The sequence below is a fragment of the Prinia subflava genome, chromosome 15, assembly GCF_021018805.1.
Source record: "Prinia subflava isolate CZ2003 ecotype Zambia chromosome 15, Cam_Psub_1.2, whole genome shotgun sequence".
NCBI lineage: Eukaryota > Metazoa > Chordata > Aves > Passeriformes > Cisticolidae > Prinia > Prinia subflava.
Window position 1 is genome coordinate 8303761 of NC_086261.1, and position 255960 is coordinate 8559720.

Sequence of the window (255960 nt, forward strand, 5' to 3'; positions counted from 1 at the left end):
AGAGAGTACTGATGACTAATTTCCTCCAAAAAACGTCATGTAGGTCATCTTCCTCGTGGCATTGTTTGTTTTGCTGATTAGCCTTTAGGTAGATATTCATATATCAACTATTATTTTCCGCTGTGAATTGTGGTTTTCTGCCCAGCAGCATGTCCAGTTTCCAGGGTAATTGGGAAGCCAACTCCTTTCCAACTACGCAAAAGATGAACTGTGTTTCCTGCAACTTTAATGTCTCTAATGTTAGTGGTTGAGTAATAGCCGGACACAACAGTGTCTTCTGAATGAAATATGCCAAGAGTTACTGCTTAGAAGTGAATAAAGCCTTTTTTTTTTTTAACTTTTTTTTTCTTTTTTGAAAGAAAAAGTGTTTTGGATTATTTGAAGCTGCAAAAACAGCTCTTTTCAATCAAAACTTATCCTTCACAACAACAGGATGCATTGCTCTATTTAAGCAAGTAATAATATTTGTTTTAGTCACTGGACATGCATCGCTTCCTGTTGGGAGGATTGCACAGAAAACTAATTTATTGTGTATCAGATCACTAACTCATTGTGTATTTGGAAAATGTATATACAGAGTTGGTTTTTAATACCATCTGTGTGTAAGAAATTATATCTTTGCAATAACCTGGTGTGATCTGTCTATTGGCTGTTCAACATAAAACAAAATGAAGGTAAAGCAGCCTCTGAAGGACTGTGTTGCTCTGTTAGCATTAGCAAAACCATGAGTATTTGGGGTCTCAATGCTTCAGATTTACAGTTAGAAAAAATTAGTCACTGACTGGTCATTCTAGTTGTACAAGACCTTTCACCTAAAAACTCCCAGTTGCTTAAAAGGCAATTACTGGGAGCAAAAGCAAAATTTTGCCCAAGGTCTTCTTCATTGCCCCCTGCTAATGATCTGCTGGGATTCTGCATCTCCCAGAACTTGCTCCCTTACTTTCATTAACAATGTATTTCATGGCTAACATCCCATCTTATGGAGTTGTTTCTCCATGTTAGGCTGTACTAATGAACTAAGAAACAGATTCTGAGCTCTCACCCTTCCAGGGGAAAAAGCCCAAACTTGGCTGAAATTAATGGAGTTGGTCTACTTTGACCTGGCATAAGGAGGATCCTCATCTGCATTTCAGGTAAATGCCCTGGGGGTCTCCTTTCAGCCAGGCAAGGCTGCTGACACTGTCCTGGAAGCAATTAACATTTCAATCATCTTTAGGCTTCAGCAGTGCAGTTCCTGTCAGGGTGCTGAGGCCGGGGCTGGCAGGCAATGCCCCGTGCCCCGACTGAGAGGCCGTAATGAGATCCCAGTCTTTCCCTGACAGAGGAGGACAGGCTGGATCTCTGCCCTGCACAGTCGGTGGGATTCTGGGGAAGGAAATGCATATCAAAGCTGGTGACAACTTTTCTGTGTGCATACATAAATCAAGGTTTTGCTGTGCTTTTAAAGAATTATTTTTTTAATCTATCTGTATGTCAGTAGAGGATTTCTAATCAGAAAACTATCAACATCTGCAGATCCAGGCTTTCCTACAGCATCTGAAGTCAGACTGAACATCTGTCAGCCCAGCCAATTGTTTTACCATTTTCCTGCTGAGCTATCTGCTGCTGGGAAGAGGAAGGGGGTGTTGAGCCCCCATCTAAACCCCAAGGGCCCAGTTACCTCAGCAGTGTAAATCAGGATCCTCCTTTCACTGCAGTGGGGTTAGAAATAAAATCCTGATCAGAATGGACCATGCTCTCCCCAGTGCCAACAGCCAAGGGGAAACTGGGTCACACTAAAGAGTGCACAGATGGGGAAAAAAGAGGATCCAGGGAACCTTGTCATTGAACTTCACCTTTATCCTCTGGCCGCATGAATTGTGGTCCCTGAACACTTCAGCTCAAGCTGTGTTTAGCTCCTTTATCACTTTATCCCTTTTCCATCCTGTTTGTTCCTTTGGCCAGTTCTTTCACTGTGGTTAATTGACCTGGTTTCACTGATTTCTGTGAAGACTGGCCAAGCCTCCCAAGCTGGAGAAGTGGGTCACCGTCCATCATGTACACTGAAGCTTCAGCGGGAGGTTACCTCAACCCTCTCTTAACAGAGGAGCCTTTTTGCTGGCATGTGAAGCTGCATTTCCACCCCAATTTCCCCAGACTTATGATTGGTGTCTGTAGGAGGAACACCTGGGAGGTGGTGTGAGGAAAAGGAGGGTCTGGTGACTTAACCTATCTGTGCAAATCGTGCTTATGTTGGTTCAAATAAATTTAACTTAAGACTTACTCTGTTTGAGAATCTTCAGACAGAAAAGAAACCTAACAGACTGTAATTCCCCAATGAGGGTTTTATTGCCAAATGGATGCACTGCATCAAGCATTACAAGAAACAAATGTATCCAAGAGGGAGAAGTAATCCTTCTGTTGGAAATTACTGCAAACTAAACTGCAAATATTGCCATCACTGTTGAAATTTGAACCATGAGAGTGGAATTCCATACCTCAAAAAATTGCATTTTGGTCCAAAGTGGGAGGCAGAAAGCTTTCTCTTAAAAAAAAACCCAAAATTACAGAAGCCAGGGGATCTACCCTTTAAAAACCCTTTCTTTTTAGATCAGACTACAGTTATGCTTAGACTAGTCTTTACTAAGTTAAAGTAAGTTGTAAAAGAACACAGTCTGAAAAAACAGGAAAGTTACTTAGCTGGATGTGGACAATTTTATTCATGTCAGTGGAAGTACTGAACTGTTTCAAGTTAAGCACCAGATTAAGTACTTAATCAGAGCTAAAATTCATCCAATTTCTGTAAGAAAAAAACCCAATCCCATTTCAGTGCAACCAAAGCACTGCATTGTATCAGTTTCCCTTTTGAAATATAGGCAGTTATTGCAATTTGTGAACACAGACACCTCCCTGGCTGAATCACCAAAATGCCTGGAAATGAACAGCATTCAGGTAGTGATATTTGCTGTAAAACGAAGGAACCTGACTTCACCCAAATACTCTGTAATCCTGGTGTCATGCTACTCCCTGGAGTACAGTTCCAAGTGTTTTTCTTAGTATAGTGTGAATGACTCAGACAAAAGGGTTTTTTCCTCTCTTCTCCCTGAGTGACCAATGTGCAGGAAGAGGAAAACGCTGCGTTTCACGAGGGAAGTTTTCTCGTATCTTACTGAACTTGTCAGACCTTCCTCCTCTGCTGTCCAGCTCTGTGATACTTGTCCTCCAAACCAAGAATGGCCTTGGTCAGACTGAAAAGAGATGGCGCAGTTGGACCAGCAGATATGAGCCAGACTTTGACCACCTCCCGACTGTGCCTTCACTGCAGAAATCACTTCAGAGCCAACACGAGGCTGGTCCAGGATGCAGCTCTGTCATTAGTGCAGTCACTGAAAGCCTTGCTGATGTGCATCAGGCTGAGAGCTGTGGGAAGGAAGCTTGATAACCAGTTAATAACCACCTCTTGATAACCAGTGCACAAAGATCTGTCAGCCTGGTCACAGCTCTGGAGGGTTGTGAGGCATCATCTCTTATGGCATTTGTGGAATCTGTCTTTGTTACCTGCTGACAGACATGAGCACCAAACTCCCTTTTAATACTGGACAAAGTGAAAGCGGTGAGATATTCAGATTCCTGTGGTCTTGGAAGAATAAGGAGTGTGTGCTTAGCTATAGGATGGTGCTCATCAAATTGTGACTGTCACAGAATTGTGACACCATCAATCCATATAGGATTAATACATGAAAACCCATGCAGGGGAACATATGCTTTGGGGGTTTTAGCTTCAGGACAAGCCTTTAATCTTTCCTCAAGAAATTACCATGGATTTTATCAGTACCTTGGTGTTAATTTTTATAACCTAAAGACTTCAACCAAAAGGAACTGACCATCTACCATTTTTTCTTTCTTATAAATGTAGTTGTTGTTATCTCATTAACTATTTATCATCCTGGCAGGTTCTTGCAATGAGCTGAGCTTGGCAGAACTACCAGGATTGTAACCCTGAAGGAAAATGTCATAGCTCGGCATATCTGATACACTTTGTTTAGCAGAGATTTAAAAGCAGCAATAACAGAACCATAAGAAGATATCTTTGGCAAGAAGATACAAAACAACTATTAAGCTGGTTTACATCTGTTTCCTTTTTCATTCATTTTTCCTTCTCTAATTACGTACTTAGCATCAATCTGCTATCACAGTAGCTTGGATTATTCTCTTTTTGGGTCTAGCCTCCACGTCACTGTCACTGGATTTCATTACTGCTGCTTCCCCAGTAAGTAATGAGTCTCTTTGTACTGACATACCCGGACTCCTGCAGTCAAAGTGATTAGCAGCACATTTCTCTAAACACCCCTGTCAGACAAAGGTATGAAGAACAATGAGGCTTGTTCTGTATTGCCAGTGCTCACGTGTATAGTCTGATAATCACATATAAAACAGTGTGAGATTTTTGAAGATGGGGGACAAATCTGTAGAAAGCTTTATACACATCAAAAAAACCTATCTTTTGAGTAAGCACGTATGCCCTGAAGTACCCCATACATATCTGCTGATGTTGCATCACAGGTTCAGCAAAAAAAAAAAAAAAAGATAAAACAGTTATTTTTTTATCAGATGGTAAATAGTTTCTATGGTGGTGGGTTTTGGTTTTTTTAAATTATTTTCAGGTACTGTGAGTCAAAAAAAAAAAAGTTTGTTCTCATTGGAGAAATGTGAGATTTGCTCCTTCCTGTCATGTTTCAAAGCTCAGGAGCAGAGGGCTGGCTCATGGGATATGGGTTGGGCTAAGGCTGGCACTTTGCTTTACAGCAGTTGCCCACCCATGGCAAGGTAAGGGGCTCCCAGGGAAACCTTCTCAGTCATCTTGGCTGGCCAACAGCCATGGCAGCATTTGTCCTCTGTAGACAAGAAGGGGTCTGAAAATAAGAATATTAAATGCTTCCTAAAAAGGCTGAGCTGACCTGAACAAGGCTTTGTGCTCAGCGCTGTGTTTGTTTGCAGCTCTGCAGATGCTGATTGTGTTGATTGTGTTAGAAGTGGGTAACTGGAACGTGATAAGCACAACTGTTATGGTCTCTGTGTTGGTAGGAACAATCAATTGCAAATAAATGGAGTAAAGAGCCAACAGAGCAAGCAGGAGTTCGCTGGAAAGGTATGGGAGAGAGAGAACTGCAGGCTCAATGGGAACCAGCAGTGTCATGCAGCTCTTACTTAAAAAAGAAAAAGAAAAAAGGCAAACATCATACTGGGGTAGATCAGTGAAAGTGTACAAGTTCTGAGCTCATCCAACTGTTCTACTCACCATGAGTAAGGCCACAGTTGGGTACCATATCCAGCCTGCAGCATTTGAGAATAGTTGTGGGTCAGCTTGAGAAAGATGAAGAACAAGAATGACTCAGATACTGAAGAAGGAAAAAGTAGATGGGACTGCAATAATCTGAATAAATTAGAGAATAGAGGGAATGATAAATATGTAAATAACTGCAGTAAAGAGGAAAATAAATTATTCTTAAGGTTGATTGTAGGAAAAGTAGTGGTAGGATTCTGTGCTTGGATGTAATTGTACTGCTTTTTTAGACATTAGGGACCAAACATAGAACACTTTTGTAGAAAATTTCCCCTAGACTATGAACATCAGGATCTGACCTTATGGAAACCACAGTGACTAAAAGGCAATGTGGAGGAATTGAGTTTGCCCACAAAATGACTCTGAGACAGCACAGAGCACTCTCAGCTCACTGTCTCCTCTTCTTCTGTTCTCAGAATTTGGCCTTGAGCTAAAAGGAACAATATTTAGATTTAAGTAATGGTAATAGTTGTAGGCAGTTGGTGAGGACTGAAGCCAGAATGTGTCATTTCTGCTGCCTCCTACCACTCTTTCAAAGAGAGGAGCATCTCTGCTCATCTGTCTCTAACCCTGCTTCTTCCACTGGCCCCACGTGCCCAATCCACTCCCCCAGCACTGCATGTGGTGTTTACCACAGCTGGTTTACTGCAGCAGTTTCGGTAACTTCCTCTCTTCCCTCCAGATTTGTTGTGACAGGGTACCTGTTCAGAATTTTCCCTATTTGCTTTCAGAACATCAGGGTGGAGAATTTCACGAGTGCCACAAAACTGAAGATCACGGTTGGGACAGGCAGCAATTCTTGATGCTGTGCTGTTGTTGCCATAGGAGGCAAAAAGCATCCCCCCAGCAGCACCACCAAAGAGGGAACATATAACACAGTGCAGTTTTCTGCTTCCTCAAGCACTGATAAAAGCATGTTAACAGAACAACAGGCTTTATCCAGGATTTCTAGGGAGAATAGAGGAGATAAGAGCTTAAAGAGAAGGAAGGGAGGAGTGGGTAATGCTTGAGAGTTGGGCTGTCTGGTTTTCAGTCTCAAATGTATGTTTCAGGAGAAAACATGTGACCTGCTTTTCAGATTTACATCTCTCAGGGAGTCAAGGGATGATCTCAGACTAATGATGTTTTTGGTTTTGTGATTTCAGAAAACCAAGTTTAAGTGATGTTGAAAAGAAGAAAAAAATATAGATCTCCATAGATTTTAAATAATCACCATTGGCCCTTCTGTGCTTGTAATTTTTAAAAATTAAATTCAAGCTGATTATCATAGGTTTATTCTGGCTGAAAATATGTTTCAGATTTTGGATGTGAAGATTGACATGCAGTTGGAAGAGTCCACATGCTTCAAGAAAGCATTGCTGATTTCTGACACACAGTAGCATGCAGAAGCCAAAATATGCTTTTCTTTCTTAATTACATGACCAGTACTCGTGAATGGGAGGCTGAACTCCATCTCCACTGACCTTGAAAATGCCTTGCAGGTTTATGATGAAATGAAGCATATGTTTTCTGATGATTTCTGGAAAGTGGAGAAACACAAAAACCAGTTGGTCTAGTTTTAATTTTTTTCAGGGAACAGTGTGATGCACCATCAGAGCTCCCATATTATTGCAGGAGAATTTGGCAGTTTTCCACTTCAGTTCCTGGAACATACATGGGATTTGGCAGTTGTATGCAAATGCTCAGGTCAGGATTTCATATATGACAGCCTCAGCCCTGAATAACAGGTGAACCATGTGAACAGTCATTCTGGCTCTCGCTGATAAATCAGATCATCTTAACAGATGAATTATTGTAGTGAATGAAATGTATGTCTATGCCTCATTAATGACTGTAGTGCTGTAGACATAGAAAAATTGACTTTTAATTGATAGCTCGATTATGGGTCTGGCCACAGTGACACAGCTCTGTCTCTGTCCAGATTTTGTTGAGCAGCAGCGCACATCTGGGCGAGCATTCTGGATATTTCAGCAAACTAAAAATTCTCACCATGACATAGCCTGGAAAAATGGTGGACAAGGACAAGCATGCAAAGAGAAATACATCTCTGTGAAAGTGCTCAGTGGGAGCAATTTGTCTTTTATCCCAAATATTAGGCAATTGCAAGGTAGGTGGATAAAGTGGATTTGATATGATTTCCTACAATTAGTATTGCTTTTTTTTTTTTCCTGCTCCCAGTTTTCTATTGTCTTTCTCTTTTTTTCCTCTCTCTCTCTCATGAACTGTCTTCGTATCCATGTCTGTTTTTCACACTTTTATTCCTTAAGGCTTTCACTATGCAGATTTATAACCCCTTTCATTTCCCAGGATACTGCTTACACACAGAGGGTGAAAATCAGCCTTTTCCTGCCAGATTATGTGGCCACCCTCCCTGCCACTCCTGAATGACTCCAGACTGCTATTTCCTTGAGGACTAAACTGGATTGGGATTTATTAAACCCTTAGCCCCCTGTTTGAATGATATGTGGCCTCAGGCAGTAGGCACTAAGGTGAATGCACATTGTTTCTTTGTAAAGGCACAGTAAACCACTACAGAGTGCACTGCCCCAGGCATTCCTAAACTATCTTGTCCTGTGTCAGCAAGATGACTTAAAGAACTCTCTATAGAGCTTTCATTGCTCCATTCTCCCTCTGCTCCCACCCTGTGCATTTCAATACAGTATGGAAAAGATTTCATTCTTAATTGAAATTCCTTTCATCAGCCTAGATACAGCCTGAACAAAGATACTGACAAGAAAAAGCAGTCAAGAACATATCTTTAAAATGTCAATTTGCCAGTGACAGGCATAAAGTGCAGTCACTGCAAATCAAGACTCTAAACCCTCATTGTGTATTATCACATAGCTGCCACCTCACCCTCCCCCCCGCCATCCCTCCCATAAGTTTTGATGCTTGTACATCTTTGTTTTCCTTTCCACATTCTTCTCATACTGTATTCACAGCAAATCTGAGGATAGCTGAGTCTTGACTAAAACCCTGCAGACCTAGGAAAAAGCTGTTTTAAACCCTGAAGAGTGTCATTTGTCTTAGACTGATACTTATGCAGAAATCGATCATTCAAGCTCCATGAGTTTTCTATTTTTCCTTTTATTCTATTCATTCTGGTAAAGTAATTGATACATTTTTGTCCATATAGACCTCTAAGCTTAATGCTACATGGGTTTATGTGGCAGAAAATTGCTACAGTCTTTCTCAGCTGCAGAAAGAGAAATAAGTAAACCAAATTCTTTCCGCTGGCACAATGTAGGGAAGGATACACCCAACAGAAAAAACATTAAGTATGGGCCATCTACTGAAGGCTGTATTTAGCTTGCTTACCCTGGGTTATTAATTTAGGTGTTATATCTTCAAGTTTTGACTATACAGAAACCAGAGCCTGAAGAAAAGGAGGCTCAGGAGAGACCTTATTGTTCTCTACAGCTGATAGGAGGTTGTAGCCACCTGGGGGTTGGCCTCTTCTTCCAACTAACAAGTGATGGGACCAGAGGAAATGGCCTCAAGTTGCACCAAGAGAGGTTCAGATTGGATATTAGAAAAAAATTATTCGCTGGGCTTGGGTTGTCAAGCACTGGGACAGACTGCCCAGGGAAGTGGTTCACCCACCATCTTTGCTGGTGGTATGTAGACGTGGCATTAAGGGACATGTTTTAGGGATGCAGTTGGCAGTCCTGGGTTAATGGTGGACTCTGTGATCTTAAAGGTCTTTTCCAGCTTAAATGACTCTGGTTCTATGATCTTCTCACTAGCTGCAGAGTGGTATGTCTCCAGGAAGTTCTTGATGCCACCCTCTGTAGCCCATGCTTTCTTTTCCAGAAAGACTACTTTCCACTACGTTCCACTACGTTTGGTTCTCTTGTGCTTGGGAGTGTCGTCTTCCATTCCCAAAGTAAATTCATTTTTCTATTTAAAATAATTCCTTCAAGCACACCTTTGTCCAGAAACTGCAAAGAACTTGACAGTGACATGGCTGATGAGAACACAGACACATATGCTCATTAATAGTGCTTCATTATTTGCCCTGCACCTGAATTTGGTGGATTCCAGTGTGATCTCTTGCCTTGTGTCTCAGCTGACAGAGCCCCTGCTTGTCAGTGCTGCTACTGCTTTAACATATCCTAGAACAGGCCTGGGATATACAGTAACTAAATTGCATGAGCAGTAAGAAATAATACTTGCACCCTTCATGCACTGTTTGTCCAGGAAATAAGCAAAAATGCTTTGAGGAACTTCCTAGTCTGAGTCTGGTGTTTGTCACCAGTCCTGCAGCAGACGATAGTTGCAGGTGTGCAGGTATGAGCTGTGGAGTGTTTATCCAGCTGTAACAGCCACACAGTCGGCCAGAGGCAGCAGGAAGTCAGGCATGGTTAATGTTTGGGATACATAATCTTCACAGAGCTGCTGCCAGGTGCCTTCTTTGGCTCCAGTCTCACTGTCTTCTGGCCTATTCTTTTGTCTATCCAGTGTTCAGGAAAAGGAAGTGTGGTGCAAAGTGCTCTGCCTTGCAATAGGCATGGTGAGGCTACAGGACGTGGAAATAATCAAGACATAACCAACTACTGTTTGTGTGTTCTGTTAATTGTATTTGCCTTTTTGGTAGCTATTTGAAGATCTTCCCTGCTCACCTGAGGCATCTTTCTAGGTCCATCAAAAATTACTTAAAGGATGGTAGCAAATGTGGTTTGCACAGCCCTTTTAGCTCGAGGAGCAAATTCTTAACACTTCTCCTTTGATTCAAAGAGGACACTTTAATTCTTGAATTTCACTACTGCAAACATGACCTAAGGAAGGGCCAGGGTGGCCCATGGGAAATACTGTCCTTTTAATTGCCTATTCTTTGGAGTGGCAATCTACTTACAATGTAACAACTTCTGCTGTCTGGCTCTGGGCGTCATACAGCCTTTGAAAGGCTTCTGAGAAATGTTAGTTTCAATTGGTGCTGATGCCCAGATTCCAGCTCTTATCTTAGTTTCGGTGAGTGTGGGGAGAGGGATGCATAGCGGCAGCACTAGACAGGCTCTTTGCAGATCTCCTCAGCCAAATCACTTCTCAGGGTATATTCAGGGTTTTCTCAGGGTTGTATCAGTCTTCCCACAGATTATCAATAGTGTGCCTTGTAACAGCTGAGGTGGAGCTTGAGGGCGGTTGTCATCCTCAAGGAATTTCACAGGGTCCTTCATTTATCTATTCTGTGTTTTCCTATCACAGCCTGTGGAGTAGGAGTCCCTTTCATCATTTCCTGACCCATACATGGGTGCATAGGCTGTCTCTGCCACCCAAAGGAACCCAGCATCGAGTAGGTGCGGCACTTTTCATTACCCTGCCTGATCTCTGGACCTGTCACCCTCCCAGTGGGACATGCCTGGGACACGTGTAATTAACGGGGTATTCTCTGTCCTCTAGAGGAACAATCCGTCCATGCCAGAGGCCACAAGCTCAAGCTGGATGGAGATAACACATTTCTCCCTTTCATTTTCTCCCTTAATAGTCAGCATAGACACAATTATTGCTGGCTGATTTTAGCATCTCTAAAATTCCCATTGTTAGCAAAACTAAAGGCTGCTGTGGGTGCAAGCTGAGCTCATTTTTGACGTTCCAAAGAAAAAGGAGTATCACACATGACCAACTTTTTGTAAACAGTTTTGAACTGTTTTCTTAGAATTGGCACATTACCCAACGAACATGAAAGGGAAGGGCATCTCAGGTTTATAACTCATGAAATGACCCCAGTCCCTGAGTTTTTGGAACTTTGTTCTCATAGGTAGCACCCAGGGTAATGGCCAGACAGTAGGAGAGCAATGCAAAGGGCTGAACACGCTCACCATGTGTAAAGTCAGGACACTGGTTGGAAGTGTAAGAACTGCAGGGAAAGCGCAGCTCTGCACAGGTGTAATTTTCCTTATATTTTCATATGGGCTATGTGACGTTTTTGGTGGTTTTTTGGTTTTTTTGGGGTTTTTTTGGGTTTTTTTTTTTTTTTTTTTGTCAGTAATCATGCAATGCTGGTTAATTAACGGGTGTAGTTAGACTCTGTGTTATCAACAGAATGTTACGCATAAACATAATTTGCCCACGATCTTTGCACTCTGCTCTCAGGGTCGAAGCATGCCTTAGAGATGCCGTACCACTTATCCATGGGGTCTGCCATATGCTCTAAGCAATTTGCTAATTTATTCAATGAATTATTTGGGATACGGATCATTACCCCGATTTTCTAAGGAAATGAGGCTTCTGCAATTGCACCATTTTAAGTTTTCCGTGGTATCTCTTGAAACCGCCGACAAATCCAGAGATCCTCCAGAGATTTTGAGCCTGGGGCGCACAGCTCGCCCGGCAGCCGGGGAGCGGAGCATTGTGCACTGCGGAGCAGCAGCTCCATTGGCATTGCTGCACAACTCGAGGAGCGATGCTCAGGGCCGTGCGGAGCCCCGCACGGGGCTGGGGCTGGCACTGTCCCCGGTGTGACCGCTCAGGGTGCCCCGGGCCGGGGCTCCCCTCACAGAGCCCTCACAGGGCGCGAAATGGCCCCCGCGCGCGCCGCCGCTCGCCCCCGGCCCCGCCGCGCACGCGCGAGGGTGGGCGGCCGGCGGAGGGCTTTGGGGGGGGGTCCCTTAAAGGGCCCGGCGGCGGTTCCTGCGTCCCGGCCGGCGCTGCGGGACCCGCTCCCGCTCCTCCCGCACCTCCCGGCGCCCCGCCCAGGCGGCGGCGCTGCGGGCGCGGCCGGGCACAGCCCCGCACCCGCCCCGGCACTTGCGGCGGCGCCGCTCCTCGCCCGTAACCCGGAAGCGCTGCGGCGGCGCGGAGGGGGAGCCGGGACATGGCCGCTGCCCGCTCCTGCCTGCGCGCCGCAGCCGGCATGGCCCTGCCCGCGGCCGCGCGCGGCTGAGCCTCGACCTTGCCTTCCCCTTCCCCTCGGGCCCTCCTCATCCTGCTCCTCGTGCTCCTCTTCCTCCTCATCTTCCTCCTCCGCGGACGCTGCCGGGGCCGGGCCGGGGGCGGTGGCGCTGCGGGGGCCCCTCGCTGCCTGGCGGGGCGTCCCGGGGGCCGGGGCGGAGCGGGCGGAGCCGCGCGCGGTGCGGGCTGTGCGGGAAGGGGCTCCCCTGGATCCTGCATGTGCCGTGCGGGGGGCCGGCTCCGGGGCTGGAGCGCCTCACTGAGCCGTGGCATCGGGGAATTCATTTTGTAAATGTGTACGTGTGGCTCATGTGCTGCGAGGGGGGTCTAGGTCGTGTTTTGGAGAGTTGCATTTGCTGTAGCGTTAGTTGTGGGGGGGGTTGAGGGCTGGCTGTAGCCCATCTGTGTTACGTGGGGTTGTGTTTTTTGTTCGTATAAGCAGTTTGCAGGCTTTGAAGAGCTGCATTGCTGTTCCTGAACTGTAGTTCTTGCAAGGTTGCCATTGTTTGCGTTCTGGGAGGGCAGCTGGTGGCCTCGCAGGAAGGCGGCAGGTCGCGTCGGAGGAGGGCTCTGGGTCGGTTCCGTGTGACTTCTTTCCAGGAGGGGTTTAGCTTTTCTCCGGCGTCTCTGATGCCAGAACAAGGCCCCAGAATGAACGGTTTCTCTCTGGGCGAGCTGTGCTGGCTGTTCTGCTGCCCGCCCTGCCCCAGCCGCATCGCTGCCAAGCTGGCCTTCCTGCCCCCGGAGCCCACCTACACCGTGCTGCAGCCCGAGCAGCAGCAGGAGCCCGGGGCGGCGGCCGCGGCGGGCACCCCCACGGGATCGGGCACCTGCAGCCTGCACCTGAGCGAGCGGGCCGACTGGCAGTATTCCCAGCGGGAACTGGATGCCGTGGAAGTGTTCTTCTCCCGCACGGCCCGAGATAACAGGCTGGGCTGCATGTTCGTTCGCTGTGCCCCCACTGGCCGGTACACGCTGCTCTTCTCGCACGGTAATGCTGTGGACCTGGGCCAGATGTGCAGCTTCTACATTGGCCTTGGCTCCCGCATCAACTGCAACGTCTTCTCCTATGACTACTCTGGCTACGGGGTGAGCACCGGCAAGCCCTCTGAGAAAAACCTGTATGCAGACATTGATGCAGCCTGGCAGGCCCTCAGGACAAGGTAAATGGATATTGGTGACAAGGTATTTCTGTATCTCCCTTTAATCCTAGTAAGTCTGCACGGTTAACCTTGCTGAGCGGAAGGGAAGGGTTTGTAAATGGTTTCAGCTACTGTGGTGGCCTCACCAGATGTTCCATGAACAGCTACAGTGTGATTTACTGGATGGCTTCATTTGCTAAAATGATGGAAAATCCTTCATCCTTTGGCTTTTTCTAGATTTAGAGGATTATTCAGCTGTAATTTGTGTTAGCCATTGCTTCACCATTGAAAATCTCCATCTTGAGCAGGACATATTGCATTGGTTGCAGTTTGAGCTTGCAGACTGCAATAAACCTGTTGTTCGACACTTGCCTGCCATGTCTACACTTAGAGGTAACCCAGGCGAGCCAAAGCTCTGACTGAATTGGGCAGCAGCCTTGGCTAGGGATTACCAGGAAACTGCTGGTGTGCATGACATGTTTGGGGTTTCGTGCAAGCTCCTGCAACATAGATGTCTTTCTCTTTGGCCTCCAAACAAGTGTTATCCAATGAGTATGGTAGTGGGCTGGAAGGAAAAAGTGTTGACGTCTAGAAGTAGAGCTGGGGTTTCTGCCAGGAGATGCCAAAGTATGTGGCATCCAAAGGGATGGAGCAAGAGTGAGAAGGCTCTGGCAAGAGGCAGCATGGTGAGTGGAAACTGTGAGCCCTTGGCTTCTAGAAAATCCTGAGCTGCTGGCTCTGCCTCCTTGCTACAATTGATGGCCGTCCCTGGGCCTCGTGCTTCTGTCCACAGAAACCATGAGCTCTTTTTGCTGTTGCATAAGTGGTTCTTAAAGTATGACCTCACAGAACATGTCCTGAAAGAAAGAGCTTTAAAAAGCTTAAATTGTAGTAGGCCAAGAGACAAGAGCGATGAACATTTTCAGTTCTTGGCTCTGGCATTGCATAGACAAACTTGGCTTGCGTGAAATGCGTATTTAATGTCTATCTTGGGGATACGTGCCAGTTTCAGAAATAGTGACAGGAGTTGTTACTAATTTAGATAATTGGCTTTGCAAGAATCCAGGGATTGGTTAGTTGTGGAGTCCAAATGCCTTTTGACATTGCTCTGCCTAAGTCAAACAAAGAGCGGGGGGAGAAAGGTGTAGGGAGAAATTATCCTTGCACAGCATGTGTTCTGTCTGCTTGGTGAGCAAACCAGATTCTGGGCTTGTTTTCCAGGACTTTAAAAAAGGTTTGTTTCCTTGAATATAAATAATATGGTCTTATGTAAAGAAGTAATTTTGATATGCTCTATGCATAATAAATTATTAAGTGCCATACAACACATACGGGTGATGTAAATAAGGTTCAAGGGAGGAAAAGTGCTATGTCTAAACCAAGCCTAGTTAATGTTCATCCTTCAGTTGCTGTGTTTTCTCTCTGTTTCACTTGATGTTTTGGTGATCATATTATTTTATTTAAACCTTTGCAAGCTCTGAAAAAGCACTTTCACATCTGCCCGGCGGTGCTTCTTTGTAGGCCCAGAAACAAGGGGTTCCTTCACTTCAGTCTTTTAAGAAACCTGGTCCAGTACATGATGCCAACACGTGCCCAACCTGCTCTAAGAGGGTTGGGCTTCTTCAATAAAAGTATGACTGAACAGGTTTGTAGTTTTCCATTAGTGTCCCTTCAGTGGTTTATACAAGATCTAGGCTCTGCTTTCCACCTTAACTTGAGGTTTGAAATTTCCCAACTCCTCTGCCATGTTTGTTAATCCCACGTTTTAGTGTACCTTGAGAGTACAGTTAGAGTAGTTATCATTGGTCTGGTTTGTAGGAGCCAAAAGCCATTGGAATTGGGTGCCCAGGGAAGAGATGGCATCACCACCCTTGGAATAGTTCAAAGGTTGTGTGAATGTGGCATTTGGAGTGTGGTTTAGTGGTGAACACAGTGGTACTGGGTTAATGGTTGGACTCGATGCTCTTTGAAGTCTTTTCCAGTGTTAACAATTTCGTGATTCTACGATTACAGTATTTTAGGTGCCCAGTAAAGAATTCGGTCACTGTAAAGTGTTAGCTTCAATAGAAAGTTAATTCTATTAACAGATGACTGTGTTTGTAACAGGTATGAGCTGAAACCTTACTCTTTCTGCTGATGAATTTTCCAAGTAACAGTGTGAACTTTACAAGACCGATCATTTGCTAGTCCTCAATCCAAGTGGCTCACGACTAAGTGAAATATTCTGCAGCAGAAATACCAGTATGCCTCTTGAGGTAAAATGTCATGTTACAGGATTCCTGCTGCAGCAGTTCCTCAGTAGCTCCAGGAGACTGTGTATGCTTTCATGCTTAATGCAAATTCCTGGCGTTTGGCCTCCAGTCATATGGTAGTGAACTGTAATGCAAAGTTAAAAGTGATGTCTTAAAATAGAGGTTTACTGTGCCATCAAAAGCATTTAGTCATCTGTGCTAAGTTCTGTGGGAAGCTGTTGCTCTTCTGAATCCACCAGACGTTCCACCTGGCAGCAGAAAGAAATCATTAAAATGTTGGAAGTCTGAAACTCTTTTCCTTTTAAATTGTGCCTCTGAAGTACCACTGATACTTTGCAATCATTAATTTATCGGTGTCTTTTGAAATTTGCCTTGAGGAAGGTGGGGATTAACCTGTGCTTGGAGAAAGCTGTCAAATTTTAGAAACGATGGTGAGCTGGCAGGGGTTGCCATGATGGCTGCAGATTCTGACTGTGTTTTTTCAAGGTCCTGGAACAAGGATCTTGCTATCACATACATGTTTAGAAATCAAACCTTACATAACAAATGATTATAAAGCTATCTGAAAATGGTGGATGAAAAAATAAAATCATCAAATTCTTTTGTTCAGTTTCAGTTATCAGCCTATCTTTGCAAACTATTCTCCATTCTTTTAGTCTTTATAAAATAAATAATTTCCCCTGATTTAAAGGAATTCAGTATTTCTTCTTAGGAGTATACTATATCTTAAAGGATAATTTTACTGTTTTTGAATTCTGTCTTTCAGCCCAGTAAAGATGTTGACATACAATTTGGTTCCCTTAAAATGAATTTTTATAGATTTTTCTTCAGAGGCTGTAATTGTAGATTTGATTGTTTTCATTCCAGTATCAAGTATTGATCAGTAATTCAGTCTTTTATATGTATTTTTCTCCACTTGATTAACAAATTTCCATCTGATATCTCAGTGTTTCTCAAAAAGAGTTTTCTGTCTTATTGCTGCAGGTCATATTTTTGTAAGTGTTTTATTTTAGGCAGATTGGACTGATTTTGTTCTGTGTCAAAATCAGAACCAAATTGGAGAGAATGTGTATCAGACTGTCTTCTCTCATTGTCCATGTGGTTTTAAGTTGCTGCTTTTTGTTCAGATGTGTCTCTTATCCTAATATCTGATTGTCTTAATGCAACATCTGTACAAAATGACTTGATTGTTCTCCTCTTCCCCCCCTTTCCTGAATCCTACATGGGAAGGCTGAACTTTCTAACACTTTTACATTAAGACAATGTACAGTACTTAAAAACAGGATGCACATGTAGGGCTTGGGTTCAGTGCAGAAGAACAAAACCGTGGCTGCTTTGTCGATCACATGCTATTTATATTAAAATCAATTTGTATGTTCCCTAAAAATTTGGAGAAGGTTGGTGAAGTGTTTTAAAATCCCAGTCAAAAGAAAGAAGGCACTGCTGCCCCACTCCCTCTTCTTCTGTAGTAAAATATCAAAGAGCAGAACCTGTTGGTCCATCTTTTGGATCCTGAAAGGAAATGAAGAAAATGTAATTAATAAATAGTTTAGAAGAGCTGTTCTTGTTGCATTTAACAAGGTACAGCTTAATTTGTTTTTCATGGTGCACAATATAAACTAATTTTTAAGCTTTTAATAAATGATAAATGTTATTGTAATGTTTAAATCTTTAATTCTCAAAAAAGGTGCATTTGAATTTGTCTTTCAACCCATAGGAGAGCATTGGTTCAGTTTTAGTTTCCCTAATGCTTCTTGGTCAATACGATATGATGAAAGGAATTGAATTGTGAAGTTTTGTAGTAAAATCCACAGGCTTTTAATCACTGGGTAGCAGATAGAATGTTCAAATAGTTTTTTAAACTGTTTTGCCAAATTTAATGTTAAAAGAAATGCACACCAAAACTTTTATTATGCAGGAATTTTGTTCTTTGTGGTGCTGATTACCAGATTATTGCTGTTTCCTGTGTGGGAGCTGGTGGAGAAGTCTTACATTGAGTAAAATCAGGAAACACACCTAATTGGATTAGGCCAGAGTGATAACTAATCTTCTGAGGTTGTGTCAGTTTAGTTGTCTCCATTCTGATGTGATGAGGCGCTTACAGCTTCCCAGGTGAATGACAACTTCGGGGTTTTTTTACCTTGCCTAATCAAAACAGTCAATTTCTACTTTAACTTTCTTTGCAACAGAATCTTCTTTCACCAGCACCATATTTTGTGCATGATCTAAGCCAAATTCTTTAGATTAGATGCTTAAACGTTTTTATCAAAAGTTTCCAACTGAATCCTGACGTGACAAAGGGCAGTGCTTGGCAGAGTCACAATTAATAGTCCTTACTAATAGGAATTAATAGCGTTTCCTTTCTTCATGGAGCATCACCTGGTAGATTGTGCAGTCATAGCAGCTTTTCAGTAATGTTGTTACAATGTCTCCAGAGCATTGTTTTAAACTCCTATCCTCTAAAACTTAACTTACTCTACCTGCTATGGTCAATACTTCAAGAAAGGCTGCATATAGCCTTGAGCAAAAATAGATACATACACAACCCTCTGCTTTTTAATCTCTGCAATGAGCAGAGATTCATTCAGATGATGAGCATCCTTGGGACAAATACCAACAACTGTTCAAAACAGGTGCTCTGATGTTCAAAGTCATTCAAAATGTTTACTGAGCTTTGGTGTTGTATTACGTCTTTTAGTCACTGAAGTAAAAGTAGTTTTGTTAAATATTTCCCTGTTTCTGTCAGGACTACAAGATCAAAGCTTGTTTAAAAAGGAAAAAAAAGAGGAAACTTTTCACTTTCAAGGATGTTTTACAACTGGTGTTATTTGGGAATTAAATTAAGCTGCCAAAGAGCCTTTGGCTAACAGTACATGCTCTCCTGAGTGTGGATAGTCCTGAAATTCAACTGCCTGAACTGGAGAGATTGGTTTACCCTGATGTACAAAGGTTGTAGGACCTGGTTCTCAGCATCATCAGAGCATTGAATATAGAAGATTCCTAGAGGAACATATTGTTAAACCCTCCATGCTGAAGTAACTGCTCTTTAGCACTAAATTACATGAAGTGCACAGGAAAGGCATCTTTTCCTCTCTAGATAGAGAAGTGTCACTTTTTGAGGCTGAGCTGATGGTTGCTCTGCCTTGGCTGTTTGACCTGTGCATGTTGCTGGTAGCTCTTAGATTTGTTCAGTTTGTTCTTGACAGGGGAGTGTGAGCTGGACTGTGTGAACCTCAATGGCTTTGCTCTGAAGCCAGGGTCAGCCTCCAGTCCATCACAACCTCAAAAAGAAAAAAACCTTCCAAAATTCACTCTTTACTCCCTGTTACTCTGCTACTTAGAAACATTCCGAAGTGCTGCGCTAAGTTCACGCTGGTTCATTAGTTGAACGTAAGTAAAAAGAACAAGAGAAAAATGTAGCAGTGCTGCCCAGGACTGTGGAAATGGCTAGGTGGAAACCACTTCAGGGTAACAAATGGTTATCTGCCAGCAACTGGCTTTGTGGGAAAAACTGACAGTCAGCAAATGGATATTGCTCTTTCCATACTGAAGGAAGAAAACAGGTCCTTTGCAGTGTTTTGGGGTTTTTCAGTCCTTTGATGTTTCTTCATGTGGAGATGGACTAGTACAAGAGCAGTGGCAGGTATTGGCTGTTTGGAGCCTGACTGCTGGGACTAAAGTCTGAATTTCCTATTTCCTTTTAATATGATGTGTCAACGTGATGATACTAACTTTTCATCCCTGCCCCAAACCCACAAGTTCCACAGTTGTATTCTCTGTTGGTTTTAAGGCCAACAGTCTCAAGATTATGCAGCACTAGTAAAGAAAATAACCAAAATCCTGTGTTATTTGTTCTTTTTTCCTGAAAGCTGATAATAAATTTAATGAATAACTAAAATCCTTTCTGGCCCCCTTCACAAATTTAAATAAATTACAAGGCTGCATTGGAAGCAGTTGAAATGAGTCACAAAACAAGGTGCAGATGTGTTGTACCTAGCGTGCTTGTATACATTCAGGCTTGCTTTTGCCAAGTGCACATAAGAAGATCAGAAATATTTTCCTGTGGATTAGGAGATAGCTTCAGTTGCCACTGAACTTGAGAGGAGTTAAAGCCTACTATGTACAAGATGATGGGTTCCTTGTGTTTTCCTGACTCTAGGGAAAAACATCTTTTTACAATTTTTGAATGCTGGTGGCTCTTAGGTATCTGAAATGAAGTGATTAAGAATTAGTTTTTGTCTGAGTCTTAAAGCTTGGGTTTGTATGGCCTAAAATACAAAACCAAACCAACTGATAGACAGTATCTCCCTGTATCTCCTGTGTCAGTTTGTGGTGGATAGTTGAGATTGCTGCAGACAAGCACTGGTGAATTGAATAAGCAGTTTCAGTGACCCGTTTGGTACTGCTTCATCTTGACTGCCCTGCTTTCCAGTTTTTGGATGAATGACTTATACTGGTCTTGCATGCTCAGCCTGACATCTGATGATGAAGCTCAATTTCATTCCTGACTAAAACTGAGTGTTTTCTTGGCAGTGTGGGGTTTTTTCAGTGTGTCAGGTTTAGGAGCAGTGGGAAATGTGGGATTGCAAACCCAGGAAGTGCTGTATGAACACAGTAGAATAAAGATGCTTTTAACAGAAGGCTGAGAATGTGGAATGGGATGGATGAATAGTGCAGTGTCAGCTTAAGGACAGAGGAACATCTTTGCATTCTTTATTCCAAGGGCTAATTTGAGAAAAATGGGTTACTGTTATTTGCACATTAAGCTCTGCTGCCCACAAACAATCACAGAAAGGTGCAGGCATAGGTCAGTTGTATAATGACAGAGTTATACTGGCATTATCTGTATCCATATCTTTATATTTTTAGCCAATTTGTTAGCTTTACAGAACAAAGGTTCTCCTGTTAGAATTCAACATTGTGGTTGGATTTGCTGATTATGAGACCAAATAATACAAAGGCACAAAATTGGGCTAAACAGCTGGATCTGGCTCAATGCCCACCCACCTTCCCACCCTTACTTTGATGTCTCCTGATAAGCACATGCATGTCTTTGGGAAAATCCCTATAATCATGAATTAAATCTGTAACCTCTCAACTTTCAAAAAGGGGAATTCCATGTGGGTTAACAAAAAAAAGAATGATGTTGATGTGGAAGATGAGGTTTTAAGTTAGTATACTTGCCTTGAAGTCTAAAGGGAAAAATTTAAATGAGAGGTAACCTCAAAGTATTGCTTCTGGTTTTTATTTTGTGTTGCAAATTTGTTAGAAGACCTTCACATATGCTTTTCTGACAGTAATATTATTTATTGGTACAGTCTCTTGAAGTTCTTTCTAGGTGTACCTTCAAGATGAAAATTCTGTTTTCAGCTGTTGTTAGGGAATTGATTGTCACGTTAGACAGTTTGGGCTATGTTTTTAGGAAGATTAGTGTTCCTGTGCCTTATTAAAAAAAGCCTGCTTACGTATAGAAATGTTACTTTAAGAACTTTGACTCATGGGAGCCTTATTTATCAGCCCAGGCATGCTGCTAAATGAGCTGCATAGCTCAGTGTCTGGCAAGTGACCCTTCTTAAGGCATGCAGTGCCAGCTAGAAGCTCTAAGATACTCTTTTTATTATTTTTTTACAGGATACTGCTACATTTCTTATGATCCCAGTATGTTACACCAGTAAATTTTAACTCTGTTCTATGGCATGGCCATTTCTTTCTGTGTGCAGCAGAACAACTGTGGGATTATGGATAATGGGAGCCAACAAAATTTAAAGGTCTAATTCCAACTTCAACACATTTCTCAGGAAAGCACTCTTTAATAGTATGGCTTGAAATGTTTCTCCTTTAATAAGGTTGTTTATAATGGGCTTTGCTCAGATTAGAAAACCTTTCTAAACATTCCTAACTTTTAGTTAGCTTTGCTATGAATGTCCTTACAGGGCTGGAAAAATGGTGTTCAACATCAGCAAAGGAGCAAAACCAGCTGGTTTTTTTTCCAGTATGCAGATAAACTGAGATTAGGTTTGGATTATTTTAGTATTATTCCATGCATCTTAGTCGTTCTTTATAATAAATTAAACAAGACATTTTGTCTTAACTGCTACACTATACAATACATTGCAAGCCTTAATAATATGCAAAATTAAAAAAAAGCCAACAACAATACAAAGTGAACTTCTTTTGAGCGCTTTATAACCAAAATGGTGTGTAGAACTATTTACACTTTAAAGGAAAGTTTGAGAAGTTGACTTGCTGCCTTAAGCATTGGACCAGTTTGGGCAGAACTTAATCATTGTCTCAACTCTGTACAAATTTGTCTTCCCCAACATCTGATGAGTTTGTTTAAGTGAGAATTTGGCTGTAGGACAGCCTGGAGAAAGTGACATCTTTTAAGAAAATGCTCTTGGTATTTTTTGGTTAGAACTTCATTTCTCACAAAGGTGTTTGTATGTTTAAGGGTTGTTTTGGATTATTTTTTGAAAGAAGTAGCTAAGTTAGTATAACATTTACTTTGGAGGTGTTCCCTGGACAATTCTTACCTCGAGGCAGCTACTCAAGAGCCAGTCTGTTTCCTCCTTCTGCTAACACTCAAATGTACCTCAGCTTGCATATTTAAGTTGTAGTACACATTTTGTTTGTAGTATATTTTGTTGTAGCTGCCTACTGCAAAAAGCTCGTCCTTTTCTGGTAAAGCACGGGCTTTAATGTGTGTTAATGTTACAGAAAAAGTTACTGTTTCAGTCTGGGTATCTCATCAAGTGCAACAAACTGTAAAAGTGCCGGAGTTGTGGGAAGAGGCGGGGTAATGTTTCAGCTACAGTTTTGCTATTTTTATGCATAGGGTTTATGAACGTAACCTTTGCTCACACTGGTTAATAAATACACTGGGAGTGAACCATGTGTTGCAGGCAGCGCTTTCTGATGCAAGAAGCAGCGCCCTTTGAGGAGTCAGTACAGCAGTTGAAGATGTTAAGTGGGGTTTTAACCTTAAGCCTGGCCAGTGAGCCTAAAAGGTTTTGACTTGCTGTATCTCTGCCAGCTTCCAACCTTCTGTTTCTCTGATAGCAAAACCCTGTGCCCTCTGCCCTGAACTCCTGCTAATTATTCATGTAAGGTGATGTTCAAGTCTAAAGACTGCCGTGCATAGGCCCAGTACAATTAGTTCTTTATGCCCTCTTTGAAATTTATACTAAAAATCAATCTGATAATGCAGAAATGACTATCTGTAAAGGAATACAGGCACAAAGTTGGCTTTTAGAAAAAGAAATTGTTCTAATCTGTATTTACATTAATAAAAAATGAAGATGACGGAACATACTTGAAGATAATTTGGATCTGAAATTTTTGATAGATCTTGAAAGATAATATTGTCATAAATCCTGAATGTTCATAGAGTTTTGTAGAGAGCGAGTGGGTTGTAAAGTCTCCTTGATTTATTGAGTTCATTTTTTTCCTAAGATGAAGGAATCTGGTGCCAAATATCCCACCCTTCCAAACTGGATGTCCTTCTGTCAAAGCTCACCTAAGATCTCTAGATCATTTTGTGTAGAACATTGAACAGACACTATTGACACAAATAGGATCTGGCACCTCCCAATTATTTCAGGAAATTACTCTTTCTATCCAAAAATCCACTTTAATATTCATAATAAAGAACATAAAACCTAAGTACCATGGCTATTTCTTACCTGGATATAGTTCTACATTTGTTGCATTTCAGCAGCAGATGAAATTGCACTAAAGATTATTATTCTCTTTGGTTGACTTTCACAACAGTATTTTATTTTTCTTTTTTTTTAGTACATAAATTTGTGTGTTAATTTGAAATAAAGGTAGCAGTGTTAGCTTAAACTTAGCTCATTTAATTGCTGAAATTTTGAGGGGCAGAGGAGGATTTAGCAGGCATTGTTTGTTGTCTGCTACTCTGTTTTTCATCTTACCACTATTCCTGGTGTTTCTGGGCCATGTGAACTGTGTTCTTTCCTGTTCTTCTCCACAGAACTGGCCAGACTTCCTCCTAAAAAAGGTTTAAATTCTCATTCCCTATTTCTCTTATGCCTCTCTCTTGGAAACTTGTTGGTATTAGGAGAAAGGAGAACAATATATCCATTGGAACTGTGCAGAGCAAAATAGGAAAAATGTGGATTGGGGGAGTAAAGAGTAGTAGCTTGTAACAGCAAGTGTCCATGTTGTGAAATGGTGAACTGCAGAAAACCTACATGGCCAAATGCCAATTTGGGTAGTAACCTAGACATTAATACACTTCTTTTCCAAGCACTGTGCTGTTATCTGCTATTTCAAAAATAGAAACCCCAGCAGTACAAGACTTCTTTATACTGTGCTGGTTTATTGGGAGGCATTTAAGTGCCGGTGTGGCATGGACTGGAATTGCTAACATTTTTTCCTGCATAACCAGTTGTTCTGTGGTGATACTGCATACAGTCAAGCAGGGGGAGGCTATATGTTTTACAAGGGCTGTGTCAGAGACACAGGCAAATAGGAGCATGAATAAGATCCAGAAGCTGCTTTTCTTCTCATTTTTATTTTTTTAAATTTCTAAGATGCAGCTGCAGATGGGTTTCTACCTTTAGCATCAGCTGAAATAATGACCTTAAGTGATTGCATTAACAGTTGTCCTTCATCCACTTTGAGGTACTTCTGCTTCTTGTAGCATAGCTGGCAATTGCTTGGTAAGCGTCCATTTCTGAGAGCAAAAAGTTAACTAGCAAGAAATCTTTCACTAAAAACACTACAAAAGCAGTTGGCTCTGCTAACACTAGGTGTGTTGGCAGAAAACAAAGTCTCCAAGTCTGCTGTTTGATCATTGTTAAAACCTCTTGATTTTCACAATCTGGGCAAAATGTCTTTTACTCCAGTGATCCCAGATAAGACAGCTGCATAAGCTGAACATGTGTATATGACCTGGTTTCAGGACTGAATTTTATCATCTGAGTTTCAGAAAGCTGGTACGTTTCTAGGTGTACAGATGTATTCTTCCCATTTTTTAGAATAAGATTTGTTACTTTAGGACCGATTAAATTTACTGATGCTTAATCATTAAAGCATTACTGATGCTAATATCATTAAATGCAGATATGTTTCTGTAATAAATTACTTTTTTGGGGCTATCTTTTCACTTTCTTAGCACAAGTCAGATTTTATAATCACTTCAACCAAACAGAAGTACACAGAAGAAACTTCAACTCTGTGCTGAATTTTATTGTACAGAGTTCTAAGTAGTATTTACTGGGAGAAGGGAAGAGGGATTTAGTCCCTGGGTTTGTGGTGATAAAGACTGTGGCTAGGAAATTTGATTTTTAAGCTCTGAACTAGTTATCAGTGGTCTGCTGTTCTAAAACATATGGCACTGTTAATCCTGGTGATTGCTATATATTTTTTTAATCATCTTAGGTTTATATTGACTGTTACTGGGGGTTGAACATTGATTGTGCTAAAAGTTCATTAAAGGAACATGTGCAAGATGAGGATGCTTGGAAAGAAAAGAATAGATGAGTCTGATTTAAAAGTCAAGAGTGCCAATATAAAAATGGCACAGAAAAAAACAACACAGAGGTTTTCTTGTCTCTGAAAAGACACTGGATTAATCTTTTCAGGTAATAAACTGCTTTCATGAAATGACTGTCATCTTCCATTTGTCACGTATTGTTCTTGATATTTGCTGGAATATTTAACGAATCCACTTGAAAATGGATAATTGAGCAAGACAGAGACTCGTCAGGAGAGTTGTGTTTTTCTGCAAGGCTGTGAATTTGGCACTTTTTGAAAGCAGATGTTTAAACATATGCAGATTCACGCTGTGACAAAGCTCAGTGTTTTGAGCAAATAAAAAATTGGTATGTGTTTTCTCCACTTACCATGGGGTGGGGAAAAATAGAGGTTACAGTGTCATTTATCCAAGCAGGATTTTCTCCTATTTATAATTCACGAGACATGTCATTGCAGAGGAAGAGCCTATTGTTTTGATTCTTAAATCAAAAGAAAATACTGTCTTTCTTCGAGTCTGTGGAAATGGTTAGAGTAACTCAGAGAAACACCAAATGTTTCCAGGGAATTGAAGGACTGTCCAAGCAGGATGTACGGCCTCCTGGATAACACAAACCATGCCACATTTTTACTGGGCTTCTCTATAGAGTCCTTCAGTGTTTGAGATACTGCATTTCTCTGAGAGGAGCTCATTCTTACCTAATAACTTAGTTCTTCTACAGTGCTTAAGCATGTTAATGTAAGTCTATAAAGGAGACAGAAATCCTACTGCCAGCTGAGTCATCTTCATACAATGCTGGCTGCTAAAAGGCTCATGTTCTGCGGACAGATGCCTTCATCTGCTGTTGATTCTTTTTAGGAACATTGGAGCAGTTTGCTGCCATGGATCACTTTTGTATCACAACCTCTCTGCCGTTCTTGTTCTCCATCCTGCCTTTCTGCTCTCTCATCTCTTTTTTGTTGGAGACTCAAATCATTGCCTGAGCTACTCTAATGCTTCTGCGTGGAGGAAATGTTGTATCCAGTTTGTCTGCTTGCATTCCTGCGAGGTCTTATCCATTCCAGCTCCTGTGTAATCCTCTTGGACTCCAGCTCTGGTGCTCTGTGGGAGAGACAGCATTCAGATTTGCAGGGGTCTTTGAAGAACAGTGTGAAAATGTCGGCTGTAATAGGATTTTGGATATGAGCACCTGCTGTTTGTGTAGACAGTTCAATTTTTTCTTTGTTCTCCTCTGTTAGCATTATGGAGGTAATACTTGAATCTTTTCTCTTTTTACCAGCTTGTGTTTTAGATACAGCTACAGTTGTCTGTAAGTGATGTAAGGAAAATGCTGTATCAGTGCCACATATTTCACATTTAATGGCTTGTCAGCTATATTAAATAATCGTAGCAAAACCAAGTCATTTAATGTTGCTAATATTTGAGAATATGAAGTTCTTAGTAAGACCTGTAGATGAAATAGCTTTTACTTAAAGACTGAGACACAGACAAAATTACAATAAACAGATAAAAGAGCATGCAAAAGGAAGGCAAGAATGGAAAGAAGCACAGACAACAAACAAACTACAAAGCAGAAGCCCTCCACACAAAAGAAAATATTTTGAATTCAAAGAGCAGTAGAATTTGTTACCTGAACAGTTCAGGGGCCGAGATCTATAGATATATTTGAGTGCTCTGCTTTGTCTTTTTTTCACCTAATCTTGCAAATATTAGTCTCCAAAGTATTAATTCCAGTGTGGGTAAACCACTTAATGCTGCTATAGCATCCAGGCAACTAACTGCCTTCAGCTGAATTTCCAGATATACGTCTAATTTAAGATCCTTAGGTCAGGAATAGCTTTTTTATGAAGTTACAGTGTGACTAACCAGCTGTGCAAACCTGGTAAGACATTTTTGGTGAGCTTTGCAGTTTGATCCATTCCAGCCTAGGTTAGTCTTGTTTCATTCTATGCTTATACAGTTCATTTTCACATGATGACACATTGAAAGAAGACTTAACTGGAGCCATTTCTTTTTGTCTTGACTGTCCTGGTTTGTGCACAGTTATTCCCTGTTTTGTGGGCAGCTGGGGTGTAGCTGGTGGAGGGGGAGAAATTCAGACATGGGTGGAACAAGCAGCAGGTCTGGTCAAAAGCCACCCTACTCCTCCCATGAATAATCCCAGCTCATGAGTCAGAGCTTAAGCCTTGCATGGGTGCAGCTCATGGCAATTAGTGCCACAGCAGGGTGGCCTCACCTCAGCGAGGTGCTTTAGGTGCAGGGGAAGGGAAATACACCCAGAAGTTGGTGTTTGATGTGAGGAGTCCTGGCAAGAGCAGAGACAGAGGTCGGAGGGGCCTCAGTGGAATTGGAAATTCCTCAGATGGAAATACTAGCAGAAGAAGAAGACAGTGCTCCTGAACAAAAATGCTTTGAGAACTGTGGAAGAGCTGCAAGATTGTTTCCTCCAGGCTTGTAAAGCCTCAGTTTCCCAGTGCTGAGCCAAGGCTGGTGAGGAGGGTTATGTGATGGGCTTGGGAGGTGAGCCAAAATGCATTGGCTCACTGTGAAATTTCAGCTTCAGGAATAAGGCAAGGCTCTCCAGTTTGGAAGTAGTTGAAATCAAAGAAACAGCTATGAAAGCACAAAACTTGTGGGAATGTATAACCAGTATTAATATTTGCACTCAGGTTTGCTTAATGTCTCCTAGGGAATCCATTTCTGTGTTAGTTGACACAGACTTGTTTTAACTGAAGTCTTTACATTAAAAGATAATGGGTTGATGTACATGGATATCATTAAATCTTTCTTGTTTTTCATAGCAACCCTTACTAGGTGCACAATTTTAGGGAGTAGTTTACCTTATTTTTCAGGTTTTGAGTGTAGGATGCCCCAAAAGTGCAGCCTTTTTGCAAAAGTAAAGATGATTGAAGTTTTAATGTCACCTCAAGTGTTGTGAGGAGTACACTCATCTATCTTAGCTCTGTTATATTAGAGCATAGGTTATGTGTGCAGTTGAAGTAAAAATACCTCAGCAAGAGAGAAATGAGATAGACACTGAGGGTGAAGATATTGGATTCCTTCAGAAGCTACTGTAGGAAGAGCTGCTCTGTGAAAGTAGCTCATTTTTTTTCTACTGTGTCAACTTATTTAAATGTACCTGAGAGAATGACTGTATAGGTTTTGTACACTGCTTACAGTAAAGAGTATATACCAGAAGTAGCTGGCTCAGTATTTGTGCATTATTGATGCTGTGGTCATAAAGATAGTGCTCAGTGGCCAGCAAAAGTTTTAAGTCTTCTGTATTCCAGGTTTATTTGCTACAGAGCATGTTAATTAAATGCAAAATACTTCATGAAAGTTAACTCCAGTGCTCTATTTTTAAAATAACTGGAGTAAAAAATTCATTTTATATGCCATTTACCTGTTGTGTCATGGGACTAAATGGTGTGAATCAAGATTGGTCTAAGAAAGCACTTTGGAAGAAGCAGGAAACTGTGATGAGTAGAGAGCTCCCATGTTTGTTCAAATTCAAAGCTATAATCTTGGACCAGTGCTGTCTGCAGAACTCCAGTTGATTTTTGAGGGTGCTAAAGCAAAGAAAGTTTGGGGCAGTGAGAATTATGTTTGAATATATCGTCGTGTTTAGGTCCTATTTTCATTAGCTTCTTGTATTTCAACTTACAGTAGGTTTGGTTTGTATTTGCTCATATGATTAGAGAAATAAAACAACCCCAAACATTTAGAGGTGGTTATTTAGGAATTAATTTAGGAGGGTGCTCACTCTCCCTCTCATTGCATGAATGTGCACTGAGTTTGGAGTGTTATTCTCCTTTTGTCATAAAGCAGTGGAATAGTGAAGGTAGGAGTTCAGCAGGTGGCTGAGCCACATCATTGCTCGTTTTTCTTGGATGTTTTACAAGAGTCCTTTTTGCTTGTCAGTGGCCTTCTTGCTTTCACTCAATATGAAAGAATTAATGCTTGTAGGAGTTAAATTATTCTATTACATCAGCATGCCTGTGGCACAAGTTCCTGCTGAAATTTCAGTGCACATTTAATGAAAATTCTGTTTCCTGCTTCCCTGCTATCTAGGGAAATAAAAAACCAAACAAGCAACCAAGAAAAAAAAGCCCAACAAACTCTCAGTCAGACAGAAGCAACTGTTCCAAATCTGTTTGTTGTTTATACATAAAACTGCTAGTTTGTGTGGTAGATAAATGAGAAATCTATCATAAAGCAAACACCAAAATCGGTATCCTGGGTTATTGTGGTGGAGAAAAGTTATAAATGCAGTTGAGTCCTTAGTATAAGAGAAAACAAGGGAGGTTTTACTTTTTAGCTCCTTAAAAACATAAATAGATGTGCAAACACGGGTTGCCTATCTTTTGCCTGGGGGAAAAGGAACTTCCTTGTAATGGTGAAGCTGGGGAAAAAAAAGGAAGGGAATGGATTTACTGTTCAAGAGCACTTGGCTTGCTCTGAGGCCTGAGCAGTTTTACTTCAGTCAGAGAAGGTGTTTCCCACTTTGAAACATGACAGTTTCAGGAGTCTATGTTTGAGGCACATGAACAAAAGGTGACTTAAAGCTGTATTTCAAAGAGGAACAATTTTTAGACAAATTAGTATTATTTGGATTAAAAAAAGAAGTCGCCCAGCTGTCACCCCAAAGCCACTCAGTGCAGATTAGCATAATTCAGTTAATTTAAAAGGTAATCTCATTACAGTTTGTACTTGAGAATGCCATGAAATACCATTTACCTTTACCTAGCCTGGTTGTTCAGGGCAAACTTGCAGTGGCTTCACTCCTCAGCAGTGTGTAGATCCCTGCTTTTGTCATGAGCTCTCCAGTGATACTCAATATCCTTGCCAGGACTTGGCTGAACTGTGAGCACTGTTCTCAGTGTTTGATGACAGATTGCTGATTGTCACAGGATAGTAATCAAGAACCAGTTGCAGTGATTTCATGCTTTGGTATAATTAAGTTACTGCAGGGCAAATCATCCTCCTTAGAAGTACCTAGAAGTTGCTTTCACTTGATTAATTTATTATTGATAAGAAAAGAGGAGCTGGTACATCACTGGATTAGTGCTGCAGTCACAGAGTCCAGCAAGCCTGTAGGAGTGTGATATTTACTAATAACTTCCAAAATTGGCTGTAAGAGGACATTTTCAAGAGTCAGAGGTTCGTTCTGTAATTCCACTATCACCTTATATTGGTTAGCCCTGGGGTTTCTCCATAGCATAATCAAATATCTGGTGCAATAGTAAAAATAATAGTGATATAAAACTGTGGTGGATTAAATTTCTCTGTCATCCATTTAAATTATTTTGAGAGTGAACACATTTGTGGAATTAATTGTCTGTTCCTGTGACTGTGTGCTGGGACATACGCCAGAAAAATTGGTCTCTTTTGCAGCTTTATAAGCCAGAATACAACCCATTTTTGGCTCCTAGCACCATGAAAATGTGATGTGAAATAGAGTGTGGTGTACCTGAACTTGAATTGCATAGTACTTGTAGGCCTGGAGAGGAAGAAGATGAGAAGGAGGAAATCTCATGATTTAAAGAGTCAGTGTCAGTAAAACCGTAAAGAATTTTAGACCTATGTTTGTGTGAATTCAAGGAAACTGGAGAAACTGGCACAGGGACACTTTATGTGTGCCAGGGTTTCCTGTGAATCTCGAAATCTGATTTTTCTCATTTGAGAGTTGTTACGGTTAACTCAAAAAATCTTTAATCTAATGTCTTCCTCTCAATTTAGTGTTGGCATTTAGACTGAAAATCTGCTGTAATTTCTCTGATATTTTGGCTGACATGCTGGAGTGGCACTTGCTGAAGCACAATGCAAAATTCAGTGTTTTGTTCCGATGTTTTAAGTTTCTTGCAATAATCATTATTGAGTAAGTTGCTGGTGTTGACTTATTTTAATGTAAAAGTCACATGACAAAATCATAGTCAATATATGCAATTTGCATGTGTGACTTAATTGAGGATTTTTGTTTTTCTTTCTACCCCCCCCCAAAATTAGATTTTTAGATTCATACAGGATTAAATAGCCACTTTTTTCTGAAAATATACATGGTTATCTTATTTATGATTATGATGCTAGAGAATACCTATCTGTGGTTCTTAACAAGTGATCTAAATTCCTCTGGATTGTTAGAGATAATGCATTTTGAAAAGATGATAAATAGTATTTTGTGACAAATGGGTTTGTGTAAACAGAAGGAAACAGGCTTGAATAGGTTATGAAGAGCTGAGCACCTGTATGTTCCTGTAAAAGTGCTCTAGAAGTCATTATTTCCTCCAAATTGGGTCATGATTTGTGTTATTCCTGATGTATGCTGGATTTTCTTTGTGTCTTGAAAATAATTTATTTTGTGGATGTTTGCTGGAGAGGGGGGTGCCCAGTTTCAGACTCAGTCCCCTTGTGAGAATCCAGAAGCTGGTTACCTCATTTTCCTGGCCTTGTAAATTCATGTACTTTGTGTTGTAAGGAGGAACTCGCCCATCAGTCCCTACCTTGGTTTAGTGGCAGTCAAACACTAAGTCTCAGCAGTGTTATGGAGTGGGGTTTGTGCCATCAAAGTGCTCTGCTTAAGCAGTTTCTGAAAACTCATTTATTGCTGTTGCTGTATACAGGCTGCTCTCTATGCTTTCCTGTTCAGGTAAGGGATAATGGGACAGCAAATACCGTAAAAATTCAAACCGAAAATACAAGGTGAGGTTAACTTCATGGATTCAGTAAAAAAAGGAGTGGCCTCATTAATATGTATTTGGCACTTTTGAGGACTGGCAGCTTTGGCTGTGAATGTTGCAGGGGTCCAGCTGTGACACATCTGGAGTCCTTGCAGCAGCATTCCACTGGCGCTCTCCACTGAGCAGGGAGAGAGTAAAAACAGCAGTGGTAACATTTCTAGCTCTGTGGCTCAAAGCTGGAGCCCTGGGGAGAGGAGGGGTTCAGAATCTTAGGCTCACAATTAAAGATGCTTTGAGATAACACATAGTTTGCACGTGGTGCTGTCATCCAGGAAGTCTGAGGTGCTTTGCATGGCCATTGATCATCGTTGATGTTGTATGAGGAAACTGAGGAGGGACATGGCCCGAGCCACACCCAAGCTGGGGAGCTGGAGGTAGTGTCTCATCCTCCTTTGCTGTGCTCTGTCAGCAATATTCCCACTGATCTGCTGGCATGACTGAGGTCTCTTATTACTCTGTGAAGGAGTAAGTCAAAGAGTTGGGGTGTGGATTCTTAATACTCAGCTTCTGTGCACACAGCTCATGCTAGCATGGGGAGACCAGAATTGCTGGTTAACCTCATTTGTATTTACTGAGGCAGTAACACATGGGGAAAAACACCCAAACTACTGTTATTATAGACTGTGGAGTGTTTGGGGGCCTTAGCTGGATCTGGCCTGAAGCTCCAGGTACAGAGAGCTGCCCTGCTTGTGAAGGTTGCTGGGGTTTTTTTCTCCACACATAAATGAAAATGTGTAAGCCACACCGTGTGCTTGTGGGTTATTGAGACTAAAATAGGCTGGAGAACTTTGAGCTTTACCACCTGTGTTTGTGGGTAAGGGAGAGCAGAAGTGCTTGCACCATTTGTACAGCAGTAGCTGCACATCTCAGTAATGGAGTTTCCTTTGGGAAAAAAAGTATGCTTGCCCTTTTTTCTTCTCTTTTTTCCCCCTTTGTGAAAGCAGAGTTTTGCATATGGCCATGGTAACTGAGCTGTTTCCTGCTTTGGCTTTGCTGAAGGCTGGTTTCCACATTGCTGTGTTGCCCTGCCTGTTTAGAACTCTCTGATGGGGCTCCACCGGAGAAGTGCCCAAGCATATCCAGAAATTTTCCTTGGCTCTCCTGCTCCGTCGGATGGAGCTCTGTTTCCACAGAGACCAAAGCTTGTGTGTTTCAAGGAAGTTATTTTTAGGAGCTGCTGTTTAGCTGGTGGAAATACTTTCTTCCTTAATAGGAGAGCAGACTGTAACAGGATTCCTCTTTTTCCAGAGTGTCTTTTGCCTTCTTCTGCCATGTTCTTTCCCTTTTTCTTTGTCACCCAGTTTCCCTGTCATTGCCACCTTCTTACCCATGTCTGCTCTTCCCCTCTTCTCTTTCACTTTCTGTATGACTGCTCCTGTTGTGTAAGGGTCTAATACAAGGAAGTTTGCAGAGAGCGAGGGAGGGACCCAGCCTCTGCTTTAAGAATGTTGTGTTTTACAGATAAAGCCCCCAGGTGGGTTTGTACCTGGGCTGAGTCACCACTGGGCAGCGTTTGTGAGGACAAAGAGGATCTCGGAGCCAAGCCCTGGCCCTCAGGACCTTGCACAGCTCAATTATTCATGACCTTCACTCATGGGTTGTCCTGTGTCCTTTGGCCTCATGATAAATAAATATTACATGTAGCTGTTTCTGCTGATGTTTGTGGTAAGCTCGATATCTCACTTGCTGAGTGATGACCTAATGGTAAAGGGTTTCAAAAGATAAATCTGTTACAGTAACTCTTCTGCCTTGAAAAGGGGAACTGCCCCTAAATAAAATAGCCCCAGAGATTATTTTAGTTGTCAGCCAGTAGGAATGTAAAGCAGAAAAGACACTTGCTCTGATAGGCCAAAAGTGCACTAACTCATATTTTAATACCCTTTTACAATTATTTGTTTTGTCCAGATTGTCACGTTTCCTTTCTGTGGAGTGGGATATTGAATAGCTGTAGTGATGAAGGGCTGCTTTAAGTTTAGATGTATCTCTGGGCTTTTTTAATGATGCTATAGACTGTCTCTGACTTTACCTGGCATAGTATGAAGCAGAGTACCTATTGCCACAACAGCAAGGTACTCCCCTTACAAAACGAGATGTTTTCAGAAACAAAATAGCACCAGAAGGAGGGAGTCTAAAGCAGATCAGTGTTGGAGAAAATTGCCACACTAAGGCAATTAGATGTGTTGAATTCTCTTGCTGTTCTATGCTGTCCTGTTATCTTGTGATTCTCATTCAAACATCTGTTTCCACATTCTGCTTATATTGTAAACCTTTTAGAAAGGAAACCTCACATTTATCACGATACCACGGGTCAGGATGGCATTGCAAAACCTACCAGCATTAATATCATTCCAAGCCCACTGAAATGCCGTGTAGGTGATCGTGTTCCAGCCCTGTCTTCCTGTATATCCCTGATGCTGATGCATTTCTGCCTGTCTCTAGTATGATGCAACAGCTGGCAGATAGGCTGGATGCATGTGGTGGCTTTGGGGTGCATGCCTCCAGCCCTCCCCATCCAGCAGCTGGAACAAAGTCTGGGATGACAAGACCTTGTTCCAAGGTCCTGTTAACAGAGTCAACCAGGCCCTGCTGTGTGCTGGACCATATCTGACACTAAGGGAGAAAGAAAATCTGCTAAAAGAGCTGCACAACATCTCTTTAAAAACATCAGGCTGTGGCTGTGGTGACAGACCACCAGCATCAGCTGCTGCTTGGTTACCAAGAGGATACAATTTTACTCCTGAGAGATATTTTTATACAGTTGCTTATTCATATAACAGTAAATGCCAAAAGCACCCTTATGCTCAGCAATATAAAAACACTAAGAAAACTTCAGTTTCACAGAGGCTACAATCCAGTCTAGTTATACTTCATCATGAAACAAGGCAGTCTTGACAGCCTGTAATTGGACGATTAGTAGTGGATTATTCTTAATTTTAATTATTAATTGATCTTTCTTCTATTGTAATTATCTCTTTTGGCACTTAACAAATAATTTAGCTGCTTGAAAGTCAAGTACTCTCCAGGCCTGCCATACATCTTGCAAGCAGCTTTGCAAGGAAATTGAAACCCTCCAGGTGTACATGGGGTGCAGCCTAAGCTGCAGGGTTTGCTTTTTATTGTCACAGCAATGACCACAGGACTGTAGGTGGTGTAGACTGTCAAAAAGACGTGTTTTACACAAATAATTTTCTATTAGAAATGTGTTCTCTTCTGCATTCCATTATACAGCTTGCAATGGGAGGTGGAGTTAACAGAGAGAAATCTTCTGGGTAAATACTTTATAATTGAGTAACAGCTTTGATTTGCAGCTTTCCTAACAAGTTCCGGTGGCCAAATACTCTTCACTTTTTCCTATCCACTGTCACCTCCTCCTGTGCCCCTTCCAAATGCCTTTCTATTTTGCATATATTAAATGAAAACTGAATTAGTCTCATTCTCAGCTTTTTTTGCAGTGTGAAGCAGCACACAGGCTGGGAGAGTTTCATAAACTGGATGGGAATATTTGGGAGCCATCCAGGACTGGCTCTGAACCCTGCATTTTATGGAATGATGTATTTTTATAGTTACAAAATAACCTTGACATGTCTTAAACTGGCAAAGAAAAATGAGGAATATTTTAAACTGATCAGTGGCTGGTAAAATGAACAGAGCTGTTGTCTTTGTGTCACTAACAAGGCAGTTTTGTCTTCTTATTCCAACTGCATGGAATTAAAGGTGGGCAGAGGAATAACTGTCTTGTTTAATGGTGGAAGGGCTGTTAGCCTTAGGACATCCAGCTGAAATTCCTGAGAGTGACTCTGGGTAGGGGGGAAGTCTCATTTATAATTTGCTGTGCTGTGGAGTGAAAGACAAGAGCTGTTCCTGAAAAGGTGAAGATTAATGACCAAACTGCCATTCCTTCTTTGAGCATAGCTCTTTTCAGCCTGTGTAGCATTTGGGTTGTTTAATTTGCTGGACTATTTAAAATTTAAACTTGTAAGTTCATGTCTCCTAGGAATAGATTTTAAAGACTCACAATAGATAAGGAGGAATACTTTGTGTTTTATCCCTCTCTACTTCTGTTGGTTTGGTTTCTGCATCTGTGATGTGAGATTGATGTGAAATGCGTTGTGTTATGGCTTTTTTGTTTTAAAGGGATCTTTCTTTTCTCTGCAGGTATGGTGTGAGTCCTGAGAACATCATCCTGTATGGTCAGAGCATTGGTACTGTCCCGACTGTAGACCTGGCGTCTCGGTACGAGTGTGCAGCTGTGATCCTCCATTCTCCCCTGATGTCTGGGTTACGGGTAGCTTTTCCTGACACCAGGAAAACCTATTGCTTTGATGCTTTCCCCAGGTGTGTATCACTGCTGCACAGGGGGTTTTTATACTCACTGTGCTCTGTAGGTGTTTAAAAGGGACTGGTAGTGTGAGTAGAGACTTCTATTTGTTTCTCCCTGGTGGGGATCTTGTAGGAACCTAATTTTGCAACCAAAACAAAGTTCTCCCCCTCTCATCTTTAAGATATTAAGCTTGTTTTAAGAAGCTCTAGAAAACTATATACAATTGTTTTAAGATAAAATGTTTTCTTTTATAGTCTAGTTTTCACCAGAAAAACAATTGCAACAGACCTGGAGTACCCAAATATTTGGGAATGGTAGAGGTCATGGGAACAGCAGATATTCTGGGAATCTTTTGGAACTTCTCATTTGGTGCACTTTAAGTTATGAAAGAATATGAGAGGGGAAGCCATTCTCTCTATAGCAGGGCAGTGGGAGAAGCACAGGTAAAAAGCTTAGTGGTCCATGGAAGGGAGGAGATAAAACAGATGCTCACTAAAGTCGTGGTCAAAATTTGGCTTTACTTCAGAAAGTCATGCTTATAATAAGTATAGTAAGGAATATTCATTGCATTTCTGATTTGTTTTATTTTGGTTATAACAGATTAAAATTAGCAGCTGTGGGAGGCCATAGGTATAAATCTGTATGCCAAAACAGCTGGAAGGAATGATGATGAAGTAATAGTGGCTCTCACAGTCCCCATGTTTAAAATCCTTACAAATAGGTTATTAGTTAATTAATTAACTTGTTGGAGGTGCAGACTGAATTTGAAGCACTTATACTCCAGCTCATTCATCATCCTCAAACCTGAAATCCAATATTTACAAATGCATCTGCGAGAGAGGAAAAAACAAAGCCTTAAACATAGCTCTGATTACAGAAGTAACAGTGATTAGCTGTTACCAGCCAAATCAAATAACATTTTTAAAAAGAAAAGTGGGAAGGGGAACAGTGACAGCAGATGTGCTGCAGCACTTGAGTGTTTTGTTCTTGCCCTACTGAGCTGTTCACTGCTGTCAGTCTGACTTCCCTGGTACTGGGAGCAGTGAAAATAAACAGCAGTGCACTTTCTGAATGTGTGCAGCTCAACTGTCTGTCTTCACAGTGGGAAACAAAATAGTTCTGTGTGCACCTACAGTGAGTTGCTATTATGTGCATTTTATGTTGGGACTCCACAAGAATTTGGTCTCTGTAGATTTTCTAGCTGCAGAGCTGTGTGGCTGAGAATACTAAGTAAGGCTAATGTGCAGTTTAAATACTGCTTTATGAGTCGCTGAGTTGGCAATGGGACACCTTCCAATTTTCTGCAAAATATAAATATTAACTGGCTTAATGGTCTGTGAATATATGTGAAAAAAAAATTGTTTCATTATATGAATACTGAAGTGAAAGGGGCTTCCTACAATAAACGAGAACTTAGTGTCTAGCCACAAAAATTATGCATAAACATCTCTGTAGCTGTATGTAGCTGATGGACCTATTACACCAGACCTTTCATGGGCTTAAAACTTCAGTTTATACAGCATATTGATTATAAAGTATTTACATTGGGCTGTGATACTAATTTTGGGATGAAAATTGTGGGGAAAAATAAAATTTGAATTATTCTGATGTCTCTTTTATGTTGAGATTTTTTTTTTTAGCATAGTTGCACACAGCTCAAGTTCCACACAGGAAAAGTGAAATGAGGCTGCATTTTAATTTTAGATAGTACCTTAAATGGCATGATACCTGAGGGGGTTTTTGAGAGGTATAGAGACAGAGACAGAAATGTGTTTACACTCAGCTCTTCACTGGAGTACCAATGGTAGTTCTCTAGAATACTAAATGCTGAGGTTTGTAAGTATGAGGCTTAGTGCTTCAGTTTACATCTTTTTAGTTAACTTTATATTTCCATAGAACTTTTTTGAACCTGTTTTTAAGTCAGGGTATGCTGGCGTCTGTATTTTTTAAATAATTTCAAGCTGTCTTGATCATTTTATAAAATCAATGGTCATGCCAAGCATGCCTTCTTGGTCTTCATGAGCAGAAAAATCCAAACACATTTTATTAGCTACCATAAAGAAATAGATTTGTCCTCCCATAAAACTGAGTATTACCAGTACTCATTTTTCCACATTCCTCCATTTGCTGATGGAAGTGGAGCTGGTAGGAAGCTGGGAGTTCATTAGCACGCGGTGTCTCTAACACAGATTTGGAATCATTGGTAACTACCAACATGAAATGGATGTCTGGAAATAAAAGCTGGGGCCTGCAAGAGGAGAGTCAGAGAAAGCTGCTGTTCACTGCTTGCAAGTTCATGTGCTTCATAATTGGGGTTTTATGGCGTGACCTCTTAGGTGGGAAGGTGTTTTTGTCACTCCTCCCTTCCCTCAGAACCCATTTTTCTGTAACAGGTAGTCTCAAGCTGTATTGGTCTGCTAAAGGTAGCTGGACAAAAAGAAAAATATTACTCTAAGGCCACTTTGCAGTCACAGCTGGCAAAGGGACTGGTTACATAAAGTAAAATCTTGTGTGATTTCTGTGGTTTGCAGTTAAATATCCCTGTACAATGCTCTTCTCCCACAGTTTTCTATTCCATTGTTTGAACTTAAACAATCAGTACTTAAAACAGATTGTTTTCCTTTAGCTGAATCTGCCTGATTTGGGATTTCAAGCTCCATGAGCCAAGGTCTTATTTTGTTGGTGTTGTTAATGAAACCTTATGACTGGAATGTAGTTAATTAGTTCCTAAGCTGTTAAATTGGAAGGTGATAATGTGTCATGTGAAAAGAGCCCATGCTTGCAGAAGTCCCATGGAATCTTACTTGCCTCACGGTGCTTTGTGTGATAGATCACTGTGTCACTGTTTCAGTGGGCTTTTTGGGTGCCAAACTTTATTTGCACGCTGCCCACTCAAACTCGGTGTTGTTAGCACTGGTGGGATGGTGGTGATGGCAGTGCAGGCTCCTTTTTTACATGTGTGGTTTGGGAATGAGCCTTGTCCTGTATCACTTGTGCACAATTCCAGTTGTCTGCAGCCATTTGAAAACACACAGTGGTAACTGGGTTATGTGTTAACAGTTAAGCTTACTTTATCTAAAGTGAAACTGGAAGCCCCAAACTGAGCTGTGTCTTTCTTTTCCTTCCCCCAGCATTGACAAGATCTCTAAAGTGACCTCTCCTGTGCTGGTCATCCACGGTACCGAAGATGAGGTGATCGATTTCTCCCATGGCCTGGCCATGTACGAGCGATGTCCACGAGCAGTGGAGCCCCTCTGGGTGGAAGGGGCTGGGCATAATGACATAGAGCTTTATGCACAGTACTTAGAGAGACTAAAACAGTTCATATCTCATGAACTTCCCAACTCCTGAAGAAGCCTACCTGATTTTACCTCAGTTACTGTGAACGGAAGAAATTACCTGTTTTTGCACATGCTTTAACTGGATAGCTGTAATAGCTTTATACTATGAAGAAATACCCTGTCTTGAGGGTGTTCTAATCAAACATCTGATGAAATTTGTCTTTTCTATCTGGAAATGATTCTACTAATGCACACAAATATGGTCAACTACTGTAATTCCAACAATTTTTAGCTTCATTGCCCTGAAGGAAGTGGGAATCCTAGCTGCTTATGGGGACACTTTTTACCTAGTGCTGTATTAATCGAAGATCAGTTTTCTCTGTCTCACTTCAGATCATTTATAATTCTGTCCTACAAAGACTTTTTTCCCACCGTGTTCTCAGAGTGGAGAACACAACTGTTATGAGCTACAGCTTGTTCAGAACAATCATGGGTTCAATCTAAGGGAGTACTTTCTCTGTGAAGTTTCTAGCTGTGGTATTGTAACTGGAAAGTTATTGTGATGAAGTTCCCTCTCCTCCCTTCTAGTGTTCTTTTGTTAACTTACTGATCTTCCCAAGTAAATTATTTAAAAACACTTTTACCTGAAAATAGGCAAACTACTATATGGGGCTAAACTCTGTAACGACCTCTCCATTACTTGTATAAACATAACTGGAATATTCTTAAAGGATCTAGGGACAAAACTGCTTTTGTTTAAAAATAAATGTGTAAATTTACTACTAGAAAACTCATTTTAATATTCAGATTGTCTGAATAATAGCCATAACAGACATTTCCTTCTGTAAAGCATTCCTGTAGACTTTTTAAAAGTACTGTACATATTTGAATTTACATTGTGCATAGATTCTTAATTGGTAGTTTTAATTTAAGTCTAGTTACAATAAACTGCAAAATTCTGGTTTGTATATGATTGAATACATTTTGTTAAAATATGTTTTTATCCCTATATTATTTTGCTATTAAAGTTTTATAAAGTTTCCAGGACAAAAAAATAATAAAATTTACACATTTATGTTTTGATGAATTATGTAACTAAATTTTCATTGAGCTGATCTTTTTAGTTTAGAAGTAATTTGATTCTTTGACACTGGAATCGCACAGATTATGCATCAGAAATGCAAAACACTTAAAAATTGTTACACTACTAGGATAGGTCTAATTTTTCCAAATTTAAAGGCCTTAAATGTACTGTAAGCCTCAGATTGTTGTATAAATTGATCGCGATTGATTGCAGTTTGTGTCCTGTTGCTAGAAAGCAACACAGTGATTGTAATGGAATAAAGGATGCATGGATTAGAGCTTGCTCAAGTTTGGAATCTTATTTGGTGCATAATTTTCATACATGAGGAAAGTGTAAAAACATTGCTTGATGGAGTAAGCTGGGTATGTAAATCGAATGTGCAAGAGGTTGTGTTTAAATGGTGTTCAGCTGGTTCTAAGTAATGAAAAATCATGATTCATTGCCTGGAAGAAATATTTGAACATAATTGTTATGAATTCCTATAACAGGCCTGCAGTTAATTTTCAGCGCTGCAAGTGTGCATGGTCTTTGATTATTGCCTTGGTCCTATTTACTGCAAAAGGGGAGAAACTTGTATTTTCACTTCCAGTGAAATGGGGACATGCATCCTGGTCCACATCACCTAGGTCCTTAGACTTTAGATCTGGGCATCAGTGTTGTCTAGTTGTGACTTTTAACTGTCCCAAGCAGCAGGGCCCCCAGCAGTCCTCTTGGTGACTCTGCCAGCCAAAATTGTCAGGTTTTGCCTAATCCCCACCTCAGCTCAGCAATTCCCTCCTGTATTTTAAATAACTATTGAGATACTTGTCTGATTTTATGTGTATTTAATATACCTTCATAAATCCACAGTGGTTTTCTTCCATTCCTATATGTATTCTTCCTGGGACTGTAGCCCTGTGGAAACCAAGCTGCTGTGTGTGGTACAGGTATTAAAGGTAATGTTAAAAGGGTCAGCCTGTCCATGTAGTGACTTGGGGGATTTTTACCTAATTAGCTGCTTTTTTGTACCCACATTGAACTTTGTGTTGCTCTGAAACCTCAGCCTGCAACATTTCTTCTCCTCGTGACCCTCTATAATTTCCCTTTAACAAACTGATACTTCTAACATTTTCCCTATAAATAGATTTTTTGATTACTACTTTTCCAACTCCTGAAGTAATTTTGTGACTTGTCTTTGCATTTGCTTTGTTTTTTGCCAGTATTCATCTGTTAATGAAAACCGTGAATATGAATTCAGCATTGTTATTTATGTCCTGTGGTCTCTGCAGTTGTAGCCACAGTTCACAATGTCCTGGCTGAATATGGATTTCCACTTGTGCTATCTTTTATTTGCCTGAATTCCTGCTTAACTCATTCTCAGAGAGGCCACGGTCTTCTGCCTTCTGCATTGACTGGTTTGGTTTGTGAAGTTCATCTGCATTAAACTATTGCAGATGTTTTGCTCTTAATTAAAACGTTAATGATCTATCATTGATCCACTGGTATGGATCTTTCCCCCTCTCTTTTAATTCAGTAATTTGTTTACCTGTTTGTTCCCTTAAATAATTTTCCTTGTAGTCCTGTTCTCATCCAATAGTTCTTGAGTGATTTTTTTATAATTTTCTGATGTATGCTTTCCACAAAATAAATGCTAATAGTGATCTGCTTTGTATTGTAGACTTGTACCAAAGTTTCAAGCATTTCCAAACACTGCTGGTCAACCTTGGAACTATTAGTTGAAAAAGTGTGGCCAAGTCATGAAGATGCAGTTTCATCCATGACAGTGAATTTTAGGTCCTCATTATTTTAAAGGAAAAAACATTTTAAATTTTTTTTAATTAATTTTTAAATTATGGGAAAGGGGATAATGTGAGGTTATGAAAAACAAATTTTGGGCTTAAAAAAGTAGTCTGTTCCAGCAAACTGCTAACATGCTGTAATTTAAATGTACAATGTGGGCCTTTACAAGAACTTGTTATGCATATTTTAGAGCTATCAAGGTGTCACTGTAAAAATGGCTCTGTGTGCCTGGATAAATCATGCAACGGGTCTCCCAAAGGTGTGAGTTAACATTTTGTTGTTGATGGGATGCTCTGTCCATTTTTCCTGTGTGACTGACCATTTTTGTTCATGTAGTGCAGCCACAGGTGATGTACAGCTTGTTTGCAGGAAGGTAAGATGTGGTACATCTGTTCACTATCAGTAGTTGTCTGGTGTTTGTACTTTGGAAAAGCCAGAAGAGAATGTTTGTTACAGCTTCAAAGGTGTCATTTTCTGAGGAGTCTGATATGTATCCTTTTAAAATTTATGTAACTGTTACAAATTTAACTTGTGCTCACATGGAGGCCTGTTACCTGTGTCACCTCTGCTGCGGTTTTGTTCCTCGGTTCTCCATGTCACTCCTGTATTTTGTGCCAGCTCTGCTCAGGGTGCTGACCCTGGAACTCCAAACCTGTATTTATGCTTGGCATTGTACACATCTATAAACTCTGTATCGCATTTGCTTTTTCTAAATGGTGCTAAACATAGAAGTAGAGACCTAATGTACTTGCTTCCTCTGGTTATTCGTTCAGCCGTAAAACTTGATTGTTCTCACTCAGAAAACGTTTTCTTCCCCAGGTCTGTTCTTATGAAAGCAGACTAATGATCTCAGTTAAGCCCATTTAACTCATTTCTGTATGTCCTTGTATATGGAATTTTCCAAACATTTCAGCTCTGAAATTTAGCTCAAATGCAGTCGTTTGTACTCCAGCACTGGGTGAGGGTTGGGTGGCTCTTTGGTGGTGGGCACTCCACTGTTGGGAATGAGGTCAGGCACACAAACTCCCTGCTCGGTCTGTGTTGCTTTCCAAGCCCAGTGGTAATACTGAGGTCAGCTGGGTGTGAATTTCAAAGCAGGAGGTTGTACTTGGTTCTCATGGCTTTGGTACAACAGTAAAAAGCAGGAGCTGGTCCTTGCAGCGGGAGAGTGAGCCCCGCGCCTTCCACTGTGCCGATGTCTGGTTTTGCAGATGAGTTTCTGCAATAATCAAATTAATTTTGCAGAAGGTGTAAGGGTGACATGCCTCCTGTCTTAAAGAAACTCCAAGAAGACTCCTACACCATTAGTAGGCAAATTATAAATTACCTTCTGGTTCCTGTAAGGGTAAAGGTGCTTCGGTCTGGGTTTCCTCAGGGCCCGGCGCTGGGTGGGTATCAGGTCGCTTTCTAGAGTGAGATAATGTGCTGGCTGTCCCTGCGGGCTGAGCTCGCCCCGCGGGGGACGGGGCAGCTCTTCCCTGGCTCCCGAGGCCGGAGCATCCCCGCAGCCCCGGCTGTGTCCGTGGGGACCCGCCCCGGCCCGGCGCCCGGCGGAGCTGGGGCTGCGCTGCCCCGGCAATGGGCGGGGAGGGGCTCAGCGGGGCCGCCCCGCTGCCGCTGCGGGTGAGGATGGTGATGGTGATGGTGATGGTGATGGGCTCCAGGGCCGGGGCAGCCGGAGGGGCGAAGGCGCTGCTGCAGCCCCGGCGGTCCGAGCCCCTCGGGGCGTGCCCGGGGCCGGGAGCGGCTCCCGCAGTCCCGGCACGGGAGGCGCGGAGCCGCTGGGTGTGAGCCTTGCTTTAGGAGGAGAAGCAGCGGAAGGAACACACGCCTCTGGATTACACTTCACTTCAAGGCGAACATAGGTGGCTTGGTTTGCTGTGTCTTTGGAGGTGACTGCATGCAGCGGGCCTTTCGTTTATTTTTTCCTTTTGTTTCTAGGCCTTATTAGTCTAAAAACTAAGAAGGCATTGATGCATAGTTTTCCTTGCCCTAAATAACGTTTTTCATGGCAGTGTGTTAGTGGAACTTGCAGACCTGCTAAAAGATTTAACATCTCGTTTCCAGTCCCTTGGCTTTAGCAGTGCCATTAGGAATGCTTTGGATCTGCCCCAGACCCTTTTCCCTTGGCTCAGACCAGGACCAGTGGGATGGCAGCAGTGCCTCCTCTGCATGGCCCATCTGTAAAATAGAATTGCTAGGACTATTACTAAGCTAAGTAATACAATGTTATATTCCAGGGATGAGTTATAGCCACGAATTTTGCATTTTGATACATGAAATTCACACCTTTTTGTAGAACGCTTAACTAATACCAATTACAATAGGCAAGGAATCCTCTGGACCCTAAGTCATAACTACTTGAAGTTGATAACTTTAATCCTGACTTAAATAAACAACAAACCTAAAGCTTCTCAAACATGCTGATCTGGGATGCCCCTCTAGGAAATAAAAATACAGTCTAAATTTTTTTCTCTGCTGAGAAATGGAAGGGAAGGCTTCAGGCACATTCCAGGGCTCCCAGGACATGACCTCCAGCCTTCAGCAGTATGCTGTTACATTAAAAAATTCACCATTTCAAACACTCTTGGCAATGTGCCACTAAGTTTTGGGTTCCTTGTCCCTTTTAATTATCAGAGCTTTCTTTTGTGTTTGGAGCCCTGCTTATCGTGAAGTCCCAGCCTACTTATGTTGCATGTAATTGCTTTATTGATCCATTCCCAGAGTGTAAATTGAACCTTTGGGCTCAGCCTGGAGGAAGGAAAGCTGGACAGGGGCACTGCCTTAGAAGAAAATTTAAGCTCTGTAGAGTCCCAGTTGTCCCTTACCAGCATCTTTTTATCAACAGGATGAAGTTGCTGTGGCCTTTGAGCAGCCACAGCTTCACCTGGTTACACCAGACTAATGGCTTTAATCAGCAGGCAGAGACAAAGAGCAACTAGAAAGCAAAACTGAGCCTTTAAACCCAATTTATATCTGTTGGAAAAATATCTGTGCTGGACCCTGGGGCTGGACCCAAAGTGCAAATAGCTCAGCAGTCAACAGGAGTGTAAAAGTTTCCTTCCCTAATCAAGCAGAAAAAAAATCTTTAACAAGAACAACAACTTTAACAACTTTCAAAAATGTTTTTCAGAAAATTAATATGGAACAGTAAATTTTTATTTTGGTGATTGGGTTAGGTGGTGTTTTTTTGTGGGGGAGGGGAATCTGTGCAGTCTTTGCATGTTTGTATGAATAATGAAGATAGTTCTCCTGAGCATTAAAGAGTAGTTAAAATGAAAAATTATATATAACCGTTGTTACATTTTAGTACCTAAAACCATCTCTCATACATCTCTTGATTTGGCCTGTTGGAATATTCAGTGTTTGTCAAAGTGGTGCAGTGGTCTGTAGCCAGGGCTGCAGCAGAACATCCATAAATGTAGTTATGTACACATATATTCTAAGGAAAACTCTCTGGGATTCTTTGCTGTTTATTTAATAGGTTTCACTGTATTTATAATTATTTCAGAACATAGCCCAAATCCCAGAAGTTCTCTGTGGGACATGGATTATGAAAGACTGTTGCACAGTAAGAAAACCCTTCCTGGGACTGTGGGCTCTTACAAACTCTCCAGCCTGTTCAGAAGCAGCTCTCTCTTGACTTATCACAGGGGAAGTTTGCTAAGTCAGAAGCTGGGCCAGAAGCCACCAGAAGAGCACTTGTCCTGTGAAGTATTCCTTCATCTCTTCAGATAGATTTTCATGGGTACTTTTGGACCTAGCTTGGCCTGGAATCTCTCTTGGTTTTGTAGCTGTGATCAAAATGCCAACCTGCTCAAAATTCACATCAGTGCCCTCAAGGTGATCCAGCACAAGGTGAAGCCATTCTTGCTGTACAAGATGCTCCAGCTCCTCGGGAATATCGGAGTGTTTTCTCAAGCCCAGCAGTCCAAGGCCTTGTCTCTGCTCCAGAAGCAAATTATTAAACCAAGAAAAAGGCTGTTAAAGCCCAGAGATGAACAAACTGCTAGGTACAGAAGGAGATGTGGGTTTGGTATCTCAAACATTTTCTGCTGCTGGCTGATAGGGATGTGGGGCAGGTGAGGGGTGGGCATTGCTGGGTGCAGCCCGGTACAGGGAGTCCTGTGCTGTGCCAGGAACTGCACTCAGTACTCAGGCTGAGACACAGCCGGGCTTGGGGCACTCATCGCTGGCAGGACCAGAGGATGGGCAGGACCGGAGGAGGATGGGCAGGGGCGACGGAGGATGGGCAGGGGCGACGGAGGATGGGCAGGATCGATGAAGGATGGGCAGGGTGGCTGGAGGATGGGCAGGGTGGCTGGAGGATGGGCAGGGTGGCTGGAGGATGGGCAGGGTGGCTGGAGGATGGGCAGGGTGGCTGGAGGATGGGCAGGGTGGCTGGAGGATGGGCAGGGGCGACGGAGGATGGGCAGGATCGATGAAGGATGGGCAGGGTGGCTGGAGGATGGGCAGGGGCGACGGAGGATGGGCAGGATCGAGGAAGGATGGGCAGGGGCGACGGAGGATGGGCAGGGTCGATAGGGGATGGGCAGGGTCCCTCCGGCCGCGCGGGCTCCGGCCGGGCCGCGGGGCAGCGGCTGTGCAAGGGCGCCGCCTTCCGGCAGCCCGCGGCTCTGTAGGGACAGTCGCTCCCCCCTGTCCCCTCCGTGTCCCCCCCGTGTCCCGCTGTCACCCCTGTGTGTTCCCCCTGTGTCCGTGCCCCTGGGGGCTCCGGGCTCGCACATTTGGGCTCTGAGCTGGCGCTGGCCCCGCTGCCCGCCGGGCCCGCAGTGCCGGGGCGATCCCGCGGCTCCTCCCGCACTCCGTGGGAACGGGGCGCTCTGCAGGGGATGCTGCCTCCGTTCCTCTTTCCCTTCTCGAAGGAAACAGGAAACCGCCCAGCGAGGGAGTGTGCCCGGGAAAAAAATCACGTACAGAGCAGGAACCTCCCTGCACTGGTGTGCGAGGGCTGAGTCCTTGGACAGAGATGTCTGTGCCCTGCGGGTCAATTCCTGCACTCAGATTAGCTGGGTTCTCTGCCCTTGCCTCACCGTGAAAATCTCAGCCATCGATATTTGGTATTGAACGCTCCAGCTGTGTTTGTAGGCAAGGCATCAGTCACTGTGCCAGGACATGGGACGGTCGAGGTTGTCTGGTCCCCGGCAGCCCATTACAGAAAACGACCCATTTTTGTTTGTTAGAAAGCAAAATGCAGTTTACAACCCACGCCAGCACTTGGAGGAGGGCTTGGGCTGGTTATTTTTGTGAGGAACAGTTACACCAGGCGTATGTGGCAGGCAGTGAGCATTAGTCATGATTTCTCATTTGCAGGTGTGAGGTTGTTCGGGAGTGTTCTCACGCTGTGGATGCATCCTGTGACAGAGGGCTGTGGTGTAAACTCCATCCTGGTGCTGCTGCAAGACAGAAATCAGCTTGGAAAAAATGAAATCTAAAGAGTGAAAGGGAAAGAGTTTATCTGTCAAGCACCACTCTACAGATAGTAATGGGTGCTTCTACATTTACTTTAAAAAGAGACAGCAATCTTTAGAAAACAGGGTGATATGTTCAGTCGCTTTTAGTCTGAAATTTTCTTCCTCAGGCCAGTGAAAACTTAATATGGGGTGAAATGGCACTGAAATCTTTCACCTGAGAGTAGTTAAAAAAAAATCAAACCAGACTGTTTATGGCTACAAAAGAGAAAATGCCTTTAATGGATTTGAACAGTATCACACCCTCAAGATTTTGGTTGCTTTTGCAGGAAAAGTTCCAGGTAAGCAGGAGTGACTTTGGCTTTCTTTATTGTTCTGTAAGGCCTGCACAAAGCTGAATACTAACCAAAGTGGTTTACATTTATCTTTACTGTGTTAGATTAATTATTGATGCCTTTTATTTAAACTGTAAGTCTTGAAATCTTTTGCATGAATTAAATATTTTATATAACAGTATATGAGATTTCTAGGGCCCTGGCAGATACAAAAGGCTCAGGTCTTCCTCAGATTTTGCACTTCTACAAACATTGAGTTCAGAGAATTTGGTGTGTTTTAAGACAATATACTCTTATTTGTCTTGTCTTGCCTGAAACTTCCACCAATAGATATTTTTTCCTTAAAAAACTGAGTAAAGCCTCCTGTACTTCTGGTAACAGCTCTGCGTTCTCATGACCTGCATTCATATGTGTCATATTCAGATAAGGAGGAGGCACAACGCTGACTAATGCTGCTTTTTTGGAAGGAAAATGACAAAAGCTATTTGAGACAGGAATAGAAGTGCCAGCACTAAATGACAGATGAACAGCTGGTAGCAAAGGTGGCAGCTCTAGCATTTCCCTGTATTTACGCAGTATTTAAACAAGGCAGTGCTATCTGGATTTGTTTTCCTGGGCTGGATGCTTATCTTCAGATTCAGCAATCCTCTGGGTCCCAGAAATGTGTGTAAGAGAGTGGATGGGTATTGTTTAGCACAAGTGAATGTTGCTCCTTCACTAGAGCTGCTGCCTGGAGCATGGGGCATGGCTGTGCTCCTCACCCACCCCCTCTGCTTCCAGTCTGTTCCCATATTTTGTCTGACAGCACTTGCTCCTTATTAGCATGACTATAGCGTCTTTGTACCCTCTGTCAGAAGAAATCCTGCACCAGAATAAATTTCAGAGGTGACAGATTGGAACAGTTTGACCAGATGATGGCACACAAATGTCTCTGAGACCGACAGCACCTGTGGCTCTGCACCTCTTTGGCTTTGGCCCTGGGCAGGGCTGGTGGCTGGAACCATTGCCTACCCACTTCTGGCTTGTCCTCTTGGGATGTTTGGCTCCATCTCCATCAGTGGAGATGAGGGATTACGACCCTGGGGGAGAGAGGCTGTGGCTGCAGTAAAGCAGATACTGTATTTATGTGTCATCCAGAAGCTCATTTGTGCTGTATTTTGGAGTCTATGAAAAAATGTGGTGTTGGGGTTTATGGAAAACAAACCAGAGTGTGATGGTCAGTGCCAGGCGTGATGGTGTGACAGACAGTGTCCACTGAGACTGGAACCTTCCAAGCCAAGAGGGCACATGAGGTTTTTGTGTCTATGTCTTGTCAGAGCAGTTTCTAGGCCTCTTCTTCTCACTGCAGACTCTGAGTACAGGTTGATGGGAGGTGAAGTGGAAAATACCTCTCTCCTCACCCACTGTTTAGGGAGCTTTTGCAGCTGCTGGGCAACAGTGTCGTCCATAGATCTGGCAGATACAGGACAGCACAGGTTGAAGCTCCCCCACGGGAAGGTGCCAGAGGGGTCAGCTGCCTCCCAGGAAGGGCCAAGGCAAGCCAAGCCCCAGTTTAGGACATCAGGAGCTGGGCTCTGGGGTGCCTCAGCCCTCTGCCCTTGGAGAGACAGCTGGCACCCGGCCGCATCCTTTGCACGGGGCTGCAGAGCCCCGCCGGGGGCTCAGCGGAGCTGCACAGACCGCGGGGAGCCCGGCAAGGAGCGCGCTGTCCCCGGAGCCGGGGAAGCCCTTTCCGTGCGGGCAGCGGGGCACCGGGGCGCCGGGGTAGATATACGTCCAGGCTGGAGGGAACGTCCCCGGCTGGGAGGAGCCAGCGGCTGAGCCGCTGTAAACAGTGCGGGCACCGCCAGCGGTTGGGAGATGGATATAAAAAGGGAGGCGGAGGGGAGGCAGCCGGAGCGGCGGAGCGGGAGCTGCCTGAGCCTGCCTGCCCCTGCCCTGCCTGCCCCGCCAGGTGCCCGGCAGCTCCGAGAGGCTGCGGCCAGAGTCCACGGTCGGCGCTGTCGGGACAGGTAAGTGTCTGCAGCGAAGTTTGGAAGCCGCCGGTGCCGCTCGTCGAGCAGCCGCTGGGTTTGCTCCGCGCCGGCTCCCTCTGTCCGTGCTCTGCTGCGGTGCTCGCCGCCTCCGGGGCTGTGTGGAGCGGGGACGGGGTTCTGCTTTCGCCGTTGCGACGTTAAGGAAAAAAAGGGAGAAAAGGCAAAAGAAACAACAAACCCACAACGAAACCATCCATCCAAAGCAAAACGTGCCTTTCGCCGGCTCCGCGCAAAGTCGCGGCGCACGTGTTGCGGGCGGCAGCGGCCGCGGGCTGCAGGTAGCGGCTGCGGGACCGCCCGGGACGCGGGGACTGCGGGGAGCCCCGGGGAGCCGCGGCTCCTCCTGCCCTTCGCTCCGGACCGGAGGCGGTCCCGGTGGCGGTGCCGCCGAGGGACGCGTCGTGGAGCAGCGATCGGCAGCAGCATCAGGTCGGTACCGCGCCTCCCGCTCCCCCTGGCCCCGCCGATCCCGCCGCCGCTGCCGCCGCCCGTTTCTTGCAGGGCCCTGCCCGGATGCAGCCCCGCACCTCGCCCCGTAGCCACCCGGCTCCGACACCCGCCGGGCCGGGCCGTGGGCCGGCCCCGCGCCCCGAGGGCTCCGCCGCCTTCCACTCCCTCGCCGTCCGCACGGAGGTAAGCGGGGCCGCCGCCCGCCCGGGGGATGTCCCGGCTGCTGCGGAGGATGTCCCGGCACCTCCCGGCCCCTCCGCTCCGCTCGCCACCCAGGGCAGCGGTGTTCGCCTCCCATCACCCTGCGGGCACGGCACATCCTCATCCGCGACGGCGGGGAGATGCACACCGGCTCGGAGCTCTGCCCTCCGGCTGGCGGGCCACCACCCCGCTGTACGGGCCTGGAGGGCTTCGGGCAGAACTTCTGGCTTGGGTCGCGACGGCATCCTGGAGCCGCAGGGCCGGCGGCACCGCTCCCGGAGCCTCCTGCACACGGCACCGCATTCCGCTGGGGCAGCCGGACGGCGGCGCGGCTGCTGCGGGGACACTTCCACAGCCACCTGCAGCTGCTGCCGGGACACTTCCACAGCCACCTGCGGCCGGGCCAGGCCCGGGGCTCAGCGCCCTCCCGGCCGGGCAGTGCTCTGGGGCCGCCCTGGGGATGCGGCTGCCCGCAGCCGGAGACGCAGCAGCGGCTGCGGGAGCGCCGGGCAGCGGCTCCATCGTCCGCCTGCGCTCCAGGTGAGGCGGGGGCGGGAGCGGAGCCACCATGGACAGCTCCGAGCTGCCGGGGGCTCGTCCCGACCGAGGGGCGGAGCGGGGCTCGGCCGGGCCCGCGGAGGGGGCGGCGGTGCCCGGGGGGATGCTGTGGGTACCCGCGGGGGAAAATGCACCGGGGTACCCATGCCAGAGGGAGGGGAGGTGTGCCGTGCTGCGCGCTGCCTCCCGCCCAAGTTCTCTGCGGGGCGGAGGGCTGGGAATGTCACCGGTTTGCTCCTTCCCTGTCTCCTTCAGGCGGTCCTGGGCGCTGGTGGGGTTCCTCGGAGGGGATCAGCTTTCCACAGCAGAAGATAAGCAGGAGTATCATGGGAATGGAACCACAGGATTAGCCAGAGCCCAAAGAGATTTCCTCAGGTACGACTGCACCCGTTTTACTGTTATGCTTTCAGCAGATGGATAAAAGGTGCAATTTTCCTGAGAATTGCTCGTTTTCTCTTGCTTTGCTCTGCTTTTCCTGGCTGCAGTGAATCTGAACAGTGCAATGATAATCACACCATAGTCTTTGGCTCAAGTGGACATTGACCAACCTAACAGGAGTACTCTCTCAAAGTAACATTTCAGCTTTCTACAGAGATGGCACTGACATATTTAATGGCTAGAGCACTTCTATCATGCACAGGGTTATCTAGATCAAAATTAAATCAGTATGCTCTTCATCTTAATTGCATGATTCTGCCACATGCAACTGTAAAAATAATTGATTGCTTAGTTTTCCAGGCATTTCTTGTAATGCATTTAAAGTGGAAGTGTCCAAAGGAATAATTCTTCATCTGGTAGATGAGGTTACAAGTTGGTTACCTGGTGACCTGGTATTGTCACTGCCAGTACAGACTATTCCATGCATCAGGCTGAAGAGTTTAATCTCCTTCCTTGTCCAAGGAAAAACAATCAAGTGAAAATTGATGGTACGAAATATTTTTTACCAGAGTACTCATTTGTGGTCAGTATTTACCTTGTCTTGTCTTTTAAGTTCTACATTTACTTGTCTTTTTAAGTAGTTTTTGTCCATAAACACAAAGGCACATATGAGAGCTGAAGGCCCTAATTGTATTTTGGGGCTTGAAAGTTTTACCAGAGGCAGAAGTCCTTTGCAGCAGCCTCTGGGATCAGATACCAGCAACTAGCATGTCCCCAAGCTTGGTGATTGCTTAAAGGCAAGGTGTGTACTAGCTCAGAACAATTCAAAAATAGAGATGCTGTGTTGATCCTGAATAAAAAGTCTTCTGGTTTCCACAGGCACCCCACTTTGTCTTCACATTGGAGAAATCAGAGAGGGTGTTGATATGAGGGCAGAGGTTGGTTTTCTGACCAGAAATATACTTATCCAAGGAAAAATGGAAGACTTCTGTTATGGACAATATGAATGCCAGTTTTTCTCCTTTGAAACATTTGGAGAGCACATTAAAGTGAGTAATTTTTACTGCATTTTCTTGTAGGTGGTTTTGGATAGTTCCTTTCTGGTTTGTAAACAAGTGATATAAAGCATCAAAATTACTATTGTGTGTGTAGGAAAAAGTATGTTTGTCTATGAAAAAGGGGGAAATTTGTCAGCCTGTCTTGCAAAAGCAGATTTGCAAGGAGACATTTTCTTCACTGTGTCTGCAAAAACATGCCCTTGTAGGGGATACCCTTCGAGGGGATTCTTTGGCAGCATTGCTCTCAGCAGGGCTTGTGCAAAGTTAGTTCTTGAGATATCACTGAAGAAATTGTGGTTCCTCAGAGCAAACCTGCTCCCTCCCTGGCTCAGAGCAGTGCTGGGTCTCACCCTGTCGTGTTTTGCCTGCTCTCTGTTGTCTCACATGTTCTGGGTGGAGGTGCGCTGTTGCAGGGTTTTTGTAAAGTTGCTCCTGCACCAGGCGGTGGAAATGGGAGCTGTGCAGGTCTGGGCTAACATCACTCTCCAGGAGAAGCTGCCAGGAAACAGAGCCTGGTGGCAAACGCTCCCCCTTCCTGCAGTTGGCAGGAGCACGGTGTCTGTCACTGCTCTTGCTAAACACTGCACATGCTGCTTGGCAGCTGCTGCCTGCAGCCCGTGCCCGTAGGTGTGCAGCTGCTGGCACACGGCTCTGCAGGTCCTGAGCTGCTGTGGGAGGGAACAGGGAACTCACACTTCCTCCTGGGACCAGACCGTGTTTCACTCTGCAAAAGTATTGCCCAATGAGAGAGAAAAGAACCCAAACCTGTTTTTGTTTTTGTGTGTGTTTCTATTGTAGCGCGTTACCCGGATATACATTTGTCTCAACAGATCCTAAGGAATTTTAGCTCTGTTCACATGGCAGGAGCAGAACTAAAAAAAACATGAGGCAACAAATCCTGAGCAGTTCCCTGTGCATTTTCACCTGGCTGAGGATGTGGATGAGAGAGCAGGATATGAACACCCAAGGCACCTCGATAACCTGGCTATCACCAGTGCGCCTCTGGATGTGTTGCCATAGGTGGAACCCATGGCCTTCTGGTACGAGACATATTTTATTGGTAACAAGTTCAGTTCTTTGCTTAGCCAGGGCTAAATAGCCAAATTTATTTGATCAGATGCAAAGAGAAATCAGAATATTGAAATAAGGCATTTTCCCCAAGATATGTCCTGACTTCTTCCTTGTTTGGGTTAGGTCTGTTCCTCTGGTAGTGCAGCTGTTTGAAATAAATGTCAGGTTCTCAGCACAGCCTAATTAATATCATTAGATCAGATATAGTGTGATCAGATATAGGGAAATCTTTGCTGTGGTAATTCTGGACAGTTTGTGATAATGGGAACTTTCACTTCAAATTAAAGCAGTGAAGTATAAATGGAGTTGACTGAAGCAATGGGCCTTTAATTCACAATTAGATAAAAAAAGACAGGGCTTGTTCAAGTCAGGGCAACGTGAAATATATCCCAAAATGTTCATATGACAAAGGAGCTGAAATATGAGCAGAACAGACCCAAATGGTCTCTTCAGTGCCAGGAAAGTTCCCAGGAACTTGGCTTTGACCTAGATCCTCACAAGGGCATTGTGAAGAGGAACTTAATAAAAAAGGTCACAACAAAAGCCCTACATGTCCCAGCTGGAAAAGAGAGATTCCTGCTCCAGCCCCAGCATGTCCAGTGGCTGTGTGCTCTGCAGGACCCTGGGTGAGATTTTGGTGTCTGTGAGCATTTCCTCATTCACTGGCTGGGTGCTCAGGCAGACACTCCCTGACCTCCTGTGTTTTTCCTGACAACTTTTTCTCAGTCCTCTAAGGGCTGAAAAAGCCATGTAAGATACAAAATAGAGATGTGCTCCATGTGTGAAAGGATCCCCTGAAAGAATGTATTCATGAAAATGCAGTACAGGACCTTTACAACACAGGAGCATTCTTCATGTATTCTAAACTTGATTTATATTGTTCAGATCACTCACAACTTTTGATTGCCTTCTCATATTTGTGATTTTTTCTGTCTGTAGAGACTAATTCTGTGTACAGAGTCCTTAGTTTGACAGGAAGCTTATCCAGTATGTGTAGATACAGTTCAGCTTTCTTTCTTCCCTTCTGGTATTAAACGTCTGGAATTGAAATATTGTGTCTGGGATGAAAAATAAAGCCTTATGCTAATAATGATCCTTAGAAGAAGGGTGTATGGTCTTGCTCTTTATCAGAAGGGAGGTAATCAAGGGTTTATCTGGATGTGTGGGGTGCAATGGTGCAATCAGGAATCCTAGTGAGAGCCAGCCCTGGTCATCTGACCCTGAGGGCTTTGAGCAGTTGAATTAGTGAGAAGATTTTATAGTAAAGATTAAATATGTGACTCTTTGAAAGAATCATGTGGCTTTGATCTATAGTCATTCAAATGAAGAGTAGTTCAAATGTAATAAAAAGCCTTGCTTTAAAAGAATTTAAAATCATTTGCAGTTCCAGAGAACAGCATGTGTATCAGAGCAAGGCAGTTAAATAACACAGAGAGGTACCTGCTTCAGCATCAGATCATGAAATTCCAGCCCTTGAGGCAGAGTAAGCCAGAGAGAAGGTTCCCCCCTCCCATCCCGAGGTTTTAGAGGATGTAATTTTAGATGTACATTGCCAATGTGGTTTGTGCTCCACAGTATGCAGGTCATGCAGAGCTGTCTGCACTCCCCTTCTCCATCTGCTGCTCTGTGCCAGGCCTGTGCTGCTTTGCAGGCCAGCAGCAGCTTGGGTTCCTCAGGAGGCTGGGAGCAGGCTGGGCTGTGCTCAGTGCTGGGCACATGTCAGGCGTGTGCTCACTGCTGGAGCCTTTCATGTCTAACATTGCAGTGCATAAAGGTCACATATATTGTGTTGCTGAACTATATATAATTCAGTGTTTAGAGACACCTGAATCATCTGGTGTTGGCCACAGCAGCAAGGCTGCAGCCTGTGCTGGGGACAGTGTTTCATGTTGGCACATACAATAAAATGCCACTGTAACAGTGCTGCAGGTGTGTGCCTTTCCAGGCTTGGGGTTTCTATCAGTGATACACTGGAACTGATCACTTATTGGGGTTTTGCTCTGATGGCATGGACCCTTACCTCTGAGTGCAAATGTAAGTGATCTTTAAATCACATTAGTCCTGGTCACAAGAGGGATCACTACAGTTTTGTGTGTGTAACTTTTCAGGGCTGCCATGCAAGCCTGAAGCTGGGACTAATCACATTAATTGAAGCTAAAATCTGGTTTCGGGTACAAGCCTGGCTTTTCATGCAGCCATCTGAAGCACAATTGGCCAAACTGCAGCTGAATGCAGAAGAACGAAACTCTACAGCTGAAATGCTGTTTAAAGCAATGAGCAGTTTGTTGCAGTTTTCTGTCCAAAACGAGTCCTCCACGGCCTCCTTAGCAGAGCTTCTGCCCATCATTTGGGAGGGTGGAAATAGCCAGGCTTACTGATCCCAGCAGGCTGGCAGGGACACTTGCATTTTTGTGTAAATCCATTTCCTATTTGTGTTCCCAAGGCTCAGCTGGCAGGGAGGGACATGCTCAGTGTCAGTTCTCTGTTACCTTCCCTGTGGTCACTCCAAGGTGTTGTAGGGTCCTGGTGGATTTCCAACACTCAGCCAGTGGGAACTGGGTACCTGCTTGTGTTGTGCCTCACTTTTAACTCTCTTTTGGAAACCTCATTGAGGCAGAAACGAGAGCAGCAGCAGACAGGTTTGAGGGGTGACTGCCAGGAAAACAATGAAATCCAGCAGAGCTATACCTATGGGGACCATACTGTTTGTGGCTCCAGATGTTATGTGCAGTTGCAGCCCATCAAGGGGAAATTACAGGATATGATTCCACGAAATGGATTTATTTCAAGTATCCCTCTGTATACAAAAATAACCAAGTAGGTTAATATTAGTTAATCTTGCAGTCTTGCACAGACATAACTGACGTCAACAGGAATTTTGTATGCCTGAAGAGGGAATATAAATGCTGACAGGGATCATTTGAGTGCAAAAGTTAAGATTTCTGTAGGGTTTAGTAAAAAATAGCTGGTATTTTAACTGGCTTCATTTAGTATTTACATTTAAAAGAAGGATTTCTAAATTTCTCTTCATAAGGCTGTACATCAAAGGAGGCTTTTGCTAAGTCCTTTTGGTCAAATTAGGGTTTAATGCAATATCCCTGAGCACGTCAATTAATATTAAACAGACTGAAATAGTAAAATACCATCTCTACCCACGATGATCATTACAGGAAAGAAGTGGCCCTGCACCCTCTGAGAATGGAGGAGAAAGAGGAATCTCGTTAATATAAATTACTTTGCATGGTGCATTTTAAAGTATATCTTATTTAATTTTGGAAATGTTGCAGTCATAAAAATTTCTAGATTAACCATGCTGATCTGTTGGTTTATCATGTAAGACATATTTATCTTTATGCAGATATTTACTCTATGACACTGCATCAAATATTCTCTCGGAGAGCTGAGGGTATTTTTAAATCCAGTATTTTGCAATTTTCCCCTAATTATGCATGTAATCTTCCTCAGAGTAGTTTTAGGATCAGTCCACAGTTATGCACACTGCCTGTAGTTTGAGTCAGCTCCAGGACTGCTGGAGGCATCTCTCACAGTGATAGAAGGTTAGCAGTGTTTTTATACATGATCTTTATCACTTGCAAAAGATGTTATCCAATGAAGTAAGACAACAGATGACAATGTTTTTATAGTTATATCCAGCTTCTGTGTGTACCACTGCTGATCTTCCCTCTGAAGAAAAACTCCTTACTGGGACAAACATCAACATTATAACTCCCTGATCTTCTTAATGGCCCATCTGCAGCTTGCAAGGATATTTGTTTTGTTTTGTTCATGTAGAAGCTTCATAAACTCGTAGAGAATCCCCTAACTCCTGGCATTGCCCCTAAAATTTCAAAAAACAGACCAGAAGTTTCACTTTTCAGACATTTTGCAAAGCTTCTTAACATAAAAAAGCCAACCCAGCCTTTGGATTTCCTTCAGCTGCATTGAACAGAACATGGATTTTGTGTTAACATTCACATATAATTTACAATAGGTTCAGCATGTGGCTCCATAAATGACCATGTCTGACATTACTACATGGTTTATTTTCCTTAAAGAGTGTCATTAAAAGGTTGTGTGGAGTTTTAAAGTCAATAGGAGAGTTGTGGCTCAAGTCCAGGGCAGTGCTATGAAAATGTATCTCTTCCTGTTTGGTAACTGCTTAGGATCATTTTGATTTTGATTTTTTAGGGCTGTCAGCACGTTCCGGATTGGAAATCAAAACAACAACTTAATAGAGAATGCAGCAGCTGGTGCTCAGGTAAAACCATTTAATGGCAGAGCTATGCTTAACCTCCACTTCCCAAATATTCTACACTTATTTATTGATGTCAAAAGCAATATGTTTTTAGTAAGACATAAAATGTGGACATGTATTTTTGCAACATTTGTCTCTATTTAGAACAAATATTTGCCCTCACTTCTCCACTGATTTCTCTCCCAGTTGTGCCTGGAAATGGTGTGTTATATCTCTTAGAAAATATTGATTTTTATTAATAGTTAATAGTTAAATGCTCAATAAAATTTTATATTTCTATATATGAATACATGCTCTCTCCTTATTATTATCTCTCATGTTTGCCCAAAACATGTTTGTGTTTTATACACCTGTACAGACCTGGCTGTTTTCCAACAAACCATCTGAATTTCACCTACAATAAATGCATTTTAAAAACCCTTGTGTGTGCCCTGGGGACCTACTGTGCATGCCAAAGGACAACCTGGGAGTGTAGGAGCTATGGGCTGCTGTGTGTCCCCCAGGACCCACATGCTGGACAGGCTCAGGTTAGAAATCTGGCCAGCACAGTGTGAAAAGCTGAACCCCCAAGGTGAGCTGTGCCATGGATTGCAGCCCCTATTTCTCCCTTTGTCTTTTAGGATGTTGGGATATGGTGCCTCTTCCACTGGGTCCCCACCAGGCAGTCTGAGGGAAGATATCCAGGCTGAGTACACCCCCTTGGGAGTGTTTTACAGCAGAGTCCACTCCAATTTCAAGGCATGTGGAAGGTTTTTGTGTTTCTGTCAATATGATGGCATGGCACTGCCTGTGTGTGCTGCTCTATGATGGTTGGGTGTATCTCACATTTTGATAAAAGTTCTTTTTGACACAACTTTTTGGGGCCCTCTTTGTTCTAAACATTAAAGAGGGAGCTGAGGAGAGTGGAGTTCCCATTCCAGGAGCTTCAGTTGGGTGGCTGTGTTAGAGGGAATATGCCCAGGCTGTGAGTACACCTACTTCTAAGTGAGATTTAAGGAGAGACAGGCAGGATCCTCAGCGCTGCTGCTGACCACAGTGATGCCAGAATGTAAGGGGATGAAGAAAAGTAATATGTGCCAGTGATTGCTCATCACCTCTGGAAAATGAGACCAAAAATTCAGGGGTAGTTCCAAGAAAAACACTTTTCCCCAAATATACTGCTGATATGAAAACATAACCTGTAAGATATGAAAAGCATTTTAAACCTATTTCTCAGTGTCCTAGACTGAATTTGATTTTGTTCTCTGTGCTTTGTATATTTTACCTCTTGGTCCATGGCAGCTGCTGCTCTAGCCCAAAGCCTATAAGTTGGCTGCAGCAGCTCATGTTCTCTTTTGACTGTCGGGGGACTCGTCACTTGTTATTTAAAGCCTTAATTCTTAACAACACTCTTTTTCCAAAAAGTTATCAAGAGCTTGGCAGGGTCCCTTATTGCTTTCTGCGAGGGAGGGAGAGTGGGAGTTCAGAGCCTTGCTTTGGGTCAGAAGAGAGCCCAAGATGCTGATGCATAACATATGGCAGGGCAGGCTCTGTCCTGACTTCAGCGTGCTACATCCTGTGCTAATGTCGTGCTGAGCAGTGCCAAACACCACGAAAAGGGAAGAGAGAGCCCTGGCTGCTGGTGCTCCTGTGCCTGCATGCACTGGCTGCCCATGTTCATTGATAAAATCTGGGATCTTGGGTCCCTGTTGAGCGATCTGTTAAAGTAATTGGAGGCATGTGCATTTCCAGGCTGGTTTATTTGTTGGAAAAGGAGTAAAGACAACGAGAGCCAATGCTGAAGATCCCGGGGAGTATCCCACTGTCAGTAATGCCAGGTAAGCACATGCTGCATGGCTCGTGTTTTGGATAGTTGTACTGCATCTTGGCTTCTGCATCGCATTTAGCAGATCATTAATGCCTCATTATGGCTGGAGCATCTGAAAAAAACCCCCCACTCTCTCTCTGATGTGCAGAGGCAACTATTCCATAGCTATGCACTGGATTGTTTGTGTTACTGCTGGCCAAAAAGGACACCCATGCACTTGAGGTAGTGAGGACTAAGCAGTGAAGCATGTGGAAGGGGATCCGGATCCCATTAGTGCATTAGTGGGTTTGTAAACTCTTAACATCCATTACTAATTGCTTAGAAGAACTTACATCTGAAAGGTGATGTAAGAGGCTGCTGAGACTGGTCTGGGATTAATGAGGAAAATAAGTAGCCTCAAAGGTTTTTGTCAGCTGCTTTGATATGTCTGGGCTTCCTTTGGCAGAGTGGAAGCAGGTAAATTAAGGCCATTTTCTCCTTCACTGCAGTCCTAGGGGTCTGTGTGAGGAAGCTGAGATAAATCAGCTGCTGCTCCTGCTCAAGCCTTGGCTTTTTCTCTCCTCCATCATACCCTATGGATATGATGTTCCCATAAGGCTGAAAGGAAAGGATGGCTGTGTGCTCCTCGTGACACTTCCCTGCCAGGGTCACCCCCTTGGGCACCAAGGAGAAGACATGTGCCTTCCCTCCTCAGCTGGAAGTAGGAGGTGAGGGTGGACTCAGAAAAAACAATGGTGATCTGTGCTGTTAAGAGCACAAATCTACCTCTAGCTGTCAGTGTGGCAAGAAATAGCCTGCAAGTTATTGAGATGCACCCAGTTCCCTGGGAGAATATTTTTGCTTTTGGCAGCTTCTCTTTCAGCAGACACAGAAACATACAGGGTTTAGGTGTGTACATGCAAGGAGAGCAGCTACAATTTCTGTTATCTTTGTTGAATGAGATTGTTGAAAGTGTCTAATCGATTTTCTAGCATCAACAGAGGGATTCTCAATGGGCCCTGTAAGGACATCTACAAAAGGATCTGAGTGACTTGGGAAAAATGTTTTCTATGCCCCTGAATCACACTGAATCAAATTAAGGAGTAGCCGTGGGCCCATTGTTGTCTAGTGAGAAATCACCTGCTCACCTCACCTGGGCCAGAATTTCATCCTTATGAATGTTTCTTGTTTTCTGCTTTACACCAAAGCTCAAAATTGAGATCATGCTAACAGCCTGACTCTGATTCAGGGAATATCACTTCTTTAGACCCACCATGCCTATAATTGGAAGCCAGAAAAGATCTCCTGGTCATTACTGCCTCTGTCTGAAGTTGATTCCTGTGTCTCTTGTGCTGCATTAACTAAGATTCTTTCTTCAGGTTTCACCCACATCAAGATCCAGATCCTGAAAAGCCATGAAATCCTACCATGATTGATGGTCTTATTGGTTTTAAAAATAATGACCATGGGGCCTGGGCCAGGGCTGGTGACATTATTTTCCATAACTCAAGGTAGGCTACTGTTACATCATTCCCCCCACAACAGGCAAATTCACTGCAGACATTCCTCATCATTTACACCATTGTGTTTCCTCTGTCCCAGGTTTTCAGACAATGGAATTGGACTCACTCTGGCAAGGTAATTTCTTAAAATGTGTCTTCTTCCCATTTTTTCCCCCAGTGTAACCTGCTCAAGAATGGAAACTGAGACACTCCCTTGCTAATTTGTGTAAGGAGAAAAGCTCACATTTCCCCTCTGGACCGCATCAAGCCTTCCCTGGGCAGCCATAAATACAAGGGGCAATTTAGCCTTTCACTCTCTTTGTCCCAGCACGCCTGGGGAATCCATAATAATTGCTGAACATTTCCTCCTGGGCAGGAGGTCCTGATGCTCAAGCACAAGCTTGTCACTGACTTGCCATATTTTAGAGCAGGCTGTTACAGTGGTGCATGCACCTTTCTCCAGATTAAGGACACAGATTCTACCATGTCTGTGGTGTAATTAGAAGTGTTAATTAATTGGTGTGCTGTGCTGCATATTTACGTGGTGTTTCTCTGCTTGTAGTGATGGGACTTCCCTGACAGACGACGGCTCCAGCTTGGAGGTTACACGTTCCATTTTTGTTGGAGAAAGCAGCAACTTTGGCTCCCAGGGAGGCCAAAACAGCTACTGGGGAAAAGGGGCAAATGGAGAACACAGAACACTGCCCAGAAACAAGTGAGTTATTCTTCTGCCGTTTCTTCTTGGCGTTAGCTTAAGGTAGAAGAAAAGCCCCAGGAATTAGTGCGGCTACCAATGAGTAATTTATACCAGGTGCTTAAATTATTGTTCAGGCCAGAAATAATAAGCATCCAAATAAACTTAGTTTTTAGGCCAACAGCTTGAGAGAATTCTTGACTGAATGTGTTTGATTTAGTTTTCTTTTTAGTTTATTAGTCAGTGGAGAATGGATTAGAGAATCTGACTTATGCCAAATGGCTCTTGTGTGGTGCTTCAGTGGTGCAGCATCAAGGTGAGAGTTCAGCTCCCACACACCAGGACACCCTTCCTGCTGTGGGCAAACACAGCCAGTTTGAAAAGGGAGAAACCATTTTTCATTATAGCATCTTTTTTCTTTTTTGGTAACTATGTGTTACTTTCTGTTATCAGCAGACAGCCTCCTCTCTAGCAACCTCAGTGCTTACCCACATCCTCACAGTAAACTGTGCTGCCCTAAGCCTAAATTTTACTTTAATATATGTTTTTGGTGAGGCTTAACAATTATTAAATCTTTTATGAGGTGTAAAAAAGTAGGTAATAACCAGTAGTAATTAGACATGTCATGCACACAGCTCTGGACGTACACGACTCGACCATAAGTGACAACAGGAATGGGATCTCTCTAGGACAGCAAGAATACTCAAAGCTATCCTCAGTTATTACTGGTGTTATTTAAATTGAAATTGCAAAAAACTCCTTTGCAGTTCAGATAAGCTCTAATCATGTTATTAATCAATGTACTCTTGGGGAGGAGCATGGCAAAGCACCTGATATCTGTCCCTTTGGTACTTGCTTCCAAGGAGACTCTTGCCTCCAGCAAGTCTGACTGCTGCCATTTTTCCAGTCATGCTGATGTTTTCCTGAGAAACCATCTGTCCTGAGAAGGGATCTGATAGCAGTGCTGCCCCACTCTGCCCTTTGGCTCCTTCTTGTGGTGATGATTTCCTGGGTGGCTGAAGGCAGGGGCTTTGAAATTCTTTACCCCAGCTTACAAGTTTTAGGCAAGATTATGAGAAATTGTTTTTGGCTTTTGAGTCTCATCCTTCAGAGGATGTTCAGCAGAATTTCATCTTTCACATATGATGAGTTTTCAGATCCCAGTTTTGGGAAAGAAAAGGTGGTTTGGCTACTTGTTAATGTCTTTCTATGGTGTCAGAAGACATGGAGTTTGCCCAAGCCTTTTATACAGGACTGTGTTGTGTTTAAATCTCCTAGATTCCCTATCCATGGCTTTCAGATTTATAATGGGTCTGTCAGGATGGCAAGATGCACTTCCAAGAAATTCACCCTGACCCTTGACAGATACTCAGGAGCCATCGTGTTCAAGGAAAACCCCTGGCAGACCAGCCCCCAGAGCAATGTGTCACAGACCCTGATGGAGAAAAACGTAAGTGAGAGAAGCAGAAATGTTTGCTGCTAGATGTGAAAGGTTTTGATGTTTTTAGCAGTGGTGAGGGATCTATCCTAGAGCAGGATTTCCAAGCAGAGGTGCGTGTTACATTGGTGCATACCATCAATTAATTTTGAAACCCTTTTCTTCTTACTAATGAAGGTTGTTTATAAGCAAGTAAAATGTGATGATAACTTATTCCTGGGCAGATATCTGCATTGGAGAAAGGTTTCACCTTGTAATCAGAACACCCAGAAGACAACTCCTAGGTGGTGCAGCACTGCCAGCTGCTGAGGACCTGGTCAGGACCTGGCCTCAGAGGTTGAGAGGGTCACACATGAGATATCAGGAGCTGCAAAACAATTCTACAGAAATAGAAAATGCACTGAGAAGCAAAGCCATGACCCAGTTTCTGAGATCAGCTGTGAAATTCCTGTTCAGCACAACAGGGATTCCCTTGAGCTGTGACAGCAGAATGGGGCTCTGTATCTCTGCCTTGGCAGAAGCTGTAACATGCTGAGTAATTCCAGTCCTTGTCCTGGATTCCTGCAGGGATCACGACTCTGGACATTGGCTTGGGAAATGATGGATTCCACCTGGCTCTGTCCCAGGAATCATGACCTCTCCTTAGCTTCCTTCAAACAAGGTCCATAGTTGTTAGGATGTCCATGAACTGTAGTAACTTTGGCTTGAGGTTTGGCTTTATCTTGAGGAAAATTTCCATTGCTCTGAGACTGACCAATATCACTCCTTCTGGCAAGCACAGAGTTTATCTGTGCCCTCTTTGGTACAGTTTAGACCAACAACCAGGGGGTATTTCATGAAAGGTTGATGGTGATTGCAGTCACTTGACTGCTCCTCTAAGTAGAAAACACAGTCTCTGTGCATTTCAGTGAGGAGGTCTTAATTGCCTTAGATGCTTTATGGACCTTTGGAACAGGAATAGGGGTAATTTGCTGTACCTTCTTCATGTACTCCCTTGGGGAAATGGTTATAAGCTGGTCATGGGGAACATTAACAAGAAAATCAACATGGAACTGGGGAGGGGAGCTTAGAGAAAAGATGTTTGATCAGTGGAGTGGAAAAAACTGGAAAATTTCCTCCAGTAATGGCTGTAGGACTGTCCACCAGAATGGTTTCAGAGAGGTGATATCTATGCACGTTGGCAAAGGGTTGATTATACCTTGAATGGCAGAAAATGCAACTCTTCAATACAGTCACAACATCTGAGGCCAATGAGCCTGCTAAATATGCAGCATTATCTGTTTGAAAGGCAATTCAGTACTGTAACACATTTAGGATCTAAGGTTTTCAAAGTAAAAATGGTCAGACGATTTCCTAAATAATTCTGCAGAGCAAATTAAACCAGTGCAGTATTAAGCCTATTACAAAAACAAACAAACAAACAAAACCCCAAACCCAAACAAACCCTTAATGACATGATCGCAATAATTATTTATTATTTGTGTATTTCCAAGAAAACATCAACTTCTGAAGCTAGTACTTTGCCAGCTTAAAAACCCTGTATGTTTGTAAGCACCTGCACCCCAGCAATTATCATTTTGATTCTATTTTATCTGGATTGAACCCAGATGTGCTACATCTGATTTCATACTTGTAGGACCACAGACAGTTTATTATTTTGTTGTTGTTGTTGCTCATTGCTATATGGAATAATATATCTTTGCCTAGTTAAGACAGAGCCTGTCAACCATTTTAATTAATTTTCCATCTTCAGGCTTCATTTTATTAGTTTTTAAAGGATGGCTAAGTACTAATTCCCTGAAGTACAATAATTTTACTGTTATTCTTTAAGAAGAAATTAAACATTACAGCAAGCTGTACAGTGATGACAAAACTATTAGTCATGCTGAAGGGTAATTGTGTAATTAATCAGACTAATCAGCAGATTGGTTAGACAAAAAAATAATAAAGCCAGTTGGGTCTTGTTTAATTCCAGCATAAAAAGAACAGTGAAGCAGAACAGAAGACCTAAACATTGCACTCCACACAAAGGAGTGTAGTTGTCTATCCATTGACAAAGCTGAATCCCACATATTATCTATTGCAATATTATTGCTGGGCTTGTTTGTTTGTTTTGAAAAGAGTGCTTTTAAAAAGTTATTTCAAAGCAGTGGAGGCAGTATTTGGCTGTACCCAGCTGAGGGATGGCTGAAGGCTGTGGTCTCTGTCAGTCAGGAGGACCTGGAGAGCCCAAAGGAGATGCTCCAGCCAGAACCAAGCCATGTGCACACACTGGTGCATCACTTCTTAAGAAGACCTGGCACATCACTTTTGAGTCATAAACCAGCCCCCCTTTGACCCCTCTGTCCCCCTGAGGCACAGGGGGAGGGGAGCAGCAGGAGCAAGGTGCTGAAGGCTCCCAAACTGTCCCAGCTCACACCACTGCTCAAAGTCCCTCTGGTCATTTTGTCCCTGCAGGCAGGAGCTCAGCGTGGATTCCATCCTGTTCCACCCCTACCTGTGCCAACTCTACCTCATCTCAGGGATTGCTTCTGCCAAAGAAATCCCAGTGATCTGGTGGGTTTGTGGTGCCCAGAAGAGCTCACAGGGGCCAGTACTGACCCCTGGCTATGGACTAGCAACTCCCATGGGATTGCAGTCCAGCCTAGCCAAGAGATGGGCCCTTGCTAATGTTGGCTTTGCTATGTTTAGCCTGTGTTGTTTTAGTGCTTGGTTTCTGCATCAAAGCACACATTTGCAAACAGCTCATGATGGGAAAAAGAAAAGCAGACAGTGGGTTGAAGTCTGTTATTTCCTGAAAGAGAGAGCGGAAATAAACCAGTCCCAACCCTAAAGAGACTCCTGACCAAAGGGAACTTGGCAGGGTGAGGGTTTGCATCACTCCAGCAGAGGAAAATCCATGGGGACAGAGACCTTGGGTGGTAAAGAGAGGAATAATCCTGCTGGATGAAAATGGTTTTGTTGAAATGATAACAGTGATACAGTGAGATGTCTTCTGTTGGCAGCTTGTGCCAACACTTGAATGTTAGAAGAAGTTACTAATTATTACAATGATTTCCAGCACCTTATTATGTTTTCATATAGAAAGTGCAGTCATCAGGGTTCCCTGCAGGTGTGTTAGGTGTGCTGCCTTGGACAGGTTGAGTTAGCACATTCTTAAGAGGTTACAAACAGAGCACTGTCAGGCTTCAGACAATGTAACTCAAGTAACCTTTATACCATATCACTCAGAGGTAGTCCACACCTAGTGAAAATTGGGTGTCTGAATAGTGGTGTGGTATCCAGAGATGAGCTGTCTCTGCACCTCCTTCTGGCTCCTCCCTAGCTCCATGTGGACAAACCTGAGGAGCAGAGTCTTTGTTCCTGTGTGTTCACACAGAAAAAACCCCACATTGCCATAGCTGTAATTGCAAACTCAGTTGCACTCCTATCCCACAGTGTACCAAAGGAAGGTAACCTTGAGGCTTATACAAGAAGTGACACTGCTCATTAACATTTCCACTTTAATTCTGACTTTGAGACTTTTCAGAGGAGAATGTTAGAGATCAGAATAAAATTAGCACCAAAACTGTCTGCTGCTGGATGGAAACACTGAGAGTGCTGATTAAATGTAAGATGTACTGGCTGTGCCTTCATTTGGTTTGAAGTGCAGCTGACTTTGTTCTCCTCCCCAGTGTTTTCATATGCAACTCCAGAAGTGCCATCACAAAGTATTTGTAAAGGAGTTTTGAGCTACTGCACAGTGTTTACATTTTTTTAATAGCTCATCTTTTATAAATAAAACTCAAGAAAAAAACCCACAAACTTTTGGATCCTCCTAGGCCAAGGCCAAGAAGCCTTTCGGGGAAAAGCTTCCTGTGGTGCAGCAAGAAAAGATTTTAAAAGACTCAGAAAGGCACCTTAAATTTCCAAGGGTTTGAGCCTCCTTTAAAGGAAACTGCTTCAAGTATTTATGACACTCATACTTAGACAAAAAGGTGGCAGAAAAGGATTCTAGGCTTTAATTTCATTTTAAAGGAATAAAGACTTTTATTCTGCAAGTAGTTGTTGCTGCAGGGTTTGGGTTTTTTTAAGGTGATGGACTTCCCATCCAACTCAGTCACAATAACCCTCCTATTCTCCTAAGCCGTTCTGTTTATTATTGTTAAAATAAAGCCTTTAAAGCCCATAATAAACTTTCAGCCTAATCCTACTAACCCTAATTCATGTGCACAGTCCAATTAAAATTAGTTGGGCTAAATGGAAAAAATGACAATCCTTTGGATCGGCACAATCCCGTTGTTATTTATGCTATCTGCTTTTATACACATTGCTGCTGGATTCATTCAGAGTGCTTGACCTGTAGTAATTATTTTCTTGATTACTTTGGAAGTTAATCTTCACACCCTGTAATAATTTCATCTGCAGACATTAAAACATTCCATGCTTTTTTTGCTGAACATCTGCAGTTTCCTTGCTTTGATGTATTTTCATATCAGGACAGATATTTTTACTTAGCTACTGAAAAATCTTGAGAGCAGAACTATGCACAATGAGGATAATGCTTCTTCCTGTTATTTCTCTTTCCTAAAAAAAATTTAAAATTATGGGATATATTACAATGTGCATGAGAGCCAGTTCTGAGAATTTAAAACTTTTATAAGTTTTATGAGGGTTTAGGAAGAATGACTAGAAAAAAATGGCAGTGACAGAACCACTTAAAATAGAAATTGAAAAGATATGAGAAAATTCCCCAAATAGCTAGGTGTTTTTTTATTAACAGCTGCGATCTTCCTCAGTAAATTTCATAATTATCCAGTATTTTCCTACACTTTCAGTCATCCTCTTCTTTTGCTACCATCCAATTTATTGCTGGGTGATTTCAAGCAACACATGGTGGTGTGGGTGCACTTCAAAGAACCAAAAGTCTGATTTTTGTGGAAATATCTCCTGAGAGTAAGAAATGAGAGGGAGAACCATCATGGCTGGCACTTTTTCTAAATAGAAGAGGCAAAACAAAACTCTGCTTGGACAACAGAACTTCCAAGTTCCAACTCTGTCAAAACACTGAGAAGCCGAGTCCTTGCTTTGAGCTAAGCAATTTTTCACCTTATTTTCTCTTCCAGGTTGGACTGAAAGTGGTTTTTGGCAGACTGGGCCAGTGGTTTGGAAGCAATGGCAATGAAAATGTCCATCTTCCATGACGTGGATGATGGGGTATCCAGACACCTTCAGAGGCAGAGCAGAAAACTCCCCACTGCCTCAGTGTCCTGCTGGAATGGGGTGATCTGTCCTGGGAAACCCACACAGGTAACGGGGCAGCCCCAGATGTTCTGCTGAGGGGGGAGGCAGTGAAGCTCCCAGCACTGCTCTCACAAAGGGGAACAATGCTTTTGGTATAATTTTGCTGCAAGCTGAAATCTGTTTAGGAGAAAATTCGGTGTTCTCTTGTTCCAGGCTTTGTCCACTCTGTCGTGGGGCTCTAGTGGATTGTTCTGGTGAGCCAAGTTTCAGTAATGGGAAGCACTACTGCTCTGAGACCTCCTGGTTGTGTTTAGGATGGTGAAATGGGTGCTTGAGATACAAACTCACACCTATTGCTCATTTCCCAAGCAGAAATCACAGGCTGAGAGATGGCCTTAAACCTTGCCAGCAGTGAATGTCACAGTCAAACATGGAGCATGCATGTCTCCTTAAGCTAAAAATGTTGCATGCATTTGCTCTAGTTGCACAGCAGAGAGCAGGAGTTGCTATTTAAGTATCTAAACACTGGAATTAAAAACCCTGGTGTGTTTTGGCTGGGCAGAAACAGAATTGGGCTTCTATGAAACAGTCCCTTTGAAGCAGGGTTTTGTCCTTGGCACTTAGTTTGGCTCTGTGTCTCTAGAGAAATAATTGTCCCTGCTCTGGCAACCTAACAGTTAAATCCAGAGTTGCAAACAACTGGGCATTTATATTTTTATTTCTATTAATATCCTCCTGGTTATGGCACTCTACATGGTGAGACAGTTTTTCCACCATAGAAAATTTCCTTGGCTAGGTTTAGGCAAGCATAAACATTTACTTCTCTGGGATCCATTACTTACCAGCATTTTTCAACGAATAAGCATCCAGCAGGATGAGTAAAGGTCATATTAAATGCTTCACTTTATGGGTTTTGGGGAGGGAAATATATGTATGTGCAGGGTAGAAGAAATTGGTCTCGTGCCACAGGGTTTGATTAATTTAAAGAGGATAACTGTTAGAATATTTCAGCCTCACTCTGGTTCTCAGCAACCTGACTAACTTATGACTTGTTTGTCTGCTAAATTCTGAATGTCATACTTCAGATCAAAAGCCCAAAAGAGTGAATCCAATTACAGAGAAAGATGGTTTGCTTTGATCTTAACAACTTTATTACAAAATCTGTTTTTCTGTTCTTTTTCGTGTAGCTCTGGTAGACAAGAACTTGTATTCTCCCCTAGTGCAAGCAGGTGAAAATATCCTTTCAGCTGAAGGAAATAGTGACTCCTATGTTACTGCTGAATGGAGCCCAAGATAGTCTAGGGATGGGCTACTTGGCATAGAAAACTGAGATCCAAGTCCTTCAACTAACATTGCAGGCAAATCCTTTCTGACCTAAGTGCCTAGAGTACAGTTAATTCCTTTCTGCTTGGTTTCTTTCATTCCCATTTCATGCTCCTCTTCTCCTGGATGTAATTTGCCCAAGAAAGGAAACGCCTGGGGAAAAACAATTCCTCTGGCAGTGCTTCTAGACCCAAAAATCCTGGGGATGGGCTTTCCTGAGGGTGTTTTTATCTGGCAGCTCAGGCTGATGTTCCCCCCCTCTGTGGTGGGTTTGTGGTCTTTCCTCCTCAGTGCCTCCAAGGAGCATCAAATCTCATTTCCCCTGTGGTGTCCAAGGGCTTCCTTCAGCAGGGAGCACGAAGTAAAGCTTCTTGGGACCACCTTAAAATCATAAAATTCACTAAGCAAAAGCTATCAGGTGTTTTAGTCCTGCCTTTTTGATTCTGGAGCCACAGGGTTGTTGTTGTCCAAACAGGACCAAGCCTTTGCTCTTTAATGACAGCCGAAACTCTCATGTTGTAATGTAAATAAAGCAAGGCTTCCAGGAGGAACACCAAATAGAGGGAAGCTCACAGGGATATCACAAGAGCTGTCAGTCCCCATCTTCTGGCAGTCTCTGAGTCACTCAGACCTCATCATCAGGGCACCAAGGTCCTTGGTGTCCCAGCAACCTGACTTTCAGCTCTTGCAAAGGCCAAAAAATAAAGAAAAATGTAGGGAGAGACTTACTTCATAGTTCTCTCTGTGTAAGTGTGTGAGATTTCCAGTGGCACTGAACTGGAGACTCCTTGACACCTGCAATACTTGTTGCAATATAAATGAGATTCCTAAACCTTTCCTGATTTTTATATAAATTATGACAAGTGCCTTGGTTCCCACTGGGCACTTGAAGCTGTGCATTTACTGTCTGCCTGCAGACTTCACAGCAACTCATCAGGGGAGGCTGTGAAACTTCTCTTTTTTGGTATTAGTCTTTATTAAAATAAGCAGAGTTTTTGGCAGTATGTGCTGTTTTCTTTTATAAGCTTAAAAATGTGTTAGACAGTCATAAGAGACTGCCACACAGCCAAATTAGTGTCAGCTTTGAATAAAAAAAATCAATGCCCTGCAATTCTAAAATACTCTAGGAAATGCTGTTGATTTTACACCAGTTTACTCAGTCACCCCTTCACTGCCCTTGGCTGAAATAAAAATGATTCCATTTGTGTTAACTCTGTTCTTGCAGTGGATGTTTGTGCTGATCCCTCCTGCCTGGGTTTCACACCTTTGGCTGGGTCTGTGGCCTCGGTGCCTCTGTGGCTGGCTTTGGTGCTGATGCTCTTAAATGTAAAGCAAGCAGGGGATGCAGGAGGTGGTGAGCAGCGGTTTTCCAGCCACAGGAAAACTGGACAGTCCCAGGATACCTGTGGGGCTTGAGGATTATCAGCCCCTCACAGACTGGGAAGAAGGAGAAACCTGAGAGATGTGGTGTCTGTATTTGGATAAAGAGGTTCAGTTTGGATCTCTCATGTACACCAGTTGAAAATCAAAGTAGTTTTCCTGATGCCAGTGACATCCTAGCATGTCTTAGAGAAAGAAAGCTACACTTTTTTTTTCTTTCTGCAAGAATTTTAAAGCCTCCACTTGGAAATTTCATCCAGCAAATGTTTTCCCCTAAGATATTAACATTTTTTGAAGTCAGTCAACCAGAAAGGGAGAAGGTATGTTTTGATTTTCTCATTTTTAAGGTTTTTTGGACCAACATGACAGCTGACAGCATGACAGGAAAAAGCAAGAGCAACGAAACAAGAAAGCAGGAAAACCTTTTCTCAGATATCAGGATTGTAATTTCCAATACTTGGCATGTTGCTTATCTTCATACTCGCTCTGCAGTTGAATAGGAGATATCCCTGAATTGTAAAGAACTTATCTTCTCACTTTCACAATCTCCTTGGGAAAATTGCCATGTAAGCATGGGGGAATCTGACACATCTCTTCAGCATGAAGTGTCAAGCAGCTAAAATGACAACTGTGTCCATTAAACCACCCAAGCAATTAGAAGGCTCACATTTTATGTTTTAACCAGCTCTTCTTCTCCTACCACATTAATCTGTCACCACTCCTCTTATTTTAAAGTCTCTTTGTGACCCATTTTGAACAATTTTGATAGAAAGTGGATGAATTTTTCATTCCTGTTGACTTAGTGATGTTCCACATGGGCAAAAGTCTGTTCAAAAGTCTCTTCACATAGGATCTGGATTTCTTGATCAGGGCTGTAACCTCCTTTAGTAAGAAACATGTTTATAGATCTGGTAGATACTGTTGTATTTCTATGAGACTGAAAATCTCTTGCTGTCTTGCATTTCTGGAGGGCATTCACTCAGTGGCCACTGTTTGTGTTTGCAGGAGACCAAATGACACTCTACAAGTCATTTCCAAATAGTTTACAAATGTTTCTATAATGCATATGTGGCATTTTTCCTTGTTCTAGTTATTACCATATCATTCTTCCAACTTAATGTCAGACCTCTGACTTAGTCCCTACACACCTGGAGGAAAATGCTGCCAACAAATCTCTGACCTCCTTTCCTCATCATCAAGAATTCTGTGAACTATTGCAGCACTTCCTTGGGGTCATTAATAACAGCAAGCAGCCTAAGCCATGCACAGCTCTCTCACTTTTTTTTTTTTCCAATCTTTACACAAATAGCTTAAAGCACATAGGAATCTTTTGTTTTTGGTAACCTGTAGTCTAGGAATCTTTAGGACTCATTGAATGCATCTCCTTCCTTTCTTGGCTTTTCATTGATGCATTTCATTTTGCAGTAAGTGCAACATAAAGAGTTCCTTCCAATTGGTTTTTATGAGAAAATGCTTTTTGGATAGAGAACAATTAATACAATGATGGGATTTCAGGTCTGAATGTACCTGATGGATCCCCTGCTCTGACCTCAGCACTACTCCATCCTGACAGGGCCAAATGAGATTGAAATGAGGGTTATTATGTTGGATGTTATTGGTTTTCCAATCATGGTTTGAATGTGAAGGCAAAATAGGTTTTCCTTCTTGATTTCATAGATAAAAAAGGCTTTTTTATCAGACTGTACAAATAATTTAGTCTTTCTTGATCCATCAAGAATGAGCAAATGGGTTGCTGCCCAGAGATTGTTTGGAGTGAATTACTTGATCAATAGTTTCAGCCATCAGGAAAAATTTATGTTAATGTCATTCTGGGATCCACTTTAATCTTCCAGTATCTGCAGATAGCACTCAGAACAGCTTCTCATCATTGAAGTGTAATGGTGTGAAAGGAGGAGTGGACTGAATATCCAGGAAACTTTCACAACCACTTTTGGACTGTTCCTTTGGCATGAGACCCAAATGTTTAATTTAAGAATTCATCATGAGGTTGCTGGATCCAGGGGTGAGAGGAGGGGGAGGCAAATGTGGTCCATCTATCGGAGATCCTTGGGAGCTCAAAATCAACACCAGGAGCAGGCAACTGCGAGATCCTTCTAAGCATGAAACTGGAACTAGGGGCTGGCTGAACTCACTAGAATCCCTAACTAAAATAACCCCACATACAAACCAAAGAGAGATAGTCTGCTTTTGCAGAGCTTTCAGCTTGTGCAGACAAGAGGAAGATAAGCAGATCTGGAGATGTGAGTGCCCTGCATTAGCAGGCAGATATCCTGATAGATGGAGTCTCAACCTCTCTGCTAGTCTTGGCTGCACTTGTGAAATTAAAATCTGATAAGAAACTTCTGCTTCCATTTAGATCTACCTCAAAGACACTCAAATTGAGTTTAAAAATAATTTTGATGGATGGATGCTCATGTAGAAACGTAGACATTTCTGAGCTACCATGGATTTCTGTGTTGGAAGTTTTAAGTTCTTGATGCAAAGAGTGTTATTCTACACTGTAGGAGAATGAAGGCAGCAGGATTATAGATGTCCTCATCTGTCCTTTGTGCATCTGAAACCCTTCAGGGAATGTGACAAGCTGCCTGAAACAGCCCTGCATGCACAGACAGATTTGTATGACTAGCTGTGCATCCTTCTTTTGCCCTGGAATTTCACATGGTGGAAAGCAGGGGAGCATCATGTGTTCAGCCTTAAAACTAATATTTGCCACACAAATTTGCCTTTGTTTGAGTGATGGCAGGGGAGAAAAAGCACACAGCTGGAGTGTGGTTTTAAGATTGATCTGTAGAGCTGAGCTACAGGTCAGAGGCACCTCTTGGTCCCTGCAAGAACAGATTTGCTGAAGCCCTGGACCTTGGTATTTAGTCCATAAGATCATATAGTCAGGACATCAAGTTTTAGCCCCCAGATTTTTAGCCTAGTCTGCTACTTGAGAGCAAAGATGTGGATTGCATTAGATAACTGGACCTAGTCCAAAGCCCATTGAAATAACTTCAGTTTTCTGTATTTTCAGTGGAATAAGCCTGCTTTTAAAGTGCAGTGATTCGAATTCATAAAAATAGAGTTACTTTGTGATGCTTCCTTGATTACCCTTCTCCCTAAAGATTTTGAATAGTGAACATTTTTATGGCACTGTACATCCCATATCTCACTTCACGGTGTCCCCATGGATGGCTGCAGATGCTATTTCTGGTTTACCTTTTTATGTGAACTGGAAATGTTTCCGTGACTTTCCAAATGCTCTGAACTCTTCATCGGCAAAAAGCATTTACAGGCAACGATGATCAAATGCACATGTTCCGGCTGCGCCTGCCTGGTTTAATGGATGTGTTTGTCATTTTCCTTTCCCCCTCAGCTTTATATCCAGGCCAGATGCCCCAGGAGCCTGACCTTGTCCTTTGCCAGAGCAGCATTCCCTCCCCACCCCGTGAGGCTGAACGGGGGAGCCGCGTTCCAGCAGTGCCAGCCCGAGCAGGATTACATCCTCCAGAGAATGGCAGAGCACCTGAGCAGTCATCCTGGACCCCAGCAACTTCAACAGGTACTGCCCTGTATTGGAGAAAATGTTCTGTTTTCCAAAGGTCTGGAGCTTTATCATTTTCCCAAAATGTTTGTGAGTGACCTTTTGAAGGTCTCAGAAATTTCTGACAGAGTGGAAGCAAGGATTAAAGGTTGACTCTAACCGATGCAGCGAGATGCTTCTGCTTTTACTCTATTCCAGCTTTTTTCATGTGCAGAGAGGTTTCTCTTTCCAGAAAGTTTTGAAATAGAATCCAAGTAAGTCCTGGCCTGCTGTCCTTGAAATCCCTCCAGAAGAGCTCTGGCTCTGGTTCATTTATTTGTACTAGTCGCTGCACACATAATTTATCTCCCATATATACAAAGTGCAGAAATACATCAGAATGTGCACAAAACTTTGCATCTCTTGTAATCCAAACAACACTGGAATTACTGCATCTTTCTAACTAAAGCTTTAAAATGTTGGGTCTCAGCAGAGCAAGACTACAGGCGGTGCTCTATTTATTTCCCACTTTTTCTTAGCATTGCATAAAGACAGGGTATATCCATTTTAGATGCTGCTTTTTCCCTTGCTATCTTCATTTTGCTTGATTTCATTTCTGGTTTTTAGTGCTGTTCTTACTCTAGTGAAATTACTTGTGCTTTGCACTGGTTCCACTGTTAGGAGAGAGTCCTGCAGCCCAGCTCAGCTCAGCAGGGGTGGGCACTGCCCTGGCCTGCAGAGGAGATGCTGCAAGGGATGAGCACCACAGGAAAGCCTGGCCATCACCTTGACTTCTGCAGTTTGTCTGAGTCCTTGGTTATTGTTAAAAACACACTGTGGTAAAAAAAACCAGAGGTCTGTGAGTGAAACCTGACCTGATTACACACAACAGAGGCTCAGGTTTCCAAAGCAGGTTTGAGATAGTTGGCATGCAAGGAGGCAAAGGCACTGGGGACGTGAAGCAGCACGTTCTGCTGGTAAACCTGGAGGGCTCCCAAGTCCCTCCAGTGTTATCCACCAAAACCCCACACCCATCTGCTGCTCCTCCAGCTGAGAGTCCCTGCTGGGGGTTTGGGTAGGATAGGTTTGAGCTGGAGCTCTATTTGATTCCCCTGAACTTTGGAGCTGAAAAAAATCTAAAGATCTTGTCCTTTGATCCCATTATGAAGGCCTATGAATGCAGCTGAGAAAGGGAGTGTTTCCTCTTTGTACATGCCTGTTCCAGGGACTGGCACACACCTGGGGCTCTTGATTTAAAGATGGATTAGCTGTAGTGCCATGACTGAGTTGCTGCATGATGGGTGTTTGGACACTCCTGTCACAGGGGAATTGCCAGAATTAAATTGCTTTATATATCGTATTAATATATCTTTATACACTTCAGGGAAGAGGAAAACCTACTAGCTGCTTATGGACAACTTGAGTTTTGCAATCATTATCTGTCTTAAATGGTGAGCTCTCTCCTTGCAATTGCAAAGCTAAACCTTCTGCCAAGTCACTGGTGGCCAGCTCACACTTGCCAAAGCTTTGGCCCACGAACTTCAAGCCTGAATTTAAATTTGAAGGCACCAACAGGGCTTTGGTAAAGTTCAGCTTTAACTTTAGCTCTCGTTCAAGCATCAATTTAATTACATTTTACTATTGAAAACCACAATGTGGTTGTGGTTCCTTTTGTCTTGTGTGAAAACAGTTATTTGAACTGGGCAAAGGTTTGTAGAGTTTTCTGATCCAGAAACAGTTGGCAAGGCATCTGTTTTGAAGAATCATAAGCAAGAAATATACTGTAACAAAGGAAAAGTACAATTTTACTTAATTTTGTTTAGATCATCTTGCTAAGAAATAATTGGGAATGAATTGTGGCTGCTCTGCCTATACCTCAAGTATGCTGGATGCTCACTAGTGTGAGACCTAAGACTGATGCAATAGAGAAATCTCCAGACTGCATGGAAAAACATGGAGACATAAGATTTCCGTGGAAGGTGAAGGAATTAAGGAGAAAAAGAGTTTTTAGGAGTTTGAAGGACAATAAGAGCCTGCTTAAGCAATTTCATGTATGACCTCTACTAAGCACTGTATTCCAATGATTTCTGGAATGAAAGAAATCTCAGACTGTGGAGCCCAGAGTAATCAGAGATAGAAAAACAGACTTTTACCTGTCTCAAGTGGCTTTACGTTTTATCTGTTCTTTTGAAATTCAGAATACTGCATAACCTCCAAAAACTGATCTCTTAATATATTAATATCTATACCAAACATGAGAGGCAAACCAAATCAGGTTTGGATGAACTTTAGTGACAATCTTCTAGGGTTAATGATTTCAGAAATAACCTGAGTGAACAGTTAAAGTGTTTTCAGCCCTGGCACTGTGAGCTGATGGATGGCCATATCTGGGATGCTGCCTTTGCAGGCTTCCAGAGTGATCTGCACTAGGCTGGCTAAAGGAAGGTCAGAGGGGAAATAAAGAATTTGACAGGGAGATGAGTACCAGTATTTGGATAGCATTAATGTTGAACACTTGCATGATTAACACTCTCCCTGCCTCTGAGGCGCTGTAGAAAGAGCCAGTGGATCTTGTGCCAGTCCAGACATCTGTTAGAAGGCTGGAACGCCCAGATTCCTGGGGTGGGCAGGAGCTGCTGGGGAAGAATTCACATGACTCAGCTGAAACTGGCAGTGCTGTGAGCTGAAAGTCCTGTTCATGAGCTCAGAGGCACCGCTCGGGTGGATTTGCTCAGAGGAGGAGGACACCAGTCATAGCCAGCCTTCCCTTCCCTTCCCTTCCCTTCCCTTCCCTTCCCTTCCCTTCCCTTCCCTTCCCTTCCCTTCCCTTCCCTTCCCTTCCCTTCCCTTCCCTTCCCTTCCCTTCCCTTCCCTTCCCTTCCCTTCCCTTCCCTTCCCTTCCCTTCCCTTCCCTTCCCTTCCCTTCCCTTCCCTTCCCTTCCCTTCCCTTCCCTTCCCTTCCCTTCCCTTCCCTTCCCTTCCCTTCCCTTCCCTTCCCTTCCCTTCCCTTCCCTTCCCTTCCCTTCCCTTCCCTTCCCTTCCCTTCCCTTCCCTTCCCTTCCCTTCCCTTCCCTTCCCTTCCCTTCCCTTCCCTTCCCTTCCCTTCCCTTCCCTTCCCTTCCCTTCCCTTCCCTTCCCTTCCCTTCCCTTCCCTTCCCTTCCCTTCCCTTCCCTTCCCTTCCCTTCCCTTCCCTTCCCTTCCCTTCCCTTCCCTTCCCTTCCCTTCCCTCCTTTCTTTCCTTCCTTCCTCCCACTGATTCAAACCAAATTCACAGTAATCCTTCCATTTCTTTGCTTCCATCAAACGACGTGGCTGTCCCAAGCAGGGTTCCTGTGTCCCCTTTGTGTCCCCAAGAGGCTGCTCCACGCCTGCCAGTGTCACTCCCAGGGACAGATGGACGGGTTTGTGTCTGTCAGGGGGTCTGGGCTCTCCCTGGCTGCTGGGCAAACACAAAGGCGAGGTGCAGACCCGCAGGTTGTGTTTTCAGGCTGCTGGGGAACACTGCAGGCTCAGCAGAAATGCCTGATTCAGCTCCAGATAAGAGCTGCCTGTCTGATGCCTGGGAGTCTCCATGTGAGGATGGGCAGGAGGATGGATGGGTGTTGGTGCTTCTGGAAAGGGGCAGTGCAGGACAAGAAACTCTGAATGTTTCAGCGAATGAACAGGAGAGCGCAGGCTGGAATTTTAATGCCTAGGAATGAAGTGTGCTCCAGAATCAGTCCAGATCTGCTGAGGGTTTCTTTCAGGGCACAAAAAGTGTGTGCAAAAACTTTATGTACCCTCAGATCCATTCTCCATGGGTTTTGTCTCTTTGTTGGAGTGGTTTCCTTGACCTTCACCCTCTCCAAGCTGTATTTTTCCTTTTGTTTGTTTGGTTGATTTAGCTTTATTTATTTATTTATTTATTTATTTATTTATTTATTTATTTATTTATTTATTTAGTTGTTGTGGAGGCAGTGTTGGCTGTGTGGGGGTTTTTGTTTTGGTTTTTTTTTTTTTGGTTTGGTTTGGTTTTGGTGGGTTTTTTTTGGAGAGAGGAGAGCCGTTGCTTTTTTTTTTTTTTCTGCTTTACAGAAGATTGAGAATTATCTGTAAGACTTAGTTAAGGGCTTTTCTCGAAATTATTGTCCTGAAACACAAAGGCCCATAGAGAACATCAGACTTGTACAAGATGGAGGAGAGGCTGGTAATCCAGGAGAAGAGGATGGAAAACATTATTTGGTTGTGAGTAAGTGCCTTCTCTTGGGTGCTGGAGAACAGTACAAAGATTGGCACTTCATCCAGTAATCAAAGTCAGAAATTTAATCCTTCAATTTAATGACCCAGGCTTTGTGCCTGTGCAAATTTTCTAATCACAGAAGCAGCAAAGGCAAATACTATTATCAAAGGCACAGGGCTGTTCAGTAAGTCAGCCAGGCTTCTTTGTGCTATCAGCACATCTAAAGATAAGAATTATATCTCCTCAAAGCACATATCTGAAGTATAGTGTAATAAGTCATGTTTTAGAGGCAGCCTGAAAGCAGTGGCAGTTAGATTAAGCATTCCTTACTTTTAATGAGAACAGGGAAATACCTTTATACATGGTCTGCTAAGGCTCAGGGGGAAGGGTTTTCCCTAGTTAGAGCTCTCTGCCGTGGTTTGACAGGGACAATTCAGGGAAATGTGCCTGGAGGTGTACACTGAGGCTCATCATATTGGTGTTCCTTGGTGCCTTGATGAAGGAGTTGGATACTTATAAGAGTTTTATAAAGAAAATTTGGGAGGGGAGGGACAAATTTCTTGTCAACAGCAAACAAAGGGGTAGATGCCTGTCTGAGTGCTCAGTCATATGTTCAGCCTTCCTCCTGCTGTGGTGTTTGTGCAGGGATGGGCACAGGTTCATTGCTCAACTCCTCTATTCCATGGGCTGTAGGCCTGTGCAGGGGATTGTTATCATGTTCACCAGTGAACAATCTTAATTATCTGAAAATTCAAGAGCCCAAAACGAGCTTGTGTCTAAACTTTTTAAAAAATCTGGACTCTTTTGACCTTGGGGGACACAAAGGCTCCAGGAGGCTGCAACCCATCCAAAGGTGGAGATAGTGCAGGGTAATTTCAGCAGTCCAAGCCTGCACTCAGACTCTGGGGGACTCATTATATTTGTATTTGCCAAGGTTGTGTAGGTAGATTTTTTTCCTATGGCTTATTATTCAATGCCAGTCTGATTCATACTTTCAGCTACTTGTCATTTTTGTGATTAAATTCCTTAGCAGTGATAAGGTCTGGAGAAAAACAAAGATAACAAGACAAGGCTAGAATGTGCTTGTTGCAGTCTTGCCCAGTTTAGAAATATTTCCTAAATTGTTTCTCTTTCAGATTAGTCCCAAATCAGCTTTTCCTCTTGCTTCCCACATTGATAAATGCTCAGGAAGGCATAATTAGTATTTCAAAGTGAAGCTCACAGTTTAGGGCTGTGAATGCTTTCTTGTTCTTGTACGTGCATGTGTTCTGACCCCTCCATCCCCTAGATCTGGATGCAATACAAGGAACACTACCACTACTTCCAATAATAATAAAGTAAAGTGCTACTTGGGCTTCATAGCCCGCCCCTCCTGATAGCATCTGTGATTCAGAGTTAATCATCCACACAACACAGAAGTCAGCAGAGATATTTGAATTCCCTTCTATCTATTTAAATCCCTTCAACTGCCCACAGATCAACTCATGGGTGAAAGCCACAAGATTTATATACATTTGTTTTTATAATTGGAGAGAAGCTAGAACACTTGCCAGAACACCAGGTTGCAGGTTGTACCATTTAGTAGAGTTGGGTGAAGCCAGTGCTGGCACTGCTGTGTCTGAGCCATCCCAAAGCCCTGGAGTTTTCTCTCCCCTTGCTGCTCTCTGTCCTCTGCAGCTGGGATTAGCAAGGTGACTCTGAGGAGACACTCCCTGAAATGATCACAGTACAGCAGGAACTGGAGCAACCTGAGCATCAGACAGCCCCAGATGGCTGTGGCAAACCAGACAGCTCGGCACTTTGCAGCCTGGCATTTGAAACCTGAGGGTTTTTCCCTGCTTTTCCCCCTCTCCTGGCTCAGGGATTGGGGCTCGGGGGTCTTTAGGGAGCGTCTCCTGATCTGATGGGCACCCAAGGCAGAGCAGCAGGAAAATACAAATTACACAGTAGTCTGTGATGGTGAACTTGGGAAGACGTTAAAAAGATAGGAACTGAACTGGCGTGTGACTCCTCCATGAAACATGTAGGGTGGGAAAAGAGATGATAAAATGATATACTGTGTTCAAATGCAGGAAGTTCTTGCTTTTGCTTGAATACATTTGTCTGCAAGCCAAATACTGTCTGAGTCAGACCTTGGTTTCATGAGGATCAGCAGATCTGTACCTCAGGGCAGGATCCCTCCTGTAATTTGTTGAGCTTCACAAAACCAAAAATCATTCTTTTTGCCTAAGGAGATATGGATGAAAAAATTAATTGATATTAAGATATGGCCTATGCCTTTGAATTTTTAATGGCATTTCCTAAATAGCAGTATTTAGGAAAGGCATTTAAATCCCAATGCACCTGACTCTAGTCAGCTAAACACACACCTGACTTGTTACAATCCCTCCAAAAAGCACTCCTCCAGAAGAGTCTGTCCTCAGTAACAAGGCCCTGTGAAAATTGGCTGGATGTTCACCCAACAGCCATGCTTGTCATTGTGGGGGTTGGCTGTGTTTACTGGACAGAAAACTTAAAAAAAAAGCCCAAATCTAAGAAAAGAGGAATGAGTGACAGGTGCAGGGAGCTGGTGGGGAATGGGGGTTCAAGGAAAACTAGCTTGAACTGGGAGAAGTTGGCAGAGACATGGCCAGATCCTTTGCAGCCCTTTCTCTGCTCTTCTCAGCACCAGTGAGATGTGGTCATTTCTCATTCCTCTTTCCTCACCAGTGTTGCAGACTGAAGATGAGGTGACCTGTCCTGAAAGCAGGTTTTGTGCCAGAGGAGATTTAGCCAAGTGCTGGGCCAGTTGTTGGGAGGTTGGGAGAAATTTTTTTTTGAGAGAAAAAACAGCTGTATCCTGACTGAGAGCAAGAAGCACTGACCTCCTGTGATTTATTCTTGGGATGGGTTGGAGGCTAAATAGGGGCTGTGCCTTTTTTTATGGTCCTTTGAAGTTTAAACTTCACTCTGTAAGAGACAAACTTAGCAAAGCAGCATGTGGGGATTTCTGCTTGGTTCCCATATTAAGAACAGGAGAGTTTTAAATTCCCAGTTCTCTCCCTCCCTTTGAAAGTTCAGCTCACGTAGATGTTGACCAAAATGTCAGAGGGGTTGTTTTTAAATAGGAGTAATAACAGTTGGGGGAGACTGAGTCACTGGATGGAACTCTCTTGTTTTTTCAAGCCCAAGGAAAAAAATATGTAATTTTCAGTTGTGCTCTATGGCATTCCCTTGTTAGTTTACCCCAGATTTTCATCAGTGAGGTCAGGATTTGGACTTCCATGTTCATCAGCTGTGTGACACACCATGTCAATAAACATGGTAGGGCTGTTTTCTAGAAAAATATTCATCAGCTTAGAGGTTCCCTTTACTGAAACACAGCCAGGATGGACATCCAGGATAACCAGAAAACCCAGCAGTAGATGATACCCGTCTGCCCAGGACTCATACTGCAGCTGATGTAGCCAATATGGTGTGTTGCTCACTATACTGAACAAGTGTTATTCATCCTGTCCCAGGCAGGCAGAGCCCCAGACCTGCCCTTTTGTGTGTTTATTCCAGCCAAATCTCATCTCCAAGTTACGTGACTTGCTTTACATCCCACCACTCACAGAAGTCTCCCCTCCTTTGCCTGCTTGATCCCATTTCTCTGAGTGTCTTTGCTCTGGAGAGTTCAGGGTTGAGCTGGAGGTGTGTTCTGAGGGTTGTAAATGAGGAATGGATGTGTGTACGTGCAGATCTCTATCTGCCACATGCTCAAGAACAGGAAACCTCCTGCCTGCTTTCTTGCCTTTCCCTTGTCCTTTTTATGCTTTTGCTTATCCCAGGAAGCCTCCTCATTGCCAAAACAGAACACTTTTTAAACACTTTGTCTGATGTTTTTGCTTTACCTGAAAGAGCCAGAGCTGCAAATGCCAATATCTTGGTGGAAAAAAAAAACCACCCGAAGTCTTCTTGGGTTTGTTTCATCCAACCATTTCCAAATGAAAACAAGCAGGATAAACACAATAGTAAAAATGCAGGAACTGCACTGTGGGAGATGTTGAATGACAGAGGGCAGAGTAACAGAGGGCAGAAATGTCAGGTTTTATACAGTCTGGTGTCAGCAGGTCCTCAAAAATTTTCAAAGTAACTGTTTGAACTGTTTGAAGCAGTTGGGACCTGCTAAACACTGACTTTTTGCTAGTGTATATTAAGCTTTCCTCCTTCAAAGACCAAATTTTTTGGTAAAAACATTAAAAAAAGAAAAGGTTGGCCTGACTAGGAACACAAACGAAAAAAAGAAGAATGTTCATTATTTATAAAATGAACCTTTCCACTAGAAAAGGTTGTGAACACAGTTACCTAGTTTTGGGGTGCAAATACCTTAAATAGTTCCAGTTAGATTTCTACACATATTAGTATGACTTTTATTTAGACTGGAAAGTTAGAATTTCTACCTAAAAATATTTTCATTTGTTTTTCTTGCAAGAAACTCATAAGAATGAAAGTAGAAGACAAAAATGTGGTCCTGTGTATTGCTCCACTGGCATCTTATTTATCAAGTCTGACTTCTGTGGCTTGTGTTGTGAGTGGATTTGTCTCCTTTGTTTGTGCTGGTTTTTAAGCATGAAAGCATCTAAAGCTATGTATGTTCCCCCAGCCTTCAAGTAGGGCTCTAAAATTACTTTGAATTTGTAGTTTGGGGTCTGAGCATTGGGATTTGAGCATGAACTCAAACTCAAACTCGTGTTTTCATTCCTTGCCAGTGCTGTGTGTGTGCACCTGTGGCACTCCTGATCTGCCAGTACTGAGAGTGCCAAAACTAGGGCTCTACAAGATCCTCTACAAGCATCTACAAGATGCTTAGGCTGGCTCAAATTTTTCTTATTCTGCCTGCAAATATACACCTCAGAGCAGCAGCTGCTGAATAATACAGAATTGAGAGGTTCAAGCAGAGAAATGAAGCAGGACCCACAGTTTATTTGCCACCCTGACAGAGAAGAAGGCTTCCCACACTTGGGACCAGCCAGGAGGTCCTTGGTGGCTGGCGCAGTGGCTGGGGAAGATACAGACACATCAGTTTTACTTTAAACTCCATGCCCCAGACAACCCAGGCCTGATTACTGCATTTCCTGAGGCTGCATCTCTCCCTCAGTTTTGGCAATGGCTGGAGCACAGGCATGTAACCCACAGCCTGTGCCCAGCTGCCAGGCTGGTCCCAGGAACTGTCCTGCAGCGGTGCTGACATCTCCTCCTGTGCTTTTCCTGGAGCTGCTGCAGCCCAGCTCAGCCACAGACAGGTACTTTGGAGAGTTTACAGTGGGTTTTGAACAAGCTGAGGAAACAGAACTGAAGTGAAGAACTAAATAGGAAGCTGTTAAATACCACTAATTTAAAGAGAAAATAACCCCCTTAACCTTTCCAATATTTACATAGAGGATATGTTCTAATACCTTTGTTTCTCACAACCCTTTCCAAGCCCTTTGTTGTGGGGAAGAACTTATTTCCATCTCTTCCTCCACAAACTCCAAGTAGGTGCTTTTCATTTGATCTTTTCAATCCTGCTGTAATTTATTTCATTGCTTCACTCAGCCTGCTCACATGCACCCTAGACTGTAGCACTCCTCTTCCCAAATGACCTGACAACTCAGGATGGTCACAGCTGTGGTTTCTTCATTTTTAAAAAATTCTTTCACTCTCTAGTTTCCTTTCCTAATGCCTTTTTCATTCCTCAGGGAGGTGGCAGTCAGTGTAGCACAGCACCAAAGCTGGTTCCCAGCTTCTGGGGGAGTGACAAGCTCTTTTTGTGATGGTGACTTCAGGGGATAAAATGTGCTAACGCAATGCAAATCACCCTTATGAAACAGCCAAATGTCTTGGGACTCCATCCTAAAAATATTCCAGGAATATGGCTCTGGTGCATTTCTTTCATTTCCTCTAGTTGGAGGCCAGATCATCTGAAAATATATCTGTTTTTGAGCTGTCCTGTGTTATGACACAGCTGGAGTTGGTTAACATCTAGAGGGCAGTATCTGGATTAAGCTGATGGGTCTTTGTGTGGCTTTGATTTATTCTTTTAGAACAGGCTGTCCCCTCTTCCATCCTGTAGATAGCTTTGTTTTGTTTTAATGAAAAAAACAGAACAAGGCTGAAATAGCTTTCCTTTATTGCTGTCCATGTGTAAAGCAAAGCAAAGGTCCAGGCATGCAGATCCCCTGATTTCACCAAAATGAAGTGGTTTCCCCTCGTTTATCACTCTGCAGGCAGGCATGGGTGGTGGGTCACTTCAAGGAATCCTTTGGAAAAGTTTTGACTTCCTGAGCTTTGTAGGATGCAATGAGGCAGACAATGAAGGTGGTGTTATCTTTTTCTAAGCCAAATATATATTTTCCATTTTTACCAGGAATGCAGTTAGTTCAAAGAATACATTTAAATCCTGGAAGGTTTTGGTGACACAAGGAAAGCAAACCATGGTTCTGGCATCCTGGTGTTACATGCTGAGCCACTTAAGAGGGGAAGAAGGAGAAAAAGCCCAAAAAGCCAATTATCTTGATGTTTAGTTTTTCTTTTCAAGTGTAAACTTCATTTCTGCTTTGCACAGCACAAGTGGCTCTCACAGACAGGAGTGGGTGTTGGTCTTTTGTGGGAGAACCTTTCTATCAGTATAAGAGTTGTGCTATACCTGCAGCTTTGGCTCTGAGGCTTGTACCAAAAGTTTCTAGTTTGGAGCCTCTTTTTCTCTGAAAGAGGGTGGCAATGAGGATCATAGGATGAAAGAAAGACACGGGGCAAGTTTTTTGTAAATGCATATGCCAAAATTTGGGGAAACAGGAGTTAAAAGATGACTTAACTTTATCCTTAGTTATTCTAAACTGACACTGTAGAAACAGCCAGGGAGAAGGAGATTTAATGGAAACCATAATAATAAACTTTGCTGTAAAGTGGAGGAAGCAGGTCTCTTTAGTCTGTGGCTCTGGTTCAAGTCGGAGATTACTTTCTAATTCCTGAATCTGTGCCCCTGGTGAAATGTCTGCTGGATGCTGTTTCCCTCTCCTGCAGCAGCTCTGGATGAACCAGCTGCCTCAGGAGACACGAGTGGGTATGTGACTGGTGGGGCAAGGAAGGGAAAATCCCTGCTTTTAAGCCATCCTGGCACCTGCCTCAAAGTCCTCAGGGGTCAGCCGGGGTCCCTGGATCAGACCTTCGTAATAAGCAGCCGTTGTTTCCAGACAAAGCAAAAAAATCTGATTTTCTTTGGCTTTGAGGATTTGTTGTGTTTTTTTAGAGCAGAAAGAGAACCTCAAAAGACATTTCTTTGTTTTCCCCTGAAGACTGTGCTCTTGGCTGCAGACCGTCTCTCCTGTACTCAAGCCCTCGAGTGCATTTTTTCCCTTTGCCCCCACCTGCCCTTTCTGCTCACAGAGGAGGCTGGCTGCGTGTCTCCCTCTGCTGCCCCAGGGAAGCTGTTTTGCAGGTGGTGGCAGATACCCCAGCGAGGGACAGGGACAGTGCAGGGTCCCTCCGGGGCCAGCCCTCCCCATGGAACTGGGGAGCAGCTCCAACAGGGCTGAGCCTGATGTGCCCTGGGTGGGCACCAAGCCCTCGGGGTCTTTTTCTCATCCCAGCACCTCCCTTCTCACAGTTAAAATCCAGGTCTGTCTGCCTTGCATGCTCTCTTCACTGATTTCAGGCCAAAATGGGTTTCCAGGCTGGAGTTCCTGGGGTAGGTCTGTACCTGAGCAGAGATTTGCAGTGCTGCTCAGGAAAGGGCTGATTTCTAGGCTGGACTGGGCTCCTTGTGCATCCCTGCTGCTCAGATTGCTGCAGGTGTGGGCATGGTGTAAATATTTGTTTAAACCCATTGTACTCCAAAGGGCCATGAGATAATCTCCTCTTGTGACCAACACTGAGACAATTTGTGAAGCTTCCACACCTTCATATGGTCACAAATGAGATTTCTAAAATAATCCCACTCTAAAAATCAGATTTTGTGAAAAAAGGTGAGCATCAAAGCACACCTCTTATTTTGGAGGCATGAAGACTCCTAAAACTCTTGCACTGTCTTTGTGAGACTTGAGGACACCTTTGGTTAAAAAAACATATTACAAAACTGTTTCTCAGTCAGCTAAAATAGTTAGGAAGAAAAAAAGTGTTTTGTGGTTTAACCATGAGTCCCATGATGCTTCACCTGACTAAGTAGCTACTTCAGGAATCAATCCACAAATGCCAGATTTGAAAATAAGATGGAATATATTTATTCATTCAACCATAACACATGAGCAATCGAATCCCGGAATGCCTTCCCTGCTCACCAGGCTCCTTGATGATGGCCAGGTCTCTCTCATCACAGGAATTATGAAACACCAATTTGGTAATTAATCCTCCTTTTAAAAAAAAAAGAATAACAAAAAAAGGTTGCCCAAATTCTGTAAACAGGTTGTTTACTACTAAATGGCAGGAAAAATGGTCACACGTGTGGGTCTGTGGGGGAAGAGCCATGAGCTGCCAGCAGCCACCAGGACCTGGCACATGCAGACTGATGGGTCTAACCTAACTGAGTTCTGGCAGTGTCAGCATTCTAGTTCTCTGTTTAGTTCAGCAGTTATTTTTTTAGCCTTTCAGAGTCCAGAAGTTATGGGATTGGCTTTTTTCTTTTCCTGTTGTTGTTTTTTAGACTATTTCATAATGAGTGGGATGTTTCCCCTTCTTTTTTTAACCCCACATGCTGGATCCTTGGAAAGGAACCAAGCTTACTCATTCTTTCTTCCAGACAAATAGAAACAAATATTTAGTTTTAAAAGAAATAGAATGAAGAAGCTCATGTATCTTTTTGATCCCAGAGCTGAACTGAGCTGTTTATATAAATTCCTCAGCCTGAATTGCAGAATGGACAGGATTGAAATCATACTTTGAACAGTTAGAAATAAAAAATGAACTCCAAAGGCCAGAAGATCTGGCTGTCTTGGAGCTTCTGTCATGCATGCTCTGCAAAGAAGTGAGCTGATGCTGGTAACTCCAAGGCAGCCTGTGTCCCTCTCACAGCAGCCTAAGCACAGCTGCTGCTCCTTCTCTGGAGGGATGTCTCCATGCCTGGGGGCAGCAGGGCTGCTTGGGGCTGGAGTGGGGTGTGCCTGGGGGTATGGGCTGCAGGTGCTGCAGGTCTCATCACACCAGGAGGAGAAGGGAGCTCAGCCTGTCATCTTGCAGGATTTGGCAATGGATGTGCCACGTTTACCTGTTAGAGCTGGTTTGTGGTGCTGGGAAATGTGAGGGGTGGTGCAATTTAGCAAGTGCAGCTCCAGCCTGTACCCAGTTTATCCTCTGAGCACACGGGGGCCCTGATCCCTCTGTTTGCTCCCAGTTGTAGGTACCTGTTTGTTCACCTGTGAGCCTGTGGAGCTTGGAGAGGACACGGTTACAGCTCCCAGCAAGGCTGTGAATGGATTAAAATCATGGCACACAGTGGCCAGGGCACCCCTGGAGGTGTGGCCCCAATCCCTTCCCAGAGAGGTCAGCGGCTGTCCAGCACCCCATGTCCATGTCCAGCACCCCATGTCCATGTCCAGCATCCCATGTCCATGTCCAGCATCCCATGTCCATGTCCAGCACCCCGTGTCCCTGTCCAGCACCCCATGTCCATGTCCTGCACCCCATGTCCGTGTCCAGCACCCCGTGTCCATGTCCTGCACCCCATGTCCGTGTCCAGCATCCCATGTCCGTGTCCAGCACCCCATGTCCGTGTCCAGCATCCCATGTCCATGTCCAACACCCTGTGTCCCTGTCCAACACCCCGTGTCCATGTCCAACACCCTGTGTCCCTGTCCAACACCCCGTGTCCATGTCCAACACTCTGTGTCCATGTCCAACACCCTGTGTCCCTGTCCAACACCCCGTGTCCATGTCCAACACCCCATGTCCATGTCCAACACTCTGTGTCCATGTCCATCACCCCGTGTCCCCCTGCCAGGCGTGTGGGGCTCTGCAGGTACCGACCCTGCAGGGTGAAACAGCTCCTTGTGTTACACAGTGTCCATGCAGACAGGTGAGGAGGAGCTGTAGGGAATTCCCACTCCTGAGTCTGCCCAGCATCACGTAACCTGAGTAGAGAGAAGGGTTTTGTTCTGATTTTCTGCAGCATTTTGTGCTGTGCTTCAAATATTGCCTCAAAGATAATGCTCAGCTAGAAGCATGTGGGTGAACATTCATGGCACCTCTCTCCCCCATTTCTTTCTTTTAAACCAGAACAAAAGGACTCTTGGGAGGGCTTATTTTGGATTAGCTTTGAGTTCCAAAGAACAACACTGCTGCTGTGTTTCAAACCGGGAAGTAATTCTGGTTAACAGGAATCACTGAAAAACTGGAGCCAGATTTTCCACTCGTTTGCTGTAAATTCACCCCACTCTAAATCCTGCAGAACTGTTTCAGGCTCGTACAGATCTGCACTTGATTTTATAGCCTGGCAAAATAGATGAAATCCATACTCAACTTACTTCAAACTAGAATGTTTGTCAGAGGATCCTTCAAGCTGCATTGCAAGAACCCTTTTATAAATGCTAATAATGAATTAAACATGAATCAGGATCACAATTTGAGTAAAGGATTCTTGCTTTGGGATCTTGTACATCTAGGTATTGATATCCAATGTCATTTTGCTGATAAAAAACAGTTAGCAAGCCAGTTTTTAAGGTTGTCTCTGATGTAATTGCAGGTTGCTATCACCAGCATATCCTCAGTGGAGTATATGAGGATCCAGATCCAGGCTCTTGGCAGAGCAGACATACAAAATCACGTTACATCTGCATTCATGAATGTATTTTGTGTTTTATTGCATTTGAAGTAGTGGTTAAATAGAGGAAACTTTATCTCCAAGGAAAGTTACTGCAGAATCCTGATGAGCCTTGACAGAAGGAAATGGGAAGTTCCCTTGGAAGAGGCAAATACATTGTTCTCCCTTACAATTAACTCAATTAAAGTCACTGGGAGTTCGTATTCTATTCAGATGAGGGTTTGAGCTCCTAGAGGAAAAAAAAAGGCCTTTTATCACCTCAGAAGAAGAATTAACACCACTACTCTAATGTAGAGGAAGGGGAGGAAAATGCGAACTAGAAGCCATTGTTTACAAAGGATGTGGAGGAAAAAACAAGTTTGTTTTTCTCATTTTCTTTGCTGGCATTGCACTAAAAGATAAAAATAACTATATTTCACTGCTAAAGAGGTTTGGAACTGTCAGATTCACATGCCTTATATATCTGTTTAGACAGAGAAGGGTAACTGAAATAATTCTTGCAAGGACACTGCCCAGGCTTACATGCCTGCGTGCTACTGAATTATAATTAACGCCAACAAACGCCAAGCAAAGCTGGTACAGCATCCTTAGGGGATGTGAGCAGCCAAGATTTCTTGCTAGTGCACTGGCTGCATTGTCAAAAATTTATTCAAAGCCATTAGCAAGCAGGTGTTAGTGGAGGCAGCATCCTCCCTGTGGTGCAGCACAGACACCTGTGTGTGCAGCGCTCCTGGGACAGGTGTGTTATCCTCAAAGCCTCTTTGTCTTTCCTAAGGCTTTAGTGCAAAGTGTTGTTTTTCTAAGGAAGTTTTAATTTCAACACATGTAGTCCCAGCTGCAGTAAAGGCTGGTATAAGCAAATGGTAAAGGTTAATCTTTAAAGGGGGATTCTTACCCTAAATCTTGAAAGGCACAGAAAATTTGGAAGATTAAGAAAGACATGTTTTGTTCTTGTTTTGCTGAATGAGATGCAAGGTCGGAGATGTTTTCAATTTCTGATCCAAGCTTCCCCAAAGGCTGAGTGAGCTGGCTCTGGTGTGCCCTGCTGCAGGTCCCACAGGGCTGTGTGCTGGCTCCTGGAGGGGTGTGCAGGGTGCAGATGGGGCAGGACAGGACAGGACACATGTCACAGCTGCCTCTTGGGCACTGGCTCCCATGTGGCTCTGTTTGCTTGGGTGGTTGCTCTCTGCTGTGCTTGCAGACTTTCACATGCTTCTCACACTTTGTATGGTTAAACAGCCAGGACAGGCAAAAGATTTTGTCTGTGTTTGCTCCTTCTCTCTCCCCTTTGCCCACCCATGGCCTGGATATTCATGTTTCCCTTACTCTTGGCCCCATATTGCATTCAGCACCCTCTGACTTCTTGCAGAACTCACTTTTTAACACTTGGCTCCCACATTTAGTGGCTTTATATTCCCTGGAGACATACATGTTTCAGATTGATGGGATGTGAACTTCCTGGTGCCTGCAGGCTTTGGAAAACTGCGTGCATTGCAGTCTTGTGTACCCTGGGTTCAGAGTTCTGACAGCCTGACCTTGCTCTGCTGTTGCACTCCTTGGTGGAGGTTCTGTTCTTTCAGGATGGGCTGTCCCCAAGGTGTTGGGGGGATACACCAGTGCCAGGCTGCTCAGAGAGCTTTTGGCTTTCTAAAAGTAAATGCCATGGCACATCTTGAGATGTGCAACCTGGGGAAGGAGTTCTTGCTGTAGGAAAGGAGAAGAGCAAGAGCTACTTCTGCTACAACTTCTTTAAGGCAGTGGGACAGGCCTTCCAAGAAGGAAGAGTTTGGTTTGGATATTTACATTTTCAGGAAAACAAACAAACAAAAAAAGCATGTGTTATTTCTATTTCCCCGTCTGCTGTCTCAGCACCTCTCCCTTGCTCCGTGGGCAAATCTGCTTCGTCCAGTGACAGTAATTTCCCCCACATGAAAGGAAACTGTATTAAGGCTGAACTAAGCATTTTACCCTCAGGATTCTTGGCTTCCTATATGTGCCTTACTAATCCACAGAAGATGCTGATGACCTCATTGCTCATGGTTTTGTACACCCTTGAGAAGCAGTTTTGCCTCTTCCTTCCACTGACCAACAATCAATGATGTCACTTCATCTGTACCAACAATACATTTAAAATTATAGCTATTTTTCAAATGTAGATATTTTCCTTGCTTGTAACTCCCTTATGGAGGAGCAGGCTCAGAGTTTAAGGCTCCTCAGCCTGCCTCTATATAACCCTCCTTTGCTTTTTTCGTTGCAGATAAATGGCACAGTGCTCCTGCTCACCAGCACAGGGATATTCCTCGTGGTGCTGGATGCATGTTCAGGAGCAGGGGTGGGGAGGCAGCACTCTGACACAGTTACCAGTGAAAATGTTGCCCATGCAGTAACTCAGTGTTCAAACACCCATAAAAGAGAGGTAAGAAAAGTGCTGAGACTCCACTTCGTGTAGCAACCTGTGCCTGATAGACAAAGAAAGGAAAATTATGTAATTTCACAGTCAAACCTGTGCTCTGAAGAAATCTGACACAAATGAAACATGTACAAATCCAAGCATCAGCCAGATAAGAGAAGCAGCATTTCTCTCCCAGGATTGTAGAGACTAGAGCAGATAGAAACAGGTTTTCTAGAAACCTGACAATTTCCTCTAAATGAGGCAGTCATTTTCCAGCATGGAGCAGATAAGATCCCTGCAATGACACTTGCAATCCTATGCACCCATCCCATGTCCAGACACTTCCTGGCAGCCAGTGATTCAGTTTTCCATTTTGGAAACAAGTCCATTTCTGTTTATTCTTACTGATTGTTTTTACCTCTTGTGACAGATGAAAACCATAGGTGTGCCAGATTTTCCAGTGGGGCTTTTCTTGGGTGAGCCAATGACTGGTCAGTCCTGCCTGCCTGCTGGCTCTCCTACCTTGTGTGGGTCCTGGCAATGGTCTGGACCATCTCTGTTTGTGTCTGTCCCACATTCCTTGTGGTTTTATGTGTTGCCACACAAACAGTGAACAACAGGGATGGATAGATATATTCTTGGCTGCTGGTAGAAGCAGGTCAAGTAACCAGAAAATAGATTTTCAGTCCAAGGCCTTTCTGAGCAGTTGATGAGCAAAGGTTTGAACACTGCTGAGTTATTACATCTGCATTTCTGCACATGAGTGTGTACATGTATCAGATATGCACAAAGTGACATATATCCATGCAATGCCTGCACATTCAGTTTGTTTTCCTGGCAAGATTTTGCAATGAGGCATTCAGCTAAATGTGACCTTTAGAGGAAGGGGAGGAAAAAGCCTTCCTTTGTGCCTGGAATTCACTGCAGGTGAATTCAATTCACTGCAGGTACAACTCATTGGGGGCTGAAAAGATGTGTGAGGACTAAAGGCAGGATGAAGATTGAAAATCAGAGCCAGGATGTTGATGGTTTCAGAGTCTCAGCACTGCACAGCAACTGAGTGTCCCTCTCCCATGAGGGAGGGATGCACTCACAGTCATTTGGGCTTGTTTTGATTCTGTGTGAAGCACAGGTTTAATCTAGGACCATTTAAATGGAGGTTCAAACTTGGGAAAGCTTACAAGGGATTGGAATTAAGGGGCTTTAGATGTTCCTAAAGTCAAGTATGCTCCTACATACTTTTCTGAATTGGAGCTTAAAAGTCTTGAAGATCCTTAATGAAATAATATTTTGCAATCATGCAGTAATTACTGTTCTTTTTTTCAGATCACTTGTCCTTATGTGCTCTAGAAACATCACAGATGTGCTGGGCAGCTCTGAAATGTCTGTTTTTGTCAGATCAGGTTCAGCAAAACCTATTATCTTCCACAAGGGAGGTAAATATATTTATTCTATGAGATTTCTTTTGCTTTTTATTGCTTTCCATGTTTCATTGCTTTTTAATTAGGTTGGAAAACACAGCAGATTTACTGGTGTGTATCCCATCCAAAAATGTACATGCAGATATACACTGCTTATCAATGTATGTCCCACCACAATATGCCAGTGTAACCTCTTGACTTAGGGATGGTGAGAAATAGGAGAGTTATTTCAGGATATTGACTCCACTTTGCCAGTGAGAAGTTTCATGCTGCAAATTTTTCATCCTAAGGGAAGCTTGTTTTTCTAACAAAAAAGAAAGGAGAGTCATTTGATAGAGATTCCATCTCTGAAGTTCCACTGCTTTGTGAGGAAAAACAATCATAACCTGAAAAGCTGATGAAAAAGAAAGCAGTCTGCAGTGAGATAAGAGCTATTTATTGTTTTGGATAGAAGGATGGTGAAATCAACAGTTTGGGAGAGTCCTTATTACAATTTTACCCTGCATTGCTGCAAGAAATCCACTAGTATCATTGATCCAGAAAATCTATGCTGGGTTTCCTACTGGAAAACTTGAGGCTATTGAGTCCAGGCTTGGATGAATAGTATGAGTGATAAGGAAATCAAGAGAACAGCCACCTAACTTGATGCAGATTTCAGGCCCTCATGCAGAGATCAGATGGAAAATGGACTGATTTCCAGCTTCTTGTTTTTTGGGATGGAAGAGGGGGAGTGGGTTACAGGGGGTTGGGGTCTTTTCTCCCAGTGCTTTACTGAAAATCATATCAATTCCTGGCTGAAGTTTCAAAGCTCTTTGCTATGACCATTCCAGGGCAGGACAACACAGACTGTACAGCAGAGGCAGTGATTTCATTTCAGTGCATGTTTGATTCCTGAGAAGCTGCTTCTTCTTTCATCTTTTGAACAGCAAAATCTTGAGGTTTTCTTTTCTGTTTTTGTCCTGAAACTTTATTGTTCCATTCTTTCATCAAAGCCCCGAATACTTTTGAAAGGAATTTTTTTATTAAAAAGGAATCTTTTGTTTGTTTGTTTATTCTGCCAAACTTTGTTCCCTGAACCACCTGTGCCATCCTCTTGGCTGTTTTGGGAGCTTGGTTCAGCCTCAGCTGCTCCAGGGGCACAAAAAGCAGCAGGCAGGGCCAGCAGCATCAGGGGACACTCAGTCTTGTCCTGGCCCTGCCACATCAGTGGGACGCTGGGGACTGGCAGTGGGACTGAGCTGCTGCTGGCTGATCACAAGCTGCCCCTGTTCTGCCTTTCCTGAGGGCAAGGGTGCTCACCCATGTGCCTGCCCTGATTTCCAGTCTGGGTAATTTTGTTCTGCTCCAGGAGCTTGCTCCTGCTGGTTCAGGTATTTGGACTATTTGACTTCCCAGCTCCAGGACTGCTCCGTGCTGGGGGGCTGTGTTTGAGGGCAGGCTGGAGCATTTCTCCCCAGCACACATTGCTTCTGCCAGGGATAATGTTAAAAAAACCCCCAATCCTCTTGACCCCAGCAGGATCAGGATTTAGGGTCTTGTTTCCTGGTTTTACAAAACCTTATTTAAATTAGAAGTGTTTACAGGAATAGTCTTGATCCAGCCAGCTGCAAATAGCCTTGGGAGCCTTTGCAATGAAAAGCATAATATAAACACAAGACATTATTATTAAAATGGAAGAATACATAATGCCTTTGTACTTTGGGACAGCAGAGGACCAGAGCAGAGTCGACATGAGGGATAGTTAAGGCATAACAGGATGAAACAGATGTAAACTAATAAAAGAAGGATTCAAAGTGTCTAACCATTTTCAGGTAGTTAAATAAGAAAAAGTGCCAGTATTATTTTAAAATAAAGAGTAAAACAATATTCCTGCTAACTGACATCTGGGCACCTGGCTTAGCCTGTTGAAATGCCAGCAGATCCATGATGCAGCAAGTTTGCAGTTTCAGTGAGGCTCATTCCCACTTCCATCCCCCTTTCCTATATATTCTGCTATTTTAATTCAAGAGATGAAAGAAGGGCTAAGAACTTTCCCTGGTGTGTGGAGGGCTCCCAAGCTGTGCTGCTGGTAAGTGAACTGCCACACCCAGAGGGTCATTCCTCTCCTTGTGTCTGTTTTTCAGGGAGTTTTGCCATGCTTGGCTCTAAAGGACAAGCCAAACCATCCTGGATTAAATTCTTTAATCATGCTGATTATCAGAAAGCTGCTTCTTTACATGATGTTCCCTTGAAGCTGAAAATATATCAGTGTCCTGATAATACTGTTGAGCCACTAAAATCTGCTTTTTCTCAGACCTGCTGGGAGCACATCCCTGCAAAGGCTGGGGCACCCCGGGGTTAGCACTGCTGGGGAGCACCAGCCAGGCAGAGCCCAGCACCACCACCACCAAAACCTGCTGTTCCTACAAGATTGTACCAAACCCACGGTGTTCATTGTATATTTCATAACCAATAAACATATTCTCACCTCACCCTCTGTGGTAGAGTTTTATTTTTCAACCAGTGCCTTACAGAGCAGAGCAGGAGCAGTCTGTGGGCTGCCCTTCCTTCACCAGGGGAAGTGTTTCAGGATATCTGTGAGCTGGTATCAAAAGGTAAGTTTTAAAGGTAAGAGCTGCTCTGTGCTAACAGTAAGACTACAAATGAAATTTGGCGTGGAAATTTAGCAATTTCAGGGAGACATGAACTTAAGCAAAGGTAGGGAATTCTCCCTTTCTTCCTGTTTTTATCCGTTAATGTCTGCTTTTTTAAAAAAAGTGTCTGCTTTGGCATCTTAGGTGAACTCAGCAACACCTGCTTGGTCAGTGTGCAGTGACCTCGTGACAGTGTCTTCTAATCAAACTGAACACAGAGCACAACAAGGAGTTATAAATGTGTTTCTGTCTGAAGCTGATGACTAGTCAAATGATGTTTGTCTAACTGATGTGAACATTTAATTAAAGACCTACAGGAATAAAACCCAGGATACAGTATGTGCTGCTTAGGGTAAATCTTGTGCTCCTTTCAGGCACTGCTCATATCGACTTTTGGCTCCCATTGAGGACTGAAATATTGTCAGTATTAGTGGCTAATTCTCTTTGCTTTATGTCTATGCTGCAGTTGTTTGAAGTAAAGACAAAAACAGAGATTTATATGCAAAGTGAGAAAAAACTGATGACCTCACTGACTGCAGTTAAGCACAAAGTGACCCTGAAATGATGAAAGAGTCACTTGGGTTTGAACATGATGCTACTTGGTGACAACAGTGACAGGACAGGTGATTTCAGATCATCCCTGTCACTGGATAACATGGGCTGTTCAAACAGGTAGGTGAAGGTTTTGTAACTGCTGCCCTGTCATTTCTTTGGAATTCTCAGAAATGGCCAAACAAGTTGCTACAGGGGAAGGTTAGTGTTTTGTTGGCCAGACATTTGCTCCCTGGTGAGTGAGTTGCTCTGGCATCCACGTGCTGGCCAGCTGACACTGAACCTCTGACTGGGGACTGAGAGCCTTGGATGGGTCCCTTGCCTCTGTCAGACCCATTCTGCCCATGGTCCTTGGGTTTGGGGTGAGAGGACACCCAGGAGGTTTACAGGCAGAAGAGGAGGCTGTGGCTCCATCCCACACCAGGTAGGAGAGGTGAGAGCTGGGCTTGGCTGGGAAAGAGGTCCTGGCTTGCCAGAAAGTGAAGAAATCAGTGATGCTGCCCAGTAAAGGTGAGATCAATCATGATGCATGAGGCATCATGGGGATGAGAACTGGTACAATAGCCTGAGCAGCTGGAACTGACCCTCTAGGGAGATCCCTGAAGTCCTTCTGAACTTCTACTAATACCTAATTGTTATGATTTCTGATGCTGTACAGGGGAAAAAGAGCAAGATGTTTTTGGCTCATAAGCACAAGCCCAGCACTGGAGCAATTACTTACAGAGCAAGCTTTTACTTCTTGGAGATTTATTTGATAATCTGTGACACGTCCAGACCCTGGATCCCAATAAAACTTTGCAGAGCTCTAACCCCAGGCAGAGACTAAACAATTAGCAAGGGAAGATCCTGGTGAAGGAAGGAGAGGAATGTGCCTAAACCTCTGAAAAATCTCTATTCCTCCTCCTGCCCTAGAAGGAGAGCAAATGGCAAATGTCCTGGAGAGGAAGGCGTGGAGTCGTGGCGAGCCAGATGCAAACAGTGAAGTACCACAAAAGCAAAAAGAAAAATATTTACATCCTGATGCAGTTATTTGGGTAGTTAAAAGCAGCAGTTTGAAGAGGATTCAGGATGCTGTGATACTCTTCAGCCACAGCACTCACTCTCCTTACCTTGGGAGGGAAAAGAGCCTCTAACCAGGGACGCTCTGCAGAGGGTACAGCTCCTCCAGGGACTGCTGTTTGGACTTGCTGACATTCAAGGGGATGTTTGCAAAGGCTGCTGCTGCCTTGGCGTGCACCAGGAGCCCGTGTGTATGAAGCTGTGGGGTAAGTGCTGCGTGAGCGTTGTGTCTGTGGGAATCCCCTGTTCCTCCTGGGATTTCCCAGGGATATCACCTCCTGCTAGAGCCCACAGGGGCTGTGCCTGTCCTGGTGGACCTGCAGCCAGTCCAGGTATCTGCAGCACATCCCATGCACTCAGGGTGTGTGGCCACATCCCCAGTGTGTTTCTGCAGTGGCTCTGGCACCCCCTGGAAGCACAAGCTGGGCTGGCAGCAGGCACGGCAGGGTCACTGTCCCTGAGCCTCAGCACACGGGGCTCAGTTCCCCCTTCTCTGGTGCTCTGAAAACTTCATGTGGTGGAGGAGGGTTTTTAACTCAGGGAAATGCTGAGCACTTCAAAAGCATGTGAAATTGGGAGTCATTCAGCCTCAGATGGGTGGAGTGATGGGAATTGCAAATGATTTTGTTTAAACAGAGCCAAAAAATTGCTTTCTTTACTCTTCAAAGTATGTAAGTCTCTAAAAAAAAAGTAAATTCTTTAAAAAAGCATAGCTTTAAAACCCCTACTTTCCCCCTTTTATTTCTGTCTCAAAATAGTTTGCCAACATTGCAACAAATTAGCAAACACCTTAGTTTTCTTTAATTTATTCATTGTAAAAATTTCCTCTAACTCCTGCTCCTCATTCAGAATCTATTTTTATGGCCATCAGGAACCAAGGAGCTCGCAGTGATGTTTATACAGAATATGTGAGCAGAACCTTCTTGTTAGGAAAGTTATTAGATAAATTTATAAGAAACCAAGGTTCACTGGGAAAACAGTCAGAATGTTGCTTTTGACTCCAGTATTGATTCATTGAGAATTAAAGTCTGTTCCTGAGTTTAATCTTCCTCCCCTTGCTAGTAAAAACGAGCAGCTGATGTGTGGGTGGCAAGCACAAGAAAAAGATGTGGAGCAGAGGCAGCTATGCTGCTGCCATGCACTGGGACTGAGCAGCATTTCCATTAGCAATCCCCAGAAACTCCTGTGTTTATTTTCTGAAGGCTTTAGCTGTGCCTGTGGCTAGGTGTGTGAAAATCCCCTCTGTATGTCACTGTAGCAAGGGCTGGCATGTTCTCGGGTCAGGAAAGCAAACGTGCACCTCAAATCCATCTTCCCAGCCGGGGCTGAAATGCGAAATTCCATCAGCAGGGCGAGGGGTCCTGCTGCCATGCAGTGTCAGCAAGGAGGGAGCAGAGGCGTTAATTAAACAGCTCCTCCCTCTCTCAGGATCAGCTTCCAAATCGATGTTGGCTCCCTGCATATGCATGAGGGCAGATCAGCAAGGCTTCAGACCTCGCTATCAGCTGCTGCACCTCAGCATCAGCGCTGGGGGAGGCTCCGGGCTTGGTGCACCCCGGCCCCGGCACTGACCCATCTCTGGCAGCATCTCCCAGGCAGAGGGGCCCCTGGGGAGCAGAGGTTTTGCTCACAGGTCATCCCAAGCACTTGGGCAATGTCTTGTCTGCTGAGAGTTCACTGCCCATCGGGCTAAAGGCACCTGTGAGCTGTCCCTGCTCTCTGGGGGTGGTGCTGGGTCCCTGCTTTGCCCCCATGCAGGTTGGTGGTCTCTTTCACTGGGTAGTAGCAGCGACAGAAGCCACATGGTTTGCTGCCCCCGTCTGACGTCTTTTTCAGGAGAGATCAGGTAGCTGCTCCTTTTTCCAGCCTCATTTTTAATGGGTTGTGAATGATCCCATTGTGCCCTGCTTGACATACTGAAAGGAGCTGTCTCCAGCAGATGCTGAAGGTACATCCTCCAAAGACTGTCAAGCCAGTCTTAAAAAGCACTTCTAAACACCCAGTATTGGGAGTAACTTTTAAAAATTTTGTTGCCAGCTTTGGGTGGTTGGCCCAGAGCTGTGCAAGGGGTGAGTCACTGTGTGTGCTTCCTGAATGGTGGTGGTGTCTCCCCTGAAAGCTCCTCTCTGACCCTTCAGATTCAGGGTGCCTGTGTGACCCCACCACCATACCTGTGACAATCCAGCTTCCTCAGAGCATTTCTCCACTGTTTTGTTCTCAGAATTGTCTGCAGTGTGTTGCCTCCAGCGTTAAATCCGTGGGAAGGGCGGTGGGTAAAGATTCCTCTCTGCTTTCTAGTACAGCATCGCTGCTGACACCTGCAGTAGCAGCCAGCTGAGGACTAATGGTTTCCTGCATCTACTTTTAGCATTGTCTGCTGCTATTGTTCACTCTTTGGAGAAGTTCAGCAGCTGGGAATCATTTCAGAGAGCCTGCCTTGCCAGATCCAAGGATATGAGTCCCACTTGCCATTGCTAGGCAACTTTTAATGGCTAGATATAAAAGCTTTTCTCACCCAAGAGAGAAGTCCCAGAGGGTATTTGAGAAAGGCTGGAGATGATAGGCTTAGGCAGCCACTTGCACGGACCCTGAGTGTGCAGGGGGATGTGCTGACACTGGTGGTTACATCAGGGCTGGAGCCAGGCTCCTGTCCAAGGCTGTGCTGCATCCCCACACAGCTCCCAGCCGGAGATAACCACTCCTGAGCACAGGGATCAGGACAGTCACTGCCTCCTCCTCCTCTAATGCTGAACAATCAAACCAGACACGCCACTGCTTGCGCCCAGTATTTGGGAAAGGTGCTTAACTGAGAGGTTTTGAAGGAAAATTCCTGAGATTATCCTCCGGGCTGCATTTTTCCAGCCCGGTGTTAGTCAGAGCTGAATCAGAGGAGTCGGATCCTCTTGGCCCTCTTGGCTCCCAGCCTTTCCAACCCGAGTGCCAGTTAATACTAACACTGCAGTGAACTCGGGCTCGGTGTGAGCCGAATCAAACACCCTACCTCAGTCACAAAATAAGCAGGATATTCTTTGGACTGGGGCAGATCAGACACTGTGAAAACATTGGAGCCCTGGCACACAGCTGATGCCTCTGCAAATGACATGTCTTCCCAGTGTCTGATGGCTTGTTTTGATCTCTGCTGATGAGGATGGATGCAATCAGGGAAGCAGTCCCTGGTGAGCAACAGGGAATATAAAACCAGAAGCCATTTACCACAACCTGATGGTAAGTACTGTGCAGTTCTTGGCTCTGCAGAAAACAAAGGCTGAGAAATTTCTTGATTTTTTTCCTACCAGTTTGCTGCAGGTTTGTGTCAGAGGTAAGCTCATGAGCTGGACAGAACAGAGATGTTCCTCTGGGGTTTTAATGGGTCAGAACAAAGACATTGCTTTGCTACCGACACAGCAATAGGAGAGCAAATGCATGCGACTGTCAAAAAAACAGTCCCTTCTTTTTATTCCTGTGAACTCTTATATCATCTGAATCTATTTTATGACCCAAACCTCACTGGTTGGAATCAGGCTCAATGGAGCTCTAACACACAGATGAGTCCACACTCTGAGAAATGCTGGTTATCTGCACTGACCATCCTGTGGTATTGCCTCTAGTTTAGTTCTTCCTCGATGCTTACAGCAGAGCCTAATGACTGGGTCTGCAGATCAGGCTGTGTAATAATCACTAATAAACCCTGGCATTTTAATGGTGACTGCTGTACTTCGGGTGTACCTCTAATAATGTTTCTTTGAAAGAGCTCTGCCTTATCCAAAGTTGATGGCTAATGCTGTTAAAATGTCAGACACGTGCAGCCTGGTTCTGGCACAAATTCCATGGCGACGGCACTGCTCTCTGATAATGTATATCATTCAAAGTTATAGCTTTGCTAAGTGCATTCCTCCCTTCCACTGCTCTCTAACAGCATTTCAGCACCTGATAGACTCTACAAGCCCTGTGTCTATGCTGCTTCCAGAGCTCAGGGCTGTCAAATACACTGGACCAAAGCAAACAAACATTTCCCTGGCAAAATATTTCCTGTGAAATCTGCTCCTAATGCTATTTTTAATGCAATCATTGGATTACATGTGTTTTGAACCTATTATTGTACTTTGATCTGTGTCACCTTATGAACAGGACAGATGTGTTTTACATAAACACTACAAAAATTTGCTCAAGAATAAATCCTGGCTTCTTCCATTCTTTTCCTTGTGTATTGTCGTTGTTGTTATTTAGCTTCTATTAACAAATGACATGAAAATAACATGTGTTTTTGACCTAAAGAAATTGGGGTACTCTGGAATTGTTTTTCAGTGGTTTTATTGTGTTGAACTAAACTGTGTGATGCATACATTTATCCTGTTTCATCAGTGGGATGTGACATGACAGCTACAAATAAATGTCTTTGATATTCCCCAGACACTGGCTTATATGATAAAACCTAAAGACTCCAAGGACAACACGTGAATTTTAAAGAGTGCCTTATGAATACAGAAGTGGGTGTCCTTGCCTCCCTGTGAATACACATGTCAATAAATTGTCATGAGCCCGGGGCAGAGCTGCAGAATCAATCACTGAAGACCAGAGAGAATCACATTAATTCTAACTTTGACTTTCATGACACTGCTTGTTTGTTTTTGCTGGGGGTTGGCTTCGGAGGAAACAAAAACAACATTAGGTAGACTGGTTTCAAGAGCAGCTTTTGGTTTTGCAAGAAAATTCTGAGCTGGCACACTAAATAGACAATATTTTCTTAGATCTGAAATCTAAGAAACTGCAAGCTTCAGGTTGGAAGTGTGAGTACGGTTTATCTGGGGCTTACAGAAAACACCACTGCTAAAAATGTGTGGGTGCTTCGGGGGGAGAGAGGTGACCGAGAGGTTACTCTGTGAAAATTTGTCACTCTGCAAACGCCTGCTCTGTTGTGTTTCATTACTTTTTAGCACATGTGAATATGCAGCCCTAGAGAGTCCTGACACTGGATGTGTTTATGCCACATTCCTAAGGCGTTTTTGGTTACAGCTGGTGGCTGCTCTCTGAGTGTCTATTTGGATTCCCGAGTGGGTTTATCCTAAACCAAACAAAGGGTGAGGAGCTGCCCATGGCTCCTGCTCTTTTCAGGCTGGTCCAGAATCACTGCAAAGATATTTTCAGCCATTGAGCTGAACAGGAGTGGATGTGGTCTGGCATAAAGCTGATTTAATTTTTTTTTTTTGGTGCTGTGAATTAGTTGGGGAAAAAAGAAAAAGTGACATTTTCTTCCCATTCTTTTCTCATAGTTATCCACACGGAGAATTGAAAATCCTGAAGAATGGCTCTACCTACCTCCAAGTGTCTGGCTGGAAGTTTGGGGTTTTTTCTGTTTGTAGCCTCTTCAGTAAGCACAGGTAAGTTTTCTCGCCATGGATAAAAAGGGTATGGTTTTTAATGCTGTTTTTAATAGGTTTAAATGGTCCAGCTTTTCAATCTTTGTAGAAAAAGAGTCAAGGACAGAGTGAAAAAACTCAGGAGAAAAGCAGTTTTCTGGTGTGCCATTATTCCCAGCCAAGAACAGCTGGAGTGGCAAAGACTGAAATTTCTGAGCAGGTGTAAGTACCCTCAGCAATCCCTCAGACCCTGCCACACATTCTTAAACCAAACTCAAACCCAACAAACTGCCACAAAGAAATAGCAAAAGAAACCTCAAGTCCTAATAGCGGTGGCTGAGGGAGGTGAAGGCCAGCATTTTCCTGCATTCCTCAAGCCCAGATGTGGAGAGCAAAAACCTCTGGCCTGGGACATCCCTGTCCCTTGGGTTTTGTCTCTTCCAAGCAATTCTTTTACTAAACAGTTTAGGAAAGGGGGAAAGGGGAGCTTGATTTACATATTCTATATACAGCTAATTTGGAGGCTTGTATTTGTTTGGAACAAAGAGACCATATGTCCTGCCCCAAACACTGCAGCTGCATGAAGCAACCTCTCATTGTCAGGCTCAGGCCCTTTTGGTCAAGAAGCAAACATTCAGTTAATTCCTTGTGCTGGGTAGAATTTCCACTTTTATTTTAAAAATGACAATGAAAGTAATAACCAAGCTGTCAGGGTAACTGGTCCAGCTGGCAGAAGATGCTCAGCCTGATGGTGCCATTGGCACAGCAGATGCTGGTGATGTGCAAAGTTCCTGGTACAAATTGGTTAATGAAATGGGGAATTTGGGTCTTCTTTTGCTGCTTGTCATCCCAAACACCAGCCTAAATTCCTCTTGATTTCCCCTTAGGCTTCCCTGTGTGCCTCTCTGTTGCAAAATAATCAATTTGGGGACACAAGTCACCTTTTGAGACTGCAGGAAGCTCCTTGCATAGTACCATATTCAAATAAATGGAAAAATGAGCAAGGTTTTTATTCTTTACATTTAAATTGATTAATTAAGGTTTAATTGATTAATAATACCTTTACATTTGAATTGATTCTTTTGGTTTTATGTCACTTATCATGAGCACAGTTGTCTATTATCCCTATTCTCAGGGAAATAACAGCTCTCTTAAAAAAAAAAAAGTTGTTAGTGTGTATTGCAGTTATATTTGAACATCTATTTACGCTGCAAGCCCCATTCCCATTCTGAACTATTTATCTTTTCTAACTTTTATTAATTCTGTGTGGCTTTTGGTAGGAACCAAACACCTGCTTGTTTTTCTCAATTACTGTAAATCAGAGAGAGTGCCTCTGACATTACCAATACAATTCCAGCTTCCACCTGGCACAGTGGTATCAAAATCAGGTCCTGGATGTTTACCTGTATCTGACTTGTTGCCTGGTGGATTATTGGCCCTCTCTGATTTACTTCATGTATTTGGGAAAAATTTGCAGAGAGACAAGGTCTATGCAGCCCACATGAAACATCCCTTACTCACTTTGAAAATTAGTATTCATTTGGGCTCTGGAGACTTTAAAGCCATGGCTGATCCAAATCTATTGTTTTCTTAAGACTTGAAAATGGTGGAGGAATGTGAGGGGAAACTGAATGCAGATGGATAGATTTTTGTTTCTGTTGAAGTGGGATTAGAGATGTCCCTCAAGTTCCACAGTGGCAGCACAAAACATCTGCCTGTCGACTGCACCAGCACCAGAAAATGTTTCCTTGCTTGGATTCACATATTGTCAATTCCATTAGCTGGAGGCATTAGTATCTGTGGGACAAACCCACCCTTCTTTACTGTACCATGTTCCAGAGATATAACCCTGCTGAGGTCAGGGGATTTATCCCATGCCCATCATCACTGATTTGTTGGTCCTGTAGTTTTCTCCATGGTGTTTTTGTTTTAAGGGATAAAAATTGGAAAGCTGGTGAGAACTCCCAGCCCTTTCTGAAGGCAAAGGGCTCATTGTTCAAACTTCCACTGACCTCAGCTTCCTAGGATTAGAAAGGGTCTACCCTCAGAAAATATGCATTGCACGTGAGACTCTCACTCACAATTTTGTTGATTAGAGTAAGACATGAGGCTCACATTTCAACTGAGGTTGTATCAGGGAAATATTTTATCTTAAATAAATAGTAGCAACATGAGACTCTTGGACGTGGTATGAGAGCTGTTCAGACTAACACGTCAATGCAGCCCATCATCAAATCTGTGTGTGGAGACTGGAGATGTGTGATCCCAAAGTGAATGAATCCTCATTGCTTCTGCCTGGAAAAGTTCACAAACCCAGACACACTTGTGAGGTTCCTGCTGCTCTCTGTTTCTGGATGTACTGGTCATTGCTTGGTGCTTGGTGTTCCCATGTTAGCTTGATCTCTTTTTCTTTCTATCTCCAGTGAAAATATGTAATACAAACATATTTTAACATCTTTATATTAAACAAAGCAGGTATTTTGGGGGCATTTTTAAAGGTAGTAGCTGTTTTATCCTTCTATCAACACCGTCCCTGGGCTTTGTGTCTAGATGACATGAACAGGGATAAATGTCACTGCAGGAAGGGCTCAGTTAAATTCCCTTTTCAGCAGTTTTCGAGAAACTTCATCCCCTGCAAGTCTCCTTTGCATTGGGTTTTTCCATTCTTCCAGAAAACAGAAAACCATACAGCTTAAGCTGTTGTTTGTTTTCTTTTGGTCATGACCCACACGTACCCTGCTGCACTGAGGTGTTGCTGTGTTCCAGGGAGTCAGCCAAGAGGCCGATGCTGAAGGATACTGTAGAGATGCCCAGGTGCAGAGTTTCTGTCTCACACCAAACAAACACTGACTGTCCTCACTCTCCATCTTTGTCCAGCAGAAGCAGCTGCCACATGCCCTGACAGAGACCCTGAGTTAGAAGTCTGGAACCCGGGTCACAACGAGGAAAACCGCGTTGAAATCCGTGATGGCAGGAAGGTGCTCCTCTCTTCCTCTGCCACTGTGCACTCCATCCACATCACTGATGGAGGTAAAACCTGCTGCTGGCAAGGCTGGGTGCAGCCTGCTTTCCCTGGGACTGTTTAAATCACTGTGGATCATGCTGGAAGAGCTTCTTGGCTCTTGCTGAGGGGTGGGTGGCTACTGGGCAAACACAGCTTTACCTCAGTACAAGGCTGGGTGGTAGCTGAGGTGCTGAGACTCTTTAGCCATTGTAACCAGCCTATTTTCTGTTCTGACTGGAGAATTTACACAAGTAGCTCAGTGTAATGAGCAATTCTACTTCTGCAATTTGCTTCAAAAACATTTTTTTTACCAAACCACAGGCCTGATAGCATAGCATCATACTGCAGTACTTGTGTTATCAGGGCCTCAGGACAGAGCAGATGCTTATTTTCCTCTTTGTCTCCAAGGACAGAGCCATAGTGTTGCTGGCATGAATAGCTTTTATTCATCTGAACTCTAAATTTCTGTCTCAGTTTTGAATGCGTCCTCTTCCATACAAATCTTAATTGCACTCTTCAAGAATTGGACTGAACAAAAACCAGTTTTCAGGATTTGTCTTGAGAGCTTTTTTGGGGTGTATAAACAGATTTTTTCAAAAACTGAGATGACAGCCCAGCACTGGGTTTAGCACAATGACACCACAACCTCACGTGAGTTGCTGTGTGATAAAGCAAATATCATAACCTTCTCTGCTTAGGGAAACTGGTCATCAAAGACGATGTGCAGCCCATCACCCTGCGTACAAGACACATACTCATTGAGAATGATGGAGAGTTACACATTGGCAGTGAGCTGTGCCCTTACCAAGGCAATGTGGTTATCATCTTATATGGGCGGTACGTGTGCATGATAAAATATCACCTTAAAGCCTTCTGGCATCTCTCTTCCACATCAGGGAATGAAAAAGGTCCCTTAAAATTACATGTTATCAGGTGTATTTATCATCAGTGCTCTGTGGAAAGTTCAGTCACTTTTTAAGCAATTTAAATGACGCACAAAAATTGATGCTGGTTTGGGTTTTTTCCTCTTCTTCTGGGATATGAGTACTGGAGTGTTTGGGCATGCCAGAGAATCAGCATGCACCTTCCCACAACTCAAACTGATTTTCCAGAATAGGCTTAAAACCAGAGGAGTTATTTTTTCTGAAAGTTCTCCTCTCTAAACATTTTTTCTTTCTGTATGGGAGTTATGAGCTCAAGGATAATATGTTTATGTCTTGCAGATTGGTACAAGATCTCTTAAAATTTCAGGGATGCTAAATTCATATTTAACAGCCACCGGACCTCTTAGCTTCTGATTAGGGTCTTGCTTGCTTCCAGAATTCAGAAACACAGATGTGGCATTCAGTCTGGGCTCCAGGCCTCCTCTGGCCTGGATATAATGAATATAGCATGTGTAAGCTGTGTTCCAGATTGCTTTTGGTCTTCTGTAGCTGCTATTATTTTTAAAAATAATTTATTTTCTGTACAATGTGGGCAGCTCCTGATTCTTGGAGTACCTGAAAGAAATGCACTGCAAATCATAAGACTTCTCTCCTCACAAGGAGAGAGGTTCCTTGACTCAGACACAAACCCAAACCTGGTCCCTGTCCTCCCTCCCTGCTTCAGAGCGGATGACGGCAGCCAGCCAAACCCTTACTTTGGACAGAAGTACCTTGGAGTCAGCAAAGGTGGCACCCTTGAGATCCATGGAAAGAAAAAGCTGTCCTGGACTTTCTTAAACAAGACCCTTCATCCTGGAGGCATGGAAGAAGGTGGATATTACTTTGAGAGGAGCTGGGGCCACCGAGGTGTCATTGTGCACGTTATTGACCCCAAGACGGGGGCAGTTGTCCATTCGGATCGGTGAGTGACCTTTTGGCTGCCTGCATGTGAGGATCTTTGGGAACAGGTTGGGAACAGCACCTCAGCAAGCTCAAACACACACATCCTAGCGTATTGTTCAAATGGGTGTTATTGCATGTCTGTACAATTCGTCCCAGGAATTCCTCATTCCTCCAAAACCACAGAGTGAGCTGTGGTATCCTTGCAGATTGTCAAACTAGACTTTAATCAATTTGGCTTAACAGAACCCCCTAACGCACCCCACTGGACAAATGCTTTTGCAACAGGGTAATACTGCAGTGAACATCACAAAAGAGTACTTTCTTTGCTTTTCAGTACATAGAGACATAGTGATGACTGCAGTAAATGTTTACAAGTGTTTTTTTTAATCATTTCAGGTTTGATACCTACAGAGCAAAGGAGGAAAGTATCCGCCTGGCTCAGTATTTGGGTAGAGTTGCAAATGGCATGATCCTGTCAGTCGCAGTGAATGATGAAGGATCCAGAAACTTGGACGACTTGGCCAGGAAAGCAATGACCAAACTGGGCAGCAAGCATTTCCTCCACCTTGGGTTTAGGTATGTGCCAGTCCTGCCAGTTCTCCCTGCACAGAGGCTTTATTATGTTCCTGAGATGTCCAAATAGTTCCACTCTTTCAAAGTCACAAAGTTCTTTCACATGGGGAAAAAAAAATGAAAAAAAGAGGGAAAATTCTCAATGTGGAGTTTTAGCAGTTAATTAGATAGCTTCCCATGCTCTCAGAGTCTATATTGGGTATTTTTATTAGCAGATTCAGGAATAGCATACGATTCACATTAAAAAAGATGGTTTTCCAAGATATTGTTCCCAAAGGTTGCTTATTTCAATTTATTTTCAAGTCATCCCTCAAAGATATTTATGCACACACAGAGGATTTGATGGGCTGAGCATTAAGGAGGGTACAATAATTGCTGTGTAGCCCTGGCTGCATACATCCAGACTCACACACAGCACATTCCTCAGCTTGTCCAATGCAGGTCTGGGGACTTGTGCAGCACAGAAATGGAGCAAACATGGATTTATGGTGTGGACTGTAAATACTCCTGTGGCCAACACAGTGTCTGTGTTGGCACACACACTGTTGAGAATACTTGCTATTTACCCAACTGTAGCCATTATATTTTTTGTGTTTATCTGAATTTATGTAGGCTTTTTTTATGAGGCACTAAGAGGGTGTCTGCAGAACACACACACACACACACACACACACACACACAAAATCTGCCTTGTAGGGAGAAGTGCCTCAATACAGCAGTTTGTGGAAAGAGACATCTGTCAGCTGGGCACACACAGATGGAGCAAGATCTGGGGTGGTTGATTAAGAGGTTGTGTCAAATGCTACAGGGGCTCCTGGGCACCAAACAACACACTACAAAGAATCAACAAGGAGGGCAGAAATGGTCTCTGAAACCAGGCTCCATCACTGCAATTCTTGCTCTCAAATCTAGACCCCATATTAGAGCCCAGTAGCCTGCTGAGTTTTTTTTTTTTCAAATGCAGGAATCAGGGAAACAGAACATGATTTTTGAACATTATACTTTTTTTCCCCTGAAGTTGTGCTGCAGGAAGGAACTGATGATTTTTGCATATGTTTATAAAAGTAAATTGAACTTGATTTTTTAGGCTGCTGTGGTGTTTCAATGCAAGCTTCTCACCATTTTGCCACTGATATTTATAATGGAAATACTGCACAAATTCATCCATGGAAGTGTGACTTTCAGCATTACTATTGTTTGCAGTCAAAAGACTAATCCTTGCCATGCTGTTATCTGAAATACCACAAAATTACATTCCATTAATTACAGAGACATGTGGATAAATAATGAGGTACTAATTGGTCAACACTGGTCAAGAAATTTGTCTTCTACCAGCATATTGATGTTTGGAAAAATATCTGGTGCATTATTTAGAATAACATATTTGTGGGAGTGTTTTCAGAGTTTAAGTTCATCAGTTCTCAAACCTCACATTGTCTGGATGGCAGCTGGGGCCAGACTTAGAAAGGCAGTTTGATGGCACAGTGGAACACAGGCAGCTTTAGATGTATCCAAGGTTTTCCTCTAAAGCAAATTGAACTTCCACTTCAGTGTAACAAGATTTAGACCTAGTGGTTCACACTGCAGATACATCTATAACTGTGAATAAGGATGTATGCACCTGACAGGTGCTTTTTAGAAATTTGTTTTAGTATCTTAGAAAAAAATGTTCGGAATGAGAAAATTGCACACATGTGTTCCCATTTTACCCTCTGTGGCCAAGACGGGCTCTGACTGAGGAAAGCAGATGGATTTTTCTTTCTAACCTGTCACCACTCACTGCCCAGCACTGGGGCTTGAATCCTGGCTCTCAAATCTTCTCAGCTCCTGATGATGGCTGGGGATGACCATGGGCATCCCTGAGAGAACAAGAGCGTAAGCCCAGGCTTGGGAAATTTCTTTGCATTTTGAGAGGTACTACTTGAGTCAGGATATTCAGTCCTAGGTTGTGTTGGTTTCTGGGGTGTTGGTGGGGGTTATATGGGCAGATTCCTGCCCATTTCCAGTTGCTCCGTATTCAACCAGAGTGTAAAGTTGTGCAACTCCCCCTTGCTGTATCAGAGCCAATGCAGAATGCTGGTTTATTCAGAAATGTTCCTGTGCTCCTGGCAGCTCTTTTAATTGTCTATTTGCTGAGTCCAGAACATTAGGAATGAAAGGAAAATCTTGCATTCCTGTCCTATTGTTTTCCTTCTGAAAAGTGTATTTACTCTTTCAGTGTGAGCTATTTTTTTTCCCCTCCTTTTACTAATAAATGAAGAGAAAGCCTTTTTGCACTTGATGACATAGTCGTTCTCTTTGGAATTCCACACAAATATCTCCTGTTTGGCTCTGGACTCACTGGTCGCTTCATTTCATACAGCCCAAACAGCTTGCATGTGTCCTTACGTGTCAGGGTTGAAAGGCTTTAAAACTATTTTTAGTGGTAAAATAACTGGGAGAAACAAGTATTTTAACACATGAGATGGGGCCAAACCTTGAGTTGCAGAAGTGGATTGCTCCTTATTATTTAAATTATTGTCGATATTATTTTTGAGGCATCATAATTTTTTGTCATTTGTTTCAAGTTTGGTTTACCAAAGCAATAACAACAACAAAAAATCTTGATTGCTGAGTAATAAAGTGTCCTTCCTGCTCCCATCCCCCTTCTCTCCCTGGATGGAGATCACAGCCTGTCAGTGCCTTCAGCAATTGGCACGCAGGCAAATTTTCCAGCAGGAGCATCTGGCAGGCTGGCAGGCTCCAGGGCAGTGGTGCTGGCAGCTTCCCCTGAGCCTGCCCAGTGCTGGGGCTGAGGACACGCTGCTGGGACAGGGTCCCCTCCTGCAGCCACGTCCACTGGGGCCATGGCCCAGCGTGGGCTGCACCAGTGCTCACCCTGAGCCTGCCCTGCTGCTCCCAGAGCAGCAAATCCCAGGAAAACCCAGCTCATGGCACCTGTGATTTGGGTGTGTTTTAGTGGCTCCCTGTCAATGTCTTTATGTGTTTTATCCTGGAGGCCCAGAGTGGTTTGGAACTTCGCTTGCACCAACGTAAGGTGACCTGCAAGACTCCTGATGTAATTGAAACGACCAGATGTTTATAACTACAGAGACATGACCTAATCTATGGGAGTTTTTGCTAAAGTCAGGACAGCCTCCCTACCACCCTGAAAGCATATTTTTATTCTCTTAGTCATTAAGAGCAGATATACCTGAACTAATTCTACTTTGAAGACAACATTCCTCCCTGACCCCTACTAATTGGTTCACCCTCAAGGCTGGGAGGCACTTTCATCCCTGTCTCCATTGCTTTCTCACCCCTGTGGTCATTCTCCAGGGTGGCTGACAGCTACTGAACCTACCTGATCAATAACCATCAGATGGTAATGAACTGAATTCTGACACAGCATCAGATCTGAATAGACAATTCAGAGCCATAAACCTTTATCCTTGTTCAGTGTTCAAAGAAGGAAACTAGATATGCAGAGACTATCGAAGCATTTTTATTGTCCTTTGCCAGCCAGTCTGTCTATTAGAAATTCTCACGGGTCATTCCAAAGACAATTGCTATATACAAGGTTTCAGCATGAGCTAAATTTATTTAAGCAGAAGTGGTTTCTTTTCATATTCTTCAGTGTATACACATGTACACACACACAGGATTTATTTGTAGGCTCCCCAAGGAGTTGCCAGTGTCTCTTGGGTCTGTCATACACAAGTTTCTTAAAACACTCATTTAAAAAACGAATACACTTGTTACAGGCATGTTTTAAGTGGGGATTTGTCTTCAGAATTCCGTCTCTTCTGATATATTTACTGGAGAAATATAGAGTGTTAAGATAATTTTAACTTTAGCTAAGCTGCCTGTGACACTAATCAGATTGTTTTGAATGTGGTGCCTCTGAGAAATCTAAGAACATTGGGCTATAAGAAATATGCATCTCATACTTGACATAACTTGATCATTTCTCATTTTCATTTTCCAGACACCCGTGGAGCTTTATTACTATTAAAGGAAATCCCTCCTCTTCTGTTGAAGATCACATTGAATATCAAGGTATTTAATGCACAAAATTCTGTCTTGATGTGGTCTCTGGAAGTTACTGGAGTTATAGAGCTGAGATTAATTTGGTCAGTGTTTTTTTTACTTCCTGTTGCATTACACTGAAGCTATGAGAAACTGATGGTTTGTCACATTTAATTGAATACTCTCCTATATATTTTTTCTTCCCACTAATGTCTCTGAGGCAGCTGAGTGAGGGATAGCTTAGGTTATCCAAACCTTTAGATAAAAAGTGAGATCCTTCACCAGTGTAAATCCATGTAACTTCACTGAGCTCAGACATTGCCTCTCTTTAGACACAAATCTGTGGAACAGACCCAGTTCACACCAGTTGAAAATTTAATCAGTGTATCCTGAATTAGTAGCCTCAAATCCTCCTGTGAAACTGTTTTATTGCAAGCTGAACACTGTTGAGACTGTCTTCTCCTGACATGAACAAGGCTTGCTACAACATTAAATAAAAATAGCAATGTATGACAAATGACTGTGGGCTTTATCCTCTCTTGATTTTTGCAGTTACAAAATCATCTGAAGCCTCATTGCAATATTAGTAAATTTTTCTGGAAGTTGGGCAGGGCTAATTTTGAATAATGTTGTCTAAAAAAAAATGCAAATACATACACAGACCATTACATTTTCAGTTCTTACTATTATCAGCTGCATCCAATGATTTTACCAATTGATTTCAATGATTTTACTAATACTTGGGTTTTTTTAACAGGTCATAAAGGGTCAGCTGTGGCCAAAGTATCCAAACTATTCAAAGCTGAGAATGGAGAATATTTTAACGTCTCTTCAACAAGCGAGTGGGTTCAAGGTAAGGGGTCTGTGGACTATTTCACTTGGTGGCAGACAGCTGACAAATCATCCTTTTTACTGCAATCCTTTTCCGTTTGGGAAGAATGGACTTGCTAGCTGCTATTTATGTCATTAACCCAACTAATGAACACCCACAGATTCTTTCTCCAGTTGTCTCTAGGAGCCTCTGAATAAGTGGGATCCTTTCTCCTTTTCTGCACTGGGTATGAAATTCCATCTCTGATGGTCTCAGAGATCACACACACAACCTCTGACTTCTTTTCACTGCACAGTCATCATTGCCCATGCTTCAAACACACAGTAACTGGTGCAACTTGATCTGAAGATCAGAGAGGGCAGCTAAGGAAGACACAGATCCAAAACCTGCATCTATTAATGATGCTTACAGTGCACATGCCAATTATGAAGCTTTTAATAACTCTGCTCTCCCCTGGCTGGTTGCACTTCACAGCAACATTAAAAGTGTCTGACAGACTGGCAGGAAGAGGCACAAATCAGATCACCAGTGAAGAAACTTGTGAATAATATCTGAGATCATATTGTGCTTCATGCATTTTTGCTGCACTCATTAAGCTTGGCTTTCAAATGACTGTACCTGTTTGCACTTGTCTCCAGATGTAGAATGGACAGAGTGGTTTGAGAGGCCTGACAAAGCGAGATCTAAGGACATGGAGAAGCTGTCTGACTTCAAAGCTGCTCACCCTGACAAAATCTGCAGGCAGCCCATTGACATCCAGGTAGGCAGGCTTACCACTCATTTTAGAGGGGCAAGTCTTCAGACTGACACTGAGCCCCCCAAAATAATTGTGCTTGTCAGTAATTTTTGTTTCCATATAAAACACACCGATTATTTTACCACTCTAATATGTAACCAACAAGATCAAGTCTCGTATTGTTCTGAGACAAATTTGATAGAATTGAGCTCCTTTCAGTAAATTCTGGCTCCTGGCATGAAAAGGTGTACAGATGGGGACATGGACAGCACAGATGCTATCATGAAATATGTGGTTCCCTGCTGGAAGATTAAAAGGAACAAGCACATGAAAATTTCAAAGGTTTTAAATGGTCCTGGAATGGATCCTACCTAAAAAATTAAATCACAAAATGTAACAAGATAGTGTGACTACCAGCTCTAGCAGGTTATCAAAAATATTGGTGAGCTTTCGTCCATTTCTTGGAATCAGTTGTTTTACCTCTGTGGAAAGAAATTTGAATTCTGTTTGCAGCTAGACATTATAATTATGCCATCAGGCCAGCATGCTGAGGAGCACTCAGATACCTTTTCTGACACAGCAAAAAGTCTCTTTAAGGACAAAAAAATCCAGCAAGAAATGAGGGTATTTTTTTAATATATCTTCATCACATATTTTTTATGTCTACATGGTAAAAATACTATAGCAGAAGCATTGCCTAGGAAAAAACAATAAAATCCTTCACATCTGTGTGAGGCTGAGCCTAAGGTTCGTGTGTGCTCTGAGCCAGTAGAGTTGTTCTTATCCACAAGAATGTGGCTATTGAAGTAAATGGGAATGCTGACTGTATGAGTGAAAGTTTCCAGGGCTAGATGTTATAAAGAATCTCTCCTGAACAGAAAGGAAAAAACTGCCCTATAATTTTCTGCCAGGTCTTACCAAATCCACATTCATTTCTGCTTCCATATACTTGTAGGAGAAGTGACCAATTAGTTCACAACAGGGGTCAGATGTTTTTTTACAATACATCCTCTTCTAGAATGCATGTTAAAACAGAAAGAAGAAAGATATTCTTCTGTTCCAGAAAAAACTTTTTCTTTCCTCTTCTGTGAAATAAGTTACTTTTTTCCCCCCATATATATTAAAAGTGAGACATTTTTCAGTTTATCCTGCAGATCTTAGGGCAAATCCTCACGTGGTGTAATCTGGTGCTGCTCATTGCTTTTATAAAGCTACACTGATTTATAGCAGCTGGCCTGCCCCAGCTCTGGAACAGGAGAGAATTGAAGATATGATGATAATCACAGAAGCACAGCACAGCCAGAGGCACATTCCTCCAGCTGACAGTGCTAATTCCACACATGGCAGCAGGGTGGATGCATCAATAAGGAAACCCTGCATGAGTGAGAGAATCAGGATCAGACCCTTCATTGAAAGATGTCTTTTCTCCTGGTGCCTTGCCAAAATGCACGTGGTATTTGGATTGCCCGACGCAATGCACCACATTTTTGTGAAAGAGAGAAATGCCAGCTCTAGAGACAGAATGTGGAATTTGACATGACCCTGAGACGTTGCCCCAGCAGGAACACCAGAGAGCCTACATATCTCACTGCTTCTTGGCATGATACAGCCTTTTATTTCAAGGCAGCTCTACAGGCTGGTACTTGCCTGTGAGAAAAGGCCACTTCTCCTTGTTTCTTTTGGAACAGGCAGCAGTATTGCAGCACTCCCGGGGTTTTTTTGAGAGACTGATCCATGCAATGGAGGAATAAACCGCCTACCCCCTTTCTTCTGCAAGGTTCAGACAGAGTCTAGCCACAAGCAATGGAATGAGTGAAGGGCAGAGGCTTGAAGCCATGAGTTCATCTGGATGCAAGCATCCGTGTTCAATGTTTCCATCTGCCCTCAAACCAAAGTCAAGAGAAAATCTAGGGCACCGAGGCAGCTGTTTGTGAAGCTCACAAACTCCTCCCAGAACAGCCCATGGTCTGAGCATAGACACAGGAGGAGGGCGTGCACCTGAGCAGCAGCTGTGTGTGAGCAGCAGCTGGAAATGCTGCCTGGGGAGCGCAGTCCCGGGGGTTTGTTGGGCAGCGCTTGTGCCATCACCCAAAACAAGGCACAGCCTCTTCTGATGGCTCAGATGTGAAATGCCTTCACCTCACAGCAACACCTGAGCTGTATTTCCATCCTCGTTGCAGGCAATGACCCTCGATGGAGAGGATTTAACCACTGAGGTGTTCTACAAGGGCGGCCACGATTACCAATTCCTGTGCCACGGCAAGGACCAGACAGGCCAGGGCTGCCGCAGTTACAGAGTCAGGTTCCTGTGTGGCAAAGCTGGTATGTGCCCATCACTGAAAAGCAGAGCAGAGAGCAGCAGAAACCCTGGCCTCCCATGACTGCCTCCTTCAGGGTGTCAGAACAACTTCTGTGATTTTTCCAAGCTAAATCTTTGGCTGGGCTACAGACACGAACTCAGACAGAACTGCAGATTTATCTCAGGAATAATTCCTGAGCACTAACAGAAGCAGCAGGGTGGTTTTTCAAATACCCAGCAAGGCTGTGGGAAATATTTGGCAAGTTCTTTCTGTAAATTCCTTGTCTTTTACAAAAACATTTATGGATGACGTAGGATTAGTCAATCAAAATGTGTGAAGGCAACAGGGTTTGAAACTTAAACTTCATTTTGTAGTTAATCATTCCGACACCGCTGTCCTTAACCTGGTCATTAGGCAGGTCATTAGGAGTTTTGGTGCTGGCAGGAAGGGAAGGGTGGCAGACCGTTGTTTTGCTGGAAAAAACCCATCATTAGGTTAAAGACCACTTGGCTGCTGTAAACAACAGCACCCAGCGCCCACAAGAGCTGCTGCTAAGTGGGTGTGGTGAGAATGAGCCACTAAGAGCTACATTTAAATTTGTCCTGGGGTTAGTGGAAAATCCACCTGCCTGCAACGAAAGAAAAATACTTTTCCTGTTTTCTTGCTTGCCAAGCCAAAGCCGGTAAAAAAACATGTTTGGAGGAGTTAACTTTTTTTTTTCTTTTTAACATGAGAGAATCATAATTTTTGGTGGCACTCCAAGGAGGGGTGTGGGGGGAAGAAGAAAGAAGGAGTAAGCTTTTTCTGATAAGATTGACTGACTCCTCCACCCTTGCACTTTGGGTTTTCAGTGAAACCGAAGCTCACGGTAACAGTTGACACCAACGTGAACAGCACGATCCTGAACCTGGTGGATGATGTGAGCTCCTGGGAGCCTGGGGACAGGCTGGTGGTGGCCAGCACTGACTACTCCATGTACCAGGCAGAGGAGTTCCAAGTGCTGCCCTGCAGAACCTGCAGACCCACCCAGGTCAAGGTAGCAGGTGAGGTGCTTCATCTTATCCCTCAGGCATTGCAGTTCACCAGTTCTGTCATTTGCACTGGGGTGACTCCAAGAAGAATTGACAAATGTTGAAAGACACCTGAATTTGATGGCTGGTTGTAAGATGCTTTTGGGATACATAACTTTCGTGCTTGAAAATCATCTAACTTGATTTTGGTTCCTTTCTGCCTTCTCTTTTCATAGCTGACCCCATTTTTATCCCAAGCATGTTATTGAGTGGGTGAATTTACTTAAGAGGAACAGATATAGGTTATGTATTGGAGAATTTCAATAACTGTATTTGAAATACCACTTCCTAGAAAGCAGATGAGCACAGCTGATGTGAAGAGTGAGCTAGGGCAGGAGCAGACTCTCAGAGATTATAAGGCTATGAAGTAATTTCCAGCTGGCTGCTTTCCTAAGTTTTATTTAACGAGAGCAGTAATCTTACATTTTAGAAATATTGTTTTGTACTAGTGAAGCTACTGTTTCCCGTTTACTGTGTCTCCAGAGAGTATTGCTTAGAGGTGATGTATTAACCAAATATTTCTGGTGGCCAGTGAGTTGTCCTGAGCCTCTGCCCTGGGGAGATGGAGTGGCAGGGTGCTGCCAGAGCAAGCCTGAGAGGGAGGAGTGGGAGCCTTTGTAGAGCCCCAGCATTTTTCTCTTGCAGGTGACCAGCTCAAATGCAAAACAGATTGCTTTTGATTAATAGATTTTGTAGTCCAGTGATTGTAGAATGGCCTCTGGACACTGAATCCAATTAAGAAGCATAACCATGATGAAGCACAGACTATTACCAGCATGAGCATAAAACTGAAATCCAGAATGGAGATTTTATCTTGAGTCTGTGAAGCTGTCTTTCCCTTCTAGCACCTTGTTTTGGCACACTCATAAACAGAGCATGAAAACAACACAGGAACTGCCCCTTATGTGAATAGATGAGGATTTTTTCTTTGCTTCTACAATTTAGAAAAGCAAACATTATTTTGCAGTATAAAAGTCTGTAGTGGATGAGGCTGTCCTTCAGAGGCAGCATGTGCCTGGTGGTAAATCATGCCTGTGACTTTATCTTTGCTTGCACACTGGCTGTTGCTCTAGGCACAGGTCTTGTCTGCATTTACAGTAAGAGTTCCTGAGAAACCATGAGGGCACTTGGAACATCCAATGCACCATGGAGTTCACTCAGTTCTCTGAAATGAACCACTTCAGCATTATCTCTGATGCAATTTCTTCTGGAAGGTACCAATGTGCTTCCTTTGGCAGCTGCCTCCCCACAGAGCTTTGGCCATTCATTGTTGGAGATGTGCATTAGGCCAAGAAAAATGTTATTCACAGTCTGGATGTATCATAGTCTTATGATTTCAAATGTCTAGTGCTTTCAAAGAAGATGCATTTCCAAGCTGAATATTTTTTTCTTGGGCAACATTTGAGCTGTTGAACTCAGACTGGTATGATACAAGTCACATCATGAAAATGGTCTTGGAAGATTGCCAGTAAAAATAAAGATGATGTAGGAGTCTTGGGCTTCCCATAATCTAATGGATCTGTGGAATTCACGCAGTTACATTCATCTTGTGCAGCAGTGACAGCTAGCTTAGTTTAAGGAAACAAATAATGGGTTAAAAACAAAAAAAAACTTTCGTGTGAATTTCAAGTAAAGAAGCAGTGGAAATACTTGTTAAAGCAATTGTGCTCTTGGTCTCCGATTGCTCTTTAGGAGAATTAGACATTCCTTTTATTACCACAAATGACAGGAGCACCAGGGCCAAAGTCTCTCCTTTCTTATATCCAGGCAACTCTACTGACGTCAATGGGATTTCACTGATTATATAAATCAAGGCAAAATTTAGTCCAGTTATAAAAATCACTTCCAACTTTCTTGTAGCAAAAACACATTCACACTAGAAAACAAAGCAAAATCTGCCTGAATCAAAGTTCAGTCTAGATGAAATAGAACCTGGCAAGGCTGAGCTGTCCCCTGTCGGGAGGTCCCTGAGGTGCTCTGTGCCTGGCTGTGGTGTAAGTTCATGCACTGCCCTGTGCTGTGACATGTCAATAACCAGAATAAGGATCACTGATGGCCCCTGGTCTTAGCACAGGTGAGCAGCTCTGGCACAGCCTGGCCTTGTGTGCCTGGGCCAGGCTTGTAATTGGATGTAGAAAAACACTCATCATGAATGCCTGCCTGCCCTTTGCTGTGGAGGTAGGCAAGATTGCCTTGCTCCTTCTGAGAAAACCTTCCACACAGACATTTATAGCCAGAGTCTCAGAGGGATGTCATTTGTAATAAGTGAAAAGGCTTAATTTTCCTAAGAGGTTTAGTTTAGCAGTTGAGAACTCCAAAAGTTTGCCCTTTGAAAGACAAATGATAAAACCATTCCTACCCATGATGATTTATTTCCCTTTTAATCTTTATTTTTTTCCTTTCTATTTATTTTTAAAATGAAACCTAAATGTCAGATCTGAACTACTTAAGAGTCTCTTTGTTATAAAAAAGGCAGAAAACCTCTGCTTTGTGGACAGCCAGTTTGGTGTGGCAGCCACTTGGCATACCAAGGTTTAATGTAATTTATGCTCTCATAGTTTAATAGTATTTTAATAGGCATGGTTTAGCATATTGTGCCAAATAAGTCAAACTCATTAGTTAGCTCATGTCCTATTTATATTTGATACTTCCTGCTGAAACTCATACTTTCTTTACTGGCTAGAAATGGATTGATTAGAGCTTTTCAAAAGAACTTAAGGGAGTTAATACTCTCTTGCCATCGGGTTCTAGGAGGATTTAGTTATTTAACCATGGACATCTGCAAATCTCAGTGTAGAAAGTGAGGGAGGGCACACAGGCTCTGATCTTTTGCACTCTTTTACTGGGTGCTAAATGCCCTAATGTAAAAACTGTGGCTCCCATGGGTAAGTGTGGTTTGCCTGAAGACCCAGATCTGCAGGTCCTGATCCCAGTCAAATGGTCACTCACTGAAATGGAACTTTTTCCTCCACTTGCTTGCTTTGTTTAACTCTTTTTTTTTTTCACTTGTCGTTCTCTTGTGCCTAGATTATTTTCACTGTGGGAACAGATTAAAACTGTTTGATCTCCCAACTTCACAAGGTTTTGGGGAGGGACAACAGTGCAGGGCAAAGGGAGGGAGGAGGGAGGAAGGAAGGAAGGGTTGTGTTGTTATGATAGAACTGGATAGTAGGAAAGATCAAGTATTTTGTCTAGTTTCCCTGGGAAACAAGGCTTATCTTCATCTTGGTTGCTCTGTGTGAAGTTTCTACTAATGCTGATAAGTTTCACCATGGAACAGAAATGATGAAATGCTCTTTTGTGCTCATATATGCTCTTGATAAAGGATGAAAAAACTATTCGTGCCTGGCATAATTACTCCAATTATCCCACATACTGGTGAATCTATGAATTCAAGCACACATCCCTTAAATCCTGCTTATTGGGTTGCAAATATTAGAGAGATAAGAAGTTTACTGTGATCTTGTTCATGAACAGAACTTTGGATTAAAAGTATAAATACGTAGTTGTCTCACAAATTCATAGCCTGTGTCAGCATTCATCTGGTGCTGTAAGGATGGGAGAATTTACTCCACTATCAAAATCCAGATATTTTTAGAGATTTAGGGTGTTCTGTTTAGAAGTTGGCATCATTTGGGCTGGAACTTGCCAAAAGCTCCTTTTTTTTAAGGCTATCCTGGTGCTTGAGGGCAGGGCAGGAAATCAGGAAATCTTGTGAAGTAGTCCTTTCTAACAGTCTTTCAGAGCTCCTTCTACTTTTGGGCATTGCCTGGGAGCTGAGCTGACAGAATCTCATTCAGGTTTACATAGAAGTTCATAAGGGTAGAGTTTGTGCCCAATTGCTGTGTGTCTCCTTGCTGAAAACTTAATTTTCCATGTAAGAGTTATGAATTGGAGGAATATTTGTTGATTAGGACATCAGGCTGTGCTGTGAGCCAGCTCACCCAAACCATGCTGTGTTACAGGTTTGTGGCTTAGGGATGCAATGGCAAACCCCATCAAGATAATTCAGAATAATGAGGATTTGAAAGATGCCAGTGTGAACATTTGCTATTAAATATAATCAATAGGGTATTACCACTAGTGATGACAAATGCTTGGCAAAAATGATAAATCTGTCAGATCTGGGCTGGCTTCTGCAGTGAGTTGAAGTGACTTTAAAGATGCCATGAAGGATTTACTATCACTAGATCATGTGAGTTGAACAGACAATTTGAGTTCAGCACTTCCCTTAAAAACTTGATTAGGAAACATCAAAAGACCTTAAGACACTAGGTCTTATCCCTAGAGATCCCAAAAGAGAAGAAAAAACCCTTAGAAAAAAAAAAAAAGTACTCCAGGAGAATCTCAGCTTTACTTTATCTTCACCAAATCCAGACATTCAAGTGCTGGGTTCACTTCTCAGGGGGAGATTTAGCAGTTGGGGCCATTTAGAACCAGGGGATTTAGGAATGCATGAGTTTTTCTGAAGGTTTTCTGAGAGATCTAACTCACCAGATCTGAGCACTCTTCCACATTTGCAGGAGTTGAAATAGTTTTAAAATCCGACCCTTCCCAGGTCTGATAAGGCCCAAGACGCAGGTTTTATAACTGGGTTCACATGTGGCAGGTTTCCTTTGCACAGTTTGGAGAAGTTCTGCTTTGAATTGCTTTGTTGACATAAGCATGCCCTTGATGAGTGGATCATCTATGTTTATTTGTATATTTCCTTTTAATAATTACCTTGTCCTAACCAACAACCGACTTCAATAGTCACTGTCTTGAGTAATAAACACGGAAATGTGCTCATATTTTGCTGAATCAGGATTTGCACCAGGCAAGCCCACACATTAAGGAAGTTTTCCCTGTACATTTGCATTTATGCTAACTGGAGGCACTGCTATGACACATGCAGCAGCAAAGCCAGGGAGTTTTTCCTAGTCTGTTGTGGGGAGACATGATCTGTGTCAGTGCAAGGCTGTGTTTGGTTTAGATTACAGTATGGCACAAGCCTGGCAGGGCAGTCTCTATCCATGAGGGATGCAGCAAACCCTAACCCAAAGGAGGAGAAGGTGAATCAGAGGCCTCAGGGCTTGTTAGTGGTTGGGAAATCACAGCACTGCCTTTGATGCTGAAACAGCAACACAATTCTCCCACTTTCAAAGCACAGGGTTTTCCTTTTTAGTATCAGAACAAGTCAGTGCCCATTTGCAAACCCCTTGCCCCTGGTCAGTGCCCAGGGTCCCAGATATCCTGGCTGGTCTCTGGGAAGGCTCCATGTGCCAGCTGTGAGCAGCAGCCCAACTTCAAACTTGTAGCTCTGCAGAGTGAGACGCTGCCATCCTCATGTGAACTCCCTGAACTCACCACAGAGCAGACTCTTCTGTGGGTTTTCTTCCCTGCCCACCACCAAACATGCCCCAGGCAGCTCCCTGGCAGTGCCACGTGTCTGTGAATGCCCCTCACAGTGCTCCTGGTCCCACGGGACGTGCCCAGTGTTGTAGTGCTGGTTCCCAGCAGTCATTTACAGCACACAAGGGCTCCCATGCCAGGCTCTGGCTCCCACAAGCTTCTTTCAGCCCCTTTGCTGCAGGGAGCTTGAATTTCTGTCTGCCTTGAGAAGTGGTTTGTTTTTCAAAACCCTATTAAAGGAGCTATTATTCGAAATCCGCTTTTACTTTGGAAGGGGATTGCTTTCCGTCTCTGCTTTTATCTCCAAACATGTCAAATCAGCAAAAGCATAGAGTGAAAAACATGCACCCAAGAAGTTATATTTAGAAACTGGTTAGTCCGTATTTAACATTCCTGTCAGTGCTTACCCTGTTTTGCATGTCTGGACTGGTGTTAAATTAAATTAAATACATGCAAGCATGACATTTATTATTCTAGAGCTCAGTGCAGGAATAACAAAACTGCCTATCTAATTTCACTGCCACAAATCCTGGAGATGTGGCTTCAAATAGTATGTTCTTATGATTATCTAAAATCCTTCCTGCATTTCACTAAATCAAGGAGAGGTCAGCTCTGGGGAAAACTGAAAAATAACAGCTTAAAAACAGTTCCATAAGGAGAAACTGTGCTCCTTCACAGACTCGCCCAAGGCTCCAGCATGGAGTATCCTCATGGGGAGGGCACTCACTGCAGTGGCTTTTTTCATGTCTATGAATAAAGGAAGCAAAGCTGCTGGTTCTTGGATGGGTTGAGTTTGTTTTTGGCCACACACCTGATGAGGTTCACTGGCTGCAGGGCAGCAACACAGGCATGGGTAAGCCCAGGACTCTCTGGGGAGACAATTGCAAAAGTGGGTGAGGTGCAAATCCGGGGTCCCTTGCAGCCCTTCATTTCTGTGGTGAGCATGCAGCTCCCTGGCCATCCCCACTGCTCGAGTTAACAGAGAGTGTTTTTCACAAGATCAGATGATTTTGGAGGCAGAGGTGCCAGGGCAGAAGGCAGATGTTGTGGTGTGAACCCTGTTCCCACAACGCAGCAGTCTCAGGGCAGGGCAGAGCACTCACCCTTCCCAAATCCCAGTATTGCCATCCAACTACACTGCTTGCAGCTTCAGGAGAAGAGGGAGTGAATGGTGTTTGCTTGTCTTTTTTATACACTCAAAGCATCGTGTTTTGGTTAAAAATAATATTGTTTCAGTGTTCAAAATCCTCCCTTTGACTTGGCACTTCTGCTTAAGCATAGAGAGCTTTGCAGCCATAGCCGGTCTTCAGGCTTGCCATTTGTTTCTAATTAAGGATTTGAATGATTCCATGGAAATTAAATACATGCAAGTGTAGCATTCCTTAAGGTTCAGTGTTTACTTAAAGAGTTTATTACTTATTTTTACTGGAATAATACAGAATGGAATCAGTAAGATGAACCTTTTCCCAACTGACTTTTCTCCGCAAAAACCTGCGGAAGGAAGGAGGTAGTAGGAATATGTTTGAATGAAATTACAACAAAGAGATGCTTTGCTTTCTAGACATCCCCACTGCTTGGACTTCCCCCCTTTCTGGTCAGGCCAGGGAAAGTTTTCTGTGCTTTTAACCCCCCCCCCCCCCCCCCCCCCCCATGGAGGAGGATGTGTGTGGAAGATGTTATGAGCAACTTGGCTTGGCAAAGGGAGGTGTGGCATGGGGTAGATGGAAGATCCCATTGTCTCTCACTACACCAGGGCAGGAGGAAGCCTTGGGAGCAAGCTGGAGACATGAGGGTAGTTCTAAAATGGAGAGGTTTGGGAGGACAGGGAGTCAGAGGTTTTACAGCCCAAAAGCTTGGTGGGGGGCTGTGATTGTCCCAAGCCACAGTTCCTATCAGGCTTTCTGCCCACTCTGCTCCTTGCTTGCATCAACAGCCATGGCATTAGCAGGATCTGACTGATGCTTGCCTGAGAGTAGTGCTGTGGGGCCTGAGCAGCTCCTCGTGTCCTGCTATGGGAAATGCTGTGCTAACCTTGGTGATTTAGACTTTTCGGTACCTGCATCACCAGGGTTTTTTTGCATTGGGTGTTCATACACAGCCAGGTGTAATCCAAAGTACGCAGTTCTTTTTCAAGGTAGGAAATGTGTTTTGTCCAACAGACTGTTGGTTTAACTCCCTGAATAAATGAAGCAACTTAAGACCAAAAATCCCACTTCCTCCACTCCAAATATCTCAAGACTTTGGGTGTCACCTGTGCTCCAGCCTTCCCTCCTTTGAGGTGTCAGCCAACAGTTTGTGCTGACACGGTCGCTCCTTTCATCAACCCGCCAGCCCCACCACAGGCAGCCCTTGGGGAGCCAGCAGCCCTGGCAGAGTAATCCTGAACCTGGATCTGGTTCCTTTAGGGAAAGCCACGTTCCTGCACATGGGCGAGGTGGTGGACGGCGTCGACATGCGGGCGGAAGTGGGGCTGCTGAGCCGCAACGTCGCGGTGATGGGCGAGATGGAGCAGCAGTGCTACGAGTACAGCAGCAAGCTGTGCTCCTTCTTTGACTTCGACACCTTTGGGGGACACATCAAGGTAAGCCTGGGGCCCTTTGCTTGTCCTTTCCTCCTTCCAGCTACACCTTCACATACCAAGGAACCCAAGATGCAGGAAGGGAAAAATTCCTCCGCAGCCATTGAGCAAATAAACCTCTCCCACAGAACAGCAAATCCACCCTCTGCCTGTCCTTCAGCTTTGAAGTGCCTGTCATGCCCCTGCAGACATTGCTCAGCCAGTGAGGCCGGTGATCAACACACCTGAGATAAAGTCTCCACGTCCCAATCCCAGTTTTCCCTAGATTCTGGTGGTGCTCAGCTCAGGAAGTACAATTTGAACCCAGCTGGCTGAAACCCATGGAAAATGAGAAATATAAATTGCTTTTCTTCTACAGTTAAGTTAAATGTCCCTGTGGCAGCAGTGGGGAAATCAAAGAGCAGCTCTGGTTTTCTCAGCCTCCATACACAGATACAGATACAACACAACCCTTCCTATGCCTGTGTTCCCTCTCCTTGCCCTCAAAAGTCTTCTGTGTTTCTTGACTGCTGTACTTTTGTTCTCCAGATTGGTCTTGGTTTTAAGGCTACCCACATTGAAGGTCTAGAACTGAAACACATGGGCCAGCAGACAATGGGGCACTACCCAATTCATTTCCACATGGCTGGAGATGTGGATGAGAAAGGAGGCTACAACCCTCCAACATATGTGAAGGATACCTCCATCCACAACACCTTCTCCCGCTGCGTCACCATCCATGGATCCAATGGTTTACTGGTAAGAAGCTCCAGAGTCTGCCTTACAGATAAAGACAGCAGTGAAAAAACTTCCTCATAGCATGAATACAGCTTAATTCTTGCAGAATTGTGTGTTTTATTGTTAAAACCAACACCTGACTCTTCCCACACTGGGTGTTCAAGGAGTATCTCAACCTGCCAGTGTGGCACTGAGGGCTGTGTGTGACTCGCAGTGGGCAGAGCATTTGTCTGGGTGCTGCAGTGTCTGCAGACCAGCCCATCTGTAATGAGTGGTTGGATCTTTCTGGGGACACAGAGTTTGCTATTTAAAGAGGATAATCAGAAGTTTTAAGTGTGCCTTGTCTTTCCTGTAATAAAGGGTTGGGTTTGCAATGCCAGTCATAACATTAGGCACTCGCAGAGCTGTGATTTGCTAGAGTTGTGCTCCATAACAAGAAATCCTTTTGGATAGATCTCTAGGATGACTGATGGATACCAGAAAATTACAGCACACCAGAGATGTCAGGAACATGTTCAGATTCTCCCCAGATCTAGAGGTGCCTTTGTTTTTGGGATAAGGATGCTGGACCTGTTGTTTGTGAACAGAGAAGAACTTGTGGGTGATGTAAGGGTTAGAGGCTGTCTTGAACATAGTGATCTCAAATAGCAGTTTTCTATTCTTGGAGAAGTAAGGAGGAGGATAAGCAGAACAGCTGCCCTGGATTTCCAGAGGGCAGAGTTTGGCCTGTTTGGGAACCTGGTTGACAGAATCCCTTGAGAGACAGGTCCTGAAGGGCAGAAGAGTCCAGGGGGACTGGATGATCTTCAAAGAAATCTTAAAGGATCTTGCAGGATTTCTCTAGGCAAAGGACTCTCACCCATTCTGTGCAATGGCAGTGTATTCCAAAAGAAAGAAGTGTATCCAAGCCCTGAAGAGGAGAATTTGTACTGTCAAGGGTCCTGCTGCTATATATAACAGAATTTTAAGTGGAAACACATCATTGGGAGTTGTAACCTGGCTGGTCACTGTGCATTAGGAGTTCATACCTCTAGAAGTGCCAGCATTGGAAGGGAGAGTCCCAGGCATAATTAAAATGCACAGAAGTTGAAAAAAGAGCACTTAAGTTGCAGTTCCAGAAGCAGAACAGCTTTTATCTGCTATTTATGAATCTGAGGTTTTGGGTTTGACCTCTGTCCTTCTAAGTTTATAACATGATCTTGAAAACTCAGCAAATGAACATGGCTTCTGAATTAAAGGGACATTTTACTGTATAAATTATATAAGTCACTCGGGGTCAGGTGGCATTTGCCCAATCTGAAGCTGCCAGTAGGGGGGCTTAGTACACAATTAATGTGCAGAGTGGCAGGGCAGCCCTGCAAGTTTCATCTGTCACACTGGTGTCACCAGTGGCACCATAAACACATCCTCTGGCTAGACAGCTGCTGATCCAGCCTCTGAATCTAACGTGAGATCTTCATTCCCTGTTGCCAAACCAAATACCCAGAGCCTGGCATTTTTCTTATCAGTCAGATGGACGGGTTCATGCAGAGAATTTGGAAATAGTTTTGTCTCTTGTGCTTTCTCTGGGCAGCATGGGGGATCCGTGGCACAGGAATCTGTGGGCTCAAGCTTTCCAGCCAAGATGGCAGAGTGAAATTTAGACAGGTTGATGAAAGCAACTTGATTCTCTTGCTGTTATTGAACAACGACAATTCCTAAATGATCATACCTTTGCCTCTATGACAAGGCACCTAATAGAAATCTTATGATTTAGGATAGTAGTTAGTCAATATAATCCCTCTTGATTTTCGTGTATCAAAATATGTAAATATGAAGCTCTACCTATACTTGTTTTGTCTTGGTTTTTTTAACCTTATCATTATTGCTGATGGCTGAAAAGAAAGCCCTAGTGGACTAAAGCAATCTGATCAAGTTTGTTTGGTTGCATCACAGAAAACATGCTCCAAATGTTGCATCACTAGCTGTTGTTTCATGGCTCTGATTCACATCTGCAGTCAGCAGCTCCATGCCTTGCTTCATCAGGTGATCCCACCACAATCTCCTCATCTGCTTTCTGACTCTAATTTCCTTCCTGTCCTCTTCCTTCTCCCCCAGATATATTCAAAGACACCCACGTGGGTCTCTGATGACTAAAGCAGTTATTATATACATTTCCCAGTTGCTTATTATCTTTTTAGTTGGGCAGCACCACCTCTTTCTACATGCAAAAACACCATTCATGCAAACAGAGATGAGCTCTGTCTTTCCCCAGGTAACATTCATTCCCTCTGAGATCAAGAGGGATTTTGCTGGAAATTTGCCTTAATGATGTACACAAACCACACTTTGGAAATAGCCATAAAAATTCTAGCTGGACTCTTAAATTTCAGCATAGCACAGCATTTAATGATGTCCTTAACATTAAGCTGTTGATTTCAGAGGTGCTTCTTGCACAAGTATTGTAGAGCACCTGTGCAAATGTTTTAATAAGTGGAAGAGGGCCATAAGTTGTTTTTTACTGTCATTAAAGCAGGCAGGTAATTTACATACAGACTCTCCTGCTTGCTTTGCTGTCACTTTTCTCATGTCACTTCAGAGATACTCATAGATACTGGAAAGTCTAGGAGAAAAGAGTGTCCAGTTATTTCTGATGACAGGTATTTTTCTGTGGCTCTGCACAGCCTGTTAGAAGTAGCTGTCTCAATGTTAGCTCACCTCATTGATGGGTTATTCTGCACTTGCATGTAAATTCATATTAGCTGAGAGGCACAGAGGGCGCTTCTGGAAACAAATCTGTAGAAATGAGTTTCTCACCATAATTATTGTTTTAAAATGCAACAGTTACCCAATGTTTTCTGCAATATATTGGCAAAAACCCCCACCTAGTTACACCACTGCAATCCCAGGGATGAAAATTTGCTCTGATTCCCACTCTCTGCTTTGGATCCCAGTGTGCAAGCTAAAGTAGAAAGAGCCACTGGGGAAGGGAATTAAATGGGGGTCACTAAATAGTCTGGCAGGATCCAGGGGAGACCTGCACTTCATGGAATAAGAGGTTGTGCTATTTAACAGCTTCAGTGGTATCTGCTTTTACTAATCCAGCTATACTTCACAGCAATTTTTTTGCCAGGAAGGCCATTATCTGGCTCTAAATTACTCATGGTTAATGTAAGATTATGGACTATTAGCAAGGTTTTAATCAAAGAAAAAATTAAATGCATTAGAAAAATGATGTTGGAACAAGCATCTCGTTTGACATCCAGGCATTTCAGTAGTGGGCCTGTGCATGAAAACAGGCACTGGAAACAAGTCAGAGGTGACTGAGATGGCTTACGGGGACATAATTAATCAAAGAGAGCGTGACAAATGCCCAAGGGACCAGGTTCCTGGCTGATAACCAGCTTGGTCTGTGGGCTTTTAGGGATGAATTAGGAGAGCAGGCTCTGAGCCTCTCTGCCAGCTCACAGCCCTCTGTCACCCTGCTCCTGTTCTCTCTCACTGTTCTGGCAGAGGGGATCCCCTGGGATACTCTCTCATGCCTGGTCCAGATGAGTGGTCACTGCAGATGTCCATGGCCCTGTCCATGGCAGTGTTGTGCCAGCTGGAAAGATAAATGGCTGAAGTGGCAAATATTTCTCTAGGGAAACTGCTCCCATCATCTAAATGTCCCAACACTATGGCTTATGTGTCTTTTTGGTATTAGTGTCCTGTGAGAGAAAGCTAATAGGATTCAGTGGCAGTTTCTGTGGAATTCTGATATCTCTGTGGTTCCTCTACGTGTTGGAAACCTTCTGAATGTTGCTCACTCTCCTGAAATGTTCTGTCCTGTAAACCTTTATTATAACAAGGCTGGGATAGGTCATTCTTCTGAGGGGGTACAGTTTAGTACATATGTTTTACACCTAAACAAAGAAAGCTAAACCTTGCAAAATCTATCATTTTATTAGACCAGGGAAGTTAGCAGTGAATTTCAGTGACAAAGCTTAATGGAATGTACCATTTTGCAGGTCATTTCAGCAGTGCTTAATTTGCTGTGATGACTTGTGCTCAGAGATTTGAGTATTTACACTGGAGCACGGATGCCACATAACAGAAGTCTGTGTGGTTGTAAGCTGGTAATAGGTTTGGCAAGCAAAGTGTTTGTCCTTGTGTGAAAACATATTTGTAATCATTTCAACACTAATCCTGGGATTTTATTTGAAATTGGTGCTCCTTGCCTCAGGAACGAGGCACGAAGGTAACAAGGAAATCTCAACCTGTTTACGAAAGCAATTCCAACACTTGAATGCCCAAGCCCTTGGTCTCTCAGTGATACCATGATGAACAGATCTTCTGTGCAGACTGACACTGTCCTTTGTCCCCTCAATTACTGTTTCATCAGAAGCATTTAGAGGAACACATTTGTGGCAGGGTAACCTTTGCTAGGGAGGTTTCCTGAGTCCGGGTGATTGATGGGTGGTGGCTGAGAAGAACAGCAAGGAAAGAGCCCAGGAGATCCAGACCTTCCCCGAGTCAATGGAGACCTGAAATTAATTCTCTATATCCCAGATATATCCACTGACAGCTGACTTGCTGGACACACTTGCTACATGTCCAAGGGCTGCTGCTTCCCATCTTGTCCTGTCCTTAGGCTTCAGTCTCACATTCCTGCTCTCAGATCTTCCAGGGGAGTGAGGGGTGTTCTTCTGTCCAGCTAGGGCTGTCCCAATGTTAACAACATCCAAACCAAACCAGAGCAGCATTGATTAACACCAGCTGATTTGTCTCAGGGTCAAGAAAAGCTTCTGTCAACAACTTGAAAACAAAGATCAGGTCAAACCTAAAACAAGCCAGCCTGTCTGGAAAACAACTTTCTGCCTCTCTGATAGCCTGGAAAAATATTTTTTCATCTCAGCTGCATTTTTGAGTTGCATTTTATGTAGCTGCTCATGTAACTCCACATCAGATGAATGAGCCCAGATGTGATTTGAACATCTAATTCCTCTCCTCATCCCCCACCCTGTGTTTTTTCCAGCCTCATGCTAAGACAGTCTCTGATTTCACAGGCAAACAAAAGAATGGAATGAGCATTTCCTAGGTGATGACAAATTCTAATTAAGTGTTAGAGTTATTGCTTAGACTATAAGCTCCTAAAGGCTGAGAGGGATCTTGCTTTTGGTTTTGGTTGTAGATCCTGAGTTCCAAAGGGTGCTGAGGCTCCTGTGTGCCATCACACTGAAGTTTGCTCTAACTGTACAGTGGCTGGAGCATAAAACCTTAACCCTGCCCTTTGTTTTGTACCCACAGGTGAAGGATGTGGTGGGTTATGATGCCCTGGGCCATTGCTTTTTCACGGAGGATGGGCCAGAGGAGCGCAACACGTTTGAGCACTGCCTGGGGCTGCTGGTCAAACCCAGCACGCTGCTCCCCTCCGACCGCGACAGCAGGATGTGCAAGCTGATCACAGAGGGAGCCTACCCGGGCTACATCCCTAAGCCCAGGCAGGACTGCAGGTGAGAGGGAGCCTTCCTTTTCTCTTCCTTCTCCTTGCAGCACTCAGCCATAACAGACAGCATTTTGTCTATGTGGTTATGTAGATATCTGTAGGGGTCTGAGCTGTTTGCCTCAGATTTGGGAGAGCAGTTTCCTTGGGGTCTTTATCCTTGTGTTATTCAGTTACCTACAGACCCAGGGTGTACTTTTAACTTTTTTGCAAGTCCATTGAGATGGTTCCCACCTAAAATATTGTAAATCTTTCTTTCAAAGTGCACAGCCCTGCTTGTGCCTTGTGGAGTTATGAACTCCATGGCTCAGCAAAGAGTAGCTGAGTTCAGAATGGGCCAGGTTCTGACATTTGTGCTTATCTCAAATGGCAGTTGATTTTGAAAAGATTTTGGTATCATCCATTTTGTCCTGAGAAAAAACTGATGTTTTGTTCAAACAAAAGTATTTTTAACTTTTTAGTTTGGCAAGAGAGAGAGGAATTCATGCAATGCTCTTTTTCACATCTGTCTTTCTTTGTAAAATATACCTGATGTCCCCATTCTTAAAATAAGGGTTAATTAGCCATTGTGCTCATTTTCCACTGATAATTCATTTAATAGACATAGGGACATTTTGTGTGTCATTTTGAAGACTGTTACATGAATGAGCTCTTTCTAATGGAAAAGTGCTATGGTACTTTGATCTGCCCTCTGTTCCTTTATAAAAGAATTCAAGGTCTGATCAGAAAAACAGCTCAGCTTGTTTCTCACTGGGCTCATCCATCCTGGAAGTGCATGAGTACACCAACACTAATCCCAGTGCAGGGACAGGGGATGAGCACCAGCTGTGGCTCCATCAGCTTGGGAGAGGCAGGCAGGGAGCTGCTGCTAGGAATTAAAACAACAGGACTGTGCCAAATGACACCACAACCTGCCCAATCCATGTGGCTCTGAAGAATGGGATTAGGCTGAAAGACAGGTCACTGTGGAAATACACTGTCCTTGCCCTTGCCTACACAACAGGAGGTGGTCTATAAATAATCCAAATTTGTTTCTTTCTAGGCCAGTCCCACGCCCAAAATAGAAAAATTTTGCTATGTTTTCATGATAAAGTCAGACAAACGGAAATGCATTAGCAAAATCAGTTGGCCTAAAACTCCTGTGAAGTTCCTCATGGCAAGATTAAAATAGACATAAGGGTTCCATAGGTTCATATCCTGCAGAAGGACAAATCTCACCCAGAAAATTTAGGGGCCAGTCTGCTGGCTGTGAGTGCTGGCTGTTTCCCATGCCTGTTGGTTAATGAATTCTGTGTGTCACAGGGTGGACTGTGATGGATGGATTGATCTGTCCTCCTTGATGGGAATCTTTCAATTAAGAGTCTTTTATGTGCATTAGACAAATGGAATGCTTTTGTCCCAAAGAAATGTTTAGGAGGGTGGGAGCAAGTAAAGTTAATCAGTCACAGAAGCTTTTGGAAAAGACAGGTATGGGGGTACACTTGAAAAGGCCTTAATAGGAAATTCATTAGGTTCCTCAATTAAACAAGTCTTTAATGAACCCAAGGGCTTATGTGGGGGCAAAGTTCCTTTCTGTCAGTTGTGCAACAACATATTTACCTTATCATAAAACATGATTGACATCTGACAGCTTCATAGCAGGCTTGGAATTGCAGTCAAAATTCCTCATTTAATACTTGGTGTTTTAAAAGATAAGGCCATGTTTTCTGTCAAACCACAGAGGACATGAGGTATGAGACAAAACACATTCCTCTTGCCCCTAGGCAGGGCTCCTTATCTGGGGAGGTATCAGCTCTGCCCGCACTGGGGAGTTTATGGGTGACTCTGGTGTGTGCTCAAAGCATCATTTTTGTGTTGTTCTTTGTTTTCCTGACCTGCAGTGCTGTATCCACCTTCTGGATAGCCAACCCACACAACAACCTCATAAACTGTGCAGCTGCCGGATCTGAAGTGAGTGCACAACCTTCTTATTTGGTAACAGCTCAGGCCAGTGACAACCCTGCAAGGCTGAGGGAGGCTCTCACTGACACAAAATCTGGTTTTGAGACACAGTCATTTTTGAAGCTGCTTGATTGAGACACACATTAATGTGGCTGCTGCCACCAATAAAAATAATGGTTTTACTTTTGCTCCACGCATCTTGCCACTTGCTGTTTCTAGAGCTGGATTTAACAAAATTCCACAGGGTGCAGCCTGAATAAATTGAATAAATGTGACTGTGGAGTCACGGAGAAGTCTTTGGCAATGATATTGTTGATTGCAGTACAGTAATGGTGCTCTGGGATTCCAGTCAGCCCTAATGCTAATTCCACAGGCATTTTTGGTCGCATCAGGAGCCCTTATTGCCCTGAGAAGACACAAAAACAAGAAAATCAAGCCTAAAACAGAGAGTTGGGGCCTTTCCAAAGCTTCCAAACCTTGAATACCTATATTAGGACCCCTTGATAAATTTTTAGGCAACTAAATAACAATTATTTGATTTTTAAGTTTGGAAAGTCTCACTTCTGCTTCTGTATTGATACCAAAACTCATCCTTAGGCACGCTGAGGATCAGGATGGGGACTGTCAATGTTCATGTGCCTTAAACTCTTCACTGCAGAGCGTTACACGGGTCGATGGCTGTGATTTGTCTTGAAATCTTCCAGCGTACGTCTTGTGGCTTTGCTGAGCCCTCCTGGGGCTGGAGCAGAGTCTCAGATGTGCCTTCTCTCTCTCAGGAAACAGGCTTTTGGTTTGTCCTGCACCACGTGCCCACGGGCCCCTCGGCGGGCATGTATTCCCCCGGCTACTCCGAGCACATGCCAATGGGCAAGTTCTCCAACAACCGCGCGCATTCCAACTACCGCGTGAGTCCTCCCACGCCGCCCTCGGAGCAAACACCGTCCCCTGCTCAGCTCCCCGGGCCTGCAAGCTATCAGTCCCTGTGCTTTCCATTTCCCTGGGAGCTGCTGCACGCCTGTTTGTGTCTGCAGATAAGGCGGCTGGCGCGGAAGCGCTCTCAGGCAGCCAGCACCTGCTCTGCTTGGCTCTTGGGCATCCAGAGCGGCTCTGCCCTCTGCTCGGGCTGCTTCCCTGCCTCTGTGCTCCCAAAATGCTGCCTGCAGGAGCATCTGCTGGCAGCTTGTCTAATTATACACCTCGACTGCCAGTGCTGGCAGCTAACGGGACGGCTTCTAGAGGGATAAATACGGCCGCTGTGTCTAATCTCCTTCTCTGCTTATTTACTCCTTGGCGTGCCGTGTTGTGGGGCTGTGTGTTACTGAGGGCTTGAGGCTGAAAGAGAAGCTTTAGGTGTATTGGAATGCATGCAATTATGAGAAAAGGAAATTTTCAGCAATTCTGGGGGATATGTGCAAGTCTGGATAGTCCTGGCAGCCCCTCTGTTTCACGTGCTATTAGCAGAAGCTGTTCTTAGCATCATGTGGGTGACTTGGGCTTAGAACAATTGGACATAGAGTCTGGAGATGGACAGAGCTGTAAAATTTATAAATATACTGTGATAATTGCATTTCTGTTTTCCTTTAGGCTGGAATGATCATCGATAATGGTGTTAAAACCACCCCAGCCTCTGCCAAGGACAAAAGACCTATCCTGACACTGATTTCTGGGAGGTAAAGTGTTTTGCATAGTTTGATTTGGAAAAGGTTTCTCTAAAACACTGACTGAAAGCTATGAAATTTCCCCAAGGAAGCTCACAAGAATCATTGCAATGCCTTTGGGGTGGCTCTTTTTGGGGAAAGGTCTTCACTTAGATATAACTGGCCATTTCTGACTTCATCTCTCCATTCTCCTTTATAAGGGATCCTTGACACCCACATCCTTCTGGTTTTATCGTCATTCTTTAGCACTGAGCTGGCATGGATATTACACCTCCTCTAGGGTGTTCCATTGATTTTTGAATTTTTTAGATAAGGAAGAAAATTCACTGCCTGGTCAACACTCCCTTTGGGCAGAACTTGCTGCAAGAGTTTCTTAGGAATAAGACATTTAAATATTTCTTGGGAATACTGTTGCTTTTGCTGATTCTTTTAGACCCTGCTTGAACAGGGAGTGTTTATGTCATGGAGCTCATGCTTTGATTTCAGGTTTGAGCCTAGTTCCAAACCTGACACTGCAGTAACAATCACAATTAAATACACAATTAAATGAAGAGTAATCCTTCATTTCTGCTGCTGTGCACAGCCTCTCTGTGGTGTAATGGAGTGATTTAAAAAATAATGGAAACCTCTCTATAAACTGTATCATATCAGCAGACCTACTGTGGTCTGGTGGCTTCTGAGAACCCATTCTTTCCCCAGAGCTGGCCCCAGAGGAAGGAGGCTGATGAAAGGCTGCACTTGCACTCCTATATCTCATTAGAGGTTGAGTCTGGCTCTTGGTTACCAACCCCCAGACATGTGAAAGGACTTAAATACTCTCAAATTCCATAATTCCTTTCCTAACAGACAAATGGCCTCCAATTGCACCCTAACCTGCATTCCCCTACAACTTCATTTCTTGACAGAGGAAACCATGTAAGGAAGAGAAACCTGCTGAAAGCTTCTGCTCAGCAGGGGAGAATGACAACTTTGTCTCCTTCTTATTTCTGGGGTGTGGGTTACCCAGACTACTGTAGCCATGCACTGGGCAGGCATTGCAGGGGTGGGATCCATTATCCTTCCTGGGGGAGCCCAGCCAGGAGTTCAGATATCAGTTACCCACATCACCCTGGCACCCTGGCTAGCAGCTGATGCTAAAAGATGGTCAGGAGTGAATTTTATTTACATTATTTTAATGCTCAGTTAATTCAAGTGATGAATTCAATGGTAAAAGTAGCTGCTAAAAGAATAACTTAAGAGCAGCCTGCTCTTGGGAGCCTGATGCTGCTTTTCCATGCAGCTGAACACGTGCCTTGGGGAACTGCCTGCTGCCACAGGCACAGTTAGTGGTCACAAAAGGCAATTTCTCCCTTGCCATACAAGGGCAGAAATGGCTCTTGGAAGCCAAACAATTTGTAATGCAGTCATGGTTGTGCTTGGGGATTACCCACCAGCATAAACTGCAGATTATTTATTCCATTTTCCACTTTTCATGTGTCAAGATTGAACTGAATAAATGACTGAAGTTGGGCTGGCTGGAGCAAACTGTGAGCTAGGCTGGACAATGACAGGGTTGGAGAGATTATTCTGCATTCAGTTACAGCATTAAATGTCCAAGTCAAATTCTGGACTCTGTAGTGTTCCTCCAGTTATCATGGATGTGAATGAAATTGGAATCCATCTCAAAATATCTGTACTTAACAATGCCTGGGGAATTCACGAGAGCTGATACTAAATCTGTCTCTGGAAGTAAATTCACAGTGATGGAGCTGCCAAAGCAATATTCATTTATTGGAACCCTATCAGCCTGATGCTCAGTTTTAGATTGATATGATGGCTTATTAAGCAAAGCAAAGTGCTATTGAATATCTGTTAGCAATTTGACAGCTTGGCCTCACTAACCATGGTGAGGGATGAATTTTAATCTCTGGACCATCCGTTGCTGGCACTGAGTTGGATACTTGTCTGTCAGGTCTTGTAAGCTGTGTAGTGTGATGGAGGATGCTCCTCCAACAGCAGAAAGGAGCGTGGTGCCTCAGGACAGGGTAAATGACAGCCAAGCTCAGCATCACCTTGCTCAGATCCTGTGGCTCTCAGGGGGCAGCTGAGGGCAAACTGCTGCAGTGTCTGCTTCAGTTTCTGCTTATGCCCTTTTTTATTTATTTATTTATTTTACCAAATTAGGCCAGTATTTCATCATACTGAGAACTTCAGGGTTAATAAACCTTGTACGTGTGTCCTGTGCAGTGGGAGTAGTGAAGGACATACTCTCAGCCCCTCTCCAAGATTTTTAAATTCCTTTCCACAGCAAGAAAGGCTTGGCAGTGGTACTCATGGCCACAGTATAGCCAGAGCTAGGAGATAAGAATGCTCAAAAGGGAAAACAAAAGGATATTTATCTAAATAACAGGAACATGCTAAAGGATAGCAGTAAGGGATTAAAAAAATATCTGGAACTTTTGGGAGCAATAATAAACTTTCCATGCTTTCAGCAATATATCAGCAACACAATACCGGAAAGGTGAAAGGAAACTTGGAGCAGGTCTTTACAAAAACTGCCTTGCCTGGACCTTCCTTCCCTTGGCAGCTGGGTCTGGCCACCACAGCTTGAGCAGACACGCTATGTGGATGGACTGTGGTCCCAAAGCTGTTCCTGAGTTACCAAAAACCAGATGTTTAGCAGGGCCATGCAGGCAGCAAGGCCACCTTCCCTCGCCAACCTTTCCTCTCTGCTCTGGCTGCAGGTACAGCCCACACAAGGATGCTGATCCTCTGAAGCCCAGGGAACCTGCGATAATCGAGCGCTTCATTGCCTACAAGAATCAGGATCACGGGGCCTGGCTGCGAGGTGGAGATGTGTGGCTGGACAACTGCCAGTGAGTTTTGCCTCATTTCAACCCTCAGAGCTCAGCCTGGTGTTTATGGCGAGCATAGCTGTGGTTCAGACTATTTATATCGCTTTGCACCTTCCGCAGGGCCAAGATTGAAATGAAGATGAAATGTTCAGCTACCACAAGTATTATTTTACACAAACAAAACCTACTTTGTCTGAGCTGAGGATCCCTCAGTTGTTTTCTCTGTGTGATGCTGACCAGCATTCATAAATGGTCACAATACACACACAGACACACAGATGCTAATAACGAAAAATAAAATCTATTTTTTTAATATATGAAAAATGAGGTGCTTTGAAAAGAAAGCAGTGAAATGCACCACCTTTCCTGGCTCAGCCTGGTCACAGATCAGTTTTATGTGGTTCAGTGAAATGCTGAATAAGCAGGTACTGATGAAGCAGACATAAAACTATGCATCACAGCAGAAGGGAGAGAGTCTGGGCAAGTGCGTGTTGTGCTCTTTGAAGGCCATTTCCTGCACTGGCCAGAGCAGATATTTGTTTTGCACTTGAAAACAGACGATCTGCTGAAGTTTTGTTTCTGAGCCAGGCCCCTGATATCAATCCTAGGGAAGAGGAGGAAAAGGAAAAAGCCCCTTTATGGGCATATTGTGATAACCCTGGTGGGAATGGCTGCCATGCTGGTATCTTGTGTCCAATTCCCAGCCAGAGCTGCCTGACCCAAACCTCTTAAAGCAACCAGTGGGATAAGCTGGCAGTAGTGATCTGGTGAGAATGGGGCTGTAGCAGAGCACTCAGAAATGTCATATTGAGCACCACAGTTTGTGTTTCTTATGACCCACAAGAATCCACCCCGCTCCTCTGCCAGCAGTGTTCTCACAGATCCCACACAGGTCACATTTGTATTGCTGATGGAGCAAAGGTGCTAAAACACCAAGTGCTGCATCAGTTTCCAGCAGCAAATCTCAGAGTGTGTGTGAATTGGAGGAAGCAGCCATCAAACTGTAATTGTCTTTATTGCCATTTCCATTTCTATTGCAACAGAAAGACTTATGTATCCCATTAACAGGGCCAGCGTTAATGTGGCCTGCAGGGAAGCAAGGAGGCGATAGGGTGGGAAGGGCTGCCACCTACAGACAGCAGCACAGTGAGGAGATCTGCTCCCAAACCACTGCCAGGGTCAGTGACAGGCCTGGGAAGTGATGCCGGTGTGAAGACACCACCAAGACTGACTCAAACCATCAATTCTTGCAGCATTTCTCTAAGCAGGAGTCAAGGACCAACATCTGGGATTTATCTTATTTTGAAATTTCAGCAAAATAGAAAGATACTCCAATTTTTGTTTTTATTTTTGGTAAAGAAGCTCTGATCTCTGTATTCCTGTTGAGGAAAGAGAAGCCAAGCTGCTCATTTTTAACCCCTTGCAAAGCTCTTTTATGGAAGCAGTTTGTGACAGATGAAAACAGGGAAGCCCAGTGTGTAAGGCAAAGCACCATTAAATAGTAAAAGCTGGTTGGAGTGGGAGATAAACATGATTTTTTTTATCTACCAGACAAAAGTGTGTGATCATTAGGCAAAGGGATAAGACTTTATCAGGCAAGTAAACTATGGCTAGTAACCACCATCTTAATCCCAGCTGGAGCAACCAGGTGTGTGTCTGATGCTTCATGTGATCTGCGTATTCTGCAAGATGTGCCAAAAGAAATCTTCTAAAACTGGACAGGGAACAAGTCTGGAAAACCCTGAGCTGCCCCTGAGCAGTGTACAGTAATTAATTCCTGCTGTCCTCCACCATTTTGGCTGTTATAGTTTGCCATGATAAACCAAAGCAAGCCCAAACCTCTTGTGAAGCATCTCTCTTCTCTTGGCAGGTTTGCTGACAATGGCATTGGCCTCACCTTGGCCAGGTAAGTGTGGCACGGGCTGTGGGGCTGTGGTGGGCACAGCAGTGGGGCTGGGCAGCCCTTTCACTCCAGCCCTTTCTCCTCAGTGGTGGGACCTTCCCTCACGACGACGGCTCCAAGCAGGAGATCAAGAACAGCCTGTTTGTTGGTGAGAGTGGGAACCTGGGCACCGAGACCATGGACAACGAGATCTGGGGGCCTGGAGGTCTGGACCACAGGGGGAGGACCCTGCCCATCAGCCCGTAAGTGGAGCTCAGCACATCACAGCACTCACAGCTCCTGCTCCCAGCACAAACTCCTGCCCAGTGTGCTTTCCTCAGCACTGCTCTGTTTAATAACCATACACAGAAGGGATTTCATTTCATGTCTCCCAATCCCAGAGTCCTCACTGTGCAACTGCTGCTGGCAGGCACATCCTTGCAGGCTGCCAAGACAGATCAAGGTCCTCTTTCCTTCCTCCTCCCCTTTGCAAGGGGATTTGAGAGGGCAGCAAGAGTACTCTGTGCTAGCAGGGCATCTCTGTACGTGTGATCAGCAGTGCTGAGCAATGAGCTGAGCTCCATCAGCTGCCAGGAAGGGTCACAGAAGCCCCTTCCCAGGCTTGCATGTGGTCATGGGTGTGCTCAGTGCTGCTGTTACTGTTGCTCCTGAAAAGGACTTTGATGCCTTTGTTAAGGAGTTTTGAAATGGCCAGTGAACCTCACGTGTGGCCTCCTCCCAGACCTTAGTCCTACAGATTGGTTTGCAATGCTTTTGCTTCCTAACAACACAGTTATCCTAACAGCAGCCCCACAGTGAGCAAACAGCTGATGCTTTTCTGTCACATTTCAGGCCTCGATTTTGCTGTCAGCAGTGATGCTGGAGACTTATTATAAACTATAACAATAATGAAATCCCATTCTGTTACGACTCTCCTAATATCCTTTACACATATGTATGTGTGGACATGTCTTGGATGTTGTATGCAGAAACTCAGAACAAATGCACTGGAGCAGGCAGGAATCCTCTAAGGGATCATTCAAGGAAGGAATCAAATTTTGTTACCATAAGTGAAATTTGGAATGTCTTATCTTAGCCTCTTAAAGACCTTAAGCATCTTGTTCATTTAATTGGTGTGAAAATGGCATCTTCTTCACCTTGCAGATGATATCAGAAAAGGCTCATAAAGATTAATTAATCTGCCCCTACAACTCTTCTTAGCTCCATAGATTGTAGAACCTTTCCTTTCTTTTCAAAAACATTTTTTTATTGCAGTTGATTTGCAATGCTTCTCTCCAAATCCCTTTGAAAGATGTGGTGGGACTTCTTTTAGCTCTGCCATTACTCAGCCCGAGGAGTCTGCACAGCTCTGCTGAGTTTCAGGTTTCACTGCTGCAGAACTCATTTCTGATGGCAAACACAAATTTATTCATCTTTAGGTCAATCCTTTGGCATTGCTGTTACTTCCTTCCCTGGAGAAGTACAGACTAAATAAATATGATCTGTTCAACATGAGAGAACTCGAGCTGAACTTGCAAGGATAAGAGGACTTTACAGAGCTGAAAAGAAGGGAAATCCCTTCTCTTCCAAAGCAGGAACCTAGGAGTCATCCTATGGGCTGCAAGAAATGAGAGCAGGCACAAAACAAGCTCTGTGGGACTGTGTGTGTCTAGAATACATCTCCTCCTGATGCTAACGTGTGTTGTTATTGTTTATGGATGGCATGAAAATAACGCCATGACTCTCAGTTTACAGCAAAATGAGAGCAATCTTTATTCTTCTAAATTTTTTTTTTATACAGTACTTTGGTACGATGAATATGATTGGTCATTCAGAGCCTAAACCTCTTTGTAAACATCTTTGCCAGTAAATAAGTTAGAGAAACACCACCTGCTGATGGTTTTTCACTTCCCAAGGATTGTTTGGATTCCTCCTTAGGATTTTCCCGGGCCAGAATGAGAGAGTTGCTCGCTTATCTTTCACACAGACTCCAGCAGTGCCTGAAGCCTAAAATCTGACCACTGTCACTACCCCCAAACGTGTCCTGACCGTGTCTCTCTGTCTGCAGGGACTTCCCCATCCGAGGGATTCAGTTCTACGACGGGCCCATCAATGTCCAGAACTGCACATTCCGCAAGTTCGCGGCGCTGGACGGGCGCCACACCAGCGCTCTCGCCTTCCGCCTCAACAACGCCTGGCAGAGCTGCCCCAACAACAACGTCACCGCCGTGCGCTTCGAGGACGTCCCCGTGAGTCACCCCCTCCCCAGGGAGCCCCCAGCCCTGGGGTGTGGGCAGAAATGGGAGAGTGTCAGATCTTGCCTGCTCTCTTGGCCAGAGGTCTAGCAACGAAAGGAGAGAGGAGATGTGATGGGTGCAATAACAGGGAAATCCAGTTGTCTGTCAGGTTTGCAGCAAAAGAGATACAAGCATCACTTAAACATATATATAGAGAGAGAGAGAGAGAGAAAGCAACATTGAAGTGAAAATAATGTCCATTTCTGTATGCACCCCGAGCCCTGGGGTGTGGGCAGAAAGGAGAGAGTGACAGATCTTGCCCGCTCTCTTGGCCAGAGGTCTAGCAACGAAAGGAGAGAGGAGATGTGATGGGTGCAATAACAGGGAAATCCAATTGTCTGTCAGGTTTGCAGCAAAACAGATGCAGGCATCACTTATATATATATATAAAGAGAGAGAGAGAGCAACACTGAAGTGAAAATAAAGTCCTTTTCTGTACGACTGAGAAACTGAAGCATCAGCCCCCCTTTATTTTCGACAGTGGTATAATATTAAAGCAACAGGAGGAAGTCTGTTCTGGAAGGCCTGACTGACCTAGAAGCAGAAAATACTGATTTTGGGGAAGAGCCAGGGAAACTGAGCTGATGCAGGATAATTCTGCAGCCCTGCACACCAGGGTAATTCCAGACTCCGGTTCAGCAGACATAAATGAGAACAGAGTCCAGCCAAAAGGGGTTTGCCAAATTTTGAATTACAGTATGAACCTCTGGGTGCTGGTCTGAACCCGTCCCGGGGCCTGTTCTTTTGAGTTATTTTTGTATTTGCCTGCACAAATACGTGCTAACTGTTTCACTGAGGTTCACCTTTAGCAGCTGTTAAATCCAGCTGCCAAACATTACAAACAAACGAATAAAGAAAGTGGTTGGGCTGAAATGATTTGTGTTGCCTAATTTTCAAAAAATTAGCAGCCTTGCTCCCAGGTCAGGAAAAATGCTGACCAGTGCCCAATATGATGGGAAAGGCAAAAATCCCCTAAAAGTGTTGGTTGGTCCCTCTCACACTGCACGAGGCAGGCTGGTGACATGAGATTTATTTATGCTGGATAAAAATATCAGTCAGAAGTTGCCTGAGCAGCCATTTCCCAGGGCTGACTGTTTCCCACATTGGTATGACTTCATGTGGCTTGGAACTTTGAAACTGTGTTAGCAAACAATGAGTGAAGTGGCTCTCATGAAATTGCCCCGTCTCCTGAACCTTCCTCCAGAATTTTAAAACAAACCTTCCCACTGGTGAGGCTGAAATTGTGGTTTTTTCAGCCTTCCCCCCATGGTCAGCAGGGAAATGTGTGTTTCTTCTGCCTGACAAGTCAAACACACCTTTTAAGTCAGAAAATGGGTAATTTGAGCCACTGTAGTGACCAAGGGCATCCTGTTCTTGTACTCTGAAGAATTCCTTTCTGGAGAGGTAAATTTGTTCTACTGTTTTGTTTAGATTACTTCAAGAGTCTTCTTTGGAGAACCTGGCCCATGGTTCAATGATCTGGATATGGATGGTGACAAAACATCAGTTTTCCATGATGTAGATGGCTCTGTGTCAGAATATCCAGGCTCATACCTGATCAAGGAAGACAACTGGTTAATCAAGCACCCTGACTGCATCGACGTGCCCGACTGGAGAGGCTCCATCTGCAGCGGGCACTTTGCACAGGTAAGGCTGCTCACCTTGCAGTATCATCATCACTTTGGTTTATTTGAAATTTCTTGGCACTTTAAAGCTTGACCTGTAGAAATGGACTTTCTGCAGAGTTCTCAGTGTTTATTTATCAGCATGTCTGCACAGGTGTCTTTGAACATGAGAAATATTGTGGTATATTTTCTAAAACCTTGGCCTTGGCTGCTGACAGCTCCAACAACTTCTGCCTGAACCCTCCTGAGAGCTCCATGGGCATTCACAGATTAATATTCATAAATCCATGGGCTGTTGACGAGTTATTTTCCCCTGATTTATGGAGGGAAGTGTTGCCCACAGTGTTATGGGAAATGTGCTGATGAGTTGAAATTAGACTTCACCTTTCACAGTCTTTCATCCTGTGTGTGACCACCAAACCATTCTTCCCACCACAGGAGGCCTGAGTGCTGCTGCCATGAGAGTCCTCACTTTCCTCTGCTGAGAGTGCCTGGGTTTGTCCTGTGTGTTGCAATAGTTGGGGGGTTTGTGTGTAGTGCCACTACAGCCAATTTCTAACCACTGAGCTGGGTTTCAGGCCTCTGAAACCCAGACAGAAGGATCCTTGTTCAGCACAAGTCAGATGTCTGAGGTAGATACTGTCCTGCTGCTGAGGGTTGCAGGATGCTGTGGAATATCTCAGCCCTGCTACAGCCTCTGGCACAGGCACTTAAACTCAGAGGATGAGGAAATGAGGCTTTTTTTTTCCTGAAAACAGTGTGCTTTGTTGAAATGGAAGCCTAAGGAATTGAACATAAGTGCACAGTCCACAGGCCCCTGCCCAGCACACAGGACTTGCACCAGCTCACATCTATTGAGTATCTGAACCTTCCTCTGTAGTTCATTAAATCCTTGGTGATCTATTTTTGGTTTTGTTTTTTTTTTTCCCATCTAGATATACATCCAAGCCTACAAGCCAGCCAACCTGAAAATGAAAATAATAAAAAATGACTACCACAATCACCCACTCTACTTGGAAGGGGCTTTGAGCAAAAGCACTCATTACCAGCAGTATCAGCCAGTTATAACTCTGAGGAAAGGCTACACCATCCACTGGGACAAGACAGCCCCTGAAGAGCTGGCCATATGGCTCATCAACTTCAACAAGTGAGTGAACTAAAGCCCAGCATTCCAGTACAATCATGTAGCTGCACATTTTTAATGGGTGAGGTCAGCACCTCATGAGCTCTTCCAGAATGAACTTGCCTGTTACAGGAAGTCCATTGAGTTCACCATCTTTTCATGAGCCATCTCAGGTTCCTGTTTCCTCCCCCAGGAAGCTTCGTAAGATAACACAGTTCATTTTTGGAAGTTCAGAGCTAATTCATTCCTGCTGCATGGAAGTCACAGGTGTAGAAGTCAGGAGCAGATCTGCCCTGCATTGCTTAACTAACCCACGGTTGTTATGTCTAATTAATGTTGCACTGATCCATTCTAAACCATGAAAATTTTAGCTGGACAGGAAAAAACTTATTGTAAATTATTTAGTTCAGCTTCTAGCATGCCCAGGAAAATAATAGTTATGTTATAACTTTTTAAATGTGAGTCTTTGCTATTTTTAGGAATGACTGGATCCAAGTGGGGTTTTGCTATCCTAGAGGGACGACATTTTCCATTCTCTCAGACATCCACAACCGTCTCCTGAAGAAAACATACAAAACTGGAACCTTCTACAGAACCTCCCAAATGGAGAAACTGGAGCACAGATATCCCACCAAGGGATACTACTACTGGGATGAGGACACTGGGTAAGATAGCAGGCCTTGCTGGTATGGACACAGCTTTGGGAATGCTGCTGGAATTGTGAGCTGTTTGGCTAGTGCCACTAGTGGGGATCACAACAAAACCAGGAAGGTTTTGGGAATGTGTTCTGGGAATGTGACCAGGGTTTAATTTTCCTGGGACTCCCAGGCCTGCCAGTCATTCACAGCCTCTGCTGCACTGCCAATTACTCTGGGAAATGTTTTTTCAAGTGAATACCAATTAGAAAACAACAAAAAAAGACAAAAGCAAAGTGCAGACCATGAAACTTAACTGAAGACATGCACAACAGTCATTGTTTTGAACAATAACTATTTATAAACACCATGACAGGGTACACACAATGAACAGGAACTGAGTGTAAAGCCTGTTATTTTAAAGGATTAAAATAATGGGAAAGAAGGAAAGGAAGAAAGGAAGAAAGGAAGAGAGAAAGAGAGGAAGAAAGGAAGAAAGAAAGACAGACAAAGCATGTATTTCTACATATATATTTCACTACAGAATAGCAGAAAGTGTTCAGGTGCTGTCTTATTTCTCTGTTTTACTTTCCATGAGCTCCCTGAACCATTTCTGAGATGAGTGTTCCCTTTTATTTGCATGAGGGATGTTGGGCACCAGAAAACACAGCACCAAGGGCTGCAATGAAAATTATTGCTATGCACCCAAACTCAGTATGCTTTTGCACAAAAAATTGAAGGACGCTGTTTGGTGTTTTTTTTTCTCCTGCCTGCAGGCTGCTGTTTCTGAAACTCAAAGCTCAAAATGAGAAGGAGAAATTTGCTTTCTGCTCTGTGAAGGGCTGTGAGCGAATAAGAATCAAAGCTGTGATCCCAAAGACAGCTGGTGTCAGCGACTGTGAAGCCACAGCCTACCCCAAGTACATTGAGACACCAATAGTGGAAGTGCCAATGCCAAAGAAGCTCTCTAGTGCACAACTGGTAAAGCAGCTGATTTCTTATCATAGAACCATTGCTCTTGTAAATCTAGCATATATTGTGCACATAGACACAGAAAAACTTTTTGCCAGGGTCAGGATATGCTGTGCCTGATATTTTGAAATGATTCAGGCAGGGGAAATAATATGAAACAGATTCTTCCAATGTGTGGAGAGCCATTGCAAGCTGTATATTTGGTCTTTTGGGGCTCTGATGTGACATGCTGTTCTTGAAAGCACAGGGTGAAAACTGATGAGCTGGAAGACAGGTTGGTCCAGGGAATGTGATTTTGGAGCCTGCAGCTCCTCCAGGCTGTTAGAACAGCAGTAACAGGCTGAATAGTAGAGTTGAATTATTCTCATTTATATAATGCCTAACACAATCTCCCATATCCAGTCTGGTTCTGGGGGGAGGAAGTGGAATATTTTTTGTTATTTGGGTTTTTTCACTCATCACCCTTGAAACAGGAATACACAGCAAAACCTTGGAGAATCATGTGTCAGTTCTGCAAAGTAAGAATCACTCTGCCATTCAGTGAAACAATTTAACTGGTGGCAGGATGAGCAGAGAGGGTACCATTGTACCATACCATTCATTAGCAATCTAATTTGGCAAGTCAGTGCTTATTATGTAGCTTCCTTGTTGATTGAATTTCAAGGTTTGAAATGTTTTCATTGAAAATGCAGCATTCAGGTAATGGACATTCTCACCAGAAAATCTGTGGTGTTTTTATTTTATTTATTTATTTATTTAATTAATTAATTAATTAATTTTATTTTGCAAACAGAAGACCAAGGACCACCTAATCGAAGTGAAAATAGAAACGTACAAGAAACAGTACTTCCACCTGAGGGATGACTTTGCATACATTGAGGTGAGCAAATCCTCTCAACCAACTTAATGGGGTGCAATTCTACACCGCTTGCTTTATCTCCATGGAAAACTTGCTTACAAAGCTACCATGAAGAGTTAAATTCGGGTCATTTCTGTTTTGAATTTTGAAAAAAAAAAAAAAAAGTGGGGGGGGGGGCTGCTGCATCTTCTCCTGCTAGGCAGGATAGCAAGACCTGGAGTTCCGCCCTTTGAAGGAAACAGCAATCCTGTGACTCAAGACTATCAGAGCTTCTTACAGTGGGTCATTTGCAGTTGTGTTACTGTGAGAGACCAAGAATATTTTATATTTTTCCCCCTGCCCAGGTTGATGGTACCAGGTTTTTCCTCACTGAAGAGGGTATTCAACTGGTTGTGATTGATGGACACCAGGGAAAAGTTGTTGATCGAGTAACGTTCAAAAACTCCATTCTGCAAGGCATCCCAGCACAGATAGAGAATTATGTCAACAACATCAAAGACCAGTGAGTAAATAATCTGTTCTCACTAAGGTTCAATGTACAAGAATGCTGCATAACACTCATCTTTTTTCTTGGATTTTATCACCCAACATGGGCCAAACACCCAACAGCAGGGCAAGACACCCAATGTATTTTTGTGCCTGATGACTCCAAAAAAACCCAAATGTGTGCAGGACATGCAGGCAGCAGCAGGATGCACACTCTCTGATTCAGGGACTGATTGAGCCCCAGATAATCTGCAAGGCTGCATGTGATTAATAAACTGCAGAGATACATTTATGTTGTGGGTTATAGGCAAACTGCAGACTTAATTCACAAAGTATTTATCCGTATGGATGCACACAGCTTGCATTTTTTACTGCATGTATGTTTTCTCAAATTGCAGATAATTCCACTAATAAAATACATTCCCCTTTGTAAGTTCCCCTGCCCAGTCCTAAAGGCTGGATTATTTTGTTTTTTAAGTATGGCAGCTAGGAATGCAGAGTTTTGGAAATAGGTGGTAAGCAGCCAAAAGATGTTCCTGCATCTTGGAGGACAATGGCTTTTTCTGCTGGAATAATTGGAACCACATCAGAAATCCATTAACCAAAGGGGTTGTTCCCACATTAGCTTGTGGAGTGCTCGTGGGAAGTGAATATATTTAGTTGTTATGAAATCTGTTTGGGTTTGAAATCTGCTGTGTAACTTTTAATACAAATATGAGTGCTTTGTTGACAAACCATCTGAAATAGCTGTGGGCAGAACAACAGGATATTGTTCTGATATTTACTCTAGAGACTTGGGGGAAGCTTGTGCAGAGTGCCATGCAGGTGCAGTCAGATATGTTTCTATTGTCTTAAATAATTCTAGAGGTTTTGAAGAATCACATCACATAGTTACTTCAGGGAAGTATGGTAATTTTTCACTTTTCTTTCATATAAAAATAAGAAGTCTTTTTAGAGAAGCCATCATCTTGCTTTACAAAAATCTCAATCTGGCTAAATCCAGTTCCTGATCAGGAATAGTAGTAATAATATTAACTTTTTAAACAGAAGCACACTGAAAGGAAAAGCATCAGGCCAACAAAAGTCTCAGAGAAGTGAATTTCTTCAGGTTTAATCTGCTAATGAAAGAACAAGAAATTACTTGAGACTTGCTAAGGGCATCCCAGGGAAAAAATGGGTCTCTCTGAGTAAAGCAGGATGGAACTGCAGGTTGGAAACATTTAGAAAACCACCAATAGAAAAACGTGGCTTCTGTCTGCTTTCTAATGGCCTTTGCATGACTGGAAAAATAATCTATGACCAAACTGTTGGAAAGCATTGGAGAGCATTACAGCTGAAGCCACTGTAGTTCATGGGTGTGTGAACACACAGGCAGGAGTTAGCAGTGCTCAGGACAAACAAGTGAGGAATGTGTTCTGACTCTCATTTACACATCTCTCTGCTTCCTTCAGCTCCATAGTGCTGGTGACATCCAAAGGAAGATTCATTTCAAGAGGACCATGGACTAAAGTACTGGAGAAACTTGGAGCAGGAGAAGGCTTTAGGTTAAAAGGTAACCAGTTTTTAAAAACTCATTTCTGACCTCCCATTATTCCAGTAAAGGGACCTTTTTTCCGCCTCTAAACTTTGCCTTGCTTGTTTCTATTAGCATGTGTTCAAACATCCTGGAAACAGTAATTTATTTATTGAGAAAGGTTGTATCCACTGCAGCTTTGGGTAACATGCTCAGTTTAAAACTGTAAATAGAAAAAACACGCTGGCAGTTTTTCTTAGAAGTAAATAATTCAGGGGATTTGATTTTCCAGATTAATTTTCTATAAAAAGACCTTTTAATAATAGAAATATTGAGCCTTTTCATCCACTAAATGCCCCAAAGCAGGATTTTTTACTTGTCTGAACTTGTTTTTAGCTGGTTTTCTGTTGAAAAGCATATTGATTTCAGAGCATCACATATTGCATTAGAATACAGTTCCATGTGCACATTGCTGCAGTCAGCTGTACCAGCTTTTTGGCATGATTCCATCTGTGTGTGCTGTGGTGGCTCTTGTGCACCTGCACCCCTCCAGCCATGAGGTGTGGCCATGCACACAGGTGGGTTTCTGTCACAATAGGACATGAAATGAAGGACACAAACTCTAGTTCACAGGGCAAAAGAGCTGACTTTTATTATCTGGCCCTTATATATATATAGTATTTTCACCCAGACCATGGATTGGAGGATAAGGTTGCCACCTCTCCAACTACATTGGTCAAACTAATAGTCCATCAAATTGTCTCCTCCTCAAGAGAAGAATGAAAAACATACTTGTATTGATATAAACATTATTTCTATTTATAACACTCGTGTGAGAAAGAATTCAGAAACTATCAAAACCTCAACAGGCTGAAAAATCAGGGCTACAAGTTTCTGGTGCAGTCCTGGCACACTCCAAACACGTTTGCTCTGATTTGCAGAAAAAATGGCTTTTGTCGGCTTCAAAGGCGGCTTCCGCCCCGTCTGGGTGAAACTGGTCACCAGTGAGGACTCAGCTAAAATCTACCAGGCACTGCCAATCCCTGTGGTGAAGAAAATGAAGCTGTGAGGACACCCTGCTGTGCCTGCTGGCCGCCAGCACTGCCCTGTGGGACGGACGGACGGACAGACAGATGGACTACTGACTGCTCTGTGCAGGCCTCGCCCACCGGCGCCACCGGTGCAGCATTTTGTTGTTGTTGTTGCTGTTCAAAAAGAAATCTCACTGTAAGTAGCTAGAGTGGCCACGTGTGACAGAAAACCCTCCTGTGGGAGCAGCGTGTGCCCCGCGGGCCCGTGCACCGAGGGACTGGCCAGGGCTGAGCTGCTGCTCCAGGCGCTGCTTTTGTCAGCGCTCCTGGGACAGACTGGTGTTAGTGCTGCTCTGGGAGGGGAGTTCTTGGTCTGAAGACCATCGAGGATTGTTGTTTCTACCAGCCTCTAAGCTGTCTGAAGACTTTTTCTTTTCCATAGTGTAACTAGCTGCTCACGTAGACGTGGAATGCCAGTCCAAAGACTGGTTGACAGTCTGGGGTAGGAAGAGCGGGTTTGAGTGATTACCTGGATGCTGGGAAGTGTAACTGGACAATAAGCATTTCTCCTAAAGCTTCTGTGAGGTTTGCTCAAGCTCTTTGGGGTGTGTGTTGTACATGCAGCCCACGGCACATAGTTGGGGAAGAAATGACTGAAGGAGTGGACAAAACATGCCAGCAGAGACTGATGGAACCACCACCTATTTCTGCTTCCTCAGAAATCTGCATTTTTCCTATGGATCAAGGAGTTTTAATAGTGGTTGTGCAAACAGGAAATTTTCCTTCAACGAGTAGCTGCAGGCTACAAGGAAAGCAATGTCAATTAGCACATGTATTTCCTCAGCCTTTCCCATTCAGCCTTTCCCTCTGTATAACAACATGCAGGATCAGTTTATGGTTGCCAGCTAAACCCATCCCAATTCAAGGCTTCCAGTTTTTGACTAGGAATTCTGGGACTTACCTTATTCAGCATCAAATAGGATGAACTGCCCTCACCTTTCCCAGGACATCAGAGGGAACAGGATCAGACTGCTCTGCTGTGTGTTGCTTTCTAATCCTGTCCTCTTAAGCTGTTATGTCTTGGTCCTCCTGTAAGAATTACAGGAGACGTGGATGAGTTCTTTCCAGGTGGCTGCAGAATTAAAGTGAGAATCCCGATGCACTAGTTGGATGTCTTGTACCTCCCTTCCCCCTGCTTCAAACCAATTCCTGGGCACTGAAGGCAGATCAGAGTGAATCAGGACGTTACAGGGGCATCTCTTGAAGCTGGGAAATTAAACATTATCTTGTAAAACACTGAAAGCATTCCTAGTGTTCAGTGATGTTTCTGTCAGTTGCCCAGAAATACCACAAAGGCGTTTCTGGAGGCTGTGGTTGTTCTAACAAATCTAAGGGCAGGGGAGAAGTGTGAAAGACATCATGACAAGCTTTTTAAAGAATGTCAGTCTTGCCAGTAAGACTTGGGTTTGTTTCCCCACTTTATCTCTGCCTGTCCCCATTGCCGCATAAATTATTCCAATTGCTGATGGCTACTTTGTTTATGTAATTAAGTTGTTCTTTTCCCACAGTATCAAAAATGCTACCTTGAAGTTAGACTGAAAAGCAAGGATTTTGTGTGTCATTCCAAAGGCTGGGCAGATGCTGGTTTAGATCAGTTGCTCTGAACGTCAAAGCAAGCATGAACAAAATTTAAATAGTACTGTAGGTTATATTCCCTTCAAGCCTCTCCTGGGTTTTGAAACTGGAAATGTTCTTTTCAGACTTACTACAAAATTGTTTTGAATTCACTGAATGTCATGTATATTGTATTAAAAAAAGGAAAAAAAAAAAAAAAGAAAGAAAAAAAAAAAGAAAAAAAAAAAGAGCCAAGCCTTCCCTCCCAGCTTCCCAACAAGAGTCTGGTAATGAATGCTCCTTCAGCATTTGTGCCATTTACAGAGTGAATAGGCAACATTTGTAAAAGGCAAATAAGGTGGGTTGTTTATTCCCCAAAATTCTTATGATAGTTTGGGTATTTCACAAATTATTCCATGAAAGAATCTGTCTCACTGGTGTTTCAACCATGATCATCCAAAACATTTATCCGATGTCCCATGATGGCCAGAACGGTGCCAGATCCATGAAGTTAAGGGAAGAGGCTAACAGGGATCCCTTGGGTCAGTCAGTTTGGCTTGTCTAAACCTTTTCCTGCCCTGAGCCAGTGCTGTTGATGCCATTGCAGCAGTGTGGTGGAACACCTTTGCTTCCAGGAGATGGACCAAAGCAGGAGTATCTCTTCATGAGCACTCTTGGCAGATGGTGGGCAGAGAAGTGAGGCTTGGGATGTGCCTGGAGTGGGATTTGGCTTTGTGCAAGCTCCAGTGCTGGGGTTGCCCTCTGCGGTGCTCCAGTGGCCACAGCCATTTCCCCTCTCCTGCTCCTCTAGGTGTGTAACTTCCCCGGAGCATCCCACCAGCTGGGACCGTCCCCCAGGCTGCTTTGCTCAGCCTCTAGCAGCATGCTGGCTTGGTGCTGAAGTGTGGCTTCTGATTTTACTGTTTTGGGAATTCTCAGGGTGAAAGCATAAGACTTGGCTCTAGGAAAAGCCTTTTTCTTTTCCTTTCCTAAAAGATCTCATCTTATTAAGAGAGAAAACTTCAGCAGCTTGTCCTGTGATGCTGAGCTCGTCACTTGGGGCCAGTTTTGGAGCTGGGGAGGGTGTCCTGCTGTGGATACAGAGTAGGAATCACTTCAGGCTGTCAGCCCGAGGGAGAGCCGAGCATCGTGGCCCCGTGCAGGGACAGCCACGCCGGGGAAACGCCCGGGGCTCTCCCGCTGAGCAGCACCGGAGCATCCCTGTGTCCCCCGGAGACACAGCAGGGCTGGACCACCGCCAGGCAGAAAGAACTTTGTGCCAGAGGATTCCTGCTGGGGCTCTGACTGTTCCAGAAACTACACATGCACATTCTGACCAGAGAATTCCCCCACTGCTCATCCCCTGCACGGTCCCTGCACAAGCTGCAGGGACTCTCTGTGAGGTTTTGTTACTGCAGATGTTTCCCTGTTTGCCTATGCTGTTGCCATTGGTGGAGTGGGTTGGTTTTTTTGATTGCATTTTGTTTGTTTGTCTCTTTGTTTGTTCAGATGTTTGGGTTTTATTGCCTCTGTTCAATTGCTTGTTTTACCTGTCGCCGAAACAGCTGGTCCTTTTTCGGAGTTAGATGTTTGTACATTTTCTTATAGACTTTCCAATGAAAAAAAGATATATTTTCTATTAATTTATTACAATGGCACTAAGACAACTAAATTGCAGACATATGAAGCATTTTTACTGGAGTTGAGCATTGTCCAGTTTGTTAAGGAGGTTGGCAATGTGTCTTTTCTGATAATCTGCTTTGCACTTGAAAGCTCTCTATGTCCACAGACCGTGGTGGGGCATTGACTGTCGGGTTTATGATGACAAGAGCTCTTAGGACGTTGTTTCCAAAAGATTGTGGCTTACAACTGAAATAACACGTAGTTGTTTGGAGTTCACAATGTTTATCAAAATAAATATTCAGTGCAAATTTTGTATTTCATTTTTGTCTCTCTACTTATTTCAAAAGACAAAACCCAAGGGGGCCAAGCAGCCCCTGTCTGTAGTTGTTGGCCAGTTCACAGATCACAGCACCTTTCACTGCCTGGTGACAGCTGCAGGATCTGAGAGAAGGGGACGGGAAGGAGAGGGGAATGGGAAGGGGGATATTCCAGCCATGGGAAAGGCGTGCATTCAGGGCAGGTGAGGCACTACTGGGTGACAGGCCAGGAAAATGGAAACGCACTCGACTCCAGGGGCTCAAAGAGAGACTAGGGATGATTGAGTGGATCTGTTACCTAAGACTGAAAAGCATAAAAATATAACACAATTAATTATGTTTAATAAAATATATCATCTTTTAATATTTAGATTACACATTATGAAAATACTATAAATCCTTAAAAGAGTATTATAGACTAGAAGAGAATAGAATCGTTTATCTTGGAAAAGACCTCTAAGGTCATTGAGTCCAATGGTCATACCCAAGCATTCCAAAGTCCACTGCTAAACCACGGCCAGAAATGCCACATTATAATATATTTTAATTTCTTTTATATGTATGATAGTCTAGAATAAAGACTATTCTATTCTATTCTATTCTATTCTATTCTATTCTATTCTATTCTATTCTATTCTATTCTATTCTATTCTATTCTATTCTATTCTATTCTATTCTATTCATAATAAATATTTTTAGCTGGCCAGGCCGTTCTATTCTATTCTATTCTATTCTATTCTATTCTATTCTATTCTATTCTATTCTATTCTATTCTATTCTATTCTATTCTATTCTATTCTAAATAAATATTTTTAGCTGGCCAGGCCGTTCTGTTCTGTTCTGTTCTATTCTATTCTATTCTATTCTATTCTATTCTATTCTATTCTATTCTATTCTATTCTATTCTATTCTATTCTATTCTATTCTATTCTATTCTATTCTATTCTATTCTATTCTGGTCTAGTCTAGTCTAGTCTAGTCTAGTCTAGTCTATTCATAATAAATATTTTTAGCTGACCAGGCCGTTCCCTGTCCGTGGGCGCCCTCCCGTGGCCGTGCCCGGGCTCGGCTCCCGGCGCTCCCTGGTCCCGGCAGAGCCGCGCTGTTCCTACGGGTCTCTGCCGGGCATCCCGCGTCAAACCGGGATGTCACAGCTCCTGCTGCCCGCTGCGAGGTGTATGGATGCTCCCTCCGCTGCTTCATCGATACTCCCCGGTCCTGTGGAGCACAGGAAACTCTGTTTGTCCGAATTAAGCGTTTTTCATGCGGCCCTTGCGGACGCCTCGGGCAGCAGCTGAAGCCGCAGTGATGCGTCCCGGCTTTTTCAGCCTGGAAGGGCGATCCCAGCAGCTTTCTCAGGGGCTGTTCTGCCACCCCGCGTTCTGAACAAAGGATGGGGAAGGGATGTGTACAAACCACGGCTGCAGCCACACCCTTCCTTCTTCTTGCGGGGCCTCTTCACAAACACCTGCAGGAGCTCCACCCTGGGTGACCCCTGAGCCGTGGAGCCGAACCCAGCTCGGAGCCTCGCTGCACAACACCAACAACAAAACACCGGGACAGCAAACGGATCTATTCGCAATTTCTGGGTGTAAGGCTCAGCTGGAGCGTCTCGGCACTACCAGGACATGGTAAGGCGCCTGTGATAAGCGAACAGTGACAGGATTCTACAGGAAATTCTCCCTACAATAAGTCTCTCTTCCTTTGCCAGAGGGTGTAATGCGAGATCACAATGAAATTACAGCCCCACCATAACCCCATCTCCTCTCCTACTGTGTTAGTGTAGAATGAGCAGCACAGGATAATGTTTCTTGAAGCACAGATACCTCACCTGAAAGCAAAGGGCCTGTCAGTTGATAGCAACACCTAAGGAAATAAATGCAGCTCATTTATTTCTGCTTTCCTGTAGACCAGCTCCAGCATTCAAGTGTTACAGCTACATCTCTTGAACACGGGCTGCTCTGATTACAAATCCAAAGTTGATTTTCTCATCCCAGAAAGTGAGAGTGTCCTGGCTTATCACCACTGCCAGAAATAACAGCTTGGCTGAAACACATTTCAGGCCTTAGTTGGGTTATCTGAGAACTGAGCAATGTGGCTCAAATGGCGATGCTATGTGGGAACAGAGGCTGAGAGGAGTGGTGATAAAAAGGAAAGTGGTCTTGCCCTCATTAGGTTTCACAGCTCATTAGTTCACAACAAACTACCTGGTACCCACATTAAAGGCAAGACAGTTGTTTTTTCAAGATCTTGTGCTCAACTGCTGTCTTAAATGCCAAAGCATTTGCATGTCTGTGCTGCCATTAAGCTCCTGGCAACTCCATCCTATTATGAGTGCAATTTTCTAAAGTCCACACAGTGATTAACATGCTGTACAGCACCTGAAAGACAGCAGCTATCAAGGGTTGGCAAGGCACAGGGTATGGCTGTGGATACAACCAGCAGGATGAATAATAAAATACTCATATAAAAGTCTCACACCATTTCAAATATGCACTGTTTTGGACACTTCTGAATTATTTCAGATGAGGGGACAAAAACGGAGTGATTTCTATTTTTTTTTTTTTTTTGCAAAAAGAAATTGAATGAAATTGAGTTGCCAGAAGGACAAGCTTAAAAAATCTCAAATATACAAGATGGCCTGCAGGCATGAATCTCAGAAATAACAGCAATGGTCACATTAAATACACCCATTAAACCCTTTTGCTTATTTTTATATTGACTCAGCACATGCTCAACCATGATCTTGTTTTGAAAACACCCTTGCACTACAATTATTCCTGTACAATTCAGTCTTCCTCACTACAGAGAACACTTTATATGTTACAGCAAGATCCAGGTCACTTCATGGTGCTGTTCAATCCTTGCACCTTGCAAGCAAATTTCTGGGTCTTGCTGTTCACCTCTTTCCAATGCACACAGAGACCTGATGGCATGTAACTCTGCCACCAATTAAGGCAGCCAAGCTCATTTAAATATTAATGATTTAATGAGTGTTCAGTGCTCTGGTCAGTGCTTTCCACAGAATTAGTGGGCAGGGTGCCAACACAGAAGTCCAGCCTCTGTTCAGACTCAACTGATAATTACCTTTAAAAGCAGCAGATGTTACAGGCAGTAAAGATGGGCCCACTGGGTTTTTTGAGGTATCAATAAATTACCTAAAGAAAAAAAAGTTTGGGCTATAAACTCCATGAATTAGAGCATTCCAGTTCCTCTTCTGTAAAAAAACAAGAGTGTCTTCTGTCCCACTGCAACAGACACAATTCTGGAGTAAGAAAGAAAAAAGGTTCTGTTTCTGAGAAGTTGTAGCCTTTGCCCATAAGACAGGGAAGAGGCTGAAGCTCCTTTAACTGTCCCATTTTCCCCTCCCAAAATACCAATATCTATGTAGTAATAAATAATAATAATATTAATAATAATAACCACCACATAACCAACACCAATCTCAAAATAATTACTTATTACCATTATTACTGTTAATTTAAATGGTGGTTAACAGATCTGATTTTCCTATCACACAAACAGTTGATTTAATGCCACTGATAACCCAGCCAGTATCAACACTGGTCTGTTAAGTAGCATCACACAGGAAAAGAACAAAGCATTTCCCATCTGTCCCTGGCTGAAGTCTAGCACTGTGCAATGCTTGATTGTGGTGTGTTACAGAAGCTTTTTAAATGCTAATCAAAAACTGTTCTGCACAGAGCTCTCCTGTGTCAAACCCCCTCCACCACCTGACTACTGCAGGAGAAAAAAACCCACCATCTGAAAATCCAAGTAGAGTGATTTTCCTTCTTCTTTTCCTTCCTGGCAGTTTGGTACTACCTGACTTCAGTGGGATTTGTCCTGTTAAAAGGGCACAGTATAAAGGATAAAAAATAGTGACATTCAAAAATAGTTCATTTTATCTCAGAGTTAGAATTATCAAATAGCAGGGTATCAATGGACTAAGTAGGATGGCAATCTTAATAAAGAAAAACATGACACTACCAACAAATTAGGCATTTTAAAAACAGAGGCATCCCCTCTATTCAGGCATAGGTTCTTTGAATTTCTATAAATATCCGATGCAATTAAAACAAAAATCCTTTGGAAAAGGCAGTGTTACTCCCTGATTAAAAAAGGAAATGAGGCACAGATAAAAGAATGGAAATAATTTATAAGCTTTACCAGAAACCCATCAAGAACAATGGCCAAATACCAGATAAAAGTAGATTGTTCCGTATCTTTACAAAATGGTGTTTTAATTTATGATTTCCTTTTAGGGACAAAATTGAAGGAGTTCAGGAACAGTGACAGAAAAGTAGATTCTCTTGGAAGTCAAGGCTGACCTGACTGTTCAGAGAAATGCTTTGACCCCTCTAAGTTAAGATCAGAAATCCTGGTGTAGTTTTTGTCACAACAGTTTAAAGAAAAACCCCGTATCAACAAAACCCAGAATATTTTTTCCAGTATTTTATTACATAAAAAGTTGATTGTCCATTGGAAATTTTTCACAAAGTGCAACCACATCCTGTGTAGCATCACTGACAAACTCTTTCTTCTGAGTAGGACAGCTGGGTTAAAAATCTAACAGTAGCTCAGAAAAGTTAGTTATAGCATTAGAATAGAGAAATCACTATGCTGGGAGGAGAAAGGCAGCAGCTGTTTCACTGTCATGAAAACAGATGATTTTCCATATACCTCTGTACAGAAAAAAAACCAAAAACAACTATAATTACCATCCTACTGGTTAAAATTAGTTTTAAAGGAGATATCTGAATGTCCTGTATGTGGAACCAAAAAATCTGTTATTCAAAGCCTGATAAGCCTCCAAAGGAGACTCCATCTTCTGAGGTACTCATGGAACATTCCTGGTCTTACACAAATTTTTGAGGATATTTATTTTCATATATATATAAATTCATGTGTGTGACAGGGTTTGGGCTTCTTAAATCATCACCAAATATTTGGTTATGTAACACTATCCCAGGACAAGTGCAACTGTCTCAAAGACTTTACCAGTTTTAAAAGGCAATTCAGGTTATTCTTGAGTAATGAACTGTGATAGCAGAGAAAGATTGGCTGGGGTAAAGCAGCTCCTGCCAGACTGCAATATTACACTTAGTGGTAAAGCATGGAAGAGGGAGAAAAATGGAGGAGTAAAAGAAACTTATTTTGTGAAGGCAGCATTTTGTTTTTTATATCAAAAAGCAACCATCAAGTCATGATACAGATTAAGAAGAAAAAAAAAAACCCAAACAAAAAACCAAACCAAAAAAAACCCCCAAACACTTTGAAATTTGATTAAGCTATGTAGCACAAGACATACCTGCATTTGGCATGGGCAACTGACCCAGAAACAACCAACCAAAAAAAAAATAGTGATCAACTGGCTGGTTCAATTTCAACAAAACTCCTTTTAACTACAAAGGGGACAGACCCAATCTACTGTAAATGCAGGTTTATGATTGACTGAGTTATCTATACTCAAAAGCTGGGCTATAGCTATAGTGTAGTAATTGTTTCTCCAACAGTCTCAAACCCAAACTGATCAAAAAGGAAATAACATTATGAGGAATACAAAACTGCACTTCATGTCCTTCTGATCAAAATCTGAATTATCACCTTTATACCGTAACTTTGAAAAGCAAAAACTTATTATTATTTCATTTTTACAGTTTCATCTGACCTTTGTTCTTCCCTTGAGATGAGAAGCAATATTGTTTCCAAAGGGTGGTGCTAACCCAGAATATGTGACCAAATGATAAATCAGTTATGCACAAGAATTGGACTACACATCTCAACCACCCAAATATCTACTGAGACTCCTCTCAACTCCGCTGCACATCTGCATTAATAGCAGAATATAAAAAGTAATAGTTAATCCTGAAGAAACAAATTTTAATTTTCCACTCAAACAGGTACAGGCCTGTTGAGTGAAGTGTAGCTGCAAAGGTTTCTTTAATCTAAATTCATACAAATATAATTAAAATTAAATAAAAGGAATCAACTGGAACCTTCATCAACATCATTTACAGTCCTTACATACAGAAACCAAGGATGAGTTAGTCTGCCTCTTGAATACACTACCAAGTGCAGATCTATTTAAAAGATTTTACTACTCTTCAACATTAAGTTTAGTGACATCTTTTATTTTAGAACAAGGACTCATACTTTTGATACCCAAGTATTCCACATGATCAACCATTATGGTTCAATTAGGACCTTTTATCCAAAACACTTGGATTTTAGCACCTTAAAGAAAAAGTAACACCATACCAATATTGAATGGAGACAGTTGATACTGTGCTCATCCTCTGCAAAATGATGTGGACCACACTACTCGGTGCCTCTAGTCCCTAACTGGCAGTAAGGCAGAAGGGAAACAATTCTAAGCAAAGCATTTGACTGAATACAATCTGAGTATAATAAAACCTCCCCAATTATACAAAGTATTGGCTCCCATATGTCCAACTTCATAGTATTTGAATCTAATGGTCATTTACAATCAACCACGTCAGTCAGGAATCTGTACCAAGAAAAAAACCTACCAATATCTAACCAGATCAGCATCAGTGACATGTCTAACTCAAAGTTTAACTCTGTGCTGCAATTAGCGTTTTCAAATATTTAAACAAACCATTAAATCAGAAAATCAAATTAACTTCAGAGTTAAAGCTTTTCCTTCCAGCTCACTGCCTGAGTAACAGGGCACATGGAGCAGCTGCTTCCACAGGCACAGTCCTTTGGCAGGAGTGCTGAATGCCCTGGACTTGTCTCCACTTTTCACCTGACACTGCTCGTGCAGGTGCTGCATTTCCATTCACCTCTGAAGGGCACAGACTGTCCCTCCTGTACAGATCTGGGGTGCATTACAGAGCTCCTGCCTGGCACCCATCACTCCTGAGCACTCCCACAGCTTTCCTGGGACACAACGGGTTGAGCTGATTTTAAAGAAACAAACAGTCTAACCAAACACATCCTAAACCCTGTAATTTCAGGCATCTTTGGCCACTATTCTTTGCAACTTTGGACAGTTTTGTGCCAACTGTCTCTATCAAACCATCTTCCAAGAGAATCTTTTCACACTGCACTTGGCTCTCTGACAGCAGCTGTGAATCCATGACTTGCATACCCAAGATGGACACAGCTACTACAGATGAACATCAGTGTATTCTGAAACAATAATTCTTCTTTTCCACTTAAATTAAGTTTGCAATGTTAGACACACAGATTTGTAAGCTAGTTTTAAACAACAACAAAAACATTAAAAAATTACAAACCAAAGCAGTCAGTTGCTGGCATGAAGCGGTACCTTCCCTGTAACTAAACAAATGGCCAACAGCAGTGAGTAAACTGGTGAATTTCAAAATAAATTTAAGCTTCAGTAGTCTCTGCTTCCTTCCTCCCCAAAACCCAGGACTCATCAGCAGATTCCCTCCAGGGAGCAGCAGAGCAGGATCAGTCTGGGTACCATGGCTGTCATAGCTCCTCTCTCTGGTTGGTTGCTCGGTTGTCCTCTTTGACGCCGTTAGATTTCTTCTCTGTGTCTTTTTTCTTCTTTGCTTTTTCGGGTTTTGTTTTGTTTTTCACTTTCTCATTTCCATCTGCTCCTTTGCCAGGATAAACCTGACCTTCCAGAGTAACATCTGCACACCTTTCCTGATTTATCAGGAAGTCTTTGATCTCCCAGGCGTAGCCACCATCCCGCAGCATAAAGATGGCTCGATTGGAGCCAACAATAAACCTAGAGGAAAAATCCATATATTTTTCAGTTAACTCTGTGCTTTTCAAACACTCCAGCATTTGCTCACAGAGCCTTCATGACTGAGGCACATGTTTAAGAGCAAGAAGCTGGTCTAGTTGTTGCCTGGGGATGGGGACAAGAGTACAATCTTCTGGGACATTTAAGAATAAAGTGTATGAAGTATGTCAATAAGTAATCAAGGAAGTAAGAATAAGGAAACAAATTTAGAACTAATTTGGCACCATGTAAAATCCAGTAATGAGCATTAAATTTTCTTTATACACTTATTGCAACCCTTCTCAGCCTCAATACAAGAGCACAACATTCTTCTGTTTCAAAATGATGCTCAGAGAGAAAAAGAAGCACATTTTTAGCAGGGGGACAAAAAGCCTTTTGTGGTGACAAGTCTGCAGAGTGTGATCTTTTCCATCAGGCACATAGAATCAGCTAGAACTGATAAACAGCTGAACCACAGTGAGATAAAAAGAATCTGAGCTATACACACACATGGTGCATAAGCACTGAAGGGTTTTCTGCACACACCACAGGTCTTGTCACAACTGACAAAGAAACAGAGAAACAGTGATGGGTGATGGAGGTGGAGAACAGCAAAGCATGAACAGTTGAAAAGGTTTTCAGGAAGAACGAAAGGGTTCTGCAAAGGTAAGAACTTTATCCTTGTGCACAATAGCTCACCTTTGCACATCATAGTTTGCGTTGAAGAGACTGCCCTGCCACAGGCTGGTGATTTCTTCTGTCTCCTTTTCTGTGGGATTTCCTGACACTGTGACAAACATCATCAAAGTCTTCCCCTTCTTTGTCAGCTTCAGGATGCTTTCAGGCTTGCCTGGATCTATTTTTGAGAAATCTATTGGTGCTGAAGGCCTCTTGTGTTCAGGGAGATCTCCCTCTTCAATGTCATCATCTTTCTGTTTTGAAAACAAGGAGAAAACATTCATCTAATATTGCTTTCAGAGGTCAAAACTCACTTCTGAGAATCATGTGATTGCTTGAGAATTTAAGTTTCCATACTATGTGTCTTTAAACAATTAAACCCACAAAAATTCAGATTTTCTGTGTGCTTATGCCACAGAAAGACTTTGATTAAAGGTTTCATGACTTTTCTAATGCACAGATGCAGCTCACAGCCTGATGACATAATCACACAGAGTAAATCACTCCTACAAAAAAGAAAAAAATTAACCTCTTGATGTCTCTGCTGAGGCTGACAGCCATTTAAATATTTGGAAAGGCACAATCAAACTGCTGCCCCCTTAAAGCAGCTCACAGTTGTGAGCTGAATACGATGACAACTTACATTAAACCAGAACCTGATTTCTGAAATAGTGTTTGTATCGTAGAATTAAAAAGTAAAAAAACCAGAACAACCCCCCCCTAGAAGTCTTATACTGGCATCCACCCAAGCACCACTAAATGAGCAGGAATTAAGACAGATATTTTAGGTGTTGTCGTGACTTCAAAATGCATCACTCCATTGGGAATATGAACTGTAGCAGTAGATGAAGACATTCCCCTTCAGAGGCCTCAAAGGTCAGGAGCTGAGCTTGTTTTCCAGATCTCAGAATGCATCTCCCTCACATCTCTGCACATCTTATACACAAACCCAACATCCTCCTACACACCCATGGGGCATCCCACACTCCTCAAAGGCTAAGGCTTCATACTAGTGACCCATGTTCCTTCCCCAGCTCGTTTCTGCAGTTTCCTGTCTTTCTGACAAGAGTTTAAAGTTTAGGCACCACAGAGAGAAGCTGTAGGAGCCTTATTTCATCCTTTCTTTCCTTACTATGTCTTTGTTTCAATTTTGCAAGTCTGAAACACGCTTTCAAGCAGTTCACACGCCCTGAAGTTTCTGAAATGAGTGAACCGGGAAAGAAAGGAGAGCCCAAGGAAAGTCCCTGCCATCACTAAGTGGGAACATTATTTATCTTACAGGAAGCCAGAGAATGGTAAAATTTGTAAAGTGAAAATACAAAATCTCATGTGACTGAATGAAAAACATTCTGCATAATTTAAAGCAAATTGAAGATCAAGTCTGGTTTGACTAGAGCAAAGACAGCTTATTTCAGTTTAGAAAGAAAAAGACAGAAAGAAACATTTCCAAATACTCTGTATGAAATACAGAAACTGACTTTGGATTTAGTGACAACATGAGCTCCTAACATGTATTATCTACTTTTTTATTAACAATTCAACTAAATAAATGCTCCTGAAGTTGTATTCTTACAGTTTGAACAGGAATATTATCAGAAGATGCCAAGAGCTCCCCTAGATAGCATTTACTTTCTTATTTTCTGTACATACTGTCATGCAGCTGTGCTTAAAGCTATCTAAAAGGTAAAAGAGTGAAGGAAAAGTGTAAGCTTTTGCTGTGAAAAATCTAGCAGACTGTCCTGACTTAGGCCAGATTTGGGAGGAAATTTCCAAAGGGGTCCCTCTAGAAAGCAGATTCAAGAGGCCCCTCCCCAACAGGTTCGGGAAAAGATTTCCATGGAGAAAAATGGAAAAAAACCACTATTTATTTAAAAAGCAAAGTATTCATGAGCATAAAAAATGAATAATAATAAACAATTGAACCTCTCACTGTTCTGAAGAGATGGCAAATTTAGAAAGTCCTTTCCATGGGGTGTAGCTGGGCTTGCTCAGTCCCTTATCAGTCCCTCCTGTGCTAGAAAATGCCACGTCCCAGGCCCTGGTGGGCCACAGCTGTGAGCTCCTGGTGTTTTTCTGGGATTTTAGTCCAGAGCAGGGCTGATCAGTTCCAAAAAAAAGAAAAGCCACAGTCCAGGAAACTTCTCTGACTCAGCTAGATAAAAACTAACTGCAAGCAAAGGAGAGCTCTGTCCTGCTGCAGACAACACAGTTTAGGAGAAGGAGAGCTGAAGCTCTTATCTCTATGTTTTTGAATACAGCCACCTCAGACATTCCACTACTTCTCCTTCTCCCCTGCTTTCCTCTCAGTTACAGTTTTAAAGGTGGAAAGCTTATTTCTAGGCTACACAGATGAACTGGGATACAATTCTGCATCATAAAGTCACCCCAGGACACAGATTCACTCACCTGAACAGTAACATGAGGTTCCAGAGCGAAAGCATTACATAGACACAGGAAAAACTGCATATTCCTTCACTTGCTCCTCCCCTCAGCTCCCATTCTCAGAAATTTCTCATAAATGCCCTGCATTTTGATTTTTAAAAACATTAGTAACACATGCCACTTAACTGCTTTGCCAACTCAATGATCAGAGTCAAGCCTAAGAAGCCCTGAGCCTGTAACAGTATTGAACTATTTACAGCATCTGACATTCCAGTAACTAAGGGACCTCCTGCCCAGATTCCCAGTTGTGTCCAGCTCCTCAGGACTCCAGACAAGTCCCTTTCCACAAGGAAAATCCCTTGGTGGCTTCTTCCAAGCTCTAGTTGTGCAACTGAGCTGCTGAAGCACCTCTGCCTCTTCGCCCTGTTGCCCATCCTTGTTTCCCAGCAGATCACTCTCCCGGATCACCAGGCAGTCATGCACATGGTGCAAGGGGCAGCACCACATCCTGCAGAGAGCTGGCTGCTCCTGCTGGGAAAGCTGCTGGAGCCACAGACTCAGGCTTGTGGGAGAACCCCAGCATGTCACAACCACCACCCTCCAATGATTTTAGACTAATTGCCAAGGAAATAAAAAGTATTGGGAGTAATTTCATTCAGTTGAAAGTAATGACATTTGATTCTGTACAGATCTGTTCCCTGTGTCTCCCATTCCCAAGCACAGTTCCTGCTCTCACCCGAATTCACAGTGGCCTCTTTGTTTCTCAGCCCACTCCTTCAAGTGCACTCATGCCCTTTCCTCTCCTCCAGCCACCATCCCCCTCAAGCCTTCCATGTTCCCTGTGTGTCCTGACTTCCACCAGGCAAAATGCCCTGCAGCTGGCCATCCCAGGGGACCAAAGAACCCCTGATTGCTGAGTCCTGCCCCAGTCCCTGTCTGCTCTGTGTGCCTCTCCTCGGGACACCCCCAGCCCGAGCAGTGACTCCCCTGCTGCTCTGCCACATCTGATTTGTGCAGCACACCAGGACCTGGATCAGAGACCTGCTCCAGCTGAAAAGGGAAAACCCTCAACAGCCTCCTGACCTGCCCACTAGGGCTGGAGCTGAATATACCAAGAGCTACAACAGCGTTAACGTGAGCCTCCCTTTCAGCCATCTCATTAAAGAGATGCTCACCTTCTATGATTTTTTTCCTACAAGGCCAAATTTGGTTGAAGTTGGGCAATATTAAGCCTTGATTTTTTAGCAGCTGGGCCTGCTGGGTCCTTGGCTGATACCACCAGCAGAAAAATGAACTTTAAGCCTTTTGCTAATTTTATTTAAAGTTTCAACTCAATTTTCTAAGAACTTCCCTTCCTAAAGGGATACATGCAGTAACAACTCATGGGATGAACAAGTCCATAACGCGCCCACCAGGACCAAGGCAGGCATCCGTACTTCCTGTTATTTTATCTAAAATTCACCTACAAAACACATTTCATCTTGATTTACAGCTGCAACTGGTGTTATATAAAACACAAGTTTTCTCTCTATTATTTTCTTCAGGATTTTTTGCAAAATATTCCAGGGAAAATCCTCACGGGAAAGAATAAGTAACAGTGAGGCGCGCTCTGGCATTTATCAGAAGATGATGGAACATAACATAGTGAAAAGAATCTAACAGTGGCATGGCAACCACATGGAGAAGAGAGTGATGGGAAACCGCCAAGGAAAGTTAAGGCAGGGGCTGATAAGGATGAAGGCGACCAGAGAGAGCTGGAATTAGAAGTTGTTACTATGAGGAAAGATAGGAAAGAAACACCAAACCAAAACAGCGACGTATCTACCCTGTAAACGTGAAATGAGTATTTCTCCTGGTACCACCCCTTTGTCACATGTGTATCGCTCCATACTTCGAAAGAACCCAGACTTCTCAGCCAGACGAGGCTGTGGCAGGCACCGAGCACCTGGCTGGGCGCTGGGGCTGTGGGGAGCCGGGACAGGGCCAGCCGGGCAGGGCAGGCTGAGGGCCGTTCGCCCCGACTTCCGAAGTCCCCCACACGGACCCAGAGCTTCAGAGGAAGGAACACGGCACTGGCCACCCTCCACCAGGCTCGGGGATCCCTCCCGCCCGGTGCCGACCAGGCCCAGGGATCCCCCACCTTCCCGGGACCGGGCAGAGCGGCCGCTGTCCCGGGGAGCTGCCCCGGCCCGGCCCCGCCGCCCCCCGGCAGCCGCGGCGTTCCCTCCGCGTGGTGCGGGCGGACCCGCCGGCCCCGGCGCCTCCCGCACCTCCCACTGCTCCAGCAGCCGGGCCATGTCCGCGTCGTTGTAGTCCCGAATGTCCTTCTTCTTGGGCGGCCCCTCCCGCCGCTTCCCCTCCGAGCCGCCGGTCGCGGCCGCCGCGCCCAGACACAGCGCCAGGGCCAGCAGCGCCCAGCCCGCGGCCGCCGCCATCTTCTGCCGCTCTCGGGAAGGCGGCCCCGGGCGCCTCATGGGCGGGGGCAGCGAGCCGGGCCGGGAGGAGGAGCGGGAAGGAGAGCGGGATGGATGGATCAGCCGGGAGGAGGAGCTGGAAGGAGAGCGGAGAGGGATGGATCGGGCCGGGAGGAGGAGCGGGAACGAGAGCGGGATGGATCAGGCCGGGAGGAGGAGCTGGACAGGCAGCAGGATGGATGGATCGGGAGGAGGAGCTGGAAGGGCAGCTCGGGCCGGGAGGAGGAGCGGGAAGGGTCGATGGGGCCGGGCTGGGCGCGGCCCCGGGCGGGTCCCCGGTGTGGCCGGGGCTGGCGGGCACTGCCGGCTGCCCCCGCCGCCTCCCCCGGTGCCGCTGTCCCCGCACGAAGCCCCGCTCCAGGCGGTGCAGCCCCGGTGCGGTCCTGCAGGGCTCGGGCAGCGAGTGAATGCTGGGCACTGAGAGGTTAAAACGAGTAAATAAATGCTGGGCCCAGCGCCTGGGATCTAAACTATGTGGTTGGTTCTTGTTGCTTTCTTTTAAAAACAGTTGGGTTTGCTGATCTGTGTGATGGGAACTGCATGAGTCTTCTGATTTTGACTACTGTCTCAGCGACATTAGATTTCTAGAAGAAAACTATTAAAATTAATGCTGTTTGTTACTAAAATACAAGTCCAGAACATCTGACCACCACAAAAAAAAAAAAAAAAAAGTAAGAGATACGGGTTTTTCTTTGTACAGGCTGTTTTTCCATCATCTAAACCAAATTACATGCATGCATGTCTGCAGAGCCGTATTTCACTCCAGTCTTCATTTTTTCCTCATGGTAGCATTTTAATTACAAATAGCACAATGTTGTCTTCTACCTTTCACCTTGGATTCCAGTAAGTTCAAACTTGGGAATTCAAGGAAGCATCACTGTTACTGCTGCTGGTAGATATTAATTGCAGTCAGGCTGATTAGTGAACAGGCTGCTTTTCCATTCCAGCGTTGAAGGCAGACCAGGTTCAAAGCAGAGGAACTAATTCTGTTGAGACAAGGCTTCAACACCAATTTTGTTACTGTATCATAGAATGCTGTAATCATAGAATGGTTTGGGTTGGAAGGGACTGTAAAGATCATTTCATTTCAACCCCAGATGATCCAGCTCAGGCCTTGTGATGAACCAGGAGCCCACTGCATTTATGGGCAAGGTGTGCAAATACAAATCATAAGCAGTCAGGGGCATGGGTTTGGGGAGGTCCCCAAAGCCTGGCCTAACTCTTGAAGTGACCACACACTGCAGGCCACGTCTCTGGTGAACACCAGACCTACCATGAGAACAGCAGAGGAGAACGTGGGATCCAAGATTTCGGCACCCCCACAAACAACCAGCACGGGCTGCAGCCTCCGAGAGTTTTATAACATTTCAGACACGCTGCCAGTGCCTGAGGAACAGGAAGCAGCCCAGAGCTATTCGTGGAGCTTGTTAAATGTACATAACTGAAACAGGGTTTGGACAAGTACTTCTCACAGAGCTGTCCAATACCAAAGCCACTAATGAGCACATTTGCTCGGTGATTTCTCATTAAATATAATGAACATCAGGTATGCTGTATCAGATTGCCATGATTAATGAGGTTTTACTAAAATAGGTTTCTGCTAGCTCTTGTTATTACTGGATCATGCATACATTCACTGGAAAAAAAAAATTCTATTTTGGAATGCTGGACTTGAAGCATAAAATATTTTCATTGAACTTCTACTAGAAAATATACTAGAAAATATTTTCTTCAATTTTTTTTTTTTTTTTTTTTTTTTTTTTTTTTTTTTTTGTTAGAATAAACCAAGCCAACTATCTTTAATGTCTGATACTACGTTCAGATATGGATCTCAAAAGTAACCCGAAACCCTTTGGTAGGTGAACAAGTTGCTCAGTATACCCAGGACTGCACCAAACAACACTATACATTTCCTTGTCGTGCCAATAAAAGCTTCAGTTTGGAAAGGAGGTAGTTTTCATGCTTGGCTCTGACTTTGCAACTGTTCAAGCAAAATTCTGTGTCTGGGAAGACTCGTTCAAGTCTGCTGCTTGTGGGGTCAGCTGCAGGACAAACACCTGTTCAGCCCCTGCTCTCTGCTGTTCCTCTTTCCCATGCAAGAAACAAACGCAATGCAGCACACACCACTGACAAGAGCAAATTAAATTGCATTTTCTTTTTATTGAAGCACACTGTCTTTTGATCAGAGCATCTATTGAATCGTGCCAATATGCTGCTTTTTATAGCTTAAGCGTTTTCACATTTCTTAACAGTTTTTATAGTCTTAGCAGCTAACACTATTAGGATTGCAATACAGAATGTATCAGATAATACATGGCTACTTTCACTGTAGATTGCAAGAGGAAGGTGGTAAATGCTTTACCTTGTAGATAAAAGTCCCATGTAGTCATGCCAGGGATGGCCTCAAGCCCTGACTGTCATTTTTGCTTCTGCAACCCTCAAGCTTTATTAGTACCTTTAATTATAAAGTTATACCTGATCAGAAAGGCAAATCTACCTTACCTTGTAAACTGTTTTCCTTATTGAGCAGGGCTGGGTCAAGCTGTAATATGAGACCATTTAGGATGTTCTAAATTTCTGTTAATGAACTTTAAGATTCTATTTTTTTCCATTTTTGGAACTCTATTTGTGGAAAAAGTATTTTCCAAACCATTCTTTCTTATGAGCTGGGAGAAGAACACTAATTTTTAACTGCCAAAAGGTCTCTCAAGTCTTTGCTGGTGGTGGAGTTTTATATGCAATTTTCTATTTTAAAGTGGATTCCTATTCGTCACATTTTACTTTTCTTTGCAAATACAGTACAGTAGAATCTTAAAGCTTGTTCCTTGACAATCCTTGGAATGAAACCTTAGAAAGAACAAAGAACTTGACTACATGAAATTCTGATTCAGGTACTAACATCAAAATCCAGATTCTGACTTGAGTTTTGAACATAAAATAAATCTTTATCCTGAATTTGTGTTATCCTGTGCACGTGCATTTTATAAATTAAAATTTATTTATGGAATGGAGATGTTTGACAAATGACATCCCAGCTTTGTGTCATTTCCTATCTGCTCAGGGCTGGGGAGGGGGTATGATGCCTGACTGTGTAGTCAACTGCATTAAAGCTATACAGTGTGATCCTTAAATTCAGAAACACCACAGAATGTTCCTCTTAGTACTCATCTTACTGCAAGATTTGCTACAAATCTGCACTGGTTAAAACTATGTACTGGTTACACAATTTAAAGTTACCCTATTAAGAAAAGAATTACATTAAATCAATGTCAAAGAAGATTTACACAGTTCCCACAGGAATTCCATTTATAGTCTAATTTTCACAATCTAAACGAAATTAATTTTGTAGTCCCAATTCCATTTTAGGTTTACAGGTCAGTTTTGGCACCTACATTTAATGTAAGTAATACATTACATGAACTTCAGATGAATTAGAGGTGGTAGGCTTAGCCCTGCTCACAGAACACAGAGGCACAATGAGAGCAGTGCAGGATCAGAGATTCCTGTGAAAACATCTATTAAATTTCTCTCATGATACACATTAAAGGAAGGCAGGGAGAAACCCAAACCCTTCTGTGGAGTATTACAGCTGCAGGACAGAACATACCACCAAAACTGCAATTCAGGAAGGGTGGGCCCTTGCACATTTTGTTCAAAATACCATGTTCTCCTTTGATCTCAAAAAAACCCAGACGTAAGAGCCTAAGGGAGGGTCTCCGATTCCTGTTTATGCTGGACCACTCTAACCAACAGCATTTGACATTCTTCCAGGCTGCAAACCTGCCTCTGGCCCTTCTCACCTGCTCCAGGGAGGGAGAACAGACTCGAGGAGCCACACAGCACGTCCTGGGCACCAGCCCCATGACACACGAGGTGCAGGAGGGATGTCTGTGTGTGTAGATGGAGGGCAAGAACAAGAAGCAAAAAGCCACTATTCACATAAAATATGGCACAGCTGTCCATTCAGTGCAAGAGGAGTTTTGTAGCTGCATTTTCCTTTTCATAAAAACGTGTCTCTTTTCCATATCGGTGTATTAAATATCCATGGTAACAGCAGGGGACAACCAATCGATTATATACAGCAAGTGGTGAAAACAGTGCAATAAATGGTGAATGAAAGGACAACAAAAGAAAAACCTCTCCTGCTGTATTACCTTTCAGCTGAGAAACAGGAGCTGACCAGCATCCCACTACATTACATTAATGGTGTCTATGTAATAAATTAGTTCTTACCTTTGATACTGTGTTTTTGACTATGTCATATTAAAAAAAGAACAAACACAAACCTCTGCATCAGAACACCAAGGTTAATAAACCTGCATGTGAAAGCCCACCCACTATTCTAAAACCTATTTATTTATAGACAAAAGAGGAAAACAAAACTTGTGGCTGCATTTGCACTTTGCTGTCTCAAGTTATCTGAGCTGCCTAGTTAACTGTTCCTCCAGATCTGTGTTTTTGGCTACAAGCAGACCAGTTCTTGGGTTGCATCCCCAGTGCATCAACCATGCCCTGAGAGAGCCCCAGACCTCACAGTTTTAGTTTCTCATGAAATAATGGCTGTAAGTACTGACCACAAAACATTTACTCAGGACCAAAACATTTAAGACAAATAGATCTTAAGAACAATAAGCTGGTCAACACACTTGCCTTTCCTTCTGTGTGACTTACACTGCTGCAGAGAAGAAGGCCCATCTTCATCCACCCTCTTCTGCAAAGTCTGCCTTGTTGTGGAAGTATCTCTTCCATCACTCCCTGCCAACCTTATCCCCCTCTGATTTTTAGTTTACTGCCCGACAAACCAGCTGCATCCCTCAGAACTGGAGCTATCATTCCTGTAATTGTCACCTCATGGGTTTAGTCACATACAGCTGACACAGGGGAACCAGTGAATTGCCTTTTATTCCTTCATCAGCTAGCTCCCTATTAGGTTAGATCAATACATCTATACAGGAAAGTAATATAAAGAAGCACAACCCACTGTATAGTAAATTCCTCTCACCAACCTGGCCACATACAGTGCTCATGAAATTATTACAACTTGGTATTCTTCAGCTATTACTCAACAGTGGCTACACTGGCAAAAATCAATTCCTCCTTCACAAAAAAATATTTTACTAAGCAATAAAAGGGCCAAGTCCTGTCAGATGATTCAGGAAAGAAGACTTCAGCCTCCAGTTTCTGTTGTACTAAGCACAATGCAAAATAAAGATCAATGTGACAAAAGAAGAGCTCATACAAGTAAGCCAATCTTCTGTACACTACTAAGCCACATTTAAAAGCCTTTTAATCCCTTGTATCTGACAATGCCTGCTGGTTTGAACCCCAGAGAGTTAATTCATTCAGACTCTGTCAGTGAAATCTTTTTAAAGCCAAGCATGGCCACCTGATTTTCACATCTTCCAAGTTTTTATAACAATTCATGAGCTGCCCAAGTCCTGTGGATCACCTTTGCACTCAGCAGCCATGAAATAAATGGGCATGAACACATTCTCCTTGACAGAGATGTGCAGAAGACTTATGAAAGAAATACCCACCCCAAACATCACTGGGTCCAAGTTTCCTCCTCAATCACAGAGATGCATTGGCACTTCAAAGCACGTACCTTGCTGACTCTCAGCTCTGCTCAGGATGCCAGCCCAAGAGAATCCACCTCCAAGGCTGCCTTTCAGAATGAGACTGATCATGGGAAACACACACTAGGAGGGAATCCAGCCAGGCAAGGTGTACCTAGGCAGCAACCCTGCAGTCTGTAGGATGGATCTAACAGGGAGCTGCTTCAGGAAATGCCACTTCCTTGGTAAAAATGACTAATGAAAGTGGTATTTTCTACATTATTTTTTCAAAAAGCAAAAGCCAAGTCACTCCTCCCCAAACATTTAGTATGCAGAAAAGGTAAACACCCACGGCTACTATGGGAGAAGGATGGCATTTGGCAAGGCTTCCTTGGACACAGTCCACATGCAACATCTACTACGGGACAAAAATTACCAGTTTTCCCCCTTGCTAATACTGAGGAAGATAAGGACTGGATCAGTCTTGTGGTTGGGTTATAAGAGCTAGAAAAATACTTGCTTTATATTGTAGCAGTTACTAAGAGCTTTGGTGGCCCTGTCAGCTTCAGTTAAGGCCCAGCTGGGTTTCTGTGGAGGGAGACTGGTGGAGGAGGCACTGCAGGACCTGTCCAAACCAAGGATCTCTCTGCTTTGTCCTTGGGGAATGGCACAAATCACACACAGCATCATGGCAGGCAGCAGCATCTAAAAATGGAAAAGATTATTAGGTCATGTAACACCTCTTCTAGCCAGGAATGAGACCTACGTTTTCTTAAATGAAATCTTTCAAACCCTAATTAAATGTAGTCAATCCTCATTAAAGATAAATTAGGTTAGTATTTACAAGAGACATTCCTTGTGCTGCATACTATCTCACCTCATTTAAGGACATATCTGGAAATACTTTGAAATACAGTTCAGCTAGTTTCTTCTGCCCATTGATTTTTATTTCTCAGAGTACTCTGAAATCATTCCTATTTATACTTTTGAAAACAAGTTGCTGGCAGTAAGCCAAAATTGTTTAGGCCCAAATCATGACCTTCCTTGAAACTATAATCTGACTCAAGTAAACAGAATTTTCCTCACACTGTTTTTGTGAGGAGGGATGGGTGGAGAACTGCCCTATTTTTGACACACCCATAGACCAGCATTTACCCCTTTCCTCAAGCCTGGCTTTATGGCATGGGCTTCCTCTGCCCCCCAAATACGTACACCCTGTTAAACCCCCACTTTCACATCTGTGTTCATCCTGCTCACGTCCTGCTCTACAAGTAGAAGGCCAAAGGTTCTTCTAGCTAATGGCTGAGAATATGTGCAAATAAACTTCTCTAAAGCTCTTTAAATGCAGGGAATCCATGAGGTGGGCTCTGTTTGTGCTGGGACATCGTTAGATCTGACCTGCAACTGCAAGTGAGGAATGTGGCCCAATTTCCATTTATTTCAAGGTCACTTATACCCCTGCAGTAGTAGAAATGTAGCAGGATGTTAACTGTGAATTGGGACAAATGTACCTCTGGAGGTCTGTAACCTGCTAAATGCATTGTAAATGCCTAGAATTAGTAGGCTGACTTTAAAGGAGAACTCTGATTGAAAGGAATAACGTTCTTATTTAGCTGCAATTTAAGCTACAGCAAAATATGTAACAAATGTAAGATGTGGTTTCAACATGGGCTTTGATTAATCAGAATTATATTGATGCAGATACTGTGCAACAAACAGGCCAGAATCTGATGTGTGCCTCGGGTTTACCGAGCATAGCATCTTGCTTTTGACAAGAATCGTCTCAAAAAGTTCTCAGGGTGCTGCAGAATGGAAACGGATCAGAGAAAGTCTTCGCAGAGCTTTCAGAACACAGCAGTGTCGGTTTACATTTTCCCTGCTCAAGTCTAATAAACAGTAACCAGCGTTCAAAAACAGCGGCAGGAACGGGAGAGCAACAGACCAAATTCGTCTTCATTGGTTTAAAATCTGGGTCAAGGCCAGTGCTGAGAGCACTATTTCTGTGTAAAGGAAGCTGCACAATCCCCCCTCCCGCGTTTCCAGCACTCCTGACGCCCAGCCCGGGCCGGGTGCCTGGCGCTGCCGCAGCCCCGCGGGATGAGCAGCGGCGGGCCCGCGCTGTCCCGGGCTCTGTCACTCGGTGCCGCCTGCCACAGGAACGGGTTCTGCCACCCGGACCGGGACAGCCCGGCACGGCGCTGCCCTGCGGGCCGGAGCTCGGAGCGGAACGCCGCACTCACCTGGCGGGCTGCCCGGGACAGGGCCGGGCGGCAGCGGCTCCCGGGCCGCCGGTGCCCCGGCGCTGCGGCGGCTCCTCGCTCTCCGCTCTCCGGCTGCTCCGTGCGCCGCCGCGCTCCGGGCCGAGCTCTCCGGCTGCCTCTCGCCTTCCTCCCACCGGCCTCTCCCTCCGGCCTCTCCCGCTGTTTGTTGTTCTCGGAGCCCCTCCGGAGCCCCGCGCGGCGGGGACGGGCGGTGCCGGCGCTGCTGCCCCCTCCGCCTGGGAGGAGCGAGCGGCGGCGGGCGCGGAGCGGCGGCGGGGGGAGGGCAGGATTTAAACGAAGGGCGGTGACACCGCACAAAAGATTTCGATAGGCTCAAGTGAGGTTACAGCAAAGGCAGCGGGGCGGGGGAGCTCCCCCAGAGCCGTACAGTGTCTGGCTGGCAGCGCCGTCGCAGCCGCCGCTTCCCAATAGTTTGTCTGAAAGCCTGAGAAATTTAAACGAAGATTTCCTCCCCTCCTTTTTTTTTTTTTTTTTTCCTCTTTTTTTTTTTTTTTTTTTTTTTTCTTCCCTTCCCTGGGAGTTGGCTGCTCAGCCAGGGAAGATGGCAGGAGGAGCGCCAGGCCGGGCGGGTCGCAGCATCCGCGGCTGCAGCCCGCGGCCACCACCCTTGTTTGCGGGAAGAGCCTAAAGAGCCGAAGTTGTTGCGGCGGCGGCCACCGCGGGAGCCGGCGAGGAGGGCCCGGGGCGCAGGGGATGGACCGCGGCGGCGGGGAGCGAGCGCGCAGCGGCCGCGTGAATGATCGCGGCAGGAAGGAGTGAGGCAGCGGCAAAGGAAGGGGAACGGATCCGCCCGCCCGCCCCAGCACCCGGATCCGGTGGAGGTTTTTTTTTTTTTCCCTCCTCTCTTTCTTTTTTTTTTTTTTTTTCCCTTCCCCCCGCGGTGCCCCGCGTCCCGGCTCCCCGCCGTGCCCCTCTCCCCTCCCGGGCCGGCTCCCCGCGGGTGCGCGGCGGGGCCGTGCGGGGCGGGCGGGCCACACCCTCCGCGGCGCTTCCTGCGAGCCGGGGCCGCGGCGGGCGCCGGGGGCGGCACATGGTGCGCAGCCGCCGCCCCTCCGGCCCCTGCGAGCTGCGCCCGGCGGGCGCTCCCCGACCGGAGGCGCCGGGGCCGCGGTAGCAACTTGGAGGGCTGCGCCCCTGCCCCAACTCTGCGCGGCGGCGGCGCGTCCCTGAGGCACCGCGTCTGGTAAAGGGAACTTCGCGCAGGATCCCGCAGCCGGGGAGCCGGACGAGGCGGTGGAAGGAAGGGAAGCCAGCGTGCGAAAAGGAAAAGAAAATAACCAAACCGAAACAAAACGTATTTTTAGCTAAAGGATGCCAGACCGGGGCCCCGGGGCGCCCGGCGAGCGCCGCCCCGCCGCGGGAGCGCCGTAGGAGCGGAGGCTGGCGCCGGAGCGGGGCGGGCGCCCCGGCCGAGCTCGGTCCCCGCAGCAGCGGCAGCCCCGGCGCCCAGAGCCTTTTCTTGCCTCCCGGCGATTAATGGAATGATGTTGCGGAAAAGGCAGAGCGATCCTGCCGGGCTCAGTCGGGACTGCTCGGGCGGCGGCGGAGGCGGCGGCAGCGGGGTAGCGAGCGGCATGCGAGTGCCCCCCCGGCGCTATGGCTAGCGGTGGCTCCGGCAAGTCCAGCAGCGAGGTCTCCGGCGGCGGCATCCCCAGCAGCAGCTCCCTGCAGAGGAAGAAGCTCATCTCTATCTGCGACCACTGCAAGATCAAGATGCAACTGGTGGCCGATCTGCTTCTGCTGTCGAGCGAGACCAGGCCGGTGAACACCGAGAGCCTGTCTGTCTTCGGTGAGTCCTTTGAGAAGTGCAGGGACACGATCATTGCCAGGACCAAAGGACTCTCCATCCTGACCCATGACGTCCAGAGCCAGCTCAACATGGGACGCTTCGGGGAGGTGGGAGAAAGCCTGATGGAGATGGGGGAGCTGGTGGTGTCTCTGACCGAGTGCTCTGCCCACGCTGCCTACCTGGCTGCAGTGGAGACTCCGGGGGCCCAGCCTGCCATGCCTGGCTTGGTGGATCGCTACAAGGTGACCCGATGTAGGCATGAGGTGGAGCACGGCTGCGGGGTCTTGAAGACCACCCCTTTGGCAGATATGAGCCCTCAGCTCCTGCTGGAGGTTTCTCAGAACATGTCCAAGAACTTGAAATTCCTGACAGACGCCTGCGTGCTGGCCAGTGAGAAATCCAAGGATAAATTTGCTAAAGAGCAGTTCAAACTCAGTGTCAAATGTATGAGCACCAGCGCCTCTGCCCTCTTGGCCTGTGTCAAGGAGGTGAAGACCTCACCCAGCGAGCTGACCAGGAACCGGTGCGTCTTGTTCAGTGGACCTTTGGTGCAGTCTGTCTATGCTCTGGTGGGCTTTGCCACTGAGCCCCAGTTTTTGGGTAAAGCTGCCACCATTAATCCGGAGGGCAAAGCTGTGCAAACTGCCATCCTAGGAGGAGCCATGAGTGTGGTATCTGCTTGTGTGCTCCTGACCCAATGCCTCAGGGATATAGCCCAACACCCCGAAAGTAGCACCAAAATGAGCGATTACAGGGAAAGGTTGAGGAACTCAGCTTGCGCCGTCTCGGATGGCTGCAACCTGCTATCTCAGGCACTAAGAGAAAGATCTTCACCCAGGACTTTACCGCCAGTGAACTCCAATTCTGTGAATTAACCCCCACATCTTCTGTTTAGATCCCAGTCATTGCTAAAGGAAAATAATATCCCACCTCCTCACCCCTTTTTTGTATACCAAAGAATTTGCTTGGATGAGCCCAATCCTTTGATTTCATGTGGTGAAGAAGCAGAACATATTCAAATTATATGTACTAATAAAGGTAGCCAGTTTTGGCTTCTTTTTATTTTACTTTAAAGTTAAGCAAGTATCTGCAGATAAATTTTCCTTTATTCAACAAGGTCTTCACACAAGTGGTAAAACTGTTTCAAAGTTTTTTATATTTGGGGAGGTGGGGGTATCTTAGAAAAAGGAGAAAAAAAGAGCTTTAATCGCGCTGGGTGCGGTTTTTAAAGTTTGTCTTGTCTTGTCTTCCGAAATTTCCCTTCTAAATTTTGCTGTTCGGTTGTGCAGGAAAAAGGTTACCTCAGTTCTTACTCATTTAAAAAAATGAAAAATCCCAACACATAGATGATGGATGTAGCTACTATTTTGTTTGTTTTTGTTTTGTATGACTTTTTTTATTTTGCATCAAGTGTTAGGTTAGAAGTGCATTTGGTGTGTAGGAGTGGAAGGACTGGAGGTTGTGATTATGTTTTCCATGTGTCGATTTCCAAACTGGGGGAAAAGCTACTGTGAGTGTTTAAACAAACAAACAAAATTACACTATAACAAAAGTGATTTTTAATTTTTTTTTTCCAATGTCAGTTTTTATCTTGCATGTACTGGAGTATTTATTTCATCTATTAAAATGTTATGTTTCTCAGATGCTTTTCTGTGAATCTCTTAATACTTGAATAATTGAACAACTAGGCCTGTTTGTATTGTATGTCATTTCCCCCAGGGAATGGGTGGTACAAACGTAACTGTAAGTTCTAGACAGCAGCATACAGGCTTCAATTCAGTTCTTTTATTTGCATAAATACTGTCCCTCTCCCAGTGCTACCCCTCCTCCTCAGGAGCCTCTGACAGAGCTACTCCAGTTGTGTCTGTGGGCAGCTGGGCAGTGCTGCATACACTGGGATTGCTGTGCACTGGGACTGCTCTGCAGCAGCAGGGCACAGCCTGCCTTTGTCTTTATCAGCATTCGGTGTTACCTTATGAGAAGGTTTTGTATTTTAATTCTTGCAGATGTTGTGGGCCATCTGTGTGTTAGATCTGTGAGTTTCAGTATTCTTTCTTGAAAAACGTAACTCTTTAAGTTTAACTTAACTCTTCTCTTGGTTAGCCCGGCGTGTGCCATATGTCTTCTGGGGGGATTGTGAAGGCTTGTTTGAGTGGGTCCTGTAATTCCTCAGGGGTTTGTGTTGGAGCTCCTCAGCAGAGATTTCTATCAAAGCAGTTTGAGTTTTGTGTTGTAGATTCCAGGAGACCATGGGTAACTTTGGAGGTGCAGCCGACCTCCAGTTGAATTCCTTGGGAGGTGGGAGGGGGGGCTCAGTGCATACTGCAGTAGTTCCCAGAGTTGCAATGACGAATGTTGTCAGCCTGGTCTTTGTGGCCCTGTGAGATCTGTTGCCTTCTGTATGTTCTGTTAGAGATAAATAGAAGAGCAGGTCTTCGGGAGAGGAGGTTTTGTTTCTTTGTCCTGTTCCATTGTGTAATTATGAGGTTTTCTTACAGGTCTGCAGATCGAACCATGTTGAAAGCTATTGGAGGAAGCACGTTAAAAATGTTGTTATTGTGGCTTAAACCTTTACGAATACCATCCTATTTATTCCTTTGATGAAGGAAACCTTTGGGCTTTGGGTATGGAATGGACCTGGAGTAGTGAAAGGTCTTTGTTTTATAGCATTATTGTTTCTCTTGCATATGATGCTTTACTGGAGTGAAGCGTTACTGGGTAGTGGGCAGATACATCTGTTGGAGGAGATACAAGCTATATCCATATCTTCAGGGTTAGAGAAAAATAATTCCTTGAGTACTGTGGACCTCTGTGTTAGGTTTTGTTTATATTTAAGTGGAACTTTTCTGACTTCAGTGTATTGTATGGACAAGACTCTTCTTTGCCCCAGTCAGCCCAGGCTGCGCTCCTGCGGGGTGTGATGTTCTCACCATGCGGTGTGTGCCACAGAGGCACGGGTGCCCACAGCCATGGGGGGAGGTATAGAAGTCCTCTCACTGTTTTTTAACAGATAAATATGTGCACACAGTGTTGTAACTTTGACCGAGATGCCTCCACAGGTACTCCTAAGAGGCTCTCCCATGTGCACACAAACGTTTTCCCATCTGTGGCAGCAGCAGCTGTCGGAGGCTGGAGGGACTCGTGGGAGGCCAAGGCCATCTCCAGGGCGGTCCCGTGGCTCTGTGCTGGTTGCGGATCTGCTCGGCTGTCCTTCGTATCTCCCTCCCTGGCGGGTGTCTCCGTGGGAGCTGAGGCACCTCAGAGCGAGCGTTCCTGCCTTCCCCGTGGCTGTGGGAAGGAGGAAGAGGGGCAGTGCAGGATGTGCTATCTCCTGCCGCAGACAGGAGCAGAGGAACCCGCTCCACCCTTCCTGCGCGGATCCTGCCCGGGCCAGGCTGCGTGCGGGACGTGCAGGGATGGGGCTGCGGAGCTGCAGGGCACAGGTACACCAGCATCCTTGGCTCCAGGTCTTTTCACTGTGACCTACATCGGGGAGGCCTCCTCCTTCCAGAGACAAACCAGAGAATTCTGAAGGGCAGCTCTGCAGAACCTCTGACAAAAAAAAGTAACGTCCCACTGGCTCTTTTGATGTTTCTACTTAATAGCTTTTGGTGCTGCTGGTCTAATTAGATCCTTTTTGATTCATTTACACATTATTGAGGTTATATGGATCACAGTACAGCCTCCTTATTACCTCTGCTTATGAAAGGCACTGTATTATTAACAATGATAATGCTGATTTTTGTTGTGGTAAGATCTTGTTTGAAGTGGTTTAGTGTAATTTTTGTTTTAACAAGGTTACTGTAGATTCTTCCTCTCCTTTCTTATTATATTTTTAAGCGAGGTACATGCATACGTATATAAATAAGTACGTATCATCTTCTTTTTTTAATACTGAAAGAAACCAGACTTCCCTAGGTCTTCCCTTGCTTTTGAGCTGTGTGAGTTCTGGAAGGATTCAGTTTTATAAATAAAGTGGGAAATGTTGCCAGGCTATGATTTTTTAACTGATTAAAAAAATACATACACACAAATAGTAAATTCATCAAAGTGACTTCCTGTAACATTTTAAAACAATAGTAATTTTAACAGTTCACAATGTTCAATCATTTCTTTTGAGAGTACAGCTCGCTCAAAGGGAGGCACACACTGCACCCTGGCCAGTGTATCTGCCAGAATCTGTGCTACTCATGTAATTAGCACAGCAAAGTTGAAAAAGAAAGTTTTGATGCCAACAAGCACAACTTGCACATTGTGGCTGAAAAAAATTTGAGTCTTTTTCACATGCTACTAAGTTGGAATATATGTATTTTAAATGCTGTAGGGCCACATTTATAAAGAGTTAATGTATCTTGTGATAATTTCTTTGGAATTTATTCCTATAGAATACTAATTCTGACACAAGACATTAGTTCAGTGGGTAGATTCATGTTGTTTGTTTACTTTGTACTCTCTGGGCCAGAAAAAATACAAAATGGGTGAGTTTTGAGGGTGCACTTGCAGGGCCCATCGAGGTCAGTGACTGGCACTGTACTTAGGCCCCTGTTCCCAAAGGCTTCCACAGCATTTAAGCCAGCTGGTACTGTGACTATTTCAACATGGCCTTACACAAGCATGAGATGTCTTTTGATGTGGAGTCTTGAGGGGAAAAAAAAGTTTTAGGGTTCTTGTATCACATATGTCATAGACTACTCTAATAGTGCATTTAATAAAATGGTTAACTTATTTCTAAAGACATTATGCAATGCACATTTGTAGCCAAAAACAACGCTATCCCCACCACAAGAGAAGTAAGCTTGTTTTTTAAATGTACTAATTTTTTAACAGGGAAGAAGCTGACACCTTTGTATTGTCTGTAAATTTGATACTATCTTGTGGTTGCTGCTTCAGCATAGGGAAGGTCATTATTGATGTAATACAGCAGCAGAGTTGGAGTTTGAGATCAGAGCAATGTGTTTTCTGATTCTAAAAAAAGTAAGTTGTGTAAGGCAACCAGTAAACCAGCAGCAAAATGCCATTGGAAAGCAAGTACACTATTAAAGGGAACTTGCAAATGTAAAGCCATGCTATTTTTCAAAACTAAGACAGAGAAAAAAAAAGACCCTGGGTCAGATAATTCCCTTCACTTTTTACCACAGGAAATGATCAAAGTAGCAGAAAATCTGCTCTTTTTGGCCAAACTTCTGTCAGAGACAGAAGGGGTCCAGCCAACACATGGTGTATGCAGCCTTGCAGTAACAGGGGATGTGGCTGATGGGAAAGGAGGTGGGACCAGAGAAAATCTGTAGGGTAATACCTCTTATTAAACCCACAGGAATTTTCCTATTCTAGATTAAACAGTGGCTGATCCAGTAAAGCAGATCTAAGCACAACCTTTCTTCCAGGGCCGTCAGAGGGCTGGGAGTGAGGACGTGGGGCCGGGAGTATTTGGGATGCTCTGTGTTCAGCAGCTGTGTTTGCAGGGAACCAGAGGGGCTCTGGGGTGGCCCTAGACATGTAAGAAATACAGGCACAACGTGTACCTGCCAGAAGAGTTTGGTGGGAAATGAAGGGGTTGGGGTTTATCTTTCTTTGCTTTCTTCCCTATCGGGCTCTTTGCAGACTTCACAAGCAGAAGCAGATGGTAGGGGCCAGTACATTTTACTTCTTTGTTCTTGCTGCCTGTGAAAGGTGCCAGATGGGCAATGATAAAGATAGAAATTCTCTTCCTGTAGCCCAGGGATAGCGGAAAATGCAGAGCTTCAAGGCTGCCCTATCCTCACAGGATCACCATAACATGTTTTTTTGGGCCCACTGTTTCACTCTTTGATTTTTTGCCAAGAAACTGCCAGAAAATCCCAATGGCAACTTAACAGGGGCATTAAGGACCAGTTAAATATTTCCCATATGACACCAAACCACCACCAGGTCTGGATCACTCACAAATGATCTAAAAAGTAGGTGGGCTAGGTATGAAGTGCAAGACCAGATCCTTCATATGAATAATTCAGAAAATTAAATGCTGTATACTCGGAGGTGTTTACTTACTTGGGAATTTGAATTAACATATTTTTTTATATGTAAGACTAGTTCAAAAGTATATTTAATTTACATATTTAGCAGCAGTACTCAGAATCATCTTCTTAATGAAGACAGACATCTATGGACATGAAGGGCCTTGTCCATGACTTCAATTAAATACTAATGTTTTCCAAACTATGTTCAAATGTTAAGCGTTGTTTTTTGTGTGGCAAAGTAAGGAATTACATATTGATTTTCATTAATCTGAATATTTTCCTAGAGCTAGTTTTATTGTACTGGAGTCCTTTGAACCTAAGAGGATTTTTTATTTTGTTTTTTTAAAACCACGCAGAGTATGATGCTATATTCCAACAAGTCAAAAGCAGCATTTCAAGATTAATGCAGAGATTCCTGGGGTCTTTTGTCAGCTTGCCAGGCTCTTGTTCCTGTTCTAACGTAATTCTTTATAATTTCCTTTTATGTTAATAAAGACTTCTTGTGGCTGTAAAAGTTGAAGTTGTCTCACTCCATAGACAGCCTGGTTCTTATGTAGATACTATTTAGATAATTTAGAAATCCTGCTGGTTGCCAGATGGAGCTCTTCTGGGTTTTATGTTAAATACTTGGAAAGCTAAATAGTTTGATTTTCCTCTCCTCCCTCCCTCAATAAAAGAAACACTTGAAAAGTGATTACTAACAACTTGCTTAAATTCAATTTTAAAATCAAATTATTTTCAGGTGAAGTGACTGGAAGTATGAGATGTCTCAGAGTAGTTGGGTTTTGGTTTGACTTACCTGGCAAGATCTTAAACGAGCAGTTTTTCTGCAGTTTTGTTTGGGCAGCAGGAACCTGAACTTTAGTCTGGGGATAGAGGACACAGCCCTGAAGCCTGTTGGGCACTGGCACTGCTGAATTTCTGTTTCATCCTGAATGCACACCAGGTGTTCCCCCAGGTCATGCACAAGCACTGGGAGTCAATGTCCCACTAATCATAATTCTGTTGTTGTCAACTTAGAAAATGTCAGGAGAGCAATTCTGGCCCTCAGGGTTATGTTTTTTAAGTACAGAGTAAGAAATTGCCCTTTCCCAGTCAATTTTTTTCTGTATGTATTGATTCTGTCTGGTTCACATTACATATAGGAAGTCTCTCAATTGGCTGTTCAGGTGCACTTTGGCCCCTGTTTGCATTCTGAACATGCACACGATGGAAAAAAGTGAGAAAAGTCATCTCAATCTGTATGTGTAGAGTGACAAATTATAGGCCCTGCAGCACTTCTGAATTGGCGTGCAGTTAATGCTCTGGTCTTATTTAAATGCTTCAAATTTAGCCAATGTTTAAAAATTTACTTTCTGTTTAAAAATTTACTATGAAATCAATCTGTTCTGGCTATATTAGATTCATAGTTCAAAAACTTTATCCTGTTTCATCATCCTAAAGTAGTCATTGGTCTAAAATTCTTCAGTCTCTGGGTCTGGCTTAAAAAACAAAAAGAAATTGAGTCCTGTATTTCAGTTTTAGTATTTTTGAAAGCTTTAAAGCTAATGAGCTGACCTATTTTTAAATTACAGAGCATGGAAAAATAGTGGGTGTATTCTTTTTCATGCTGAAGTGAGCTATTGTTTCTCTGCTCATAATTAAAAACTCGCTTTTTAGAAACTCAGATAGGTCCTAGGCACTGCAAGAAAGTCTGTAAGTGAAACTGCCTGCATGAAATTTCCTTAATACTGAGTTTGGACATGGATCCATTCAGGATCTGTAATCTTGTTGTGTCTTGAGTGGGCTCAAGAGCAGTTGTTGAAGTGAGCACTGCATGCTCCAGAGATTCCAGCACTATCTCTCGATCTCCTGATGGCTGCTGCAGGTTGTGATACTCTCAAGAGTGAAATAGAGGACTGAAAAAAGCTATGACCAAGAGAGGCTCAGAGGGATGACACAATTTAGGGTTTTTAACGGGAAAAATGGAGAATATTTGGTCAGAACTGTAGGTGTACTTAGGGGCTTAACTCCCACTGATTTTCAGTGGGAGGTGTATGTCTGCATGTTTTGTGGGCCTGGTCATTTGTGATGAACTTTGAATGCCTGTGGTTTTAAATTAATTTAGGATGTTGGGTAGACTTACTGAAGCTCTAGGAAGCTAGGGAATTTGCAGTTGAAGTACCAGCATTGGCCATGATCGTGTTCCTGCCATGCTGACCCTCCTGCATGGGTTACAAGTCTTGTTCTCCTTGCAGGCCCCCTGGCTGGCCACAGGCCAGAGGCCCAGCTCCACCTCACGTGTCATTTATGGCTGCCAGATGCCAGCACTGTGCATCTTTCACATCACAATCGCAGATTTCATCCCTGTGCCTCCACCCTCTGCCCCTGGTGCAACACCCAGATGTGGAAGAGAGATCCCTTTGTACTCTGTGCACGTTATCCCTGTAGAGGGGATAGAGGATAGATCCTGGTAGAATATATCTACCAGTAGATAGATCCTGGATAGATCCTGGTAACCAAGGGCCCCATGGCATTACAAACATTCCTGTTCTCTCTGGGTGCAAATTCCAACCACCTCCATGCCAGTACATCCTCTCCAAATGTGTCTGGAGGAGTTGCCCCAGATCTGTGTTCCCTGGATCTGCATTTCAGATTTCTCAGAGCTCTAAAGCTCCTCAGAAGGAAGGGTAATCTGCCTTGGGTATTTATGAGGTGATTTGAGCTGGGGGGGAGGAGGGGGAGCTGGGTAGTAGGTTAGTGGCCAGCTTAAAGGTAGAGCCCTTAAGAGGTGTCCTTTTGGGCTTTTGTATGGCATTTTGTGCTTCTATTTTACCTAACTCTGCTGTTTGCTAACCTTGTGTGTTGAGCTGATCTGCAGCTTTGAGTTCAGCAAGACAGAGGAGGCATCTGAATTTACACTGCTCTGTAATATCTATTTATTGAAGACTCTTCTATGACTTTCCTATATTGGACCCTGAGGCGTATTTTCTTATCTTGCCATGAGGTTTTTGTTTATGAAAATTACCTTCAGTTTCTCTCCAGCTGAAGAAAATAACTCCAAAGGAAACCCTATTTAGTGTATTTATCAAAGTCCTTACCTATCTTCTTTTTATGCATAATTTCAAGATAATTAGATGAAAATCACTTTCTTTGAGAAAGTAATTTTACTCCTAAATATCAAAGTCATAGTCTGAAACTTGTGAGCTTTTTCTTTTGTATGTGATTAAACCCACATCTGTTCACTTGGGTAGAACAGAGGAAGAGCCATGTTTTTCTGTCTTGGTATGTAAGACAACAAAAGACCAAATGTTCTTCTTTAGTTCACTTTCATGACTGTACTGTAGTACACAGAAATGTCTGGCTGCATCAACAGTGCTGGTTTGGACACTGAGTGTCCTTTGATTACAGGCCCAGCACTTTGCAGACACTTGTTTTGGGGGGAAAAAGAAAAATCTGGTGAAGGACCATGTTAGTACATTATATTGTTCTGTATTAGGTTTGGTTTGTCTAAAACAAGAAAGCTCAAATCAGAATTATGTGCCAATTCTTTATGAGATCCCACTCATTTGGCAAATGAGTTGCATTAATTACCTCTTGTTTTCTGTACTGTGTCATTACAGAAGAGAGAGCACATGCTGCACTTGTGAATGAAATAATTCACCCACATCTTTGAAGCCTTTGCTGTCTTTTTCCCCTTTCCTTTGAAAATAATGGTGGTCTGTAGAAGACTTTCTCTGGTTGATAAATACACTTTGCAAATGTATAGTAGTGATCAGAAAGAAGCTTCAGTAAAACAGACTTCTAAAATCTGGTAAATCTATCTGATAGAAACATTATAAAAAAAAAAAAAAGAGTCAAAGTACTTTTTAAAAGCTCTTCCCAAAGGTATTACCTCAGCCATAGTTTTACCTGGGTTGCTGTTACAGTCATTTACTGTTACTGTGGTCATCTCCTCCCCATGAGATGATTTTAGAAGATGGATGGGTTTCACTTATGGAAGATGCAGTTGCTCACTGGGTTTGGATCCTTTTTAGACTGTGATCCCTGAGATGTTGCAGGTTCTTCCTTGTGAGGCTGCATTTTAGATCTGGGGTTTCCATGAATCACTGATGTCCAAGGAAAATCACTCCTGTCAAGAGAACAGAGCATAAAGAATGTTACAGTACAGCTGTAGGAAAATGCTGTAAGATGGACACTTCTCCTTCAATAACTCTGAAATAGCCCCTCGACCTCAGGACTATTAATTCCCAAATTTAAAGAATTTCAGCTGCCAAAAAGCCTACATGATTCACGAAAGCCTTCCTTCATATTTTACTCTTTTTAAAGTCTATTTAACAAAATAATAACAGGTTAAATATTGGGGAGTTCATGCCAAAAAATAGCAGGTTTTTTCTATCAATGAGGAAAAAGCAAACTGCTTTAGTTTTCAAAGTGGGTTGCAAAACAGTATTTCTTTTATTCATTAAGATGCTCTGTAACTAAGTTATTCTAGTTCTTACATTGTTCTAAAATATATTTTTACTGTTGATTTGCATTGACGTTCTATAGTTTTATTTTAGAGAAGTGCTCAGCTTGTTTATGTGCTTCAGTGATAGCAACTATATAAATTTGTCCTCAGAATCAAATAATTCTGGTTTAGTGACAGATTGAAATTATATTAAATGTATTTCTAAGGGAAAAAGCTAGCACTGTGCCAAAGTCAGATTGATGATAATTTCAACCTAGTAATTTTAAATGCTGCTGTATTTGTACTGGTGTTTGAGGACTCTTGTGAGCCTGAAACATATAATTTTCAAACTGTTTAATTTCACCACTCCAGAAAATACAGAATTCTCAGACCAGTGTTTGAGGGGAATTATAGCCCTTTAGAATGTGCTCAGCAAAATGTTCTTTCTTAGGTCCAGTTTGCAGAGTGAGTCCTACCTGCAGATATGAAACTGGGATGTGCAGGTTTAGCATGTTCTGAGAGAGGTTGTTGTAATGTTAGTGAAGAACTGCATCACCTGAGGTTTGGGTATTTTGAATTTTCAAAGAAACACAGATTTTTTTATTATTATTATTTATAAGCAACCTTTTAAATTAGTTTTTTGATATGAAAGCCCTAGAAATGTTTTATTAAATATGTCACCCCTCTTTAGTTCTTGTCAAATAGTTCCATTGCTTATATATTTATTTAATTATTTTTTAAAACACAGCACAGTACCCTGTGCAAATAAGAAGTGTTGATGTTGGCAGCAAAGCAGTTTCTGTTTTCAGTGATGACAGAGTTTATACCATGGTTCTTCTTCACTGGATAAATTCTTTGTGTCTGACATCTCCAGATAGACAGCAGGTCTACCAAATTACTACTAAATACTCATTAAATACTAAGTAATCATTAAATTGCAAAAAATCTGCATCAGAACTAGCAGCTACTTCAGAACTTCTGTCTATAAGCAGGGACCTATATGGAAATATATTTGGCAGTAAGGTAAATGCTTATCATGGTTGTGCCCTGCCAGTGATTTTGAGTCTCTGCATGTTAGGACTGGGAAGAAAAGTGGAAACTTGTTTGGTCAAACAGTACAGCTCCGTTCTCAGGGAACAAAAAAGCCCTTGCAGAGTTAGCTTGGATGAGCTGATAAATAGGGAGCTGGAGCTTGCTGATAACTGAGGGGGTTGTAGAGCACATCGAGTCACAGGAGCTGTTAAGGACAGTTGGGCCAAGTCTGCTCACACTGAACCTTTTTTCTTCATCAGAACAAAAGCTGTATTGTCTATCCCAGGCTGTCATGTATCTTCACCCTTGAGGACTGTGCCTTTTCTAGAAGCACAGATAAAACACAATGCACCTGTTTCCCATGAGATATGTCCCAACAGACATCACTTCTTTTGTGTCTGTCGTGGTCCTGAGGATGGCAGTATGTAATGCTGTCCAGTGATGCTTTACTTTTTTCTTGCTTTTTACACTGTCACTCACATATTCCTTAGTGCACATCATCAGACTAGAAGCCATAATTCACCTCTGTTTCTATTTCTTCTCTAATGCTTCCAAAGATCTCTTGTACTGACTTATAAAAACAGCTGGAGCTGCAGCATCACTCCATTTCAAGCCCTGAATTGTGTTAGCCATTACGTTGGTTCCACACACTGCTTGGGTGGAGACATCAGCTAAAATTCCCAACACGGCCCAGAATTCCAGCTTTGTGTAAGTGGTGGTGACTTTCTAATTTTTAACAACATTACACTAAAAAATAGGATTTTTCCCAGAGCAATTTACCAAGAGGGGAAAAATGGAAATACTGTTTGAGAATGACCTTCCCCCCAGTGATCTGGGGTGACGTTGGCTGACGTCTGATACTGCTCAGCTTCCCTGCCGTGGTTTTGCAGTGGTTGAGTGCTTTGTCATCACTACTAAACAGAAAAACTGCTGAGCTCACTGAACAGTTTGTGAGGGGTTTGGGAAAGGGCAGGAGGACTTATGAATGCAACTGCAGAACAAAATATTCCTGAAGTTTACCTGAAACAAACATGGGTTCTATTCAACCAGATTAGAATGCATTGATTCTAGCAATTTCTTCAATCTGAACTGCTATTCTTGACCCCAAGATCCTGAGAAACAGAGAAGGAGAGATAAAAAAAAGGAAATTACTTTGCAGCACTCCAGCATGGGAGCAGGATGTTTTGATTGTCTCCAAAAGAGAGGCAGTGCTGTAATTCTCTTTCGTTTTTGTCCGCAGAACTTGAAAAGATTTTTCCTAGAAATGTGTAATGGGACTGTCAGAAAACAGACCCCTCCCCTTCCCAGTAGTTTCCTGCTGAAGTCATTTAAGGCCTCTCAGAGCTTTCATCTGTGTAGGCACTGAGAGCTCATGGGCCAAGATTTTTATTTTTTTTCGAAGGGAATACTAGCAAAACTGAGGCACTTTTTAAAAAGTTAGGAACGAAAGTTGGAAGTTTCTGTGCATGTGAAGCTGGCTCTCCACTTAATCAGTTTCTCATTTCCCTTCTGTTTCCGCCAGTCCCAGTGAAGTGGCTGTAGGTGTTTTTCTTGTTTTAGGTATTGCTAAAAGCATGTATGTGGGCTGCCCAAAGGGGCGGAGAGGGAAGTTGTTCCTGACTTCACTTCTGGGACTGTCTGTTCAGAGCTTTGCACAGGAGGTGACTTGGAAAGGCTTGTGAATTCCATTTACTGTGCACTCAGACCTGATGATCGCAGTAGGCTGAGCACACAAAACCTGCTCTGCAGGCAACAGCCCTATGCAGTAGCTATTTAGAAAAAAAATCCCTTTGTGGAACTGGCAGATAGCCTGCATTTGCAAAGATGGGAATTTTTGTTGGTTATATATACTACGTTTAACACAATGATCAAGGCAATGTGCTCTTAGAAGAAACCATTACTACTCTGAATAAATGGATGCTACTCAGCATGCATTTTCTGGTTGGACTGAATTCAAGCCTCCCATTCTGAAAAGGATGGCTTTTTTGGATCGCATTCACTTGTCTCTCAGACAAATCTGTAGAGTGGATTTGTTCCCTAGATGAATGATACACATTTCATCCGGTTTCTTTCAAGTTGAATTCTGCCTGGCACAAGAATGATAAATGTTTTTTTCTTTCACCTTCTGTTTAGAAGACCATGTTGTATTGTGAAAGATGAACTTTGTTCTCAAGAGAGATGAACTGCATTCAGAGGTGGATTTACTGGTTTGTGATGCTACAGCAGTGCCATAGGCACCTCCTCAGACAGGCATACATTACATTGGGGTAGTCCTGAGCCTTAGTCACACTGCACATATGAGCTCTTCTGTAAAGCTTTAATTGGAAGTTATATGTCCTTAAAGCTTAGAGGAGTTTCCTCTCTAGGGAGTAAATTTCCCTATTTTGTTTTTGGAGGTAGTAGAGTATACAAGTATAATATACAAGTATTTCAGCCTTGGAGAATGAAGAGCTTCCTGATGTCAGCTGGCTATTATAAATTACATATGCATTGAAGAGAAGAAAATGCTAGTATTTAAGTAGGCCACCAGCATGCTGTGAATGCAATCCACTGCATTCATATGATATTTAAAGTGTATATTTGCATTTGCCATGAAACTGTGCATACCTAATGTGTAATTTTTGGGGCTTTCCTTGATCCAGTGGATAAAGAAGGTCCGTGAGCTGAGTACAGCCTAAAGAATAAATTTACTGCTTTGAATTAAACTCCTGATCAGATCCCAGGATGACATTTGGAACAGCTGAACTAGTCAGTACACTTGGAGAAAAACTAAAGTTCACTCCCAGCATCTGACCCTTATCCTGCAGTGCTGGCAAGCCCTGAGCATCACCTGTCCCTGTCACCTCCCCACATCCCATCTGTCCTTGTGATGAGACCATAAGTTTGAGGCCAGGCAAACGAGGTGTTCTGTGGCCTTTTTGATGAGGGCTGATGCAGCCTGAAGTGAGAACACGGCACTTTTAGAGAGTCTGGATTCAGGTTGTCTGCAAAGGCCACCTGGAAAGGAGAAGGTTATGTTGTGGCTCAAGACCTGATTCTAGGAGGGGCCATCTCAGGTACAATTTAAGCAAACCTGCTTAATTTGCTATGGTTCTATTTGTGCTGAAAGCTTACCTTTCCCAAGCTTTCCCAAGGCTTTAGATCTTTACCTGCTTGCTGAGGTATTTTTGTTTGTCTGTCTTATTACTGGAATTATTCTTGTTGCTTAACTACAGTGTTGGCAAAAGTTCTTGTCATACTGAAAACAAGATTTGAACTGAATCCAAAGACTGTGGAGTGGGTGCAGCTGTATGATGGGGAGGAGCTGGCACATGCTAAGATTTGAAACTATTAACCATGTATTCAAGGAAATGGCATCTGAAATGCCTTTATTTCAGGTGGTAACTGATAATTTTCACCAAGTGCAGCTTTTGATTTTTATTATAACTTTTTCTGTCAAGAGGCTAAGACTAGCCAACCCTACTTTTGTGAGTTAGCAGTGGTAATTAGAGATGCCTGGTGTACTGTACTGTGATATGTACATACATTGGTAAAGATTGATAACAGGAAAGCTGTCACTCAGAAACCATTCTGCCAAAATGTCTGTCTGCTGTTTGGCCCCTTTTGTAACGAATGGTGCCAGTCACCACAAGTCACTGGGGGTGACCTAATGACCAGTCACCACTAGTCACCACCTAGACTCAGGGCAGCAGCATTTTTATACAGAATTCCTTTCTGTGAATTCCCTTCTAAGAACCAGCAGAACAGCTGGCTCAGTAACTGAGGCATACAGTCTTGGTGACAAAAAGCTGTACAAGCAGTGTAAGCCTTCCTTGTGAAGAACAGAACAGTCAGAGCTGCTGGCAGAAAGTGATAAGAGTGTCAGTGGCTGCCTAGGTTAGGGAAGGATTGGGTGTGTTCAGTGAGGGGACAGTGTTTGTTTAGGTCTTTCCTCCTGGGACTGCTTTAGTATTTCAAGCACGTTTGGGAACTTTTCCCCCAGTGGTCTAAGATGTGAACTGGACAGTGTGTACAGATCTGAGAGAACAACACTTAGCAACGCTTCAGAAAAAGCAGTTGCATATCCTATAATGACAGCTTTGTTTCTGGGTGCCTGTGTAGACTCAGTTTTTGTTTGCTGGCTTTTCTTTCAGCTTAAAATACACAAGAAGATGCCTGTTGGAGCTGAAAAAACCTGAAGATATACAAAACTGTAGAGTAAAATGGAGCTGGAACCAGCCCTGTCTGGGGAGTCCCGATGTGTGCTGTATCAGAGGGAACAGCTGGGGTCTGCTACTGACACCATTATGAAACCCACATTACTTTCCACCTGACTGTAAGCTTAGTGTGCCTGCCCTCTCCAGCAAAATGGAGAGCTGATGCTTGTCTCCTTTTTACTCAGTGTCTGTGGGAAGGTCATTGAGAGAGCATTGCCTGAGTCACTTTGTCACAAGCCCATTCAAAAGGCATTTGCTGTACATAAACTGCTCAAAGATGAGGAGCAGACAAAGGGACATGTACAAGTTGCTATTCAGAGATCTTGAAACATAAAAACACATAGCTCTGAAGGAAAAGGCCAAAACCCTGAAAATAACTGGCCAGGGTAATGGAAACTGTTAAAAGAATGATGGGGAGCAGCCACAACCATTGCCAAAATCATTACATTCATCAAGCTGAAAAACGAGCCCGGTGGTAGCTGTACATCCAGACAGCCAAGACATCCAAGGAATATTGGTAATTTATCCATTTGCCTGGCTGGGATCTCATCCACACACCAGCTCAGGGGACACTCCAGAGGGGCTCCCAAAACCCCAGGCACTGAGCTGAGTCTCTGAGCAGGACTGGGGCTCCTCAGCAGTCAGAAAGTGTCACTGAGGAAGTGACAGGTCCAGGGGAGCTCTGTGTGCAGACCTGGGATGGTGATGTTAACTTGGCTTGTACAGGGCACTCCAGAGCCTGGGCCTGAGCCCTGTGTGTGCTGCCAGTGGGGCTGGGTGCATGCCAGAATCAGGGACCCCCGGAGGTCTCTGGAAATGGAGGTGCAGCCTTGTGCAGCTCTCCTTGCAACACAGCTTTTCCCAGCAGAGCATGATTGCTGTAACACAGACAGGGAGCTTTGCTCTGCACATGCTGAGTGCCCTTACCTCTCTCAAGTGTCCTAACTAACACAATTAGATTAAACTAAGAGGAATTGGGCCTAATCTCATCTCTGTCTTAGATTCTGCCACTTCTTTTCAGACCCAGAGAAAGGACTTTGAGCCCAAAATTCTGTCTGTTATTTCCAATTAGACCAACTGGTCCAAAAAAAGATTTTTTTTTTTGTTTATGTTCATTTTCTACAAACTCTGTTTCATTCTTGCTACAATACAATTGTTAGTTCCATCCTGGAATGATTGGCATGTTTGTAAATTGGAATAAAAGGATCTGAGCTGAACTGTTAACTAAACTGGAAAAAAAAAAAAAGCAAAGCTATGCATTAATGTAAGAAAGCTGTCATTAAAGGGGCACTGTTTTTAATACAATTAAAAGTCAAATATTATGGTTACCATAATATCAAGTCATTCTCCCCACAATTCACCTCTTAATTAGGACAAAACTTTCCCCCTAAAGTATTTACTTTCTTTTTAGACAAAACTGTTGCTATTTAATATCTAGCTCATTTTAAAAACTACTAGCAAGGTGGAGTCAACAGACAGTGGCATTACAACAAACTCCACTTTTTGGGGTTTTTTTGTTTGTAACCTTTTGTATGATATTTATATTACGTTATGATTTCTTTTTTACACTGACCAGCATCCTCAGATACAACTGCAAAGACTTGATGAGGTAACAGTGAACACGAGAATATCTGAAACTATCCTGGATGTCCCCTTGCAATCCATCAGAACTATGAAGTGAGGTCAGTGTCACCTGCATTAGCAAAGTGAAGGGGACAGGGACAGCTTCTCACTTCTTCCATTCAAGTAAACATTTAAAAGACAAAATACTCTCCAGTGTGGAACTGAAATGTATTACAGAATGATTCACATCAAATAAATAAATGCTTTTCAGTTGCAATCATTCCCTATTGAGCTGAAGTGGTATTATGCTGTTTTAATCTCATCAGTTCCAGAAAGCACGCACAAATGAAAAGAAGTGATTTTAACACTGTAGGAGGGGGAATAGCAGCTTGCACAGAGCATCCAGCCAAAGGAAGAGGAATAATTTTACAATGACTGACCTCAATTCTATGCCAGTTTACAGATTCTATTACAATTATTTTCATTATAATTTTTCCACTTCATTCCTGATGAAAAATTAACCCTGCATGGTAACCCATCATTCTTTAACCTATCTGCAGTTTCCACAGAAGAATTTAAAACACTTATAACCTTTTCCCAGTTTCATCTGGGATCCCACCTTCACAGAGAAATTCAACTTCTGCTGCCATCTGCAACAATCAACCTTAGAGGGTATCAACAAACATAGGCAACCACCTTTTGAAATTGTCCTTTTGGGCTCAAATGCACACACAGGAACACTCCCTGCCTAATGCTGGAACACAACCACCTCTTTGGTGAGCAGCATAAGTAATATGACAGCTTGTAGAAATACTAAATAATCATCTACTTACCCTGGAGCAAGAATTGAAGCAGTGGGAATGTATAACATTTGAATCAGCATTTGTTGGAGAAACATTTCTCTTGTGACACAGAAACCTTACTGGCTGCAAACATCCAGAAATTTCATAGTGCTGTACCTAAAGCTGGTAAATTCTGCAAAAATTACTTCAGTAGTCTTGTATCTTGTTGATAGCAGCTTTGCACTTTTGGAAAGATGTCTTCTTACAAACACCAGACTTCTTTGGGAAAATTTTCATTCGTACAACAGGAAGCTCCAGTCCTGCAAAAATACAATATTCTGATGAAATTATAGTTGGAGATGGTGGAATCAATACTCATGACACTAATTTGTCATGTACAGCTAAATGTTCTGCTTGAATAAATCCCTCCCTCTTTAGACTCAGCTCTGTACTGCAAACACTTGGTTTGAGGACTGAATTTATTCTTTTCTTTAGTACTTCAATACTCCCAGAGAGCTGATGCTCCTCTTCAGGTGGAATAGCTCCTAATTTCCCAAGGTGTCTATTGATTTGAACAGGATCATTTGGTATTAGACATGCCATGGAGCTGTTACAGATAGCATTTCTGAGGTTTGTCTATGCTGAAAAACAGTTCTGCCAAGGACTTTGCTCATTAAAACAGCAGTTGAAAGCAAATCTTGGTGACACCTCAGTGCATTTAAATTTTTTTTTCCAGTATGCTTAAATAACAGCAAAAATATGTAGGTGATTTTCCTATGCTATTGGTAATAGCACAAAGGTGTATTTCTAGCATCATTTAAAGTTCAGTTTTTCATTGGTTTTGGAATGTCCTTAATACAGAAAAACAAACAAAAAAATCTCTATTTTCCCAGTGGTGCTCATTACAGATGCAGACTTGTAAAATTGCCATTACAATGCAGAAAGGTACACAAATCAAAAACCTTCATATAATGGAAATTTTAAAATTTGGCAAGCAGAATATACAATTCATATAGTTAAAAACACAGAGTAGGCACCAAAAGAATGGAAATACCTTGTTGGCTTAAGGGCTTGTTATTACAAGAACATTGTCTTGAAATATTATTCATAGATACTGCCAGGTTATCTGAATTCAGTCCTACCACCACAGCTGCCTTCTTCTTGGAAAAAACACATGCTAAGCCATTGTAATTAACTAAAATTTTTTTGTTGTTAATTTGAAAGCTGCACAGAACTAATCGCAATTGTAACATTTCAGATCAAATTTTGTTTAATTCTGTAACAAAAAACAAATATAAAATTAGCAACTTTGAAAAATCTAAACAGATCCATTTTGATAGTAGCCAACTGCTCACTAGTAAATATGGTCCACTTCTCTTCTAGGAGGCAGCAGATGAATTCTTGCAATTTTCTTTATAACTCTGATCCAAGTTCTCAAGCCAGTGGAATGATTTATATTCAAACAGATTATTAGATCTTCATTTTCCATGTTTGTCTCACTGAGATGAGTGCTTATTTCATCTTCATATTTCAGGGCTTCCAATCTCAACTCTACAGTTTGTCAGGAGCTGGTTTTTCTTTTGAAACTGAGATAGTGTATTAAAAAGAGCACTATTGGATAGCAACAGACATTTGTTGCTGGTCCATGGCAAGATACCAAATTGTATCAATGCTAAGAATATAATTTCAATGTATTTTGAGAGAAAAAGTCATACTGACTACACAAAATATCCTTAGGTGACACCCATAATGAAGAAGTCACTTTTGATAGGCAGTTCTTGCTCTTGCAGGTGTACTCTCACAAGGCTGGGAAAGTCTTTATTTTTGGGGGTTTCCATGGTAATGCTGGCAGTCCTAAATGGAAACAAAAATATTTAAAAGGAGATGTTAAAAAAAAACATGATTCCAATGTGACTCAAGTATGTATTTTTCTAAGAGTAGGAAGCAGAAATGTTGTATATGGGTTTAAAAATTCTATACAAATTAAATTAAAAAAAATCAGACATTTTTATAAACTCTTTTGGGTTTGGCATCATACAAGACTCTTCAGAGGCAGCCTTTTAAGAATCTGCAAAAACAAAGTGACTCTTTTTATGTTTTTTCTGAACCAGACAGCCATTTTCTACAACCAGAATTTCCATACAATCCAAATAATCTTTGCAAGGGTGAAAATGCTTGCTCCCGAAGTACATAATGCAAAAGTCCAAGCAGATTTCATTGATTTTTAGAAACAGTCTTTAGGCACTTTGAATGATTGAAGCAAAACTTAGGCTGCCATCATAAAAACAAGTGTGTAACACCAGAGAGATTTTTAGATTTACTTTTTGCTGCTGAAAGCCTGAGTGGCAGGGCAGAGCCCAGCGGGTGCTCCCTGCCATGCCTGGCCATCCTGCAGCCCCTGGGATGTTCCAGGAGGAAGGAGAACAGTTCTGCACTGTCCCCTCCAGAGCAGAGCTGGAGTGACAAACAGAACACCAGCAAGCCTGGGAAGGTGGCACAGACCCCCAGAGACCTCAGGGGGGACAAGGGACATCTCCTCTGTGCCCCTGCAGCAGGCTGGGAAGGAACATGTTGTGTGAGCCTTTGCCTGTGTTCCCTTTGCCTGGAAGGTGCACACTCAGCTGGCCCAGAGCTCAGAAGTGCAGGGACCTGCTGGCACTGCTATTTATACACCCTGCTTGAAAAAGAACTCTTGAAAGTGCCTCTGTTATAAGGTCCTAGTTGTAAAAAAAACTCCAAACAATTCCGCATCTGTGAAAACTTCCAAAAATTGCTTTCCTCAGTGTAGAAGCCGGATATATATTTGTTGAATCAGGCTCTTAATTAGGTAGGACACAAAGGGCTTTCTCCCCCTGCAATACTTCCTGCCCAAGAGTGTTCCCCCTGCTAACCCTGTGAACATTTCATGGGCGACTTTTTTTTTGGTTATTATTTATTTCCACAAAGATTTATTTCCACTGTAGCAATCAGAATCTGAGCCCTTTTCTCCCCCCCTTCCTCCAGCCCCATTTTAATTTCAGGGTCTTTTTCAGGCCAAATTTCTTCCCACTTACTTGGTCTGGTCTTTTCATTAAAATAAGTTCTTCCAATGACCCCCCAATCATTTGCCCTTCCTGTCCATTCTTGGTTATGCCAAAACTGTTAGTTCACAACAGGAAACCAATAGCTTGTGCTATCAGGAGACATTTCCTTCACAGCACAAAATGTCTGAATAATAATTTCAAGCAAGGCTTCACCCATTTCCTGTGAATGGAGGGAAGTTTGCCTATCCCAGTCCCTCAGAGCTCTTTGTTTCCATCCCTGTGTGACGTAATGCTTTCTACATAGGGAGGATGGATCATTTTCCCTTACCAGCACTGAATTCAATGTCCTGTGTAAAGCCTTGATACAGCTCTTCAGCAATAAAATATGCAACATTTACAAATAATAAAAAGTTAAGCTCTAGTTTATACTTGTGGAGTCTCTTTGAAAAAATAAACTCAACTTTCGGTGTCTGGAAAATATCTATAATGAAAACACAGAGGCTAAACACAGTCTGGTTTATAAAATGTTTTACTTGCAGGCTATTTAGCACTACAGCTCTAACTACTGAGTATCGTCCCAGCAGGTAGGAGAGCCCACCTGGCATCAGCTCTTTCTCAGGACCAGACTGTTCCAGGCTGAAATGTCCATTGTGGCACAGCATTTCCAGAAATCCTGCATTCAGATAAACTGCATCATCAATTAAACACTGCTTCGTTTCGTCCCTGTATAGCAAAACAGGCATTGACCAAATAGTGAAGAGAGACTGACTTTTTAAAGTGATACATCAAAGCCTTTTTATAAGGGCAATGCTAAATTGCAAAAAGGGGAATTTCAAGCAATACATGTTAGCTCTTCAGTGCTGAAATATTTAGGATGAGTACTTTTAGGCAACAACTGTGTCAAGCTATTCTTTATCTAAAAACACAGACATAGAAAATGCTGTATGGGAGCTCCTTTTTCCCATTGAGCCCTACCGTGGTGCTTCTAAACTTATTTTTGTTAAATTATGCAAACTAGAATCAGAATATATATTTTATTTTATTTCTACTTTTTTGAAAACAAGCTTTATAAGGGCTTGCAATTATGATTTTTTTTTTGACATAATTTGATTTTTTTCACTGTTGAGGGAAACAAGAAAGCTTAAAAGGAGAATTTTTCAAAGAGTTTGGGAACCTTAAAAATAGCTCTTGTCACACTTGGTTTTATTGTCTTAATTACAGCATTTTATGTCACACAAAAACCCTAATAAATCTCCCCACTATTCTGAAAATAATAAAATTTTTATTACGTTTGTGTCCTCTCTGTAATTTGAAATGTTCAAGGCAACATGAAATGCTACATTTCTTATTCCAATTCACTTGTTCCCATCAAAAGACAGAGCTGAGTTCTGTTTTCATCCCTCCCTTAGCCAGCACTGCCTGCTGCCTGTCTCCTCAGCTGGGATGCTGCAGAAGGCAGGCACCTTCCTCCTCACAGATTCTAGTCATGTTTGTGCTAGGTAAATAAACTGATTTAACACCTTTGCACAAGGAGCTGTGTTTAAGAACAGCAGCTTTGTGTTTCGACATCTCTTGCTTGAAAACAGGAATGTAATTCTTTTGCTGCAGACTGGCAGAACCTCTGCATCTTGTGTTTTCCAGTCCATTTCCAAAAGTGCCTGTGTCAGTTATGGACCCAGGCAGCAGATTGCACCCACCCTGAGCACCTTCAGGCCTCACTTTCCCCATCAGTGACTGTAAGATGTGAGATGATGTCAGTCTCTTTGTATTTGTTTCAGAGAAACTATAAAGATGAATTTTGTTTCATTTCACTTTGGGGCTGAGCAAAGAGTTTCCCTCTCAATGTCTTCAACAGATCAGAAAAGTGTTTCTGAAGGAAAAAAAAAATCTGCAAGATATCATTCAGTTTTTTATCCCATTCTTCAACCTTAAACATGGACATCTTGTTGAAAACCTCCTTTGAAGGTGATACCTCAAGACTATTGCTGCATTCTGCTTTTCTTTTTTTCCCTTCCCAATTTTGAATTTCCTTTTATCTAGCCATTTAATTGTGTACTAAAACCTCAAGTGGTTGTTCATTCAGTGATTTTAGGGCCAAATCTGGAAACCCTTTCCTTGTTCTGGCCATCTGCCTCCAAAGCAGAATAGCAGGTGAGCTGGGGAAAAAGCAGTGCAAACACCAATGCCCAAAGACACCAGCTCCTGTAGGACTGGACATGCTAAATATGTCTAACTGTGCCTAATGGCAAGTAAAGCTAATGGCAGTGTTATTCTATTGGCTATTAGAAAAGTAAAAATGCCAAGGTAAAACCATGTATACTTAAAAAAACAACAAAAAAAATCAGGCCAATCATGAGAGAAAGCTTCCTGTCAAGCCTATGTTTTAATGCTATGAAAAGATCTTTTTTAGCAACTGTGGGAACACAGTGTCCTTTTCAGCTTGTAAAACTACATTTGCAAAGCATTCTGAAAAGGTCTGTGGGTAATACCTCAAACTGTCAAGAAGTGACATCTTTCTTCCTATTATTAACTTGTATAAGACTCTAAGTACTCAAGTAAACTTCACTAAAATCCCACATGAATGGGAGTTTGTGCAGAGTATTTCTGTTTTGCTATGGAATAGATCTCAGAACTCTGTCCATCCATCAAAACATATGAGAAAATTATGCTTAATCCTAATTCTCTAGTTGGTGACCTGAGACTTGGAAAAACTAGGGAACTTGATAAAGGCTGCACAGGGAAAGAAGCAGCTCACAGTCTGTTAGCCATCACAGGGTCTGCAACTGCACATGCCAGCTTTTGGGACACATCACACAGTGTCAATGTGCAGAAGGTTCTAGAATTCTCTATATAATACATATTAAAACTGCCAGAGCTGTCTGATGCCCTCAGTGCAGCTGCAATGGTGCTGTCTGACGTGGCTGGAGGGGAAGGGAGCAGAGGTGCTGCAGAACAACCCTGGCAGACAAGGCAAGGCCAGTAGCTGGGAATGATCAAATGTCCCTGTTAAACTCACAGGGCTGCAAAAGGAGCTAAGAGCTGATACTTTTAACACTGGAATTTTCAGGAAAGTAAAATCATAATTTTATCAGAATAGTGATATCAACATTGTATCATATATAACTCTTGGCTTAAAAGTCCTTGCAGACAACAGAGCAGTCCTGGAAACTAGATACCTTTAAAATCCATGTCCCTTAAATAGGTTAAATCCCTCTAACACCTTTCACAGCAACATTTCTTCTGCTTGAAACTCAGGCTCTCACTATGTCTGACATTTTATTTCCACTATTGAGTTGTCTTTTCCTTGTTTTTGCTCACTCACGGGACATACTGGCCAGCCTACAAAAAAGTAATTTGAATGTTTTAAACTAGACTAATATATTTTGACTGTATCCTCTCTGACACAGAGGACTGTAATGCAGCCAGCTGTTCATTGTTACTATGTTAAATAAAGTAGAACTCCCTTGTGGCATTCCATATGCTAACAAATGATGTAATGAAATTCTGGTCATGTGAAAATTCTATCATTGTACCACTCAGCTTCCCCCATGAGCAGTCAGAGGTGAACAGACTTGCCTGAAAAACCCCATTAAAGCATCCTCCTTACAATACAAAACTGCAATTGGTTTAACCTGGTGTGCTGCTTGTTTTCTATGTGCTACATGCCCCAGTAGTACAAGAACACTTTTCTTTGTATTGGTGAAAAGATGCACAAGACATAGACAGAAAACTTGGTTAACATGATGTTCACTTTGTATCTTCTGTAAATACGGGGTGTGAGGAGCTGATTGCAGGAAATGTGATCTACAAGTGGCAGGTGGGACTGCTCAGGTGGGCAAAGATAGAGAAGGAGGGAGAGAAAGCCATGCAGGGAGAGAAGGAAGGTGCATCCTCTAAGAGACCTTGGTGAAGTCAATTTAACAAACTTGTTCTCCCCTTCTTCCCTTCCTCCCTCCCTGCCTCGATAAATGTTGTATCATTTCAGTGATCCCATTTCTAACACAAGCCCACACACAGTTGTAGGATCACAGCTAAAGAAATCAAGAAATGCTGAGTGGGAGTGAGACCAAATGCCAACTGTTAAAGTTTTACATCAACACTGAAACCAGATTTCATAGAGCTGTGCCTGTAAGTGTGAAAAAAGAAGCAAGGATAAGAATGAAGGAAAAGAAGTAGATGCTTTACCTTAGAAAACATGGCTACAAATAGAAAATTTAACCTTGATTTAGGTGATTCTGGGTCACCTCTGTACTTACATGAACCAGGATGGCAAGAAGTACAGTTCAGATGGGCTGGAGGCACCCGAGGAAGCAGGAAAGGAGGCAAAAGCAAGCAGAATGCTTTTACCAGGGGAATTTTCAGACAAGAGAAACCAAATAATAGCAAACAGAATTTAAACTTTTAGAAACTGCAAATGAGCGCTCAGTTCTTCAAAGTAAAATCAGCATGTGGGGTACATCCAGCCAGTAACATACTGCACAGGACACTTGGTTGTGGAGTTGAGTCCCTTAAATTGGCCAATCAGCTATGGAAATTGGGCACTGCAATACTGTACAAAGCAATAGCCCTGGGAATTCTGTACTTCTATTACATCTGAAACATGTATCTCTTGCCCTCTTCAGAGCCCATACAACACACCTTTGGGCAGCAGATGCTGTCTGGAAAGCAGTAAGGTGGAAAGGGGAAGGTTCTGGGCTGGCAGGGGAGCTGGGGAGAAAAGGGCTGAGCCATTCCCAGTAAGCAGGAGAGCTTCCAGGACAATCCTGCCTGATGTTGGGCTATTTGATCATCAGAATAGGATCTCCAGAGCAAAACCAGGAGCATTGCATCATACCTGACTGTTGGATGGCAGTCTCTTTTATCAAAATGAAGATATTGGGAGATCCCCAGCTCTTCTCATTGCATGACCATAATTCAGCACTGCTAGCAGCAGTGAGGGCTGATCTATCTGATCTGAAGAATGTGAGTTTGTGAGTTTGTCAGTTTGTCAAAATGAAAGGCAAAAAGGAGCTGAAGCATTTACAGAGACTAAAAAGTTTGAAATTATAAGAAATCCTAAGCATGTCTGAAGACAGCAAAGCTTTGTGCCCCACAAGGCAGAACTGTTTGAGAGTTAGCTCTGTTCTCCTGCAGCAGGACTGTACAGCCCAGAGCGTGGCCACAACGAGGTAGCAGCACATGACAAGCAGTTTTATACAAAGCCCCACAGGCACAGCTGTACTGGTTCAGGCTCTGGAGGAAACTTGCTTGTAGCCAAAACAGGTATCTCTACTGTGCCATGCAGACATACCCCAAGAGCCACTATAAACAGGTTAAAGCAGCCTGGGTGCATCTCTGACAGCACTGGGATATGTTTCTTTCCATGATTCACAAAGGACAGGCAGAAATAATAAGTCAGCAAAGACCAGTCCCACATAAGTTTGGCCTGATTAAGGTTTCCAGAGGACGGATGAAGTCTCATCTGAGCTTGAGCCTGGCTATGCTGCAGTTTTGTCTTGGTGTTTATCTGTTCTTTCCTAGAGAATTCAATGCAAAAATGTCAGCAGACTTTCACTAGCAAGGATGGGGAGGAGGAAGAACACCATATGGCATTTCCCAAATATGTTCACATGCCTTTCGCATGTTTACATTTCTTGACCATGGTCTGAGTCCAGCCTCAAGGTAACCTTGAACCTTGCAAACTAAATACATCCCTGCTAGTGCAGCTGGAACAGGTGAGAGAGCCAGATAACACTGAAAGACCTTAATCCAGAGTCTTAAGAAAAGAAAGAAAAAAATACTCCTGAAAATCTGTGTTGCTAGAGCCACCCCTCTTGCTACACTGACAACTTTTTACTCTGGAAATAGCAGTACAGTATGTTCACCACCACATATCATGGATCTGAATGAAAAATCTAACAGTTTCATTGCCTAAACAGTGCTAAGGATAAGGACACCTTAAGGACAGAGACAGACTGCTGACTCACCCACCCTTGCTTCCAGCTGAGCAATAGCCTTGGGGAACTGTGCAGCAGAAAAGCCATTATCCAGAAATGCTCCTACTCTGTATTCTGCCTGAAGAAAATAGATAAATATTCCCTTCCACCTGGATGGTGTCTGTGAGCAGTGCTGAAGCTGTGCAACTCCCACAGAGCCCCATCTATGCCCCAGCTCCCAGGAGAGCTGCTGACCCAGTTGTGGCACCTGGGGAATAATGTGTTAAAATTCCCATGGGAGGGCAGGACTGTGAAGCTGTGGGCTGTGATCCAGGGTCTGAGCCTTCCTGAAGCAGTTTTATTTCTGTAACATAATTAGCAATGTACATGAATTAGCACTGAAACACCAAGAAAACTATTCTTAATTCTTAACAGGGCCTCAGACTGTTGAATCATAAAATACATGTCCTATAATACTTATTTTCTTTTTAACTCACTTAAAAAACCCCAAAAACTCCTCTCCCCACTCCCTCTGGAAGACAGACAATATTTTGTGAAGTATTTTGGCAGAAGAAACAGATTATTGTATTTATCGGTGACATCATAATGAATTAAAGGGGGAAAACTAAAATTACAAAGAGGTCAAATTCCAGCCATTTGTCTGGAGTAAGGTTCAGTTTTGAAGTAATTTTTCAAAAGAGATTTTATAGTTACAATTTATAATGAGGTTAATTTGAAACTGAATATGCTAATCATTGGTTTGATACCCTTGACACTGCAAATGTATTGCTTCCCTTGGTGTGATAATGTTACTTATCATCTTTCTTTTGCTACTCTGTCAAAAGAATAATTTCAATTTCAGTCAAATGCTCTTTCATATTCATGGAAGATTTTGCTGTTCCATTATCTTAACACTGGAAAAAACCATCTCTGGATGAATCACAACAATTGGAGTTGGTAAGGATGGAAAATAGGATGCTGCCTGCTGAACACTTCTCGTGCAGGGTTGCTGTGCATAGGCTGGGAGTCTTTCCAGGGAACTGAGCATGAATTCCACCTTATCTAAGTTGTTGGTTACCTTCTTTGGGGGTTTTTTATTACTTTTTTTTCTGTGACTTTTCTGGTATCATTTATAGAACAACTCTCAAGAAGTAATGAGTTTAAATATTTTCAGAATTTGCAGGTTTCATCCCCTGACTTTGAAACCACATGAATTCTACAAGGCAGAAAAAGTGAAAATAATGATTTACCTTCCACCTGTAGGCCACTGAGCTGAATCATGCTGCCTTGTAAGTGTTGTTCAGCAGCACACTTGAGTGGTGCTTACACCTTCAATACATTTCCTAACTTAGACTTTTTAACAACATCCAAACTCCTCTTCTGCCTAGTCCTACACAGCCTGAGTCCTCTGGCAGAGCTTAAAAAGAGAGTGGGAACTGTGAGAGGCAGCAGCCCTAACACAGATGTTTACTATTCAATTAATTCACTCTGTCACTCACTGGCACATACAACTCAGAGGATGGAAACATGCAGGGAACACAACACAACAGAAAAAAATCCCCAAAATGAACCCATTTCAATGTTAATTGGGCAGAAAATAAAAGGAAGATTTCAATCCAAAACCTGTGTGCTCTGCCCACAACTCAGAACTGACAAAATTACCCTGCAATATTGTGGTTTCCATGTTTGCTCTGAAACCCAGCACACACAGAGGCACTGCCATGGATAAAGTCCTGTGAAGACCAAGGGTGAACAGTGCTCCTCACCCTCCTCACACAGCTCGGTGTGTGTTCCTTCTCACAAGGCTCCACCACTACACGATTTCTCTTTTCCCATTCCTGCCCAACTCACAGGAACCTGTGACCACCTATGAATTAGCCAACATCCCCTTCCTCCCACCTCTTTTCAGAGGCCTGGTGAAGCTGGAGGAACTGCACTGTTTTCCTGTTGGGTGTTTTATTGTCTGGACCAAAGTGTTCCAAGCTGCTGCTTCTTAAACAGTGAGAAAATGGCTAATGCAATACAATGGATATCTCCACCCTAAAGCCTGTGGTTTTCCAAAACCACAAACTGACTACATGGCAGCCAAGTCCCTACTTTTTAATATATATTTATGGATATATGTATATATTTATATTTATAGACTTTTATGTGCATTACAGTGTATTTATACTCATTAAATGGATAATGAATGAATCTACTGAATTATACACAGAAGATGTTGGTGTAGGCCAGTTTGGATGCAGGATACAGTTTGGATACAGAACTCCAAGAATTTTGTTGAGAGGAAAAAACATCAAAAATATCTCTGTTACATAGTTAAACACCCTTCTGAACTCTGCCTAACCAATTGCTTTTGTACATTGGCTTGAAACTACAGCTGCAAGCTGTATAAAGGAAATGACGACAGGATATAAAAGACTAGGGAATAGTCAATATTTACTAAACAAAGATCTTAGTTTGAGCATGTGTTCAGTCATACCATAAGTATTTGACAGAAACAGCTCTCTGTGCCTGGACAGTTCAGTCATTGCTGTCATTTTGCAGTGCACATACAATAACTCACCTTGCATTAAAGGTACATGCAATAGCTGACTTTGTCCTCCCCTCTTAAATTATGAATTCAAGCCAGAAAGGCTCTGGCAAGCCAAAAGGCATTGATAAATATTAGAACAAAACCTGGAACCCTGAAAGGCCATGAACATTTTGAGCAATTCATTTCATACCTTAGTTGTTCAAATGAACTCTCTTCAAAGGAAGAATTTCCAAGCTCAAACTTGAAGACAAGGTTAAAATCACACCAAGTTGCTGAAAGGGATTTTACAACTTCTTCTGACTTCTTGGGTGACTAGAGAGCACTTCAGAACATTTTTAATATTACCAGATGAGAGTTGTTCCTTTAACACAATGTGTTACGTCTTCTCCTTGGGAACTGAAGAAAAGGGCTATTGTAAAACATTATTATTTATGAACTGTGTTATGGTGTTTGCCAGATGACTGTGCAAGGGGCCCCATGTCTAATCAGGCTGTACAGAGCTTAGGCACTGTAGTGACAGGCTGCCACATTTTGGGAGCCTTTAGTCTGCAGAGGCAACAGAGGCAAAAGGTCGGAGCTGATCACCCCTGCCTGAGATGGCCAACAGTGATTAAATTACGTGTCCAGCTCCAGAGACTGAGGTCTGCCATAAAGCAGGAAACAAGCTCAGATCTCCAGAGGCCCACGGTTGCACTCCTGATGTGCTGTGACTCACAGTTAACTCATGGTTGATTAACGATAATTAGGATTTCACTTAGGAGGGATCACCCATCTCCTCTGCCCTTCACATCTTCCAGGACAGCTTAAGTGGTCACATTTTACTGGCACTCTTTTTTGTAGAAATTATTTTGAGGCCCAGATATTGAAGCACCTGAAGACATCCTGGTTCACAAAAGATGATAAAAGACATGAGAGAAGACTGATAATTCCATGTCACTCATCTGAGCCACTGTGAGCAAGCAGCAGGCCCAGTTCTCATAAGATTTATATGAAAAGACCTTTGATTTGTCAGCTATAAATTCGGGAAAACTGTGATCTCTTTGCAGTAGTTCTTGATAAGAATAAGAGCTATAGTCCTAGAATAAATTATTTGCTAACTCCTTCAAAGTAGATGCTGCTGGAGGGGGAAGCTCTGGTGGTCCCACGTTTATCCTTGAAGATTTTCTGCTCTCATTTCATCAGGCTCCTCTGCATCTTTTTATTTCCTGAATTTTCCCATCGCTGATCTACTTTTTTTGTTCAGATATGTCCCTACTTCTTTTTCCTGGTGCACTGCTTTTGCAGCAATTTGAGCAAAGTGTTAAGCAAACTGGATCACTATAAAAAAGGGTTTTTCTTTCTTCCTAGCTGCTAACATGGGTATGAGATTGAAGAGACTCACAGAGACAAAAGAATAGTGGTAAGTCCAGCTTTTTGCACCTTTTGAAAATCTTTGTAATGCATCTTGTTCTCCTTTTACCTTCACAGTTCAATAGTAAACTAAGAAAGAGATCTCCCTTGTTCAAGTAAAGCCTGACTCCTAAGATAACAGTGAAGTTTTACACCCCTGCACTTCCCATTCATTCAGAAACACTTCAGCCTTCTCTGAGCTGGCTGCAGATCTTCCTTCCTCCCCCACCCTCACCCAACTGGAAGTTGCAGGGCAAAAAGTTGTCATATTTAGTTACCCTGCAAGTTTTTTTTAGTGCTGCTTATCTCTGGAAGGGGTTTGATCTTTTCCTGCTTTGATTAGAAGATGACTCAGATGGGAAGGTACAGTTATTTTGTGCCATCAGCAGCATTATAATTTGTTCAAGTTGACAGCCCACTAGATTCTCACTAGGCAAGGATTTATTGTAGGAGGCCTTAAGGTATAGAAAGCAACAAAAATATCTGTATAGTAGCTAGCAAGCCTCACCAGAGTAATTTGCTTCATTTGCTTGACATTTCTGTGCAAGGAGCCCAGTCATTACTCCGTAGTTAACTTTCTCTTCTATAATCTCAATTTTCCTCCTAACTGTGAAAAGGGAAGAGTTTTGCTCAATCCTAGCAGCTTGTTCCAAAGTCAGGGGAGACTATATCCAATACTGAACAACATGTCAGGGAAAATAAATGAAATGGCTTTGTGGTGTCAGTTTGGGAAGAAATGAGATGAAATATTTTTTCCATGTGTTGAATGAGCCCAGACAAAATCTGTCTAGATACTAGACTCACTACAACCTGCTTGTAGCATTTTTGGAGGAATGAACAGTCTATTTTATGGCAGACACTCAACCATGCTACACACTCTGAAAAATACTCCCTTTTCTCAGAATAAAATTCCTTCATCGTTAGATAAAACAGAGTGGAAATTATTTGGTAGAGTCTTCTGGAATGGCAGAACACATTAGCTGTGATTCTATACAGCACCCATATTTTTTTCTTCATTTCTAATTCCTCTTGAATCAGAACTAAATGAATAAATCCCAATAAAAGGAGAATTCAGAAAATCGAGATCTTGTTCCAGGTGACCTCATATGTTGGAGAGCAAGTTCTGGGTGACTGTGGGTTACTGGAAGTCTATTCTGGCTGGAAATATATGTGATTTTTTTTTCTCCAGGGCCAGGATGAAGTTAGCTTAACTTCTACTAAGCTGATTTCAGGTAAATATGGATTATTTAAGCCTTCAATTTTCAGTTTACAGAAAGTTCAGATTGTTACTTTCTAATTAAAAACAAACAAATCCAAACAACAAATACACAACAAAAACCCCAACACTCCCCTCAAACATCAACACACACACACAAAAGAACACCCCAAAACCAAAGTCCAAGTTGTTCCAGGGAGGATTATCCACATGTAAAATGTGCATTTCTGTCTTTGACCTTCCCACGTTCCTGTGAATTTCACTGACTACTAAACCACTGTCAAATAGGAGCAACAGCATTTTCTGTAACCTGCAGCCAATAAGTCTCATTTTAAACACTGAAAATATCACAGTGTCCAGCTTAAGTACAGCAAATTGAGCATGAAAAAGAAACTTTCTGGATAAGCTTTATGTGCAGAGTCTCACAGTGTCCTTGGGGGCAAAACCAGTATTTTAAAGAAATACTTTTATTTTTAAACAGCCAAGAATTCTTGAGTTTTCATTCACAGCTTCTAAAATATAAGTACATTACGCTCATAAAACTGCTTATTCCATGGCTACTTTCCACATACTAGAAAGACTGTTTATTCACAGCAATGACTGAAAGCACCACCCATTCTCACTGTATCTCTCAGGCCACAATCACTGGTGTCAGATGTGTTTTTACTAACGAGACTGTGAAACTGGTAAGCACAGAGCTTTCCCACCCTTCCCTTCTCCCAAGCATTCGACAAGCTGCAGTTTCAGGGTGGCCACACCCTGCTTGTTATTGTTAAGTTGAAATATTAAAGGTGGGTTCTTTTATATTTTCCTTAGCCTTTCACCTCTGTTTAAAATAGAGTGCATTCAAGGGACATCTGTGTTACTGGCAACACCATCACATGAAGGAGCTTCCTATAAATAGCACCACTACTAAATAAGCAGCTGAAGCACAGCACTCACCAGCACCACGAAGTCAGTATTGTATTATTTATTCCTAGCAGATCTGATGGCTGATGAATAAAGTATACATTAGTTTTCATTTTGAAATAATATGGTGAAAGTGCAAATAAAATTATAAAATAAAAGTCAGAAGATGTATTGCCAAAATTGCTAAATTTCTTGGGACACACTGGCAAAATGACTGATATCTGCATTCAGAAGGGGCTCCTGAATTTTTACACTTACAGTTTCTAGAGGTCATTTTTGAAAGTGTAATTTCTCATCTCTCTTATCTCTGTTTTCAGCTGTAAAATGGGGTTAATAAGACTTAACTAGTTCACAAAAGTATTATGATGGTGAAAATATTCAAATGAGTAAAATGCATTAAGTTTCCCTGACTGAATGAGTCATTACTATATAGCAATGATTTCAATTTGAGATGTTTGGTATGTGAAGAAGCAAGGTAAATACCAAATCATTTTCTCCTGTTCTCACAACTGAAAAAAATCACAAACTTCATAAAACAGAGGCCAGACTTTCAAAGGGCTATGGAAAAATTTATCCAATTATACATTTACAGCTTTATGTAGACATACCTCACACCAGTCCTAAATTTTCCTGCTAAGGATTATTCAAAAATTTGTCAAATCTGTGATTTGCTGGTGAAATTCAGGAAATTACTCATTCCCTAAATTACTACTTTTAAATACACTAGCTAGGTAAACCTAGTTTGATTGGTTGTGCTCTGAAGATATGAATGCAGTGAAGACAATCTAATTTAAGCAAACAACATGATAAAAATTAGGTTTGTCTGAGAGAAACAGGGACAAGAAAAAAATCATAAAAAGACAGAAAATGGCAGCAGATGTGATTTCACCAAGTGGACTCAGTAACAGCAAACCAATTACAGAAGAAAATCAATAGAATTTATTACATTAGTACATAATGCTTCTATTCCTAAAACATCCTGTGTAATGTAAGGAACATGCTAAAAGAAAAAATGATTTTTTTCCCCATTATATGAAGGAGCTAAAAGAGCTTCATAAGCCACATGTAGAACAATATTAAGTATACAGACTTTCCAAGCATAAAGTCTACAGTCTACATTACATTTCTATTTTATGCTAGAGGTTTAAATTGTATATGGCATTTCTTTAAGGAAGAAATCCATTCAGTTGGAAGTGATGAGCATTTTGTTAGAAGATTTGTATCAATGCACAGTCCTTGGAAATACACGAGTTGAAGTAGAGATGCCTGTCTGAAAACTGGACTCACCATTCCAAATTATATAGCTCAAAATGAAATCTACGTGGTTTCTGAAAAATACATGAGTAGTAAGGGTATCTAAGTCTTACTGTGCTTCAAGGTTTTCAAAGTAGACCCAAAATACTGACCAGATTTCTGATCTTTTTCTTTCCAAATCACTCAACATCTCTCAGAATAAATTCATATGGAAAAGCCTGAGAAAGAATAATCAGGAATGAATAGAGAACAAAACAAGAAATAGATATATTTTTAAAAAATACCACCATCCAAATACATATAACTTACCTATATCCTATAGTACTATGTGCAGTTCTGTTTGCTCTTCTTCTGAATCAATCATTGGGAATAATGCCATGTGTCATTAACTGGAAGTGATATTTGTATTACTTTTCAGGACTGATTGACTAAGATCTTAGGTATTTTTTATTGAGATGCATCGTTAAAATATTGAATGCTGAAATCAGTAAGGTTGGAGGAATACAACTGCCAAGTAAAACAAATCAGAATTAAATGTACATTTCCACTGCAGAGCTCCCATGAGTTGGTATATGAGCCTTGGGAGAGAAGTAGGCAGATTAGGTCTCACAGAAACTTGTTTTCTTTGGCTGGCAAACAGCTAATCATTTTTTAACTCGGCTCTTGTTTCATATATCACATTCTATATGACTGCCCTTATGTTCCCCTCTTTTAAGTGTTCTGAGTTTCTTTCATATAGAGCAAGATCTTCTAATTCAATATCAGTTTTTTCCTTAGAATAAGAAGGCAATCTGCTGTGTAGTATATTAAAGGGAAACCAAATATTTTTGGTGACAACTCAACACCTAAGGGTTCAAGTTGACCTTACACTAATGATTGTTATCCTATCCTATATTCCCCAACCCCATACGGATTTTTAATTACATTGCAACCACAGCCTTGCATAATAAACCAGTCACTACAGTAAAACACCAGTAATGACACAGTCAGACGTGACTTGTGCTGCTCAGCCATCAGTTAGAATCCACAGGGAGCTGCAGTACCCCAGGGCAGAAGGGTGAAGCAGGCACTGTCTCTCTTCCAGAAGAGCCCCACAGAACTGAGGACAACAAAGCTTGCACCCTCTCTTTTAAGTTAAACTGACTGACTGTCAGCTTGTTCTCTGGCATGACTGCAACAACTGACTAAGAGGCACTCAGAAAAATGTTCAGGAGCAAAATTTCATGAGTTACCTCAGGCTGAGAGTACAGGCTCCAGCTGTGATTGAATTTTGCAACCTTCTCTGGGGTGCTGGGCTGTGGTGAGAAGCTGGTTCTCCTTACCTACTCCCAGAACTGAACATTTTCAAGAATGCTGGTCTTCTGAGGAACTTCAGTGGGATAAATCTGCAGGCTAGCTAGGAAAAGAAGGTGCTAAACATTTTACAATTTGCTTTTCCAATGACAACTACCCTGTGATTCTTCTGAACCCCAGGTTTGCTGGCCCTGGGCACCTGTACCCTTACAGGCTGAGGACAGGTCACAAGCTTAGAATTTTCACACAGCTTTCTTTAGCCAACATACAGAAGCTGCAGGAAGTTCTTCAGGCCAAGTGCAACTTGATGGTGGGAATTACATTTTCAGTGCACTGTTTGGGAGGTTGACTGCACAACCTGCATTCATAAAGAACAGTATTAGTGCTTTTTCAAAGCATTTTGAGGGTTTATAAATCAAAGTAATGAAATGCCGCTTTTGTTGTAGAGCAAGAACAAAATATTTTATTTTGCACATATTTATATTTCTTGATTAAAGAAAACAAAGTCAGATCAACATTCAACTACTCTCCTTTTACAACAGTCAGAAATTTATGTCTGACTTTAAGAGAGGTTGTCTGGACTCTTACAGATCTGATTCCATACAGGAAACATAAAAATTGCAGGAGGAGTCAAATGATTGCTTGACAGGGCAGTCAGGTCACGAAACAAAAATGCACCAGGACAACTTTGCCTTCAACAGCAGTCCCAGATCAGCCAGGCTGCAATCACACTCAGCCTCAGAGGAAAAGTACACTGATGACAATATTATGCTCAGGACAACTTATTTAACTACTTATACAAGCCTGTTTTTGACACAGTTCTAGCATGTGTATCTGACACCATGCATGAAGATTCTCAGTTGACATCTATTACCAGTGCATTACATCTACTTTATGGCTTACTACAACTTGGAAAGGAGCAAACTGCCTTTGCTGCTGTTATACAGCTATTTCTGCAGTTTAACTTTTGGATTGACCCCAAAACTTTCACAGCAGCGAATCCCAAAATACTTACAATCAAGTACTGGCTCATCTGGGAGCTACTGAAAAACATTATTGTAAATAAAAGCACACAGAGCTCAGCTAATGTTTGTCAGTCTATCAAAATATTTCAGAAATATTAGCAGAAACAAGAGAAAGAGGAAGGATTGCCTTGGCATGGCTTTACCTACCCCAGTGTTCCTGGACCTGTAGGGTCTTTGACTCTTTAGACCCTAACCCTAATCCTAAGCCTAACCCAAACCCTAAACTATTAGACCTGCTAGCATAGCTTGTCTTGATAGAATCACTCACAGCAAAGCGAGCAATGATTCTCCAAGCTCAGTCTTAGACTACAGATAGGACATTGTGGGCCTGAGGTTCTTACCCCCAGGGATGGGTTTGTGGTGGGTTTATTTGTTTGGCTGTTTCTTAGGGGAAGGGGTTACATCTGCATCTTAGGGCTTGGATTGATAAAATCTGGTCCCTTATTCTGGGATAGCTGCAGTGTGTCTTCCTCTGGCTCCTTCTCTCTCCAAGGATGCCCTACTAAGAGGTGTCACCTTAGGTCCTGGAAGAGACAATGTTTCATACTTCCAACCAACCCTGCTCATAAAAACACGGCAGAAATTTCATATTCAGAGTGCTTCTAAATGCTGATGGTTTAGCAGCCATTCCAATGTGAGCTGTGCCCTGAGTACCAAAATCTCTGATGAATTTTAAATTCCTTTAAGGCTATCTAAGTGTGAATATACAATCCTTTGTTTTCTGCCTTTTATTGTTGTTTCTTTTTGTTTTTCTTTAATTAAAATACTTGGTGTTTAAAACATATTAATATATTTTATAGGAAATTATTTTTGTTAGTGTTACAGAACTGCATTGCTTGCTTAACTATGGATTGATCCCATTGAACTTAAGCTGGCAGAGCTCCTATCAGTAAGGCACTTCTGGGAAGTTCTGTTGTCTTTAACTACATCCAAACCAGAGGTAAAAAACCCAAATTATTTTCTATTTGGACTTAAAAGCAGAACCATACTCGAATCCACATTGATTATCAAAAATGTGGGATGGAAAAATGGTTCAGAGTAGGAGGCTACATCTCAAGTTCCCTTCTATTTTTAAGTAGTGTTTGCCCTATTTGCTTCTGTCAGAATGGCAAAAACTCAAACACAATACTCACATCGAGGTCACAGTTCATCCCTCTAACTACTGATTTGTGTGAGGGAATGCAAAGAATTTAATACAAGCTGCAAATTGTTCCATTTCCCTTAATTATTTTCCCTGTGTCAGATACAGTTCTTTGCTGGGTGTTTGTTTTTGCAACCATAGTGATGAGATATATTTGCTGGCTGCAGTCAAAATAATTCCAAACATTTATCTACTGGCATCATTTTTTATTCTGAAAATCCAGACATTTCCCTGCTTTACACCCAAATGGTGGGAATTCGGAGGCTATACCCCCCAAAATAATGCTTACATTATTTTTCAAAATCAGAGCAAGAGTTTTGAGGATTTTTCATGCATTCCCACAAAAAATCATGGTCACTATTCACACCAACACAGAGCTGCATCCATTTAAATTTTTCTTATTCCTTTCTTGAGAAAAATCCCCAGATGATCTCATTTAAATCATAAATACAAATATTCTTCAGAGCAACTTCCCTTATAACATGTGTGCAATAAATCACTTTTCCCACAGTGCTGCTCTGCTACTACTCCTCTTGGTGGGAAGAACTCACAGTATTTGATTTGACAAACTGCTGACAAAACCAGCTTCATTTTAGAACCATAGGGGAATCAAACTCTCACCAGGAGATGGTAGTTAACAGCAGAAGTGTATTTAAAAGCATGTGTGTACATGCATGTAAATACACATTGGCTAGTTGACTTCACTGACCTTGGATGCAAGCAATGCTTTTGACAGATCCATACTGGTGACAGCTCTGAAGAACAGGGTTTAACCCCCTGTGATTAGTTTGGAGGCTCTGATTACAATTTTTGCTGGAGTTATGCTGTTATGCTAGCAGGACATTGACCTTTTCAGCTGCTGAAGTCAAACTCCACAAAGGACTGTGAGTTGGAGCCTTCAGCAACTGCTGCTCACAGGACAGTAAAAATTGAACTTTATGGCTGCTTGTTCTGCTACCCCAGCCTGGGTGTCTCAGGGCAGGAACACTGCCCAGCTGCCACCCCTCCCACTGGCCTGGCAGCATCTAGGAGAACAGGCAGAGAGCTCAGGCAGGAATCTCTTCAGTTATGCCAGCATGAATTGGCAGAGTTTGGGATTCCAAGCACGTAGTCACATGAGCAGGCCTTATTCTCAGAGCTGGAATAGCCCTATTGATTCAGTGTATCCACAGTAATTGGATTATGAAACAAAAGTAAATTCTGTCCTCCTGTTTTCTCTACATCACTTCCTCTTTGCATGTGCTGCTTTCAATTCTATTTTCAAAAAGAGACCATGGCTGCTGTATAACTACGCTTAGAGTGTAACCACCCAGTTAACAATGCTGAGAAGCTGTGGGCTGTGGAGAGCTGAATAGGCTGGTAGAAAAGGAAGGAGGTACTTGATTTGGGACAACATCAGTGGTTAATACTGTTTCAAGTAATTCTGGGCAAGTACCCATCTATTTGAACTCAAAAATCATCGCAGAGCATTGGTTATTTTGCCAACACTTTCCAAGGAGGTGCTCTAATTATTGGAAGTAGTAGAGGACTTAAGATTCAAATTTTTGGTCAAATTACAATATGAGATTGATTGTTGAAAGGAAACTAGGGCATAATCTTGCTTGCATAAACTGGAATCAACAAAATACTCATAGTCTCTGGCACACAGTTTGAATCCAAACCGAGGGCAGAGATGATTTCAGGGCTTCAGTCAGTTCTCTGACTGACAGCTTTCCAACATACTCACTTTCTGTCATGAAGAACGTGCCGTCACAATGACTCTGAAGAAGCCTTTGTGCAGGACTGAGAGTAACAATACACCATTGTGGAAGTAATTTGTTTCCTTTTCATTAATGAAGATGTATAAGACATGAAGTACTGGTCACTGACTTTTCATCGTTTCTGTTAGAGATGGCATCTGCTGTTCCCAATTTAGGTAGGAGTTGAGATGACAGTCACAGCAGTTGATGTCCTCTAGGATGGGTGTTGCTAGAGAGCATTATTGTTTAAAAATAGTTTCTAAACAAAATGTTGTAGGAGGATAAAAGTTCAGTTGAAGTTGGGAAGTGGCCAGCTGGGGTTTCACGGAGTAATTGCTAATTGTGTAAGCTCTGCCCAATGCTCTGTTTACCAAGGATGTTTTGCCCATTTTAGCAGAGGTGGGGCTCATTTCCTTAACAGACACAGAACAGAGCTGCAGTCTGCTCTGTATCCTGCTTGACAGAGCATGCTCAGATCCTTAGGCATTCATAAAATGTTAAAGTTACTTCTCCCTCTCCCTACTAAATAGTGAGCTCACATAAAAGGATCAAGATGTCCCTCACATTCAATATTTACTTTTTCCTACTTGTGTATTTCAGAAACATTCATGGTCAAGTTCAAATCAGTGCTTGTCCCAGTTAATCCTTGTTGTCAGGCTTGGTTTAAATGCAGCCTTCCCAGTATTCCATTTTGGTCATTAGGGCATGAGAGCAGTGTAAGAAACTGCACAGTCCTTGACTCGAGTTTGTTCAGTAACTCCTCACAATTACCAGCAGTCCAGCAACATATGTGGTTGCTGACATGAGCAAACCTCAGTCCTGAGTGCAGTCAGAGGAAAGCTAAAATTTATTTAGTAACAAAACTTGCTGTGGGTTACAAGCTCAATGGTGGATATTAGTGCATTCATAAAAGTGATTTACCTCAAATAACAGCCACCAGCTTCAAAAACACAGAGTAGAAAAGCATCAGTTTTTTGTTAATGAGTTCTTGTCTCCTTCATTATAAAATTAACCCAAGGCTGAATCAAAGAAACAAGTTTTTATTAAAATAACCTAAAACTTAAAGCATGTGGTGTATGATTGAAGGAATGGTTTTAGAATGCTCAGAATTCTCTGCCAAGCATTCAGAAACTACAGCCACAACACTTCTGTACATCAGTGCCAGATGAGAGGATTATAGTCATTATTTACTATAATTATTCCTCTCATGCCACATTACACTGGTAATTGCTGCTACAGTTGCAGTTAGGGCACCCACTTGTACTTTCTTATCTTGTAAACACCACATTCTTAAGAATTTTTCAGATAATCTGAGATATTTATATTGTCCCATGCTAAATCAAACACACTCGAACAGTTAAATTACTTGAACATTAAATCAGATAGTTGAACAAGTATCCTGAGCCTGTTACAGGAGCTGGGTGGGCACTGCATGGCCACATGGAGCTGCAGAGCTGCATTACATGGAATGGTGCTGCAGTTAATTAATCTGCAACAGCAGTCCTAACTCTGGATTCCTCAGCCTTAGCCAAGTTACATCCAGAACATGCAAAACCTTGTATGCCTCTGTTTGTTTTACAGGAGTGTGATCCACATACCTCACCCTTATAAACAAGGAGAAAAGAGTTGAGTGTGTGAGTCTTTCACTTTTAACAATGACACGGAGCTGGAGAAGGCACCAGATACCAAATAAAGCAATTCCTCGCACCCTGTCCCAAATCTGAGTCATAGCCCTTGGGATCTCAAGACCTCTGAATAGTATTTCCTTTGCCTGTTGTCTTTAGCTTATTAGCACACCCATCTGACTGAAGGAGAGTGCTACTGATTGTGTACCACCTCCAGCAGTAAGTCAGGGTGTGTCCTGGGGGGAAGGATGTTTGAAGTGCCTTGGAACAGAAACCCTGCAGCCAAAACTTTGAGCAATACTGTTCCCCAGGGTTTAAACTCACTGAACTGCATGTCAGTGCTTGAGAATGCAGCGCACCTGCTGAACAGAGAGGACATCCAATTGGGCAAAATTTGTAGAAAATCAAAAAAACCAATCCTACCCTCCAGGAAAAGCTGCATTCTCTGAATTGATGTTCACAGCCTTCAGCATAGCCCTGGCAAGTTCTATTTACAAAAGGTGGCATGTTTTGTGTTTTGGCCAGGGTCACTGCACAAACTGATATTACACTTTTGTTTCCATTCTTTTCTATTCCTGCACATTACAGTCCCACAATTCCCATACTTGGCTGCCATACTTTGCAAGATTTCACAGACAGTGAAAGCTACATGTTTATTATAAAATACTTCAGTGCTTCTGGTTCATGTTGGAATTATCGAGACTTCTCATATTGGCTCTACAGGAGGCTTCTGTGCTACTGCCCAAAAAACATCTGACTTACTGCAAATATACTCTGTGTCTGTTCTGAAAATGTAACATGAACATATCTGGAATCTCCAATCTGCACAGTGCCTCCGCCTAAGCTACTGAACATCCATAAATCCTGGACAAACATAGAAACAGCTCAAATTCCTCCAACAAACAAATTTCCAGATGGAAAAAGAAGACATGGACAAGGAAATCAGACCCATCAGACTCTAATTCAGAGATGCCTTGCACTGCCAGTGCTTTCCCTTGTCAAGAAGGATGTGTGCACACAGTCTTCTCTTTCTCTATTCCAGTCTTCTGATCCTTCAGTGCAGAAGTCAGTGTTTTAAAGGCACATGACATGCAAAAGTGCCATTTAGATGAAGAAAAGACCTTGCCTAATTAACTCAGCAAGTATTTAAAAAGAATGTTTGCTATAAATAGGGCAAACAAGAAGCACAGATACAAACACAAAGCATCTCTCCATGCTCTTCCACTACCTATTGCTTTGACTTTAACAATGAAGGATTTTCCAGTTACCTGAATAAATATTTCTGTTGACCTTCCCAGATAAATCACGACTGTATCTCATGGTATAGTTTCACAAGAATCTGAGAAAAACAAAAAAAAATAACAAAAAGGGTAAGATTCTGTTTCCATTCTCTTTTATGCCATTCCTCCCTTCTTTGCTGTGGTCCCGCCCTTGCTACTTGCCCAAACCACGGCACTAATCACCTATCTTTGTGACTCAATTCAGTTTATTAACTCAAGAAAATCCTGCCCTTTTCCTGCAGGGTGAACAGGTTCAAGTGGACTCTCTCAAGGGCTAGATAACACACAGAAAGTGCAGGGTGTGTTAGCTGGGAGCAAAGGAACAAGATTATCCTTTCAGCAGAGGTAAGCTACTAGATCAGCTCACCTTGCCTCATGAAACCACTGGCTCAGAGGTTTACCTCAAAGGTTTACCTGGAGCCACGCAGATAATCCACACCTGACGTTATTGCAGGGACTCTGGGGAAAGAACCTGCTCAGCCAACAGCATCGTGCTGCTCTCTGGACCCAGAGCAGCAATCCAGAGCTCCCTGTTCTGCCACTGAAGGAGGAGAACTCCTTCTTCATAGCACCTCTTGTACAGAGCTCCAGACATGGCTGCATTTACATCACAAACACCAGTGGGGACTGTTCCTTTGGTAGACATCCAAAGGGAAAAGAAGGAGAAAGAGAGGGGGCGTTTACTATTCTCTGCTTGCTTTCTTTTTCACTCACACACTTTCCCAGACCAAAGACCATTCCTTTTGCATGCTAACAAAATTTTGTTTAATTTTTTGAGTTTGGTTGGGGGTTTTTTTGTTTGTTTTTGTTTTTTGTTTTTTAACATGGACTCACATTTGCTGAGGTAAATCCTTTCAAATGTCAGAATCTCATCTATTTTAGTTAAATGGAAAGCAAAACTGCCTCCCAAAACTTCGTTGAAATTAAAATATATGGAAATAGAGGATTATCTTTCAGCAGAATTTATGGGGAAAATATGCTTTTGGCCATAGCCATGTAATATATTGGTACAAAGTAAGATCTAGTTCATTACAAAAGGCTGAAGCAAGTTTTAATACCTCTAATGTCACTTTAGAAGTATCACAGTATAAATTTGTGGTTCGTGCAGAATAACATCAGTTATAGGCTAGTACACATTGCTGACTGCCTTATTTCTAAAGCTTATAATTTCTAAAATTATGTTCCATAATTAAACCAAACAATACTATAATATAAGAGCATTAGTTTAATGAAAACCAGTTATGTATCAGTCTTCAGATTAATTTGCTCTTCACAGACTCCAAAAATAAAGGGATTAACTATTGCAAATCCTTCTGGTACTTTACATTTGATCACAAGCAGTTTATGATAATTTATTCCACATGTCTGATGCAACTGAAAAAAATTTGCAAATAAAGCTTGCTGATGCCTCCAGGAAGTGAGCTTTCATTCTGTTCTAATATTAGCAGCAGCCTGCACCAGTGTAACATGGAACACTCACTCCACACCCCCAGTGCTGGCAGCCATCGTTTTATGCACGTGCAAAACCAACGAGTGTTTGACAGTGATTGGGCTGAGCAACATCTGCCACATGAGCACTGAAAGGCCATCAAGAACTAGAAAAGAAACTTTATTGATGTTTCAATCCAATGGTAGAAGAGTGTCAGAATCAATTTGCTGCTTTTTTCATAATTGAAATAAGGTCTCAAACTGAGAAAATACTTTTAACTACAGCATATGTTTTCCTGTCTTGATACTGCACATCCCCATAGTGATGGTTTGTTTTTCCATTTTATTTAAATCTGCTAGATTCTTGAAAATCATAACTTTCTATACCAGGATGCTGCAATAGAGGACTTGCCTTCTAAGGTACTGTCACTTTTGACTGGCCAAAAAACCCCTTGTATGGCAACCAGGGGCTCAAGCAGGAGCTCCTGATGAATTTCATGGCAGTGAGAACCTCTGGACTCAGGATAGCTCTATCCTGACTCTGGATGAGGCCAGGGCACCTGGCTCTCCTTCAATTTACTGTTCAGAATTAACCAGGAAACCTACTATTGGCACACACAACTTCTAATTTGGGAAAAGAAAATACTGTCTGGCAAGCTTGCAAGGCTGCTGACCCTGGGTTGCTGGAACAAGGCAAATCACACTGCTCTGTGCTGCATCCTGAGCTAATCAGTCTTTCTTTGGCTTGCACAAATCCATTGAAACTGGTCTGTGGGAAGAGGAATCTGTGTAAAAGATCCACCACTTCTCTCATCATTGTATAGCCACCTTTAGGAGTATAAATTGGCATTTGATGTGATTTTTTTCCTGAGCTTTTTAACTCCCATATGAAAGCATGACATGGAAGCAGACTTTTTTTGGACCTTTGGGGTTCTTTTAGGCAAACTAGCACTCCCTAGGAAATAGTGGCCTGTCTAGAGGCTGCCTCCATGGCCTCCAGCTCTTATTTGCATCAAAAATACTGTAAAATGAGTATTTAGATGGCAGAGAGAGGCCTGGTTGACATTTAGATTTAGATACTGATTCAGCTGACATATAAATGACTATTTTTCATTTGTCCATATTTTGGGAAGAGTTTCAAGGCTAGCCTTCCCCCCGCTCCCCCCTTCCTTCTAGAAACATTTGTTCTCTATCTTCCTCACCATAGCTCTTCCCTAAAGGCTGTAAACCTAATTATGAGAGGACTAAAGAAACTGATTAATTTCCCAGTAGCACCATGTCATCAGTCACCATGTGTATGTCATTAAGCAAGACTTTGTTTTCTTAGCTTGCTGTCTTTTTAAAAACACTTTCTGGCCTGCAGAGCCAAGCAACAAAAGCCATCTTGACACAAAAACTACCACTGACCTTGAAATTCAGATTATTAATTCACTTCAAGCACTTGTTGCAGAGCATTATTTCTTCATATTATATAACATTTTGCTATATGAGGTGGTAGGATCCAAGCTAGAAAAAAATCATAGAAATCCTGCTTCATTAAAGGGTCTTCTATCGTTAATAAGTAAATCCCTTTCTTGAAGCTAACTTAGAAGCACAAAGTAGGTTTAAAAAGCTGGAAGTCCTTGTGCCACTGGGTAACAAAACATCAGTTCAGAAAATTTTAAAACATCGGGTCAATTTTCTTTTTACAAATATAGCAAGCAAAAAAACAGGGAATTAAGTTTTAACAATCAGAACTTTGCCCAGAACACTGGTTTTGTAATCTGACAGATTACACACCCAGAAAATTTGGAAATAAGGTTTAAAATAATCATTAATTTTCATTAGAAGTAAGAAAGAGTAAGAGCTGGTTGGTGTGGCATCTCTGTATGATTCATCTGGCTTTGAAAATGAGCAGCATTTTTACACATCTGATTGGGAATATTACAGTTTAACAGCTCCGAATGCAGTGGGTAGAAAGAGAAGCTTCTGTGCCCCCTGCAATCAGATTAGGTAGCATTTTATTGAAGTTTTAAAAATAAAATCCCTGCTATTTTTGTCACCAGGGAAAGTTCTCAGACATGTAAATCACTAAAACTGCCCCACGTGTTTCAGCAGGATTCATGCCATGTTTACAAGCAAATTTAAAACAAGGAAATCCTTCCCAGATACAAAGGCTCTTACTGCCTATTGTTTTCCCCAGATTTAAGCCCTGCTTCCTGTTTTATACCAGAGTTTTTAATGTTAATCCACTACTGACGTGTCAGTTTTTATGGGCATTTTCAAAAGCTCAAATGGTAGCATGTTTATCATTTTAGCAATTCTTTGCTCTCAAGCAGCTCCTGTTTTCTTTGAAATCCAAAATATGCAACAGAAATTACATGAGCAAACACACAATTCTGTCATATGAATGATGATCTTTGAACACATTTCAGGAAAAAGTGTGTGCTGTTCTAAACAGCATGAAAAATAGCTTCTGTGCAGACATTGATTTCTGCCCAGTGGTATTTGTTCTGTCTGTGTAAATGAATCACCTTTACAGCATAAAATGTGAGGGAAAACGATGAGTAGGGGAATGAGTGATGTGGATGGGAATCTCAAGGATGACACAGTTCCATTGTGTCTTTGCCGTGTAAATCTTTCCAGCTGTAAGGTTACAAAATAGCTCAGTTCAGGATTTTAGGGCAGGTTTGGTATGTCCTTCCTTAAATCTATGGTTGGGTGAGGATTCAGAAATCTTTCTACTGGAGACTTTCTGCTAAAGAATAAATCCAGTTTGCAAAAACAAAAGTAGCTGGTTTTTTTCTACTAGAAAGTACAAAAGCACAGGTTTGGCGTAATTCTCAGAACAGAAGATAAAAATAGATTTGAATAATTGTCAGTTTGTCAACATATGTTAGGTCTGCATTAGTAATTTGGGCACAATAGTAATGTGTTGGCACATCAAAGGCCTTTGTGCTTACACAATGTACTTTTTTAGGGTTTCTCTTCAGACTAGATTTAGTCCTCCCCCAGATTAAATCTCTCTCATGCACAGTTTAACATCAGCCAAAGGATCAGTACAGACTTCAGTAATATTCAAGAGAGAGGTATAGTTGATACAGTTTAACCACTGTCCTCAATAAAAAATTAGTCTAATTAGGGTGAAATGGTATTTTATTCACTAAGAAAACAGGCATCCATCATAAATTCCTTTCAGGCTAAGGCATGATGACACATTTGGCATTAATTACATTGTGGTGTTGTAACACTTATTTGCAGGTCTGACTGCCACTGAAAAACATTTTCCTGTTCCTACCTTCAGGAAATTTCTAGAAATAATCAGTATAACAAGCAGAACGAATCAATTTCCAAGGGTCAGAGTACTTTGGAATATCTACTGCTAAAAACAAAAAAGCACCAAGGCATTATTTGCTCTTGACCACATTGAGAAAAATCATTTTGTCTCACTGCCTCCTCTTCCTTCCTGAAGTTCCAGCCTTGTTCTCCATTGTATCCACAAGGTTGCTGGAATTATCATTTGCTTTGCCTGACACTCATCATGTTTCATTCCCTCCTTGAATCTCATTTACAGGTTTCAACTGCCCCCTCCAAACTTCCTGACTTTACCCTTCATGTCTACACAACATCACCTCCAGTGCCTGCTCTGGCTTTGGATCCTTGTGCTGCCCAGACAGCCAAGGTAAAAACTGCAATGCAGTACTTTTTAAAAAAAATATACAAATATATTGTTCAGGATACTACTGTGGCAAAGCCCAAGGATTAGGACAACACAGAAATACATGAGAATAACTTGCTGCTGAAAAGAATGGTAAGGTCACCAAAAGATTCCATCTGCTACCAACAAGCTGCTTCTAGTGACAAGCATGAAAACATTACAGATAAAAGTCTGGACAACAAGAACTACCATAAGGATGTTTTTAATTTCAGTGCTTTGACCTGCCTTTTTCCTTTTGCACTAATGACTGGTCATAAGCATCTAAGCAATCTTACTCCAGTTAACCAGAAAATATCTGGACAGCTCTGGATATCACCTAGCCATACTGCACTGAAATGACCGCCTTAAATCATTCACTAATGATGCATTCTACTTGAAGAAAATTGTCCTCAAAATCTCTTTTTTCTCAGAAGTTCATTTCTCTTTCCAAGCCTACAAGCAATCCTAATGCTGAAGATGGTAACACAGAAGAAGATAATTTATTATACCTGGCAAAAAATTGAAAATTTCACCGGCCTGTCTCAACAATCGTTGTAATGATTGCCAACAAAAATCAGTAAAGTGAATATTTTTAAATGTCTCCCAGGGATATCATGTGCTACCCAGTGTATCCATCACCCTGGTTTTGTCTAAGATGTGAGGAACTCTGAAGCATGAGCTGGAAGTTTTTGCAGCTCTAAGAACTGACATTATAATGTACAGATGACAATCCAATTGTTCCTCTATACCACTCAGCCTCAGTTTGAAAACACCAAAATCACAGAATCATGGGATGGTTTGGGTTGGAAGGGGACCCTGAAAGGCTTCTCTTTTCCAGGCTGAACAATCCCAATTCTCTCAGGCTTGCCTCATAGGACAGGTGCTCCACCCTTTCCTGGATGAAAGCTCAGAGAACACTCATGGGAGTTTGGTCGAGATGCATTCTGGAGCACAGAAATAACTATAAGGATAATATTTTCTAATTTCAGCTCTTTGAATTAAACACAGCTATGCATTATAAGCAGATTATTGTTGCATTTATCTGCCATTACAGTGAAAAGGATATCACAGTCAAATATCTCCTTTAGTACTTCCTGAAAAAAAATCTAGTTCAATTTTTGTTACATTTGATAACCTTTGCTAGGATTAGCAGTTCACCAGCTGGACACAGGCTAACAAAGGAATAAATTAAATGAGTTCATGCCAGGATATGTGAAACAATGAGAACAGTGAACCTTAGTAGCAAATTAAGCATGCTAAATTGGCATGCAAATACAAACCTCTTACAGGAGCAGCAGAAGTTATTAAAGCAGCAAAGCTAACCTCCAGCTTTCCAAATTTAACTGGAATCGTGCAGGATTCATAACAGCACAAAAGATGTCATACAATAAAAATTAAGAAGCACAAGGCTTCCAGCATATTTTCTTGCTGTAGGGAACAGAATCATCCCTCAAGGTTTTACAGACTGGAGCTCATTACTTTGATCAGCTTAGGCTATGAGTTTGCAATAGCCAGTCTATTTCTAACAATTTATTTTACAGGACTTGGTTTGGCATTCCCTAGGAACACACAGAGAGGAGAATCAGCCATTCTCGATTGCAACCATTTCTTCTTTCAGTTACATGTTTATTCAGTTTGTTTGCTCTCCCACACTTTTTTTTTTTTTTAATCCTTTGGCAAGACTTCACAAACATTTGTGAGGAAGAAAACAGATTTAAAAACCATTATCATAAGTCAATGCAGACTGTATAATAGAAAGACTTTTACTGAAAGTAGGAAAGTGTATAATCTTCTTATGAATAAAAGTAGCCAAGCTTCACACAACCATGACATGTACCTGCAATTTGGGAAAGGTTGCACATCTAATTTCCACAAATCATTGTTGCTTTTAGTCTCTTTCATACTCCATAATACGGAAGATGCAACCAACAGAAGATGCTTGCTACAGATATAGTGCTATAAAAGCACTCCCAAATAAGATGTAGTTATAAAAAATATGTCAGAAGCCATAGGATTTTCAATATAACTTTCAGAACAGATCAAGGCCCCGATGTTTCTTATTTTGCATTGTCACTAATATTTTGACATTAAAGTCTGCATTGTCTCACTAATTGCATATTTGTATCCTAATCCTTGGAACTTGCATCCCTGCATGACCATCTCCATTCAGAATTTTTTTATCTCAAAGTTGACTCTGCTGAATTATTTACATACCCCATTACATCATGGGAAATCAAGCAAGTCTTCTGTAAGACACCATTGCTGCTTTAAGTTTTGCCAAAGACTGCTGCCAAGATCAACAGAAATTAAAAAGTTCTTTGTGGATTTAGTGATTGTTCTCCACAGAGAACCCTATCACCACATGAATTTTTTAAGAGAGAAACAGTTTTTGATGCCAAAAGACTACATAAAATCAAGACATAAATGGAAATGCATTTCCTATTTGATAATCATCTTATGCAAATATCAGTCCACTTACATCAGTGATGTACCCTGCAACAAGAAGAAAATCTATCAGCTTTTCTCTTTTTGAATAGAACTCATTAGGTTTTATATCACTAATTTTGTCTTTCCTGTCTTGTTTGCTGTAGCTATTACTGCTTAAGATTGCTCAGATGTATTTGGGGTTTCTCTTTCCATGTGAAAGCCCTAGTTAAAAAGATAAATAGCCTTGACATTTATTTGATATTTCTTGCTCCTCAGTAACTCCTATCAAGATGAAACAAACTTTCTTAGGGAGTAAGATATGAATAAATTGTATGGATTATGATGACTCTATGCATCCTCTATGCATTCTTCATCTTCCTCCCTCTAAGATGGATTACCAAAAGTTGAAATAATGGCAATGCTTATGGTCTGGTGATCTTCATAATTAGTTCTGATTAGTTCGGATTTCAATATATTATTGAAAGTACTTTCTGCTGCCACAAGCAGGGAGAAGGGAAAGCTGCTCTTTGATTACCACAACGAACACAAAGAACACATTTTAAACACATTATATTCTGAACTTTAACCAAGAGTTCCCTATAGCTGTGAGTTACCAGTGCAATTCTGAGCTGCTTGCAGGAGCTCCCCTAAGAGGGGAGCACAGACCCCCCAGTGCTGTGGGATCAGAGACCCCAGGGGAGCAGTACAAAAATACTGTTCCTGCAGACAGTCCAGATACTCTGCCTCCTTTGTAAAGAGCTCAGCCCTTGCTTTTACACTAATCCATTTTGTTTGTTTTTAGGAGGCTTCAGTTAAAACGCAGATCAAAAATATCTTCTTCTGTATCATTCCAGTGCACTGAAAAGTTCACTCTTTCCAATAGTTAAAAGTTATTTCAGCAAGAAAGTTATTCCCTGCAGAACAGGTGCTCATGGAATGAATGGTCCAGCTTTTCAGTTTGGACTAGCCAATACACTTTGTATATTGTACATTGCAGTGGCCATTTTAGTAATTTCCTTATTTATGACATTATTTGTGCTCTGTCTGTTTGTTGCATCCTCAACATTACATTGCAATACCATTGCTCTCCCAAAGCTCAAAGAAAAGCCACCAACTAAGCAGTGCCAATTTACAAACCTATTGTGACATAGAAATGCCAAAATGTTCTGAGCCTCAAATAAGAACAGTTGCCAGAGTCTTCAGACATATAAAATATTTTCTGTAGGCCGTGATGTCTGACATAAATACACTGCCAGAGAAGGGTCAGCCAATTCAAAACCATAAATAGCAGAATGGTGGCAGAAAATGTTAAAAACAATTACAATACACATGTTCTTTCCCCCTTAGGACAAAAGATTCTCATCACGTTCCTTTTTACTGTGCCAGAAATATTTAACTGATTCATGTTTTGTGGTATAAATACATAAATCAGTTTCTGTTCCTGTTTCTAGGCAGTTCATTTTATGTAACACAGATTCATGTGAACCAAAGTACTCTGATGTCTATAATTTCCTTATCTCTAAACCTTAACTACCACAAATAAGCTTCCAATGGGGGCCAGTGGGATACAACTTCTAACAAACAAATTTAGGAAAGGTTTGAAGACAGACTGACCAGTATCTCCAGTGTTATTTGTATACATCATTACTTTGCTTCAAGACTGGAGCATATATTTGCACCATGGCAAATGAAGGGAACAAACTGGTTTCTGTGTTAACACTATCCTCACAGGGAAGTAAAATGCAAAGGAGGAATGTGACATCACAGGGCACTGATTGATCCAATAGGCAGTTCACAATAAAGGAGGGGAATCATGCTGCAGGCAAAGCTAAAAAGGGAAGCAAAGACAGCCCTGAGCATATCTATAGATAGCCCTAAAATGGGAACAGACAGACTGCTCTGGGTCACAAGAGGTCATGCAGAAATGTTGCCTTCCAGTTTCACGAGCAGTATGTTCACATTGGCAAGACTTTATGCCTGAACAACCCACACAGTCAAAGTCGGCTTAAGTCATGGAGCTTAGGGCAATTTTTTTTCTCTACAGACAATCATGCTATTGCTTTTTATATAAAAAAGTTCCTAACAAAAAGAAAATTTCAAAATCTCAGGCATGAGTATTCATGGAAACTAAAATTTAAAGAGATCAGTAACCATGAGAGACAGTGACCTGATTTCCACCTGCTATAAAAGGCCCAAGCCTGAGCCACAATGATTTTGTGCCAGTGCCTGTGGCTGAGGACAGAACTCTCAGTTCAGCACATGGAATGGACCTTGGAAGTGGGTGAACAGCACAAGCGTCTTCAAGTAGGTCCCCAGCAATCAGTTCTGAAAAGAAGTCAGCAGAGACCTTTTCTTAGCCAATGCCATGGCCAATCTCATTGTTCTGGTCAGACACCTTGGAGAAATACTCCACAGCTTGGAAAATAAGCATTTTTAAATTGCCTAAGGATAGACATACATAAAGCACAGTCCTGTGAAGAGATAAATGTAAGAAGCAATAGAGCTTTGTTAATGCTGCTTCTGCTCACATCAAACTATTTTTTGTTGATGGAAGTATTTTAGCTTGTTCAGAGTTAATACAGACCTCTGAAAAATACAGTGTTATTTCTTGGAGACATGCTTTAAAATGTCTATATTCTTTTCATAAATTACTGTTTCTGGAATGACAATATTTTTCTGAGAGATACAGAACTCTAGTGGTTTTTCAAGTCCATCTACTGAATGAAATTCAGTGAGGCAGAGGAGAAAATCCTCAAATAGCTGGCACAGTCAGTCATGATGGAACAACTCAATTTGAAGAGAAAATATTCATTATACAATTTCTCTAAAGGGAATGTTCTGTACAAGTCTAAATTAGAAACCACTAGAAAACACCACAGAGATATGGATAACTCAATCCAAACTAACTGACAAGTATTTGGTGGTCTTAGGTACATCGCAAATTATTCCCTTCCCTCTTTCTCCAGCAGAATCTTTTGGTTATAAAACACCAAATGAACAATAATATCCACTTGGATGTTTATAACCAGATCCCACATAGGGTGAATTTCCACTCATGTACCTGTATCAGCAAACTTACTGCCAATATGGCACACAAGAATCCTGCTCCTCTTTCTTGTAAAAGGTTGACTGAAAGGTCTGTTTAATGGATTGCTACATTTCAGAAAATAATACACCATGAACAGGTTCACTGCTTGCCAGCAAAACGCATTACAGGAAAATTCCACACTGAATTCACAGCCAAAAGGGGAGGCATCCCCACAAAACGCAAAACAACAATCCTTAAATCACATCCCATAAACTACTTCATTCCTTTTGTTCTGTGAACAGAGGAGTGTTTGGGGCATAGGTTAGAATAAGAAACTGTAGTTATATTATTAACAAGTAGATTAATCACTTTAATTGCCAGAAACCTAATAACAGCAAAGAGAACTGATTCATAGCATATGTCAGAGTAATGCTAGTGTAAAATAATAACACGAAAGGAGACAAATTGTCCCAGAGAACATTTTACACCTGTGCAGTATTATTTAGTCTGTATTGTTAATCAAATTTGGCATACTCACAATTTTCAAAAGGAAAAAGAAAACAGGAAGAAAACCCCATAGACACACTCCCAAGGCAGAAAAGGAAGGTATTAAAAACATTCTCATTCAACATGTGCGTGATTTGATGAATTATTTTTAGTACTTTTTGCTCTGCCTTTCTCTAAGTAAGATCAAATGCATCTTTCATGGACTTAATATATTCTCACACCCATTCACATCTTGTCCTTTTAGCCAGATTGGACCACACAAGATAATTTGTAATATACCAATGCATTTATAATTTAAAGTATTTAAAACGTGTTCTAGCTTACACATTTCTGACAAGCTTAAGGCAATTAAAAGTCTAACCAGCCCAGCCTTTTATGTAAACTAATGGCTTAGACAGCTCTATGTGCTATTTGGGGTCTCCTCAAGCATCTAGTTATCTTTCATTAAAAAAATAAAAAGAGAAGATAAAAATGCTAAAAGATCTGTAACTCCAGACAGTAGGAGAAGAGTCTCTGAAAGTAGCTGGCTATAATTTTACCTAACAATGACTTAAAAAAAGAAGAAAAAGACTAATACTATTGTTTTCAGTAAATATCACAGACCTTTAATTCTGGTTGGTTTGTATTCTGGCATAACTTGACACACAAAACATAGATCAATTCTTTCACAAGCACAGCTTTTCTCCACACCATTTAATAAAGCAAACAACAGTCAGGAGTAAACACAGATTTTATCAGCACAAAAGGAAACTGAGCTGAATTGAATAGGGGCCTGTAACCTCTCCTGCAGGGAAGATGCTCGATTTTCAAACATCTTTATAGGGAGCTCTCTTTTTTTGTTTACAGGAAATATTACAAAAACAGAAATTAAATCCTTCCAGGTGACAAGGATAATCCTGCTAAGAGATGCTTGGAGATATTTCTGTACACAGTTACATTTTAGTACAAATTCTTCTCTCTGCATCAGAATGTATAAGTAACTAAGTACAGACAGTGCATAAGACTACAAAACTATGGAAGTTTGCTGTGAATTCTATGTATTAGCTACATGCTCCAGTAAGACAGTGCACCTGTTCTTAATGACTTAGCTACGTATAATAGATGATTTTATAACAATGATTTATCACTGAATATTGATTTAAGTGGCTTAATTCTGAAACAAGAAAGAGGTGTTTGGGTTTTGACATTCTGCTGAAATGAACAAAGTTTCTTCCTTATTTTAATTACAGTTTCAGGACTGCTGACACCTGAGCCAGATGTAGGGAAGTGTCATTTACCACAGCTGAACACTGAGTGGTGCTATTTGAACAAAAATGGATCGTATTTGGTCCTTAAAAGGTTTGGGATGTGCTACATAACTTTCTGAGTATTAACTTTTGGGTTAAAAAACAAACAGAAAAGAGCCAAGTTTCGCGTGAATTAGTGGCCAAACTGCCTGATGATAACGTGTACCCCAGCTGTCCATGCAGAAAAACATTTTCTTTTAATCTTTATAAGTGGTCCATCATTGAAACCTTACAATAGCAAGCAAACGGTGACAGTGATAAGGGATTAAATGTAAGATAAGGATCTACACCGTCTCTGAAGATCACTGGCTTAGCCTGTCTGGAAAATAAACACAGATGACCATGGCATGGTCACTTAGCTTAACTTGCCACGTAGATTTCAAACCAGGATAATGACAAAGCAAAACATTTACAATCAAAACATTCAGCTGATGCATTCACTGACATAAACATTAAGAAGTTTTTCACAGTGAGGGCGGTAAAACACTGGCTCAGGTTGCTCAGAGAGGATGTGGCTGCCCCAGAAATGTTCAAGGCCGGGTTGGATGGGGCTTGGATGGTCTGAAGGTGTCCCTGTCCATGGCAGGGGAGGGCTGAAACGAGATGATTCGAAGGGTCCCTTTCAACCCAAACTACTCTATGATTGTCAGTATTCACCAATAGCGCAGTGATAACGGAGTGAACTCATTTGTGGTGTTAAACTGATGCACCTTTTTGTCTAATATGGAGAGTAAAGGGCAAGTGCCCGAGGAGGGGGACTCGATGGACCTGAGCTGTTCTTACTGCTCTGCAGAAGAGACTGAAGTGTTAAGTGGTAGAACAAGAGCAAACAGAAGAGCAAACAGCCTCAGGTTGCTCTGGAGTTCAGACAGGATCCACCGTAAGGACTCTCAAGCACTGGAACAAGGTGCCCAGGGCAGCGGAGTCACCGCCCCACCCCGGACGTATTTAAAAGATGTGTGGATTTGGCACACGTGGAGCTGGCAGTGTTGGATTTACAGTGGGACGGGACGATCTGAACGCCGTCCGCCCCCATCAAGCAGGCCAGGGGTGACTGCCCGCCCCTCACAGCCCCGCCCCGCCCTCAGCGCCGCTCAGGCCCCGCCCCCGCCCCGGGCTGGCCAATCGCGGCCCCGCCCTCCTAGGCTGGCCAATCGCGATCCCGCCCCCATTCCGGGCTAGCCAATTGCGGCCCCGCCTTCCCCGGCTGGCCAATCGCGGCGCAGCACGGTCGCTATGGCGACGCGGGACGCGGCCCGGCCCGGCCATGGCCTCCTACGGGCTGGGGGTCCGCATCGGGAACTGGCTGGAGGACGAGTACGCGCAGCAGGTACCGCCCGCCCGCTCCGGGCCGCCCCCGCTCTGTAAACCCGCTGTAAATTGTGAGTGCTGAATAACACATCTGCTCCTCTCTCCTTTGCCAACAGGACCTCCTGAGGGATTTTATCCGTAAGAGAGAGCAAGGACAACTTTTAATACAGAGATTAGCCAGACTTAAAGAGAATATTTTCAAGAGGGTAACTTTTAAAGAGGGTTGTGTCCCTCTCCCCAAGACCCCGACAGAGTGGCATGACTCTCGCTATTGTTGCATGCACTAAAAATGATACGAAACTTATATACTAAAACACTTCTGATGTTAGATTCAGATAACTCTGAAAAATACTATGTAAATTCTAATTTAGGTAGAGCTGTCAATATCTTCTGATGGATTTGTTCACTTTGGAGACACCGTGTTGCTGATGAACCCAGACAACAACAAATCCTCGGGTTTGGAAGGGACCTCGGAGGAGAGGGACCCCGAAATGTGTGGGGACGTGACTCTGGCTGTGGACATGGAAGAGATGTCCCTGTACTCGGACCAGCCCCTGCAGCTCTCGAGTGGACTGAGCGCAGTCAAGAGCGTGGACCCCGTGGGTCGAAATGCTTTCTGTATTGTAAGGTCTGCTGCTTTATTCTGAGTTGGTTTCGATGATTATTTTATCTTTAGGTATCTTGTTTTGAGAAATACGCAGCAAAGTTTGCTAACGTACAAAGGAATGTGAGTAATTTATTTAAGAAAGAGTCTTCAGTCAGGTATTAAGCTTGATTCTGTGCTGCATATTACTGTAATTAATTCCAAGGAGCTCTAAATCAGCTTAGATGTGAAAACAAGATCAAGTTCACTGTATCATTTGGTAAATTCTGCAGCTGTTTTTATTCCAGTTGCAGACAAAACATGTCCAAATCTCACTACTATTAATATTCATTCTCCTGCAAGCAGAAATATGTGTCATTACTTTTGCTGTCTATGAAGTGAACATGGTTCTGTTCTAAAAAACCCACCATATTCTCCCTCTGAAATAAATATGTATTTGCTGCTGTTTGTTGGAGAAGGGACAGAAGAACAGGGTCATGCTTAACAGTCAAAGGCTCTGCCTTAGGTTAAGATATTTTACCTATTTTAAAAGGTAAACAATACACAATGTTGTTACAAAGCAACGTCTAACTGTAGACCAAAATAGATAAAAATCCCCAAACAATAGTGAAACTGATGATTTGAATGTACCTTTTTTCCTTTTTACAATTTTGACAGTGTTGATGGAAGTGCAGTGGGAGAACCACTTAGATACGGGCAAAACTTTGTTCTTGGGACAAAAGGAGGCGTTTCTGACAAACTGGTAAGGCAATAAAGCTGCAAATGGCAGTGGTAGCATATACTGATAATGTACATTAAATCCCTCCCCAAGAATAGATATATCAAGTTGTACACTGGTGCAACATCTTAGTTTTCCAGAATAGGCTCAGAATCATGCATAGATCAAGATGAGTAATACCTAATTAGAAAGTTTATGCTACTTGCCTGAGGTCAGGTGTGCAGACCAAGGGGGCTGTTAGCCAGAATGACTGAATAAAGGAAATCTAAAAAAGGAAAGAAAAATAAATCACAATTAGCTCGTGAATCATGAAAGAATTCTTCAAGGAGATTTTAGGGAGTTTTCACCTTGGGCGGGTTTACAGTTTTCACTTAAGAGTTGGATGTTGGATCCTCATGGGTCCCTTCCAACTCAGAATATTCTGTGAAATTCCAAAATGAGAAGATTTCCTTTCTTATTAAGATAATCCATAGTAGGAATATAAAGTCATGCACTATTCTATCATTCTGAGGAAGCAGATTTCTATTAAATGGTAACAGTCTTTCCCTCTGCAAATTAAAAGCAAATACAGCATTACATGTAGGTATCCATTCAAAATAAATCACCACAACTTTGGAAAAGTTCTCCTTCTCAACAATCACTTTGGTGAGATAAAAACATTTGGAATGTAAATTCAATTTTAAATTAGTATTCACAAATCTGCATATAGAATCACTACTTAATGAGTTTATCAACATTATAATATAATATATATATTATCCTGTGGGGTTTGCCTGCATAGTTTTTTAGCTGGGAAGATTGATTTATCAGGAGCCAAGAGAAAAGTTTTTTGTTCAAAAACATGTTTTAAAATTGCGTATCTTGTTTCTTTTACTGCCCTTAATATATATATTTTTATTTACAGTTTTATTTGGCAAGTGACCACAAAACATTTAAAGATTTTGCTAAAAAATCCCGCCTTCAGAAAGTATTTTTGACAGCTGAGCTTTCCTATTTGACTCTCTGGCAAGCTAAATCCTTGGATCCACAACTGCGTCTTGAGCACGAAGGATTTCCAGTTCCCGTAAGAAATTAAAACTGTAGGAAATGATATGAAAATTTAATTGCAACAGGTGGACTACTGAGAAAAAAATGTTATGTTGATTTTATTCACGTATTTCCCTTATGCCAGTTCTGACCTCTACTTTTAGGAAAGGGGAGAGGGAAGGAACAATCTCTTTAATTAGGGAATCTGCTTATACAAGTATTTGTTTCTACTGTTCATTTTGAGATTGACTTGTTCAGTTTTTCTCATCAGAAAATTTCAAAGGTTGACATTATCATGTTGTGAGGGTGCATTAGTTACCTGCTTTTCAGGCCTTTTCAGACAGTAAATTCCATTTCCAATATTTGGAGGTGTTATTAAATAAGAGGTCCTGTACAATTAATGTCTGATAAAATTCTCAAGGAATCTGAAAAAGTGAATGATTTTCCAAATGTTTTCAACCTTTTGTAAACACAATGTTTTCCTGTACCAGATAACTACTAGGCTTCCTGAGGTGCTGGTGTACAACAGAGAATCACAAATGCAACTGTTCCTTTACAGCCTTGAACTAAGACTCATTTACATGAATAAGCTCACTAATAAACACAGTCAAAATTAACTAATTGTTAAAGACAGTCTTTATTCATAGTGTTGGTTTAAAAATGTTTGTCAACTGTCTTCCCTTGTTCTTTTTTTTTTCCAGTCAGAAACTAAAATTATTATTACTCATTGCTACACCAATCGCAACTTAGCTGTCCCAAGGACCTTCTGTGTGTGGTAAGAATAACTTACAACTGGCAGGGGTGTGCACAGTGATGTGCCAACAGCAAGAATTACTGTGAGGAGCAAGAAAGGTGCTTTAGGAACACACTGAGGAAATGGAAAATAATGCAGAATGCCATTCTCCTTTCCCTTATTTTACTTCTTGACTGTAATGTGCTGCTGTGTTGCTGCAGACATTTGGATTAGATTTAGTTGTTTGGGGTTTTTTTTTTTCATTTTTCATTTCATTATCATATCATGCTTTTAGTTTTCTCTAGTTTCTTGATGATTCTCCCTTTGAATATTTTGAGCAATGTCAGTTGTTTTGTTTACTTTTGAAGGAAAAAAAATTATATACTAAGAAGTGTAAGGAACGAGGGGAATAAAACCACGCTGCATGAAACTCTATATGTTTATGTCCATCTGAATCAATATCTCAACAAATTGAAGTTCATCCCTCAATTCAGTTAATATACATGCATTAAATTAATATTGATTAGGCCCTGCTAAGGAGTATACCAATGTTTCCCATTAAGTTCTTAGTAAGACCTGTCTGAGGATTTGTGTAAGGTTTTTGAGGATGAAGTATCTGAAAGTTTGAAGCTGAAGAAGTTATTAAATAGCCAGAATCCTCCTCAGTCAGAGGGAAGTGGGGATGAGGGCCTAACCAGCATTTACAAATCAAGTTGGTGTATCAGGGCTTTATTCTGCTGGGGTTGCTTTTAACTCTGAGGCTAGAAAGGTGGCATTTATTTTAGATTTCAAATTCCTAAATTATTAATTGGAAGCAAAGTGGGTTATTGTGTTCCTTGTAAGGGTCTGGTATTTGAAAGTGCATAGTGATATTTCTGAGTAAACCAAGAGAAAAATGAGGAAATCTCAAACAATTCACAATGAAGATTTGCTGAATTTGTATATATGTTAATTCTCCCTGCCTATCCCATCTCTTTTGACTTTTCAGGTCTCATTTTGGAAGAGAATTTGAAGTCATCTGTCACAATTATCTGGACTCCCACAGAGTAGAAGAAGATAAGAATTACTGGGAGATAATTACAAGAAATCCTGGTCCTGAAGATGGTACAATGCTTGAGAGACCCAAAGCTTTCCCAGAAGGGTATAAGAATGAATGAGTTTCATGAAAAGACAGAGAATATAAAAGCCCAAGACTACAGCCAGGAGAGGTTGATGAGATGCTGATTCTTGTTTCTTTCTGTTTAGATTTTAGAGATGTTTATTTTAAAAATGGAAATGCAAGTCTGCCATTAGTAATATTGCATAATCTCATTAACTCATCAAGGTTATAATGGGCAAAAAACTTTTAAAATTTGATGAACAACACAGCAAAAATTGTAAATCATGAAAGGCTCCTTTTTCTGCTTTCACCTTCACTAATGATAAAAGTTGTCAGAACCCAGGCAACATAATAGATTTTCCTTAAATTACTGGCTCTCGGAGTATATTTAACCAATTCTTCCAAAGCCAAACCAGTGTCATAATTTTTAAAAGGGTGAGTGGACAGTTTCCAAAACACTGAAAACCAAACATACGCAATGTTATCATGGGATGCTTTGACATTTAAAGTTCATCTGAAAGAAAGTTGATTGTTGAGCTTATTCCACCCTCCATCTAGCACAACATTGCCGTTATTAAATCACAAGTTAAGGGTTTTTTATCTTGAAATTATCTTCTAATTCATGGATATAAATTGAGTTTTTTTGTTTTTATCCATGTATTCTAAACACTTTAATATCAAGTAATCAAGAACTTGAGCTCAGTGATACAGACTAGAGACTTACAACAGCCTTTTCAATGCCTCACCATGTTCCGTTTATCTCTCGCCTACAGCATTTTTCCAATCCTTAGTAATTTCTAACAAATTTGAGAGTAAGATGAAATTGTCAAAGAAAATTTGGCATCCACAATTTTCATGAAACTAAATGCCAAAGCAGAAAATAAATACGACATGCTTTAAGTTTATCCAGTAAGAAAAATGTTATCTTTATATATAAGCTATATATCTCTATATATCAGCTTTATATAGAAGGCCTTAAACCAAAACCATTTCTGAAACAAAGCTCGGTGTGAACTCCTGCAGGAATGAGGACTGTGTGGGCAGGGTGCCTGGGCTGGCCATGTTTTGGGTAGGAGTGTTGGTGTGTGCATTTGAGTGGAAGGAAAGCACTGCATGCTGTACAAACACAAGTTTTGCAAAGACTTAGAGGAAAAACAAAGAGCAAACAGATACAGAAATGAGTACAAAAGCAGGTAATGTTGGAACTGGGTGCTGATTAAAAGTAGTTTGCAGACGTGTGTGTTTTGATCACTCTGTGCTCATTGGAAAAGATTTCTTGAGCTGAAAATAAACAGGATTGAATCAATATTCCTGATTTCATTAGCAGTGTTAAACACACAGATTTGTGCAAAGCTATCATATCATATCAATCATATCCATATCATATCATATCATATCATATCATATCATATCATATCATATCATATCATATCATATCATATCTATTTAAAATTCATCTAATTCACGATAACAAATACAGATTCTTAACTAATTTGCTGGGTTTTTTTGCACTTCTTAATATTGTCCACATGATGGAAGCACATGTTTCTAAACTGCACAATTCCTGCCATGCCTGTAAAACAGCCTGAGATGTTTAAATCCAAATGAGTCCCTGATACAATGCCACAGAAGGACACCAAGTTAAAACAGACTTGAATTGTAGGCTAGGATATGTCATTACTGTTACATTGTGTTTTTGGAAAGTAACACAAAGGTGGACAGGACATTGTGTATTGCATACGGTGAACTTCTTTATATTAATTGGAAGATTAAAACCAAAGCATAATTAGAGGAAATTAGGAGCTTTTTCTTTCATTTTCTGTGTAAAGATATGAAACTTGATGTGTGACAAGAATTTTATCGGGGTATTTTTATTGCCTTTGCCAATTTACAAAAATTAAAATTATGCCCATTTTCACAACAGATTGGCACAATTCTGCTTTGATTCTATAGGTATTAAACTAGGAAAAAATCAGAGTAGAGTGCACTACAGAGAAAAAAATCTGTGTAGAGTGCACCGTAGGATTTTTAATTTATCCATTTGTCCATAAACACAGGATTTAATATAAAGAATTATGGGATTGAATATTAGTGGAGATTATGAACAGTCCTGCTATTGCCAGTTAGAGTCACAATCTTTCTGGTGGATAAGGAAATGGAGAACTGAACCACACCCCAGCCCTGACCATTGTGTTGCTTTTTCTTGCCCTGTGTATCATGAAATATGGGCAGTGATGCTTCCCTCCTTTGCTGTGCACTTTGCTTTTTGTTGGTGTATGGCACAGTTATCTATTAAAAAAGCTTTCAATGCTTCTTCCAAATTCGACCCAATATGGATAGTTCCACAAAGTACATTGTGGGAAGATAAAACTCACTTTTCCTCCATTCCAGACAGCTCAAACGCTGTTAGCATGAAGCTGATCCTGAGCTATTAGTCCTTGCTGAGGGGCAGGGTGCATTAGTCCAAATTTAGTGCTGTGTTACCATTGCTTTTCACAGGCCTGAGGCACAGAGAGTGCTCATATCTGCACATTTTGCTGTGCATATGTGTGTTAGCAGCATGATATTGAAGTGAGGAAGAGAATTCAGAGTCAGCAAAGAAAAGCTGACTGGTTAACACACACTTTGGTAACACTGGAAAAATGAAAATCCAGTTTAAATATGCCTTTTCACTCCCCTGTCTTTTGCATTCTTCCCCAACTCATATTTCACATCACATGGCTTCTCCTCTGCCATGTTGTGTAGCCCAAACTTACTGATTTACTGTGGTTATAAAGTGCTCTTCTAGCACTCAAGTTCTTGGCCTCACACCTAATCACATCAGTATCTTCAGAGCTGCTTTTCTGTTCAGTGATTGTCATGAAGTATTGTTTAGCTCAGATATCTGATAGAGGAGGAAGCCATATGCAGGTTTAGAAACTGAATAAAACCTCTGAGGGGAAAAAAAGGCACAGAGAACATTACAATAAAGTTCCACACATCAGTGGAAGAAAATATCCAAGCACTGGAAATTTTGGTGGAGCTGGCAGGTAAAAGGGTGATTTTGATAACATCTGTGCCCACTTACCCTAAATTAATATTGCACATCTGTTGTAATTTGAGCAGGGTGGGTATGAAATGAGCTTTTAAAACCATAGCTGTTAAATCTTCAGTGCATGAAAATTAAACTAAGGATGCCACAAAATAAAAAAAAAAAAAGAAAATATGCAGATGTGATATGCAAAATACATTAAATACAGGTGGAAATTTTGAAATCTCTGTGCCATTTTGTCAGCTACACTTCTCTTCTAATTCTATTCTGTTTTAGGCTTTGTCCCAGGTCTTGTTTCCCTTCTCTGCCTGACCGGCCTCGTTTTCTTGCCCGTACACAGCACAGAGGGGCAAACCTTGCTCTGACAGCTCCCTGCTTCATGCTGGTTTGACTTAGCTTTCAAAGCTGTGAAAGGGAATCTAATCCTCAACACTCGATTCTCCTGGCAATGAGGAGGAGTGGGAAAATCTGTCACCTTGCTAGATGTGTGCTGTTTCAGCAGGGATATGAGCAGCCCTAAGGATACCAGCTACGGGATTTACATCATAAATTAGCATTACTTATAAGAGGAACAACTTGGCATAAAGACACAGGGACATCCCTGCCCTTTGGGGGGGGTCTGGGGATGTTTTTGGTCAAAACAGTGTGTAGAGGGTATGTAATAAAACAATTGACTTTTTTCTTCCCTTTTTTTCCCACTGCTGGGCTTGTACAAGACAACATCTTTCACTCAACAGAAGAGAATCATCAATATGGTGCTAGAAAGTATTGCTACAGCTGAGGCACTTTCTCCTGAGAAGTTTCTATATTTTCTGGCAAGGAAGACTCAAAGTACAGCAGAATTGGCACAAACATTTAAAAATGCCTGATGACACTAATACCCACATTCAGTGATGAAATTAATTCATACACATGAATCTCTGCTCTAAGTTTATATGAGAAGCTCAGAGAGCTAATTTCCCAACATCTGTTAAATGCTGCTTCATACAATACGTCAAAACAAAACTAAACAGACCATCCAGTTAGAGGCCAGCTAGAATACATGTTTCTATAATGCTGGTCTTGTTTTAATTATGGCCTCCTTGGGGCAGGGACCATATCTTCGTCTTCATCATTTTTTGAGGGTTTTTTTCCAAATACAAAGAACTACAGCAGAGAAGATCCGTAAGTAACAGCATAAAGCTGTTATTAAAACTGTTGGTAAGATGACAAGAAACTGAATTAAATCTGGTGCAAATAACCAGAGATATAGGCATATGAAATGTGCACATAAAGCAGTGCCAAGCAGCAAACTCTTAGTGTGAGGTATGAAGATTCAGCTGCCCAAGTAATTCTGATTTTAGTAGGAGTTGCTAGGAGGAGACTCCACAAACCACATTGCTGTCCCTGTAGGTCCGACAAACCCAAAGAGGGGAATAAGAATTATCCATGGTAGTATTTATTTTTATACACATATTTAGTTTTTTAATTATATGACATACTAGTTAAAAATACCTAACCAACTCTTAGCATAAGTCCCATTCGCAAAAGAGATACCAGACCTGAGAAACTGTAGAGCTGTTTCTTCAGTTTGTTCATGTTAAAATTGTCAGGAATTATGTTGTACATATCTTTGGAGATCTTAGTCTGAGAAAATAATTTTCAAAAATCATGTTTAAATGTTCCTGAAAACATTACAGGTACAAATTATAAAGATATTAAATTGTTCAGCAAAATGAAAGAAAGAAACTAGTGAATAAGCAGAGCACCGAACTGAAGTTTGAACTACCTCTATATTCAAATCTTTTATAACTCCTAAAATGCTCATAACTGTGGATAATTGTTTTAGAGTTTCTAAAAGATCAAACACAGAGGTTTGTGAAATCCATGTCAGACAGAAATTTCTATCCTTCCTCCCTGGTTTCCTACTGCTCCTCTTGCCTGGACTTTCTGCCTCTTCCATATCCTGAAGAAACAACTGAGCAGCTGTTTGGGGAAAAGCTTAAGGTTCATCAGCTTTTCCGGTCTTTTTGCTGACAATTTTGGCAGCATCAGTCTAGCCAGAACACCCAAGATGTATTATAGTCTCAAAAATAACCAGTGAATGTAGCTGTGCCATGAAAATAAACACGTGTAGAGAAATATAAATGAATGGCTGCTATATACACATACACACACTGGGAACTTTTATGCTAACACAGAAATCACATCCAGGCTGGCATATGCAGAAGAACAGTCTTTCCTCATATAAGAGAATTAACTGGTTTCTTGTGAAACTACCTGAAGTAATTAGTTCTTTCAGTGTAATCTATAGTGGTCAAGGATGTATTCAGGTCTGATTATGAATGGCTCCATGGCATGATATTAAATGACCAATTTATCCAGACACAAGTTCCCTGGATCCTGTATATTTTCTCCATGTTCCTTCTTCAGAAAAAAAATTACCATTTGTTAAAAGGAATGTATGTAGCTATCTCAATAATTACATGACCCCTGTATGGCATCACATGCATGACCTTTGATTCAACATAGCTTATTGCTCTCATTGTTTGTTGAAAATTTTGGTGCTTCCAGAAGTACTTGAAATTCAACATTTTTATCTGCCCCTTGCTAATTAATTTCTAACCATATATCAACTGATTGTGCCATGTTGGGCGGTTCTGGAATTTTGACTGTAAGTGCTAACTGATTTTAAACAGTGCCACACTTTGGGACTACTGAATGGTTCCTTCTGAACACTGGGCTTTATACAGCATTCAGAAACACCAACACAAATTCCTGCTTCCTATGAAATTAGCTTAACAAGGATTTGGGGAGTAACCATTTGCACTCCACGGTTGATGTGTGCGACCTTTTCATCCAAGCAATTATTTCTGAGAACAGAATGTTCATTCATCATGGAAAGGATTGAGGCAAAGTCAATTTATACCACACATTTGGCCTGTTACATAACACAACCATTTGCTGTTTGGTTTTAGAAGTTAAACACCATGTATAATCCAACAAGTGGTGAAGGTTTTTTGGTCAGCCCATGTAACCTATAACAATTATAAGTTTTCTCCAATAATATCAAATTGTTGTTATAACAAAATAGGTCAGAATTGGTATAAATGCCCAATTATAATTTTTCAAATATATTTGAAGGTATTCTACAAAAGAGAACTTTTTATCATGCCAAGGTAGGTCAGCAATTTTTGCCAATGAGCAGTGTAATTAAGTGAGAACAATCCTCCTGTGTAACTGTCATGAGGAGAGCGTTCGTCACCTGGAATTCTACATGCTTCAACACATGGCTATGAGAAGTTTCCTGAGAGTGGGACAATGATGTTGAAACTGAAATGATAAACAATAAAGGAGTTCTTAAAGAGTTCAGAAAACACATCCATGAAACGAAATTTACAGAGAAAGAGAAGAACACAAACTAAATCTCTTCAAACCATATTTAAACTTGCAGAACTACCTCTCCCTGGGGAGAATCCAATATGGTATTAAGCTTCTGCAGGTGAACTTAGGTATTTTCCCCACAGAAATAAAAAATGATCATTACAATTTAGTAGACAAATATAGCCATAGTTATGTTCCTCAATAACAGTCCACAAAATTTTGTGTTGATACATTTCTACCTTGTTCATTGAAGATAAAAGATTTCTTGAAAGAGCATTTGAGATCAAAGAGGATTCACCTTTGCCATGGTGAAAAACAGTTTGTCTCACACAGTTCGTGTTACTGCAAAAACATTCTAGCATGATAAAGCTACTGGTTATGGAATAAAAGTGTATTGGGTTTCACTCTCATATTTCATTAAGGTACGTAACATCTGCATGTTGAGTACAATCAGGACAACATATAGTAAGTTGCAATTAAAAGCTTCACTTAAGTAAAGAGAACAAACTATTAGTGAGATTAATTCATTTCACCTGATCTTGCCAATTACTACATTGCATTCTTCCAGTCCAGAACATTAAGCAAAAATATGAATGACTGGGCAGGCTTTTGATAAAAGAGCTAAACAGAAACATAGCTCCCAAAATTGATTGTGAGAGTATTAAATGTTGAGATAAGATCAGGCCCTTTGCCAAAACCAGTATATCACTGCTGTGATAAATTGCATATAGCAGAAGAAACATTCCAGGAAGTTCTAATTACCTTAATGATGAACTTTTATGTAACCATATTTGTGATTCAAGTACATCTGCCTGTGAATTCTGCCTCATGACTGTACATATGCAGACTGCAACAATCACATTGCAACAATCTGCTGGAAGAAAATGAAACAAATTCTTTAGTCTCTTACTGAAAACACACTCCTCAGACTTCTTATAATGGTTTTCCGAACTCTTCCCACCTTGTTGCCATCTGTGCAAAAATGAGTGGATGCCAGAATCGGACATGGAGTGCTCATTTAATGCTTTATTCAGTAGTGAGGATCCTGTTCTTCCTTGATTCTTTTTGGCACATGCCTCCATTTTCAAGGCTGCATCCAAGACCTCAGTGAGGGTGGGTGGCCTGGGGATAGCTGGAGAAAAATGTTACATCCTCAAACCCCACTCCTGTTCTCATTTCTCTTTGCTTGAGCAGTTTGAGAGCAGAACAAGCTGTTCCACTGTGGCCATGGAGGCAGGGAGGGGAAGATGGAGAAGTGACTTTTGGTGCATAGAAGGACAGGCTGGGGCTCAGTGGTTAGACTAAGAGCACCTGGGAGCTGCTTTTATGAATTCAGCTCTGAGAGGATTGTTCCACACTGCTCTGGAGAGATTGAAAGACTCTTCTTGCAAACTGAGATTTTGATTTCCTCTGTCCTGCTATTCTGCTCCTCTAGGTAAACTCTAGCTTTGACTTTAGCTACTCTGGCTGTACTTGTCCCTATAGAGTTTTAACAGCCAATTGCCATTAAATTCTGTAATAAAGACATTAGAATAATGGATAAAAGTATAATTTTAGGGCTATAATCAAGGTGTTTATTTTAAATGTCATAAAATATCTAAGGGTAAAGAATAGCAGAGGACAACAAAATATATTACGACTCAGAAAGATGTGAAAATTATATTTAAAAATACAAGCCAATGGTTATTTTGAGCTGGGAAGGATATTAACAAGAGGAGATCTTAAGACCTACACCAAAACTGGGGTTAATTTAATCTATTTGCTACTCATCTAGAAAGCAACCTTGCAGAAGCAGAGACAACATAATTGGTTATTATGTGATCTTCTAAAAAAGCCACGACTTAAAAAACCCCAACAGCAAACAAAACAAAAAACAAAAGCCTAAAAGAAGGGGCCAAAAAAAGATGGTAGCTGAAATTTAGCGTAGGCAAGCATGAGGTAATGTGTACTAAAAGGAACAATTTGAACTACTTATATACACTTGATGGTTTGCAAAATCACTCAAGAAAAAGATCTAGGCGTTACTGCAGACAGCTTAATGGAAACTTCTACTCAGGGCACAGTAATGGTCAGAAAAAGCAAACAAAATGTCAGGCTATATTAAAGATGGATTGAAGAATAATACTGGAAAGAACAACAACGCCACCAAATACATCAACAAAGTGTTCTTCATCTTAAGATCACAGTATTTTGCTTTCTTTATATGAAAATAAATGGGAATCACCTGAAAAAAGAAAATAGCATTTAGGGGCATTGATAAACTATAAAGTGAAAAATATTTAAAGGGTATCAGAATGATGACATCCTTCAAACTAAGGGGATTTTTTTTTCTGAAACAACTTCTCTGTTTCTCAGCTCTTGAGTTTGCAAAAAAGGTTAGCAGGAGCATATACATCCCTTTGTCATATCTACTGAGATAAGTGACATACAGACTGTGGATGAAATGCTTTTGAGCACGAGGCCTGATTGTAATTTCCATGCTGCTCTAGAGAAAAATGGAAATGGTGAGTTCCCCACAGAACCTCTCTGCTCTTCCCAGCCCAGTCTGCAGAGCCCAGTCCAGGGCTGGGACTTATCCAGCTTAGACTCAGCTGATGCCTGCACCCAACACCTTGTGTTCAGTCTTTACCCACTCGCTCAAATCCAGCCTAGCACCCTGAATTCTTTCCTCCTTTGATCCCTTCCTTTCCTTCAACCCCTGCACTCACATCCCCAAAGTACCCTCTGCTGTTTCCAGTCTCACACCAGTTACCCTCTGCTCCCCTGTGGTGTTTTTCCCTTTCTGCAGGCACACTCCTTAGTTCCCTCAGTGTGTGCTGTCAGGATTATCAGCACTGTCAGACCCTCAGCAATTCCCTCTCCTGCAGGACCAACAGGAACTTCCCAGGCTTTGCAGACCCCTGAGAGAAGCCCATGGTGCTGTTAACATTATCAATTACTCTTCACAGTAAAGAAGAATTAAAATCAGAGGTTAATTCACAGCAGAGGAACACCTCCTTCCACACCTCCTCCCCCCCATACACCACCCATACACCAACCACCACCCCCCCATACACCTTGGGGCTTTATCATGCCTCAGTGCATAAATTGCTTAGATATTAATTAAGTCAGGAAATTTCTTCTAATTACATGACATGCCAGGTTGGGAGCTGGCCTGTGGATTAAGGACAATGATATATGCCAGCCTCTGTGGTTCTTAGGGTAGAGTGCCTGCTATAAATAGATGTTAGAATTGTAAATTTAACATTGTTTAGTCTGAGGATAAGTGAGGAAAATGGGAAACTCATTTGCTCAGCAGTAGCAGGGTGTGGAGTGTTGTTTTCTGCTGAGGATTATTTTTATTTTTATTACTAAACTCTTGAGAGCCTAGAGATGTCACAAGGTCCTTTTGCTGTTCTGGGCTGTGAAACCAGGAGAGGAAAATATGAACTTATGCAGTTTTATATAACTTACAAATGTCTTTAGCACTTTCTGTGACAGTGAAGGCAGTCAGAAAATTTAACTGTTTCCTTTGTGAACTTTATTTTGTTTGTCTGGAAGTTGGATCTGTTTTAGAGCAGGGGCAGGACATTTTCCTTCATAAGAAAGATAATGTCTAATGACAATAAAAAGGGGAGGAAGAAAGAAAAACTGAAGCTATGCTGTGAAATGGCATTATTACCTCTCTAACAGGAAGCATATGGAATAGTAGCATGCACATAGGTCTGAGAGCCAGGAATAAATCAGGGCTAGTCTAGTCATGCTGATTCCAGCTGTGGTCCTGAAACAAGCTGTTAGGGCTAGAACCTGATTAAGTGTAATGTCCATCTGGAGGGGCTGATGAATGATGGCAGAGAAACTGTCCCATCAGAGCTCTTGGGAGAACAAGGGTTACCCAGTGCAATCCCTTCTGTGACAGTGCCTGGGTCCACAGGCAGCACCAGAAATCAGGGTGGTACATCCTATGGAGGAGGATAAGAGTGCCTTATCACGTAGCCCCATTCTCTGCATTAGAGAAAAAGAAGCAGAGGAAATGTCTTCATTTAATCCTGTTTTCCACTTATAGTATGGCCCTCATTTATTGTTCTGCTTGTGCTTTCCCCATTGCGGTTATAATCAATGTGGTTGACTAATATTTATAAGCACCCAGAAGATGGAAAGCTTATGTATTATCTATTTAGGGTAATTACCTCACTAAATAAATATTGATACAATTCAAGAGAGCAAGGCACTACCCTCACAAAAAATACCTCCTCTCTCGTCCTCCCTCCGCTCAAGTGACTCTATCTCAGTTGTTCACATAGGAATAAATAACATTTTTACCTCCTGTACTATTATCTTATTTTCTCACAGCAAAGGGATCCTAGTTTGTCTGCTTGCTGTAGCCTGAATTCTGTCATCCTCAGACAAAACTCTTCCCTCCACTACACAGACTTTATTCACCAAAGAAAAACCTCCCAAAGCCCTTACAGAGCTTATGAAAGACGTTTTCACTCACTTGGGTTAAACTTGAGCACTGTGTGTTTTCTTTCTTCCTTCTTTTTTTTTTTCCTGGGGGTGGCGTAAAAAGAAATAAATGAATCATTTCAACTTTGGGCAAGAAGTTTAGGTGTTGTATTTGTACCCTGCAACTACATAAACACAGAAGGAGCCAGTTAACCAATGAATTGCAGGAATGAGAAGCAATGAGATGATCTAAAACGCTTTAACACATTTTCCATATATTAGTGCTCGGAGTTAGTTGTGTTTTGCTTTCTTGCAACAGACACAAGTCAGTAAAAGTCCAAAAGGAAAGTCTGAGGTTTTATATTTCTGTTTGTGGTACAGGAAAAGGGTTACGATCTCAGTGGTTGATTCAGTGAAATAACATCTCTTTTATACACATCTGCCTAGCAAGTAGGGCGGTAGTTGGAAATACCCAATCTAAAGCATTAAAGATTTGCTGGCAAATAGCAAGGCATTTTCTGCAGAGGAAAAGTTGTTATACTGAGTAGTCACTTTGAATGCTTAGGAGTTACAGTCAAATATCCAAACACTGTGGACTTACACTGCATTTATTATTTTCTCAAGTATTTACACACTGGGAATGGACTCTGCTGCGTATTTCATATCCAAGAAGGCATGATAATAGCAGATTTAAATAAGAAGATACTTGGCAATGTCAATGGTAAGTGCTATTTTTATAGCAAATTATTTAGGCATCATGCAGTCAGCTCTTTTTTACATGTCAGTATGTGTTAGTTTCAACTGCTCTAATTTCAGAATTTGAAAGAGAAGAATAAGCAGATAAGAGGTATGTCACAAATTACATTTTCTCTGTCTGTTCACCATTACCACTGCTTTGTCTTTAAATTGTCTGAGAAATTTGAGGCAAATTATTATTGTTCAATGATCAGGATTATGAATTAAACAGAGATCCTTTTCATGGAAATACCTTAATTTAGGACACTTCTGGTTTGCTGTAAAATATTTCTCCTCTTTGTCTTGATATATATAAAAGCCTGCAGAGTGGACCAGAGACTTCTGTGAGTTCACAGCTTTCTTCAGTTTTGAAGTCCTCTATATACCTGCAGTCTTATAAGAGGCAGAAAAAAATCCAAAATCACAGATCAAATTATTCATTATCAGAAACATTTTAAAAACTACAAAATATCTAATTGGCAATTAAATTTCATAAATAAGATCAATTAATTTCAAAACCAGATGGAAAGGAGAGGATATAGGATTTTAATTTGCTTTTTTAAGCTTCTGCTAAGTCCATTTTTTTCAGAATTTTCTCTAATCTTTCTACTCATTTCCTACTGTGCTGTGTAGCTGAAGGCTATATTCTTTGAATATTTTATATTTCTTTAAAGAAGCAATACAGAAAAACATATTCCTCCATGAGAACTAGATAAGGCTGGTATCTAATAATCTGAAAACAAAATTTCAAACTATTTTAAAATTAAACAGTAATATGATTGTCTACTACAGTTCCAGAGCACAGATCCAAGCAAGACATTCAAATGCAGTATTTACTCCAATCTCTGTATGAACTAGCCTATACAGGAAATCAGTAAATTGCTCCTGAGTCTGAGTCTCAAAGGGGATAGGTATTTGTTTAGTCATGTATTATAAATAACATCTGTAGACTTGAAACCTTGCCAGCATTATTAATGCAGGGTTCACTTAATAGTATCCTTTATTTTGCGCCTCATTAGTGACGGATTGGAGCAGCCTGAGCCCACAGAGAGAGGTGCAGGCTGCTGCAGCCAGGGGTGTTGCTGCTGTGCTGTCCACACTGCCAGTGCAGCCTGCCTCGCTGCAGCTGGGCTGCCCTGATTTGGGCACTCAGCTCCTGGCCAGCAGAGCCTGGGGACACGCAGTCACTGCCCCTGCTGCTCCTCTGCAGGGGGATTGCTCCCAGGGTGGGGACAACACTCTGTCCTCGTCCCCCAGTGCCCCTGGGAACAGATGCCATAAAGCTGTGGGGCTGTCAAATTGCCTCCATTTATGCTGAAGGACTGACCAGACAGACAGTGGCCTCCTCATCACTTTCACAGCTCCTTGCTCTTCGAGAGCACCAGGGATGTGATCTGCTGCTTTATTTGCCTCCTGCTGTTATGATATTTCTGCTCTCTGTATGTGGCACATACTGCACCCTGTGAGATAGCTTGCATGCCTTATCATATGGAATAAGCTTCGTATGCAATACATTCTGCTTAATAGGAGATGGGTTGCAAGGATATCATGACTTGACAATAGCAAATTCTTGTTGTTTTCTAAGAGTAGTTAATTATTTTGTCCATTGCCCCATTAAAAAAAAAACAACCCAAATGACAAACATTTAATTATCTTCCAGTACTTTTCATCAGAGAAATTCTCACCCCACACCCCCAGGAGAGAAGGTGACCACAAGGCCATAACCCTCTTTCCTTGATGAGGACAAGGTTTCAGAAGAGAGGGAAAGCAAACCTTGGGTCAAACCAGCAGGTCACCATCAGAGCTAGAAGGAGATCTCCAGACTCAATTAGAGTATTCAGTCAAAATTGAGCTGGGGCAGATTTTTACTGCTTTATAGTGCATTAGATGTGGGTGGTAAGATTGAGTTATGAGTAGTTTACTTCTTTACCCAATATTAATGCTGAGCCTAAACTGATATTGTCAAAGTCTTAATATTTTCTGATACCAGTTTTATGTACTTAGGGTCCTTTCTTTAAGATAGAAATAAGAAAAAAAACCCTCAATTTATACAACCTTTAAAGTTTATTTTTTTCATTTGAGTCGAGTCTTTAAAAATTCAGTCAATGAATAAAAAGACAAAATTTATAATCAATTTAAAATGTGTTGACATAGAAAGAAAGAACCAGCAATACAAAATCCTGGGTAATATTGCTGGTCATATTTTTGTCTTGGAACATGATTTTAGACAATTACTTGGGAGTTAAATCCCAGAAGAGGCTGCTTCTTTTGGGAAATCCAACTGAGACAAAGAATATACCATCAGTTCTTATAGAAATCATTATTAGGTGTTCTCTGGATCGAAAAAGAGCATACACAAGAAAGGATACCAGATGATCCAGTTTATAGCTGTTCTCCCATGGCACCTCTCACTCCATGGTCCTCCTACTGGTGTTCATAAAAATGCTGGGGAAGTGATCATAGGTTTTTACTGTGCCATAACTGCCAAGCTCTTTTGGGCCAACACAGAGTAAAGGCAAATGAGGACAGAGTGGTGTTTAAAAGAAGTGGTAACTAAGCAGCCTAACAATCTGTCTGAGTTTATAGCAAGTTTTCCAGGCTGGTGCAATAATGTCTTTACATTCAGATTTGGTGCTTATTTTAAAAGATAAACTTTAGCTGGAGTAGGAATTATTTTCATCAGTATAGGAATTACAGGTTAACATTTTCTCTTCAACAGATTAATCATACTAGCTAATTAGAACAATAACTTCTGGGCTTGAAAACTGATTCTGTAAAAAAATCCAAACCCAAGATCAGGAATCTTCAGCTGAGATCTCTCAGCCACTAGCTCTAAACTACTTAACATTAGATACTGCTCTGGAGGTGTAGGCTGATTTCAAAATGTGGAAGAAAAGTAATCTCCCACAAACACTAAATCCTAGACTGGCTGGGATGCTGCAGCTGACCCCAGCACCATTTGTCACACCTATGACCAAGGTATCATCAGCTCTCATGAAGCACCAGAAACATTGTTTTGTGCCTTACCAGGGACCTATTTATGTGTCAGATTATACTGTTTCCCTCATGGGAAACCTGTAAAATAACCTCATTTTTCTGTCAACACTAATGCTGGTGACTGATGTACGTGGTTTGCACTGGGACTAAAGTCAGTGTTAAAACCTACAGTATTGCCAAAAAACAAGAGAGCTGCCCCTGGAACTTTATACTGTTATCTTCAACACCACAAACAAAACCTGTCTGCTCAGCTTCATTCTGATTGTCACAGCCTTAGAGATAAGGTGCAGCAGCAGAAATGTGAAGGGTCCTCAAGACTTTTCTAATGCAGACTTAAGAAGCAGCCTGTGTTAAGTAGCTTTGCCTCTGCCAAGCTCCAGGGATGACAAATACTCAGAAATAGCAACTGCTTAAACCTTGTGCTTGAAATGACAACTCCACAAATGTGGTAAAGTCATTTTACTCAGACACAAATATCCAAGAGAAGAGGTTGAGTAATTTCTCACCAACCACTGACAAAGCTAACTGAAAAACAAAGAAACAAACAAACAAAAAAGCCCAAACCAAACCATAACAACACCACCAAACAGTCTGCAATACCTTCTCCCCCTCAAAAAACCCACACAAGCAACCCAACCCAAACCAACAAACCCAGCCACCCAGAGAGGACCATGAAGTTATCTGTGAAGTGCTAAAGGATAACAGTCCCCTGCCTCTGGTGAGCCTGAGATCAGGCTGCTGGAGCAAATGGTGCCTGGAGCAGAGTGTGAAATATGGAGCAAATTCTGCCCCTGGTTCTCAGGTAGACTAAGCACATTTACCTTTTCAGCACTTCCATTCATTTACATCTGGCTGTTCAAGGAGTAAAGAAGGCAGCAGCAACAAATATGAAAAAATCCAACATGGATCCACAATGACAGGTTAAATAAAAGGGCAGGTCTAAATACACATTTTAACTGAACTCATGAAAAACACAGAGAAAATTTTAGTATCATTTTTGAAGGTAGAGTCAATTCAGTTTTCTTTTGACGTTTATGTTTTTTTCCTCATAAATCATAGTTTGGCTATTGGTAATTCTCCTTTCATTCAGCCCAAAGGGCCCTTTATGTCTGCCTACAGTTTAGGGAACTATAAATTAAAGAAAATACCAACTCAGATGAAAAAGGAGCATTATGTGGAAAGAAGAGCTAAAGTCATAACTTTTAAAAATATTTGTTTAAATTTGAATGACACCATACAGGAGAGCTCACATAATGCTTTTACTACTCTGGTACTGCATTAAGTTATAAACTGTGTGTTGGTCAATGGCCTAAAAAAAAAAAAAGATGGACCTTTCTTTCAGTACCAGATATTTAGCAACTTCATAGCTGACATAAATATTTAATGTTTCTCAAAGCCCAGCATAATGTCACACATAGTCTATGTACACACTATAAAATATTTAAATAACAATACAGCCCACAACACTTAGCTGAAAGGGTACCGTTCTTGCCTCATCACCCCTCCATGGCTGCAGCCAACAAACTTTACACTCATAGTGCTGTACTTTTTCAATCACACGTTCTCAACACAATCACTTATGTAAATCACATGGGCTACTTTGCCTGTAAACTAAGCATTGTGTGCATAAAGTAACATGTTCTTCATGCAGTTCAAGGATATGTTCTCAAGATGAGGCAAAAATACTTTTTATGGGTGTACACTTAGCATTAGACCCTCTTGAATGGAACTATATAAGCAGTATTTTACTGCTTATCTCTGGGGCACTGCAACAAGAGAGGTTAGTAATCACAGAGTGGGAGTGCAAATCATGAAACACAAATGTTTCTGGCAAGACAAGGTCTAGGAACTTTTATTAATTCACAGGAAAGCAATTCACTTGAAAATAGCCTAGGAGGTTGCAGAGCTGGATACCGTCATAAAATAGTCAGGTAATAAAGTTCACAAGCGGAAATGATTTTTTTTCAAAAAAGATCTGAAGCAAAAGGAGTTTCAAACATATGAAAGCAGTGTGAAGCTGGAAGGAGGGGCAGAAGAAAAAAAGATAAAAGTATGCAGAAGATAGAGGATGACATCAGTACAGAGATCAATGACAAAAGGATTCCACAGAGATGTGAAGATCAGAATATTTTTCCTAGTACAAGAACCGAACAAATCTTAGAGGCAACAAATTTCAAACAATTACAAGGAAGCACATTTATATGTAACACGTGAAACTCATTGCCAGTGGATACTCTTGAATCAAAAGCTTAATGGGAGCCAGAAATGGATAAATTACAGTTCTATTACATAGGATTCATTTAATGTGTAGAAGGGAAAAAGCATCTTTGTGATTCCTGGCAAAAGTTAGGTACTAAATAACGAAAGGAATTAAAAAGAGATTTACCTAATTTGACATCATACAATATTTATCCAAGATAGGGCAGCTGTAACTTCTGCTAAAACAAGACATATCATATCAATCATATCATATCATATCATATCATATCATATCATATCATATCATATCATGATATATCCAAGCATTTTGGAATAATATACAAAACCTCATAGTGTCAGTCTACTCTACCAACAAGGCACCCAGAAACTCTTCCTGAAAGCAAGCTCTATCTTGATTTTTTTTTAAATGAATCCCTTTAAAATTGCTATTGGTTGTTGCTGGAGAAGGATGCTGGATTAGCTGGGCTAATGTGGTGATTCAGCCTGCCATGTGGCTGTGTTTTCATGGATGGAAGGGCAGTGTGAAAGTCATGAAACCAAAGATAGAGATGACTAATCCAGGCTGGCTTAGCAGCAAGGAGGGGATGGACTGTCCTAAGCAACAAAACTGGAGCCTGGAATATGGCAAACGTGAAAATTGTGGCTGTATTTAGGGCAAAAGTAAATTATCAGTTTGCTGAACAATGTAAGGACAGGACAAAAACTTTTGGCTTTCTTTCATAGTAACACAAGCAGTATTTGGGGTTGGGTGGAGATCAGGACTGAGGCTGTTCCATCATTACTTAGATCTGCTTTGCCCAGTACTAATGTCCTGTTTAAATTTATACATTCCTTTTAGGAAAATGTTATCACTAGTAGCAACAGGCAAAATATTTAGTACTACATAGTCTGCATATTTGTCCTCTAGAATCCCAACCTGTGTATATGGAAAATAATTTGGAGAAAAGAGGGATCAGCTCCTGTATCTGCTATAGTTCCAGACACATCCTGATTTTAGCCATGCAAAAGAGAAGAATTGGCATAACTATTCAGTTTGATGGCTCTTCTCTTTCCTTAACCCTCCACCAATAGACACTAACTCCAGACATCAGAAGAGTTACTCCATTTTATGGTAACTATCCCATGGCAGGAATATCACTCTATCTGTAAACTGCATTGTTTGACTTTCATCCTGGAGCAGGAGTTGCTGCCCCTTCTGCATGCTATTCCCTTTATCTACAGATATATATTTTCATCAATTCACCTCTTGGGGTGAAATCTCCGTCTGACTGAAATCAAAGACAAAACAGCAAACTCCAAAGTGCTTGTGATTTCTGCTGCCTTCTTGTTCCACACATTCATTATGGTTTAGATTTTAAGTATTCTCTTTTATTTGTTTGAACACTCTTTATTTTACCACATTCTTTTCCTGTCCCTCACATGAGAAGGAAGTAAAGAAACCACACTGATTTGCCTTCCATTTCCTATTATCTAATAAACTTTTTTCAATGCAGTTCTTTTCTGCATAGGGGAGTCCACATAATTTCAATTTCTTAATACAAAATTCCAGCCTCTGATCAGTGTTCATTGCCCTTTTCCTGCTACAATACCTTTGAGCTAGGTAATGAAGATTGACCACAGTATCCAATATCAAAGCCTACCCTTAATGCAACAAGGCAGGCACAGTAGAAGTTGTTTCTCTCTCTCCTTTTCCTTGTGGCTTTTAAAAACCTGCTTTCCTGTTCACCACTGGGCACTGAACAATTACTGTACAGAGAAGATGGAAAAAATTGCAAAAGGTTAGAGTAAAGCAACATGAAAAAACAGCCCCTCCTTGTGATATTTATGTTTCTGCTGCTGGCCCTGGCAGAAGTCCAGACTTGGAATGAA

The 255960-nt window shown here is 42.5% G+C and overlaps 5 protein-coding genes and 1 pseudogene across 5 annotated transcripts; 5 read left to right on the forward strand and 1 right to left on the reverse strand.

Moving 5' to 3' along the window:
• The first annotated feature begins 12120 nt into the window (after window positions 1–12120).
• Window positions 12121–43054, forward strand: ABHD17C (abhydrolase domain containing 17C, depalmitoylase). The gene is made up of 3 exons (XM_063412353.1): window positions 12121–13377; window positions 36000–36179; window positions 39297–43054. The coding sequence occupies exons 1-3, from the start codon at window positions 12845–12847 to the stop codon at window positions 39514–39516; spliced, it is 933 nt and encodes a 310-aa protein (XP_063268423.1). The 5' UTR covers window positions 12121–12844; the 3' UTR covers window positions 39517–43054.
• A 6905-nt stretch (window positions 43055–49959) lies between these two features.
• Window positions 49960–154238, forward strand: CEMIP (cell migration inducing hyaluronidase 1). The gene is made up of 29 exons (XM_063412538.1): window positions 49960–50088; window positions 103253–103360; window positions 106217–106369; window positions 107042–107180; window positions 107952–108188; window positions 108566–108745; window positions 112710–112780; window positions 113508–113603; window positions 114221–114342; window positions 116499–116640; window positions 117470–117661; window positions 125485–125660; window positions 126186–126395; window positions 131643–131848; window positions 133719–133788; window positions 134556–134684; window positions 135364–135449; window positions 138161–138292; window positions 140142–140177; window positions 140261–140416; window positions 142222–142402; window positions 143882–144097; window positions 145011–145222; window positions 145678–145863; window positions 146610–146814; window positions 147599–147685; window positions 148009–148166; window positions 149602–149702; window positions 150605–154238. The coding sequence occupies exons 2-29, from the start codon at window positions 103285–103287 to the stop codon at window positions 150730–150732; spliced, it is 4083 nt and encodes a 1360-aa protein (XP_063268608.1). The 5' UTR covers window positions 49960–50088; window positions 103253–103284; the 3' UTR covers window positions 150733–154238.
• Window positions 51578–96198, forward strand: LOC134558748 (inactive cell surface hyaluronidase CEMIP2-like; annotated as a pseudogene).
• Window positions 154239–156796: 2558 nt separating the features above from the next.
• MESD (mesoderm development LRP chaperone) lies at window positions 156797–167569 on the reverse strand. Its single transcript, XM_063412892.1, has 3 exons — window positions 167305–167569; window positions 162674–162906; window positions 156797–161977 (listed from the first exon to the last, which is right to left on the reverse strand). The coding sequence occupies exons 1-3, from the start codon at window positions 167506–167508 to the stop codon at window positions 161713–161715; spliced, it is 702 nt and encodes a 233-aa protein (XP_063268962.1). The 5' UTR covers window positions 167509–167569; the 3' UTR covers window positions 156797–161712.
• Window positions 167570–176645: 9076 nt separating this feature from the next.
• On the forward strand, window positions 176646–178775 carry TLNRD1 (talin rod domain containing 1). Its single transcript, XM_063412893.1, has one exon. The coding sequence runs from the start codon at window positions 176942–176944 to the stop codon at window positions 178007–178009; it is 1068 nt and encodes a 355-aa protein (XP_063268963.1). The 5' UTR covers window positions 176646–176941; the 3' UTR covers window positions 178010–178775.
• A 54233-nt stretch (window positions 178776–233008) lies between these two features.
• CFAP161 (cilia and flagella associated protein 161) lies at window positions 233009–239241 on the forward strand. Its single transcript, XM_063412504.1, has 7 exons — window positions 233009–233159; window positions 233257–233346; window positions 233512–233768; window positions 234402–234486; window positions 235367–235525; window positions 236190–236263; window positions 237210–239241. The coding sequence occupies exons 1-7, from the start codon at window positions 233097–233099 to the stop codon at window positions 237376–237378; spliced, it is 897 nt and encodes a 298-aa protein (XP_063268574.1). The 5' UTR covers window positions 233009–233096; the 3' UTR covers window positions 237379–239241.
• The last annotated feature ends 16719 nt before the right edge of the window (window positions 239242–255960 follow it).

Excerpts from the sequence above, each read along its gene's own strand:
- TLNRD1 (XM_063412893.1), top strand. The coding sequence starts at position 176,942 with ATGGCTAGCGGTGGCTCCGGCAAGTCCAGCAGCGAGGTCTCCGGCGGC.
- CFAP161 (XM_063412504.1), top strand. The coding sequence starts at position 233,097 with ATGGCCTCCTACGGGCTGGGGGTCCGCATCGGGAACTGGCTGGAGGAC. Across the intron at positions 233,769-234,401 it reads AATGCTTTCTGTATTGTAAG|TGTTGATGGAAGTGCAGTGG; the intron begins GTCTGCTGCTTT and ends CAATTTTGACAG. Across the intron at positions 236,264-237,209 it reads CCAAGGACCTTCTGTGTGTG|GTCTCATTTTGGAAGAGAAT; the intron begins GTAAGAATAACT and ends TTGACTTTTCAG.
- CEMIP (XM_063412538.1), top strand. The coding sequence starts at position 103,285 with ATGGCTCTACCTACCTCCAAGTGTCTGGCTGGAAGTTTGGGGTTTTTT. Across the intron at positions 126,396-131,642 it reads ATGGATCCAATGGTTTACTG|GTGAAGGATGTGGTGGGTTA; the intron begins GTAAGAAGCTCC and ends TTGTACCCACAG. Across the intron at positions 144,098-145,010 it reads GCAGCGGGCACTTTGCACAG|ATATACATCCAAGCCTACAA; the intron begins GTAAGGCTGCTC and ends TTTCCCATCTAG.
- MESD (XM_063412892.1), bottom strand. The coding sequence starts at position 167,508 with ATGAGGCGCCCGGGGCCGCCTTCCCGAGAGCGGCAGAAGATGGCGGCG. Across the intron at positions 162,907-167,304 it reads GGCTGCTGGAGCAGTGGGAG|AAAGATGATGACATTGAAGA; the intron begins GTGCGGGAGGCG and ends TTTTCAAAACAG. Across the intron at positions 161,978-162,673 it reads GCAAACTATGATGTGCAAAG|GTTTATTGTTGGCTCCAATC; the intron begins GTGAGCTATTGT and ends TTTTTCCTCTAG.
- ABHD17C (XM_063412353.1), top strand. The coding sequence starts at position 12,845 with ATGCCAGAACAAGGCCCCAGAATGAACGGTTTCTCTCTGGGCGAGCTG. Across the intron at positions 13,378-35,999 it reads TGGCAGGCCCTCAGGACAAG|GTATGGTGTGAGTCCTGAGA; the intron begins GTAAATGGATAT and ends TTTTCTCTGCAG. Across the intron at positions 36,180-39,296 it reads TGCTTTGATGCTTTCCCCAG|CATTGACAAGATCTCTAAAG; the intron begins GTGTGTATCACT and ends TCCTTCCCCCAG.